The sequence below is a fragment of the Anomalospiza imberbis genome, chromosome 3 (genome assembly GCF_031753505.1).
Source record: "Anomalospiza imberbis isolate Cuckoo-Finch-1a 21T00152 chromosome 3, ASM3175350v1, whole genome shotgun sequence".
Classification (NCBI taxonomy): Eukaryota; Metazoa; Chordata; class Aves; order Passeriformes; family Viduidae; genus Anomalospiza; species Anomalospiza imberbis.
In genome coordinates this window covers 82,603,390-82,891,747 of record NC_089683.1, presented here as the reverse complement: position 1 = coordinate 82,891,747, position 288,358 = coordinate 82,603,390, and the positions used below count along the sequence as shown (strand labels likewise).

General features: G+C 39.7%; 3 protein-coding genes across 15 annotated transcripts; 1 reads left to right on the top strand and 2 right to left on the bottom strand.

The window, feature by feature from the left end:
• Positions 1-27,337: 27,337 nt before the first annotated feature.
• Positions 27,338-49,612, top strand: MRPS18A (mitochondrial ribosomal protein S18A). The gene is made up of 6 exons (XM_068185430.1): positions 27,338-27,491; positions 27,664-27,695; positions 31,122-31,226; positions 39,228-39,351; positions 40,123-40,189; positions 48,812-49,612. The coding sequence occupies exons 1-6, from the start codon at positions 27,392-27,394 to the stop codon at positions 48,954-48,956; spliced, it is 573 nt and encodes a 190-aa protein (XP_068041531.1). The 5' UTR covers positions 27,338-27,391; the 3' UTR covers positions 48,957-49,612.
• A 1,268-nt stretch (positions 49,613-50,880) lies between these two features.
• On the bottom strand, positions 50,881-69,409 carry RSPH9 (radial spoke head component 9). 7 transcript variants are annotated; one of them, XR_010997481.1, is made up of 7 exons: positions 69,152-69,409; positions 68,811-68,973; positions 67,981-68,110; positions 67,288-67,434; positions 53,035-53,062; positions 52,364-52,931; positions 51,019-51,141 (listed from the first exon to the last, which is right to left on the bottom strand). XR_010997481.1 is itself a non-coding variant. In XM_068185426.1 (5 exons), the coding sequence occupies exons 1-5, from the start codon at positions 69,376-69,378 to the stop codon at positions 50,981-50,983; spliced, it is 834 nt and encodes a 277-aa protein (XP_068041527.1). In that variant the 5' UTR covers positions 69,379-69,408; the 3' UTR covers positions 50,881-50,980. The 7 variants fall into 7 exon arrangements, 4 of the variants coding, with proteins under 4 accessions (XP_068041527.1, XP_068041528.1, XP_068041529.1 ...); XR_010997483.1 differs by having other exon boundaries at positions 53,035-53,059; XR_010997482.1 differs by lacking the exon at positions 51,019-51,141 and adding an exon at positions 51,246-52,039.
• A 50,349-nt stretch (positions 69,410-119,758) lies between these two features.
• PLD5 (phospholipase D family member 5) lies at positions 119,759-284,299 on the bottom strand. 7 transcript variants are annotated; one of them, XM_068185418.1, is made up of 10 exons: positions 283,785-284,299; positions 215,663-215,799; positions 177,933-178,101; positions 169,851-169,965; positions 149,948-150,075; positions 130,664-130,861; positions 127,217-127,356; positions 125,290-125,455; positions 121,698-121,812; positions 119,759-120,386 (listed from the first exon to the last, which is right to left on the bottom strand). In XM_068185418.1, exons 1-10 carry the CDS (start codon positions 283,968-283,970, stop codon positions 120,151-120,153), a joined length of 1,590 nt encoding a protein of 529 aa, XP_068041519.1. In that variant the 5' UTR covers positions 283,971-284,299; the 3' UTR covers positions 119,759-120,150. The 7 variants fall into 7 exon arrangements, with proteins under 7 accessions (XP_068041519.1, XP_068041520.1, XP_068041521.1 ...); XM_068185419.1 differs by lacking the exon at positions 283,785-284,299 and adding an exon at positions 249,977-250,226; XM_068185420.1 differs by lacking the exon at positions 283,785-284,299 and adding an exon at positions 216,253-216,319.
• Positions 284,300-288,358: the final 4,059 nt, after the last annotated feature.

Here is a 288,358-nt window from a genome sequence, read left to right as displayed (position 1 = left end):
TGCTTTCCAGCTGGAGGTCTGCCCTAGGCCTGATACTGAGGTGCTCACTCACCCTGGAGTTTAATGCAGCTCAAACAGACTCAGCATCCCATCCCTGAAAGTGTCCAAGGCCAGGTTGGATGGAGCTCTGAGCAAGGTGTCTCTGCCCATGGCAGGGGGATTGGAACTAGATAATCTTTAAGGTTCCTTCCAACCCGACCCACTCCGTGAATCTATAATTCTTTTACTCCATGACCTGATTTTGGCAGTGGATGGATCCAAGCAATAAGAAACGAGAATCAGTGGCAAGGAAGAAGTAGTGGCTGGTAGGATATGATGGCTGAAGGCAAACAGTTGGCCCTTGTGGTCAAGCTGGTCAGAGATGCAGAGCCAGAGGGTTAGAATGGTCCATCTCAATGGGACACAGAGCAGCACCAAACTCCTCCTCGTTGCTCCAACTGCATGGCAGCTCAGTGCCACCAAAACTTTGTCAGAATGTCCACCTAGCTCCCTTCCCTTTCTCTTCACTGAAGTCTTACTTTGTCTCCTCTGCCTGGAAGGCCAAGGGGAAAGAATAGTGGTGCAGCAACCTCAGTTACAGCACTTACCCCAGCAACACCCTGCAGCCTCCTAACTACTCCATATAAATGCCACAGACTCTAGAACGGGTTCCCACCAGCTGATCATGGCTGGGATCCATCCCTTCACCAGGCAGGGGCTCTGCCTCTCTAGTCCTCCGAGTTCAACGCGTCAGAAGACCAGACCATCTTCTGCTTGCTGTCAAACTCTTAAGCCCTTAAGTATGCAAGTACAAAGGAGTGACATGTAAAGGCTTAAAGAACACTCCTGCTGATCCCGTGTCTGGATCAGCACTGCCTCCTTCCACAGATGGGCCTTTGAAGAAAAGGCCACAGAGCCCAGGAATATTCCGTTTCTTGCCTGCACTTCAGATAATTGTGGGTTCTCTCCCGATCCCACCAGCAAAGACATGGGCATGTTGTGGGTGTGCCCCACAACAGCACATCTGTAACCCAGCTGTGCACAGCTGGCAGCACTGGCAGCATCCAGGGCCTCCTGAGGGGAAAGGAATCACCAGCCTATATGTGCTGTATGGGCTGTTCCTCCAACTCTGAGCAAGGAGCTGGTGACCGCTCTCAGCCTTTGAGACAGGAGCTGGCTGGTCCTCTGTGGAGAATCCCACTCAGCAGGACTTTGTGTCTGGATGCTACTACATAGGAGTATCCAGTGAGGATGGAGGACGGTGGAGAGACATTGCTTTTTCCCTGATCACCATCTCACTCATGAGCTCATCACAGTGCCCCAGACAGATCGAACTCCAGAAAGCACTTCTCCCCAAACACCCACCAGGATGAGGTCCTTCCCTCTTAGCAGAAACTTCTCATGATAATACAGGATTTCCCTTGTTTCCTCAATACCTGTGATTTAGGGCTTGAATTGCCCAATGCTTATGTGATGGTCTTGAAGGAAAGGGGAAGGAGGTCAAGCTGGTGTCCTCAGAAGTTGATGATCATCCTCCCCAAAAAGCCTCAAGCATGTCTTGGATGTCTGCCCTGAGTCATTCCCTGTTGAGCTCAACATAGCCGTACAGTAAACATCCTACTCTTCAAGCCAGCAACGTCAGATGCTGACTGTCCTGACTGGCTGCTCACATACACTACTCACGTATTACTAGAGAGCACTCACAGATCTGTCACAGCATCAGAGTGGAATTGTATTTTTCCAGTCTGTCGTGACTCACTGGTGAGCAACTGGGGACGTGCGGATTGTGTCTGGTCATGTTGTGACATGCATACACACATCTCGGGGAGTAATTAGATCTGTGGCCAAACTCTAACCTCAGCCTTCCTCTGTGGTCCCATACTCAACCTGGAAACCAGAGATTGAGGGTGTACTCTGGCCTTGCTGACCCCAGGTGAGGGAGACCTCCAGTTCGACGACATTCCTGGGCCAAAAGATACTCTGACGTTCAGTTTAGCCCTTTTCAACCAGTGCCTTACAGGCACCATGAATGTTGGTGAGATGATGAGAGGGGGAAGGATGCTGGTGAGGCTCAGCTTCCAAAGCCCAGCACCAGACCCTGTGGTGCGTGTCCCCAGGGTGCACCATTACTGCCCCCATTATTCTCCCCAGATCCTCAGCTCAGTGGCATGTCAGGCAGGGCATTTTCCAGTGGGTATAGCCAGTTCATGCTCAGCTACAGGATATGAGACCTCATTCCTCAGGAGTCCCATGCTGGACAGGCAGAGATTAAATCCTCCAAAATTTGCTCATAGAAGACATTTTCTCTTTTATTTGCCTTTCCATACCCTTCACCTCTCTCTCCCCACCTCTGACAGCCCTTCTGTACTCCCAAGGAGGAGGCAATGATAACAGCAGAGCTGGATAATATCACCTCTCTGATGCCCAGAAAGCCTTTGGTATATTTGCTAAGTGCTGTCTTGGGGAAGCTGCAGTCCATACTCAGGCAAGCTGACACATGGGGTAGGGTTTCTGCTGCCTGGAGCTCTGGTGGGGAGGATTGGGAACATCCAGACTGGGCAAAGTGTGAGCAGATTGGGCCCCTGCAGATAAATTCCAGGGGTGAGATGGGGTGCAGCTGCTAAGGAGCAGGGAGGGGGCAACCGCCCAGCTTGGCAGGGCAATCCTTCTAGATGAAGAATGCCTGTAGTTTAAAAAATGCAAAGTTTTCCCGTATTTCCCTACTAGTGCATTGTCTATTCCACCTCAGTTAATGGCAGACCTTGGGGAGCACACAAGGCACAGGACAGGCAGCAGCAGGGCAAATCCACACACCCTCTGGCAGTATCACCATCACCCACCAGTTCACACCAGTGAAGGATTTCCCTGGTTGCCAAAACACCACTGCTTTTTTGTGGGGAGGCTTGCTGCAGGGCCATGGGATACATGCTGCCTTCTCCCTGTTTTGCCAAAAGTAAGGTCAGAGAAACCCAAATCTGTAAACCGACCACATTCATTTTGAAAAATCCTTTCATCCTTCCCAAAAGGATATATTGAGGATATCTACTCCTGTGCTGTGCATCAAAGCTAAAACGAGGTAAAATCAGGCTGGCCTGGCAAAACTTGCCCTGGCTATTATGGCTTGGCACAGCTAGGGACCTTTGGTTTGGGGGTTTCACATGATTGTCTTTCAGTAGCTCTTGTACACACAAAACATGAAGGTAGAGAGCTGCTCAACCTCTGCTCTCCACAGAGGAAGCAGAAGTGAGTGTTTGAAGGCTGCTTTTAGAGAAGAGCAGCCCTCCCAGGCCCAGCCTTCGGCCCTCCCCTTCACTCCTCCCCAGCGAAAGGGCTTGCAGGGCCCCAGCTGCCTCTCCGCCCCAGCTACCTCACCAGATGTTGGTCATTAACAGGGACCAGTGTGAAGCAGGGCTGGCCTCTGGGAGTAGCCTCCCTGTGCTATTAGTGGTAGTGTATGTGAGCGAGAGCATGTCTGTGCGAACCAGCATGTGTGTGTGCAAGCATGTCTCCAAGGGCTGCAGTGATTGCTCCTTTGGCCTGATGCCAGAGGTGAAATGTCTTTCTTGCACACTCATGCTCTTGGCATTTTGCTCACCCTTGCCCCCTCGCTGTTTTGTAAAGCGTCGACAGCTGAACTATCCAGAGGCCAGGAGCTGGAAGTGTCCCTCCTCAGCGGTGCTCACATCCAGCATACAGTGCTTTCTCGGTGCACAGAGGTGCCACCTTCTGATGCCATTTCTGCCGTACCCATCTGGCTCTTGTTCTTGTCAGCCCACTCAGACACACACACAAAAAGCCTAGCCTTCTGATTCATCTGCCATGGGTCCTGAGGAAAATCAATCTTCAGCTTTTGTTTTCAGAGGATGGAGTGGGAACTGTTTACTCAGTGAGATGATTGAGTCATTTTTTTCTCCTTTACACCAAGTAACGGAAAACCATTTCAAAGGGAAAGGAGTGGGACCGGATCTGGCATCAGACAAAAGCTGAATGAACCCAGACAAGAATCAAAGACAAACAAAGCTTTTGGCTGGCTTGTCCATAATACTGATCAGTCCCAACCCAAGTTCTCTGCCACCACAATCAGAAAATGTCTTCATTAAGGGTAAAGCTACAGCCTAGAAATCCTGGCTCCTCATCCCCTCTCTTGGCAAACCTAAACCCCTCCTGCTGCTAGGACATGATTTCAGCAGTCCTGCCTTCCAGAGGCCTGCTTCACCTCTTAGGTCAATTCATCTCCTAATGCTGGGAGGGAAGCTCTGGTGTCCTGCTCTGGTTGTTTGGCATTAATATTTGGAAGAGCTTTTGTTCCACCCACTAAACCCTGCAGGGGCTGTGGAGGCACCTAGGGATAAATCAAAAAATGGCACTAACTTCGTCCATACACATGACTCCTTCAAACATGGACACAGGGTCCTCAGCTCATGTCCAGCTTGATGCCAGCAAGATTTGAGGTCGAGCACCTCCATCCTAGAAGGATAGAGGTAGAGTCTTTGACCCAAACTGAAAGTAAAGTAACATTGTCTCCAATATGAAGGTTTTTTCTCCTCAAATATTTGTCTGATCTTAAAGTCTTCTCTATCTGGCATTTACACACTGCAGCAGATGCAGCCAGAGTGCAGCAGACACTGGACGGCTGCTTAGGAAGATGACCAGAGACTTGTTGCCCTTCTTGCTGCAGGACCCATGGCAATCACTGCTGTTCAGTCATGAGGAGCAGCACCTGGGAGATGGCTGCTAGTGCTCAGTGGCTGATAGATTTAGCATTTCCAAAACTTTCTTGGCCACAGTGGGTCAGTGGTCTTAGGGGTAGCCTCAGCTCCCACATGGACCTCTTGACGCAAAAAAATAAGCAGAGATTGCAAAGCCACGGACAATGTATTTTACAAAAACCTCTTTTGCTAAGCAGAGATGTAGCTGGGATTGACACTAGTTGAAGTCTCCCTCATTCCCTCTTGGCTCTGCTCCCAGATATAATGAGTTGTATTCAAGGACCTGAGGGGTCCTGCTGCCAGATCTGCATCCAACAGAACACGCACAGGGGCAACCCATGGTCAGGTAACCCCCAGGACTGGAAATATCATCATTGACTTCACTGGGTGCATTTCACTGCTCTCCAGAACCCCACAGAGCGACTCACTGACATCATTGCTATGGGCGGGCTTGGCAGAGGCAATGGGGATGAGGCCCAGACCAGCCAGCAGCCTGGGGATGGTTGGCATGGTTTCTACATGTTAGCTCTTCCTCAGAAGTCCATGTGTGCTGCTCAAAAGCCTCAAGTGCCCTCTTTAGCTCACCAGTGCAATAACCGTGACTGTTGCTACGTATGCAATTTCAACACACACCAAGACACCCTGGCTAAAGGAGCAACCAACTGGAAGTTCTTCAGCTGATTCTGCTATAGGCAAAGGGAAATTAAATCAGTCATCCATGCAGAGTCCATCCTTTTTGTTGAGTTTGCTATGAAATATAAGGTTTTCACCACTACTGGAATACTATCAACAAATCACAGCAGGATTTTGGATGTACACACATCTGTGCTTCCCCAAAGGTACCTGGACAGTAGGCAAGTGGGATGGGCAGAGAAGAAAGGGAAAGGAGAAGGAGAAAGAGACAGAAGGAGACACAGCTGGATAAGCACAATAGCAGAGCACTGCTCAAACAATGAACAGCAGAGAAAGAATAAGGGTTGCCATGATAAATTTACATTATTTCATCCCACATTGGTCCACATAATCCCTTAAGCAGACAAGAGGCCCCAAGACTCTTTCTCCCAGTAATGTTGCTTTCCAAAAGGAAGTTGAAATGAGCACAGGTTTGACTTTATCTGGAGCAAAATGCACACACCAAACAATGGTGTTATCCACAAACAGATAATGAGAGTGGCTCTGCATCTCAACACTTGAAAACCAAAAAAAAAAAAAAAAATGAAAGCTATACATAATAAAATTAAGAGGATAAACATAATTTGTCCTAATGAGCAAAATAACTAGCTCCTCCAATAGACTAACAAATTGATCTATGTGCACATTATCACAGAGCAAGATATGCTTGAAATGAGGAGAGATTTCATGACATTTTGGAAAGTGAGAGGATAAAGACCTACACACACAGTCTCAGTCAGGGTACTATGAATAGGTCTTTATTTTGTTATGAAAAATACCACTGGAGTCATTATTGATGAAGAGGAAGATGACAGGTCTGTTATCTCAGCCAAAAGATTGCACTTCCTACACCCTAGTTTCTCCTAGTACTAGGATGTGCCATTGGGTTCAGCAAGGGAAAGTGCCAAATCTTGAATCATCAAGACTTCCTGTTCACTCCACAGTGACTCAGAAGATATATTTCTAAATTCTATCCACTTCTTGTTTCCCTTTTCACCATGCTGTTCATATTAGATAAGGGTAGTCAGGCAGAAAATATCACACAGCCTGATTTCTTTTACCTGGAGTGTCAAACTAAAGATCCATTTTTTTTTTTTTTTTTTTTTTTTTTTTATTTCACTTGCGTGTACTAGTAGGCAAAAGGCTTACTAAGTAACTTTGCAGTGCATATTTTCTCTATGAGATTCATCTGGTGCAAGATGATTTCTGGTATAGATTCTTCTCTGTGTGGGAGACTGACGTGTCTGGACTGGATCTTACCTGATATTTCTCAGCAAGTTTTCTTGCTGGTTTTTTAATTGAAAAAAAAATCAATTTACTGGAAATTAACAGCTTTGTGGAAATTTATCAAGGCTGACAGACCACATGGGTCAAGGTTAGGTCTGCAAGAAGGATGCAGGAGACCCAGATTCACAGTCTGCATCAAATGGGCCAGAGAGACTGATTCATTACACTGCTGTAGTTCCTCTGCCAGGATCCCTCACCTAATGAATAGTGAATCCCTTACATAACATTAAAAAGCTCCTTGGGAAGAGGGACACCACTTCCACACAGAAACTTGCAGGATGGGAAAATGTCTGGGACACTAAAGACTGAGATCTCAGTCCCTGCTTCAATCCAAGCAAATATTTAAGCATCTCTCACTCAGCATCTTCAAAATACTTTGTGCCACATTGCCCACAGTGCTCTGGGTGGCCACTGCAGTGACCCGTGCCTGGCAGGTCTGACCTGAAGCCCTGCTCATGTATCCTTTCACTTAGGGGATTAGTAAGGACAGCTGAGCTGCTCTCAAAGCACATAACCAGTTGTTAAAGAGTTGAAGCAAAGTGCTGAACACCTACAGAGCAGTAAATGGTGACCACATATTAAAAACTGTTGGGAAGCCAGTTAATGAGCCACATCATTGCTGAGAAAGCAATAGGGCCTAAATCTCCTAAAAGGCTTTCACTGGCATCCCAAAAAGCAGATGGGATTTCAAGTGCTTCAAGCTTCCCACTGGAGGCCCTTCTCACAAGCCATGGATGGTCCCTGTAGGCAGAACCCCGTGGCCCCAAGCAAGTATTTTACTTCATCATCCCCTAGATCCCATTGCCTAAGTGGGTTCCTAAGCTGGTAAACAGCTGTCATTTCCACAGAAACTGAAGAACAAGATAGACTGGAGCAGATAGAAGCCACATTGCACACCCACTACTCTCCATCGGAAAGCACACAGTCCACAAGCCACATCCTGGTTGTTCAGTCCTTGGTGTCTCAACATGAGTGCAGCGAGTGCAGCCCCCAGCACCAACCATGCTCTGACACCACCAACAGACAATAACCCTGACTCCCACTGCCACCACAGCCCTGCAGGCCAAGACATAAACAGTAATCCCCCAGCATTTACCAAACTGCCAGAAGGATGCACTGACTACGAAGCTCAGACTTTGTGTACTTTTTCTCTACCAACCTATGCCTGGTGGTGTAAGAGGCCACCTCTGGAGCTGAACATCAGCTGTGGGTTTATTTTTCATGAGGGGACCTCTCTGCTCACTGCAGGGCCACAGAGCCTCTGCCTGCCTGCAGGCACCCTGTGGTCAGGAATGTGTTTGCCATTGTGTGGGAAGCTTGGCTATCAGGAGAGCTTTGAACGCTGCTCCCAGCTGCACCTTGGCAAAGCTGCTTTCTTGGCAAAAGGAATTCCTCATTGCTAGCTGGTTGCCATAGGCTAAGGAGGGTTGTACCTTCCTGGTGTTCCCCCTGCTTTTCCTCCCCACCCCTGAGTGCTGGTCCTTTCCCAGCCAGGGTGCAATCCCTTGCTGCTTAGCTTCAGGGGTAGTAGTTCCTGGGCTGCAGGACCAGCCCTCCTGAGTGCAGTAAAGCTCTGTGCAAGGCAGGTACCCCCTGGCTCTGCCCTCCCCAGCCAGCCCCATGCCATTCCAAAAGCCCTGTTGGCAGAGCGCCTCTTGGCTCCTAAGAAAACATCCCCTCGGGAGCAGTTCCTAATTGGTGCTTTCCTCCTCTTTCTCTTACAGCACTGAGTTTTGCTTCCTAGCTCATATTTTATAAGGCTGGTTTTTAATAGGCTCTGCAGGCTGCCAGACCTGAGTCTACCTTCAAACTACAGAGAAAAAAACATCCTGTCTGCAAACCAGAGGATAGACGTGGCTTTGTGTCTGGATGTGGGCTGGGCCAGTGGGTACATCCAGAAGCTAGTAAGAGCTCTAAATTTTGAGGTTTCAGGCCTTCAACAATTTGAGTAGCACCCAAGTATCACTGCAGCCCAAAGAACACAAGCCGGGGTGGTTTCCAATGTGTCATGGCATAGTGTACATGATGGGTGTGAAGGGCAGGAAAGATCTTCATAGACAGCAAACAGCCTGAATATTTATTACCCTCCCATCATTACTATATCCTTCTTCTCCAGGGATCACCAGCTGGGACAGGGAATAGATGAACCTGAAAACAGCGCTGTCTGAAACACAGACAGATTTTATCGCTGCACGCCCCAGCTGCTGAGGGAAGAATGACTATACACAGGTAATTTGCCAGGACATGGCATACACACAAGAGGAGCCTTCTGCTGCTTTCGGTAGGCCAAGCATAGAAGACAGAGGCTGGCAGAAGCAGCACAGTCCTCTCTAGATGCCTCGGTCATTTTTTGCACTGTCCCACCCCTACAAACCATCCCAGTCTCCCTTAAGAACCACGATAATGATGTCTCCAAGGCTACTTTGGCCCTTTCCTCCTATGTGGGGATTTGTGGGGTGGTCTGGGCAGCAGAGTTGGTGTACTGATGCTGAACACCCATTGCACACCAGAGGTAATTGGGCTGGCCAGCATCTTTCTCTTTGCCCTGAGAGCAAGTGCTGGCTCTGGCAGGGCTGTCACAGCAGCAGGGCCCATGTCCCCCTCCAGCCACGGTGCCACTTGTCTGAACAACTGCATTCCATGCTCAGGGAGCAGGCAGGGATGGAGGCACATGGCTATGGCTGATCAAAGCCACAAGTTATTCTTCAAGAAGAAGCCCAGTCTGAACTCTGTGGTGGCAGTTGCAGTTCCAGATTCTAGAGACAGACTGCAATGAGAAGGAAGACAAAAAAGCCCCACACAAACACAGATAAAATCTTCGTTCCTCCTTCCATTAGATTGTTTCCTTTGCTAGCTGCTCAGTTCCTCACCCCCAAATCCTCACCAGCTCCTGGACCCGAGCATATCTGCAAGTTATCAACCCTCACCTGCCTTTTTGCTCAGATCCAAACTGGGGAGTCATCACCCCTCCCACCTTATCACACTCACTACAGTCCACTGGTGCTTGGAAAGGTTTTTCCCCTCCAAGGAGCCTACACATAGTGTGACTGCTGAATTCCACACGTGGCTGGCAAGTCATGAGGGGATGTTTGTGCTCCCAATCCAATTTACAGAACCGGCCAACATACCATGAATTACAAGTGTCAGATATCACAGGCACATCTCCAGCTGGATTTTCCATTCACAGGGAAGGTATTGGTTCCAGAATTGGCAGCAAGTGCCTCCCAAATGTAAGAAAGAAGGGTGACTGTCAGACAAGTGCCACTGATTGATTCCCTGACTCTATCCTTCCTCCTTGCTCACTTGAATATTCAGTCTGTGTCACATCTCTGAGCTTTTGACTCTATTTGCATACAAATCTCCTCGAAGATAAGGGGCAAAAAAGGGAGACCAGAAGCAGGATAGTTTCTAGAGAGAATAGCATGCCCTCTGTTTTCCCAAGAAGAATCCTGCATCCCTTCCAAGACACTGGCCTCCTTGTACTCCAGGGATGAGCCCCACCACCAAGCCTGGACACCAGGTCATGAAGAAGGAACTTGCAACTTAACCCTGTGAACTGCAGAGCAGGGTTTATTTAGGTGTGAATTGTTACTAATTGCTGTGTGCACTGCAGCAGAACAGAGGAGCTCCAGTGGAAATCATGGTTTGCAGGCAGAGACACATACACAGAAACTCATCCCTGCCTCAGAGCTTACAGACCAAGGAGGACCAGATGCTGATGCAAAAGGTCCCAGCTGGAAACATCAGAGGCTGTCTCGGTCCAACCTGAGCACTCAGCTATAGGGTAACACAAGTATGGAGAGAAAAACACTGAGGGGAAGCAGGGTCTATAAAAGAAAGCAGGTAAAGTACATGGCAGACTTGAGCAAAGAGATTCCCTGGCACAAATCCCCAGCACCATTTATTCTTGCAACCAGAAGGCATCCTGATAAAAGTGTACAAAATACTCACAGAGAGAAAGGCAACTGGGTTTTGCTGCTGTCCTTGCACACACAAGGGCAGACAGATATTCAATTAGATGAGGAAGTGACCAGTTCAAACTTCATCAAAGTAACTGGTTTCCTTCACTCATCTGGACTAACAGCCATCCCGAGCACAAGAAGATGCGGAAGACAAGAATTTAGCAAACCTTACAAAAAGATTGGACAATGGTGTGCATGAGAAGAAACAAAAAAGTACACTAATGATAGCTAACAACACTTTTGTAACATATGCAAAATTTATCCTCCTGGTCCCAATCCCATCTCAACTGAGAGAAAGCAGAAAGTGATGTTAAATTACATCAGTTAACATCTTAAGATTATGTTACATCTGCCTACTGCAACGTTCCTGCACTTTCCCCTGAACCATCTGGCAAAGGCATCAGAGAAAGCATCAGATAATCAGTGACAGGATCTGGAAATAAATGAATTTTGGGGCTCAGCCAGGTTGACCATTTCAAAGTTCCAGTGTTTCCCGGGTCAAGATTGCAATCTCCATATTTGCATATACAAAGTCCTTGCAGACACCAAGGAAGTGAAGCCATTTGAAGTAGCATTGCCAGTGTTTGTGATGGATTGTGTATCTTATTATACTGTTCCTGTTTTTCCTTAAAGCTCCAGAACCTGATGACAGATGATTACGTAAGAAACACATTATCTGCATAAGACAAGTTTCTAGTCTGCTTGTGTGTGGGGAAAACCGAAAATTGTGATACTAATGCAACATGTTTTCTACACAAGAAAGTTTCTCATAGTCCTCACTGTGGGTAAAAACTAAAAAATGCTATTTAAAGGCAACTCTAAGGATCAGAAACCAAGGCAAAGAGGTAACATGTTGCATTTATTCTTTTATCAAAGCTCATGATTTTACAGTTATCACAAATTAAAACAGCTTAAAACATCAGAACCCTTGGGGCTTAGAATACTGAATTTAAGGCAATTCAACCTGCTGTAAGCTCCCTCATATCTCAGCTCTTTCTAGCTTCTCTCAGTTGCAGGGCAGCTGAGCAGCTCAGAAGTCCTCCTCTGCAGTGTCTGCCTCCCCCCATGCTGCTGACTTCCTAGATTTTATCAGATACCTTGTTGAAGTCACTGTTTTTCTTAAAGCTCCAGCTCTCAGACTCACTCAATTATGTGAAAACTTACATCATACAAAGAAAAGTTCCTACTCCTTATAGCTGCCAGGAAAAGCTAGCAACAGAGCCCTACTGTAACCCAAAAGCCCAATACTGAAGGCCTGAGAACAACACCAGTATCTTCTTACACTGCTGAGATGTTTATGATTTGAGAGATTCAGGTCTTGGATCATGTATCTGAACTCCTTCTGCTAGCAACATTGCTCTCCTCAGCCCTCGATTTTGAATGGGTCTCTCTTGCCTTCAGCCTGCTGCTATGCCATTTACCATTCTGAATTTACACTGCTGCTTCTTTAAAAGGCCAAAAGGCTAAAAAGTGCTCCACAGCAGTATGGATTCTGGATAAAAGAAGGAGATTGATGCTCCCTTGAACACCGAAACTCAGTCCAACTCAGGCACTAGTAGTGTGTCCTTAGTACAGCCCTGAGCTTTATCCCAGCAAATGTCACTGTTGTGTCTGCCTCCAGCTGAGCTATGTGTCTCTCTCCCTCATCTCAGGGCACAGCATCCCCTGGCCAGGCAGCAAAAGCAGCTCTCCTGTTCCTCCTACACTCCATTCCTGGCTCCCCGGTCAGGTTAGCAGACATAGCCATGAGCTGGTAAAGATTATGACCAGCTTTCCACTGCTGTTGTAATTTGGCTCTCATTTCTACAGCACAGCATGCTTTTGGGGATGGGCTTTTGGAACCCCGAAGGCTTTCTGACTGAAGTTGGACCTAAGGATTAGGGCATTCACAATTTGCATGGGAAAAAAGTTAATGCTCAAGCTCAGGCTCTGACCCAGGTTTAGCATACAGTGTGAACATGCCCACATACTACAGTCTTGTCCTGGGGCCAACATCTTACAGCAGCGTCTTGAAGGTGAACATACACATCTCCTAAATCTGTGTAACCTGCTCAGCGAGGGGTTTTCAGTGCCTCCCTTACCCCGGTACCATGTGTGTGAGATTTGCATCTGTGGCTGCTGCACACAGGCACAGCTTTCCAGGAAAGGTGTGTTTTCCAGCTCTTTTCTGTGCCAGTATTGCCGCCACCTGGAGATGAGAGGAATGAAGGGCTCCCAGCCATTTCCTTACCTTCATCCCTCTCCCTTTTCTCAGCCACAAAGCATCCTCCTCTATTTCAGCTGGAGGGAGAGCTGGCAGCCTCCCAGCTTCTGTGGTTACGATATCCCATGAGTGCAGCCTGTTGCGAGCCTTGCTCTGTGAAGGATGGGGCCCTTAGGCTCTTGGTAAAAACACACCTCCTGGGCACTGGGGGAGGCTTTGGCAAAAGGAAGCAACCCTCATTCAGCATACTCGCAGTCCTTCACCTTTTGGGAGGAGGCAACTTGCCCTGGGTTTTCCTGTCCTTGTTAATTTAGAATTCAAGTTGCAGGTCTGCATGAACGAATACAGGCTTGTGTGTTTGGCAGAGCTGTGCACATAAAGGAGAAGGGGTTTTGCCCATGTTTTTTATGGCACTGCCTGTGTAGGGAGATGGGAGGGAGCTTATATGGTGCATATGCACGTGCACATTTTCATGTTTTTTGCACGTGTGTGCATGCGTATGTGCATTTCCATATTGTGTCTAATAGGCTCTTTGTTTCTCCAGAGAAGAAGGAAAAGGAAATCCGCATGTAATGAATCCATTTATTTTATGGAGCTCCCCTGGAGAGGGGCCGGGGAGCATGATTTATGCAAAAAAACAGGCAGCTGCTGTTGGGAGGGGGGCATCAATCTGGTTTTGATTTTAATTCATAAGTGGAGGTGGCCACACAAGCCAAGGCCTCGTAAACTCCCCATAGAAGAGAGTGGCTTGTTGGTGTGAGGCTGTCAGAGCCTATTTGGCCATTAGTATTGAGCTGCTCTCCACTGCATCCGACTAATTCCCGCCCTGTTGTTCTGCTTTCTTAGGATGTGTTTCCCCATGTTGAGGCCTCCCATTAAAAGAGAGAGGCAGAGCTGTACTGGGGCACAGACTGAAATCTTTGTATTGAAGGGCAAAAAAGCCCTTTACAGAACATTTGCAGTTTATGTCACAATTCGGTGTACAATGTATGCTAATAGAAAAACCAACAAAAAGTAACATGACTTCTATGCTACAGTCCAGTTCCTCGGTGCCATTTATGAAAACAGAGGGAGTGAGGTGGGATGGAAAGACTTCTGAGTTGGGATAAATGGCCTGGAAACTACATACCACACATCAGTCTTTTTTCCATCCCTGTCATTCTGCATAACTCAATGCATATTGTCAGGACTCTGAGTGAAAAGGGACAATGAAGAGATGCTTTAACAGGGCAGAAGTCTCCACAGATTCTGTTTTATTACATGATTCTTCATCAGAATAAGAGTCCATGGAGTTTAACCATCAGTAGTATGAGAGAACTGCCCATAGCATACTCACTCACACTGTGATTGTCCCATATGACAAGAAAGTTGCATTTGGCTTCCTGATCTCCCCCAGCTGTCTGTGCCTGGCACAGCTGATATGAAAAGAATCTAACTCAGAATCTAACTCAGGTCTGTATTCTTCACCATAATCTCATGCATGTCCAGCAGAGGTAGGCAGGTAAATAGACAGACAGTTCCACTATATCAGGTCAGGAAACCAAGAATGAAAACTGGTCTTTCCTGAAAACTGTCCTCACATGCTAACAGCAATTAATTATGAGACCAAATAAATAATTTTTGTATTTCACTTACTCTGTGTAACTTGGGTCCCTATAAAGAACACAGATTTTCTTGTTCTCAACACTGAACGATATTTTTAGATCACTCAGATACATGTTGTCCCTACAGAGAACAGACAACACTTGTCTGTTGACATTGAACTTTAGAAGACTTTTGCTTGGCAGAATTAAGGCCTAGTGGTGGGACAGTGGTGGTAAGAAGAATTTGGAAGAAGAGGTGTGGCTCACTTACCACTTCCTAAAATGCCCAAACCACCTTGCAGAAGAAGGATTTGTTTTGAGAGCTACAAAAAGGAAGGTGGCTAATTTGCACATTACACCTTTGTTGATTTTCCAGATAGTATTTCCATGGCTTTCTAAGAATTTCATTTGGCAGCAGCTTATACATCAAGGGTGTTTATGCTGCCAGCAATACAGCCCCTGGCATCACCTTGCTCTTGCAGCACCAAACATTCTGAACCTCCTGTTCCCAAGTATCTGGAAGAGAAAGAAAAAAAAAAAAAAAAAAAAAAAAAAAAAAAAAAAAAAAAAAAAAAAAAAAAAAGCTTTGAAAATATAAAGGCCAAGTATGCACTGATGTGAAATGCTGACTTTAGGAAGCAGCCACAAGGATTGAACCAGTGGGATCAGGGCCTTTCCCTGAAGCCAAAAGTGGTAGGTCAATTGGACCATCAGTTCTTAGGCTGATGAGAAAGAACTGCTTTTACAGACCATGCTGGAAAAAGCTCCTATAACAGAGTCTGGTCTCCATTTCTGTGGAGAAATGGATCAGGTCACAGAACTTCCTCCAGCAGTAGCTTTCAAGCATAAAGCTGGATCCATTTCACAATTTTATTTTGGAAGAAACCTATTTACTTACTAAGTCTCAGAACTACTAGTCCTGTAGCAGAGACTAGTAAAGATTAGCTGAAAGGCCTCAAATTTGCAGTAAAGTGGCATTATCCACACTTGCCCCTTGATAATCCCCAATTTAATGATTTTACTGGTTGAGAGCCAAGACTGAGCATCAACAACCAAAACAATGTGAAAGCCAGGTGAGTAGCTAGAAGTAAACAGATCACTTTCATGTTCTTCTGTTTTACATTTTCCTTACTTGTATACAAACATAAGTGTCTTAGCAGCATTGCAAAGGATATTTATAATTAGGGAAATGTTTGAACTAATCTACCTTTCCACCTTCTGCCTGTTTTTACTTCCACTTATCAAGTGCACATGTTTCAAGTCATCTTATGAATTGCACATTTTCTGAAGTCTTGGTTAAACGATACTGTACCTATCCAAGTTTTTCAATGGTCCCTTCAGCTACAGCTTGTGCAACTCTTAATTTTAATGTGTTCATGTTCATACAGACCTACAGGAGAGAGGCACCTTTATGTCCCAATTATGGCTAAGTCCCCAACAAACTCAAAAGACTAAGGCTTGTTCCACACTGCAAAGGTCATTCAGCCAAAGAGGGGTGCTGATGTAACTGTGCCAGCAAAACCTCTCATGTAGATGTCTTCAAACTGATGCAACCCTATACTGTCCTCATTTCTGCCATTGGATAAACAAGGAAATGGCCCAAGGCTGGGAAGAGAAGGCAGTAAATAATGCCCAGTCCAGCTTCTAGACATGCAGACCATATTCCCCCTAGGTATCTCAGCCAATGTTGTTATATTCCTGATGATATAGCAATTAACTTATTACTCCTCCACTAAAAACACACTTTTTTAAGTACTCTCTTCTTCATGAAGCAAAAGTTTATTCTTGCTCTTCTCTTGGAGTTTGACTTTGGCTTCCAAAAATGTGTCCCTTAATTGCTCACAAGAAAAACATGTTGGAAAAATCACCTCATGAGTTTTCAAGGTCATACAGAAAGTGTGTAGAAAAGCAGAGAATTGAGGCCAGGTGGTCTGTGTCCCCATCTAGTCACCTAAGAACATGGATCAGATGAGGTATGAGAAGCAGTACAGCCTAGAAGCACACTGAGAAAATTTGTGCCATCATCAGAATGTAACAACCCAGAAAACAGAACACAAAATAATCTCGGGAGAAAGGATGAGCTACCTCAACCAACAGACCCCAGGGCATGCTCACACATGGTGCTGCAAGGCTTGCTGAATATTCCACAGCATAGCACTACCTACATTGGAGTGTCATGCTAGGCTATGACACCTCCTCTCCAAATGGACAGCTCTAAGGACAGTGAGAGCAAATAGTTTCCTGCAGTATCCCTGAAGATCAAGAGAAGCCTTCACACAACTGGAATGAGGACCACACACTGGGATTGAGACAGCAGCTGGGTGCAGAGAAGGTTCCAGACTGGCCTCTGGGCACCCACAAAGGGCATAGTAACTTCTGATGCTCCTTACACAACAGTTACAGGGCCACTGCTGCCTGTTTGGAAAGAGTCTTAGTATACAATGAGGAAAGTTGAAAAAAAAATTCTGAAGAGACTAGTCTAGCTCAGCTGGTTGAGAACAAAGACCCTCCTAGCAGCAAATAACTCAGCACGGCCCTGACTTCTTCATCTAGGAGGTGATTTTCATCCAAGAGCTACTCACCAGGAATTACACCTTTTCAGCCAGCTCTCTGCAGTTCCTACTGATTTGGTCTAATGAAAGTGACTCCTAACCAATACTGGTTCAGTAAAGTTCCCACCAGATCAAAACTGACCTCAGTTGGCTCCTGTCATTTCCAAAAAGCTCCTGCTGATTTGGCTGACTGACTGAGCTCCAGGAAAACCATGTGTAAGCCTTGCATTTGCAGAGGGTAAATTCTCCCTTTCTGGAACACAGAGGAGATAGGAACAAAGCCAACAGGAACAAACAGTCAATTTGTCTGGATGATAAAATGTTTGCAGCAGCCCCTGCTCTAAGGCTACTGCATCTGAGCTGGACACCAAGACATCCTGGGCAGACCAACATCTCATGCCACAGAGACACAAACCTTCCCAGCCCCTGGCCACTTTCTTTCTAGCTTTATTTGATTACCCAAGGCCTGGACACTGGCAAAACCACATGCTGCAGCAACTTGCAGCAAGAACTATCATTACAAAGAGTTCTTTCATCTAGCAAGGGGCCAAAAGATTAGTCCCAAAACAGACATTCAAAAGCACCCTGTACTTTGGAGATGAGCCCAACAGGACTTTCAGGCACTTTTCTCACCCCTCTCAAACTCTTGGCAGAACTGTGATTCAAAATTATTGTTTTAATTAGAGGCTTACAGCTACTTAAGCATCTGACTTCCATGCATGGCCCACCTGGCAAAGCAGGCACACCTCCCCCAAACCCACGTCGGGCCCATAATATTTGCAGGCTGTGTGGGCTGCTCTGTTTCAGGGCTGTGGAGCCTGTCGCGTTCCCCTCCAAGCTGCAGCGTCGGCAGCGTCACGCTGACAGGTTCAAGCCATGCAGAGATGGTTGTTTTTATAAGCCACTCTCTTTTAACAAAACTTTCCCAAGCTTATTCCTCTACCTTATAGTTAAGATCACGGCTGCTCAAGGAGATTCAGATTCTTAAAGGAAAATTGCAAATAAAACCCCATAAACCTGAAAAAATGATACATAATGCCATCCAAGGAAGAAGAAAGTACCTCAGCACTAACCAGTTAGTCCAAATACTGAGCTCTGCTAACATCTCTCATTCCTTACTGGCAACTCTCCTCCTCTCTCTGTTGTTCCCTGATGTCACCACAAAACCTCTGCTGACCTGCAGGTCTCCCTATTGTTTCAGCCCTACGACCACAGTATATTCCACAGTAGTTGTCTTTGAGTCTTGATCAGAAGCCAATGTGACAGTGACATGCTGGTCTACTCAAAAATTAATCACAGCTCAGCTCTGGGATCCCACAACCCATCTCTGCTGTATGCTTAGGCCTTTGCTCATGACATCCCAACTGCTCTTGTTCCTCATTCACAGCACAGCTCCTTCCATGCACTTCAGTCCCAATTCACCTTCTTTAGCCCATACAGACAGAAACCAGCAGATATGAAACATGTGAGTCCCTCTGCTGTATCAGTCCCAAGGTCTCCATAGTTCAGTATTTTTCCTCCTGAAAAAGCTACCAGACTAGAGAGGGGAGGGTTTAAAATTCACTTAACCTGCCTACCATCTGAATTTGAACTGACATTAGCTTAGAAGCCTGAAACATCACGTTTATTCTGGCTTTCAATTATGTTGTTAATAACTACAGTGATTCTCCACATTCTTGCCATTCACAATCTGCCCAACCAAGTAAACAGTAATACTATAAGTGCACTGAGTAGTGCTACTCAGGTCTTTTCCTAAACTAATAGAATTAAATTAGAGCAATTCAAGATGTCTGAACAAATGAGTTTTCTCTCAAACCATGCACTGTCTCCTGGCATTCTACAGAAAACTTCATTTGCCATGGAACCTCCTCTTCAGTAAGTTTGGCTGGGTCTCTCTGAACTCCTCTCGAGTCTTGATCAACCTAAATTTGGCTAGTGCTCACATAGTAATATTTAAAGCTCATGCAGTACAAATGAGAAAAACATGCTATAAAAGGATTCAAAACAATACTATTTGTTTTTTGTCTTAAAATTTTGGTATTGAATTTCATGCTATTGAATCCACAGCCCTGGAGACCAAAGTCCCCTTCTTAACTCAAAAGGAGCTGCACAGGCAAGACAAGATTCTTTACAGTGTGCTGGAGACTTGACTTCTACACTCCCTAGTGAGTTTAGACTCCGAGTAACATTTAGTCCACAACTTTTTTGATTAAACAGTCAATGAGTGCAATCAAAGTCCAAGGCCTTTTAGAAAAAGGATATTCTCGCTCACTAGGAACTGGACTACAAAAAACCCAACTTATTTGACACATTTACTGCCAAAGAGCTGTCAAATGGAAACAGCTTACTGTGAAATGTTTTTGTCATTAGAATGAATATTCAGTCAAGAACAAATCAAAACCTACCAACCTCTCTGACTTTAAAAACAAAAAGCCCTCTGACCAAGAATTTCAAAGCTGTTCATCACCCTCCACTGGCCTGAGATCCAGGATCCAACAAAGTTCAAGAGCTGCTGCCCAGTAGGACAGAGAATGAGATCCCAAACAGGTGTGGACCAGGTGTGAAAAAGCAGAAGGTTAACACACCCCATCCATCACTGGACAGCACATCTGTAAAAACAGAAATAAATATTAAACTCAAGTCACTATCTTGTCTGGAGATGAGCAGAATTCCCCCCAGTGGCAACTACAGAATATCACGTGGTAAGGACTGCAGCTGAGCTGATTTACTTCTAAACTGTGCTTGTATGTTTGCAGGAGGCTCTCATTCCCTTGCTGCTGAATTGCTTCTTCTTAATACAAGAGACAAGGAGTCCTGGTGCTCTTCTGAATATCTCTCTGGTTCATTTTCCCAGTTGCAAAGCAAATGGTTTGAAGTTTGATTGTCTTGCCAGACTCATAAAAATAAACTATCAAGCGCTAGCCAAATTGTGAAGAACAGCATGTTTTATGAAAACCCAATTAAACTATAGCAGTGTCTCACTTTCATCTTTGCTGAGCACTGCCTCAGCTTTCTTGCTGCACGCCAAACTCGTATTCTTCTCTGATGCTCTCAGTGAGATTACAGTTAATAGTTTTGTTTTGTTGTTTGGGGAAAAACACACACACACACACACACACACACAAACAAAATTCCTAGTTTATATACTAGATCTGCAGGGTATCAGGAACAAGTATCTTTGATGCCAGGAGGGGATTTTATTTCCATGTATTGGATGTCAAAATGGGAATTGTTTGTCATTATCACTCACACAAACAAGCACAGAATGTCTTTCCCAAAAACAAACTGTCAGACATTAAATGAAAAGCACCACACTGCAATACATTTTAGTAATCCTCAGCAATGGAATAGCTTTTTGAGCTGCACAACATGACCCATGTAGATCCTACAGTCCAACGTACCAGGAGATTTGGAAAGTGTCATAAAAGTACTCTTCTGGAAATTCTCTTTTCCCTTATCTGTCTCTAAACAGTTGAGGCATCCAGCCATCCACCCTAGAAGACAAAGGGAAATGCAAGATCATACTGTGTTTTCACTTGATGGCAAGGAGGACATCACTACAGTTTTCCAGCAGCCTCCAGGTCTCTTCCAAGTTGATGATTAATAAAAGTAAAGAATTCACTAAAAATGCAATGCAACAGATTGCAAAGGAGTAGGCACATATAGTTAGGGATGAAGTAAAACTGATTTTAATGGACCACTAATAATCACTTCAGCTCATATAACCTTTTTTCCAACATGGCAATCCAGGAAGCAAGCTTGATGATGACTGAAACAAAACAAAACAGATATGTCCTACTGTCTTGCACTGTTATCACTCTTCTATTGTCTTCTATCGTCTTCTCTTTAGAAGACTCTCTAATAAGACTGTCCCCTATTATTTACTACTCAGTGTAATTCTGATGCTAAATGATAAAAATGCATTGAGAAGAGCATTTCCTGCTTTTATTTGTTGTGATATTTGGGGCTTTTCATGCTGAACAATACCAGAAAAAAAAAAAAAAAAAGAAAAACAAACAAACAAAAACAAAACAAAAAAAAACACCACAAAAAACCCCCAAAAAACAAAAAAAACTCACCCCCAAAAACCTAGAAAGCAAATGCATTCTTCCCAGATTTACAGAATGCAAAGATAAATCAAGTTTCAGATAACAGTTCTCTGTGGATTAGACAAATCTGCTGAGACCCAAAGTGGTAGCACATATAGGTGTGAACAAGAAGTGCCATATTTTAAAATTTCTATCCAGCTGCAAAACAGCAGCATCATAAAGAAACACCACTCTGAGAACTACATCAACAGCACAGTTGGCTAAGAGAGCACTCTTTTCAGAAATACTTGGAGGAGTTAAATGACTGAAAATCTCCAAAAGTAAAGGACTTTGAGGTGAATCCAGCTGATATATTTGTAATATGGTGCCAGCATAATTTACCCGAATGGCTAAAGAAAAAGGGAAGCATGAAAGGGGTCAGTTGGGAATATATGTGCATGTGGGGGAGGGGGACAAGGAAAAGGCAAAACTAGCTGAGAACAGGCTCCATTTAAATTGCATACAGACCTCACACAAAGCACACAGAATTGGTCAGTAGATTGAAGCCATCTGGCTGGAGGAGACATAAGAGTAAAACCCTGCTGGAGATCTCCCCATCACGTCCCATCATGGTCCAACATCAGACCACAGCATGGGCTTCCCCCACTCCAATCTCATGGAGTGAAATATGAGAAGATGAGCAAAAAGAGGATTGAGAAGTTCATCCTTATGACATAGCCCCTACTCTTTTCACAAAGTATGTTGTCCCAAGGCCTCTCCAATAAATCTCAAGCTTTGGTGGCAACAAGAGAGAAACTGAGTCAAGGCTCTACGTGCTGCAGCCAACAGCACAGAACACTGACACCAACAGCTGTCTTCAGGCTTCCATGACTCCCCAGTGAAAGACCACCCCAGGGCTCTCCTAATGTGAACGAACCAGAGGACTCCAGTCTCCTCCTGCTCACCCTGGCCATTTACAAGCATGTTTGTTGAAGAAGGCAGATGCAGCATTTGTTACAGTGCAGCCTGCAAACATCTGAAGAAGCAATATTTTTATTAGAAAAACATACAAATGTATTTTAAAACTTATAAAATGTATCTTGATTTATGTCTCAGATAAAGCCTCTGATTTCATTTAATGCAAATTATGACTGCTTGTGTTTCAGAACATTGGTATCTGAACACTCAGCAATGCAGTGGTCTTTATACCAGGCAACCATTACAAATTTAAAGGTTTTTATTGCCCATTTTTCTGAAGTCCCTCCTTTACCTGGGTTGGAAAATCAAGGCACTCAACATCTGGAAAATTAAAGCTTTGGAAGTTTGCCGGTCTGATTGCCATGGTGTTGTTACAGAGTTTTTGTTCCTTATGATTCTTCCATGCAGCCCAAATGTTAACTGCCAGAGATCAAGTCCAGTGCAAGTGGTTCAGTTGTTTTCCATCATTTTAGCTTGCCCATGTGGAACATTCCCAAAGCATCAAAAGTCATCAGTATTTTTTAAGCACCGAGAAGCTCAGAACTTCACAATTTCTGTATCAGAAGTAATTTTGAGCGATTCTAAAGACTTCACCCTCTAATAAATGCCATCACTGAGGTATTTTAGCTATTGTCAGCACTGCCACAGATACTGGGTGTAACAGTAGCAGCGAAAATGTATAAGGAGTGTGGTGGGGGGAGAAACAGAACTGAAATGCTCTCACAAAAGGAAGTTGGATTAATTTTCCCACTGGATCTTTCTTGTTTACACTTAGCTTGAAATCTTGGAAGGAAACGTAATGAAATTATTCCTTGGTTATTTTACTTTGAAAAATAGCCATATCCACTGGGAAAATAAGAAAACCTTAAAAATATAAACAAGTTACATTCAAGTGAGTCACTCGTTCTTCTATCCCAGTGCCATCTCTCTCTGCTCTCTTTGCAGCATTTCCTTCTTACCATCTCCAGCCACCTTTTCATCTCCCTTCACACTTCCAACTATTAATTTTTGTCCCAATGTCATTCTCCTCCACCCTCTAAAGTTAGTTTGAGAAGCTAGCTGTCACTTCTTCATGGACATAGGCATTTGGGATACACTATTGTGGTGTGGAATGGGCCAGCCTTTCCTGCTGATGAGATCGGGCCACTCTTGACCAGACAGCTGATTCACATGTGATGAACCTTGCAGGAGCCTCCATGCCCTAAAGGACTCACAACAGTGGACAATCTTCAAGGACATTCCTGTATCTCAGTGGTTGAATAGGATGAACTGTATTGTGGTGTAGGATGATTGTTATTCTCTTCCCTTATTTAGACTTATGAGAGGTTTTGTCATGTTTGTCTTTTATGATCAGAATTTTGAATTATCCAGGCTTTTGTTTATGTAACTATATGTTACATAAACAAATATGTTCTTTCAAAGTATGGACAACTCACCAGGATAAACCTGTGAATCTGTGTCCCTCTCATTACAGCTGAGCATCCCCAGAACAGTTCTTAGGATCTGTAACATCTAATATATGTACATATCTAACAAGTAATTTTGAAGAGTTTACGAATTTTCCTCATTTAAAATCTTGGATGATCAGTTGTTGAATTTGAACACATTTCTTCAGCTTTTGATCACCCAATATAAAATTATAGACTTTAACATAAATTCTCGATGTTTTGCAACCTACTTGTAACCAGATTCAGGTTTCCTAATTTTTCAAGAAGGGGGAAGGGTTGTTGGATGCAAAGTGAGCGCTGACCTGCACTGACCCCTTCTGGAAAACACCAAGAATGTACCATTGGAAACAAACCTGCACTGGTCCTGGGGGTGCGTGTGGGAACTACTTGACCTAATAGCTTTTTCCATCTTGATTCCTTATGACTTTTAATCATGTTTGGTTGGAACAGCCTCAGCCTTCAGAAGCTATTTGCATGGGTAAGGCTCTGGAGCAAATATACATGTCATCCATTAACATCCAGCGGACCAGAAAAGGCTCACAAGACCAGAAAAGTTTCTTTGTAGATGGAAGCAGATACACTAATACAATACAGGAAACAAGAAAAATAACAAAACATAGTCCATTTTCAGACAAGAACATAACACAAATTAGTAGGAAAAGAAAAATGGAGCCTTACAGAACATTGACAATGTGTAATCCCAAAGCAGTTCAAAGAAGAGAACACAATTTCATTGAGAACAGTCCCATAAAATCTCTGGAGGCTGTGAGCAGTTAGGGCATAAGTTTCTCAAGTAAAATATGGTACTTCCTTGCTCCTGACCAAACCCACATTCGGGAGCACAGGTTTAATTTTTATTCAAAAGGAAAAGGACTAATTCTTCAACTGCCAGTGACATCCTATTCTGCTCCTTGGAAACATCCAGTTCTATCTAAACTGTATGACCCACAACAGTGCTGACAAATCACAGATGAACCAGCTTACAGAAAGAAAATCACTTTATTTTCTCTCATGTACAGGGACATCGTATTCAGGGCTATATTTCTTCTTCCCTGAACACAAGGGCTTGATGAAATAAACACATTCAAAAATTATCTGTAAGAAATTAGAAATATGTCAAATTACCAAATTTGGAAATAGATTATGGGCTTCAACTCAAATTGGCACATACACTGTTTTTCTCCTTGGGACTTGATTGTCTGCACTGCTAACAGTTGTAGAAATATTCACAAGACAAAAAAAAATTCTCAGGAGAAAAGACAAATTGCTCAACCCAAGCATGCAGGTTTTTAAGACTGCAACCATCTTCCTTCTTTACATTAAACTGTTTGTCACTTAAACTCCTTTAGAATCAGCATTTGTTTGAAGGTGAGGCAAGCAAGTGAAGTACTTACTGCATTTGAACTACCACCATGTCGCTGGTCTCTTTCTGTCTGACCAAAAGACACACTACTGCTTAATTATCTGCTTCAAAAGTACCATGACACGGAGAAGTTTATGAACAGCCACTAATGCTCTGTTTACATAATTTTACCATGGTGAGCCAGTACCACACTTATCAACTGTTGATTTCCATCCCAAAAATTAAGTTTTCCCAATCACAAGAGGCAACAAAGCCAGCAGAAGAAACTGCATTTATTTTAAGCCTTTGGATAAACTCTTCTGTTAGGTTGTTTCTTCCCCTAGGATAAAACTCACTTTATAAAGAAAAAAAACAACAACCAACTCATAAAATTACTTCACTACACCACTGTGCCCAGCGATGTTCCTCTTCCTCATAAGGAAATAATCCCCCTACTGGATGGCAGTAAATATTTTCTTTGGCTCTTATGTTTAAACTTTGGGACAAGTTGAAAATCACCATGATTCTAGAAATCATTACATAGCATAAAGCAGCGAGAGGAAGAGCTCTCTTCCGGCAAGCATTCTTACTCAATTTGTTCTCTGAATAAATGGGATGGCCCTGCTTTCACTGCTTGGCATAAAGCACAAGAGTCTGGACAGAAGCCCTGCCTTCATTCCCACTTTTTTGGAAAGTCCCAGAGTTGAGAGCTTAGACGTGCAACAGAAAGAGATCTGCAAAGTAGAATGTAACAAGAAGCAAGTGTAACACACAAGAGGAAGGAGACGGAAGGACCTCCTGTGACAGGAAGATCAAATTATATTTTACAATAAATTTTACATTTATGTTGCAATTTTGCACCACATTTTAGATACAAACTCAGAAAAACATACAGAACATCTTGGATGGGCACTGTTGACCACCGATGAAACAGAATGGCATGAATGTCCATCAGTGTACGTGACTCACAAGTGATTTTAATTTAGTTAGTTTTCACTTTCTGGATTTTTTAGAGAGTTGAAATGACAGAAAACAAACAAGCACTTGGAGAAACTCCATGAATGACCTTTGCTCTCAAGTACAGTTCAACTCAAGTACATTCTTCACAAAGATGCAGCATTACTATCTAAGACAAATTGTTTGTTGGTATCGGAAATCCCAGTGGACAATGTGGGTCTGAGCAAGCCCCTGTAGGCTACCTTGCACCAAAGGCAGGTGTAAGAAGTCAAGCAATGAGGTATGCTAAGAAAGATGATGGGAAAAGTGATCTCTCAGCAGCTTTCAAGCTGTCAAAGACAAGTGATATTCAAATAAAAATGGAAAGTGTTTAAACTAGACTGACTGTTTACAAGATTTACAGCCTGGCAACACACTGCTTCAAATTGTCACCTGCTGAAACGCACAAAACACTTCAGGAACGGGCAGGAACCTTAGGATCCCTGGGCCATACAGATGTGATAAGGGTGATTTGAAACAAATGTCCTCCCTGAATCCCACAGCTGGCCTGAAACCCTCCTTGATGCGGGAGGCACTCCAGAACCCATCCAAACAGAGGAGCCATATAGTTGAAGTGAAACCACCTCTCAGCCTTCCCTCACTGGAGAGCTAGGAGATTCAGGAGCTGTGGCAGGAGTGTAGCTCAGGCTTCCACAACACAAAGGAATTAATACCACTAGATTTACCTCCATCCTCCTAAACATGAGCCAGTGTGTGTCCAGGTGGCGAAGGAGGCTGATGGCATCCTGGCCTCTACCAGCGAGTGGCGAGCAGGACCAGGGCAGTGATTTTCCCGCTGTACTCAGCACTGGTGAGGCCACACCTTGAGTGCTGTGTCCAGTTCTGGGCCTCACATTGCAAGGAGGACATTGAGGTGCTGGAGAGGGAGCAGAGAAGGGCAACGGAGCTGGTGAAGGGTCTGGAGCACAAGTTCTGTAAGGAATGGCTAAGGGAGCTGAGGGTGTGTAGGCTGGAGGAGGCTCAGGGGTGACCTTATCGCTCTCTACAATTCCCAGAAGGAGGTCGTAGCCGGGCAGGGATCGGCCTCTTCCCCCCGGCAAGCACTGCCAGGACAAGAGAACACAACCTCAGGCTGCGCTGTGGAGGTTCAGGTTGGACAGCTGGAGGAATTCCTCTCTAGAAAGGGTGATTCGACATTGGAATGTGCTATCCGGGGAGGTGGTGGAGTCACCATCCCTGAAGGTGTTCAAGGAAAGACTGGAGGTGGCACTCCCATTGTCTGGTTCCCATGGTGGCGTCAGTCATGGGCTGGACTCGATGACCTCAGAGGTCTTTTCCAACCTAGCAGAATCTGCGATGCTGTGGTCCCAAGCTGATACGACCGCCAAAACACCCAAGCCCCCAAACAACCAACCAACCAACCAACCAAACCAAACAAACAAACAAAGAAAAAATAAAAAACCAGGAAAACTCAAGCCTAGTACCAACCACAACAAATTTAAAAGAAACAAACGAAAACAACGAGAAGGACCAGCCCGCGGAGAAGACACTGAGCAGAGCAAAGGCCGCCCCCTCTTCCCCCAGCTCTGCCCCTCGGGCGCCGGGGCGGGCGGGCCGTGCTCCGAAATGGCGGCGGCAGCGCCGCCCCCCGCCGGCGGAAGCGGCGTGACGGCAGCGCCGGCCCCGGCAAGATGGCGGCGCCCAGGCTGCTGCGCGGGGGGCTGCAGCGGATCTTCTCCGGGCTCCTGGGGAGCGGCTGGGCCGCGCCGCCGGCCCGAGCCCTCCGCCACGGTGAGTCCTCAGGGGGCTCTGCACGGCCCCGGGCCCCGTTGCCTCGCCGCTGTCCTTCAGAGATGGTTGCGGTCGCTGTAATTTGCCCTCTTCTCCCGCCCCCTCCCAAATGCTGCTTCTTTCAGGCTGCATGAGTCTCATTGTGGCTTCCCGTATCTTTTTTCTTTTGCAGTCGTGGAGGTGACCGAAGGCAACACGACCACAGTAAGTCCCTGCACCACTTTTCCTTGGTAGCTGTCTCTGCCGTGGCTTCTGTCTCCTTCAGCCGTGTGTGTGCCCGTGCCCTACCCCACAACAAGTAAAGGAAAAAAGGGGACGATTTTCTGCTTGAAGGACCTCTCAGGGTGTGAAGGCAGAGCCAAGGCGGGGATTTGCTGCGAGTGCAGGTAAGCAGTGGAGGGTTTGGCTGCTGAAAGAGACAGGATCATCACGCTGTTGCTGGTGACAGCTCCAGTCAGAGCCACTCATGAGCACCAAACCCCTCGCTGCAGCCTGGCTAAAGTTGGAATCCCTGACCAGAGGCATTCAGGATCTAAAACAGTAGAGGCCATTCTTCAGTTCATTTCCTAAACTGGTGCCATTTGGCATTGTCTTGAGTGTGGACAGGCTCTAGGGAGGATTGCCAGTGGCTTTGTCACTTCATCCTGAGCTGGCAGTGCGATGTGGCGTTGCAGGACGTGTCTGTACCGCTTACATGCCACACACATCTCATGCCTTTGATCTGTGTTGGGTTTGTTAACCGCAGCATGTGCCATACTGACTTCAGGTGATATAAGGCTTCCATCTTATAACACACACGGTAAAATAAAAATTTAAGTGAAAGGGGTGTTTTCAAAGGAAGACCTTAAATACTAAAGGAAAACTGCTCCTGAAAATGAAACAGAAGTTCTGAAGTAACTGATAAAGAAGAGCATCTTTTTAGCTACAGTTTAAGGCAGGAAGGAAAAGATTAAAGCTGTAGAATTAGAACTTTGTGTAGTTAGCACCATTTAATATTTTATACATTTATCAAGGGAATTGTCATTTTTTAGAAGCACTGAAATTACTGAAGGGGAAAGGAGATTGCATTATTCTGCTCACATTGCATATGGCAGTAGCACTATATGCCTTGTCTGAAGAGAGACAACATGGATATGATGAGGAGAGTTAAGGAGGAATTTGGGAATAGCTAGAAGAGAGTGCACTTAAATGTTAATCTATAGATACATAAATAATAAGAAGGGGATGGACTATTTTGCTTGCTAATGAAACAGAAAAAACTTGCTTGTTCATGCCTTTGGAACTCTTAAGTATTTTTGCCAGAAATATATTTTGTTGAAAGTTTTGTTGTATTTTTGTTAGCAGACCTTGTCACGTCTGAAACCTGCATGGAGCAGATAACTTACTCTATTTGATATTACATATCTAAAATATATGGCAGTTAGCAAGATGTCATAAGACTGTCAACAAAAAATAAGTTTAAGGTGTGACAGTAGGAATGATGGAAAATATCTATTTCTTGCCTCCAAGTGCCAAATTACTAATCTTTGCCCAGAAACCTGAAGAGCTTGCAAGTGTGACCTGAGGTTGTTTTAACCAAAACAAGTGGGGGGTATGCAGAGCAACAAAACACACTCTGTGGATTGCTGTAGTTTGCATTCATTCAGTTTCAAAGAGGATGTAAATTATATTCTCAAAAGTCCAAAACATGAACTCGGGCTTGAAGTAGAAAAAGTAAGCATTACATTAGCAGAGCCCTTTATGAAAAGAAATCTTCCTGGATATATATCCTGTATAATATCCTAGCATCAGTCTGGAATCCATCAGTGCCCCTAGATGAGAAAAATGTTGTCCAAAAATGGTGTAAATTGACAAACTAAAGTGCTGATATGTTTCTCAATGTATCCATTGGTCACTCCATTTATCCTGCCAATTCTACATCAGTCTTCCTTGAATCCATATTTCCCTGTTCATCTTTCTGTGTCCTTGTTTTCAGTCAGTATTGATGGAAGTATTTGATGTGAACCAGTTAATCCCAGAGAAATACAGATTTCATCAGCATACTGAGAATATAAAGCCCCTACACTCCCTCTTAGGTGTTTAACAGAAAAATAGCAACTGAGTGTATTAACGGTACAGAAGTCCTCAGCAGTTGGAAAATCATTGACACAACTTGTGCACTGAAATTTATCTCAAGAAAAATTAATGTTGATGTAGCATTCTGAATCTTTATTTTGAAGATGGAATTATAGCCATAATACAGTCGTCTGAAGCCAGACTAGCAAGAATCAAGACTAGATACACCGGCTTCCCTGACAATAACTTTACTAATTAATAGAAAATTAGGTACTGGTCTACATCTTATATTCATACTTAAGTATTTGTTTTTGTAAAACTGGCTGTTGTACTTGTGGGGGAAGGAATCTTACTTAAAAATTGACAATTCTGTCTGAGGTACTGAGATGCTTAAACTACAAGTAACTTACCTGTTTCTATTTTATCATCATAAAGGCAGAAATCTGGCATATGAAATAGTTCTGTGAGTTCAGCTGGATGCCAGTTTCCAGTGCACACTTTCAGGAAAGGTCATGCTTTTCTCTTCCCAGGTTTTTAGGCACAGAACCTGATGTTTTCTTAAAAGTAATCTTGCATTCCATCCAGGTTTTCTTTTCAAACTCTAGTGCTTGCGCTCTTTGAGGCAGACAGTTGGTGTTCAGAATCTGCTTTTAATCTTAATTTGACCAGAGGAAACTCCAAAATATCCTGGAGAAAAAAATAGCTCAGTTTTATTGTGTCTTCTGTTCATTTGGGTGCAACTTGAGATAGCTCTTGTTTCCTTCGTAAGTCCTCAAAAAAGAAAAAAAGACAAGTGCACATGTAGATAGACTTTGTATTTCTAACACATCAACAATTAGGAAACAAATTTGTTAAGTTCTTCCTTTACACACCTCGTACATCTCTCTGCATGTTACTTGTGAGAAAATTTGAGTATTAAATGCCACCACTTTATAGTGATGTAGAAAAGATAATTTTATAATCTTGTGAAAAAATTCTTCAGAGAATTAAACTGTATGAAATATCAGTATTATAAAATAAATCTTAAGCCACACAGACATTTCCTAATTATCCTTTCTTAGATTTAAATTTTGCTCAGAGTTTTCCCTGCTGGTGATTTATAATCTGGCAAGCCCCTTTATGTTTTCAGCTATAACATGCATCTGCTATTCTGTGATATTCTCATATACCCAGAAAAAAAGTTATTTTAAAGCTTTTGGCTAAAGGGCCTCTCCACTTTCAAGGCATGGTGTTTTAAAAGAGTACTGCAATAAGTGGAATTCAGGTGACTATGAGAACTGCACACTGATTGTCAACTAGTTTACATTTAGAAAAACATACACAAGAATTTGCCAAAGGGTTTTCTATGCGCTTTGAATTTTTCCTTCTCCCTGTAGTCTGTGGCATAAGCCTACCAAAAAGCTTGTTACATCTCTATAAAAGTGAGTTGAATGATGCAGATACTGTCCCCCTTACATCCTCACAGAACTGGTCAATACAGTACTGTGGACTCGATGAAAAGTATTCCTTGAGTCACAGGTGCAGGTAGAGCTGTAAACTGTGCCTGATCATTACATGCTCTGAATTGTTTCCTAGATTGAAGGGAGAATTATAGAGGATGCTGAAGCACCACCTCCTCCAAACCCCTCTGGCCAGTGTCCCATCTGCCGCTGGAACCTGAAGCATAAGTACGATTATGTGGTAAGTTTAATGAGGGAGTTCCCCCAACCCTTATCACTAGACAAGTATTGTTCTCAGATCAACAAACCCCACAAACTGTCCCTCTTGCGTTTTCCTGGGTGTAGTAAAGATGCTTAACTCCAGCTCTGCTTCTCTTGGGTGCAGCAAGAGCCACCTACACAGTAATTGTCTGCCTTAGCTGATGGTATTCCCGGGAAAAAGGATGAGCTTGTATCAAATAGAAGATTTGGAATTACTCACATGGCCATCTGATCTGGAAAAGGCCATATAGCTCTTCTGTGCCCAGCTGTGTTTCGCCATTGCACTTTGCAGAGAATCAAACTGGAATGTAACATTTAGTCAGTGGATACAGGCCTAGCTCCAGAGAGGCCAGAAGACTTGACTAGGTCAATTACATGACTTCAAGCACTATGATTTCTCATTTGTCACTGTTCACTAAGTTAGTAACTGTTTCATACAGCTTTTAAAACTCTTCATGAGAATGAAGGAGCATACATTTTTACTTACCTTGCAAAAGAAAAAACAGGTTTTATTCAAGCATTTTGTAGGAAATGCTAATGAGAAGTTTATTAACTAATGAGGGGATAACTAACACTAAACCTAAAACATGGGAAGGAAATCGTGTAGTGCTTTAAAACAAAAGCACAGCAGTCACGAACACTTCAGAATAAGAAACATGATATAGCAAATGCAGAATGTAACTTTACAAGAGGTCACTCAGACACAGAGTTTACAAAAGGACTAAATTACCCCCTTGCCTACTCAAAACCCAGCACTGGAATTGGAAAAGAAGAAAAACAGACAGGAACATGCTGATACTAAGATAAGGCAACAGAAAATTCAGAATAAGCTAATGTCAATAGGATTAGAGAGGGGGATACAAATACATTGGAGAAAAAGAAATGTTTGTGAGAAAGTCCATTGTTGAGAGGAGAAGGGGACTGAAAGCCACTTTGGTTGCAAAATGACTGTGCTGTTTGTGTGTAGTCCTAGTGCACACATGTTTTAGTATCTGTATATTGGTGGCAATCTGCAAATGTAAAACAACAGGAAAAAACAAATATGCAAATAACTTAAGCATTGAATTAGGTACAGACCAGCAGTCCTGTATTGCATGTTGCCTCAAGTTCTTGAAGGAATTAGCTAACAAATACATTACTTCACTCACAGGATTTTTTTAAAGCATAAAAAATAATCCTAGGGAATCACCAAATGGTTTGAAAACTGCAAGTGACATACTAAGTAGATAAGAGAGGAAGGAGAATGATGCTGATGATTACCGATTGGTAAATAAAATGTTGCAAATTCCAAATAAAAGGTGTCAGCTAGGAGTAAAAGCAAATAACCTGTTGGATAGGACTAATTAAGACTGATGAATTATGAATAATACGAATGTGGCAATAGTACCAGACAAAATACTTGCAATTACTCCAGACAGGTGAAATAATGTTGCAAATTCCAAATAAAAGGTGTCAGCTAGGAGTAAAAGCAAATAACCTGTTGGATAGGACTAATTAAGACTGATGAATTATGAATAATACGAATATGGCAATAGTACCAGACAAAATACTTGCAATTACTCCAGACAGGTGAAATAACAGATGTGAGGTGTAAATGAAATACGTTTAGTGTCTTTCAAAGCCTGTGTTGCAGAAATGGAGGCATTTAGAATCTAATGTTGTCAGTGATTCTTACTCAGGCTGGGTGCAATATTAAACAGTGAAATAAATTGGGGGAAGGGGAGTATTTAGTGTTTCCTGTCTTGGTTTCTCAATAACATGAGAAACCTGGATATACAATGAGTTTGCAGCTCATAATAAATTAGGTTAAATGACAAATACCATTAAGCTGTGTAAAGTACTATGAAACTGGATCATGTCTGTTTTGTGTTGCCCGTGTTCGAATCCAGAGATTCCTTGCAGTTCTTTTTCATGGTTGCTGAATTGTGTAGTGATCAAAACCAACTTGTTACTTACTCTGGAAAATACTTCAAGCTTCGTATCATTTTACGTGACTTTTAAATGCAAGAAGTAAACAGCATCACTAAACTCAGTAATTCTAGAGATTTACAGAAAGCATTCCATGAGTCACATATTAACAGCCCTTGAGAAACTATAATCTGATGTTCAGGGATGAAATAAGTTATGGCAGTGGATTACATCTTGGAAATTTATATGTAGACTTACATAGATTCAGTTCCTGCTGCCATGTGTGGTAGAAGACTCCACTGACTATCTGGAGAGATAATGCCATGAAGAACCAAAGAAGTTTCAGACAATATGATCCTGTAGAGTTTGAGTTCCAGGATTAGAAATTGGTCACAACAGATAGTGTGCAACATAGATTTTTACATGTGTTTGTAGGGTGAACTAAGTTATAAGTTTTCTTCCACACTTCACTTTGATTCTTAGATCCTGATTTATACTGTGCATTAAGGAGACAAGAGAAAACTAAATGTGAAGAGAGATTCTGTAGCTGGTCTTGATAATCATTGCTAAGATGATTGCTAAGAAATTGTGGTGCTGAGAGACAGTCTACGAATGTGTCCATCTCAGCTGTCACATAGATTTTGAATGCATGTGCATCTAGTGTGTATATATTTATACACCTCATATTTAGAAGCATCCCTCTGTGGGGCTGATTAGAACTAGGAGAAATCTGAGTTCTGGAGTAGACCATTTCTCTACTTGTCCCTTATGTTTTTGAATGCTTTGTACTAGTCACATATTTTCAGGATTTTCAAATGTTAAAATCTCCCTTTTCTGTACTAAAGTAAATAAAAAGGTGAATAAAAATCTCCCTTTTCTGCACTAAAGTACTCTCTGCTGTTTTATTCTCTGCAGCAGCTGTCACGAGCAGCAGAATCTTGAGATGCTGAAGTAGAGAAGTGCAGGCATTTAACTCTGTGAGCAATTAAACAGTGGGACATTTTTCTCAGTGATGGTTAATTGTCCTAATTGTCTGTAAATTGAGAGCAGCTATTTTTATTAAAGATATAGCCTAGTTCATACAGCATAACCCAAAAGATGAGCTTGGTGAGAGATTGGAATAAATGGTGGTTCCTTTGAGATTGATAAGCTGAGATCAGTCAGTTGCACAGAAAGGAAAGTGTGAGCTTTTTTGCTTGGGACGCTTGTAATTGGACTGAATGAGGCACTATGAAAAGGGAAGTGTTGAATTAGCCCCTGAGGGAGTTGAGTAATATGACCTCACAGGACTTTCCTTTTGTCATGTGCAACTAGCACAGTCTAAAGTAGTGGCATAATGAGTTACTCTGGCTGTCAGAGAACTGGGGGACCAGTGTCTCCAAAGTCATTAATCAATTGAACAGGCATTGTGAGCACTAGCAGGTCATGATTCCAACCTGCCTCAGCTGTAGTGTAGAGGGCTGCAGTTGTCTTTCCCAGTTCAATCCTGATCCTCTGCTGTGGCTCAAGATAACAGAGCTTAGTATATAAATTCCCACCATTTGTGGTCTGCATGTGGTCTGTCCAGTGAAACTGAGATCTCAGTTGATTTTTTTTCATATCCATTGGAGATAAAAAAATTATTTTGGTCATTGTATGGAGGCAACTGGATTGAAATCTGCAATTCTTTTACAAAATGCGTGGAGAGTGGTGTACAACTCCCAGGAGTAAGGGAGAAAGGAAAAACTAGATTCTTGTATAACTGGAAATAATGACTGGCAGACTTGTCTGATACAGCCCAGTAGTAATTTGGCTGCACAGATAGAACTGTTCTTGTGGTAAATGAAAGTTTTAATGAATCATGTGTCAGTCAAGGATCCAGCTTTTCAAAGTGTCTGCAGACATTAAAATGCAGGTGCCTGTGCATTTTGGTTACCATCTATTCACAAGAATCTGCAGTATATAGTGCTCCATCTAGCAAGTTTGTCCAGCCCTTTTAGAAGTGGAGGCTAAGCTTGTTTTTCATTTCCTCCCCTTATCCACTTCAAACATCATTAGTTTGAGAAGGCAGTAAATATGTCATCTTGCTTTGGCAACAGTTAGGGGAAACCAAACTGCAAGCTTTGCCTATTAGCCCTAGATTAATTCAGTCCAAGTTGTTTTCATCAAATGCTGCAGATTACAGGGGTGGGAATCTGGGTCCAGCCTCATGGGAGCTGTCCAGTGATTAAAGCAAATCAGTGGTTACAGGCTTGGCTGTCCGCTAGCACAAAATGTGAATTTCATGGAACATGACGGCACCATGAGAACTTGCCAGACATATTTTTTAATTTGACCGCTCCATGTACTTGTTCACTTCCCTCCACAGCTGCCCCATGAAGTTGGCTGTACCTGTCTGATTTGTCCCAGTGGTAAGATACATCTGTGTGAATACTCTGGGAGAGGCACCTGGCCTGTTAACTGTGGGGAATCTTCAGAAATGGAAAATCCTTTGGTCAAGTGTGCAGCATTTTAAGCCAAGCAGTGTGACTGTGATTTGGAGCTGTAGCAGCTGGGACATGACTGATGATTTCAGTCAAGAAATGACTGCCACACCAGGGTGTTGGTCAGTTGGTGACACTGTTGGTCAGAGATGATAACAGAGAACAGATTCTTTTAATTTTTTTTTCCCCATGGGGGAAAAAAAAATATTATCGCCATTTGCTTCCCACCACCCCCCTTTGCATGGAAACACTTGATAACAGGCCTGTGATTCCATGAGGTGTGGTGGTAATATGAGACATCTCTTGGACCACACACACACCCTTCACAAAAGTGTGTGGCTTACTTAGGCTTTCATGGCTGCAAAGACTGAAACTGTCTCCAATTTGCCATCAGCTCTCTTCTTCCTCTTCTCCACAGAGTAATGCAACAGGCTAGTAGCAAAGTCTTGTAAGTTTTTATCTTTCTAGGCACTTGAAGCTGAACAATCCTTTTTCACTTGGGAGAAGTGTTAGTGTTATGTGCTAAATGGCGATTGAGCTGTTGGTGATTTGAAGATGCAGACAGCTAAAGAGGAAAAAGGAGGATGGAGTCCTGCTCTGTTTTTCTGAATCCAATCTAGCGTATTTCAGGACCGGTCAAAAGTCAATGCCTTTGGACCTCCATCCAGTTGGCCTCCATCCAGTTCCTACTAGTGCAGCTGGCACCATCTGGTGCCCTGGTTACTGTTCTCGTTGGCAGGGCCATGTTTTAGCTGGGCTGAGGGATACTCTGCTTCCCTTTAATCACGGTTGGCCTCCCAGGAGCCTGCAGTTAGTTGCTCAGCTAGGCTTTTCTTGTTCTTTGGATACAGCATCATTCTGTAGGGTGCCTGATAAGTAATTTTGTATCAGTGAGATAGTATAGTCAGTGTCTAAATGTCAGTGGGCCTACATGACATGCCATGTTTTCAAAGGAGCTGGATCTGAAAATCAGTCTGAACGTGTTCACTGTAGACAAGTGGATGCAGAAAGAAAGCCAGTTCTGGGAGGAGGGAAACTGCGTGTCATGATGATATTAGTGAGGTCGGTATTGATTGGGGGTGGGGGGGGGGTGGGAAGGACAAAAACAAACCACAAAACACCCAAACAAATAAAAACCCTCAACATTTTGTCTATAATGCTTGTAACCAGCATTTTGTCCCAGGTGACTGGAATCCATTTTTAAAAAGGGTAGAAAGGAGGAACTTAAGAACTACTGACTTATCAGCCTCACCTCTGTGCCTAGGAAGATCACAGAACATCCCCCTAGAAGCTGTGCTAAGATACATGGACGACAGGAAGATTTCATACAGCCAACAAGGCTTCACCAAGGGCAAGTCCTGCTTAATGAACCCAGTGGCCTTCGGTGATGGAGTGACTCCCATCAGTGAACAAGGAAAGGGCTTCAGATGTAATTTATGTGGACTTCTCTAAAGCCTTTGACATGGGCTTCACAGTATCTTTCTAAATTGGGAGGAGATAGACTCAATGGCTGGACTGTTAGTTGCATAAGGAGTTGGTTGGATAGTCACATCCAGAGAGTAGTGGTCAACTGCTCAGAGTCTGATAGACGTCAGTGACAAGTGGTGTACCTCAGGGGTCCTTACTGGGACCAGTTCTATTTAGTACCTTCATTAATGACATAGACAAAGGGATTGAGTGCACCTTCGTCAGGTTTGCAGATGTCACAACTGAGAGGTGGGATGCAATCCAGAGGAACCTGGACAAGTTCAAGAAGTGGGCCTGTGGGAATTCATGCAGTTTAACAAGAACATGTGCAGAGTGCTGCACCTGGGTCAGTGCAGCCCCTGGTATCAAGACAGGCTGGGAATGAACAGATGGAGAGCAGCCCTGGGAAGGACTTGAGGATGCTGGTGGATGAGAGGCTGGACATGACCCAGCAATGTACACTCACAGGCTAGAAACCCAATTCTATCCTGAGCTGCATCAAACAAAGAGTACCCAGCAGGGCAAGGGAGGGGATGAACTCAATGATCTTTAAGGGCTCTTCCAACCCAAACTATTCTACGATTCTATGACAGCATCTGTCAGAATCCATCATTACCAGAAAGGCATCCTAAATTCCAGCAGCCTCCTTGACAGCTGAGCTGGTCTTGTGCAGTGGGGGTGGGTGAATAATTTCTAGCTAGCTAGATTTCTGAATACTCACTTTATATTACTCGGGATTATTTGCTTTCGCAAGGCCAGTAAATGAAGGTAAGAATGCTCCAGGGAGCTCTTTGTCGAACAGCAAGGGCGGGGGGTAGGAGCAGGTCTGTGAATCTGTGAACTGGCAGTCAGGATCACCCAACATGAAAAGCAACAAGTACTCTTTGTTCTTGCTAGTTGCCCTGGCCGAGGGGTGCAAAATTCTGCCATGCCTCGTTTGAACTCGCTTTGTCCGGACACTCGCTGGCTGGTCCCCTCCGCCTGCAGGCAGCCTCTGCATGGTCCTGCTGCCTCTACTAGGAACATATTTAGAACACCCATGAAGAAGTAAGCTCTCAACCAGCAACAAGTCTGTTGAAGGGGAAAAAACAAGTGGGAAGTCTCTGGAGGCCATTTGGGCCAACTTATGTTGATGTCGGGATGTCAGGAATGCCTGCTTATATTGGTCTGAGGGGTATCTTTGCACTGGTGTCGTGTGTGGAAATGGAGAGCATGGATCTGAATCCTGGGCTGTTGTACTGTGTATAGTTAATGGGACACTTGTGCAACAGCTGTTGCTGATGTCTTTAAAAATTTGTCATTCCAGCCCTGTGATACTATCTGATCCTAGAGATCCCTTTAATTTTGTTTTTATTAAAAAGGCTGCTTTACATTTCTAGGGTTTTTAATTGTAAAGGTCAACAGCAGTGTAGTCTAAATGGTTCTTGAATCACAGACAAGCCCTCAGCATGCTTCAAGTGCTCCTTTCATCCACCATGACTGTCACAGCCCCACCTAATGCACACACAGTTGAAGGACTGAGTGCAGCAATTTATTCTATTAGTCCTTATTCATCAGCACATAAAGCTTCCTCATGCAACAGCTTGGACCATTTCCCTGCTCTCCACCCCTCCAGAGAGACCTGAGGGAAGCTCCACCATGGGAAACTAGATAAAAGTTTGAGGAGTAGATAGCAGAAAACAGTCCTGCTCTGAGGGAGCAAGGAGGGAGTCAGAGGTGATCTAACATATCTGTGAACTTTAGGACAGCAGCTGTGATGTCATTTCAAGTTGTGTAAACAATATCCATCTGTAGGTCTTGTGCAACTCTGAGTACCTAGGACACATTATCTTAGCAAGAGTCTTGGAGCAAGTAGTGAAACAGTGAAGGAGCAGGGATTGCAGCTGATGTCATGTGTTTACACTAGTGAAGTCAGGGGAAGACTCAAACCATCTGAGTGACCTTACTAAGCTAAACTGGCAGGCAGTGACAGCAAGCAAAAGCCACTTGTTGCCAAGCTGCAGACAAAATGCGCAGGGAGGAATCTTTGTTTGTTTCACATTGTTTTGGGTTCTGTACACAACACAAGGCTCAGCACAACACCTGCAGTCACAGCAGTGGAGGTAGCTGGGGCACTGATGGTTTTGCCCTTCTCTCTCCCTCAGGATGTCTTGCTGCTGAGTCAGTTTATCCGTTCAGACGGAGGGATGCTGCCACGAAGGGTCACAGGCCTCTGCTTGGAGGAGCACAAGAAGGTTGCTGTCTGTGTGCAGATGGCTCACCGTGCAGGTACATAACTCTGCCAGAGATCACCCCTGACTGTAAGGTGCCTACTGAACCCCTTGAGAGGGGTCTCCTGCCCAGTTGGTATAGATCAGTGAGATGTCATTGTTCAGTCACCCAGCAAACTCGTTACGGTCCAAGTGCTGGGACAGTTCTGCTTTCTCTGTCCTGACTCCTGCCTTGACAGCAGACATTTATTGCTGTAGATGAGACAAGTGTTGCAGAAAGATCTAGGAAGTGGCCCAGTCTCCAGTAACTAATGATTAAACACCTGCTTCTGAAATTACATGATTCACCTAAGCTTGACCTACCCCATCAGTAACATACAACTCTGCCATCTGCCATGTGATGACTTTTTTACTTTTCCCTGGGAGTGGGACCCAGGTTGACACAGTCAAGAGTATTGTGCTGATCTTTATGCCTGGTACCTGAGTTGTATCCAAGTTAACTGGACTGAGAATTTTAACAGTCAGATTTTCCATACTGGAGATGGAATCTGATTGGACACCAGTGCCCTGTGTCCTTTGTAAAAGCCTCTGTGATGAGCCCAAGTGACAGTGTCGTTGGTGTACATTTCCTCCTTATACCCAGCACAACTTCCCAGCTTCTCTGGCTAGGGTGTAGGTTCAGCAGTGACCGAAGATAAAATACCCTTTCTAATGTACTTGAGCTTTTGCTGTGCTGTTGCCTGGCTTATGAGGTGTAATGAGGTGACTTCTGAATGCAATAGAAGCAAAGAGACACCGCAAAATATTCTCACATATTTTTCTGTTTCAGGTTTGTTGCCAAACCACAGGCCTCCACTTCCTGAAGGGCACGTTCCCAAGAAACCCAAGCTGAACAGGTGAATAGTCTTGTCTTTCCACATTTCTCTTATTCAGGAATAAATTGGAAGGGAAAAGCAGTTCCTTACAACTGGGTGAGAAGTTCCTCAGGCAGCAGGGTTCATAAAGAGTACTCAGCATTTTGGAGAAGATCTGTCACGATATTCTCTTGGCAGTCCTATTTTAAGGACAAGTCGTATCTCATATAAACCATTTATTCACACAAGATTAAAACTGCCACACATGTTGGAGTCTGCCGGCCCTTCCTCAGCTGTGCTCACCTCCTCATCACTAACAATCAGTAAGGCAGTCACAGGAGGATGCGACAGATGGAGTCACAGCACCACAGAGTAGCTGAGGTTGGAAGAAGCCTCTGAAGATTGTCTAGTCCAAGCTCCCTGCTTTAGCCAAGCCACTTAGAGCAGCTTACTCAGAACTCTGTCCAGACAGGTTTTGACTATATCCTAGGATAGACCTTCCCCAGATTCTTCTGAAGCAGCTTGTTCCAGAGAACCAGCCTCATCCAAGACAGTGTTTCTTACATTCAGACAGAATTTCTTTTTTAATTTGTGCTCATTGCCTCTTGTCCTGTCACTGAGCACCAGTGACTGGGGAGAGCCCAACCTCTCTTCTTTACACCCTCCCTACAGGTACTTAGGAACATTGGTAAGACCTCACTGAACCTTCTTTTCTCCAGGCTGAGCAGTCCCTTCTCTCTTAGCTGTTTTAGCCCCCAACAGCAGGAGGGTGCCCAGGCAGTGATACCAGCAGTGAGGAGGGTGGGCTGAGCAGCCAGCAGGGGCCCATCGCAGGCCCATTACCTTCCGCCCCATCCCAGTTTCCTCCAGTCAGTAATTCGCCCTCTGCCTGCTCTTCCTCCTCCCCAACCAGAATGGCCCCTGGCCTTTGGTGGGCAAAGGGAAAGCCTGCAGCCGCCTTCTGCTCTGTGTTGGGCGCTTGGAGGTGCTAATCCCCTGTTTATAACCTCACACTTTGTTTCCATGGGGATGTCAGAGCAGTGTACGAACCTCGCATTAGCAAACCGTGGGGTTACCGGAGGCCATGGGGCTGTCGCTGGGAGAGCTTAGACTGCAAGGCTGAGGATAGCTGGAGACTCCTGCATTTCAGGTCTGGCTCTACAGTGGAGATTTGAGAGAGGCTTCTGGAAATGCTGGCAGGCTGCATAATAGATATCAGTGAGGGTCAGATTAGAGGACTCTACGTTTGATGTAGCCCTGTAGCCATCAGATACTTCAACTGTAATACCTTTTTCCTTGTGTCTTACAAGTCTTGAGGATTCTTTTGTACCTGTGTCTTATCTGGCAGCTGTGGGGTGGAGCATATTATCTTGTTAGCATTCACATTGCAACCCTGAGTAGCAGGTTGAGACTGGAAATGGTGTATGCAGTATCTTGCTGGAATCACACCAGGACTCCAGATCTAATGCCCTGACTCTTACAAATTGTTCTATACACCTTTAGTAAGAGCAAAGAATGAATACCTCCGGATAAATTCTGCATGCAAGTAGGTGTGCTACTCCTCTAAATTAATTAAGTTGGAGATTACTGCATCGCTAGCCGCTCCCTACACTACGCTTGTTTTTCTCTTCCCAAAGAGGAAATGTAGCAGGCCCAGTGGAAGCAGTCTAGAAAAAGAGAGCAGAGCTGTTTGCTGATGATCTGCAGTAGCATTGAAGTAGGCAGACTTTGGGGTCTGAGTGGAGACAAGAGAATAAGATCAAGAAATGGGATTGAAAGTTTTGGTGGTGGGGCTGACACTATCCAAAGAGCTAGGATAAAGTGCAAGAGTACTTCAGGAGTGTTCTCCTGGTCCCTCATGATACTGTCTTATCAGCCTGTTGGAAGGGGAGAGCTCTGTGTGTTGGAGCCTTGGAAAATCTTGGCCATTTTGTAAGAATTTTGACCATGTGACCCCCCCACCTGTACTTCCCTCGTTGCTCTCTGGAGCAGTAGCTGGCATGGCATAAGGCAGGAGTTACAAATTGCTTCCTTCCTTTAGCCTGAAGTGCACCCACATGCTGAATGACTGAAGTCATTTAGCTGGTACTTATTTTGGGAATGAAGCCAGAGCTCTTATCAGAAGTTTCCCACATAAATGACTTGTCCAAGCTTACCTTGTCTTTGCCTCTGTACTTGTTCCCAAAGCTTCCTGTAAGTCTGCAGTAACTTGGGAAGCACTCAGTCTGTGGTGCTGCCAAATGCAAGTGAACTGACAGGGGAGAAAAAGGGCTTGAACTTTGGAGTCAAACAAGATACCTTGTTGGGTGCCATCAGAACATGTCTGCATCATCCTTTAGACATGTAATATCAGGGCTATTCACCTGACTTAGCTTGTTCCTTCATTGTGTTTGTCTACTGGATTTTTAACTGCCAGTTCAAGAAGAAATAAACAGGATCTAAAGAGAGCCTATTATAGCAGGCAGTGCATTACACAGTTAAGTGATGTATTTTCCAAATCTTTGAGCTTCATCTCTTTTTGAGATCACTGTATTGGCTGTTCTGGCCATCTTCACCACTCTGCTTAGGTGAGAGGTAGCAGTGCCTTTCTGCACTTATGCTATGGCCCTGGGAATGTCAACAGGGAGAAACTGAGATGCCTCATAATATGTTTGGGTCCCTTGTTAAAGCTTTTCTAAGACAGAAACACAGATAGTGTAAGCAATCTGTTGTCTATCTCTATACTCTGAATGGAGAAAGTTTTCACTTTTGTAAAGGAGGGGCTTCTGAGAAGTACTGTTTGCTCTAGATGTTACCTCACACACTTCTGTGGGAATTTGTAGTGTCTGGGAACTGCCTGCCATCTTACACTGAGGTGAAGAATGTTTTGCTCGTGGTAGAGCTCTTGACATACTACACCATCAGCTGCTAGAATGACAGGACTAAAGCCTAAGATAGCCTTAGGGACTGATTCCACTCACACTACCTGAGACTGAAGGAGATTCATCACTTCAGTGTCAATTGGGACTCAGAGCCCAGTGCCTCTGCCATGATACAGACCTGAGCATTGAATTACTGCATGTAGACTCGGAGCAGCAACTCTGGCCTGGCTGAAGGCTGAAGGCAGATTACTTCATTTGGATGAGCAATCCCTTTCATTTTTTTTCCTGTCGTGCAAAGTTCTGGTCGGTGCTCCCTGTGGCCAGGCTTCTTCCAAGGCTGTGTCAGTATTTTTGAGTGCAGCTTCATTTGTTGCCAAAAGAGGGATAAATGAGCCTGATGAAAAACTGATGTGTCCCTTAGACAATGTACAGGCCAGCTACACAGGAGGAACTCTACAGCTCCTGGGCAAATGTACTAAGGAAGTATATAAAGAGCTGAGGAGCTGCATTAATGTATACTTTTGAAAGTACTAAAAAAAAGCTGTTCCTCAGCTATATTTTTATTGCAGTTGTGGCTGTCTTGGCCAGAATGTTTGGCCCATGTCACTGTCACCCTGATTAAAGTGAGCCTGCTTCAAATCCAAAGAGTCTGGCATGCACTGGCTATCACCTAGCTGGGATTAAAAGGTATCATGCCACCATATGGAACTATCAGCAAACTGCCTTGTTTTAACAAGGGTCAGGGGTGCTGACATGCCATTGATTTAGTGTTGTGAAGTGTGGATTTATCATGCAAAACCCCTCTGCCTCTCAGAAGAGGTGCTCTTCTGTGGCTTATTCAATGGTGTTTTCCAAAAAGCAGAATTCCTTTTCTGTTTTCTGAACTGGTTGTTCTATCTCAATTGTACAAACTTTGGACATTCCCTTCTACATGTCCCAGATTTCTCTGCAAAGAGATAAGGATTTCCCTGCTTTGCACTGGGTCATTTGGCAGCTGGCCTTCCTCTACCCACTCCATCTCCTTATCCTGTTTCCACTACTGGAATTCAAGAAGAGCAGAATGCTTTGAGAATATCTGACAGGCAAATCCTGCCTTGTATTTGGTTATACAGCTGTCTAGCATAGTATGGAACATTCATCCATGCTGTAATGTAACACAGAGGAGAAGATTGGGAACTGCAGAAGAAGGCGTAAGATGAAAGTGAAATGCTAAGCTCTGTGGTCAGCTAAGTTGAGGGTGGTAGGAGATATATAAGAACACCTTGTGGTCAGAATTCAACTGGGGAGCATTCCAAATCTCCCTCTTTGATCCCCTGCAGTTGAGACACTGTCCAGGTGAGACTTGCTATGATATTTCTCATTTCTTAGAATTCAGTTCTTTGCCTTTTTGCTTTCTGCCTGATTTGTTTTTGACAGTGATAGCTCATGAATGTTACCACTTAACTGCTTTACTAGCTATGGTTCTTTTGAAGAAATGGTCATGGGAGTAACCTACATCATCCATGAACTCTTGAGTCTCATGTCCTCACCTACTCTAACGTATCATTTGTCTGCAGAAGTTGGACATTGAAAACAAATGAAGATTACCCTGTCAATGCAGAATTACTCCCTACAGTTCATTTTCCTCATGTTTGGCCCAGTCTGGGGCTTTCACTCTTTCCAGGGGATCATTCCACAAGCAAATTTGTCATGCAGCCAAGGATTGTTCCCTCATCCTCAGCCTGTATTCTCCCTTTCAAAAGTTCCTGCTGTTATTTCTGCATTTGTTCATGCTCCAGCCTGGCATGTTTCACTTAAGTGCTGCAGCAACAAAATATTTTCACTAGCATGCGAGGCTGAGGAAGTTCTAAGGGATTTCACCAGCATTGTGTAGGGTGACAGACTGTTCCCATACTCCAGAGTCATGTGTGTGCAAGCCACCACACACCAGAACCATTTGGGAAACAGTTAAGCTCAGCTGTAGGTCAAACATCTTCCTTTCAGTAATGGAAACCTGAATAGGTCAGCAGTTTTCTTTTCAGCATGGAAGTTTTTGCATGGAAAATGTCGACTAATAGTCTATCTAGAACAGTCTCTGAATTCAAGCCAGCATCTAGATGCTCTTTTAATATGAATATAGCACTCATGTTCTTCTGGCAGGTCCAAAGTATTGATTAAAACACAACACTGTGAAGTTGTTCCCTATCCAAAAGGACTAGGGGATATCACAGGTTCTCTGACTGGGGTCTGTCAGCAAGAGGTGCTGTAAGATTATGGAGTACTTGATTTTGAGTTCTCAGCTGCCACTCCATTTCCAGCTTCTTACTGGAAGAGCATAACTTGGCACAGATAATATCCAAGTCAATCCCACCTCCATCACCTGAACTGGAATTGTTCTGTGTTAAGCAAGAAGGAGGCTCCCTACAAATTCCTCAAGAATTACAAAGTTCTCAGGCTCTGTGGACACCTCTAGTCCCTGGGAGCAGAATCTGGTTTCCCTACTATCAGCATTTCGCTCCAGCAGCATGTGGTTCCTCTCATCTGCATGGGAACTGTGTTGTGCATAGCATGTGTATTCAAAAGCAAAGAGCCAGAGGGGCTGCAGGTGAGCAAAGCCAAGAGGTGTCATGGGAAGGGATGTGGCAGGGAGGAGGCAGTCTCGCCAGCACTTTGATCGAGTGCTTCCTGCAGTCTGTAGCCCTCTGCCTTCTGCTCTTAATCCAAACAAAAGCCATATTGAAAAAATTCAGTGAGGGTTCAGAAGTTCAGACTTGAACTGTACCAACATGGCCTTTCCTTGAGCTGTATATGTGGTTTTCCCATTTCCCTTATCCTGCACATGAAAGCCTTGTGCCTACTCCTAGGTCTCCAAGTGGGAGGGCCTGCCCACTGAATAGAATCCATGAAAACAGACTTCCACATGCTACAGAGATTTTAGGCTATTAAAATGATTACAGGTCAATTAACCACCGTTGCTTCCATCCTGATTGTATCTTGCTATTTCCCATCAGGGAAATCCCACCAGGGTTCCTATCACTTTTTTATTTTTGCATAAATTACTCATTTGTGCACTTGGAGTCTAGGAATTCTTGTTCTTGCTCAGGACCCTACCATAGTCAAGGGGGCAAGCAGAGCCCTGAGGTGAGTCACAATTCCCAAGACTGGCAGTTATGTCCCCATTTGCCTAGAGTGGGAGCTCTGCACACTGAAGTGACAGATTAGGACACTGTGGACCAGCCGTATTTGGCATCCACCTGAAGAGTCTGTCTTGACAACCTTCAGCTACTTGAGAAAATTCAAACACTCTGCCAGTGTGTGTTTGTAGGTGATGATAAAAACTCCCCAAGATAAACTTTATTTGATACAATGAAAAGTAGGGGCACTTGGTGAGAAAAGGGTGTAGCCTACCTTACATGGATGGCAGAGTTTGCAGGAAAGTCCTGTGTGCTGAGCTTTGAAGCTCTCCTCTGTGAGTTTTGTGGATTGTTTTTACTCACAGAAAAAAAAAACCCAAATCTGTGAAATCAGTAGGAAATGGAGTTAGTGAAAGAGGAAGAAGGAAATTTGTAGACTGACTGCTCCCAGGCATCAGGCTTTTGCACTGCTGAATCAAGGTGAAAAAAAAAAAAAAAAAAAAAAAAAAAAAAAAAAAAAAAAGAGGCAGCAAACAAAATAGGACAAGTTTGAGTTTGGGACAAAGCAAGTATTAAAAGCCCTAAAAGCAAATGTGCTCCAGGAAGGGAAAGCGTCCAAATGTCTGTTTCAGCTAACAATGAAAAGCCCCAGCCTGCAGTCCCCAAAGGAAGCCAAAAGCCTGGACCAGAGGGCTGGATTAGACCTGCTCAAAAGAGAAATAACAAAAGCTTTAAAACCAGGCCATTACTAAATCCTCCTTCCTATGCAGAATTGGGGTGTGCACTTCCAGCCCCCACACAGAAACAGAGGGATTTCTTAAAAAGCCACTGTCTGTCTAAAGCTGCATACAACATTGATGTGTATCTCACATTCACACATTCACTACTCTCCCAGTGAAATCATTTATTATCACAGGAGCACTTTCCCGTAATCATGTGGACACGTGACCAGAATTGCACTTGGCACATTCATGCATTAAAACAATTTGGGATTTTTTCCCTCCTTTTCTGTAAGTGTAGTCTTGCAATACCAAAATTTGTGCTACAGCACCCCCCTTGCAGCAAGGGGAATATGAAAAGGAGGACCTAGCCCAGGTGCTCATCTAATTCCTCTACAGCTTCTCCCAGAGGAGCTGCCTTGCCATGGTCCTTTGCCAGATTCCAAACTGGGGACCTGCATTTGGTCTCTCTGAACTCCCCTTGCATGTGAAATTAGATACAGGAAGGTCTCTCCTACTTCCTGTCCCGAGGCTCTTATGTAAGGGATTCCACTAATGCACTAGCATAGCATTACAGGTCAGAAGGGATGAGTTTAATGCACATATAGGAAAACAAGTGGCTGGATCTTGCTATGTGTCGTCACCCAGACCCCTCCTGCTGGTGCTTCTAGGTGTTTTAACTGTCATAATCTCCTCAAAGCAAAGTATTTTGAAAGTGGCTTGATTTCAGAGGCAGAAAGCTCCACATGTGATTCATTTTTCAGTTTGTGCTGTTAGGGAGTACTGAGGAAGAAAAGTGCTAAATGGGCTGCTGTTTTGCAGTCTGTAGCTGCCTGGTATAGCAGGCTTTCTTTGTAGTTCTCAGGAATGTGCCAAATGCCTTCAAACAAATGTCTCTGTCCAAAGTTCTTCATATCTCAAATTTGCACGATGTAAATAAAAGGTAACAAAGCTTTTTGTGGGGAGGATGAGTGATTGAGGTTACATTAAGACCACGGGATTACTCAGCAGAGGTGTGCAAACATCGCTGGACAAAGTTTATCAGTCTGTTCCAATTTCTAATTTGTTGGGGCATTGTTTGTGCAGATTATGCTAAGGTTTTACTTTGGATCTTTATTGTCTGAAAAGACTGCTCTTTCTCTAAGGACCTCTATTCCCCTCTCTACTGGTAGCAAAAGATTTAAAGCCTAACAAAACTCCAGGCCACCCAGCCACAGGGTAAGATTTCCAGTAACTGATTCTGGATCTGAAATCCCCTGCGTGTTTGCAAAGCCAAGTCCAAAACTTCAAATGGTAAAAAGCAGAGGATATTTGCCAGACTCTGCTCTTCACAGAGATTTGTAGTTGTAATGATAATTCCATTTTAATACCTCTTACACTGTAGGTGCTGACTTCCTGCACTAGCAACCTCTAATAGTATTGTACAGAAAACACTAGAGCAAATATGGAGGTTTAAAAATACAAGACTAGGCCAGAAACCCATTGCATGCAGAAGTAATAACTAATTATCCTCCCAAAGTAAATTTATTCGTATTTAGAAGCTTTCTCACAGAATTTAGCCTTTGTAATTAGTTTACCTTATTGAGACCAGCTGTTGAAATAACACTTCCCCTAGAGGCTGGATGCAGTCAGTCTTGGACTTAGTTGCGATGAAGGGATTTGGCACTCCAGTTTAGCTGCAGGTGGACAACTTGCCAGCAGCCTGGAGACTACACCTGATTTGTTTTGTGAAACTGGAAGTCAAGCAGGTGCCAGTTGGTTCAGTAGAGAGATGGGTTTAGAAATTCCAAAACAAACAAAAATTCCTTTCCGTTGATCCCTTCTGAATTGAGGGAGCTCTGCTCATGGTTATTCCTTTTATAAAGAGGCATGTTAGGGAAGCAAAGGCTATAGTGCTCTGGTTCTACTTCAGCTGGAACATTTTCTCAATGATCAGTCTCAAACTGAAATGTGTTTGTGTTGTTTTGACAGGTACCTGACCCGCTGGTCCATCAGATCTGCAAAGCCCATTTGGAAGAGGGGCCCTAAGTGGTGCAAAAAGCCCTTTCCAGTTGGACACCCTTTGCTGAAGGATAATATCAAATATACACAAAAGCCTCTCTGTTTAAACCACTAGTGGCCAGAACTAGCATAGTCAGTAAGCACATGTTGTCCACTGTTCTGCTGGGTTTTTTTTCAAGTTTGTCAATATCTCCAATTTTCTTACTCCAAAATTGTCTTTAGTACTCTATATTGTGTCCAGCTGTGATCTTTTCCTCTAGGAGAATACAAGAGCCATCAAAGCAAAGTTCAGTGTGCAGGATGATTTGATGAAAGCAAGGGTCAAAGACTTCTACCTCAAAGCCAGAAAGGCTCTGTAGGCTTTTGCTTCTTTATGTTCCACAAATGGGTTTGGAAAAGGATGTTTACTTCTCTTCCCAGCAGTGGGGTGTTTCCCCATTAATGTGTGTTTCAACTCAGATTTGCCTCATTTGGGCTTTTGTAGCTGTGACACAGATGGAAGAAAAATTTCTCTGCAGCACTGTATTTTCTCAGCAGTAACAGAAATTATTACTGACTACTGAAATTATTTTTTTTATTATTATCATCTGTACTATCCATAATTTTCAGCAGAACACCTGTGGCAGCGGCAAACAGGTGTGTGTCTTACATGTCCCCTTAAGAATGCCTGGCTTGTGCTTCACTCCTGAATCTGGCAAATACACAGTGTTGACATCCTTGATGACTGCCTGTTCTTTTTTCCCCTGGCAAATAAATTTTTCATAAATCTTCTATGTCAGTGATATGATTGCTTCCTGGGATAGTTTGGAACTGATTATCCATCCTGTAACTAAAAGGTGGCACCATTTCTTTCCCTGTGTAGTACACATACAGATCTTCCACTTACTGATCATTGGTAATTGTGGGCCTGGTATGAAAGGCTCATTAAATTTATCATGGTCATTATTGTTTTGGCTCCATTTCTTCGGTATTTTTTGGGGGGCTACAAATCAATACAAAATTTTTAAGTACTACTATGCCAGTTAACCTTGTATTGCTTTTATCAGAGTCATCTGCTAATACCATCAACATGGACAGGAAAAAAAGGTAAGGATAAACCTGTATTATCCAGGAAATCAAATTAGATTTAAATGGTCCTTTTTAGCCTTATTTTGCGAAATAAAAGCCCTAGATTCAGCCCCTTGAGCTGGCCAAGATCTTTTGCTTTGGGAGACAGAGCCAAGACTTCATTAACCATACTGAGATAAAATCTCTGGCTGACTATATCTGTTTTATAAAGCTTTGAAAGCTACAGCCTTTCAGAAAGGAAAATATTTTTCTTTATTCTCATACATACAGAAGTTACTCTGTCTTCTAGCTCAGGTAGCTCTGCTCAGTGAGCTTTGCTAAAGGAAAAGTCACTGGATTAAACCATTGTCTTGAGATGAACCTGAAAAAGCACATTTTTCAAGACCAGGTGATGCCTACAGCTATTTTTTTCCTATAGTTTAGTAACGTGAGCTGGAAAGACCCCTCTAATTTTGGTGAAATCTTAACATCTGAAAAGCAAAATACTCTCTTCAATATGCCTTTCTAGAGTTCAGGGTTTAATACAGATCTCTTACAGTATACATCAGCTTTCTTCCCTGACTCCCTCTGCTTTTGTCATTCATGGATGACAGCAGGTATTCATTCACATTTCCAAATTAGTTCTTGTGTAAGCAAGGTGCTTTTGTAATCAGACAGATGCCCTAGGTTTGCTTTCTGACCCAGAGCTTGCCTGTCAGGGAAAAAAATGCCATTTGTTACTATCTGAAGATCCGCAGTGACACATTAGAGGGAGAGCTTGTTGCTAATAATGCCAAGGTTGTGTTCAATCCCCATATGGGCCATTCACTTAAAGAGCTGGACTCGACGAGCCTTGTGGGTCCCTTCCAACTCGGAATATTCTGTGATTCTCTGAATTCCATCTGGAGTTCAGGGAGGATTGCATACAATGAAGTCCTAGGAAAAAAATCAGGGCCAGCATCCAGGCACAAAAGAATCCTGCTCAAAGTGCAGAGGTTTCACATTTTTATTAGAACAAGCAGTAAACAAAATTTCCTAAGTATAAAATGTAGATCTTCTCTAGTTCTTGAGTCCTTCTCCCAGACAGAAGAGTCACAGCATGAAGGGTAGATCGAGATTCTTTTCACCAGTGCCAAAGTAAACATAGCCAAATTGCTTGGTCATTGGGACATGATAGAATGTCAGTCCCAGCCACAGCAGGCTCCGCAGCACCACCACAGTGCCTCCCTGCTCCAGCTGGATACTCCAGGAACCTGTGTGAGAGATGTGCAAGTGAATCACTGGAAAAGAGAAAGAGGCAGGGCTTCTGCAGCTAGTTAACCTAAGCTGAGAGAAGGGCTGCCATGGGTTCTGCCTGACCAGTTAACAGTGCACAAGGCTGCACTGGGGTTTGTGACACCTGAAAAGAGAGAAGTCGGGGAGAACAAGGGAATCGATAAACCTCGATACCCTGTTTTCCTTTTGTCAGTTCAGCACTGCAGGCTGCCCTTGTTTCCAGATGTCTGTCTGGGTTCACATAGTAGCATATTCCCATGGCTATGGTGGTAATGTTGTATGCGTCACAGGAAGGGACCCTCAAGCTCCAGACTGGTATAGCTGATCCCCAGGAGAGACTGCAGCTATTCTTGGCTGTATCTGAGTGGGCAGCAGTTACTCCAACAGGCTCTGCCACCTACTTGCTGTAGCTAAGTGCTGTAGAGAGCCAAGATGAGCTATAGCAATCCTGCATAGGAAGGAAATTTGTCCTTAAAATAAACTTCTGGCAGTAGTAGTGGGAAGAGAAAGAAGGTGCTTTCCTCCTTCAGGGAAGACTGGTTTCTCTGATGCAGCAACTGGAAAAAAAGAGAAAATGAAAAGTAGGGCATTTCCTATCTGAGAAATATATGGAAAAGGTTAATTCTCTTCAGTCTTTCTTGGCTCCACCGTTGAAGAGAATGTGCGTGGTAGGGGCAAAGGGATTAGTTTCCACATTAATTTTGTTTTGGCTCCACAGAAGAGGTTCAGAGCCAGTGTGAAAATGCAGTTTCTTCTGGATAGAAGGAGCTCAGAGCCTCTGAGTATTTATTTTACATCTGACATGACAGCTTGGGAATTGTGCCAGAGGGAGGGGGCTGAAGTATCAGCTTGGATTCAGTGCTGGAGGGCAAGGAGCTGCCAGGAGAAGAAAATACCAGCTTCAGCACCAAATCAATAATACCTAGAGGCTACAATGTAGGGAAGAAGGGTCCTCCTGAATCTCCATCTAGAAAAAACAGGAGCAGGCCCAAATTTTAAAAATGTGGTTGGAACTGTCAGGTTACCATTGGCCTAGAGTCAAGCAGTCAGCCTATCTGTACCCAAAGCCAAAATCTGCCAATTCTGGAATAAGCAGAAAGCGCATAATGTGTTGGGCTATTTAGGCAGTATTCATCTTTGTAGATAATTTTAGGCTCATTAATTTTAGGCTCATCAATTTATGCTATGATTCATGCTTACTCATGTCACGGTTAGCCTGGGGAAGAACTTCTGTGACTGCTGTCAGCTGCGTGTTGTCCCGCTCCCACTCACTCGTGACTCTTGGCCAATCTTAGTCACATCCGACAAAGGGCTGAAGGGCTTTAACACCCCAGGTTCCTACAGCAGGTCTCCCTGGGATGTGGCCCAAGGGCTGACTGCACCTCCTGAAGCTTTGGTCTGCCAGCAGCTGCAAGGAAGCACAGGCTGTCAGGCCTGCCTGGCAGCTACAAGGCAGCAGCTAGCTGGGCAATCCGCGTTCATGCAGCCTTGGGCTCTTGCATGTTCCCTTCACAGTAGATGTTGTCTCATGTGCAGTTCATGGCAAATGACAGTAGCTGAAGGAAGGAGGGAAGCTGAGGGGAAATGTTTATATAGTAGCTGCAGAATCAGAAAGAAACAATACAGTTCAAAACCCTGTAAAACCAGGTGTTGAGTTGTGCTGCTCACCTGTTACCTAACTCTTCATATTTCTGTACTTCTCAAAAGTTTCTTGGCCACCACTGTTTCCTCTGCCACCTTCAGTAGCAAGTTCCACATGTTTGTTATACTATAATATGCAAGTCTTGTGTCATCTCTGATCTGCTACCTTTCAAAGTACCCTCTTCTGTCATGTGCAGATGTGGAACTCAGTGAACAGCAAGAATAACTACCTCCTTTCTGACAGACTGACTTGAGCTGCTGGACAGAAGTACAAAACAGACATTCACAGTCTTTTTCTGGAGATTTCTGCTTTGGAGAACTTACTTCAGACTCACTCTCCTCCACATTTCCACTAAAGACAAACAACTGGGGTTGCAGTAAAGCAGAGGACTAGTTAATATTGAACGGTCAATACAGGTGTGTGCCATCTTTTCACTTTCATTGCACTGACATTCTTTACACAAGTCCTACATACAACATGAGCTAATATCTTCACAAGCAGTGGTTTCACATACAAGGCAACCCCAATCTCCCATCCAGTCTCTCCAGTGTCACTCATATGGACACAAACTGGCCTGGATCTTTTTCATACTTGGAGTAAAAATGCCTATTATGGTTCAGCCACTGGGATTACAGATCCTGACTGAGGGGATCTGCGTGTTCTTAAGAAATTCCATCACTTGGATAGCATGGAAGCCCAGATGAGGAAGACTTTGCTAGAAGGCAAATCATGAAGCACTGAAGCACTACAGCCATTTGCTGTCAAATGACAAGCTTTCGGTTTCTTGAACTTTGTCTCTAAAAGTTTTCAGCATTTGCTAGTGACATTAGCATGACCATGCATAGGAGCGTTGATCAACAAGTAGCAGGCAAATAGGTCTGAATGTAATAGTGACTCTCAATTTTTCCTTTGAATGACTGCTCCCAGCACATGGTTCTTCAGCTTGAATTTGTATAAATGACCTACAAGTCTTTCCTCCAAATACTGATGGTACTTGCTGCAGCTTTATGCACTAGTTTGTGGGGAAGGGGATGGTGACGCGCCGTAAACTTTTCGTAAAGTTTCTCTGACAAAAAGATAATGCAATGAGGAACTCTCACTGTCTGATTTAGGACCAGTCCTCTGAGAAGCAAATCTGTCAAGAATAGGACTATGCCTTGCCCTGCTGGGTGGTGAAAACCTTTAGGGATTATCTAATTTGTTAATGTCTCTCAACATACTGGAGGCATCTAACAACCTGGGTACATGTTATAGCTTGTTTATATATATTCACCTACACAGATGAACCCTCTAACCCAAACCATTTACACAGAACAAAAAGAAATGCCTGGAGCATGACAACTGGGAAAGGTAAGAGGGTAAGAGGGAAAACAGGGTTTTCAATGCTTTTAGGAACTGTATCTGGATTTAGACATCTTTTTGTTGGATAAATTCACAGAGGAGGTAGAGTAAACCAGCATAATTAAATCCCCATATCTGTGCTCTGGGGCAATAGAGTACATGGATCCATGATCTCAGTACATTTACCCAGTGACACACAGTCTTATCAATCTCAGCAGAGAATTCAGGAGTGTTAACTGCTGATCAAAGGAACTTCCCATGCACCTTCACACCTGGCAGAAATGGACAGATAGAATTGAAGATGGCTCCATTCACTTTCACGCTACATCTCTGAAGGCTGTGATGTGCAGTTTCTACATTACCCTATCTGTCCAAGCTGCCAGCTCTCAAAGGGCTTGAATTTGTCATTTCATAAATGTGAGACCTTTGGGGAATATTAATTATTATTGTTATACTTTCCAGCTCTTCTCTGGCCCTTCATTCTGCATGTAGTTCTACACAGATATGAATAGTAAAGTTTTACTGATGCTGCATAAGCCTTCCTGTGAAATGAGGGCCTGAACAAAAACAAGTCCCATCTGGACTGGCACAACATAGGTTGAGAACAGGAAAAAATTACAAGAAGCTGTCTGGAACTGTAATGTCATTTTCACTGGCATCCTGTATTCAGCCAGAATGATGATTTATCCTAAAGCTGCTCTTTATGCTGCAAAGCCAAAGAATAGCAGCACCTTTCACCTTCAAAGAGTGCTACCTTTCACCTTCTACTAACTGGATCACTAGAGACATTTTTCTAACCTAATGATCAAAGGTGATTTTTTCAATATACTTTTCCAGACTGGACTTTTGCAACACACAAAACCCATTCAGAAACTGCATTTGATACACAGTGCTGGTGTATCTTCTAAGAAGAGATTACATTAAAGTTCTGGAACATCTCTGGGTTCTTTGGACTTTTTAATAAAGTGAAAAAAATAGAACCTGTTATCTCATTACTTTTTTTTTCCTCATATCTCACCACATCAGCTGTATTTGAGGAAATGTTGCATAAAACAAAATTTGAATTTGTGTGACATGGAGAAAGTTGTTCTCTCAGAAAGATACAGGACACTTGTGTTGTCTTCTATCACAGCTCAAACCTCACTATACTCAAACAATATGCTTTTTTTGGGAGGGCCCACCTTTTCTGTAGGAGTTTGAAATACTGATGTTGTAAATCACTCTAGAAGTACTTTAAACAGTAACTCATGAACAGTATGCAATAACAGCTTAAAATAAATATACCTTTTTTTCCTTAAGAGAAAGTCTTAGAAATGCATTTAATAATGCAATATAAAAAGGAATGAGAGCTTTGAAAATTAAATGCTACTTTCATCCTTTTTTTTTCTCTCTTTTGTTTTTTAAACTTCTGTGCTATTACAGATGGTTGTTGGGGTAAAACCATCACATAGATAGCTTCAAGTCTGTGTTACTATAAAAATGTAGAATTAGACTGCTGGGTCCAAATCCTTTCCATCAGTGGCTGAGAATATTCCATGGCAGTCCCTGTGTCAGACAATATGTCTCTTACTGAGAGACTGGGAAGCTCAAAGCATCAGTTTGTAAGGTACACCAAGATTCCTAGATAAAAGTTGTCAAGAAAAAAATATTTTAAAATATTATTATTTGCATTGGAGAGAATACAACTAAAACTAGGAGACAGCAAGTTAAGGTTGGATTTCCTAGACTTAAATACTGATTTTAACTTGCATCTCCGTGTGTGCTGTCTCTAAATCAGGCAGCAGAGTTAACTTCACACATCATGTAAAGCTCACTGAGTGCAGGGAACCGGTCATTGCTCTCACATGAGAGATTCCTACCAGTAACACTGCTCTGGTGAGGTTCCCAAAGTTCCAAATACATTTCTTAAAAGAGCAAGTTAATATTTAAGCTGCACCCAGCAACCTTAAGAAAGCCAAGCAGGCTTTCTGTGCTAAAGCTATTGCCTGTTGCTGCTCCAGAAGGGAAGGGAGGGAGCTGCTGTGTGGGAGGAAAGAGCATGGGAAAAGTATCTGCTGGATGAAGATCTGGAGCTTCCTATTCCCTCTTTGGATCAGGCTGCAGCCTCCACCCCTCCAAACACAGGCAGGAATTCTAAGGAGTTCCTTACATCTTTCCCAAACAAGAAAGTGCTTTGAAGATCCTGATGTTCACCCCATGTTAAACCACTGCCTTTTTTATGGCCCTTCAACAGCTGCCAGAACACCAGGGCTGAATTTCAAAAGTCAACCTTCTTCTCAGCTTCTTCTTCCTTTCCAGTCGCCAATAGAAATCCCTGTCTTATCCCCCATGTCTCCCTCAGCTATGGCCTGAATCTTGTAATCCACAGAAGCAATAGGGTGCGTGAGACATGAGCTTTTAAACAAAACCCTTCCAAGAGGGCTGTTTGCAGAAGAACTTTCCTGCTGTAACTGGTCCACTTGCAGTATGACCTCTCATAACACTGCTGCTTTGGAGGTGATTCAGCAATGCCTCATTTCAATGCAAGCTTGAGAAGAAACAGCTTTAAGAGCTAGACAGCCTGATAGGGAGGCTCCACATCACAAAAGCTCACAGAGGGTCATAAAAGTGACATTATCAATTCTTCTTCAAAGGAGAAAATGTCTCAAGGGAAAAGCAGCCACGGCGTGGTTGCACTTACCATTAACACATTATGCTGCCACAAGAGCAGGTTACAACATCTATTGCTGCAGTTAGTCCTGAGTGAGAGTCAAGTATGGAGTCATAGGACAAATATTAACACCCAGAGAGGGACAACATAACTATTTCCCTCTGCAAAAGCAGCCGCTGCTTGGCTGCATGACCCCAAGCACTTAGAGCTGACAAAGCCTCACGACACCCATGGGATTTAGCTGCCATTTCCCTCTAACAGAAAATCCTACATGAGGAAGAGCTTCCTACTTCTAATTTGTTGTCTGTAGGGAACAAAGACAAATTGCAAACCAGAGCAGCTGTAAGGAAAGGTCACCGTGCTTTGGCTCTCAATAAATTGAGCCACACAGACATTTTCACGCACACCCTACCAGCCATAAGGACACATCCAAACAGTCCTATGTGAGGCCCAAACTCCTTCATGCCACTTCCTGGCTGCAAACTAAATCTCTTCCATTTGCTTGACACACCACCTGCACCCCATATGTTAACACTGCTGTCAATATTTCCAATTCCCCATATAACTATTTAATAATAATTAAATAAAAACACAGACTGGTTGCAGGTTCAGTACTATTTTTAAAAGCCTCCAGAGCCAAGAAAGCACAGCTTACAGTCAGATGCTGCGAAGTGGCTCTTGCTTGGTCCTAATGCCTGCCATGTCCTTAACATACAAATACCACTATGCCCAAAATCCAAAGTAAAATGGTCATACTTTAGAGGCTTTTCATCTCCATTATCCTCTCCCACTGGTGATGCCTCTGCAGTAGAAATTATTTAAACAGGCCCAGATTTTCTCTTTACACGTGAAGAACCTGTTTCCTGCTACACAAGGAAGACCCAGGGATTGCAGTGTGTCCCAGATACACAGTGTTCAGGTACCTCCAAGTAGAAATGAAATTCAGGCCATATTTAGACATTAGACAACACTGCTGCTTAATTCAGCTGAAGCAGCCTCTGCCCTCAAACGTTTATTCCCACCCTCATCATTTTTCCATCATAGAGACCACAAAAGTGTTTATTTACTGCTTAGTGAGTCAGGTAGGGGAAATAATCTGGCTGAAAATATACTAGAGAGCAATAAGATTATTTTTCCAGCTGGAATCTGCACAGCCAGCAATGCCAACACAAAAGAAGGGACAATACACAGAAATAAATGAGCACCAGAGGATAGGAAGGATTGAAAAAGCTAGCACTGAAATAATACACATCAAAATAGAGCCTCCTTTATAGCCCTGTTAGTTTAGCCTTTAGTCCTAAATCCACCTGATAAAACAAAACAAAACAAAAATATTCTAATTAAGAGAAAGATGCAGACTGCACAGAAAGCATTAGAATAAAGACTTGGAATAGGGCTGTGCACTAGAGGAAACAGCAAAACCATATGCAATCAAAACTTATAAGGTGTAGGAAAAACTGATTAAAATCCATGCTATTAGTATTCTGACAACTACAGTACAGATGACTGAATCTTGCGTTTTCTGTAGTAAATTTAGAAATCTCTTGGAATGGCAAATCACCTCCTTCCAAAGCACAAGTTTATGCTGGGTCTCATCACACTCCATATTTCTTGTTCAGCTGGTCGCTGTGGAAACGTTTTTGGAGCGTGCCAGGAGTCACGTAGCATCTACCTGGGGAGCCCCTGCATTAATCCGTCACCTACGTGGGTTTCTCTGAGCCCATTGGTTGGTGGGAAGAAAAAGGAGTCTCTCGCCCCTCCCTGCTCTGAATGAAAGACGCTTCCTCTAAATCTTGCTACAGGATTTCAGGCTCAATTCTGCTTCTTTGGGGCTTTTGTCACCAAACAAATGTGATGGCTTTGAAAGAAAGATTAACAGTTTGATGAAAGGATGCAATGGGCAGCTTTGTTCTAGCCTGCTTCCCCTAGAGCTTTTGGTCACTGTCACTTTCTTACCCACGGGAGAATATCTGTCTGACTCTCAGAGGAGATTATGGCCACCTTGTAAAATTTTTCCTCTCCTGGTAACAAAGCACTGGCCACTTTGAGGAGGTGATAATGATGAACAGGGGCTGGATTAGGGGCAAAGAACCTCACATTGATCTCTGAATTCTGAGAAAACACAAAGGAGTCGATGCTGGGATTCAAAACCCACCAAATGCTTAGAGCACATACAGTTCACTTTCCTGCAGGAGGGGCAAGTCCACAAGCCCCATCAGTCCCCCAGTTGTACTTCTTACCTCATCATCAAATTAGCAAGGCTAGTTAAAAGAGTTTGGGATGAGGAACAGATGGCACGGATTATAAACTGTTGGTGTTTTTGTACTAAACTAGATACGAATTCTGGACCGAATTACCCAAAGAGTTTACGACTTTCTGAGAATAATGTAACACTGAGAATTTCCACATAGCACGCTGCAGTGCTAATTCTGAACACTAAAGGCTAAGCATCTTTTAATGACTGTGATAGCCTAGCTATATCTGCTCAGCATAACTGCTGTACAAATATACCCGAAGATGAACTGTCCCTTGTCCTCTTCCCTTTACACACTGCCACACATCCCTTCAGCATGCATATTTTCAATCCATATGATATTTGTGTACAGTAAAACAAGATGATGCTAACTGAACTGGTTTCTTCCCTTCAAAAGCCCTGGAGCCAAATGGGCAGCAAATAGCAAAGCAAAGCTATATGCAGGGCTGGCACCAATGCCAATGACTGCACAGGCAGGAGCTGCCACTCCTTGGAGCCCTTTCAGAAACAGATCACTCCTAGCAAAAGTTGACTTCGTTCTGACTTCAGTAAAACACAAACTGTCCTAGGATTTCCCCCACAAGTAATTTTTCATCATTCTCTAGAGAAAAGTTTAGGCCAAGGCAGACTGATGTGGTGATAAACCTGCAGCTTCTGGTTCTATAAGACTTTACCAACATTTCCCATCATTTTAGCAAGAAGTTAATCTCCTTTTTATGTCCAAGGAACCGGGAGCTTAAATGGAGACAGGGTGTGTCATGATTTCTTTCACTGAGAAGGAAAAAAACCTTTAAATAAAACCCTTTTCAACCCTGGAAAGTTACTACGAAGACTCTGCTTCTGTCCTCTTTCCCTACAGCAGTCTGGAGAGTGAAGGACTCCACCACAGCTCTCAGTTGATGGACAGCCCTGTTCCACTATAAACTCGTCTGAGGTCTGACTAAACAAAACTCTGAGGTGATACAGACCCAGGACCCAAAAACAGTGAATACACTGCTTTATTGCCCATAGACACAAAGCCCAAAGAAAACAGGCTCCTTTCCAGTAACCCAAGCAGACCATGATCAGCCAGTCAGAAGCTCTAATACTAGCTGGGCCAGGAGTCCTCCTGCTGTGCTGCCACAAGAGAGGTTCCAGTCTGATCTCGAACTCCTGAGCTGGCAGAACCCCAGCTTGTAAAAGGGACAGCATCTTATCTTGCTCCCAGGCAACTTTCTTGGGTCACTGCAGGAATGGCCTTAACAGCCTCTACACATCACTGGTAAAAATTAAGAGTGACCCTACTTTTAAAGAATGTAGGGGACATGCTTATATATTGTCTACGTCCATTCGCATGCGTGTGATCTCTATGGATGCTGAGAAAGCCATTGAAAAGCCTAGTGACCATTCCAGAAATTGGCTAAGCTTGAAAGGGAAAGAATATCTTCTCTATACCTACAGTTCAGGAGGCCAGTATGCCACACACACTCTGGAAACTCAGGACATACCTTTTCCTTGATTTGATGCTTCTCCTGGTGATTTTTTTCTCATTTTACTTTTTTGTGGTTTCCTTTTCTGTGCTCAGCACTGACAATGCTGGCATCATAGTGCACCCTGCTGGAAGGCAGCAGCTAGAGTCATCCTGGAATTATTCCTAGGGATGGCCGAGTTCAGTTTGAACAGAGAAATTCAGGTACCAGTGCTTATATCAACAATCCACTAAGCCAGCTACTGGGTTCGGTTTTCAGATCAGAAATCCTACTGTTCTGATGCACACTCATCTGGTTTTCTCATTCTCTAACATTGTATTTTAAAGCTTGTTTGTCAAAATGACTTGTGTTAATGTCAGGTAACTCCATGGGATTCTGTAGCTCAGTTTCACATTCACCAAGTCTAAGGATCACATCTCCTATAACGAGCAATGAGGATAGCTGTGAGCCATGCTAGGTATTTCAGTCTACATTTTCGCTATCTCTTTTTATCCTTGCAAACGTCAAGTACTGCCTTCTCATTTATTATGGGTCTTTTAGTTTGGATTTCAGTGAGACAGCTTGAAATGCCTTGTCCCCGTGTGGCTGTTGGCAGGCTAAGGAGTAAAGTGCTCTTGCTCTCGGCTTTCACAGAGCTGGGGAGGTGCTGCTTTTTGTTAAGCAATGAAAGGGGAGGGCTCAGGTCACATCTGTGAAATGTTAGTGGAGAAGGGAGGCTGGGTGAAAGTAGGTGGCCAGCACAGCATAGCACTTCGGTGGATTTTGCAAGGCCACTAGGGAGATAGGCAGCCATTTGTCTTAGAGTCCTGATAAAGGGCCCTTGCCCCTGGTGGCTGGCTGGGGGCTGTAAATACCTCTGCAGACACAGACTCTTCAAATGGCTGGAGACCGAGGCTGATAGGGGATTAATCGCCTTGAAGGGAGGAGGGAGGGGGGAGAGGGATCGAAAGCAAGTTAATTAGCTTTGTTAATGTATGGAGATAAAGCAGGGTCGTGCCTCCTGGCCTTCTTCCTTCATGCACCCTGACTTTTAGGACAGTCATGATGGGGCTACCAAAATGGCCCTTGAGAGCAGCCACAGAAACTATCTTCCACTTAGAAATGCAGCCCCTCCATCTTCAAGGACCCATTAGGCACCAGCTTTTGCTAAACCGATAAAGACCGTGCTAATGAACCTCAGATGACAGGAGGTTAGTGTTCTAACCGAGGCTACTGTTCAGCAAGCTTACAGAAAAGCTCGTGCTCCAAGTTTTCAGCCAAAGAAATGGCCACAAATCCCTTTGTCTGTAATGCTGAATAGAGAGTGCTCCAAAACCACTGCACTTTTGGGTGAAGAAAAAGCTACAATCCAAGTGGCTGTCACTTTCTCCACAGTCAAATGGTAAAAGAGCTGGAATGATCTTTGGTCTAGGCATTTCTTCCTCCCTTACTTTCATCTTGAAATAGAAAGTAGACAAGACTCACTGATTCACCCTGCCACTGTATACCCATTTGGACTGATGCTATAAAATCTCTCCCAGCAATAAAGATCCACAATAGCAGTAAGTCAGGAATCTCCTCAGCCCTCTTTTGAGTCCTCACATATCATAGTTCAGAAAGCAATGCTAGCTGAAATGAACTGACTTACTCTTGGAACCCTATGTCACCTTTGTGTTACTGTTACTGACAATGAAGAAGCCCAAGCTGAACATCACCCTCCATGGCTGCCATCAAGTTTATGGCCAGGCATACCAGGAATCTGGACTCCTGCATACCATTGCCCATTAAACTGAAGTCACTTACACATATCTGGAACTATCAACTTGTATTTGGATTTGACTGAAACACAATTCCCAGAAAGACATTCAGCATGATGTTAAGATACCAAGAGACATAGGCTCATCCATTACCCTTGCTAACTGGTAATCTTTTCACTCTTAGAAATTGTATCTCATTGTTCATTTTAGTTCTGGGTATAATTTTTAGCTGCTGATTCCTGTTATGCCTTTCTCCTCTATAATAAATAGATCTTCAGTACCTAATACTTAAATTCCACAGAGTATTTACACAGTGTAATACAGCCATTCTCACAGGCTTTTCCTCAAGATAAACAAATTGAACTGTTTATGTCTGTCACCAGCCCTTGAATAATTTTGTGACTCTTTTCTGCAACTCTCTAGTTTTTCAGTGTGCAGTAATCCAGTTATGATTCCACTAGCAGTATATGCAAAAGTAAAATCACCCCCCTGTTCCTAGTTTCTACACCCTTGTTTATGTATCTGCAGATCAAGTTACCCTTTTAGGTCTCAGAATCAGCCTGGGAGCTGATGTTTAGTGAGTTGTGCCTGGATTTCCTTTCAGAGCCACAGTTTCTAGAATACAATTCCCAAAGTCTGTCTTACAGTCCTTACTTTCCTCATGCGACTTTGCAAGTATGTACACCAAAATGTACTGTATTTAAGTAAGCCCAGTTTTCCAGATGTCTGTATCCATCCTGCCCTTGTCATTATTTGTCTCTCCACCAACCCTTTATTTTTATATCATTTATAAATAAGTTGAAGAATATCATATCAATATTGGCACTGGTCCCTTTCTGACCTCTCCCAGAAATATACCCGTTCACTGAATTCTGAATAACAACTGCTAAGGAAGATTAAATTTAGGGGAATAATTCTGCAATGCCAGGATTTATTAAAGATTATTATGCCACAAGTCTCCTGAGATAATAATTTCAGAAATAACTTATCTGACTCCACCGTTTTAATGTTTTTGATCCATGGTAAATGTTGTTTAACTCTACCCTCTCTTAGCAAACAGTTTGAAAACTGTCTGAAACAGTATCTTATTGTCTTTGCTTGATGCAAGTCCATATTCTTCCCAAAAAGAAACCAGGGAAAAAAATTGAGCTCTTCTGCCCTTCCACATGCTTATCAGCCTTTTTACCATCACCATTTAGTGACAGTTTCCAGTACCTTTACTATGATTTCTTTTCTTCTCAATATAGTTTAAAAAAATATCTGCCTTACCATTGTCACGGACTACTCCAGTTATTCTGCCTCCCTATGTCATTCTCTACTCATTATAAATTCCAATTTATATCAATCACTAATCATTCCAAACCTTCTACAAATCCTTTTATATGTCCTTTTTAAAATTCTAATTTCTACTCTTAATCTACAAGTGAACTGTGGTAGGTTTTCAGCTAAAGGCAGCTATTTAATGACTGGGGGTCATGACTTTTGAAGAAAGTCTTCTCATATAAATCCTATTTCCACTCATATCTTTTCCTATCTAGACATACCTCCCCGCTTACATCAGTTTTTAACAGTGTTCTGTTGGTATCCCTTATCTCCATATCAAAGCGATCTGATTCAGTAATCTGTAACAAACCCTGAGAGTCAAGTTATTGCTTTTCTGAATTGCAGTTTGAAAGTGCCAAAGAACTGAATTCTCCATCCCTTGTCTCACTTCCTTCCACTCCCACCTCAGGCTTTCACTCATCCCCTTTCCTTATCCTTGCAGAATGGGGCATAGTCTGATCTGATACCAGGGTCACAGTGAAATCAACACTCCCCCTCCATTTTCACTTCCCCCATTATTACCAATGCCTGAAATGTGTCTATTATTTCATATATTCACAACATTAAGTCATTAAGTGAAAATGCTGTAGGCATGCTAGGTATTATTGCTATTTGCTTTGCCATTCCATTATCTACAAGCACATGTATAACTGCCACAGCCCTAGCTCCTGAAATACTATGTCCAGGGTTCCAAACTCCATGCAGCAGAAAGGACAACGCTGGCAATGTGCCAGCAGCTGAAAGGCCACATCTAATTCTGCATAAAGTTGAGCAGATTGTCTGCTTAGACCAGAGCAAACAAGCTTATCTTTAATGCAGACATATGGCCAGCAAAACCTACGGATCCCAGCATGCAATGTTCTGGACAGCTGGTCATTTGGATCAGGATGAAGCACTACATGATCTGATACTGTGGTGACAGAAGATCTGTATCACAACCCCTCCATGTTCATGCTGTCGAGACAAGGTTCTCATTTCCCACTTTTCTCTAGAATAATTTTTTAAAATGCACTTTTTTTAAAAAAAAAGCTAAGTCACTTGTCTGTGGGAGCTGAGACACCAGAATGATTAAAGGAGGAACAGCAACATATTCTGAACTTTTAAAGTGCACAGATAACCTGATAGACACACAGACAGAATGTGGAACCTGCAAACACCACAGATATCACTGGTAAAGATAAGAATGGCAGACAGTTTTGCTACAAAACTCCAGGTTTTCCAATTTTTCACTAAACTCTGCTTTTACCGTTGTTGCCTTTATTTAACCCAGTTTTAACTTCCTTTCTTCCCACCTCTCAGCTGTCATATAAAATGTTCTCTCTGCCTCCAACTTTCCATTCTGTAAGACACCTCTGCTCTCCTATAATGACACACCATATATCTTATGACAGTTACCCCCTTGACAGCCATCACAGATGCTAAGTATCCAATTAATAGAGAAAACTATTCCAACAGAGTTGTTACTTTTAGACAGGTTAAAATCAGCCCTTAATCTCTCAGTTCTGTTCTTTAGGTCTTTTAAGTTGATAGGGGAATTTAGCCAATGCAAGCTGGGAGCTTCACTCCAATGTCACTTACCCCCAGATCACTTCGTATGTATTTATTGAGAAGAGAGACAATTCCAGCTTCAGTCACAATTCTAGATGCAATAAATTTGGGAATTCCTACTTCTGCTCTGACAATAACTGTTCAAGACAGGATCTAACCAGGAAAGGCAAGAAAAACTTTGGGTCAAAATGAGGGGATTTGCCAGAGCTATGAACAACATATCAGTAAATAGAAAAAACACTGTCTACTTTTTTTGCTCTGTCAGGACCAACATGCACTGTCAGAGTGCAAGGAAAGTAATCTGAGAAACAGAGTTTGAATATCTCACAACCAGGAGTGACTCTGGCAAAGTCATGCTGATAAAATCAGCAGAAAGTCTGTGTCTGTCCTGGCTTTTTCTCCACATTTTCACAAGCAACCAGTACTTTTAGGCAAACTGAAGGCTTATTAAGGGAGGCTGGGTTGATCTTTCTTTAATGTCATAGCTCCTATCTGCATGTGATAGAATGCAATTAGAGAGGCTTCATGCCTTGCTGATCCTGTAACCGATTCCTGTCTTACCTCCCTCACCTCCTTCACCTCATCCCCAAATTCAGGACAGAACAGGTAGAGCTGCACAAGTCCATGAAGAATCTTCTCTCGCATTAAGAAGCACTCAGCTGCACTTTAGCTCAGGTAGACTTTCAGAGGCAACTTTTTTAAGGGTACTGAAATCTACACTAATAGCAACATCTGCCTGGGAAGGGGGTAAAGGTTCATGCTTACACAGACATCAATATGCCGCAGGAATACAATCACAGCAATGACACAGTTGAGCCCCACTTTCTATCTGATACCAGGTAAAATACAGCTACAAGTGGAATTTCATTTGAAGATTTCAACAAAGCCACCATCTTCATGTCTAACACATGGTGTGTCCCCCTACCACGAGGGAGGGAGGATAAAAGAGGGGGGACCAGTGGGAAGGCAAACAGTAGCAAAACCCAAACTACCATACAAAACTGCAGCTAAAATTTTCATAGGAGATACCTAGGATCTAATCCCTCTTGCAATTCTGCTTTGAGTCAAAAGGGCCACCTCAATGAGCCAGGGTATGTAAAAATGTGCAGTCTGTTCCAGATTACACTTCTGGAAAATGACTGCATAAGGACACTCCCAGTTAGTTTAGATTTTAGCGGTTTATGTTCTGTCAAAAATGTTCAGAATTCAGGCGGGAGCTCACATTCCCAGTTCTTTTTTTGCCCAAAGGGCGATTGGGAGGAGGGGGTAAGAAGAGAGAGGAAGGGAGGGAGGAAGGGAGGGAGGGAGGGAGGGAGGATCTGAAAAGCTATTTACAGTACTGTCAATTCACTGCCCATCCACTCAATTCCATCTGACACAGGTCACCTAATATCCTATCCTATTACTCCTGGACAGGAAAAAAATAAAAAATCTAAGTTTGAATTGTTTCCCTAGAATCTCCCTAGACAGAGGACATAAAAACACTTGGTCCAATAAATAAAAAATGCAGCAAATCAGCAAAACCAGATAGAAACAAATAACAAGCTGCTTCTGTCTCTTTACAGCATTTGCAGTTGTCTAGCAGAACAGTAGAGATGTAAACTGAAGATACAATCCAGTATGCCTGTATTTTTTTCTCCTTTCAGGATGTATAATCCTGCCACAGTACAGACTATTCCAACACAGTTTATCCAAGGAACATTTGAATTCAGTCTCTTTGAGATACCAGCTTGGTGTTAATGAAAGCCCGTTTAGATAAAGAAGAGAAATACTGGGTGGAACAAGAGGTGTGAAATACTTCAAACCACATAAATTCTCTCTATCACTGGTGGAGTTATCTCTCCCCATAGGGTCACCAGTTGTCACAGGCTTTACAGAAGTCAGGAGGGAATATGTCACTGAGGCAGAGTGTGGCCAGACCTGTTGAGAGCATGTGACAGCCCTGGTGCACTTACCTCTTTTTGTTTTAAGCATTTAGAATTGCTTAAAACAGGAAGTAACTACAATATTTAGTAAAGGATAAAGTTCCTTTACAGATTCACAGAAGCTTCTCATATCACCTCTACAGTAACCCAGCCCAGTTCCCTCAGTGTTTCCAAGGCTACTCAAACTTCCCTATTGCCTTTCCTCTCATTGCATCTCTTGATTTTGCTACCTTTACCTCGTGGGATATCATGCTCCAGAGAATCTAGAAAGTCGGTAGATGGGTCCAGGTTAGCCTTTTCCAGCAGGGTTTTATTCTTCAGGTTAGCAGGCTCAGTGAAATGGAAATAGGAGCTTAACTTTTTTGCCTCCACCAAAGACAGACCTGCGAACAGCCATTGGTGAACATTAATACATACGTGAAGGAACAAGGGTAACATTCATTATACTATTGAGTGCCTCTAATGCCCAGAACTAAATCACAATCTTTCTCCAATAGACTCCACAGAAGGCTTGTCAGAAACAGGTGTCAGCACTCCCTGATGCTGTGCATTGCAGACCATACTGACTGCAGCCCCAGATAACCAATGGGTACTGACTTGAGGACAACTTTCTGTGCCCATTTGGTCATATCCTATATCTAAATGGACAATTCACTACTTCTACAATTGCTAAACACTACCATAAACTACAGTTTATACAGACAAATTACTCAGTTTAATGACTCAGAACTGTTACTGACTTCCCACCTTCCAGATATGAATCATACACCTGAACATTAGTTGCACTGGATTCTCTCCTCCCTGTTCATCTTATCCACAGGGGAAAAAAACCCAACTGAAATCAAAACATCAGTTAGAGAAAGTCATCTTAATTAAAAGCCTTTATGATCAAAGTACAGTTGATCCTGATAAAGACAATCAGAATTTACCTTCAAAGTGCCTGTTTTCATGCACAGACCCAAGAGGAGTCTTCACAAATGCCCCTCGGGGTACGATACCAACTGCTGTGTCTATCTGTTCTATCGTAGCTATGAGGCGGGCCTCCTCCTTGATCACAGGCTTTAAAGAAAAATAGGGAAATTTTAAAGGCAGGGCTTTCCTTGTTTTTGTTTCTGAAAATAAACTTGAGGTGATACAATGGACTTATCGTCTTGGAGTCCAATGGCACTAAGAGGATCTCAAAAGACATTTCATAAGATAGGACAGAAAACATGGTTAGGAGCAGACAGTTTAGACTCACCAGAGATCTAACTATCCATCCCTTCATCTGTTCTTTCCTCCCTCCTCTATTCACCTACTTAGGACTTACTTATTCATTTATAAAGAATGCTGCCTGCAGTTACTATTAAAGCTTCAGAAACTGCAGTGAGGATCTGTACTAGTTGTGCATAATAAAGCACAAGGGATATTTACTATTTCTGAGGCCTATTGAACTCCTGAAAAAACTGAAGTAAGAGATCAATCAAAAAAGCTGTTGCTACACAACGACAGCGAGGGATTACAGAGTTACAGAATATTCTGAATTGGAAGGGACCCATAAGTATCATCAAATTCAACTCTTAAGTTAACAGCCCATACAGTGATTGAAACTGCAACCTTGGTGTTATAAGCCTAGTGCTCTAACCAAGAGGAAATTGTGTATCCTTTGCCTGACCACACGCTCATGCTGGTCATTACAAGTGAGGAGAAGCCACCACCTGTGCAGTGTGAGTGGGACAAATGTAGCGAACAGAGTTCGAAAACGTTTTGCTGGATTTACCTCCTTACCACTTTGAACCAGTCTTGCAGCAGCTTCTGCGTTTATCTCAGCCAAGCTGTACTCAAAAGAAGGATCCCCCTGAAAGCGGCCCTTCAGCTGCTCAGCCAGTGCAAGAATCTCCTTGGTGGCTGGCGTCAGGAGGCTCCAGTCCAAGCAGTTCAAGCTGCCAACGACAAGCACGAATCAGGGCAGAGCCCGGTAAAGAACGGAGCTCGAAGCAACTTTGCCAGGCCCCTAAGGGCATTCCCTGAGACTCCCTCCCCAGAACCGGACAGCGCCCCCCAACGCGCACAGCTCCAGACGGGCCCGGCCGGTCCCTGCCGCCCGGGGCGGCCCCGCACCTGTACAGGCGGCTGCGGGGCGCGGCGCGGTCGGGGCCCAGCCCCTCAGCGATGTAGTAGGCGCCGCGCACGCCCTGGATGCAGCCCCAGAACCAGACCCGCTCGAAGCGGTAGTCGCGCTGCACCAGCGGCAGCGAGGCGCCCAGCGCCGCCCGCCGCTCCGGGCTGAGCCCCGCGCCGCCGCCGGCCACCAGCGCCAGCGCCGCGGGCAGCGACAGCGCCTCCATCGCGCTCCGCGTCCCCGTTGCCGGGAGACCGCGGCCCGCCCGGAGTCACCCCGCGCTTCCGCCGCTGCAGCGACGGACGAGGCGGGCGGCGCCGGAGGTGCCGTGCTCAGCTCACCCCGGCCGTGGCGCAGAGACGGTGACGAGCAGCAGCCCAATAAGGATGCGGTTACGGGTGTCCCTGCACTGTGTTCCTGTTTCGAGAGGCCTAAATCCAGAGCCAAGTCCAAAACGCAGGCGGGGATACAATTGCATTGGGCCTTCACCGGGATACCACAAAGGGCTCCATTTGCTTTATTTCTTACATGGACAACAGGGAAAAAAAACCCTTCTGAAGCTCACTGCTTACGATGTCACTCTTAGAGATCCTGAGTAGGTCCATGAAATTGATGAGGGCTGAAGCACCTCCCCGATGAAGGCAGGCTGAGAAAGATGGGACTCTTCAGCTTGGAGAAGGTTTTATGGAGACTTCATAGCAACCTTCTGCTAGCCTTCTACTAACAGAGAAGCCAGAGAGGGACTCTTCATCTCGAACCATAGTGATAGAATAAGGAGTGTTAGGTACAAACTGAAAGAGAGGAAATTTAGCTTAGATATTAGGAAGAAATTCTTTACTGTGAGTGTGGTGAGACACTGGAACAGGTTGCCCAGGGAGGCTGTGGATCCCCCACTCCTGACAATGTTCAAAGCCAGGTTGGGTAAGGCCTTGAGCAACCTGGTCTAGTGGGAGGTGCCCCTGCCCATAGCAGAGGGTGTGGGGACTGGATGGTCTTTAAAGTCCATTCCAATCCCTTAACATTCCATGATTCTGTGATCTTATCTAGCTCATGTACCTGTATAAATAAATGTCGTATTTATAAATTACAGCATTTGGATTGCTCTTTGGCAGCTTATTTTGCTGAATCACAGACATCCAGGAAACAGCTCCTGCCCTAAAAATCTTGCTGTCTGGCTTAACACAAAATACAATAAATAAGAAATGAGATTGTGCAGCTGCTTAGTCAAACAGAATTTCTGTTTGACGTCTTCAGGAAATTTAAGCTTTTATATATGTGTGTTATATAAATAAATATGTGCATGCACTTACATTTAAATCCATTGTAAAGTCATAAATTCTTTCTTTTTCATCCGTTTCCTGTTCACTTCTAAGGAAAACACTGATCCTGGGACCTCTGCCTGTAACAGTTGTCACCTGATTTTTTGTCAAGTGAGACGTTTAATGGGCTGTACAGCACACAAGCTGACCCATTAGCTTTACTTACCCTGTACAAAAGGCAACTCAGATTCCTGAAGATTAACCACCTTCTCTTTGACGGGAATCAGGCAGAACACACAGGAGTGACCACAGACTTTTTGTCCATGCTGCCACCTACCTGTGCCTGATTTGCCCAGTGGAATAGGAAACTTCGGGCTTTGTAGACTCATTTAATCACTGATTTCTCTAGAAGTGCGTGTTAGTATTTTATGTTAGGGCTGCGACTGTCCAGTGAGCAGCGGAACTGCAAGCCAGACTCATTTCACATGAGTCAGAGAGGGAACCCAAGATCATAATGAATTTCTGCCACTGTCAACCACAGCTGGATTCAAACCAGATGCTAACAGCTGAGAGGCTGTTATGGATCTTCCAAGCCACCTAGTCTCTAGTCTTTGCCTGCCCTGACTGAAGATTATCAAAAAGAATATCTGTAGCGTAAGGAAATTCTTCCTGGTTCAGTAAAGTCTGGTGGGTAACTCTGCTCCCCTTTGTCTTGACCCCAATTACTAAACACTGATAAGGATCGGGAAGTAAGTGGTTGCATTATTTAACAAATGAAAGGTCAAAAGCGCTGCTATTCAGTAAGGTCAAAGGTTACCATCACTGTTATTAAACAGTTCGAAAGCAGTTTCTTCCATTCTTTGCCATCCCAGGCTGAAACAAGGAGCTGCTCAGCAGTAGGCAGACAGGAGGGAAGAGAGGCACCAGGCATTATTCAGCTGGCATCTGACTACGTGGCATTTCTGAGACACCTATTTCAGCTAGGGAAGGTACACAGTCCAGCAGCTCCCATCAGAGGACTGAGTTCTCCTGCCTTTGCACAGAACATGCACATACCTGTGTACCAAACAGCTTCTGCTTCTCCCAGCTCCACCCTTTAGAGCTGGCATCCTTTTGGGGGAGAAAACAGTCTCAGGCTCCCTTCCACTCATCCCAGGCAAGGTAGCAAAGCTTACTGAGCATCTTGAAATACATATGAGTTGTTGCTGTGTGCACAGTGTCCCCTGGATGCTTGCACACCTTTCACAAAACATTTGAAAACACTTTTAGTGATGTAGTGAACTCATCTTCATGCATGTTCTTTAGTATACCTCATCTCCAAAGAAAGAAAAATAGCTATGTCCCTTCCATTTCTGCTGGTACAAATTAATAAGGCTGTCCTCAAAATCCCCTTGCAGAACAACTATTGCAGTGTCCCGGGCATCCATTGGGCTGACACTGATCACAAGGTATAGTGCCATCCATCACCTGCTTTTTTGTGTGGCGGGGACAAATCTGCAGTTGGTTCTGATGCAGTAAAAAATAGATAATGGTTATTCCTCCCAGGTGTGTTGAATATAAAATCTAACTTTCTTTCAAATCATCGCAAAATTTCAGATTGTCTCTGACTTCATAAACATTGCAGCTTTGAATAATTTTCCTGCTTGTAAGTCATTACTGCTAAAGATAGTAAAAGATAGTAAGTAAGAGAGGAAAGTACAGGGTTTTTCTCAATAAGGAAGGAAAGATAGATGGCTGCTTGTCAGAAGGAGAGGAGACTGTGGATGACAAACAGCTGAACAAACTTCAAGAACTGCATAGTGAAGCCTTGAGCTATGCTGAGCATAAAAAGTAAGGAACTAGAGCCAAGTGACAATTTAACAGCAACAGAAGGGATCAGGAGTGTCCCTACCTGATATAGTACAGACACTTTCCTCTGTCTTGGAGAGTGTACTAAACATGGAAAAATGCTGGAAATACCTTGATTGCACACTGTTCAAAGGAAAAGGGTGTGGGTCTTTTGGCTTGTCCAGGACCAATGCTGTTTTCTCCATTAGTGGGACCTGAGCTAGCTGTGTGCAGTCATGGGGGCGCACAGAGAGGAAGGGGTGAATGTGCAGTGTGTGACATGAGCTGAACTCCTCCACTTCTGGAATGCCTGCAGTAGCACTCTCGGTAACAACTCAGCAAGAAATTTGGCTAGTAGGTCAGGATGGGAGCAGCTGTGCTGAGATACAGGGAAAATCTGCAGGAGGACTGTCACAAGCCTTCCCTGGAGATTCTCTTTGGCATAATCCTGGGCCGGCAACATGCCCAAAAAAAGTGGTTATCCTGCCTTACTCAGGAAAAGACAAGCACAAGAGCCAAAGAGTTTTGTCATTTTGTGACATGAAATTTTCTTTGTCTTTAAGGTTTGCTTCATGCTTTTCATCACTCCCCTAATAGCATCTATCATACTGACTGCTCTTGGCACAGGGGGCAGGTAGAGTTTACTGGGGTAAGAAATACCAATGTGCTGATTACATCATCCTGCCCGGGCATCACTCGAGTTGCTGTAATACTTCTAGCTGACAGCTGAGTACACATGTCTGTCTTGGTTGTTTTTCAGGTACCCAGAGGGGTGAGATGTAGCACTGTGACTTTGCACATACCATGCTGCCAGTCAGACTGCTGATAGCCTGAGCAGGATGGTGCTGTTGAGGAATCCTGGGAAAGACAGAATAGCACAGGGAGAAATTGCTGTGTCAGTGTAGCTCTGACTGTGGTTAGGCTTCAGGAGAATTTAATGCCTTGGTATAGGTGTTATCCACATTGGTGGGGGTATTATCCAGCCCATCATTTTTGTGTCTTGGCGCTAGGATTTAATATATTTACAAATAACTAATACAAGGTTTTTCAGACCTCCTACAAGGATGGGCAGTGCATAGAAGATTGCTAAATTGTTTTGGTGATTCCCTGGAAGCAACCTGCTGATGACATTCCCTGGTCCAAAGTTCAGTTTTTAGGACTGACACTCAACTCTAAAAGCTGCAGTTGCTACAGCACAATGGTAGAAGAACATGCCTTATAATGAAGGGATCTGACTGATTTAGGCTTTTCAGGGCCATGACCAAAACTACACATCACTGAGTGGAATGAACCAGCAGCCAGTGGTAATCACAGTCTTGGTGTAACAAGGTTTAATCAACTTGTCCTTGGAAGAGAGCTCAACAAGTCTGAAGCTTTCAGGTGGCTCCAGGCAAAATCTCTCTAAAGTGTTTAAGCAAAAAAGCAATGAAGACGGGAGTGATGCCTGATGCATGTGGCAAGCTGACGATGGGATGGGTGTTTCTGACCTAGCACCTGAGAGCCCGGAACAGAGTAAGGAAGTGCATGCAGGGGAGCTCTGGGATTAGAATGATTGACAAGGCAGATCTCATTAACTAAAGATAAGGTTTCCAGAAAATATTCTTCTTGTAGTAGTCTTGGTTTTTATCCAGGCAGAGCTTATTCCTGTTGGAGACATCTGCATGTCTCTCTTTGCCAGATAGTCAGAGATCACTGGCCTTTTCTCAGTGTCACTTTCTATAGTGATTGCCATTTTCAAGAGGGTATTTTTCCCTCAGAAAATACCTCCCAATATGAAATTTCTACTCAGACTAAGGCACCTGCTTATGTCTTTTAACCTTAAAAAATGTACAGAAGCCTGAGAGCAGCTCAGGTGGGGTGTGCAGCTTCAGATAACTGTCTGTGTCCTCCAAGCATCAAACATCCAGAGAGGTGTTTGCATCCCCATCTTTGGGGCACTGACTCTTGCCAGCAAAACTTAGTCATCTCCTCAGCAAGCCTTTTGCCTTTGTGTGGATTCACTCTTCCACCTGCTGCTGAATTACTTTGTTTTAAAAACCCAGCTGCATTGTGCTGACATTTATATGTGGTTTCTATTCTCAGTAATAGAGATGAGCCAGGTAAATTATATCAAAAAAGGGCAGGAAAAGAGGGTTCTTTTCACAGCATCTGCTGCAGAGGCTATTTCTCCACATGCAGTGTGTGGCCCTCACCCAGGCAGCCTTGTAACTCTTAACAAAGGAGGGATTTCCTCATTTTTACTGCAAGACTGAAAAATATGTTCTGTCCAATAATGTTACTCCTCTGAAATTTCCAGCTTTTCTTTCCTGCCTCAACTCAGCTCTGGGCAGAGATTGAGGAAATCTGAGATGACCCAGGAGAGAGAGCAGCAGAGACCTCTGCCTAATAGGCAGAATAGATAATATTGAATAGATAATACCCTTTCCAAATGCTGGCACCTGGGAATCCTTTAATGACTTGGATGGTACTTTGGGTAGACTGAATATCTTCTTTCAGAAACAGAGGCTTATTATTATTTATTTTTCTGCCTTAAATCCTGCAAGCAGTTAGAAAGTAACCCTTTCTTGTGTTACTAGTATTCCTACTACTGTGCTGAATATCATGAGGCTGAAGTTTATTCTCATTTACTCTGATGTAACTACAAGTGTAAAACTGTATTAGGGCAGATACTTTACATCAAATTTTCAAAGGGCAGAATTTGTCTTTATTCATTTAGTAATCTTAAACACACATTTCCCATTCATAAGGGAATTATATGTGAAAAATTCCAAATGTTAAATGGATATGTGCCTCAAACATAGCTATTATTGAAAAGCTAAGTAATAATTTGTAACTGAGAGGATAGGGTTGTCACTGAAAGAAGTAGTAGACCACCCTGTAAAAAGTATTTTGTCCTCTGCATTGGGAAATTGTTTTAACAACTGAACCTTTATTGACATTTCTTTATTTACAGAGCTCTGGTGGGAGTAATTTTTCCTTCTTGTCTGCATAGAGGCTTCTATTTGATCTAAAGAGAGAATGCAATCTTTGGTGTTATGGGTATGCATGAGGACTCTTCTTAATAACCTATTCCAGAGTCCTAATCCCTCAAAATTTATTTCCTACCTCTCTCTTTCTTGTCTAGAGTTGTTTGTCATTGTCTGCATCACTCCCAAAATCTGATCTACTTTATAAAATCATCATTTGTAGGCCTGAGCCACATTCTTTTCAGACTCCTGCCTTTCTTGGCTTCATCTGTTTTCCAGTTCTTTGATCTTTAAACAATTCATAGCAGAAACCAAAAAGTGAACAAGTAAATGCTGCAGCTTTGGAGGTTTTCCTTTTATTGACATTTCCTGAGCCCAGCTTACAACTGCAAGTGTGGAGGTCACTCTGGTTTGTTCAGCACCTTGCAGAATGAATCCTGCTCCCAGTCTGGCCTTTAGTCTATATGGGATTACAAATGGTGTCACAGTAATAAGTACCAGCTTGCTTTCCTGCAGAAACTGTTACATTTGCCTTTGCTTCTACCAGCCTCTACCTCAGAATTTCCTGCAGCAGAGTGACCTTGTCGAGCAAGGTCTGGAGGTCATTGCAGATCTAAGCCAAGGCAGTTTCCCTATGACAATAAGAGAAACCACATGCCCAAGTCCCCCCTGTGAGTTTGTCAATGCAGCAGCACAGCAGCATGCCCATGAAAGATGGTATGGGTCTCTCACAGCCAGTAATTTGGGCTTCATAGCCAGCCACAGGGTGATTTCCTGCTTAAAACAACTTGTGAGGCGTAGAGGTGCATCTGAACTGTGAGGCCTGGGGCTGTTTTCCAGCTTGGAGGCCCAGATGTGCGCTGCAGTCACATGCTGCTTGTTTGTCAGGATGCGGCTGGGGTGTGTAACTGTCTGCCCTCTCTTCTCTCTCCTCCCTACGATGCTTCCAGCTTTTCATTGGAAAGAAAATTGATTGAGAGCAGGAGGGTGGGTGGTGTGGTGGACTCCTGGTTTAGACTGCCTCAGAATTTCACACAGTTCACCTTAGACTAATAACAACACATTGCAAAGCTTGACCTGGCACAGTAGAATTGCTGTGGGACGGGCTGTTGCCAGCTTCTGACCACCTAAGACCTGCAGACTGGGACTGTGGTAGTGCTTTTGAACCAAATTTCCTCTCCCAGACAAACACCGTGAGATGTCCTCAAGCATTCTTAATTTTACAGCTACCATTACCAGTAGGGATGAGCTAAGATATAATTGTTTTGGGAGAGGGCTGTAAGGGTCAATACTGACAAATCTGCCTAATTCTAGGACTTCAGTGGGTCACTGTGTGCAAATGCTTAATCAATTTTAAAATACAAAACCACCTGAAGTTTCATTTTCATTTAACCACAGCTTTATTTTTGCCCCTATTTACCCAGAATCACATCCTTTCAGCTTGAGATCATTTGTCTTAGAAATTATGGGCCACAGCTGTATGGAGTTGGCTGAGGGAAGGTGAAGGTTGCAGCCATTTTCTAAACATCATCTACTTGATGTAAAGAGAAATAGGAACTCAGGTATGCTGTTATATGTGTGCACTGCTGAGTGGTTGGAAGAATAGTGCTGTGAAAAAAACCTGAAATCAGGAATAGGTTAAAATACCAGCCAGAGGCTATTGGTTGAAGCCTAGGTCCAGCAGAAGTCAGTGTCAAAGCTTTCACTGACTTTGCTGGATCAGGACCTCATCTGGAGAGTGCAAATGCAGAGTCAATGGAACTGCAGTTGTAGAAAGAGCAGTAAAGCAGCTGTGGTCAGTGTTCCATATGGAGAAACAAAATTACAAACCTACAGTATGAACTTGATGAGAAATTTAGAAGTGATTTTGAGGTGTCTACTTGATCTGAAGAGAAGCTGTGAGATAACATGTAAGATGATTAGAGCATGGCCTGGGCTCTGGCCACTGGGAGATCTTCTCTCCCAAAGAAAACTCACAGCTGTCTCACATTACCGACTAAAGCAGACTCCTAAGGGGAGAGATTCCTCACAAATTACTTGTGAGAGCACAGCAGCATGGTTCAAACTCCCAGAGGACTTCTGGTTACAATTATATAACAATACTAAAGTCCATTGAACTGATTGCTTAAGCCAGAAGTAACCTTGGCTGATGATGAGCCCCCTTGTATGTTGTAGAAATCCTACCCGGTAAATATTCACAGGCTTTGCACCTACCAGACTAGCCCCCTTCTCCCTCAGTAGTAGGAACATCAAGCAGTCATTCCTACCCTATAGGAAGTGGTTTGGGAGAAGGCAGAATGAAAGAAATCTCTTTTTGTTTAGATTAAACAGCACTTCCTTGGGTACTCTGAACAATCATGAATTGTAAGTAACATTATTATTTCTCTTTCCTTCCACTGTTTTTAAGCAGCAATTTTAATGCTAATACAACTGGAAGGTAGCAAGGGAAGCTTTTGCTTGTTTGTTTAGTAAGCACTTTTTAAAGTTCCTTTTAAAATCATATTTTATAAGGATTTTTTCTTTGCAAGGTTATGGCTAGAAAAGACCTGGAGTGGATGCAAAATTATCTCTCCCGCTCTCAAGTACTGTGTTCAGAAACAGATGTGAATTGTGTTCTATGGGTAACTTGTTGACGTGTTTTATTGTTACAGTTGTTGGATCAAAAAAATAGTGGAGGTAGTGGAGACAGCAGGCCTTTTGAGCAGCCTAGGAGCAGGCAAAGAGCAAATGGGAATTTCACAGAACGGATTTTGTACAGCAAAAGCTTGGTACACAGTGCCCTCTTTGTTCCACAGAGAAGAGTGCATCCCTCTGAACCTTGTTGTTGCAAGAAATAAGCAAAATTCTAGCTAAGAAGTATGTTGAAGGGATGCCAGCCGTTCAACTTGGCCTCCTCCTTAATCTTTTTGTGTTTGGAAATGCTGTGCAAGTCAGGGCTCCTCCAGGCCAAAGTGGAGACTGCAACAAATCTCTGAGCTTAGACATTTGTGTCCCTGCAGGGACATCTCAAACATGGACACACAAACCTTTGCCAGCAGAAGAGAGGCTTTGACCCTCTGTAGGAGTACCAGAACTGTGTTTGCTTCAAATGCTCTTTCTGTTGAAAGGCTCTTTGGGTTTGGAGCATTTGAGGGACCCAAATGCAAGGATCCAATGAGATCCTCATTTGTAAAATTCTCTGCCTCTGCTAGAGTTCAACCAGGCTTGTCACAGGCTGGAAATGTCTCTCCTCTCCTAATTTTGGTAGCAACAAGAGGATGGGTCTTTTCAGAGAGCCCTCCTCACTGACAAAACCACAAAATGTAGACATAGCAGAAGCTAACAGTTTTCACACTCCAGGAAAACACAAAGTTTCTGAGTTAGAAACAAATCTGCATGGGAAGAATCTGAAAGTAGCCTGTTGCCCAGAGATGTGGAAATGCGTATGGTGGACAGACTGCACTCGGCATCCGTGGATGCAGCAGCTTCTGTGCCTGGAGCACACAGGTGCTACTGAGACCTCAGCTGCTCACAGTTCCAGGAACTGGAGGGAGAGGCAGCCAGAAGGAGCAAAGAAAACACAGATTGAATAATCAGGAAAAGAAGATAAACTGTGCTGAGTGGCAGCTGCTCTTTAGAAAACAGGCTGTGTAAATACCCCAAGGGCCTTGTGCATCATCCTTGGGAAGCTAGTCCCCAGAGGGGGACTCAGCTGGATCACCACACCACTCCACACTGGAGGTATGTTTACTTCTGCACAGTCTTCAGTGTTTCCTGTGAGAACATTCCCCTGCTCATAATCAGTATCTGCTGACCTTTCAACAAGCAGTGTTTCCCTTCTCTGTCTATACACATCTGTTTGTGCCAAAAAAAGCCTCCAAATAAATTATTTACTGCTCATCTTCTGAAGGCAAAGGTGCAATCCAGGCCCACTTCTTACAGTGTTGAGGGGAGAGGCCAGCGACCAAATAACAGGATTGTGCATTTTGTCTTCAATGCATAGGTGGCATACAGTGTGTTTTCTCTACCTGTTTATAATGGAAGCAGTTTGTAGGGAAAACTTGCCTGGAATAATTTTCTGCATTGTATATACTGACAGCTCTACTGATACTTTTGCAGTGGTAGGGATGGGTGGCTTTCAGAAGAAGAATGCAGCTTGCCAGCAGTGTTTCAGTGCCTGCTGTTAATGTTGCCTCTGGCTGTAATTGTGCAAACCATCCTTCAGTGAATATTTGACAAAAGGTATCACTAGTTTGTGCTTCTATTAACCCATAGCTCCATTTTGTGTCTGCTATATCCCTTTCTTTTTCTGTCCATCCTTTGTTGTGTTTCTCTCTTCTCTCTCTGTCCTTCCCATGGTTCTCCAGAAATGTGCTTTATAATGTTTGTTCCCTGCAATTCATTTGTACTGGTGGGCTTGCCAGGCCTGGAGGCACACAGTAGTTTTGGCACTGACTTTGATGTGATCTTCAGTGATCTTGGCGAAAGAACTGACCCCAGTCTGGAGATGTGGGTTTCGTTATAGGGCTCTGCAAAGGCCCCACAGAGCAGGGGTGACCAAAGGAGAGGGACAGCTGAAATGATTTGCTGTCAGTGTCTTTGTCTAAGCTGAGGTTTGGAGCAGAAGACCAGTGCTGACGAAGCAGCACTTAGGTGCCCTCTGGCCCTGCTTGGGGCTGTAGCTGTTGTAGCAGTGAGACATTCAGTCCTGCACCATCCAAAGCCTTGGTCTCCCTTCCGCTGTGCCTAGGCTGTGGTTTCTACCTACCTCTTCCATGCTTTTGGTACTTGTTGTCACCCAACACCTGGTTCAGCAAAGGAGCTATCTGGCAGAAAACTTTCTGTGACTGACTTATTCGAGGTAATTAATAAACGAGAAGCTCTGCCTAGTGCAGTCCACACCAATGGCCTGTCAAGCATGTGGCAGTGCTGTAGATACACTGTGCTCGACGCCTCACACAGATAACATCCCCGCTCTAAGAAATTGTCAGCTTGATTTAGAAGTGAAAAATTGAAGGAAGAAGAGAAGAGATGTGCTCCATGGCAGAGACTTGTCCTCTCCCCAGAGCACTGCCTGGAGTGTTTATTTCATCCAGGGCAAAGGAGCTGGGGATTAGCTGTTGTCTTTACTCTGCAGGCAAGCAGCAGGTACTAGGAACAAACCAGGGAATGGAAAAGGAGTGCAAAGAATTAATTCATAAAAGCTGGAAGGAGTTAAATGCATGTTGACTCCTGGAATTTACATGTGAACTTACTGTTCCACTCCTTAGTCCTCTATCTAAGATCCATACAGTGTCAGTTAAGGATCTGCGTCATCCATTTGTTTATTGGCTGTTCATGGTGCCCACAGATGCCAAATGAGAGCAGATAATTTTTTGCATTTATTGCCGTGCTAGGGAACTTGTTCTGTGTTTCAGAATCTAATTGTTCTAGGAATACAAACAAACAGAAAACACAAAAGCACAGAAAAAAAAAGCAAAATTTCTTTCAGTCTAAGAAGATTTTAAAAAAGACCTAGAGAGAAGAAAGCATTATCACTTCCTTTTCATGTATGGGAACTAGAGCATTAAGAGATCAAATAACTTGCTCAAAGTCATAGAGAGGGTGGGTCAGGAAATGAACCCAAACCATCACTAGCCTTTTCTTGTAATCCCATCTCTTCTTTAAATAAGGACTCTGCTCTGTCTGTACAGGGAATGTGGTCATATAGCTACCAGGCAATAGTCTGAATGGGAGTGTAAAACTATTAAAAATCTATTAAAAAATAGATTAAATTGTAGATTTTGTAAGGGGTAAGAACTAATGCTGCTAATGACTGGCTATTCAATTCCATAGATCTATGAGAAGGACACAGATTATACTCACTTGCACCTGTGACTTGCCTAAATCTGACAACTTACAGAATGTGCAATCACCTAAATACCAACAGCAGTGTTTTAGGACAGAAAAGTGGGGGAACTAAAGACTTGGAACAAAAATCTGTTTTGAGCTACCTGTTTTTTGATGAAGACTGTCTTGAATATCCTCGTGAAGAAAGCCTGTCTGGAAGTTGCTGAGGGATGGAAAAGACAGCTTGTTTTTCCAGAAGCTGAAGTGGTTGCAGCCACTTGTTTTGTTGCAGGTGGGCAGTGGGCATGCAGCTGGTGGCTCCTGTGAGTCCATCAATTTGCCACTGTCATCACAGCTGCTGGAGATCCATTCCTGTATCCTGCCGTCTGTAAACAGCAGCTCATAACCACAAAGCATCAGGCGTCTCTGGTCCAGCATCAGCTCAGGGAGCCTGAGAGCTGTTTGCTGAAAGCTGCTTTCTGTTTGCTTGCAGACATGTCAATATTTACTGAGTGAGGCTCCACTTTTGCCCAGCTGGAGCATGACAGCTTTGCCACTCTTGCACTCAGTGGCCCTATCTTCCAACATTAACATCAGGAGGTGATGAGTGACCATGCTGGCCTGATAAATGGGAAGAGATCTGCAAACAGAGAACAGCAAACACTTCCTGGGGGGCTCAGGACACCTGCTGAGAAAGATGTTCTTTTTTTCAAGGATCAGGTAGCTTCTGATGCTGTATCAGGAGAGACACAGGAAAAGTGCTGTTGGAGGTGTTGGGTGCTGGGGAAGGCCCAGCTGTGAGCAGGGGTACACAGTGAGCTGTTAAGGTGCTCTCATGGAGAAGGCACAATGCCACCTCAGAGCTGTAGCTGTGTCACTGGGCTTTCAGCAGAGCCCTGTGAGTGCAATATTGGGGGGAAAATGACAGTCCAAGAGGTGCACTAGCAAGGTTGACCCCCTCTCCTGTTTCTGATGGGAATAGGGAAGGCAGGACACACTTGTGGGGAAGATGCTGTCAGTGGCTGGAAGCTGCTGAGCTCTGCTGCACAGTTACGGCTTCAGTTCCTCAGTTATCAGATGTGTTTGAGTGAGTCATTATATGCAAATAAAAATCAAGAGGCCAGTTTCTGACGTTTAGTGTTCAAGCTTAATTCTCTGGGATTTCACAGCTATTTGCAGATACTTTAGTGGTAGACACATTACAACTAATGGTTTGAATTTGGCTGGAGCTTACTGGCATGGTCTGCTCTGCATTAGGTGGAGAATAAATCCCAGTGGTGGGGACTGGCAGAAGGGAGGGATTAGTAAACAGTAGAAAAGGCTTAGAGACATTGAGGGAGAATGTTCTGAAAAAGAATAAGCTGTTCGGTTTGGGATTCTTCTAGGTTAGGGTTTTTTTTCATCCTTCTCCATCAGGACCATAGGGAAAGAAATTTAAATGACTGAAAACTGTGCCTTTTTGTACTTTTTAAGTGACAGGATGGCACAATGGGTTCTCCAGATTTGGCTGAGACACCTTCAGAAATCCCTCAGAGATGTCAATGTTGGTGGATTTCCCTGAGGATTTAGGAAACAACAGGGTCAGCAAGGAGCATATGAGGACAGGGAGTCAAAACATATAGAATCACAGAATAATTTATGTTGGAAAAGACCTCTAAGATTACTGAGACCAACTGTTAACCCAGCACTGCCAAGTTCACCACTGAATGGAAACAGCAGAGTGCAGAATAAGGGAAGCAGCGATAGATCAAATATTGAAACAAAAGCTGTAAACAATGAGAGGAAGACAGGAAAAAAATGATACAAAAATGGGGAATAATCGTTTATGCATTAAGTGAGAAATAGGAGTTGTGGCAGCAGAACTGTGTATACAGGCAAGCAGTGTCAGTAGCATTTTCCAGCTTTTCTAATGCCATGCTTTACATCATGCCTGGTTTAACATGGTGTGGGACTAGTGACCCAGAGGTTCAGATTTCCTTTGCCATTATGGATTTGACATTTCACCTCAGTGGGACACAGCATCCCACAGTGATTGTGGGGGATCATTTAAATGAATTTTCACAAAAAGGATATTAAACAAGCTGCCACACCAGAAAAGGGTACCAGCAGGGCTACACTCAGTACTGTCATTCAAGGAGCAGTGCAAGACTGCAAGGATCCCAGCCCTGCTACCCTGATCTAGGAGAGCCTGGGGCAGCCAGCAGCTGCACTGGGCTGCCTCCAAGATCAGCCAACATCTGTTCCCCTTTAATCTCTTATTCCTTTATGCTTTGGTTTCGTTCTTTTGTGCATAATAAGTTGCATGCTCTGGCACATCCCCAGCCACTGTCCTGGATGGTGGCTCCTCAGGCAGGCAGTGCTGCCTGAACTCGGAGGCTGGGATGTGTTAGGAGCTGGTGCAAGCTACAGACTCCAGCATGTTTCTGATGGCCCAGCTCCTCCTGCCCCACTGGACTTGTCAGGATTCCTGGGGCTCACCAGACCCCATCCGGAAGAGGTTGAACCATGAAAGTTTGTTCCCCTTCATGTCACTGCTTCCAGTTGTTTTGATTACAAGGGGTGCAAGTCAGGACAGTGTGCAGGGCTTCCTTTCATGCACACCCTGTTATGCAGTGTCTGCAAGGAGAGTGCCTGCATCTGCAAGGTCCACTCGCCTGGAGCCACCGATGCTTTTCACCTCATGCGGATGCCACTGAACACGCTCAGTTGTTTTAGGAGAAATGGAAAGGGGAACAATGTCCTAACAGTACATTTTCATCTTCCACAAATGCCTTGTGCTTTCTCAGCTTCCACCATGGCTTCAGGAAGTTTACTGGGACCCTGGTAAGGGAGCTAAAGATGTTTTTTTGTTGAGAAGAGTGGATACAGTGGATACACAGATACTCAGGCATATTTCTCCATTTAACCCCCTTCTGAAGGAACTCGCAAAGCAGCATCCAGGGCAGCAGCCTGGAGGGTGATGGCTCCTCGTGAAACAAAGGGTTTAGACAGACCTTAGGAGGGGAGGCTCTTTTCCCTCCAAGCAGTGTATGAAATTCCAGATAATTTCCTCCTGCCTTGCTGTTTGGTGGTGTGCCTTCAACTCCTCCAGTTTGGGAAGCACATAAGGATAATATTAATCACCTTCCATCTCTGAGCCTTTTGAAACATGAGGGATCCTTACAAATGTTTGTCATCCAGGAAGTCACCAGCAAGAGGAACATACAGAACACTGAACTTAGCTGAAGTAGTGAGGCACCAGCTTCTGCATGACTGTACACTGCAGTCAGGAGTACTAGTGATGGCAGTATCGCACATGGAAGAGCAGTTCAGATGGTAAAGGGATGTCAGGAACACACGGTGGGACAGATATTGGAGAGTAGTGAACCTAGAGGAGCTCCAAAGGGTTGTGAGATGACCCTTCTCCATGTCCAGCTCTAAGACAAAGCTGGCTGGATCTATAGTCCCAAAACTCAGAGCAAGGGATGATGAATAAAGCATGAGGCCCTAAGCAGAAAGAGCTGCTGGCTTCCAAATTTTCCAAACCAACATCACTCAGCCCAGCATGTCTGCTTGGGTGGATATGTTCTCCTCTTGAAGTCAGAAGGGGGAAGGAAACAAAAAAATACCTGGAAAGCTGAACTGCTTGCCCTGCTGTGCTGGTTTTGGCAGGGATAGAGTTAATTTTCTTCATAGTAAGTAGTATGGGACTATGTTTTGGATTTGTGATGGAAACATTGTTGATAACACTGAGATATTTTCTTCATTGCTGAGGGCTTGCACAGCATCAAGGTCCTTCCCGATCCTCAGTCCCCTGCCACCAGCAATGGGGCTGGGGGTGCACATGAAGTTGGACAGGGACACAGCCAGGACAGCTGACTAAAGGGACATTCCACACCATACAGCATCGTGCTCAGTATATAAAGCTGGGGGAAGAAGGAGGGGAGGAAGTGGGGACATTTGGAGTTGCTGTGTTTTACCTTCCCAAAGGCACCATTACGCATGCTGGAGCTCTGTTTTCCTGGGGATGGCTGAGCAACTGCCTGCCCATGGGAAACAGTGAATTAATTCCTTGTTTTGCTTTGCTTGTGGGTGTAGCTTTTCCTTTCCCTATTAAACTGCCTTTATCTTAACCCACAAAGTTTCTCACCTACATGAAGCTGAACCACGAGACCTGCTCACACGTCCAAGAGGCAGGAGCCAGTAGTGGCTGTGACCTGTTGATGATGCACCAGTGGATATTTGGGCATCTTTTCCTGTCCCCATCTCTGCTCTGGGGGGAGGATGCTGGACTTCCTCACACCTCCTCCCTTGGGGTCTGTGCAGCAGGGAGGTTGTGATGGCTGGGGAGCACATATAGCTATGGAAGCTATTGCTGTTCCATGGGTGGTGTTCAAGGGCTCAACCCTTTGGTTTTTTCTTTCATGCTCATGACAGCTTCATTTTCCAGAAGCCAGTGAAAACAGGATATAATGACATCAAGTGAACCTCTCTGATTGCTCCTTCCAGGAAAACAGCCTATGGACAAGGACCCTACAAAGCCAGGAAGGAGCTGCCAGGAAAAACAAAACCATCTCTTAGCAGTGACTTCCCCTCCAGCCAGGAAAACCTCTGCCATGTCTTCCATAACAGAACAGCTTGTATCTCCTACTCCATGTCACTACACAGATCAGGTACTTGGTGCCAGACACCCTTTGTATGTTGCTTTGCAAGAGCAGAATGTAAGAATAGGAGAAACAAACACAGAGCAATGAGCACTTCAGTACTGGTTGTTCCTTCCCACTTCCCGCTCACCACTGAGAGAAAGCCAGTTTGAGAACCTGCAGAGGATGCTGATAAAGAACAGATGGGGCTTTAACTTACCAGAAAGGCCATGGGTTAGTACTCTCTATTGGGAAATAATTTTGCCTTTTTTTCCCTAACAATTGCTTCTAACTTTGCAGATTAGGGACATGTCATATGGACTCATTTGCTCTGGGTCCTGGCTCCTGTGCCATGGAGGCATGAAAGCCTTTTGGGCACAGAGTTGCCCACACCAGCTATCCAAAGGACATAAAGAGAAATTTGTCCTCTTTCCTGGGAATCAGTGGTTCTCAGAACAAGTGAACCTTCACTTGCTTTGCTTTTGCTTAAACAGAAGGCTTGAATCAGTATTAGAGTCAAAACAAAAGCTGTTTGTTCTTTGATTATTAATCTTTAACAGAAACCTGTAAACAGTGGACTGTGGGGATAATGCTGTACTAGAGATGGTGCATTAGTGTCTCCAGGATCTGAGATACAAGCTGATGTATTTGAGTGTTGACTTCTCAGTCTCAGGGAAAAAAAAATATTGCTTCAGACGGTAGGAAAGGTGTCTGGTTAGCTGTGTTGGCAAATAATCTCTCTGAGAGAAGACAATAGATTTTCCCTCTATTCTTTTTTTTAAGACCTGTGATCATTGATATAGTTCTGGCCCATAATGATACTGTTAGAAGAATTAGGATTTCCTTTCTTAAATATGGGATCTAAGAAGGGAATGAGTCATTGCTGTCTTTCATTGCTTTCTGTTTGGAGGCAATTTAGATACTTAAGCTTGCTTTGCTTCCCAAATTTTCAGGCTCTGTCAAACACAGGGCATGCCTACTCCAGCATCAGTGTTTAATTGCAGAATAGCAACTGCATATAAACTCTAATGGGGATGAAGTAACAGCAAGCCAGGGAGGCCTGTCAAGTCCAGTCGGGGGCTCCAGCAAGCTTGTTAAACCACACTGCTGCAGCTCGTCTGTTGTTGACATCCTGACTACTTGGAGTTTGATGAATCTGCCTGTGCACCATTCTCTTCTCCAACTGCGGTTTAAAAGGAACATCTTGAGGATCCCTCCACAAAGTCCTGGCATAATGTGCCATTCTGCACACTGGACAGGTTTTCCAGGGCTCTCCAGTGGCCTTAGATCACCCTCTACACTTTTAAGATAATGAATCCCAAATCCATGAAGGGAACTCGGCTCCCCTCTTCACCAGAAAAATAATTTTCCAGAATCAGAGCAAATGGTGATGTGTACTATGGACTGCCTCCAACCAAGGGTTCAAACACAGGCATTGGAAAGTGGAAAAGTAGCCTTTGTGTGAAATCAGTGTTGCTCTAGAACCACCCCCCTGAAATATATCACAGGCTGGCTTTATCTGCTAGTCACCTCCTGACACCATGAGCTGCTCTTCTTGACCAAGAATTTCTATTCCTGGCCCATACTGTGCTTATTCTAACAGTCTTGATCTTTCATTAGAGAAGCAGAATATGAACACCTCCCATTCACAGCCTCCTATCTCACATAGCAAAGTACAAGAGAAAACCCACACATATTTTCCTTGTTTTGTTTCCACCAATTACTTAGTTCTCACTTCCTTTATTAAGCTGAATAATTTCTCATCACTCTTCAAATACCTGGTGGCCAGGATTCTGCTCCTAATCAAACTAGACTTAGGCAAACTAGATTTTGCTTTTGGAATGTTTTTCTTTTTTAGAAAAAAAAATAGATTTTGCTTTTTTATGTTTTTCATAGTATCTGCAGCCTCCTAATCATCTTTGATCTGCTTCTCATTTGTCATGATTTTTCTGGTAAGTGGGATTCCTCAAAATGAGAGCAGTATTCCAAGGAGTGCAATATTCCAGACATAGGAGCCCTGTATGTCCAATTGTGTGTGTGATGTTGCCCTCAGGTGGTTATTCCAGAGAGAAAATACAGCCTAAAGAAAAACCTTTGCTATTTCAGGGCAGATTGGTAATGGCATGGGATCTGTGGAAAGGGTAGCTCTGTGCTCTGAAGTGGTGCCTTTGCAACAGAAACCAGGACTACACTGACTTTTTCTGCTCCTCATCCAGGTCTCTGCATTTTAAGTGTATTTACTAATGTGGATGTTGCTGTTCTTAAAGAGCATCAGGAAGAAGCTCAGCTTTGGTGAGCTACACAAAGCTGAAAGGAAATCCTAAGACAAGAGGCACAAGAATTGAGAGACTTTCACCATCAACAACTTTATTAGTACTAATTTTATCACTACAGCTTCTTGTCTTGGTGAGACTTTTCAGTAATTCTTTTTGTCTCAAAACTCTGTGCATCATAAAATCAGATTTCCTTTCGTTATTACACCAGGTGTTGTGTAAGTCCTAGATTATAATTCATATAAAGTCATAGAAGGTGCCAGAAGGTGACAAGAGACTTTGCTAACGGTCTAATTAGAAATAATTCATGCTGCCTCTTCCCTGGCTCAGTTCTTCACAGAGCTAAACCATAATTCTCACTCATTCCCTTCTCCCATCACAGCTTCCACTGTCTCATTGACTATTGATGCTATTTTTTCCCAGCCTTTTCTATTCCTCTCTGCCCCTTTGTTAGGGAAGTGATCATGCCTATCACTGATTTCAACATAAGAGATACACAGCTGATTCGTTTAGAGATTCTTATGGTAGTATATGACCCATTTAGTAGATGACAATCTGTTCAGGTTTTGTTTTGCTCTGCACTCAGCATTGTCTCTCCACACTGCACTATTCTCCACAGAGGTGCCCAGAGCTTTTCCTGCATCAACTCTAACCCAAATTTTTTTATTTAAGTATTAGGTAACTGAAATACATTTTTCCAGCTTCCCTTAACTTATACTGGCATACAGAGAGCTCCATCTGCCATCACTTTGTCCCACTTATCTAACTTTTGGTTCATTCCCACTGAATGCAAATGACAAAACTCTTGGTTTAAAAGGAGTGGAATTTACTAGGGCCTATGGAAGGTTTTACCGATCATTCTTATCTTACATACATTTGGTCACCTCAATGAACACTTCAGACTTTGGATATCGCACAAAAGTAAGCTCTAATCTCCCTCATGACACTGAAGATTTTGCCATTGAAGCCAAAGGAACTGGACCACTCTTAGCTACTGTGTCTCAGCCTTGGTCATGGCAGTTGCCTTGCAAATCCCATCAATCCCTAAGTGCTAATAAATGGATGCTTTCTTCTGTACTTTCTTTTACAACCTCACTTTAGTTCCTTGCTTCCCACAGAACCAATGCTTGTACAGTAACTTGGTGTGTCCTAGTAATATCTTGATCTGTTTGCCAATTCCAACAACTTCAGCAAGCAGAGATTTCAAAAATAGTTCTGAAAGATGTTTCTACATGTTTCATGAAAACTGATGGTTTTGGGAGGCGCAGGGGGAGTTTTATAAACACACCTAGAGAGAACAAAGTCTTAGAACAACTCTGTTAAAAAGGTTTTGAGTTTGTACTTGCAAAAGACATAGTCTTTGTGTTTGCAAATAGTAGCAGCATTTTGCAAATACATGTAGAAAATGAGGCTTCATTAGTTCCGCTCCTTGTGGAACTGATTATTAATCTTTGGCAAGGATTCATCCTGCAAGCTGTTGTTGCCAAGTTTTCTTAAGAGCCACTTGCAAAGGGCTTTATCCTTGTACCTTTTTGGAGCGGCCAGTCAGTTATTTATACTGGGATTTGACTTAGCTAAGTCTTTGCAAGAATGCTGTAAAGATGAAGGAAAAAAAAATATGCTTACAGACTTGTTGATAGTGTCTTGTTTACCGTATTCAGACATATATGTTAAAAAAACAATCCCCAACTATTTTCCCAGCTGTATTGTGGGTCCTCATACAGGCCTCAGGGTCCATAATCCTATTTTCTTTAGGTGAGATGTCTGTAGTGCTGTTATTACATTATACTCAAACACGCCTGATTTTCCAGACTAGCTGTTTTTAATGAAAAAGGAAAATCATATCCTTATGTTAGAAGTTCAGCTGATTCAGTCTTCATTTTCTTAATGCCTCTGGACCTGAAGTGTTTCTTCAGATTACTGTTGTTGTTTTTGTTACACAATGTAGGCATAACAACTAATAATGGACAGCAGGGCTACCACAGAGAGAATAAATAATTACTCAGAAAGGACACCACAGAAGCATTTCCAGATAGCTAGTGCAGTTCCCAAAAGGGGAGGAAATAATGCACAGAACTGGAACAGAAAAGTCTCCAAAATTTCCATTGAAATGAACAGATCATAAGACCGACTTCTCAAAATACACGTCTTCTCTTGTGCATTTCCTCAGGCCTGCAAAGGGAGCTCACGCTCCAGCAGCCCCTTGGCTGCCTCCCAAACCAGTTGTGGGAGCTCTATGGATGCCTTATGTTCAGCTGATATCTCTGCAAAACTGTGCTTAAATCTGTGCTTCTCCTTTCCCCTCCAAAGCCCTTCTTTGTAAGGGCTAGTTTTGGGGAGCTGCCTATGTGGAGCTATGGCACAGCAACAGGACAGAGAACCTGCCTCTCTCCTGCAATGCACCTATCCCTCACATCCCACAAATCCCACTGATGCTCACCAAAAGCCACACCTGGAGTTTGCCAAGATGGAGAAACGGAACTTGGGATCTGGCCAGTGATAACAGTTACTATTAAAGAATCCTCAGCAGCAGTAATTCCCTTTGAGAAGGATGGCAGTCATTCTCTGATACTTCTTTTTGACTCAGCCACATATGATAACTGCTTTTTTAGACTTTATTTTGTAAACTATATAAATTATTGAGTATACCCCCCCGTACATACTGATTTATCAGCAACACTTTGTTGAAGACACAGCCTTTGTTTCTGTCACTACAATAATGAAAAAATCACCCAGGATATTCTTTTCCATAATAAATTTATAGCTATACTGTTGCACAGATCTTAGGATTAGTCCTTCCCTCAAGTGCATTTGACCAGTTGCATTATGTGTTTTGAATGATTTTTGCTTTCTTTGCAAGATGGTACTTTTAGATGGCTTGGAGCAATGGTTGCAGGGGATACATAGTGCCCTGCTAAGACGGTAAGACAATGAAAATGGCAAATCTGACCAGAAAATTTGTTTCTCTACTGATTGGATGGAGTTTCATTCTATATAAGCAATTCCTTGTGTCCAGGCTGCAGTGCACCTGGGTTAGCTGGTGCACAAGCCCATAAGGCTCCACCACACTTTCCAAAATGCCAGCAACGTGTCCCATTATGCTCCAGGATTAGCACTCTGAGTGCAGAATAGCAGGACCCGTGTCCTGGAGCACAGAAAGGACCTGCACACCCGGCTTTCAGTGCATGGCTGCGTGCACACGCTGGGACCATCACGTTTTGCACACCCAGGCTCTGAGCCCGAGCTCCCGCTGCCTGCTGCCTGCCTCCCATCACCAGTACCCCTGAGATTATCCCTGGGGTATCACTGACCTAAATACACCGGTTTGGACTTGAAAGTTGCCTTTGTTTTTAAGGATGCCACGTCTCTAAATCCAGCACACGTAACAAACCGCCTGTTTCCAAACAGCTGTTGTGTAACTCAGCTCCCCACCCCCAGAGATGTTGCCTGCCATTCATTTAATGGGCTCGGTTTCACTGGGAAGTGCCTGGGGGAACCTCTTAGCTCCCTAATTAGCAACAGAAGGGGCCAGTCCTGGAGGTAGCAGTGAAACATTTGTGAGGTCTCGTGACAATAAGGGAGGCAGAGAAGGGGCCGTTTGCAGCTGGGAAAACATTAACTTTTATTCAACTTGCAGCGCAGAACAGAGGACTGAAGAGAAACTTGGAGGGAAGGTACCTGTAGAAATTATGAGGCTTTCTAGGCAAGAAAAGAGTATTTGTGAAGGGGGAGAAGGGAGTTAGAGAGATTATCCGAGCTGTCCATTGCTCCTGCAGCCCGAGTTTTATATAAAACACCATGGAGAAACACAGAGGCCTCGTGGGCTGGCTGCCGGTGGAGACAGGAGCGAGGCATTGCTGCGATCTGCTCTCAGATGTTTGAGCTGGCTCTTGTTAATAAGATTCAGGAATTATCAGCTTGGAAGTGCTTAGGAGCTCAGTGTTTCCTCTGAGGATGTGATCACTGTGGCCGAGGACAGAGCCTGCCATTCAGCACTGGAGTAGGCTTTGGTGCAAAACTAGTCTCCCACGAACCAGCTGAACGTCCTGTGACCTTACAAGGAGGGGGAACACTTTTCTCGTCCATTGACGGTATGGTGATGTGCCTGGGGCTATTCCTTAATCCCCAGGACACAGCAACATGTGGTAAGCTCTCCGATTTTTCCCATGCAGTTCCATTTCTGGGCAGGGCTTTTTTCATACAATACCAATTGAGAAGAGTTCTGTGGAAGTATGGACAGTCCCAGCTTGGACCCATTGGACCTTGGGGACCATTCCCCTTCAGATGTTATGCAGAGAAATGCATCATTCGCTATCTCTGGACCGTGGGAACAAATATCCAGTGAAGCAAAGGAAAGCCTTGTCAGAATTTAGGAGCTTTCTTAAAAGCAAAGAAAGAAGGTGAAGTTCAAAGATAAAGTGAAATTGTGAGGCAAGCAGGGTTGCAGAAGCTTGGATGAACAGAGGGGAGATCTTAACTTTTCAGACATCACCATGCCCTGCAACACTGGCCAGCAGCTCACTGGTAGTGGCCACTCACTGAGCACCATCTGCTCTCTGGATATATTCTTAAGACAGTGAACTTGATTTTATACATAAAAAAATAAAATTATGCAGCAAAGCATTTGAGCTGTAAGATGAAGACCAGCACATTACAGCCAGGGCTATAACACCCAGTGAGGGCATTGCAATGACTTCAAAGGTCAAAATAATAATTTCTGAGTTGCAACAGCATCTCAGGTTGTAAAAGAAATGTACTTGAAGCTTTTGTGGGCCACTCTTACCCATGTTTTTGAGCTCATTTCATAACCAGAAACCACCAGCTTTCCTGCTTTTGTCTCAGGTTTTGGTATTAATAGTATTTATGGAGCTTTATGGATTATGATTATATGCAACTGGAAATGAGGAAGAAGAAAAGTACCAAAAAAAAAGTCCTTGGAAAAAAAAAAAAAAAAAGGAATTATGCATACTGTGAGTTCCTTTCTCCCACTAGTGAGCACCCAGCATTTTGCAGAACTCCTGCTTGGCCTTTGAGTGCTTTTTCCAGCAGCAGTGAATGGTCCGGGGAGAGCTGGCAGGTGATGTTGTGTTTGGCTCCTCCTGCTCGTATCCAGCTGCTAAACCAGCTGCAAAAATACTTTATGCAGTTCCATGTGTGCACTTTTTGTCATTGCTGCAGGGGTGATCCTGCAGATCAGTGACAAGAGTGAGACAAATCATAGGAAACAAACTCTCTGTTAGTATGTGATTTGTGCAGTGGAAACACATTAAATCCCCTTATAAAATTATACCATTTGGAAAGAGACTACAGGATGGTAACAACTGAAAGTTTAGATGGAAATGCAATCATGAGATACAGATACAGTATATCAAATATTACTCTCTCTCCTGGTTATTTTGTTCTTTTTGTTTTTGGAGCCTTCCAGTGCCAGAAGAACAGCTACACCAGCAAAATCATTGCAGTGCGACAGAGGCAGAAAACTTTCCAAACTTTCCAATAGTGCTCCAAGGAGGCTTTTTAAAAACACATTTGCTGAGACATATTTTGCTAAGGGGACCTACTCCAGTACAGGGAGATGCTCTGAGACATTTGTGCAGACCCTTTCCTGTGGGATTCCCCTTTCCACTTACAGCACATGCATCAAATCCAGCAGAAGGCAGCCTTGCTGACTCCAGCAAGTAGTTTCTGCCTGGATTTGTGCATTTTGGCCACTAGAGGTTGTAAGAGAGAGGGAAAAAAAAATGTTTTCCACCAGACAATCTACTGCAGCATCCCCGAGCAGGAGTTTTTTTGGGACACTTTGATCTTGTCTACCAGAGCTCCCACAAAATTCCTGCACATTCCTTGCACGTACATAGATGGGATCCTGACATCTCAGCTATATCAGATTTGTCAGTGGCAGTTTGTTGCCTTGTAGCCCCAGGGCACTAATGGCCTCAGTGTGGTCCCTTAAATCTGAAGTAAAATGTCTTCTGATTCTCAAAATCTTTTAGAGAGAGAGCAGCAACCTGTATCTTTTCTCTGCAGCATGAACTAACTCTTTTGGCTCTTTTCACACATTCCTTGTATAGATAATTTCATTCTAAGATGTTTAAGCCAGACCTTCTTCCTCCAGCCTTTATGCTTTTTCCTAGTGCTGAGTAAGAATTAGAATTTTGCTGTGATCTCCTGGAAACATCACAGCCTGTTGTACCTTGGCACCTTGCGGGTTCTTCAGCTACCTTCCACATGGGCTGTAATTCTTTCCTCTAGTTGCTTATAATTCTCTAGTCTTCTAACTATAATACCTCTGCAGTCGGGGATACCATCTTGCAAGAAGCCTCAAGAGAGCTGAATATTGTTCAGGAAATACAGTGTTAAAGCTAAGTAATCCAAAGAGTCGCCATGATCAAAAATAGCTATAGTGTAGCAGTAAGTTGAACTTCAACCAGATGAAGGATTTGCAAGCTTTTCTTGCTGATGGCTCTTTTTGATGGCACAGTGGCTGCATATGAATTCACAGCAGTACAAGACCTAATCATCACAGAGCTCACTTGTGATAGGACTCTACTTCAAGCATTGCGCACTGATAGGAATCATGTCCTCTGCAGTAAAAGTAGCTATTTCTGGAGTGAAGCTCAGCAAAGACATTGCAACAATTCCATTTCCCTGGCTACAGTTTATCTCAGAATATTGGGGACAGGTTAATCAGCACAATATTTTAAACCTTCAAAAAATACTTCACAATCTTAAACTACTTTTTTTTTTTTTCCCCCAATATATTTTATGTTAGTATTTTTAGCTTTATCATCATGTGGTTGAAAATGAATAATATCTTCAGTCCTCTTTATCATGCACAACCACTAGTAGACTGAGCTTATTTACTAGCACTGGAAAAACCCAAGAGTATCAATTCTAGGATTTTATGGATGGTAAATAGCAGCAAGCCACAGTGATGATAAATGTATTGAATTGTACCTTACAGTGCACATCTAAATGTATAAGCAGTGGCCTTGGTTGTGTAATTTTGTCAGTTCTCGAGTTTGAGAGACAACCACTTGTGTCACGGATCTCAAGGTCCCCGATTCAATTTCAAAAAAGAATGACTATATTCACATGCCTTAAAATGTCCTTATTTACATACTTTTAAAAAAAATCCAAAACCCTGTAAGAAATCCTTTTTTCTTCTTCCACCTTAAAACTCACTGACTGCAAAGCAGAACCTCAGACTTAGGAATTAGGCAGCACAGATTCCCCTATTACTTGGATGTTCATGGAGGTTCATGGATAGAAATCTTTTCTATCTGAAGCAGTCTCACAATTTAATTTTTATGACTAAGGCTTACCATTGCCCTATCTTCTCCATAGATGGAGACAGCAGTGTCCTAAGAGAACCCACCAAAATTACTAAAGTTCATGTTTCAAGTTTCCTTACTTTGGATGCAAATGTATAACACACATGAAATGGGTCCTTCTAGCCTAGTCCCTGCCTCTGTCAGTGGCCAGAAAGGAAAGCTCAAGAATAATTTGAGAAGAGGCCACGCCCATGGTGGCAGTATTCTGGATATCCCCAGTCTCCAACAGTGGAAAACACAGGGCCCTCCCAAGCCAGCAAGGATTTCTCGGTGGATTTCCTGCTGGCACCAGGCCCTGCTGTGTAACACCCCCTGCTTCCCTGGCAGCTTCCACCCCTCAGTGCTGCCCACGCGGCCATGTAGGGCCAGAACCCCTCCTCAGGTCCATGGTTTGGGGTCAAATCCCAGCCTCCCCAGCTGGTGTGGGCTGGGGGAATGGAACAAAGCAGTGAGGTTTAGTTGTCATAGGAGCCAGAGCGCAGGTGCCAGGCTGGAAGCGCAGCCCTTGACTGCAGCAGCAACTGGTCAGGAATGAGGGCAAAACCAAGCCCTGTGGCAGAGGTGAGTAATGAACCCTGGGCACACCTGTGCTGGCCCCACAAGGCAAGGCAAGGAAATGTGGTAGGATTATAGAATCATCCATGTGGGTTCTAAGCATCTGCAAAGAGGGAGACCCCCATGAATGACCTCCCTTGGTAGCCTGTTCCAGTGCTCTGCCACCCCTCACAGCCTCACTCTGTTGTGGGGTTGCCCCCATGGGGATGCCTGGCTAGCCCTCTGGGGAGGCTCCTCCGTGCCTGGCTGTCTTTGTTGTAGCCATGGACTCCCTGCCAGGGTCTGGTAGCTGAGGAGGAATGGCTGGGGCTCCGAAGAGCATCACCTGTGGTCTTGCAATGCACAGCACCACCACATAATAACCACACACTGCTCCAAGTTTTACAGCCAAAAAGGACTGTAGTGGTTTGGCCTTGGCTGGGTGCCAGGTGTTCAAATCACATACAAGTGCGTGTGTATGTGTAGGAGGGAGGAATGTATTGTGGGGCAAAATGATCTGTACATAATTCCTTCTCAAAGAAAGAGTAGCTTGTCTCTCCACTGTACCAGAACCTTTGTTACCTCTCAGCTGCTGCATATTCCTTTAAGTAATACCCTTCCTGTAGCACTGCCTCTTCTTACATCCTGACACGCTGAATTTTGTCTTTTGGTGCTACTCAAAGCTCAGTCCAATCTGTCATATATCAGATAGGGAGACATGTCAGGGAATTGTTGAGGATTTTTGAAAACTACTTTGTTACAACCCTTGTAAGCTTGGTGCAACTCTCTTCATCTGCAGCACATGGTCCCTGTCCCCTTGTAATCACTCATGACCTTGCCAAAAATTGCTTTGAGGACAAGGGAGAGGAAAGAAATATCAGGGTTTTCTCTACTCAGTTACTGTGTCTTTCTGGTAAGGAAGCTGCAGATTGGAAAATTGTGTTTCTTACCTGCTTACAGCCTGGAGAGGGGAGAGAAGGTTTTAATATCAACTCTCTCTCTTTTTCACATTGATTTGGGAACTTGCTAATCAGTTAGGAAATACTTCAGTGACTCAGCATGTCACAGACACTGAAGATGAAAAATGTACCCAAATAACCCCAGTGAAAGAGCTTGCAGAAAAAGCCAGCTCTATCTCAAAGCAATAAACCTTTTTCCTTACTTTACTTTTTTTTTTTTTTTTTTTTTTTTTTAATTTCAGTTTAATTGCTGTGTCTTTGGTTTTCTGAGACTTTCTGTTTTATAAAATACTGAGAAAATTTCTGGGTCAGAAAACCAGTCCAAGATGTATCATATCACAATGCCAGCTGTAGCAAAAATCTGTAAAACTAGAAGTGAAAAAAAAAAACCCACTCATCAGATAAAGCAAAAGAAAAAGCATGGTTTACAATTTGCTTCTACAGAAGGCCTCACTCCTATATGTGCAATTATTCAAATAACTTGTTGACAATTGATATAATTATTTCTAATTATTCTTGATTAAAGTCCTCGAATTATGTGATTTCATCTTGATGTATGCATCATAAATGCAGAAGGTACAGCCTAGATGAGGAGGAAATATAATATTATTTTTCAATATATTTATTTTTACTAGATAAAAGGACTCAGAAAGTTTAATTTTCTTACCCTAAACAGAGGCTCACTGAACTCATCTTTATTACATTTCTTTTTGTAAGTTAAGTAGTAGAACTTCTTCAATTATGGAAGCAAAATTCACTGTATTTTTTAATATTTAGGAACGCTAAAAAATGCAGTAGAGTTGTGTGATGGACATGCAAGTAATGTGAGCGTGTATGTTTTCTTTCTACAAAATCAAGTCTGTAGGCCTAAAATAAGTGGGTTGTTCCTAGGAGAATATAACCATTGGAAAGTCAGCAGTTAATTCAAAGTTAATTTGTTAATTTCTCTCATGATTGAAATTTAAAATTCATGTTTCCTTCTACTGTAAATTCAACTACGTTTTTATGATTGTTTAGCATTTTACAATTACTGGTGCTTAAAAGGTTTTATTATGTAGCAGATAAGCATCTGAACTTCAGGCATTAATTCAGCTGGGCATGCAGCTGGAGGAGATTGCTACTCAAAACATCTCAGGTGGGTGGGTGTGAGGGAAAGGGGCAGGTGGGGCCTTGCTCTGGTGGCTGCCAATCCCTGGCACACTCAGGCTATGCTCCACGCCTGCCTCTGGAGCTCCCACCTAGCCCCAGAATATCAAGAGAGACAACAGTTATTATCAGCCTGTTGTATACCATGCAGGGGCTGACATGAAGATTATTCTGGCCTCAAACAGCACAAGGACATGAGCAATTTTGAAACAGAGCTAAAAGAATGTAGGTGAATTCCGACAGGTGAAAGTCACATAAAACTTTCCTATCTCCTTCTGTCTTTGTTCCTCTGTATTTACACCCAGATGAAATGCCACATTTTGGTGCTAGGCTAAGCAAAACAATGGGAACAAGAAGCAGCTAGGGATATGCCCAAGCAAAGAGATTTCCCCTCTGAACTTGTAGAGCAGAGGGGAAGGCAACTAGCACCAGGGTAATATTTCCTTGTAACATAATGCCATCTTCTGGGCCTTGCTCTGGCAGAGGAGGCAGTGCAGATGAACTTGGGATGCAAGTCCAACAGATCTAGAAAACACCTGCTGCCTCTCAGCCATGTCAGCACAGACTGAATGAGATTATGTTTGCAGTTAGTTACCATGTATGGTTTAATAGAAGCAGGTTTTAGAGATTTTTTATTCCTTATTGCCATGGGGTATGACAGTGTATATACATGCTGTGCTACATTCAGACTGGCTATTACTGCTGTAAGCTTTTCCCTCTGGGGTGAAAACCAAAGATGTGGTATCATTAAAGAGCAGGTGAGATTTTCTGGGTTCACTGCTCTGTCACTTTCAAGTCCAGGGTGCATTAAACAGTGCATTTTTTCACTCCTGTGTCACTCCTGCAGTGGATAGACAGTGATAGGAAAGACTTGTCCATGAAATTGATGTTTTGACTAGCAAGTAGGATTTCCTACTCACCACAGTTCCCAAAGGTATGATCCTGGAAGCATGTTGGTTTGTGATACGCATTTGCTGGTTGAGTTGAGATCACTTATATGATTAGAAGTGTAAGATGCTAGTGTTAGACTTCTCCGAGTTTAAATCCTATCCTAACACAAAACTGCCATGTAACATGAGGACAGATGAGGAACTGGGAACTTTCCCAAGCTATTCCCATGAGAGGTTTCTTCATATATATTTTGTTTGATGACAGCACACTTGGAAGAAATTCCCCTGAGTGCAGATGTTGTTGTATTTTTCTATTTTTAGGCAACCTCTTGCCTCAGCTGCCTGAGTCTGTTAGGGAGGAGTAGCTTAGTGCACACTTACAAACATCTCAAACTAGGTACTCTTCCTCCTCAGAGGTTTGATTTAGAAAGGATGATCAGATCACACCATGTGCATATGCACATGGAACGGAGCTCCTGCTGCTCCTGTTACCAACTGCGGGGAGGGTAATGCTGCCTCTCCCCTCACACTGGAATCCAGGGCCCTGATGTTCTGGGCATAAGCAGCTGAGATCTGGCTCTCGTTCTTGCCCTTGCCCACAAGGATTTAAATCACAGCTCCTGCCTCTCAGCTGTAGCAGGACTTCTGAGCTGATATATGATAAATCGGCTTTCTGTTCATTATTTGCCAAGAAGCTAAGGGAGGCAATCCCCAATAGCACACAGAGCTGACTTGCAATGAAAGCAGTAAGGTGCAGTGTTTGTCCACCTGCAGCAGAAGCTTCTCGTGGCCATGGGATGTGTGGTAAGGGATTATGAGCTGCATGTCACACATGCTTTAAGGGCTTTCACTCCAGAGGTTCCAGCCATGGTGATTGGATCTGAAATGGCACACAACATCTTTCCTTAGTACTACTGTGCCTAGCTGGAAATTCTCAATGACAACTTTTGGGGATTTTAATGTGATACATTTTCTACCTTCTTAGTAAGGGCCATACCCGATGCCTGTCACTAAGAGATAGTTTACAAAAAATACCAACCTTTGATTGTGGTTCATGTCTGATATGCAAATTGCTCAGATACAGGGCAGGTAGCCTTCCTTACCTGCAGTATCTATGACTTTTGGCATTTATTTCCTGCAGTTAACTGTTAAACTGCAGCTGTCCCACTTTATGAATGCTAAAAAAAAAGTACAACAGCTCAGTATTTTCTCTTTCCTAACAAGCCCATTTTAGAGGCCCTCATTTGGCAGCTTCTGTGATTCATGCCAAATGGAACTAATTTCCATGACTATTAAGGGTCATTTGCAGAGAGTTACTCATAACACAGCACAGGTTTGCAGTGAACACTCTCTGAGGGCTAATTTTTCTGCTGGCTATGGTCTGTATCACAGCAGCACTGTGACCATCTGTGGGTCTCCCTGCATCTGTGTGAACAGAAGCGTTGCATAAAAGCAGAAAAGGTTAAGTGAAAAGATCTACTGCCAAGGGAAAACTCTTACATCTCATGGACAGCTTTCTTCTTTTTAATGTGTTAACTCCAATGCAAAACTGCATAATGGTAGGAGCCTTTCTTTTGCCCCTTGTAGGACATGCATACATTGCAGATAGAAAAGCCATTTCAGATGCTTAAGGAAGACAAAACATGATTTGGCTCAGTCAGTTGTAATGATCTTGCTCTGAAATATAAAAATGGCACGATCTGAAGTTAGTTCTGCAAATACCTTAACACTTAGCTATTTTCAAAGCAGGACAAAACATCTACATGAAAGAAAAACATTCAGGGCTTCTGGATTCTTTCTTTGGATAGCAAAAAGGGCATCTAGCTTCATGAAGATTCTTGCACAGAGCAGAGCTGTCCCCAGAGACCTGCAGTGAATGCACAGAAAGGTTGCACCTGGTTAGTAGCAATGTGTGAGGATTCATAATTTTTGCAGCCTCATTCTTTAGTTTAAGGCATGCTCTGTGCAGGCTTGAACTTCACCTAGAGGCAAGGCACTCTGTGCTTTTAAATGATAAGCAAAACAAGTAAACACAGACAGAAATAAGGTGATTAGCGTCATTAAAGGGGTTTGCAAACTCAGTTTGAACTTTCTGCAATTACTTAATGAAGCAAATTCACTCCAGTTTCTGTTAAATCTTTCAGATTTTCTCAATCAAGACTGAGAGGTGTGAATAAGCAGGGATTAGTTTGGTCACTGTTGTGGTAAAAGAAGGGGTAGTGAGTGCTGACCTGGTACATGTGAATTAAAGGGACTTTTAGTCCTACGAAGGAGAAGAAGAATGCCCTAGATAACCTATTAAATCACCTTCCAGGCTTATTGTGATGTTATCCCCTGTGGCTTCAAGTCTGCACAGGCCATAGGTTTTTAAGGGCAAATGACATATGGTGTCATCTTGGCCAGCAAAGGATTTTTTCCCTTCAGTGTTTCTCCTGTGCTTTGTTCATGTTTGTTAAATTCCTCCAGAGCCTCCTGCTTATTGTAACAGACCTCACCAATGCCAGCTTTTCATTACACTCTTTTCAATAGACTAGTTTGTTGCCCTGAGCAAGTCTGGGGACTGAAAAGATCTAAAACTAAAACCCTGCAGAGAAACTGTCTTTGTTCATTCCCAGAGAAATGAAGTACTAATATATCTTTGCCAGAAACAAAGGAACCAGTCCCACAGAGAAATGACAGCGTTCTGTCGCTCTCCGAGAGGACTGGGAGCAGCTCCAGACTGCGAGAGACCCAGGTGTGAAGGGCAAAGCGGCCGTGCCTTGCTCTCTGTCCCTTGCTGGGCGCAGAAGGGAGCGCGGGAGCCATGTGACCCCGGCCCTCGTGACATCAAGCAGAAAGCGCTGCTGCCATTTGGAAGATCAGCTTTACTTAGGTTTCTCCTTTCTTTACATTTCAGAGATCAAGCTTTCCCACAGCATGGGTTTCTTTGTTACAGTGATGTGTACCCAGGACTGTGGACTGCACAGGCTGCTCTTCTGCACAGAAAATAACTGTGCTGGGAGAATCGTTCATTTCCCACGCAACACTTTTGCCGTGAAGGCCATTTTTCAGCAGTTTGGCGGAAGGGTGGCACCTGCCAATTTTTTTCATTTGGATTGAGAACTACTTCTCAGAATACCTGCATTTTTTGACAGGAAATACCTGAGAAGCCGCTGGACTCACCTGCCCCTCTGTCAGCACCCCCACATGGTGGGATGCTAGCATGGACTGTGACTTTTTCTGCGTGACCTCTCCTCTAAAGATTTATTTGGTTTTTAAATGGGTTTGAAGTCAAATGAAATGGTAACACCCTTTCATGGAGACACACAAAGGCTCAGGAGAATGATGCTACATGAACTGATTTCCAGACTTTTTCAGGTTTTAGGCACATCCTGCCTGGTACACTTGTGTGGCAACAGTGATCAGAAAACATCTTGAGTCAGAACATGCCTTTGTTTCTTTATTGCTACTTCTCTTTGTCTCAGGAGCTAAGAGTTTTAAAATGTTGAGGAACAGTGCTTACTAACATTGTTCATTTTGATGCTGGCCCTAGCCCGTAAGGCAGGCCAGTGGAGGTGTGCTGGGATGTGAGCTGAAAAGTACCATACAATGCTGACAAATAGATGTTTTTCTTTGCTTAAATTTGGACCTTGTGTAAAGCAAAGCAATATTAAAATATGTGGTGCCAGCTTAATTGTGACATAATCCTTCTCAAATTGGCAGGTTTCTTTTTGTCAAATTCCCCATAATTTTCCATTGTTGTTTCTGGCATTGGAGCAGGACAATGTGTGTTTGGAAACTGAAAGTGTCTTAGCAGATCTTGTAGGATTTGAATTGAAGCTCTGGTGACAAGTGAGGTAGTTCTCTGCCACAGAGCCAAGAAAAAGACCTGTTAAGTGCTTCATAGTACATTAGGTCATTTATACTTCATAGATTTATTGGCTTTGCACTTTCATCATCTGCTCATCACCCATGATGCATTACAAAGTAATTCTGGTTACCTATAGGTTTGCTCATCTGGGAACACTAGCAAATCTGAGGAAAAGAGCTTTACCAGCTGTGTATAAGTCCAGGACACCTGGCACAAAACTGGTATCCCCTGCTATGGCAAGTTGAGGAGAGATTGAAATGAGATTAAACACTTTATCTAGTTCCAGGGCAAAGAAAAGTGTGTAAGAATATCTTTGTGCCATCTGGGAGTACCTGAATACTTCAGCATGTCAGAGAAAGCTGTTAGTATCAGCCATGACATCTTGGAAATTCTTTACACACACTGTTGCTACAAAAAAAGTTGTTCATTTTTCTGATGATACCATTTTATAGTTCCCTTTTCACAGTGTACAATAATTTCTTTTTGTTATTTCAAAGAAGAAACAGTTTCTTGAAGTATTCTTGAGAGAGAATACAGTGTATTTTCACAGTGTACAATAATTTCATTTTGTTATTTCAAAGAAGAAACAGTTTCTTGAAGTATTCTTGAGAGAGACTAAATGAGCAATAAAAACCTGCTCTTTATTTCCCTCTATCTAATTACAGTCAGAGCTTTAATGACTGGTACTCTAAGATGCAGTAATTTTTTGTCTGGGATCTGAGCTCATGCTTTTTATGACCTACTGTAGCCCAGATAAATAAATTAAAGGATGTGCAGTGAATTTATTCAGACTTCTGTCACTGAGTACTCCACTGATGGCAGACCAACATACAAATTCCTGATGTGAGCTGCTGTTCCTTTGAGCTATGACAGAACTGATCTTTGGTAATCTCTCAAGTGTTACTCGTAAAAGCAAAGAATTCCTAATCCAGCAGGATGATACACAGTCTCAGTGGGGCTTGCAGTTACTGTGCACATTGTTTAGGTCATTGGGCAACTGGGACTTGAGTTTGATCAACAGGTGCTCCAAAGATCTTTGGCTTGACCTCAGAGTAGGGCTAAAATGTTAAAACAGTTTCTTTTGCTATGGATTTCTAGCTATGAAATCAGACAGGCTTAATTACGGGCACATTGCCTGTGAAGTCAGGAAGCCTGTATGCAGTTTTGAGGAAAAATGTCACTAATTGAGATAAAGAGAGGGAAATTAAGTTTATGTGGTGTACATAAATTGTTTCAAATTGTTACCAGACAACTTTGCTGCGGGAGAACGAGGTTCTGCCTCTGGAAAAGGCCATTACTGACTGCATTTTCTGGCCTCTGCCTGTAAAGAAATGTGTCTGATGGTGCTCTGAGCATTTAAAACTGGTCTAATGGCCACTGGCCAGGCTGCAGTCATATCCCCTGGGACCCTTTGCCACCATACCTGGGGACTTTTGAGCACCCATCCAAAACTGAACTGTGACACCTGACTCTGGCAAGTGAAACCTTTCTGGTCCTTGCAGAGAATTTCCTTCATTGCTTGTAAACTTGTATGGGTCCTGTGGGAATGGGAACTTATGTCAGGATGAATCTGTGCACTTCCTTTGTCAAGTCCTGGTTTTGTTACAGAATCTGCTTTATTCTAAAGGAGACTTCTGTGTACAGCAGGTGTAGAGAATCAGGTGGGCAGAAGACTAAGAGGGATCACTTGGGTAGTAGCTTAAATTAATGCTTCTCACTTCCAGATTGGAGCTCCTGATTCTCTCATTAATTTCTTTGCTGTTAATGTAACTCATGTTCAATTCCTGTACACGTTCCAGAAGCCATAATGATAGTAAACCCCTCTCCCATGTCATTAACCTAATGAAATGCAAAACAGGTTGACAAAACTCAGTGGAATTGCAAATAAGCAGTTCTATAGGATATATGAATAAAACTTGTGACAACTGACTTTTCTGTTTCCTCCTTATAGAAATGGCAATGGAACAAGTTCCAATTTGTTTGAACTTCTAGTCCTGGCATTTATTATTAATGTGCTGTGTCTGGCCACAGTGTGCCAAAGGCAGCAATGTGAATTCTTGACAACACAGACTTTAAGTACTAAAGATGATAATCTTACCATTTTGTTTCTTGTTCTTTTATTTTTAGACTATTCTAATGTATTTTTTACCTAAAGTTCACAGGAAAAACAGATCATTTGAAAACATTTTCCTGTAAAGCATACTATTTAGCAGCTGTTCTGAACTTTTCATTTGCCTGCTTAAAGGTAGAAAAGCCAAAATCTTCAAAGGGTTCCATCCTTATCAAAGTTTTAAGTCCCTACTTTATCTTTTGTTGTATTGCATGTAAGGTTATACTCAAAAAGTAGTTTTCTATTGTTGCCTGTTTCTTACTTGGCTCATTCCACAAAATGTTTTAGTTAAGGAGCTTTCAGACTTGGAGAAAGCTTAGGACTCCAAGCATGTTGGGACTGAAACCTCATGGCAGAGTGAATACCTAGAAGTGCTTTTCGACCTTTTCCTCAGATTTTGTTATTTTTTTCCACTTTCCTGTTTGTTATCCTGCCATCCCCCTTGCACCTATGGTGCAGTGTAGAATTCAGCTCATTTTCTTAGATTACTCACTCACTAGAGTGTAATACGTTTCTTGCCCTGTAACCTGCAGGATTTTTACTTGTCTGAGTGACTTTTATCAAGTCACCAGAAAGAAGGTTGCATGTCAAGTAGCTCCCTCCATCATACATATACCATAACCATTGTGCAGGCATTAATTCTGACAAGGCATTGTAACACCAAAAAATGTGAGGCCTTGAGATATTTTTCACCCTTCAGTGTGAAAACTGACTTTTGCTGTACACTTAGGTCAGAGTATGGTTCAGTGATAGGTACAGACTTTGACTATCCTGCACCATTTGCTTGCAAGCACTGATGTACAGAGGTCAGGCTGCAGCACTCTGTCTATTTTGGGTGTCCCATGATATGGGTGAATCTAATATACTGAGTTAGAACAACTTTTTTCTTCAAGTCAGCTGATTTAAAACATGGTATTTTTGAAAGATTATTCTGCTGAGAGTTTGGTATGTAAAGCTGGGGACCAGGCTTTCAAGCATGGTAGCCACAGCTTGGGATGCTATTTTCATTGCCTATATGAAAAAGGCCTATATTGCCTTTTTTCATTAAGCTGATGATGCAGCCTTACTCATCTGTTTCCTCTGCTTGTATATGAGAAGGTGTTGTTTTTTCGTGGGTTTTTTTTTTTTTTTTTTTTTTTTTTTTTTTAATTGAAGGGGTTCAGGAGAGTATTCTTGATCTGAAAATCACTGGATGTACACTTTGCTTCTTTGGTTATCTGTAAAGTATTTGCTGTGGTTCTAATACAACCAGGGTCCATTATGAAAGAGCCGTCCCTGAGGTTTTCAGTAGTTCAGTATTTGCAACTCTCTAAATTCTGTATCAATATGAACAGAAATGAATGTGCTGATGCTTTGGTTTTAAATAAGCCTTTTAAACAGAGCTCACTGAGCTGGTTCTGCTATAGAAGACATGACCTTTCTGGGAGTCTGGGGATGTGGTGGCATGCTGTTGGCAGGCTGAACATAGTCTTTGGGAATATTATGTTACACCAGCAGTAAAATCTACCTAAGGCTTACTGCCATATTGATTCATTAGTTGCTATACCCATAAAAAGGATACATGGCAGGGACTGGAACATGACTCTTTGGTACTGAGCCATGATTTGTGCTTTCATCTTTGTGTTCTCTAGCATCATGAATGAGTTTTAAACTGCAGGCTGTGGAAGGCTATGCAAGGCTTGAAGATAGACATCCATTCTCTGTCTCAGAATAGGACTTGGTTCAGAGGAAAAAATTGAGACATGGGAGCCTGAAAAGTAGGTTATTGCTGTTCAACGATTTTTCTGCCCTCTGATTTCAGACTTCCTGTGTGTGCATCATTTTGATGACACTGTTTCACCATTGGTTGTGGGGCAGCAGGAATGAAGTGATTTGGAAGATTTCTTGCAGTGAGCCTAACACCTGTTCTCAATATTTTTCTTCTGTCTTTACTACATAGTAAGTGAGTAATCCAAAACCTGGGTTACATTTAGCAGAATTCTCTAAGTGGGCTGGAGTTTTGTGCTGGGACAACAAATATGGGCTGTTCAGGAGTTATTTAACCAGGGGCAGTCTGTCTCAGCACACTACTAGCGTGCTATGCACTTCAGCTACTTTAAAGAGCATGCTTGCGCTGGTTGTGGCCAGGGTAGGGTTCATTTTCTTCCCAGGAGCTATGTTTTGGATTGTGCTGAACACAGGGCTGATAACACAGAGATGTTTTTGTTATTGTTGAACAGGTCTTGCACAGAGTTGAGGCCTTTTCTGCTTTCCATGGCTGGCAAGGAATTTGGGTGTGCATGGGATGCTGGGAGGAGACACAGGTGGGACCCCAACTGAGCAAAGGAATATTCCAGCCCATACATCATCCTCCTCAGGATATAAAGTGGGGGGAAGGAGGAGGAGAGCAGGGAAACATTTGCAGTGAAGGCATTTGTCTTCCCAAGTCACTGTTATCTGTGATGGGACCCTGCTCTCCTGGGGATGACTGAACACCTGCCTACCCATGGCAACTGGTGAATTAATTCCCTGTTCTGCTTTGCCTGTGTGTTTGTCTTTTGCTTTCCCTATTAAATTCTCTTTATCTCAATCCACAAGTTATCCAGCTTTTACCCTTCCCATTCTCTCCATGACCCTGCTGGTGGGGAAGTGAGTGAGTGGCTGGGTGGGGCCTGGCTCCTGGCTGGGATGAAACCATGGCAGTACTGTTAAGAAACCTGTATGTGAAAGAAAATGGCTTTTCTATTTTTTGTTACTTGGCACCAAAGCAGTTAGCAAAGTCCAAGATCATAGCACAGCTGATTTGGTGATGCTCCTACTGGGGTACAGGTGCTGTCACTTGCTGGGTTCTTTCAGAGCAGCATTGCATGTGGCACTCCATGAGAAATGAATATTGGTTATCAAAAAATAATCAGGGGGTAGGGGAGGGCTTCTTTTTTTCTTTTGTAGGAAACTGTAAATTCTTGGAGATGTCAACATCTTTGGGATCAGTGCCCTACTTTAACTGATAAAATTGTGTGCTGCCGTGGAGGTGGATATCAAGTCTGAAAAGGATGTATCCTATGAAAAACTTTCTAGTATTGTAAGGAAGCATTGTCTGCTTTATTTGAAAGATGGCCTTTCTAGTGCATGTGATTCTGAACGGAGAGGGGATCCACCCATTTCACCATGATCACCTCATTCCACAGGAGCACAAATCCTTTGTGATCAAAGGCAGGGAATAGGATAAAATCCCTTCCTTCTCTGTGAATCAGTCCAGTGGCAGTGGCTGTGATGTTGCAGCTGGTTTCTTTTCAGCTACTGGGATTCAGATTTTTTTTTTTGTCTTCTTATGAAATGCATCTGAACATTTCTAAGCATATTTCCAGAGAAAATGCATTTTTGGAAAGGAAATTTAACATGAAAATACATGTCAGCAGCTGAATTTAAACTTTGTGTATTTTGCAGACTAATTGTAGTGAAACAGTAAGCAATTATAGTTGTTAATTGTCTGTAAACATGACTAATATTTTGTTTCCTGCTTCATATGATTGTTGTGAAGCTGCATACATGAAAAGAATATTGAGTTCCTAAATGCATATTTTTGTTAAGTGTATACATCATTTTTCATGAAAATGGGCACTAAAATAAGTGGAATAACTGTCTTGCAAAAAGCATACAAAATGTGAAAGTGAGGTGCTCTGATATTGTAAAAAAAAAAGAAAAACCAAAAGCGGGACATAAGTAGTTAATTAAGGGAATTAAGGGAGTTAAGTAGAGAATTAAGGTAAAGCTTCTCTTCATGGGAATTGATTCCTTCTCCTTGTTCTGCCGTCATCACTCCTGCTGTACCTGAAACCTCTTCAGGTGTTGTAATTGAAACTCTGTGGGTCACAGGGCAGCAGCTATTGCTCACACCACTGGGACCTGTGCAGTCAAAAGCTGCCTTCCTGTTGCAACATGAAACAGCTCTTAAAAAAGCACAAGCTGCTGAGGCTGGTGTTTATCTTGAGAAATTTAACTTCCTCCCATCCCATGTCAGTCTTCACCTTTTTGTTTGAATATTATCTGCTGCTGAGTGTTCTCATTTCCAAACTACTTGGAACATGAGTCTCCATAGAGCAAATTATTTAGAATATGGTAAATTCTAAACCTGGTAGCAGCTTTTCAAATGCAAATCAGAGGGGAATTTATGTTCCTTTGGTTAGGACTCCTGTAGTCTTAACAGAATGTGACAGCAGTGCTGGCAACAGAAAATCACAATGACTCTGTGAGTCTCCTGAGAAATGAGAAATCTGGGGTAGTGCCTGCTTTCCCAGATTCCAACTAGAACTTTAATGCAAATCTAACTAGGAAAGAAGATCCCATGGCCTGGAAAGAAGTCCCAGTGGTCTGGCAATAGTGCCAGCGCTGCTCAGGCTCTGCAGAGCCCTGCATGGAGGCACCAGGTGGTCTGTCAGTGTTATCTGGTCTGCCTTTGGGGTGGGAATGTACAGAGGACTGGGAGCCTGGGTACTGGGAGCTGGACAGTAGGGGCTAATATCTGGGAATTTGTGCTTATAGAAACAAACAGACCAGAGAGAATAAGAAAAGCATTATGTACTGAAACAAGATTCTTTATTTCAGTGCAGTACAAAGAAATGGGAGTTTGCTTTGAATGAAAATACTGAACCTAAAAACTGGAGCAGATAAAATACGTTTGTGTAGTACTAGGAATCCATGGATATCAAAGCAGTGGAAAATGATCTCTATGATGCTGCAGCATTAAAACCAATATTTACATATCTTTAAATTAATGAATTACTACCTTGATTTATGTTATATCACTGGCAACTTAGTTTCCATCAGTATATTACCACTGACAATGCTGTCTTAGCCATCAGTCTTACAGTCATTTCCTTATATTGTACCATTTGTGTTGGTACAAAAGCAACACTCTGTATCAAGCCAGCTCTCCAAAACATCAGCAAAATCAGTCTCTTCTCTTTTTTCTTCCAAACAAATTAATTTTATCAATTTTCTTAATTGCATTGAACTTTGGTTATGAATAGTAATACTGTAAACAGTGGGCCCAGTTCACAATCAAGTAACGAACTCATTGTATTAAGGTCACGAGTATGAACTTTATGTATTGTTTAAAGTATTGTTTATGTATTGAAAAAAAAAAAGATTGCTACATTGTCATTCTGCAGCACCAGACAGTGGCTGCTCAGGACTGGATTTTTTCAATTACAGCTTGCATCAGGACAGGTCATCTGTTTTCCTAGTAAATGCAGATTTGTATTTTCAAAGCTACAAGCATACCAACGCAGTGGTTCGCAGCAGACTCAATGGACCCATTTACAGATTCAGGGATAATGTTGTTTTTTGATTTTTTAAAAATAAATAAACATTAAGTACACAGGTATGAACCAAGCCCATTGTCTAAAGGAAGCACATTTCTTGCCAAATTAAGTCTTTACATAAGAACATGTTTTTATAATGGATTTGAATAGCTGCTGTGCAAGTTATTAAAAGCGTGTGTCTTGCAGCTTGCACTTTGTACCAACACGAAAAGATGAATAAACATGCAGTAAAATGTAGCATTGTTTAGAAAATAATGTGTAAAAAAACCATTCAGTATCTTATATTAAAGCATTTACACTGCATAGGCATTCATATAAGGATATAGTATAATAAAACTTATCAAATATACAAGCATGCAGCAGTTGTCTTATATTCACAGTTCTAGAAATGACCACACATTGATTTCCTCAAATATAAATTGGATTATCCAAAATAGATTTTCCAGCCACTCTCCTTTGCAGTGGCAAACTATGTTCTCATGTGCATTGCAGATACTGACCTATATAACAGGCCTAAGCTATGCCGCTGTATTGTACACATCTGTGATAAATACTGTGTTTTGGAATAGGAAGGATAATGAGAAGTGATCCATACTTCTCATAGCAGAACTTGGAGACTACACAGTGCTTGAATTGAACAAAATATATACGCATATTAATTGTATTCTCCTTAGAGAGTAATACTGTAACCTTGCCACATACCTAGCTACTGCATAAGCTGGCCATGCAGTTTTCAAAATAAGTTTAGACAGATTTTTATATTTCATATTTATTCCATCAGAAGAGGTATAGTAGGAAACATATAGTACATACCCTTTTTGCTCTGCAAAATCTACACAGGACTCCTGATACTTTTAGATTGTGTTGGGAAATACAATGCAGTGCCAAAGTCACACTCAGAGATTTAAAATACATTTGCAGAGAGATCTTTCTTCATTTGCTCTTTTGAAGGTGGTGGTGTTATATATGATGGTGAGCTGGAACCATCTCAAATGTCACAAGGTGACAAGTGCCCAGGTTAGACCCCCTCTGTGGCCAAATGCCATCCGGAGGATAAAGTCGAGGTCACATGGCTTGAAGTTGTCTGTGGTTCTGACTCTCTTGTTATTGCCTAGCTTGGCAGGTTAACTTGAAGTGTGACTCCAGGCCAACAGCAAACAGAATACCTGGAGGCAAGGCTTGGGTTAGTTGTGCAAGGTTTGCAAAACTGAGCTCTAGATCCTGATACAGGTTTTGGGCGTGACAAGGTGAAATCGGACTGAGGAGTATGACTTTAAACACTTTCCCTGTCCAGGTATTTTTCCAGTAGTGCCTGCATTCTGCTTTTGCGCTGACTTCCCTTGTCTTCATACATAACGATTTGTGTGTCTTTAAACAGTGTGTGCATGCACTTCCTTCTTCTGAGCACTTCAGGTAGAGCTAGCGGAAGTAACTTTGTAGGATGTTACAGCACCAACAATGCAAGTTGCAGGGATTCATCCCCGTGTACAAAGCAGCAGCAAGGGATTCAGAAACAGCATTCAGGAAATAGTTTGAAAACAAAAAAGATAAAGGCAGAGATGGTGGAAACATTTGCTAATTTGCAATGTGGAGTATGGAAAGGGAAGAAAAGTGGGGCAGTGATTGCCGTTCTCTCTATTAAAAAAAAAAAAAGTATAAAAAAAAAGTATAATCCTCTCTGGAATGTTTCATTCAGAGAGAAACACTGCTCTTTTTTTTTTTTTTTTAATGTGATCTTTGGCCCACATGCAGTGAGGAAATGACAAGGTGAGTAGATGGCTTTGGTGTGTGCTATCAGAAATGGTGACACTGATGTCCCTCTTTGCTGCAGCCAGGAGTCCATTTTGGTAACTCATTATTTTGAGTTTCTTTGTGTTCATATTTGCATTTTCTAGTAAAGGATATGTGGCCCTTTCCAGAAAGCTGTACTATTTCCTGTAAGCCTTATTTAAGAGTAGGACAGCAGTGGAACAAGTAATTGCTCTAGAGATGTTCCAAGCTCTTCTAGCAAAGATTCTGATTTTTCCTTTGAGGACATGTCTCTGAGTGTATGTGTGTGAGGAGCCTCAAGTCTGTATTTGGAATCTGATACAAGGACATTTGGAATCTGAGCTGGATAAGGGCACCTGAATGCTTTTATTTCATCAACTAGCACTTGGAAAATGGGCTTGCAGCTTTTTTTTGGTTGGCTTACTAGCTGCCACAGATGTTGCTTTTCTGCCTTTCTCCAGACACATTCACTGAGATCTCTGTGGTGACATCTGAAGACACAACTGCTGTGAGAAGTGACTAGTTTTCAATGATTATTTGGCAGTAAGATCTGTATGAATATACACAGAATCCCATTTTTAGCCTACCTTTAAAGCTGTATACATTGAGAAATGGATATAAGACTTTGAATGCTGAAACCTTTGTACAGCACATCAAAGCAGTTCTCTGATTCTTCACTGCACCTCTGCATACTGAGAGCAGCACTTCAGATGTGGGGACTGTCCATAAAAGTAAGAGTTTTGGTTTATACATTCCAGTCCTATTAATCTGAGGTACTGCATTAGCCTTTCATTTACCCTACCAATTGTCATTTGTTGGCAAAAATGAGAATGCCTTGTGATTTTGATCCTGATTTCTTATGTATTTTAGTATTTGTACTAGGTTCTTTGGATTCCTCACTGAACCTGCCCTTCATTTTTCCTTTTCACAGGGAAAATTCTTACAGCCTGGTTTAGAAATGTCTTTGAAGAATCTGGAGATTGTTAAAAGCAGATGTCACAACTGTCTTGAGCATAGTGAGAAGGAGGAAAAGAAGCTCTCCTGAGAAGTCTGACAGTTTGCCACAAAGAAATTGGTATAAAAGCTGTGAGCCCCAAGTTCTCACAGAGATGCACCATCTTGTGAGAATTAATAGAAGTAAGATGCTTCTTTTAGAAACCTTATCAGCTCTATTTCTAGTAGCAACCTGGCCTGTTCCCTCAGAAGAGGGAATGTTACCTGCTTCTTCCACCTCTCTTACATAGTGAAGAAATTAGTTCAATTCATAAAGACCATTTGACCACTCACCTTTTGCCCACTGAGAGGGCCATATGACCTCTCACCTTTTCATGCTGAAGTTAGCCACACATTTCCATCATTGCTAATCTGGCTGTGTGGTAAAGAATGGTTTATTCTAGAATAAAGCAAGCTCACTAGAAGAGGTATTTATAGCATCAGAAGGACCTCTACCTAATTTAAAGCTTGCCAAGCATTCTCCCCACCCCTGTCCTCCATCTCTTTTTCCAGATTTTGCATATGTGTCTTTACAGGTCAATAATTATGTGAGGCACCTGGAATTATGTGCTTGTTCTTTATTATACCTTTAGTGTATCTCATTAGATGAGGGATCTCTCAAAGGGCAAGAACCTGTTGAGCAGCCAGCAGTTTTCAGAAACAGCAGGTGACTAAAAATACTTCATTTTCTTTGCTACTCAGGCAGTGACAAATGGAAGCCTGGACTGGGCTGCTAAAGAAGTAGGAGACAATAAGAGAACAAGTTAGATGAGAAGCCCTCTCACCTTCAGAAAGAAACAGCTATCACTTCCAGAAGCATCCTCCTTTTTTGTCAAGTTTCAAGTAAAACACTGAATACAGGTACAGTGTCACTTGAAGAAATACAAATAAGGAATACTTGCAGAGTAATTTAAGAGATTATTGTGAATTAATTGAACATTGAGCAAATCTACTAGAAAATACTTGCTGGCAGGTCAGTCAACAAAAAGTTGGTCTACATACTTCCATTTGAAGAGCTTCTCCTTTTACATTTTATATGCTGTTTTGCTTAGACACTACATATAACAGTGCATGCCTTTAATAGAAAGATTCTTTTCCCATTAGGTCCCTCAAAGTTACATTTGAAAATAATTCTACCTTCTAAGTGACTTATAAACTTTATACAGTTAGCTCTTCTGGGAGGATTCCTTTTCCTCATTTGAGTGTGTCAAGCTGGATTGCCTGATACTTGTGCTTAGTTTTCACCAGTTTATCAGTAGTTCAGAATGGTATCTGTCTGATGACTGTATTTGTACATTGAGAGAACAAACAAATCACAAGCAAATGCTGTGTGTGATGTGAAATTTGCAGGCATCTGCTATGTTGTCAATTTTTGCTTATATTACACTATAAACTTCTAATGTCCAAGGAGTCCCATTTCAAATAGTGCTTTACTACTTGGTATCTGCTAAACAGAAATCAATAGACTTTTATTCATGCTGATTTCTTTCTGTTAAGCATAAGTTCATAGTTGTAAAAAGTTCCTTCCTCATTCTGAAAACAGTCATGGGAGTTCACTCATAAAGATGCACAATGAGGATGCATAGGAAACATAGGATTTTGCAGAGAGAGGAACAAAATAAAAATGCAGTCCAGAGGTTGTATGTCAACATCCAGTCCATTAACTCAAGCTGATCCAAGTTAGTTTGCCTCTGGCTCTTTTTACCCCTTCCTCTCTATTCTTACTACATTATATGCTGTTACAAGAGGGATGGATTTTACTGTATGAGATTCAATGTCCACCATGTGTTCATGCAACACCATTGTGATACATGTAATTCATATTGTTCATGTTTGTGGCCATGCAACATAAAATAACATAAAATAATCCTCTGGAATGCTGTAGTTGCCAGCCATTTTATTATATTTTGTTACATTCTGTAGCCTGAATTGGCCATCAACCTTCCTTCTGTTCTTAAAATGAGAATGATCACAGTTATTTTATAGGGTTAAAAAGTTATTGAGTCTTCCTATAAAATCGCAGTGTAGAATTTGTTGTGAACAAAACAGAGCTGACTACATTACTACAGCAGAATAATTTGCAGCCAGAATTGAAGTATGCTCTTAAAATCTATTTTTAACAACGTTTTCAGAAATAGGCTGCAGTAGTCTGCTTTTTGTCCTACATGTTTTTGAACTGTAGGGAAAACCTGACATTAGCATGTTAATGCAGTTTGTATCATATGGATATGTAATACAAATGTGTTTTCATGAAAACCCAGTTTAAGTTACTGTGTTGAACCACTCAATACAGCTGGATTATTTTCAGATTCTCTGTAAATTCCTGATCGCAAGGTAATCCAAACAAACAGTTCTCACAGACTTTTGGAAGCCCATGCAGGATTAATCTAAACAGGAGGTACAATAGAAAGCTCCACTTTATTATAGGACTGGAGTTTATTCATTGACTTCAGCACCCTTCAGAGTGTAAAGCACATGAGTTCTTTTCTTGTCTAAACTATTTTGAATGAGGTCTCTTTTACATGCTAGTTTGGCAAGCTTCTAAGGCATTTGTGCAAAGTTATGATCCAAGAGCAACCTGATTCAATACTGAGAAATTAATAAATAACATCCAGCAGTAATTAAAGTGAAAAATTACAGCTAAGAAAATCAATCTCCTACAGTATCAGTTGAGCTGCTATACCTTGCAGTGTTAGAAGTGGAGCACTGTTAGAAGTGGTACCTTCAACTCAGGAGGCATCATTGTGAACTTTAAACACACCAAGGATTCATTCTGGTTTCTTTACATAGATTGCATTGGAATAATGATGACTGAAACCCATGAATATATGATAGATAGAGAAATATAGATAGAGAAAGATGATAGAGAAAGGGTAAGAGTGGAAGAAAAACACAGCACCAGAAATTACCATCTGGAAACATACTGAATATTTAGTCAGTATATTTGTATTAAAATGAAGAGTTAATTTTGAAGACCAGAAAGATTTGAAGATAACTTAGTGCACTCTATAAGGCCATTCTCAGGAGTCAAGTGTATAATCATCTGAGACAGGAATATTTAGAACTTCAGACTGAAGAACTAGAAGAGCCAGCTGATGTCTTTACCATCTTGACGAAAGTGCATACATTCCTTCCAGTAAGTACACGCTAAAGTCACAAAAAAGCCCTATACATTTTCTGGATTTTTTCTTAGATTAGGGTTAACTGGCAGGTAACAGAACTTACTTGTTCAGTTTTTATGTGTACAAATCTCAAAAAAGTAGTAGAATTTAGGTAGCTGGTAGTACAGCAAATAATGGGTAGGTCTTAAAAATAGCATTTGGAGGCTTTTCTACTTGTTTCTCAAGCTCTCTTCTGAACCACCAGCACAGCCTGGATTTATTGGGCCTACATTGGGTAAAACCTAAATCTGCTCCTGTTAGGGTACAGCTATAGCCATTGTGCTGTAGCATGTAATCCATGCCTTTCTGGTCTTCAAACAAGAGGTGAGAGTAGCTGTGGATACTAGTTCATGCTTCAGGCAGAAAAAAGTAGCTGGCCCAAAACAACATGAGACTTAACATGCAAGATCTGGAAAGTAGCCACTGCATGATATTTGGACTTCAACCTGTGCTACAGGAATTCCTATGATTATGGTTTTGATAGCAGCCAGATGTTGGGGGAATTCAAATTTTATACCTTGGCAGGACAGAATCATTCAGCTGTGTTGTACATTATTTGATAACGAAGCCAGTAGTAAATTGTGAAATTTAGTTCTTGAACTGGGATTGGATAAAAACGCTCCAGTTTAGGTGTGCTTGTGGTTTGGACCAACATCTTGCAGTCAGTTTTTGTCTTTTTGTGACTCTAGTTTTAGGTACTAAACTGTAAACATCACAATGTCTTACTTAGGAAGTTTGCTCTATGCCTCAGTATTAGATACAGGATCTTTAGTAGGACTTAATGTGAGGAACAGTTAAACAAAAACTTGTATGAATAAGGCACTAGTAAATGTTTGCAGCAAACAACAAGTACAGTCCATATTCTTTAAGAATAAAACCGTTCTGTTTAGGAAATTGCCTTTAATATGACAGAGTTACCAATGCCAGTTAGAAGGGCCTAGAGAAAGTGCATCTTTTGGGTTATGCCTGTGAGGTCTGTGAGAAACCCCTGAATGCAAATCCCTGTTAAATTAGGAAATAGCCTGTGCAGTGGTGATACTCAGGAGATTGGAAGCAAGAGGAAACTAGTTTAGATTCTGATCCCTGCTAAACTAGTGTGAAATCACTGTTATGGATTTGCTTACGATTTATTACAGTGGTAGAAGGATCTGAAGCCAAAATTGAGGCTGTTTTAGCAAATCTAGTAAAGCAGCAACAGCGCCAGCCTAGGCCCAAGAATTGGCAATAATCCCCTTAGATGGTTTCAAAAAAAAATCTGGTATTTTAAGTTTCCTATTTGCTGAAGTTCAAGGATGCACTTTGTCTTTTGGCTAATGTAATAGGTCAAGGCCTTATGTACTACTTTGGAGCTGAAGCCATTCTAAACAATTATTACAGCATTGATCCATACTTTATACCAAATGAAATTTGAGTCTGCCATTCCATTTATAAGACGGCTGGCCAGTATTTCATGTTGAAAGTTGCTCAAAACCACCCAAATTCTTCCATTCATAAAACCAAAACATACTGCCACTTTTAAAAAATACATTTATGTATCTGGTCTTTGAGGGGGGGGGGTCATTGAAGCACCAAGAATCTGTTTAGCTAGCCAATAAGAAAATATTTGCAAACTAACAGATCTTGTTAGTATTCATGATCTGCATTTTCCTAGGATCTGTCCAGTAAAACTATTTTACCATTCATTTGTTATACTAAATCAGTCAATGGTCAGTCTAATTTAATCAATATATCCTGCTTTGTAAACAACTTAGCTTTATCATCTGACAAATTTGTGTTCCTCTCAGATCCTCCATCTTTTATACAAGATGTCTTGTAAAAAACTTAACACATTTGCAGTATCCATAATGCAAGAGGGAAAAAACCCGCTACATTAATTGATTACTGTATATTATTGCCATTAGGTGCTACAATTAACAACTCCAGACAGTGCGGATTTTTTGTTTGCATGAATTATTTTGTGTTTTATGTAAGGTCATGATATTAAGTTTATCTCAAACTTTAAGATAGTCCCTCTCCATAGGGACCTCAGAAACTGTAAAACTATCTCAACCAGCTTTAAAAAACATGGTGGGCTTTTTGTTTATTCATTTTGTGGGTTTTTGACTCACAAGACTAAAGTTATTGGTGGTATAACTCAGCTGAAATTTTCACCAGTAACTAATCTGGACTAATATTCATTTCTTAAACAAAACAAAAAATCCACAGCAAGTAAGTTAAGTGCTGGGAATCTCTCTCCTATACATGCTACGCTATACATACTCAAATACAGAAGAAGAAAATCCAGAAATTTCTCATCACAAAGATCTTTCCTCATAGCAACACAGGAAAGCTTTTTCTTTTAAAATACTTGTTTCTTATCAGTATGTCTGATTATATGCTTTTCTATGTGTGTGTGAGACTAATACATGGCATGTGTTTATCTGAATATCAGAAAATGCTATTGACTATTGGAGCTGTGCAAAATATTTTCTGTAAAAGTTGACAATTTTAAAAGTTTTTTTGATTAATCATTATTTTCAGTAAGATGACGTAAATATTTGCAATTGTAAAATAAACAAAAATTCTTTGTCAAGTGTGCCTTCTGGGGTCATAATTAGTCTTGTGGGGTATCTCTAGCTGACAATTTGAAGTTGTGCATATGTTAATTTATTAGAATTTCCTAAGCTGTGCTCAATGTGAAATAAATTTGAATTTTTTACCTTATAAGTAAGAGATATATTTTGAAAGTCAAGGTGGATTTTTAACTTCTTCTTAAGAATAACTGCATACATTGGAATGTAGTTGAGTTTCTTTCTCATTTTTGCCCTCTGCTTTTGAAGTGTGCCATCAGAAGATGAGAAGAAAAGTCATCATTTTGGAAAAGGTTCTGTGAATATTTAACAAAATGCAAAATGCAGATTGCTTTCATGGCGGTGTTTCTTCAATGGAATCAGAGGCATAGTAGTGAAACATTTTTATTATGAAACTATGCTATTACATCTCTGACTGGAGAAAAATCTGTCATCAAAAATTTGTGTGTATTTCTTCAAAGAGTAAATTCACACTTTTATAGAACAGTTGCTTCTTGGCGCAACTTAGTTGTGATTGTAGAGGCACACTTTTGACACCAACTAAAACTATGGTCTAAATGAAGGCATCACTTTCTGTCCATGCAGGTGTATTTACCTATATGCATGGCATTAAAAAAAATGTCACTTCACAATTTTTATTTCTTTTTAAAGTAGAAGTTAGGAAAGAAAATTCTTCAGGTGTAAAAATCAACAACATTGCTGCATGATCATTTAACAACAATTATTGCATGATTTTGCATAACCCTTGGCCTTTCTAAAAAGCAGTATTTGATTTTGATATGTGCATTGGTTTAATAATGAGTCATCACGTATCTGCTGACTCACACGGGATAAATATTTAACTTGGGGAAGAAATTTTCTTCAGATTACAAAAACATAAAAAAAATCAGTTCTAGGTTTTAGCTATTAACCCAGAGATTTTCACTGTTAGAAGAAATGCATGTAATCGGAAATAACTATTCTGTTGAAAGGAATCCACAGTACTTTGATAAAAAATCTGAGAGGCTTTAGGGAATATGACAAACTCGATGAAACCAACCCCAGCCCCTCAAAAATTTCTCATACTGTTAGGAGACGAAGGAATTACCAATCCTGTAACTCCAATGTATTTTAAGGCTAGTTAGAAGACATGGAATAGTAATACTCAAAGTAAATGCTCAAAACCAGTAAGTATTTTTATGACAGGGTAGTTATACAACAGGAATTATTTATATGGGTGAAACTTTGCCATCTATCTGTATGTCAATAACTGATCTTAGAATGCCATTTCATAGCTTGAATCTTAATTTTGCCTCAAGGTTTGCTCGAGCTATGTTGGCAATTGGGGAAAGTCCTAAAACAGAGACACTGACACATGCTGATAAATTCAAATGTGGAACATTAAATTTACATGGAATCAGAAATGACATTCAGTGTCAGAAGTAACAAATTTGAAAGTCTTAAATAATTAATATAGAGAATATAGGTTAGACAGATTTAATATGTGTGCTTTTTCCTAAAAACACCCCCCCAAACCAAACTTTTTTTTTTTTCTTTTTCTTTAAGTCTTTTGTCTGTAAATATGAAAGAAGGCTACACCCCAACATAATTCTTCATTGCCATACTAAATGGTAAAATAGTCTTCTAATTCACATTGCTCATGGAAGTCTTATTTGAAGTTCCTTTATTGAGTTTCTGGTTAAAGCAGTTTGGGATTTTTGTTGGTTGTAAACTTTTGGCATAATGTGAATACCAGTCCCTTTCAAAAACAGCCTTGAGTTGCTTAATGATGCTTGTGCTGTTCCCCGTGTCTGCTTGGTTGATAACAAGGCCAGCTCCAGCATTCTGTGTAAAAGCATTTCCTACCCAATCAAAATTACCTGCAAGCAAAGGCAGGAATAAACAGTGAGTTTCTAACATTAACAAAAGAACCAAATAAAAAGCCAATCTCCCTAAAGGCAATCCAGAACGAAACACTATTTTCCCCAGTGCAGAAATGGAAATAAGTTGGTTTTTTTTTTAAATACCAGCAGAAAAAAAAGCTCCAATACATACCATGTGTAGTGAAGATTGTTTCTGGAAGTTTTAACAGCTCTAAGTCTTCAAAAGTGAAAACAGATTCTTCTATTTCTTCAAAATGAATTTGTTCTTCCTTTTACATCTATTACATTACTCCATTTACTTTCCTCACTGGCCTTTTCAGGCTAAGAATATTTTTTTTTCTGTATAAACAATTCAGAGTTCCAAACCAGTAGATATTTTACAACTTACCTGCTGACAGGTAATATTTGAGATTTGAAATAATCTATCTAATCTAGATAATCTATTTGAAAAATAGATTTTACTGGTTTATGCCAGTTAATACTATCTTTGTGGAAATCTAAGGTAACAAATAAGCACTTTGAATCCTGGGGATAGCAGGGCAAAAAGGTTAATTGAACTAATGGAAAACAGGTAAATCAAGTGCTTCAGCTACATTTTTTTTATTATTTCACTAAAACTGTAAGTATTTTAAATTATACACTTAAAACACATGCAGTGTTTTGGACAAACAAGGCTGTTACTTCAGCAGGAAACGTTAAGAATTCTAAAGTTATCAAGGATGGTAAATTGAAACCTCATTATAGGGGACATTTTTTCCTATGCTTTCAAGTAAAAGTGAAAAAAAAGAACAAACTTTTGTGAGGTGCCACACCGCAATTTTACTTAAATACACTTTTAACCCAAAATACCAGTTAGATATGTACCTAATGTTAGAAGGCTGTCTGAAATGTCCTTCCGGTAAATGGAGTAAGGCTTTGGATGATGAGGATGAACAGCATCTGTACAGTATTTGCCAGGATTGAACATAGCTTTATTAAAAACATGGGGAAAGGAGAACACTCCATCTTCATTGGATTGCAGAACAAGAGAATATGCTAATACCTGCTTCATAAATTGTGTTATATTTGTGCTTTCAGTCTGTTTTAGGATACTGAAAGCAGAATGTTGGTCTTGAGAAACTGATTCAGAAGGAAGAAAAGGTTTTGAATGAGAAGAGTCTCAAAGCTCAGTCATCATCCAGGTTCCCAAAGAAATGAACTATTATCTTTACTTGAAGAACATATCAGCTGTAGATTGCTCATCTACAAAAGGTTGTTATTTCAGGCTTTTGAATACAAACTAGAATGTCTTAAGATGTGGTTACTCACCAATATACGCAGCTCCATCAGTCACCATGTATTTGTTACGATTCAATTTGGGAAGGGAAATGTTCTTCTGTTCTTTACGAAAGCAGGCACTCTCTTCCTCAAGGTCAAAAAATTTCTGCCATAAAATAGAAGGAAGCACAGGTTAATGAGAATTGCTCTATAAGACACAGAAAAAAATACAGTCTGTTCTCTAATCTTTATTGAAAATGAGCTGGTACTATAGAAGAGCTTCTTGCCAAGCATTACCTTTAATAAAATGCTGCACATTGTATTATTTCTAATTAAATTCTCATTGTTTGTGATACTCCTGTCTTGGCATTCTGAACTATACAAAGTATATGGCTACTGCATGCTAAAAGCAATAGAGTGCCAGGTAATAAAGGCTGTAAAATGAAAAAAAAACAAACCAAAAACATCTTTCTGTTCTCCATGGTAAGAGCCAGGAACTTTCCTTTAACTCATTTCCTCATTTTTCAAGGGACACTGGGGTTTTGAAGTCTGCTTCATGACTGGGATTGGCAGACCCGGCAACAGCTGAATTAATAACTCTGCAAGCAAACATTGCATAGTTTCCAACAGGAAACTTGCCATTTCAGAAACTTAGAAGCTTTTCAAGATAAAATTTGGTATAAAGAGATCAAATTTTTGACGCAACAAGAGGAAAATGTTTTACCCTGGAAAGTGAAGTAGGAGCAAGATTTGTTTATTTATTTATTTGTTTATTTATAGTTTAGAGCCATATGCACTCATTTTATCAGTAACAAACAAAAATGAGCAAGAATACACCCGCACAACTCAAAAATAGATTCATATAGACACTCAAGAATAACTTGGCTGTAGAGAGATGTTCCTTGCCACTCCTTTGTGTTTTCCAGTTGTCTAGAGACAATTTTGTTCTAGCTCATAACTTCTGTGGGCCCTTTCAAAGCACACACCTTTCTCTGTTCAGCACTGTGCACAACAGAGCTGGCTCCTTCCTGCTGCTCCTTGAGTGTTTAGAGCAGGCATTCGTGCACACAGGATGGATTTACAGCACCAAGAACACAAAACTTAAGGAATACAGTAATTAAAGTCCCAAGAAGCACAATGGTGAGCTCTTCCCCTTGAGTCTGCCCTTTCCGATTCAAGCTTTAATTTCATGACCACATGTGCATAGGACACAGCTCCCCACTTCAGCAGCAGTTTGGTATACAGGTTACTCCTTGCCCTTTGGCTGTGTGCTTACAGCATTTAGTTAGTCCTCAAAGAAAGCTTTCTAGGTGCAAGTTCTTCCAGTGACCATTTTCTTCAGAGTACTTGTATTGAGTTTGCATTCTAAAAACAGTTTCATTGAAACCAGTAATTATTAATCCTTCTGTGAATGGGACTCGGAGATGCTGAAAATGTCAGGTGTAACAGGGTCGCAGTGCCCTAACTCTATAGTTGTAGTAAGGCAATACCAAAACTTGCACTAGCCTGGTCAGAGACCTGGAGAAACCAGGAGGAGATTCCCATCCAACAGAGAAATTACATCTGCATCTCCTTCTCCAAGATGACCATTGGCAAACCAGTGCACCCTGCAGCTACAGCCAGCCATTTGCACTCACTGGAAACTTTCAAGCCAAACTGGTCTTTCCAACAGGGATAAGGAAAAAAAAAAAAAACAAACCAAAATAAACAATCAAGGCAAGGCATATCACAAGGATCAAAAGTGAAATGAAAAATAAGATGTTACTAAGTATGCTTTGTAGGATATATTGGCCCCAAAAGAACAGAGCAACACAGGGATAGGAGGTCATGTAGTGCAGGTGTGTGTGGCATTTTGGTCAGAACCATATGGAGGTACTGTGGCAGCCTAGCAATTTAAAGTTTACTAATCAGAATTAGTAACAGGTTTCTCTTAAAATTTCAGTGGTTTTGTATATAAACACACACAATACATGTCTGCAAGACAGTATTTTTTGTACTGAGGTTAGTTTATGTTTTCTCATAGACAAAGCAAAACCAAGAGGGAAAAGGAGTGTTTTCAACAGTTCAAAAGGTAATTTAGTTTTTTACTTTTTTAACCTATTCTTTCTCCTCCATACACACACATAGTTTTGTTTCACTTTGATCCTGGCTATAACAGATGAATACAGAAGAATTGCAGCTTTAAAAAGCAGTTGCTCATCTGCCATGCTTTTTTAATTAAAAGAGTATTGAGATGGAGTCTATGACACTTTTTTCAGCCAAAATCAAATTGACACCAGCAAGCTCTGACCCTTGGGTTATTACTCATACCAAGGCTTATTTAAGACAGTGGTTCACCCAGAATGGGAAACGTGATGCACAGCACAGAGGTAACTGACTTAGTATTGTACCTTTACAACTCTCTACAGCTGATTTTTTTACTGAAAATTGTTTTTGTATTTTCTAACTACAGAGACTCTAGCTGGACTATTTACCTAGAACAGATGTTTAGGAGCAGTTTTTTTTTTTCCTTTTATCATTTAGTTCTTGACAAGATAAATTCTGTACAAAAGATTTTACCTGCTGTGAATAGATGGGAATGGATGTAAGTATTAGGTGCCACTTGCAAAAAAATTTTGACTATGTAAATAGAATTTTGATGATAAATATAGAACAAGCTAGAAGTTACTTATAATTGAAGTAGCTTAAACAGAGTCAGCTATGTATGGGGTTTTTTGACTTAAAACCACACTTTATGCTGCTTTTTTACTGAGGTAACTATAATAGCAACATACATTATAACAAAAAGCCCTATTTCTAGATATGCATAATACCACTTATTGTGTGTATAAGAAATAGTACTTCCTTTCTAGAACTGTTGTCAATTTTCAAAAAACCAGAAGGATTTACGGGATTATCAATTTAGGAAATCAAAATAATTCAGCAGATAATTTAGAACTGTTACCTGAAAAAAACAAAACAAAACCAAATAAACCCACCCCCCCCCCCTCAAATCAAAATCCAAGGTGACTGATTTCCAGTGTGCCTCAACTTCATAAAAGTGAAGTGTGTCACACTGGAAGTAGCACTTACCATACATTCTGTTCTCTAATACATTTGTATGGTATTTCTCACTTTCCTATACTGCATGTTTAATGTGGCCCCAGAGTGTCATTTCTGATCTTCACAATTTTGAATTTGTAGTCTGAATTTAATATAAAATCTTCATTATTTTTTCTTGTACTTTTCACTTGACTGGAAAAAAAGTAGATGCTTACACATCTTAACAGTAAGGTTACAAGAATGCAGACTAAATCACATTTTTGTGCTGTCAGATTGACTCTTACCTCACAGAATAAACATGACCAGCGGCTACAGTTCACTCTGTTGGTTTTGCTGTGAAAGACCACATATGGTGTTTTGCAAAGGCTGTCCACCACACTGGTTACCTTTTGGCACCAATATATTTTTCTGTCTAAATTTCAAATTCTGTTGCTACTAGGAATAAATTATGTTCAATATTTTACATTTCCTGATATTTAACTGAATTAGAAAACTTTGATAATAACAGAAAAATTTCTCAGTTGTTATATTTTCTTGATTCTATTTTTGGGGAGGGGGTGGGGAATATCTTATATTTTAAAGCAACATGGATTATACTTACAACTTTCAAACTACAGCTTGGAACTTCAGTGCAAATAGCTTTCAGAGATGAAACAAAGTTAAAAGTAAGGGGATCTGTGTCTCTTGAGAAACTTATGAGAAGTCGTACTTTAATACTTCGTAAAACTAATGCTTCTCTTATCTTCCCATCTAAATATGGCCAGTACCTGTGGAGAAAGAAGGTAACATTTGCAGAAAACTTTAAAAAATTTGGGAGAGCCGGTCCCGTGCCCGAGAGTCGCAGCCAGAGGGCGCTGCTGGCCAACCCAGACACGGCCACAGAGGCTTTCCCTGGTGGCACAGGTCAGGGAGCTGGGACACCGCATCTCTCCCTGGCTGACGACCCTTGTTGAACCCCTATGCACTGGGACTGCGCAGGCTGGGGACTGGAATGCCTTCTTTAATTTCTCCTTGGGAAACAGAGCTGCTGTGCAGAGTGCCTGCGTCCTTCAGGAGCAGCAGATGAGATGGGTTGCTTACAGAGGATGCTATGTGATGAGGATTGCAGAAATTCTGCCAGGAATGGGATGGTGGCTTCCATGGTGCTAGTCTCACAATTGACAGTTAGCTTTGTATTCCTGACATTTGGTGTGAGCAGGTCAGGGCAGGGAGAATTAAACAAAGAAACATGCATATTTTCTACATTCCAGCAGCATCAAAACATCTGGACTAATGAAATCTGAGCTCTACCACGCCAGAAAATAATTTAGAAGCATGAACTGGGAGCTGGCGAAGTAGAGAAGCTGGGGCAGTGCCTCAAACACAAAGCCATGATGAAGGAAAAACATTGAAGGATTCACACAGGTGGCTTCCCTGCATCTCCCTAATCCAGTAGATTTCTGAATTCTTCCACCATGAGAATAAAGTAAGGAGGAGTATAGGAGATAACATGCAACACTGTAGTGGTTCTACATACTAAGCTGCTTTCCAACATAAAGGAGAAGTAGGAGGGATACATGTCATGAAACTGAGGTTCCTACAGCACTGCCCATGATTCTTTCCCTGTAATGGAGGCTGTACATAATGAGTTTATTGGAAAAACTCTCTCATAGACTTAAAAGAATTTATGCTTGATATCAGTGATATGATAATTATTTTTTGAAAAATTTGAACAGAACAGCTCTAAATAGAAAAGAGTACATAACCACATGCTCAAGTTGGCTTAACTGTGTTCAGATAAAATGCATAGATGGAACAGCAGGCTTTGCTAGATTCTAAATTAATTGTGAACATTATCAAGAGTAAGAGGGACCACTGGATACTTGCCTCCTGAGCTGGATGGTTTTGATGCACTCTGGCTCCAATGTTGGGTCCATGAATGCTTTTTAATGGTCCATACAAATGGACTGTTCGAAAATTATGTAGTTTTGTTTGGGTTTAGCACCTCTCAGCTAACTGAACTGTGATATCATTCAAATGTAATCTATTCTGAACTAGGAATTTTCATTTATATGTGTATGCCAGTAAGATAATGACATTTCCTACACTATATACAAGTCAGAACACATTAATTCTCTCTTAACACACCCACACACTCTGTCATGTTGAATATCTGCATGATACTCATAATATACCAGTAGTTGTGGTCTTACAATAGTCAATATAATAGTGTAAGAAATAGGACTCATGTATAAGCAGACTGTTATATTCCTGGGTCCCAGTCACGTGCAGATGGTCAGACTAGACAATTTCTGATCTCCTTCAACAGGCAGATCCAAAGCTTAGGACACAGAACTGGAAATGTCCTCTTAGGTCCCAATTCTGCTCCCATTTAAGTCAATGGCAGGACTCTCACTGATTTCAATAAGAGCAGAATTGGGCCCCAAGAAATCGGTGCACAGTAGTAACTAACCTCCTGTGGGTTCATTTTCTCCAGCACACCCTACTGGCATTATGGTAACCAGCTGGGCCTGGACCTGGACACTCACCGTTTAGCATTGGTGTCGATGACAATGGGCAAGTAGTCCATGACAGCAATGTACACAAACTGTTTGGCATCGTCAATAACACTGTAGATAGCTTCAATATCCAGGACTCTGTCCTTGGGGCAGAAGAGTTTAGGTGAGTTCTGTGAAAGGAAAAGTTCAAATATGGCATTAAAAATTATTTAATTTCTCTCCCCCTCAGTCTTCTTGAGATGAGAAGCCGTATCCATTATTTTAGCAGAGATTATTTACTAATACCTTCACCTGTCCTGCTAGAATACTCACAGCTACCAAGGCAAGCTACTTGCTTACTTGGCCCTCAAAAGCCTCACCGTTTAGGTGTAACTGTGGGTAAAATGCAAAAGACACAGACTTCAAAACATCCACTGTTATGAAAGAAGCTGTAATTGATAACATACACCACTGTTATCAATTACTTATCAATGTAATTGAAGTTACATTTCAGAGAATTTTGTTCCAAAGAGCCCCAGGACTGCTTTCCATTGGATGGAGTGTTCATATGTTCTTGCCACATGAGCCTGATCCTTCATTGTGAGCAGGAATTAAGTGTTTTATGTCAGTTGCAGGGAGATGCTGCAGTTTTGCAAGAAACTTATCTTTAAAACAAAGGTTCAGGTATGAATTTTCCAGTACAGAGCTGGTACAAGCCCAGATTGCAGCTTTTCTGCCTTCTGTCTGGGGCTGTTGAAGGCAAGGTGAAGCCAGTAGAAATTGCTCATCTGTGGCAGATGTGCCCAGGACTTTCTACTCTGTTGCACAAACAGAGAGAGAAAAGTGAACCCCCCTTTCAAGTTGATTGCAGGCAACAACTTCATTCCTGGGACAGAGGTTGTCGAAGGCACTTTAACCCAGCTGGAACAGGTGTTTTCCTGCCACTGTATCACCTTCTCACCTTCGTTACTTGCTTGGGTTGCTTGCTTGGGTTGCAGATCCAGATAGGCATCTTTAGGGAAAGATCCCAAGGGTTTTATTAGTCTTCCTTAATTTCAGTACACTGCCTGTCACAGTGTTTTTTTATTATTGACTGGTGTTCCTAAGGATTTACTACAACTAAGTACAGAAAATACTAGAAAATTAACTGTAGCAAGATTTCAATACCAATATTCCAGATTCATTCCTGAACACTAAAAAACCAAAAACTCTTACATTTTATCCTGGCTGGAAGATGAGTTTGTTGCTAAGCAACACTAAGCTATGATTCCAAAGTATAACAAAAAAATTCAATGACTGTGTATTGCGCTTGTTTTATATAGCACAAACATTGAAATAAGTTTTCAAAAAAATAATGTCAACTCAAGAACAAAGTGTAAAGGGATTTAAATATGGTTAAAATATTGAATAAAACTTATTTCAATAATCTGAAACTTTTTGGCTGTTATTGCTCTGAGATGCTATTCTTAACACTTGTATTATTTTCTTGAACTTTAAAGTTACAGAACAGCTGAAGAAAGAAATTGTTATGCGCGTGTCTTCTTTGGATGTGTTCAATACAAATATCTGAAAGTGAAAGACTTCCTGAAGATAATTAGGAGAAAAATCTCAGTAAAAACTCTCACTGTGCACTGTGCTTTGGCATTCCACCTGTTACTCTCTGGCACAGCTGATGCCTGCCCCGCAGCCATGGACTGGCTTAGGACTTGTCTCCATGTTGTGTAGCACTTGCTGTTCTGATCAAGCACACACTTGTTCCTCCTCTTCACCTATCAGAACAAGCCTTTATTCTGTCTAGGAACAGCAGCTTTCCATGCCCCTGCTAGGGGGTGTGCTATCCCGAACCCACAGGGAGACAGCAGCCTGTCTCTGCCCCAGGCAGAACTGCCACAGTAGCAAGGGAACTGCCTGGCGCCTGGGAACTTCCTTCTGATCATTTGCTCAGGAACACACAGCAGCATTAACACTCCGTCCACTCAGTCCCAAGCAACTCCAGGACTGTACTTCAGAGGGGTCTGCTGGCAAACACCGAGAATTTTCTAGTGAGTGATAAATTTATTCAAGAGCCTGTTTTCAGAAGAAAGAACCAGCCCAAGTGGCTGTGGATACAAATTCAGGTAGCTCTTGGAGTTGGACTTCAGTGATCCAAGCTTCTGAGTATCACTGAGTTCTTCCTTTTGTTTTCTAAAGTGAAATACCAAGAGAAGAGGCTTCCTTGCCCACAGGAAAGGAAAAAATCACAGAGAGGAAGGGAACACTCTGCAAACTGAAAAAAAAGGTAGATTCCTTCCAAGATTCCTTAAACTGGGCCTTAACCAGCTTTCTATTCTGTGCTCCCCTCCAGGATCAACCTTCAGCAGGATTTCTCCACTTCTTACAGATTTCTTAGAAAGGAATAGGATTTCATTTCACAGTGCCTTAGCAAACTGTCCAAAAGTCTGTCTCTCATTTAATCTAGTCCTTAAGATTCTCCAGAATCAATGGAAGTGTCCATTTTATCAAAGCACTATTTATTCTGGCTGTCTTAGGCACTTCCACACTTTCACTCCAAAATAGTTCTCTCTCTGTCCACTGATTGTAGGAGTAGGAAAAATCCTGGACAGCAGAACATTGCCTGGTGCCCAGCAGGTGAAGGGGAACCCTGCCCTGTATGACCACTCATCTGCACCGTCTGATGCCAGTGGCTGTACAACTTAACAGTGGGCTACATGTGTTATGTTGTTTTAGACACAACATGGCTATAAAGCAATGGTGGTTTTGCCCTTGTTTTAGAGAGTATGGAAAATTACTCTCAGCAACTTTATTTATATTCCTGATTTTGAAGGGGTGGTTTAACACTCATGTAATTACACCCAAAATGCATGACAATCCACATCTTCCATCATCTCTATCTCACTTGGGTACATTTCCAGTTTTGCTACATCACTGATGAGATGGAGGACTCCATTTCTTTCCATCAAAAATACATGCACAGACAGTGCTTCCACGGGGATCACTGCTTGGATTTTAGAAGTTTTAAAATGTCATTTAAAAATGAAGCTGAAGTAGATGATCTTGTACAGAAGTACGAATACTTTGCAATAGGGTGAATCCTTATAAATTACATTGATAAAAAATGCAAGCTCTGCTTATTCTGTATCATTTTCTATGTCTGATTAATGGTTCATTTACTCCCAAGTCATTCACATTCTACCCATTAGTATAAATAAAAAAATTTAGTTTGAAGGGTCTCTGTATTGTTTTCTGAACATGACTGGAAAATTGCTGAACATTGCAGAGAAAGGGAAATTGAATAATGCTCAAACGAAATCCTGCAGCATCTAAAGCCCTGGCAAACTGCATGTCATAGAAACCAGAATAAAAAAAAAAAAAAAAAAAAAAAAAAAAAAAAAAAAAAAAAAAGTGATTTTTCAAATTTCCAGGTCTTTCAAAAATCTTGCAGGTTAAGTACATTTCTTCCCTTCACCCCCCACCCCTGGAACTCATTTCAGAACTTACCGACACAAAAGCTTCTGATTTTGTCTCGTTCAGCTGCAGTGTCAGTTTATTTTGAGTATCGTACACTCCATAGAGTCTCTTAGACCAACTCGGAGGTATTTTATTCTTATATCTTAATGAGCTATACAGGGCAAATATCCTTTGTAAATCCAGGACCAGGCAGCTACAGTTGTATACAATGACACCAAGTTCCTTCATCTATGAAATTAAAAGTTGGATCATTAGTGATATTTTCACTGGTGGATCTGTGGAAGTATGCAGCAAGAACACAAAAACCTCACCTTGGGTACCCCAGTTTTCTGGGTGTCAGTTTCTTCTCGTGTTAAAAGGGAGATAATGATACTTTTCTCTCACAGAATGTACTCTATAAGCATCAACATTCTCACATATGAATTATGAGAAAAATACTCCAAGTAAATACAGACAACAGAGTACAATTAAATTCTTTAGCCTTCAACAGGCACAATCTCACTTCTCATTTAGGTAAAAGCACATCTCCTGATCATTGTAAATCTTGTTTTGGCAGAGATTTCATTAATTGTACAGCCCTAGTACCTAAGTTGTTGACAGAATTTCATGCTGAATATATTATCTGGCTTTTGTAATCAAAATGTAAGCACATGCTCACTCTCTTCCCTTCCTTTGCTTTAGAATAGCTCAAGAAAGGACTGGTGTGGGCCCGGGTGCTATTGACCTCTCATTACCTGTATTTAATAATAGTTCAGTCATCTTCTTAAACAAAGCAAGAAGAAAATCTGCATGTATCTGTTGGAAAAACATATGTAGGATAAATATTTAAAGGATCCATGCTGGCTTTTTGCAGGCAAACTCTCTTGGTAGAATGCCTGAGTAGTCTGCCTGGCATGATGAAGAAAATAAGTGTAATATGAACTCTCCAGCATGCTTACCCTTTCACTCCAAAATATTCCTTCCCACTGATGTTATTCCCTTAGATGAATCTCCACAGTTACATGGACTAGTTTCTGGTAAAAGCATGTCTTTCTTTAAAGCCTGTGGGAACTCTGAACCCCACACTGATGATATCTCAGAGCTTGTTCCAGTGCAATTCTCCCTGACTGCAAATGAGAACCACTCTGCAGGAGTGGGCAGAGGGAAAGCAAAGGATAGAATTGAACCTTGACTCCTTCTGTAGTGGGTGAGCACAATACTCCAGTGAGAAGGAAATTCTATGGGTGACACGTTCTTCATGTCCCCAGCCAGGAAATACCACATCCCTAGGAATAAACAACACTGAGCTATCTCGTTCCTAAATATTTGCCAAAGAGTTGTAACCACAGGAACAAGACCTAATATTATTGCTACCTAAATCAGTATATTTCTGCAAGCTTCTTTAATCTGTTAGCCTGCACAACCTGAAATTTGTAGAGAGTTGGAAAAAAAAGACATACTGCACTGCAGCCTTTCATTTCTGGATAAGCCAGTAAATTAATGTTGATGCTAAATATAAATATGACCAACATCCTAGCTGAAGAATCCATTTGGAATAACATCTTTAATTTTTCTCCTGGGTGCTGGTTTCTTTGAGGATGCTCCTGTATTCATCTCTAGACTGTTCCCATAGTCTGGGCACTATTTGTCTCCAAATATTTTTAACTATACATTAACACTGTTTTCACTGTGTGCTGCCAATACAGCTCTCTTAATTGCCAGGCATGCCATTGCAGAGGACTTGCTAATAGTACTCTGTTACATCTATCTGCATAATGCGGTTTAATCGGCTTTTCATGGCTGTTAGTTGATTCTGACATAATTATGTGGTTACAGTTTTCCTTTCATTTATCAGTCCCATTATAGTCATTCCACTTTATCCATTCTATTAAAAGTAAAGATGAAAGGGTCCTCACTGCACACCAGAAGCTGCCAGGATTGCATCTGCATGAGCAACTCTCCTCGCAACAGGAGTGCCTGCAGTCTGCAGTGCGTCCCCTCCCCGTGAATTAAGAGACTGCCCTTCTACCTAAGTGGTTTTTCATGTAGAGATAGGGAGGAAGCCAGGGGCACTGATGGGTTTTGTTAAATGCCACTTTCACAGATCACCACCCCGCCGGAGTGCCAAACGAAGCATTAGGCACGCCTTAGCGCCAGCCTCTCCCCTCGAGCAGGAGCGCAGGGACCAGACGCTCCCCGGAGCTCCTGGCGGGAGCCGCGGGCTGCCCGGCTGAGGCGCGGCCGCTCCCCCGCCCGCAGGGAACAGGCTCAAACCACGGGCTGCAGTGAAGCCACCCAGACACGTGTTCACAGCGCAGAATGAACGCTGCCTTCCCAAGGTGTTGCGTCTTGCAGTTGGCTTCTCAAAGCACTGATCAAAGCTTTTCTTGCTTCTGAAGCTTTTCCCCACGGGGATTCCCTAATACATGATAAAGGCAGGGCTCCTCTCCCTCGCTGGGAAAACACAGATATCCTCTGCTGCCTGTTTTCATTAAGTTTTATAAACTTAAGTTCAAATTTAACTCAACCTGAACAGTAGATTCAGAGCCATAGGAAGAGGGCAGACAGTGACTCTGATGCTTGTTGTGCAAACCGAATTTTCTTAAGAAACTGGTTTACATGTCAGCCTGTCACTCTGTGACCCTCTCGGGTTAGGTGTGATACATCCCCTTGAAACACAAACAATACATGTACATAGTAAAACCCCACCTGTCTCTTTTCTTGTGTAACAGCCCCAGTAAGTTTGGAGACAAAAAAAAAGCCTGTTTCAGAAACACCTTCTACACTGAGCGTAGTTTAACTCTGAGGTGAGGAGAAACTGCTCTTCTTCCTATGAATCATGAAGCCTTATAATCCTGGAGTCATAGAGGGCAGCAGGAATCTGGTAGCGACAGATTTAGTATGAATCTAGATAAGAGAAAAGACTTTCTCTTCTGTTTGAGAGCTGCTGTCATTACAGGCTTTTTTTTTAGTAGTCTCAGAGGAGAAGCAGAAAAAAACATCTATATTGTAAGAATCAAAATCTGAGTGTTGATCCCTGACTTATCATCATGGAAACCTTCAGCTAAGCATCATCTGAGGTATCTGTTAAGGTAAAACCCTTCAGGGCAGGAGCTCTTAAGGCAAGGGAAGTATTTCTTCATCCAGCATTTTAAGAGCAATTAATATAGTAATGAAAATGTCACTTAAAGTTAAAGTGAAGAAGATCTCAAAAAATCAAAAGCTTAATGAAACTGAGGAAGATAAATGTGAAATGAAAATATGGAATCACAAACTGATTACCTCAAAATGGAACAAAAGTTTTTGGAAGATAAAGTTGTACATTTGCTTGTGAGTGACATTTCCAGGGCATGTGCCAGGGACTGGGAAAAGGAATGGTTATCTGCACAGAGAATTTTTTGTCCTCTCTTGTGCAGGTTTCTTCTCCTCTTTGTTAAGAACTACCATGCATGCTCCAATCAAAGAATGAAAAATATGGGAGCTGGTTTTCCTTGTTTTTCCTCATGCCATTTACATTTGTGTACAGCGACTATCAAAGACTACCAAATTACTGTTTGACTTCCTTGCCAATAAGGGCTTTCTTAAAGCACCAGAAGAGTGAATAATTATACTTGGCTTAAGAAATGTAGTTTCCTCCCACTGTACAATGATATTCTAACTACAGAACTCAGCTATGAAAAGTAATAAATATGGTCCAGATAGAAAAATAGTAATTTTTATGACAAGAGGAGGAATTCCTTGCTGAATTGGACAAAAAGCACCATTTCACAAAGAGGAATTTTTACTTATTCTCTTTCCATGTGCATTCATAGGCATCCGATGCAAAAGGAAGGAAAAACATGGGAAAAGAACCTGAACAATCCAGGCTGTGAACACAGAGCACTGTAAGATTCCTACACTGAGAAACAGAGTTAGCAGGACTTTTCAGGTACATTTGGGTCACAGGCCAGAGAGGATGTTCCATGTGTCCTTACCATGCACTGTGCAGACGAGACAGCTCATTTTATACTTACCTTGAGCTACGCTCTGAGAGACAACCCCGCTGTGCAGGCAAGGTACTACTTGACCTACATAAGAGTGACACAATCTGGTTCACACCTTGCAATATCTGAGTTGTGGCAAATGTAGCAGGAAGCTTTAGAAAACCCCTTGCTTAAAGAAAAAGTTTTTAGTAATTGTTCACACCCAAACCTGATCCTGTAAACAACAAGCATCTCTCCTCAGGCATGAATTGCCACTAGCCCAAAAGCTCTGGCCACTGGCAGATGCCAGGAATCCATTGCCTGTGCTACAGAAACTCTGGATTAACTACAGGTAGCCTATTGCACACAAAATTTACTAAAGTAGACTTTTGGCAGGACAGTGTATGCATTTGTCATTTGCCTGTGTTTGCAAATGTATTTAATTGTGCAATTGAGCCTCTGATTTTTTTAATGACGAGTTTCTAAATGAATGACTGAGCAAAGCCAGGATCACAACAGGTGAACTATTGCAGTAACAAAAAGCACTCCATACTGACGAATCAATTACTAAAGCCTAAGATTTCAATAGCTTCTAAATAAAAGTAATATACAATGTATTCATTATCAGCTTAAGACAAATCACAGATATTTACACTGGTAAATTAATCTTTTCCTAAAATATGCTCTAATTATCCAGTTACCCAGAACTCCAAACATACTTTCGTTTTCATTATCAGGCTTACCCAATCCTTACTGCAGACCTCCCTTATGTTTTCATTTAATACTGAGTGAATATTCAGTATATATAGTATAGTATATAATAATTATATAATATATAGTATAATAGTATAGTATATAGTAATAGTATATAGTATATAGTATAATAGTATAGTATATAGTAATATAGTATAATATATAGTATATTCGGAATATACCTTTAATACTGAGTGAATATTCCCCAATCATACATAGCACCACAGAAGGCTGCCTCTGTGCAGCTATTCTTTACCTCTCTTTACCAACATATACCAACACCAACACATCTGCTGAGCAGATACGCATGCCCATCCCATGCCAGGCACAGGTGACAGCCAAGGGATGGCCTGTGGCAGCAGTGCAGGAGGAGAAGGGCATTCTGATGGGAGTGACCATCAACAGAGAGTCAGAGATTTGAGAAAGGTAAAAAGTGTTTCTCTGTGCAGGGTTGTTCTCTGTGACTGCTGCAGCACACTTTGCTGGAAGAGGCTGACAGGAGTAGTGCTCATCACAAACACACTCAGTGTAATGACCCCATTCAGGCAGACCTTGTTTTGATGTAAGCCAAATGTGCAACCTGATGCTGAACAGGCTGAGAAGGCTGTAGCACTGCCTTGCCCCTCTTTCACAAAACCTCTGCAGTTATTACAGTCCACCGCAACAGCAAAAGGATGTGCTTCAGCTAATACTTCACTTGAAACTGCAACATACCCTTACATTCCTGAGACATAAATCCTCCTTCTATGCTTGGCTAGTGATACAGTACAGAGACTTCACACTTTGTTATGTTAAAATCAAAAGTAATTCAGTGAAATCTAAATCCAGCACAGTTCTGCATCTGCTCCAAGTTTCACTTTTTCTTTTCCTTTGCTAAGAAAATGGGACCTATATTGATATTGGGAAATACTAAACAGAAAACATTAGTAAAAATGGGAAAGCACTGTTTTCTCAGGAAGTTAATAAAACTCTGTCTAGCTTAAACTATCAGAAAGTGAATAAATCTAAATTAACAGCATCTTTAGATGTCAGAAATCATCGAGGGCACAATTAATGTTTTTACTTGAATTCCCTGTTATTTTGACAGCCACATATTGCTTTTGAATATTACTTACAGAATTCAAATAGATTAAATTTTGAGATTAACTATTAAGTTGTTTGATTGTGCAACTTCCTGTTTTTCTATAGAAAATTTTATTGAATCAATGGCATTTTTAAAATCTTACATTCAGCTCTCAACCATTCTCAAATTAATCACCTTTTGAGTCTTGCACTTGGATCCTCTTGTGCCTGGCCTATGTCCTACAGTTTTGTAGGTTTTACATTTCTGTCATCTAAGGCTAAAGGTTAATTTTCTATTATGTAGGTTTAAATTAATTTGAAAATAATTGCCAGGTGGAATTTCTAATGAACTAGACAAAAAGCCCTTCCGTTGACAAAAAATGAAATTTCAACCTGAGCCAGGAACTCAATCTCATCACTGAAAATGGAAAACTGTCACTCAAGCCACTGTGCTGGAAATAAATTTTAGCATGTGACCAAAAAAAGGTGATGCATTTGATAGAGAGTGCACCCAGCATTGGCACTGAATGTCATTATAAAACCATGACAAGTTTTCACCACAGGAAAGGAAGTGGTATAAGTGGACTGACTGTACCACTGAAGCTGATAAATTTGAATTGACAGCCACCAGTAGTCCACTGGTCTTTAACTGTCACCTTAAGAAAGTACATTTGATAGATTTTGAGCTGTAGATCACGCAGAATAAAAGTCCCAAGAAGTTACCACTTCATATGTTATTTTTACTAATATTTCCTAATGACAAAAAGCTGCTATGATAAAGCAGAGAAGATCTCTGATGAGCTGCTAATTTTTGTATTCCCTTCTTTTTTTTTTTCAGTGGTCCATAGGCAAAGAACACAAAACTGCATTGTGATGCTCTATTAATTTCCACTTCATTTCAGCCACATCATTATTTTTCATTGCACCCTGATCTTAAGAAAACCATGCTGAGAAAAAAAGATAGGCTTAGCATTTCATTTCTGCTGAAAAGTACTGCTGCTGAGACACAAAGCAAGTTAGGTACCCAGGCAGAAGCGGGACTTGTTTTAAAATGGTATGGTTTAAAAATAATTTTGTGATGAAGAGGTAGCAATGCATCTTCAAAGCAGAAAACCAGAAATCCCCTGTGTCCTCATCACATTAGAAAGAAGTCCCATTATGACTTTTCTTTTTCAGCCATCTGTTCTATTGATAAGAAAAACTCAGCAAAAATAAATTTGTTTGTAGAAAAAATTCAAATATAGTTTGTTTAAACCATGGACCACTCTGTGATGATGTTTACATAGACCCTACCACAGAATTTTGAGTGAAAGTTTGGGCTTTTTACTGCTGTTGTTTAAGCTCACTAACAAACCAAGCCTGAACATGGCTAATTGTCAGAGCAAGCCAGAAGGCAGAACTGAATCAGTTAAAAATTCATTGCCATATAATCTATTAGCATAATTAATATCACTTGGCATAATCACAGCCTAATTTATAATTTTCAAATTAATTTTCAGTTTATAGTTTCATTACCCCCTCAAAGCAGGCACAAGTGTCTTCTTTAGGGGAAATGGAAGCTTGCAACTGCAAGAAAACATTTTTCCAGGATCATGTTTGATTTATTTCTTGTTTTACTGAAGGAAATCTAATTAATGTGAATTCTAATTTGATTCAGTTTTTCTTTTGAAACAGTTTTGTTCCTTTTGTCAAGAAAAGGAATAAACATGAAAATATTTAGTTTTCATGGAAAAGTGCATTTTCAAAAAGAAAAGTAGTTTCCAAAGAAAAGTGCAGGCTGGAAAGAAAAGGATCATGTTTTGTTGGCCTCCCATCTCACTGCTGGCAAGCTGCATCACATTTCAGTCTTGGTGTCATTCACATGACAATAAAAAATTCCCTTCTCCAGTGGAACCATAAAAAACTAACAGGTGAAGTGAAAGAACCTGTGATCTTCTGAAAAGGGCTGGACTGTCCTTCACCACGTACATGTGTGTACCTCCCTGAAGCCTCTTTCCCTCTTCCTTGCACCAGAGCCTGTCCTGTCAGCCCTTCTCTCGCAGTCTCTTCACGCAGCAGGAAATCACAGCACGAGCCCTTAGCATTTGTTCTCATCCTATGCAATGCTGCAAAGGGCAGCCTGCACACGTCTTCTGCGGTGCAACAGAGAGAGGAGAGTGCAAAGGGCTGATCTCAGAGTAAGGGCAGTATTTATGTCTAAACATTTCTCTCAAATGTTTCTTTGGGGCTTCCAGATCCATGGCCTTTAGGGAAATGCACCAGCATGTAGTTGACTAATTGGATGCATTATTTGTAACATTACTGACACACACAGTGGGTTTTCCTTTTGCAAACTGAATAGAGATTGGTAGCAGACATGCTGGGGACACAAACTGGGACAATGACATTGCATATGAATTATTGCTATAGCTGTTGAGCTTTGCCAGACTACCTGATCAGAATTAGAAACCTATTTTCTTGGTGGCAGCAGAGGGCCAAAGGCGCCAATTAATTTTTGACTGAGCCTTGATTAAATTCAGTGTACAGGTCCTTGAGGTAAGCTAGAAATCCAAGCAGTTTAGATACGTAAGGCAATTTAGCCAAATGGTACAACAGGCAGCCCCAGAACAGTGGTTAGTCAATATGAAAATCTATTTTAGAAATCCACTCTGCTCTCTGTCCTTTTTTCTTGAGTAACCATCTTAGATATTTGTGAGGTTTCTGGCTGCTTCAACATGAAAGCAATTTCTCTTGTAAAGATACGATCCCGATACAGGCCCTTAGGAAGAAAACTTGTAATTAAATTAATACATCATATTTCTGCCTCCTGACTCTAACAGTACAATTGGGAACACAGAACCACAGACTGTGTAAGGCTGGAAGGACCCACTGGAGGTCATCTAGTCTAGCCTCCCTCCTACCAGGGTCATCCTAGAGCACATTGCACAGGATGGCACCCAGACAGTTCTTGAATACATCCAGTGATGGAGACACCGCAACCTCTCTGAACAATCTGTTCCACTGCACAGACACCCACACAGTAAAATTCTTTCTCATATTCAAGTGGAGCTTCCTCTGCATCAGTTTCTGACCATTGCCTCTTGTCCTATTGCTTGGCACCACCACACAGAACCTGGCGCCATCCTCAACATCCTCCCTTGAGACAATTACAGACATTGATGAAATCCCCTCTCAGTATCTCTTCACCAGGCTAAATAGGGTGAATTTCCTCAGCTATTTCTTGTGAGGTACTCTAGCACTACATTTGAAAGAAATGCCTAGTAATTCATCTCACTGATTAGAAAAAGTTGCCTGTCCAGTATCACAATTCCTATGACTTCTACAGTTCTCTGCAGACAGACTTAACAATTCTGTTTGCAGGGGCTGCCAGCACAGTACACCTCCCTCATGCAGGGATTAATAGTTTTCCACTGAGCAGTTCCAGGGAAATGTCAATGACTTCACTGTTTTGATGACTGCTGTTTACTTAGAAAAGTTAAGAAAAGTGACTGCATGAGGACTTCTAAACCAGGCCTTGATGTTTATGATGACAGTATCAAAATCTGAAAAGGTTAGTGATTACATTAATGCTGCACATTCATATGGAAGGAATGCTTTGTCAGAATTTATTTTGTTCTGCTTGATGACTTATGGGTGTAGAAAGATGAGATTTATTCTGAACTGCAGAATCATTTGTCTTTTATAAAATGACTGAAATGATTGTCCTTCCTTACCCCAACTCAGGGGGATTTATGCCATGGTATTTCAGCCTGATTTACTGTGTGTCTTTTTCACAGGACAATGCCAAATCCAGTTTTCCATTAAAGGATTCAAACTTTCAAGCAGAAGGTGACTGGGCTCCATCTGGGAACCTTTTGGAGTTGAGGCAGTTCTGAATGAAGACATTTTTCTAAGGGGGAACTGTCATCTGTGCAATATCAAAGTGTGTGTGCATGGGTGGAATCACATATTGGGAATACACTTTCATGATTATTTTAATGCTGTTATTTTAATTGTTTAGTTGAACAAGATTGATCTGATGGGGTATGCTAATAACTAAATACCTCTGAGAGGAATCTGCCTCCATTTGTTAACATTGCTGACCAAGATTAGTTGCCAGCAAATTCTTGTGGAAGATGACAGAATAGACTGTGGTGCATTAGTTCCCCCATCTGAGATTTAGCTGGGGTTTAATGAACAAGTTTTCTTTCAGCATAACATAAATCAAATTTTTGGGAAAGTGGTGGATTTATTGTTTTTTTTTAATATCCATGTAAGTTTACTGGTTATTTCAGACTATACCTGGGTAGATTGCTGCAAACAGACTTTACAGAAATGTGCCTAGAAACAATTTTCAGCTCTGCAACCAATGTATTTTTTATTATTTTTTAAAGGCAAGACAACTGCCAGGTGAGCTATTCGTGATTCAGTTTCTGAGAGATCCTCCCAAACAGTTTTTATAAATTTCAACTACTTAACTTTTAGGCTACTGAGTCTAAGCCATGGACTTGTGCAAGCACACCTCACCAGCACTATCTATTCACCAGTATTTGCTTCAAGATAGCAGAAGAGGTTTTAAAAGCTGTCTCCTTTTTTGCAGGCACTTTTATGGATAACTTTCTATCCCATGTGCAGTGGTGTACAGTTTGTGTTCTGGCAACAAATTCCTGCATGATTCCAGTTCCCTAAACATTTTTAGAACCCATCCAAAATTCTCAAGTCTGATAACACTAGTAAACTGATATTATTTGTCAAGTATCTGAGGGACCAGTAATAAACCAGAACCAATCACACTCTCTTTGCAACATCTATGACTCTTAATTAAGACATAGTAAAGGCATGGCAAGTATTAAAAGGCAAGCAAATGATTATGAGGTTAGTATTACTGGAGAAAGAATCTCCTATTTTCCTTTGGGTTTTGGAGATCCAACTACCTGAATATGACATGCTGCTTTGGAAAGAAGTCAGTCTGTCAATTCAAAATGGATATTCCATAATTTTGCTCTGCAGGCTTATTATTTATTGATTTACAATCTACTCTTGATTACTCCAACAGCAGGTAAACCTGTTCACAGGACTTCCACAGCAACTAAAAAAAAAAAAAAGATGAGAAGAAAATACTCATAGAATGGTTTGCACTGAAAATGTCCATAAAGATCATCTAGTTCCAAGCTCCCTGCTATAGGCAGGGATGCCATTTACTAGACCAGATTTCTCAGGGTCCCATCCAACCTGTCCTTGAACATTTCCAGGGATGGAGTATTCACAATTTCTCTGGGCCAACATGTTCCAGTACCTTGATACCCTCACAGTGCAGCATTTCTTCCTAAAATCCAATCTAAATCTACTCACATGAAGCCTGGCATTCAGTAAAATTCAGGTATCCAGCTACCTGAATATGCCATGATGCTTTGGAAAGAAGTCAGTTTATCTCTTCAAACCAAATATTCCATAATTTTGCTCTGAAGGTTTATTACTTACTGATTTACAATTTATTATTGATTATTTCAACAGTAGGTAAACATGTTTCAAAGAACTTTCAGAGCAACTGAAGAATCAACAAAAAAATCAAAAAGCCAAGATCTGTAATTTCAGAGGTCAGAAACAGAGTGATGAGCATTTTCATACAGTCAACAGAAATGCAACAAGCTATTGATGTATTTTGCCCTCTTCTACACTAAATACAGACACATAATGCAGATGATGCATTGGTGCGTGTGAGAATGGAGCACAACAGTGGGAGAAGTATGACAAATGGGAGTAATTTCCGAGTTCCTCAGAGCTGGGAATCAGCACCACACCTAGAGAAACTAGCTAAGCTGAGAGGACTTTCTGGCTCCAACTGCAAGGTGAAGATATAGATCCCATGCTGTTTTCAGGCAGTAAATCACAAAACCAGAAGCCCACAGCAGTAAGGAGGAACCAATGGCACTACCAGGCAGCAATGAAGCACATTAAATGAAGGCGCAAGTGGAGCAGCCACATTACCACGTTCCTGTCCACTTTTAACCAGCCCTCTGTGAGCAGTGCATAGCAATGGTGAGCAAGAGACAAACAGTTCTTTTGCTTCACTGATATTTATTTGTAAATATTGGATGCATACGTACTACATTTCAAGCAAAGTAAGCATAATGGGCAACAATGACTGTCTTGATTTACTGGATGTAACCAAGAAAAAACAACCTGTCTCAGTTAAAGAATCAAACAAAACATTGTATTTCCAAAAATGCAAACTTTACACCATGATAAATGCATGCTGTGAGATCTGCACATTTACAAGAGTACCTTCTCACAGTCCCCTAACTTTTGGGAAAAAAAAAAAAAAAGAAAAAGAGGAAAGACAATAGAAAAGCTGCAATTTTGGAGATACGTATCATCCACTAAAGTACTCTAGATCTGGTCAAAGATAAAAACCCTAGCCAAAAGCTCTTAGTGAAAATAATAAAAGTATTTTCAACTTGTTCTTTGAAGGACAAGCTGTTTTACCATCATAGCAGAGTTCTGGCAATACAACTAGATTTCTATGCAGCAGGAAATAGAAAAAAGTAATGAATAGTTTAAGTAATAAATTACTAAAAAGGCAATTCTCAATACAGCTCTGTAATATCTCCTTATATCTGCTTTCTTCACATATTGTCTCATTTACCTATGCTTGAAGATTTTGGTTACACTCTTCTGTTATCTTTAAAATATTAGCTAGCTCAGGAAATGATCCCATAGACAAAAAACCCAGGAAGATTTTTTTTTAAGGATTGGATCACATGGATAACAACATAACAAAACTTTTTAGAAGGAGATACCCCCTGTCTATGTAAGAGAAATGTATTAACCCAGAAATACGAATTTAGATAGAATACATCAGTATTATTTTGCCTGTACTTTCAGTCTAGTATTTACCCATCTGAGCTTGATTGAACCTCAGTGGACAATGAAGCTGAAAGAGCCTTGTTTCGTGCTATAGGACACTTGAGACTGTGTTCAATTTACTAATAGCAATATGATACTGAACACCATTGGGACAGTAAGAAAATTAAGCAAATTATTACAAGAAGATGGGAAAAAACTGACAAAGTGCACATTAGGGACAAATCTGTAATTCATACTAGCACAACATGGTAACAAATGGAAATTCTCAATATTAACTTTTGCTTGACTGAAAAGATGGAATTCTACTGTCAGACAAAATATCTTATCTCAAAAGGACCAGATGCACCATTACATAACTTCAAGAGACTCAGATAAAAGTTCAGAGAAATGACTGACTGATTATAGACTGCTTTTGCTCTATGAGGTCTGTAAAGATCATCAATAGAAATTGAAAATGTGCAGATCTTGTCTCAGTGATCAGTTTTGAGAGGTGGCTCTGCTATGGCAAGATTTTGGGGAAGCTGGAAACCAATAAGATCATCATTATGTACTTTTGAGATATACAGAAATCCAGCATTTATTACATACTGGAATTATTGGACGACAATGTTTTTTCCACAAATAAAATGGAAAATACAGTATTCAATGATATAATTCGAGGAAGTCATCATTCCCCTTTCCCTGGGAGAGATACATAAAAAGAAATACAGGTTGCATTTGCTCCTGGCAGCATTGCAGAGAGTCTTGAATTTTGGGAAAGTTTCTATTAGAATGCATATCCCCAGAAATGAAGACCAAGAGAAGTGATAATTCTGAGGCAAGTTTTGTCCCTCCTAAGTGTGGCCTTTGAGCTACATCTCCTCCTTATGAGTAGTGTCAATATAATTGGGATGAGAGTTTTGAGTAAAGAACTGTGTGGATTGCTTCCAATTGATTTTACCCACCACAATCAATGAAAGGGTTGCTCCTCTAGTATTCCCAGAAACATAAATTGCCCCAAACCTGCCCCTTCAGATGCAGCTCTTAATACTTGAAATACCATCATTTACCAACTTTTGTAATTTCAGAGCAGGATGGGAAGGAGTTTGGGCTTTATCAGTCTTTTTGTCACAAAAGATTAGAGGAGAAGATGGTACCAATTAATTCAGACTGCTGCTTTTGTCTCCTTTTTTCTATGTTTCAGGAAGGACAGCCTGAACAACTCAACTGAAACTCTCATTATTTCTCAAACCAGTTCTGTCCTGTCTGGTGATAACAGGCAAGACAAGCAGACACATTCCAAGCACTCTTGGACACATCCTGCTGCAAGCCTTCCTACAGCTTAGTTCAAAAAACAGACTAACACAAAAACAAATCAAATATTGGTTCATCAGTTTTTACTTAAAATGCACACAATGTCTATCTTTTGACCAACTGAAGTTTTGGAGGTTTCCTCCCTCCCTTTTTTTCCCTGTCTTTTTGTTTGTTTTCCTAGTGAGTATAGGCTTATTGATTTCACAAATTTCAGAATCCAATATACTTTTGCTGTAAGTATGCACTTGATTATTCATATTTATCGTAAAAGACAAAACTTGGCTTATCTACTATATCTACAGATGCTTAACAGATTTTTTGAATAATTTTCATGGCTCTCCATCTCAACTAATTTGACTGTTGATTCAACTGAATTATTAACAGAATAAATGGACTGGGCAACTTGTTCCTTATCCTTCAATTGTAACTGAAAATTTCAAAATTGCTACCACTTTCATGTGCTGTAGGACTCAATAATAATGAGACAAGTATGTTTAAAATACTAATAACCATACGGAAAAAACAGTTTTCACAGAGAGATTCTCATTCACACACTGTCACATCTCACTTTCTATGGTACTTTTGCCCTCTTGGGTATTTATTTAACATCTTAGGTGCATCCAATAAAAACCGTTAGATTAAACAGTCTCAGTTTCCAACCTGACAAAAACTGTTGGGACAGTTTATCTAATTTTCAAGTTGCCTTAAATTATGTAGATAAAATTATCAGTATGCAACTTATAAAAACAAGAGAGTAAGAGGAGGATGGAGAGGAAACTGACTGACAAGGAAATTGTGATGGATTTTTAAGATTAAGAAAAATCAAATGCTTTCTGAAGTCTTACTTTATATTGGTGAAACAAATCACACAAAGAATCCAACACAGACATGAATTCAATGGGAAAATGAGAAAAAGATTACTTGGTTATATTTTTGTCTTTAAAGAAGTATGTTTCCCAGACTGGTTGTGGTTTTTTATCCTTTAAAAGTATAAAAAAATCCTGCGGTTTATCCTGTGATTTTTATAGCCTGGTTGTTTTCGGTACTTAAAAAAATTAAGTCTAGCAGCCATTCAGGTTAAATTTATCTGAATTTAAACAATCAGAAGATTGAACAATCCAGAAAATACATGGGACTTAAGAGGCATCTTAGAAACAAAAACCCTCTGCTAGCAGTTTTTACACAGCTAAGAGAAAAAAATCATGCTTAGGAACTTTGCCTCAACGTCAGCTGAGCCAAAATTTAAGCAGGAATTTTTGAGATAATGCTTTTAAGATGTGCCAGGCAAGAGAGAGCAAATGACTACCTGAAATGGATCTAGATATTGGGATTTGTTTAAGAACCAAAAATATGGGAGCTTTTGCAACTACTTGATTATATTTCACACTTTCCATCCATATCTTGTGTTCCTGCAGGGAAGGGGCTGCTTGCCCCAGATGCTGAGCAGAAAGTTGGGTCCATCCCTGATGCATGGCTGCTCACCTGTCTCAGGCATCACCAGCCAGTGGTTCTGGTGCATCCCCTGGCTTCCATCTTACCCACAGCTCTCTAATCTCTAGGATCTCTCCCATTTTAAGGACTTTTCCTCCAGTGAGAAACTTCACCTTTTTCCATTTGGGTCCCCCTCCTTAGTTTCAAGACCACTTCCTCCTGGAACCCCAGACAAGCCACTTCCCTTCAGTCCAGATGTTTATAGTCAGACTCCATGATTCCAGGGAGCAAACAGCAAACTTCTACTTGAGACCTTGAAGATTTGAATTTGATCACTAACCTTCACACATACACTCAACTACCTGGTACTGGTAGTATTCATGACTTAAAATATTTTTTTTACCAACAAGACAAGCTAATGTTAGCCTGATTTCACTTCCAGTGAAGACAGTTGGATTAATTTTACTTGTTCCAGGAATTTTCAGTAATAGTATTTTCAAAGAGCTGATTATTTGTTGCATGTAAATGCATTTTTCTGAAGTGGTTCAACTAATCCATTACAGTTGTTTGCCCAGTGGATTCACAATTATTCATGTGTGAATCAAACTTTTCCAAAAATGTTGCTAGTATAAAATGCTCCAGAAATGTTCCTATTTATTACAAACCTCACGCTCCTTAACAGAATTAAGGAGATAAATGCAATTTCAAGCTTTGCTGGAATTATTGGAGGGAGTCATGGAACAAAAGAAATATATGATACGTTTTGTTAGCTTATGGACTACAACCATTTTTATATAACCCCATTCTTTTATTAAGTAATAATAAGCTACTGGGTCAAGGAACTAGAAACTAGAACACAGCACCATGGCCATCTTGATTGCTATTAGTTCAAGCCACAGGAAAAGATTAATCAGTATACATACACAATTTTAGGCATGTTTGAGTGACTCATTTTTGGCTGTTTCTCAGTATCTATAAATTTACCAGCAAGAAGCTAGATGATTTCACTGGTAAAATCTTACGGAGCTTACTATATCTAAGAAAGTGGCAAAACTCTGGTTGTTCATAATCCTCAGTTTTCAATGTGTTACGTAATTAGGTAAATATTTGGATATTTTGATAACAATAGAAGATGATGCAAAAAATCTAGACCTGTACAAAGAAAAAATCAAAATATTCCACTATGAACAAAAAAACATATTATTTTTGTAAAATCCTGCTTTCAGGAACTCTAAACAGTACTTAACATCTCCTTGTGGGGTTTGATTTCAGACTGAAGCAGATAGTTGGCATATATTATTTCAGCCAAAATTACTACAGTTTTGACAAACTTTCAATTTAACTGAAACACAGTTTGACTTGAAAAGTAATAATGTGCTCTTAGCCCTGCTCATAATTTCAAAGCTGAGACTCTGGCAAGTACTAAAAGTTTGCCAGCAGAGGCACAGGATATCTGCAGCTTTAAAGGCTATTCTTAAGTAATATGTGCAGCATATGAAAATCTCTCCTTGATGCAGAAAATTTACTTTTAAGAAAATAATCTTATTGCTTCTTGTCAGTGCTGGCAAGTCAAGAAAATGGCAACAAAATGGCAACAAAACTAAATAAGCTTCATATGTGATTGATTTGTAGTATCCAGTTTATAAACACGAAGAATTCCCTACAAATATTGCAAACCCAAAGCGCTTAAGTCCTGATGAAGTTTTCAAAGGAGCTGTTAAAAGTTAAATTATTGTTTCAGCTTTAGATTTAGCCTCCTAAGAGACAAATGATGCTAAGCAGACTTGGTTGTTTTTTTATCTTTTTAGTATCAGGTAGTGGGACAATAGAGGAGAGGGAGAAGGAGAGGGAGCTGTTCCCTCATTTGCAGCTATACTGAGACTCTGATAATGAGAACCTGTGGGAGATATATTTCCCCAGCAAGGGCTCAACTCACCTTGGGTTTTAAGATTAGGTCCCACACATGTGCAAAGCATTTTGGTTGAGGAAACGACTCAGAATAAAATGACAGAGTTTTGTGCTTATTTTGCTTCTTATGTGAAAAGGAAAGTTCAATACAGATTATTACTATTATTTTAGGACAGCATATCACATCTCTTTGACAGTTGCCCTGATTTATTAACCTGCAACTCTGGGGTAAGGGAATCAGAAACTCATATCTGGCCTCAACAGGAGCCAAGCATCTAACTTCCTTTGGCTCTTCTGAAACCCTAGCATACATTTCTCAATTAACTGAAATCAGATTCTTTTACCGTAATGCAGAGAGATTTCTTTTTGCATTGTACAAATATTCTTCGGAGCTTCATCTTACAACTACATATAAAAATACACTGTTATATGACAATAAGATTAAAACAAGTCCAAATGCATGCAGAGAAGAGTGATAAAATGAACATCAAGGAATCACTTTTGAAACACTGGCCTACAAGTAACTGGCATCAAAGTTTAAAGCAGGTATGTTACAAGATTTAAGATTTACTTCAGCATGAGAAGGGCAAACCTATATGGAATTGTATAATATGTGATGAAGATCATAAACACATAAGCAATATATAAATAATATAATAATCTGTGTGGTAAATGTGCTTCTTTTCCCCACATTTATTATTTTCACAGGTACTCAAACCCCCAAATAGAAGAGTCTTCAAAGACAAACTATTTATAAGCTAAATAAATCCTATGAATAGCTCTTTTGTTATGACAGAAGAGTTTAGCTCATGAGGCACAGATAATGTAAAAACATTTTCTGAGCTGTCCAAAAGCCCAAACAGTATTTTCTTGCATTGACTGAAAATACGTCTTCTTTTCCAAGACTTTCCCTAACAACATTGTTTTCTCTACCACTGTTCCAGATTCCTTTGTAAAGATACCTTTTAAGTAAATTAATATCACAAGAAGAGCAAAAATGCATTTATTCACTTTCTTTACTAAATTGGCTAATTTGCTTTTAGTCAGACTTCCAGTCTTAGCTGAAAACAAATATTAAAAAGTTTAGCACAACCAAGACACACATTCTTCTTTGCAAAATCATGTTCAAAATTATTCCTGTGTTGCTGAGATTCTGCTCATATTTAGAAAGCAAGCTTTTTTACAGCAACTAAAAACTACCTAGGACTGCTGCTTTTCCCTCTCTGTTGTATTTTGCAGTTACTGAGATCTCAAAGTGCAGGTTTCACTCCACAAGTGTGGCTGACAGCAGCCTCACACAGTCAATGGTATATAGCAAAAATGAACATGACAGCCACTAATGATCCTAAGACTGTTGCATAAATTAAAAAAGGCACACATACCTACAAAAAGGCAAATAAGCTGTGTTACTGACAAATTCCTCAAAATGGTCACAGACTGCACAGAGTTCTTAGCACTGGTTGTTGCTTCAACTGTCATGTTTATGAGGAAAAAAATGTGGAGTTCTCTCTAATACATTCAGCCTTCAAAAGCATTATGCTATTTGACACTCTGTACCCATAAATCTGACCCTCCCCAAAGTTAGTGGGTATTCCAGTATAACAACCACTATCCATTTGGAAGTCTTACCAAATTTGGGGTTTGCTTTTTTAAATGGGAGATCAGAGGGACTAAACCTTGCCCACGATATTACTATAGCGTTTCCATAGTTGTTTGTTTATCAATGGGTCTGCTCCCTTTTTTTTTTTTCCATAAGTAAACTGGAACATACAATGACCATCACAGAAATAAAAAAAAAAAAACAATCAAATATTTAAAATTTAGGCATAACCATGGAAGACAGCTGTTATAACGAAAGGAAGCAAAATTTATAGTAGTACATTCTTGCCAACACAGAAGAGTCATCAAAACTGTGGCAATACAGTTTTTGATGCTAGCACTTTTGCCAGTAAACTATCAGAAAATAGAGGTGTCCAAGTGTCCTCAAAATGTTACCTTTTTTTTTTTTTTCTCATTATACACTCAGAAGGTATATATATATAAAATTGAAAAACTAGGATTAGTTTTTCAATTAGATTACCTGTCCCAGTGATCTCCAGTCTAGGCTGGCACTTCCAATGTATACGTGCTGTTTATCAACAATCCAGAATGATGACTGAAGCCGACCTTCATTATATGCTGACATGTTCATATACAACACTTCAGCACCTAGAGATTTAAGCATAAAATAATAAATGGCATTACTTGAGATAATTTACATTATTAGAAGAGGAAATTACTTCACATTTCACGGCCTCAGTTTCCAAAATTAGTGAGGGGCATAATGAAACATACCCTTAAGGTTTAAAAGCAATGATAAACATTGTTATTGTCCCAATATTTAAGACTTTAATTAACATTCATTTCAGTTATATGAAGAAATATTTATGTAATGCATGTCCCAGGTATAGGGAAAATTCCCATGTGTTATAATGTTTACATAATTTCCTTCCACTTTAGAATCAAATAATTGATTTTTTTTCCAGTACTGTATGTTCTTAAAAATAGTTCACTTCTAAATTTCTATTCTGTAGCACAAACCACATATTACAATAATGACCTTTAAAATATGAATGCAATTAAAACCCCTGCCTAAAAAGCAGACTCTGCTCTGCTCCTTCTGCCCTGTGCAATGGTTTGAGCAGGTAGCTTCAGTGGTTGTGGCACATAACAGACCTCAACAAGAGGAACATGGGTGGAGAATTAAGGAAGTAAGCAAAGGCATAAATAAATTATGCTGAAACTGCTCTTAATCCTGCTAATCTTTGACATTCAACCTACCACTCTGAATGGCACAGTTTTATTAATGACTATAGGCCACTGAAATCAAAGGAACTCCTTGTTGGCCCATCGCATCACTAGGAATGCCTGAATTGGCCCCATCTGGATGTTTGCAGAACTAAATCCAGAATATATTTAATATTAGGTAAGTTTACAGGATTTCTTACACCATTACTGTTCTTTCAGTGCTCCAGTGTTTACAAAATTAAGTGATTAGTCTGGATTAATCATTGCTGAAGGCATTTTACAGTAACCCACTCATCTTCACATTTCAGTCATGACTAACCGGGGAAATGAACTGACAGTAAACAGGAGCCTGGGGGACAGTGATGGTACCAGCCATCTCCTATTAAACATTCATGGGACCTCCAGTACCACGAGTTCCAGTAATGGTTGAATATGACTAACAACTTTAAAAAAAATCCAGGATAGACAGAGAACTAAAATGTATTTCTTTCCATCAAATTTCCTATTTTTGATCCCCTAAGAAATATCTGACTAGCAATTTTAGGTAACAGTTACCAGTGCTAAGTATTTCTTTATTATTATGAAAACAGCAACTTTCCTTGAAAATTTTTTTCTGAAAGTTCAGACATCAAGAAAAGAAGAAAAACCAGGTAAAGGTGCCACTTATCATGATGCACCAGACATGCAAAATAACATTTTGAGCACATTACCGAGTTCAGTTCATTGGTCAATTGCATCTGATACAACCCAGCTACCTTTCCAATTTTTTGTATGTTTCACTCACCCACATTCATCTATGCTTAGAAACAAATATTTTTCCAATTTCCTTGGAATGTATTGCTGCTACTTTCAATTCAATCATTAATGAGCAGAACTGTGCTAATTATTGAGAAAATTATTTCGAAATGGAAAAAAAAATCAGAAAACACTATAGCAGCTGTTAATGGCTTAAATTGTTTCCTGCTGAATAAACAAAACAAAAGCAACTTCTATTAGCTAAGGATGACCATTCTGTAAGGGACTAAACTTCCAGCTAGTGATCCAAAAACTGTGTTTAAAATCAAGTTTAACACAGCAGTTTGCCTTGATGATGTTTTCTTTCCATACATCCAATTTGCAGCATTAAAGAGCAGTTTGAATTTAACACCCACAACACACCTACAACAAACAGGTTATAAATTAAATGTTAGGATTTTTTCATAGTAAAGATAAAACAACAGGAAGCAACAATGAGCTTCCTTCTCATAACTGACAGCTTAAACCCCCCCACAATTTAAAAACATTCTTGAAATATTCAATGACAAACAAAAATGTTGACTGCCAAAGCTATAGCAGAAGACTATTTAACAGGTAATACTAATATTAAAAATAGCAGACATCATCAGTAACTTGAGACAAAATTCAAAAGTTGTAAAACACCAGAATTTGTTGGTGTGGGTTGTTCAGACATGGGCATAAGCAGTGGGATGTGACTATTACTCTAAAATATAATCTAGGCTTCGATTACCAAAATAGTGAATATAGCACTACAGAAGATACTGCTATCACATATACCAGTAAGATCAAAACCTGGAACCCAATTTCCTTTCCTTTTGGAAACAGCCAAATAGTAAGTGAACAGGTGAGGAAGCAGTATTTCCAAGTTAATTTAAAAAAAAGTAATTTGTTGCAAACAGCAGCTGTTGTGCAGCCTATTAATGAGCCCTTACCTTTTGAAGAAAGGAAACATGTATCAGTATTGATAATTGCCTCTGTTCCAGAAGCCCTTGACATGCTTTGTTAAAACAGGCTTATCAAGCCTTCAACACAATCCACTATCCCTGGTGTGGTTCAGGTCCCATGAGGAAATTAAATTGGACCGATCAATATGTGAAGCCATAACAGAACTCTCTGTCATGCTGCAGTCTCAATTACACGAAGCTGTGAGTCTACTGAGTTCAACCAGAAGGGCACATTTGTAGGCTTGATTGCTAATAAACATGCCAAATAAATCTAACTATTTTGTTTCACTGCAGATTGAAATTCAGGATCAGAATTTAGAGAAAACCAGTACTGTCACTTAAAACTCAAGTGGATTTGTCTGTCCCTTAAAATTGTGCATTCTAAGGGCTGGGACAGATTACATATTTTCTGCAGAACAAAAACCCAGAAAAAAGGAGACACTGTAAGGATCAAAGCATATTGTAAGTAACAGACATTTATCAGAACAGTTTTCTTCTAGGTGGGGAATTTTTTCACACTGTAGATGACTGATGCAGTCTGGGATGCATGGAGTGGGCCCTGCCATTGAGAATCTGGACCTTCTGCATGTGATGTGAACACAGCCCCTGGGAAGTGCCAGACAGCAACTTATCCTCTAACTTTGTCTCATAACAGAGGAAGAACACAGAAGGTATCAGTACTATTGCAAGAAGAACTGACTTTTCATCCATTAAAAAAAAAAAAAAAAAATCCAACTCCCAAAGTAATCCCAAAGAAGAGGGATGACCAAGTGTGGCAAGTACATTTCTCTCTCTCTCAGGGTTTTTCATAAAGGTGCACAGAGAGGAAGAAAAAGAAAACAATTTCTATTTCTGCTCCTTATTTTTCTCATATGGAATGTGCTTGGAGAATTGTTTACCTGGGGTGATTGCTTGATTGGAATCTGGTGAGGATTGTTTGAGTCTGGTGGCCAATCCGATCCACCTGTGTCTGGAGTTTGGCGAACAGGGTCACGAGTTGTTAGTATTTAGATATGGTAGTTAGAGAAAGTAGCATGTAGTTTTTAGTATCCTCTTTTATATAGTATATTACTGTATTATAGCATAGTTATAATAAATAAATCATTCAGCCTTCTGAAATGGAGTCGGACATCATCATTCTTCCCATTGGGTTCCCCTGCATTTTACAGCAGCCAAGCAAATACCATTTACTTGCAACATCCTGTTTGGTCTAGCTGCCTGCTCTTAGATACTTCACTAACAATGTCTGAAAGATACAGGGCAAGCTTGACTTCAAGAATAGGAATTTGAAGGCAATTGGGATTATTCAACCTGGAGACAACACTTTATGGTGACCTGTGGCCTTACAATACCTGAAGGGAGCCTACAAGAAGGACAGAGGTAGACTTTTTCCAAGGGCAGGCTGGAAAGAGGGAAGGACAAAGGGGAATGAATTCAAACTGAAAGAGAGGAAGTTTAAATTAGGTATTAGGAAGATACTCCTTACTGTGAGGGTGGTGAGGCAGTGGAACAGGCTGCCCAGAAGAGTTGTGGATGTGCTGTCCCTGGAAGTGTTCAAGGCCAGGTTGGATGGGGCTCTAAGCAACCTGGTCTACTGAAAGCTCTCCCTACCCATGGCAGGGGGGCTGGAACTAGCTGATCTTTAAGGTCCCTTTCTACCCAAACTATTTAATGATTCTATGAACCAAACCAAAAGCTAGGACATTATTTACATATTTGAGGCAAAGCACTAAACTCTAAGCAGGACCCTTTGATCAAGAGCTCATCACATACATGCTGTCACGAAAACCTGTGTCAGACACATTCCTGGCACAGCTGTGTTGTGGCTGTGGATTTTTCTGCTGCTCAAGCAAGGTCACCAGCCAGCTACACAAACTGGAAGATTCTTCTTAGTAGGAGAGACTGCAGGAGGTCAGAATTCACAGCGCTGCCACTTAGCCTCCCCATCAAGTTTATGCAAACAGTCTAGAGAAGGTGCATCTTCTTTGGAAGTCTTCACTTTCTTGAGGCTTTGGATCCAACACCTGTGAGCAGCTTAGGATATTTTCCTTGTATTGAGGCAACATCATTATGCCAAGTCCCCTTACTGGGGGATGCAGTAAATAATTTTTGTAAGGAAGACCCAGAAAGAGCAACTATTTAGGCTGCTATTATCACAGCTGCCTTGAAAGCAAACATGCAAATTCTACTTGCCACAGTTTTCAGCAGTACTAGTTACAGGCTAAACTCACTCTGGAGTTAGCAAACATAACGCCCAAGAAACAGAAGCTGCATTTGCTTGCACTATGCCTAAAATTGGTCTTGTGTCTTCACAACTTTCTTACTTTAACTGTAGTGTTTCTAAAATCAGAGAGAAATAAAAATAAGGGGGAGAACTTTAGGAGTAAAAGGAGAGCCAGAGTTATCTGGGAAGTCTGTATAGATACAAATGTCTCTTTCTCTACATTTTGTAATATATGCTTTAACTTCATTTATTTGCTTTTGATAATAACCTTTAGCACAAAGCACACCCATGAATAAACATAATTTTTATCCTACTGAGACAAAAATTCAGAGTTTTCAATACAAATGGTCACATGTGGTGGAGTAGCTGTCTCATTTGGGGTAGACATAAGTGACCAGGTGGAGGATCACTTCCCCATGCATTTTCAAGCTTTTTCTCAACTAATTGCAAAAAGTATGGACTTCTCCCCATTAGAAGCCCCATTAGTGTGGCCTGCCACTACTCAGAAGAGGACAAGTACAAAAGCAGAAGAATGCACAGCTTGAAAACAAAGTTATTTTTACTAAGTGTCTGAATGATTAAAAGACAAACTAGACTATATACTATTTCTGTGTTCTTTATGGAATATTGGATTTGAAATGCAATTTAAAAGTTTGCCTGGCCCAAAAAGATTAATTATTCAGATTTATTTTAAAGAGAGAACACTCGAGAACTTTTAGGGCAATCTCTGGTGGCAATACCTTAACTTTGAATCAGCTGTTTTGTTTACATTGCCCTCTGCTTCTCTCTCTCTCTAACACACATGCCCCTGTCCTTTTTAAAAACTACCAGGACTGAATCCTGTCACTCTAGGATTATGTGTTATTCATCAGTCTAAAGACACAGTAATTTAAAAAAGAAGCAGCCTAGAATCAAAACCTTGCTGTCTTTTCTCTAGCAGCTCTATATTCAACTGTCACACATGCAAAAAATGAAATCATAATTACTCACAGAAATTACATTCTAGCACAAGTCCAAGTAATCTCCAAGAAGCTTTTGCAATAATATTTACATTCATGCCATCTTGGCCCATCTTAGACTCAAACCTACTTGCATGAGAAACACTTACTCCCAATGTACAATCACCTATAAGCTGTGTGCACATGTAGCTTCTCAAAACTGCCTTTAGGAAAACTGGGCTGTTTCTGATATAAGTATTTTTCACAAAAATTTACTGTAATGCTTATTGTCTTGTTTTACAGCATCTGAGGTCACTGACACAAAGATAATTTTGAGGAAATCAAAGCCCAGGATAGGAATCTGTGACCAAAGCTCCACGAGCCCCTCTGGTCTCTCTCTGGAAAGACACAGGTGCCTTCAGCACTCACTGGAATTGCAATGGATGGGCTCACATGCTTGGGGCTGTGGCGTGGGTGGTTCAGGGACAACACACAGCCACTCTGTCTCTTGTGTGCTGCTGCTGCTGTTCATTTCCACTGGCGCGCTCCCCTGCCAGCTCACGTGTCCCTGTCTGGCTGGAGCTTGGAAGAAAGGCTGCTACAAGAGAGCTCTCCTAAGCAGACAGGCTGCAGTCAAGGATCTCCCTGTGGAGCTGAGGATGTGAGAAGAGAGGTCTCCATCGCTGCTGTCTGACTTCCCAGCCCCCTCTCCAGGCCCCGTGCCAGCTTCTTCCTGGCTCCCTTCCCTCCCCAGCAGACTGCACCATGCTGATGGGCTCTGACCTGGATGATAAGGGGAGCAAATATTCTCTACACTCACCATTGTTTTTTTGCTTTGTTTTTTACTAAGTCAGTGGGTGGGTTGAAATAATTTCTGTGAGGTGGTACATCTCCAGAGACTGCTTTAGCCACACAGCTGTGGAAGCCAAGAGTAGAGAATGTGACAAACGGGCATTACAAAACCCAGCTCTGTAAATGAAACCAAAGTATTACAGAATTACAATTGGCATGTTTCAAAAAAGGAAAAAAAAACCCAAACCCAAAAAACCAATACCAATTCCCCCCCAAAACAGTAGCATGAACAGATCTCATCTTCAGCAACCCTTCTCCATCCCTCCACTGCCTCCTCAGCTGTGCCAAACTAGCTTTTTCAGGGAATGAGTTGGATCAGAAAATGGATCCAGGTTAAACATAAATAAAAATAAGAAAGTTATTTCAAATGCAGAACAATTCACTAGTCCAACTCACCACATGACAGTAAACAATTTTTTCAAACACAGCTGAAGGCACAGAGCAAGTGTGGGAATGAGCAGCTGTGGCTGAGTGCAACAAGATGCAGGAACTGCTTATGGCAGTGTTGCCATTTAAAGGTACACCCACACAGTCTCAGCCTCCGTTCCTCTCAAAATCAGGCCTCAGTAATTTCAGGTGGCAAGTTCCAGAATTTGTTTGCCTTTTATCTTGCATGATCATTTGTCTTGTGCAAAGCAGGCAACTCTAGCATTTGCTTGGGTTGAAATTCCCCATGTGCTTACACAGGGGCCCACAGTGACACAGAAAATCAAGAATAGACCCATCAGGGACCCTCATGTGTGCTGAGTTTGCTGACTGGATACAGGAGGGCAGATTTTTGAGAACAAAGGAAAGGTCAGAATTAATTTCTTGCAATTGCTGATTTAACTTCAATGGCATCTTGGGAGCTAATTAGTTCCCCAAGTAACATTTATCTAAATATATCCTTACACTGGCTTTGAAAAAGTCAAATGTTGGCTTTTGTTGCTAGCCCAAGTAATCAAAACACTGATTTCTCACTTAAGTAAAATATAGTTCCCATAGAACAAGACAGGAAAGGACATGCTCAACTTTACACTTTCCAACTTAGATGTGGCCTCCAAAACCAGAGATTTCTGTGCTGTATTTGCTAAAAAATCTCTTATTGTTTGGGCCAAAGTTTAGGGCTCCCATTTTAGTCTGTCTTTAGAAAAACTAATTTGAGTCTGTGCACAAGAATTAAGTGTAATTTTAAAAGCTCCAAACAGCTTTTCCTTTCCTTCTAGTAATTTTATCAAAAGTAGCAAACATTTCCGCCTCTTTTAACAAGTGTTGCTGCCTGATGTAGTTAAGCTAAGAAAAAACTCATTTTCTACTGCCTTGACTCTGGTATCAGTATTTTAAAATCAATTTTTACTTCTTTTTGAGCTATTTGAAGTATTTCATATCAAGTCATAGAAATTTTTGAACCAAATTTTGAATAATGAGAGCATTGATGATCAGTTCAATTCTTTTCCCTTAGCAGAACTCAGCATTCCTTTAAATAGCATTTTCTTAGTACAAATCTTTTCTGAGAGCCTGAAGATTCAGTAGAGTCTGTAAGAGAACTCATATACAACAAAGTGTGCTAGAATATTAAAAAAAAATATTCCACATCTCTTTTTTTGCCCTTCATTATTGGAGAGTAGACTGCTCATTTACTAGACAAAGATACAAAAGTGATTGCTTTGGAGATTGGGAAAAGTAATTTTCTTACTCAGTTGATTCAGGCGACAAAGCATATTACTGCTTAAAGGAAGACTAGAATACAATCAGTAAAAGCATTATTAATGCTGGACTGTGGCTTTCTTTCTTTGCCTAAGTATAATTGCACATGTTTTTACGATAAAAGAAAGCCATTTTAAATATAATAGAGAGATTAGTAAACTTGCACACTGCTTATCCCACTTCCTTGTGAAGATTTTTCTTTACTTGGATTAGCATTATGAACCACTATATTTATTTATATACTTCTTGGATGAAACATCCAAGAATTCTGTGACATTTTTTCATCCTAATGCATGAGGAATTAGGATCACAACCTTTTATGAATGAACAAGGCTAAATCTCTACCAAGAAAAATGCAGTGGCTATTTATCCTATCTCTCTTTTTAACTTAGCAACATGATTTCATTCTGATATTTATATATTCTAAAATCATCAGTATTGGCAACAGCCTCTTCTAAATATGCTGACTAGCAGTAACAACACTTGTGCATTATTCTCAAAATGTGCTCCTCAGACATCTGGAGTTCTGCTTTGGCTTCTGTCAGTTTCCTTCTCCTGAAGGAGGAATAAATCTCAGCTCTGGAAGGTGAGATACTGCAGGGCAGGCGAAGAGTTGAGGGCAGAGTTTGCCTCCTTGGGTGGCTACTGCTTTTAATTTTTATAATACCTTCATAACAAAATCTATTTTTTTTCCTGAACTTTCATTAGATGATTCTCTGAGTAGCCTCTGAGATAACAGAGTATTATTTGCAGGTTACTAAAAGCCAAGAGCACCTGCTGACCTGGCTGTGGCCATACAAGAAAAGCAGAGGCACAGCCAGAAGTAACCTGGGTCTGCCAGTGGCACAGAAATTTCCTTTCACTGCTTCTCCCTTGTCTCTAAGCAATTTTCCCCACCTTTCTTTGATTCTATCCTGTTATCCTGCTGAGTCAGCCTTTGACTTTTCTACATTTTTTTCAGGTCATTCCTATCTCAATGGCAATTATTTTTCTCTCCATGTTGTCACAAGTCCACCAATAACATGGTTCACCTTTTGACAACATTCTGTTCTGATCTTTTCCCAAATTAATTACTCAGTTTTCAGCTTCTGAGCCTTGGTTTTATCTGGTTCATTCCTCCCTCATATTTCATTTTCCCCACTACTTTCCCCCAACATCATTCATCCTTCCTCTCCTTCGCTCTCTTCCATTTCATTCTCAGTACATAATTTCACTCTTGCCCTTGCCTACTCTTACATTGCTTCATTTATCTTATATATTCATCCAGTTTTTCATTCAATCCCTCTTCCTCCAGTTACTTGAGGAACATATTTTATTTTATAACTACATACGCATTATGGTATATTCTTCAAGCCTTTACAAATAAATTTGTGGAAAGGAAAAAATACATTTTCTTAAGAGTTCTAAGGTTAACTACGGCTTTGGGATACACAGATTGGTCCTAATTTTACTTTATTTACATGTGCTAGGACTTCTACATGTATTAACTGATTATATACACCCCCAAAATTAACACAGATTTCTGACAGTTGTTGCAATTTAGGACTCTGGGAATTTCTTCTTGCTTTCTTGGTCCAAATATCAACTGAAACTGAGCTTTTTATTACCATGAATCTAAGGTTCTTGAAAGAACAAGACGGAAAAGATGGAGAGTAACACAGAGATATCACTTTGAGAACTTAGCATCCAGTTGAATCACTTCAGAAGGATCATAATGTAATTTCCTTTCCAACCATTAGGCTGTGTAAAAACTCATAACACACCAAAGTGCTGCAGAAATGAAGGTTAATTTGAAAACCGCTATAGGAGATTATCAGAAAGATCAATAGCGTAGTGGCAAATCCTTGTTACAAAGATCATGCTTGGTAACTAAAATTGTATAAACCAGCAAGATTTGGTTGCATGGGTTTACTTTATGCTACAGTTGTGCTGTAAACAATAACCCAAGCTGAGTAGCCTTTCCAAAGTGTTCATCAAATGAAAACCAAGTTGTGTTGGTCAGAGTGCCAGTTGGGTTTGGGCATTTGTTAATGCTTCTTATATAACTTTGAGTGCACAGTATTTAATCAGGTTTGAAGCAGAAATTGAGCTAGCAGTGAAGGAGCTAAAAAACATATACAAGTGTCTGTGTTATGCCACTTCAGGTGAGGGACTTCTCAGGGTGCCCAGGTTTGAAGTTACACTTCAGTTTAGATGACATACAAAACTTGAACAAGTTGAGAGACAAAACACTCAGTCCTGCTGAGAAGACTGGAGCCTGCTTCCAAAACAGTAGCAATCAAAAATATACCAAATCATACCAGCAGCACCGCTTTGACTGACCAAGGTACAGTTCTAAGAAAACTGTCAGGTTTCCAGTGAATATTAAGTATGTGAAAATCACATGAATGGACAAAGTAAAATTGACAGAAATTAAATTGTTTTCCTTGGACCCCTTTTAGAACCATTAGCTTTTCATGTCTTTGCAGGATGAGATAGCATTAGTGTTTTTGCATACAAGAGAAAGCATGAGATGCCAAAATTTCTGCAAAGGAAGCACAGCTACCTAATGAATGATTTCTGAGCTCAGATGGCCCTGGCAGCTCTTACCAACTCTTTCAGTAACTGTAGGTAGGAACTTGCATACTATCCATATGTTTTAAAAATGTCACAACTAATTTCTGCTAATGCCATCCGTTATTGGTTCCTCTGTGCTAAAGAGTGTCAGCAATTCAAAACAGCTAGTGCCATATGGAAAGAATCCATCCCAGCATGTAAACCACCAAGCAAGATTTGAAGATGATCCCTGTGGCACAAGCTCCTATGTTGGACCTTACTAGGTCCTACCTGACAAGAACATTTTGGCTGTTCACAAGATAGCTGGATTACAAATGTTCATAGTTGTGCTGGAGCTTATTAAATACAGAAGTGCCCACTGCTGCCAAATCCATGAATACACACACCTTAGTACCATACTTGAGTGCAATATTTGCAAACTGAAATTATGTACTAAAATACTGACCAATCTGCCATGAAAGACCTTTTCCATTAGAAATTTCAAAACAGAAGAATTATGATATTGTTTCTACTGAACACCAAACATCTTAAATATTCCTCATAGTACATCTGTCCCTAACAAATACACCTCACAGTACAGCTGTCCTTGATTAATGAAGAAAATTAATTAAATGAATGTGTTATTATTTACCTATGCACATTTGAAACGGTGACTACAGATACTGGAAAGCACAACTGGTATTTTATAATGCCAAAGTACATGCTACCAATGAGAGGATACTGTCTTTGGGTACACAGCCATTTCTCTCAGCAAAGGTACAGATTTCTAAGTCTACAGACACAGAAGCTGTAGAGCTTAGAATCAGAATTTATTGCTTACATATCTGGCTCTAAAAGACAGAATTTTCGGCTTAAGTGAACCTTTTCCCCTTCCTCTTTGCAAAACAAGCCAGTACAACCCAAGGCCCTGGCTGCCTTCAGAATTTAAATTATTGTGAACTTTGTTTTGCTTTTTTTTTTTTTTTTTTCCCTCCCTCTATTGGCTGTGTATGTGACAGCCTCATACTGCTAAATCTCTCCTGCTAGAGAATTCTGTAAGTCAGGCTATGCCTAAATATTTTTAAAGTTTGTGTGCTTCAGGCTCAAAAGAGAAAGTAAGCTGTTCACATTATGAACTATTATGGTGCCTAAAATGAGGATATTTGTGTATCTAGGGGAAGTTTAATTCCCAGATTAGGCATCTAGTTTCCTGTAGAATCTATAATAAAAACCAGATTATCACTAGTTTATTGTATTTTTTGAGCTAAAAGACATCCAAATTAGGCAGCAGGCAATGCTAATGGAAAATATGTTGTTTATGCCAGTTCCTCATTTGGAATTGCACAGAAGGATGGATTCTCCAAAGAAGTTTTAAAATTCTGTTCTACAATCAGAACCTTAAATCAATTCTGTTACTATTAAGGGTAAGACATTTATTTCAAAATATATCTGGAGGCAACAGAAGGAGCAGAAGCAGAGTAGGGACTGGAAGCCAGGTTTCTTCTACCCCAAATGAATGTGTGACTACTCCAGCCATCTTTAAATGCAAACAGATTAAAAGATTTTCTGCAAACTGTTAGAACTCAAATAGGACGGACCAAGGGAGCACCACTACAAAATACCTTCTGCTTTTCCTAAATCTTTGTGATTGCAAGCTCAGTTTTAAGACATTTAAGATGTTCAATACTAGCTTAAGTGATTTGCTTTCTGTCAGGTGCCTGGTAAGGCAGACAGATGAAAGGTAAAAAGTGGCAGTTTAGTAATTTTTAGACAGAGCAAGATTTTTAACATCATCTTCTGCAACTCAGGTATGTGTTCTGTGTTGAAGACATTTGGTTATTGATACAGAAGTAAAAAAAAATAGTCCCCATCTGCACTTTTCAGTCATGTTTCATAAGGTTGGATGTGGCTTACTTTACACTGCAGGACTCACCTCCTCAGCTGAAACAAATAAGAAATGCTGCATATGAGTTCTCATGGGATTTAGGCATAAAACCAGTGCTGAACATTCCCTCATGATCAAAATGTTTGTGGATGTGTGCACACCATGCAACATAAACTGAGGTAAGACAGTTTTAAGTGCCTAAACAGAAGGGTGTTTCTCCAAAAACAAACCTAATTCTGCATGTTAGGTAGGAATGCTTGAATCTCTGATGCAAAACTAGTAGCTGCTTCTTTCCTTTAGGATGGGCTGCAGCTAGCTTTGGAAATTTAGCTTGGTAATTCTCACTACATAGACTCTGTCAAAGTTACTATACATTCTAAGAGGCAAAGAACTTTATGAGATCTTCCATCTGGTAACTGGCTTTAAGATTGCTTGTCACAAGCTTAAAGTTTTTGAGAAAATATTAGGAAACATTCTCCTACAGCAACTACTAAAAGATAAATCAAATCATGCATCTACTCGTTTGTGGTACCCAAGTTGTCTAAAATAATAATAAAAACTGAACAAGGCATGATTCATAATAAATCAAAATATAAAAATTAATTTTAAAATCAGATGTCAAAGGTGTTGTCAGTGGAATTTTCATTAGCTGCCTTTTGTACACTCTTGTATTTTCAAGTGTGACTTACAGTTTTAGAAAAATGTCAATATTTATGATTTGAAAGAGATGGAAGGGATTTCTTGCCCTCTGTTCACATGCATCTTTATTTAACTCTATGAAACTCATATCCAAATTACTTGCTTTCTTCCGGAAGTCTCACCCCTCAAAAACACCTGCTTACTTCTTCATGAAAAATCATAGGGAAAAAATAGCCTGTTTTTGGTATTGCTGCAGGAACTTCCTCCATCTTAACATCATTCCATTACACACACTCTTGGAGAATACAGCCTAGGAAATGCAGGAAGAAAGCAATGGAGCCACAGATCCATTTAATGCCTTATGTAAAACCATCCCCTGAACATCAGCTGTCAAGAGCGCTCTTTACACTCCAATGGAACATGCATCAGATAACATTACTCTTATGGTATATTGTGCAAAAACTGACCATCTGGACAGGCAGAAATCTCTTCAAAATCCACCTTCAGGATTCCAGCTTCCCATTATATGAACAGAATGTACTTTCTTTTTAGTCTTTGCAGAGAATTTACATTGATTTTCTACATTATCTTCACATGAAGAGGAAATTAAAGACTTAATTAGAATCAGAAAATCCCAGGTTAAAAGAGCCCTCAGAAGATCATCTGACCCAGTTTTTTGTGGAGAAAGGAAGCCTATATGAGATTATTCAGCACCCTGTCCAGTAACATCTTGCAAACATCCAGTGATGGGGACTCTACCATATCCCTGAGGAGGCTTGTTCCAGTGAATGATTGTTCTTACTGAAAAAATATTCCATCTTGAAATAAATGTCCTTAAGCACATAAGTTTATGTTCTCCTTCAAAATCATTACAGAATGATTAAACCCAGCTTTGAAATCAATCTAGACCATTCCCATGCACCAGAGCTATGCACCAAGCCTTTCCCATGCACCAAGCCTCACAGAGGCTTGTCTACTTTATTCTTAAAATTGCCAGTGATAACTCTTGTCTAATCTCTTTACAGACCACTGCTCCTATATTTTGAACATTTTTTTTTATAATACTGAAACCAAGTATTCTGGGCTTAATATAAATCCATGTCATCATGGTTTACCCTAGCAACAACTCCCAAAAAACTTCAGTCACCCAAACCCCAAACAGTTTTAGGCCCAAAGAAACTTATCAGGAAATGCTCCCCCTTAGTCTTATAGCTTTATCTTTTCTAGAAAAAAATGTCAGCTTCTTCAGAATGGTCAATTTCACATTCCTAAGGCTTGCAGTATACAAAGGCTCTAATACAAAAAAAAGCACCAAACTCAATTTATTTAATAAGAAAAAATTGTTCTGATATTCCTAGATGAACTCCATCTTTTCTATGACATAACAAATGTCTTTCAGTGCTATGTTAATATTTATGTCTTTGCTTTCCCCACAAGAAGACAGGGAAAGAGAATATGATTGTGGCCAACAGTAAAAGCTCATGCCCCACAAGCATCCCAGCTCTAAATTAGTATTTGTAACCCAAAGGGCATAACTCAATGCAAAAAAAAAAAAAAAAAAAAATCCAGAGCTTTACTAACTACTCATTTGTTTGTCACCCTGAAACAATATAACTTTTTGGTTTCTTTGTTTTGGTTGTATCTGGTTAGGAAAGACTGTAATCCTGGGCAAATGTGAATGAACTGCTCAGTGAATAGCAGCTGCACATATGATCTAGTGATTGGATCCTGCCCTATGACAATGACTTCCTATTATTCTCTGGTTTTCTTGCTCATACACAAAAGTGGTTAGTTGACTTAGAGGGTATTTTCTCCTAAAATCACACTGTGACGTGGACAGACTCCTCTTTTCTTATCTGCCGAAGCCACCACTTGACAAAAGACAAAATATTCCTTGCAAATATATGAAAAATGCTTCATGAAAAAGGAGTACTGGAGAAAAAAATAAATAGAAAAGAAAGGAACCAATGCAAATTGAAGAAGGAAAATCCATTGGTATGTCTTGAAAAGCATGAACACTGTCAGCTAAAATAAGATAGCAATTAGTAAGGGATTTAGATTCTGTACACATGAGAAATAATACAACAACCTGCTAACTGGAGACAGTGCTATTCAAATGTTACTGATGAACAAAGACTGGTACATAATTATGTGAAAGGAGGGGGAGGGTTACAAGAAACGTTTCAGTCTAGTAGACTGAGCCACAGCTGAGGAAAGGCTAAAACAATAACCATGAAAACAAGCATTAATAAGCTACTGTCACAGTACAAAGAGGATAAAGAAGAACATGTTTGTTTACACAATGAGCCAAATTTTGTCTAAAGACAGACCTACCTTTCACAATACAGTCATATACAGATTTGCATAGTATGGATATACTTATGTTCTAAAAAAATATCATCATAATTTATAGTCTGTTTAGCAATAATTTTGACAATGTGAGCTGGGAAAACTTACATATGATTATTTATTTTAATTACTAATATACTTTTTAAAATTTTAATTGTGACTATAGGAAACAAATGCTCATATCTTGCTTGTGGTGCCTGTTTTGCCATTAATAATCACTGGCTGTCCCCAAGAGATAGAAACAGCAAGAAACCTCATGTAACAGGGATGTTGTAAAAGAAATTCATTAATTCTGTATTTGCAGAGCACTCAGATATCACAGTGAGAAACAGTACAGAAAGGCCTATGAGGAAATTAATCATTCTGCATTCAGTGCAGGATCTGGCAGATGTGCAATGAAGAAAGCCTAGAGACATACATTAAATATGAAGATAAGAAAATATTCTAGCCATTACTAGCAGAAATAATATCCCCTGAATGAACATCAACTGCCTTAGGCATTAAATGTTTGATGTTTGATTGATTCTCATTCAATATAAGGGAAAACCCTCTGATTAATATGGTAATATTACAACAAGTACCAGCCAGGTATTCTGTACAAAATACAGAATCTGATAGTATAATTAAAGTTTATTGTAAATATATGCTATGGGATCAGTATTTCCTCATTTTTGCATGCTTAGTTTTGCAACTAAATAATACTCCCACAGTCCAGCAACTATTGGCAAATGTACATTATCTCAGCAGTCAGAGAATCCTGCCACCACAGCTGACACAGTGTGGTATGTGTTAGCACAATGAATCAATCCATGTTCCACAGTGCAGCCTCTGGACTCCTGTAATCAAGCTCCCCTGCTTTACAGCTACCTCAAGTAAGTCAGGATAGCATAGAAAGGCTGAAAAAAAATTACTGGAGTGATGACAAACCTGCAGGTTCACAGTTAGCTCAGATGTCTGCACTAGCATTGCAACCGTGAATTACTAACTTTATTTTATTCCACATCAGTTCAGTTCTGCTCCCCAGACTACATAAGATATGCTTTATCTTACCCCATCAGCCCACATTTGAAGTAGTATTTCAGCCTTCTCCTCTATTAATCAATAGGGACAGCTGCTGCAGAGGAAGGATGTGTGGAGAGGACTCTAGGTAGGATGCACCATTGTGGTGGAAAAGATCTATAAAAACGGCTTTCTACAGTTCTTCAGAAATGGGGAGAAGAGGCAAGAGGATTCAATGCATGCCTGTCTAGAAAAAGGAAAGATGTGCTGGAATAATCTGTCTGGCAGAAATACTCTCAATACCTGTGTTAAGATGCAGTAGTACAGAAGCCTACCATGGTTCCTTGTACAAAAAAGCTAAAACTGCATGAAAACATGGATAACCAAGTACTGGTCTTCAAGCAATCCCATGTGTTTAAACTGATTCTACTTTTTTTGAGGCTACTTAAAGCAGACAGGGCATGCTACCTGAAGATTCCCTTATGGTTCCTGGGCAATATATTAACTGGTACATCCTTGGCCAACAGCCAAATTATGCCTCATCCTGGCCTTAGGAACCAGTCTGCACCACATGAGGGCACAGCCCAGGGGTTCTGATAACTCGGTCTGCTGAAAAGAAAGGCAAGACTCTTCCACTTTCTTCATACAATAGCAATTCTCTCTCATGTTCAGCAGAACAGCTTGAAGACAGTCTGACTTGCGCATACAATCTGGCTTGGAAAGAAGAGCCAAACCTATGCCCACCTAGCAAGGTGAAGGCAGACTCAGAAAAACATGAAATTCCCAGTGTCCCACTGGCTGTGTATGTGCTTTCTGTCCATACTACTATGGCTCGGGTGCCAAGCACATTTGCTGCTTAGGATCAGTCAGAGTCTCAGAGTCATTTATCAGGCGATGAACCCCAGAGTAGTGCTTGGTCTCTCTGCTGCCTAATTCAACCACCACAAGTTGGGGTTTGGGTCTACTCAGACAAATATATTCTGGTTCTCCATCCTGAGATGCTCCCCAACGTGGCTGAGCTACTGATTTGTTTACTGCTTTCTTCACCAAGAGAGGAATGTATCTGTTAAAAAGGGTGCATGGCATATTTTAAAGACAAATCTGACCAGTTGCAGGAAAAAATAATTAGTTGTCTTCATGGATATAAGTCCAAGTGATAATGCACAGTTCCCTCTCAATGATCTGTTCTGATGGATTTCAGAGGATGGAGGTGGCAAGCCCCTCACAAGCGAAAAGATTAATAATTTTAGTAGATAGGTTTTCCAGGGTAGCATAGCAAAGATTAATGGTATCTGGGTTTTTTTAGGCTAGCCTCATACTTAGCTTCTAGTTGACACAAACAGCACATACCATTAACTGGTCATACAAGATCTACTCATTTCAACATAAAATTAAGACAACTAAATCTGACTGAATTTAAAACTAATTTATTTCTTTTCAGGAATGCAAAACCAAAGAAAAGATTTATCTAACTTCCATGGAGATAAAAAACAAACAACAAACCTAAATGAGTCAAAGAATTGCAACAGAGCTGGCAATCATCTTGCCATAAGCAAGACATTCCAATAAAAATATCAGTGCAGAAATTAGCAGATCAAAACATGGAAAGATTAAAAAAAGCACAGTGAGAAAATCTAGAAGTTGTAATATTGATGTTTGAGAAAGGCCATGAGTAAACAATATATACAATTTCAGGGTTCAAAGATGATGACAACAAAACTCACAAGATCTACTAGCAACTTTCTCCAATCCTTTGTAGCTTAGAGCACAAATATATTGATAATTTCATTTAAATACTATAAGATTTCCTGTCTCAGAAATCTAGAAAAGGCATAAGGGAAACTGAAGCTAGTAAAATTGTAAAAGCCTGTGTTCTGGGTTTTTTTTTTTTTTAAGCTCACAGGTTAGATTAATTCCCACATAAATAGAAGGAAGTGTTAAACATTTCTCCTCCTTTTCTACCTAAAAATTTCCCCTCATCTTTTTTTGAAAGAGGATAATTTTTGGTATTGGGTATTTTTAACAAAACATACTTAAAATATCAGTTGCCAGTATATTGATATGAATACACAGGCCTACCTCTGCTATTCTCTGACTCATAGGAATTTGGGATATTAGAATCACAGGGAAAAGAAACAATTTTTCAAAAGTTAATTTCACTGACATTGATGTCAAAATACCTATTTTTTTTGATCACATCAGAAAAAGATACTCCACATATATCTGACAAAGTATTTTATATATTCTTACTAGTTGTCAAAGGATCAATATCTCTTTTGGTTATGTAGCAGAAATCATCAAATCCCTGGAATAGGTAGTGTCATGAAATTATGAGGATCTATAGTTATTAATTTTTAAGTGAATTTAAGTTTATTAAATTTAAATAACGTCAAACTTGATTAAAAGCCAATCTCTCTCAGGGATAAGGACTTCCATTAGTAACATTCTTTTACTTGTACAGTGGGGAGATTACAAGGAATTGAAACAAATATAGATTGATTTTTGAGGGAAGAGGGTGCCCTTTATTCTTCACCATGAACAGTCATGCTATGTTAGGGTGCTTTTATACATAACAACTCCTTTGCCTAATTAAATTTTTTAGAGTTTCCTTTGTGATCCATACAGGTATCTTTGTCAAAAATGATCACCATCAAAACACATAAGTTCTTTTTGATCTCTGAAAAGCGTATCTTACCCTTAAAATCATGCTTTTATCAGATATAGATAACTAAGAGGAGAAATGTGTATAAGATTGCTGGAACTCCTAAGAGAGACTAATTTCTTTCAGCCATTCTTACATTCTCTTTACTATTTTTCCACACAGTTTTACATAAAACAATTTCATTCATGTACTGCCAATGTGCAATCCCTCTTTGGATAGGGATTTTTGAACCTCTGAACAACAAATAACAAGGAAAGCAGAGACCAAAGAAATACACACATCACAAAGAAACTTGTCAGCTGGTTAAATCTGACCAACGGTCTACTTTTCAGTGCTTCATGCTCATCAGTACCATACACATGTTGTTTTATTAATTTACTTTGCTACTGCTCAGAAAAGGAAAAGTATCTTGTCCCACAAGGTATTAGCCCAGACTCTCAGGTTACATTGCCTACTATTAAATGGCTACAGGGAATTTAAACACGTCTCTAATGCAATGCCTTTTTATTCGCTTGTGAACTGCAAACATCACCTACAGTAAGTTTCAGATTTCTGATATCTGTGAACCAGAGAAAGCTGAGGGATTATAGGGTAATAGTGCAACAGCAATAGTGTGCATTTTATGCACCATCCAAGCCTGCATTTTAAATAACAGGAGCATCACGCAGCAGTCAATGGCAGAACGACATAAAGACCTTGGTCTTACCCTTTGTTTTCAAGTCGTTTAATACCTTGGATTCCATGGGCAGTTTATCACTCACTAGCTTTATCTCAATATTTCGGGATGCCAGTTCAAGCAGTTTTTCAAAAAGACGCTGACCCTGGGAAGGACATTAAAGGAAAGCAGAAGCTTTTAGACACAGAATTGATCAAACTGCATACTAACAAATTAAAAAAAATGTTTAAACAAAATCTTTATAAACAACATCTGAGTAACTATGTTCCTAGGTATGATTAAACCTACCCTAAAGGTATGCAACTCAAATTCGTTTTCTTGGAGAAATACTGCTCTGAAGGCCAAAAATGTTTCTTGCTTTTCCCAGATTGTGCAATATTGACAAGGTGACAGGTGTCAGGCAGAAAATGAAGTCTCCAGGGGTTTTATGCTGCATAAGCATATTTCGACATTAACTTTCTTCTAAATAATCGCAGTCTGTTGACTTAGTATTAAAAGGCCAAGGAAAACAGTTTATTACATTTTTTCTGTATTGAGTGACATTTTTGCAAGTGGTTCTAATCATTCCCAAGTAGTTGCATGCTTATCATCAGATGAGTTATACCAAGAAGGAAAATAATGATCTATAGGTATTTTATGTGCACTTAATTTTTATGCTGCTGCAAAATTTTACTATTTAAACCCTATTTCTAACAAGAAAAGGAAAGTGAGCTGGATACATGTCAAAACAGAAATTTTATACGAAAAATAAAATTCTAATTCACCATGTTTTTCCATATCCAAGAAACAAACAAGAAGTAAAACTTCTGATTGCATTGTAAATGGTAAAATTTTAGGTTCGGTATCTTAAATCAAATAAAAAAACATTAGTAACATCCAACTAGACCATGTGAATAATATACTCTCCAGTGTAACACTCCTGTTTGTTACTACAATTACAACCAGAGCTCACTTCCTTGGTGCTATTCTAACCTAGTACTGCAGACACCACGTTCAATAAGCAGTCCAATACAGAAAGACTTTGGTCTTATGCACCTGACAAAAGACCTGCCCTACCTACACAGTTCACTTTAGATTCAATGTAATGTTTGCCCCAGGGTAAACTCTAAACAAAAAAGCAATAACTATACATCAACTTTCAAACAAACAGGTAGAAGATAAAGCTTTTCACAGAAACATGTTACATAATTCTCTGTACAAATTAAGAATCTTAAAATGATCCTTCCATTCAACAAAACTGACTAAGCCAAGGACAGTTTGGGTTGATATGATGCAGCATGGACCAACAAAACCTCAGACAAAAGCCCTCCCCACACACTGAAAACCCATTAGCAGCACTGAGGGGAAGGCCTAGAAATTTGCCCTATAATTTCCTATACAGATTGATACTTTGAGCCTTGCTGGGCTTTTAGCATTACACAGACACAGGAAGTAGTGCTTCCCCTGTCTAAAGTACAGACCTATTTTCTAATGTTCACTTATTTTGAATATATGTGGCAAAATAAAAATACTCATATCCCTGAAATATATCTTCCTCAAAAATATCAATCAGCCAGAGTTTGCAATGGAAACAGAACTACTGTGTGTTTTACTTTTGTAATGTATGCTTGTTTGCTCACTCAACTCCATGGTACAGCTTCCTGCTCATCCCAATGGCTCACAAGAACTTTGCAGTGAACACAATGTTGCCATAGTGAAAGCATTAAATAGCTAACAGAACAGAAAAACAAAAACATTTCTTGCATGAAGTTCTAAATGCTTATTTTACTCAGATTTAGCATTTCTCTAGGTGACTAGGTGGTTCCATATGTAAGAAATACCATCCATGATTTTAACTCACACACCCAAGAGTCCCAAGTTGCTGTGTAAGTCAAGGAGTGGCTTTCCCTCACATACCTCCTAAAAAAATCCTGAATTCTTACACCAGAAATTGTGTTGGGTCTTTTTAAGAAGAAGTGCAGATGTTACAGAGAATGTAAGAATTAATGAGATAGGAGTGTAGAGGAGATGGATGCTGCATATAGAGTTATGCAGCTACTCCAGCCTTATTTTGGGGGAGCAGAAGTGCAGTGACTGGTGTTGCTGGGTGCCCTGCTCCCTCCAAGAGGGTTTTTTATACAAGTTCTACTATCTGGCACTGCTAGACTCTAACTAAATCTGGGAGGAGCCATCACTGTCCTGCTGTCTGCTGAATTCCCAATCCTTGCTTTGCCCTATCCCCCCAGCTACCCCGAAGCGTCAGGCTCCTGGCATGTCAGAGCTCAGCCAGCCTTTTATGTGCTTCATATGGGTCCCCCAGCTGGAAACACCAGCACTTTTGGTTTTCATTAGCTACACCTTTGCAAAAGTCAGCAGGGAAATTCAAGGATTAAAAGGTTTGCATTATGCATAATAACTAATACACATGTAAGTAGAAAAAGCTACTCAGGTTCTCTGTGTTGATTCCATTTACTAAGTAGACAGATAAACAGCTGTTTTGTTTAGGTTATCTGTAAAAACTGATTTTGTCTAAAAGAACAGCAGAAAATTCTGGCATACAGAAATAAACATGGAAAATGCATTTATAAATTCAAAGGAAAATTATTATCATTATCAATACAAATTAATGGGTTAACTGTTCTGACAAAGAAATGCTTAGAAAGTTAATGTCTAAAACTGATAAAATTAATTGCTTCAGGGGATGGCTCCTAATTTTATTTTCCTATAGTAGTTATTTTTGGATATTATTTTCACTTCTACCTGCAGGAGATTATATTCACATATTATTTATAAAAGCTTTGATAAACAAGCCTGGACTTTCTGTATTAATTGCTGTTTGGACAAAAAAGAACCTGGCAGCACCTCCTGAGTTTTCCCTGATGTAACCAACACAGCTGTCTCCTACAGGCCATGCTGCCTGCTGAACAGCACATCCTATCTGTTCATAGATTGCTTGGAGTGTGGCCCTGCATTCCAATGAAACCATCTCCTCTGAAAATGCATCTGTTTTCCCATCAGGGACACCACAAGCTATTCAATTATGGCATTTTTTTTCCAGTTATGTTTATGAATGGTAAAACCTCAGATTGATTCAACATTTAAAGCATCTCTAAGTAGTGATGGTTAAAACTAGAAGTGCACTCACCACAAATATTTGTGTTTAAACGGGTACATAAAAACAACCACCAGTGACAAAATTGGAAAGAATTCCCTTTATCTCACCTGCCACTGCATAATCCCTCAGCAGGCATTCATACCCCCAAGGCTTAAGCTCAATGAACCAAACTATGAAAAATTCACAAGTTGCTTTTTAAAGCAAGTACATAGTCCAGTAAATAGGGTTACTAGAAATTCTTCCCACACTGCTGAAGAACCTAGACTTCTTCTCCATTAATATTAATTGGAAACTCAGTTTCTGCACTTTCTGACATGTTTACTTGCAATTTTACTGGTTTGTTCTATGAAAAGGAAAAAAGATGGGACAGAAGGTCTGAAATGTTTTGTTACTGCTGTCAGAACATTTGAAATGCTTCTGTTGAATACAAACCCTTATGCTGTCATTCAGACCACATTCCCTTTGTGAGACAATACCAGGCTGCTGCACCACTACGTGACAGTGATCAGAAGCATTGCTATATACCCAGCTTGTGAGGACTGAGAAATAAGAGCAGCCAAGTGCTATGAAACTGCTACCTTATAGCAAAATCTGCCTTTTAACAAACAATACCACCAGAAATCTGCTTATCCTGATAAAATATTCTCTTACAGTTTTTGCTGGGCTGTTTGAAAAACATCAAAAGTGACAAAATATAATGTAGTAAGTATTTATGACATGAAAAAATTTACTTTTGCATTGTGGTTTTAAACCAACATAAATCTCAAACATCAGTCCCAACTGTACCTGCCACAGAAAACTGGTGAATTAAAATAACCCTGAAGTTGTCACTACCAAAAGGTCCTGAAATTTCCCCCAATTTATTGGCAGACTCTAGGCAGGCTGATTGTAGCCTGGCTGATTTCCCTCATCTGCTCTTGTCTCTGTCAGCATAGGTTCCTCATTAGAAATAAAATGGGGAGATACAAACATTAAAATGCTTTATTTACTGAAGGACTCTCAAATTGCATTATTGTATTCTTCAGTAACATAGATTCCTACAGTTTAGAAAATGCTTATTTTTTTAATGCCACAGAAAAAGCCTGGTTATCTCATAGACTTTTCTTCTGGTTATATATATATATATATATATATATATATATATATATATATATATATATATTTCTACTATTGTTTCCTAAGTTTTCCCATAATCAAGCCTTTGGGTATATTTCTAAAACATCACTAAAAATCATAGCATGCTGGCAGAAATCAATAGAGCAAATAAATCAAGAAATCCTAACTTTTACAGCTGCTATTTAATACAGAACAAAGAAACCTTAATGCTTTCCTCAATTCTTCTAACCAAATAGCTAATGCAAAGGCAAGGAATATGCTTTCATTTAAAAAACCCTCCTTTCATTGAATTTAATTTCTATGCGTCAGCCAGTACCAGGGAAATGCCACCACCTGAAGAGGAGATATGTAAAGGTAAGCTTATAGATCTCTATAGCTGATCCTATCCAATTTCCACTGGGAGCTGCTAGATTTGGAGATATCCTCTTTGTATTTATTTGCATTTTTTAATAATTTTCAAGGAAGGGAACTTAAGCTCTTGCACTAACATTTGTTCTACCAAACAAATCACTTAAGCTCCTTGGGCAATGCATGTGTGAGTGACTCATGACTTCTCATCAGAGATTCATTACAAAGCTGGACAGCTGCCTTACATGAGAGAGTATCAGATGGATGGGGGACTTCTCCCACCAAGCCATATGGGAGATGCACAGTAGGTTGGTGAATAAAATCAGAAGTATCTATTTTTTATGTGATACTTGTAAAAATCAGATGCAGATCTACCCTTGATCATCTTATGTTTATCCAAATATCCATCCGGGGACAACATACACATGGCAATAGCAATAAGCCATGATGGCATTGATTCTAATTTGTGAGAAACAAACTGAAGTTTGTGAAGGACTTGCTGGAAATCTAAAAGGTCATTCTAAATTAAAATTTCAAAACATAAGATGACCCAGAAGAAATGAACTGTGAAAATTGTGATCTGGCATGATCTTGTATTCACCTCTCTCTTTTAACTGAAAATGAATCAAAAATCATCCTCAAAAAAAAAAAAAAAAACAGTTTCCATTTTCCTCTACTATCTCTAAACATAGATTACCACAGGAAAAGTCACATACTCACATTCCACAAAAACCTCAGTGCTGCTAAATGACAACTACCCTGCTATTTGAAAACACACATATCACAGTACAAACTCGCCAAAATATGGATTTCTTCTCAATGAGAAAAGCAGCAGAGAGAGAACTCACTATTTTGCCAAGCAAACATTTGTTTATTTGACTGCTTTATCTGTTGAAGAACAGAAACACTGTCTCATCATGTGTCTGTCTTTACAGAATCCAGTTTAGCAAAACTCATCATCTCAGATGACTGAGCGCAGCTGTTGTGACCTGGTCAGCTCAGCTGGCAATGAATGTTTATTTAGATTTATAACAACAAAATACAGATAAGCAAGAGTCAAGGACACCAGGTAATGCACCCACAAACAAAAATACAGAAAAATATAGCAGGAAGTTCTGCAATTTTATATATGCAAATGTATGCATATCTATGTACGTCCAATATACATTTGGATAATATATGTGTGTGTGTGTACAAAGTTGTAGAATTTCCTGCTGTATTTTTCTTCAGTATGTATATTGCCCATATGTGTGTGTACATGTACTCATGCATCTATGCATGTGACTACGCAGAAGAATATAGAGAATGTAATTAAACCTTGTAACTAATTGAGAAAAAGAAATCTAGCCACCTCTGCTTTTCTCCTTCAAAAACCCATGTCTGTTCAAGTGCTCTTGTGGAGAACCTTGCTCTCCAATATGACTTGAATATTCATAAAATGGAAATTGCTAATTATATAGCAGGATGTGGGTCCGTATGGAAAATGGTTATGTCCTTAATTTCTCAAAAAAACAAGACTCATTCAAGGAACAACTAGAACTCATCCACTAAGCACTCTACTACCTGGGAGTTTTGCATCTCATCCCCTTACCTCTCATAATGCTTCTGCTATGCTGGGCAAATTTCCCCAAACTCAAATTGTAAAGACTTGAGGGCATTGGACTTATTCCTCAAACAATTACTAGATTACAGTTATTGAAGCTTCTCTGAAATTTCACTTCCACTTCACGGAGTGGAGAAAGCAGATGTAATGATACAAGTTTTCTCCCTTCCCTTTTACAGAGTGAGCTTTGTGTACATTCTCTGGGGCAGCAATTTGCTAAGAAACACTGACTCTTGGCAGTTTTTTAGCAATCAGACTGGCCAATAACAAAATAGTGTTTTAGCATGAATAGACAAGCTTGACAGAAAGATCTATCAGGTGTTCAGCCCATGCTGCTGTACAAATGAGAAAATGACTGGAATATTAATTGCCTTTAAACAGAAGTAATTACTCATTTTTGTAAGACTACTAGCAGGCAGAAAAAGATAGCTAGAATAGAATATTATGAAAAATGTTTCATTTTTCTGGCTTTAACTGTGCATTTGAGGACAAAAGACCAAATCCACTTCCTAGGCATCTCTTCTTCCTTTCCTTGCTGAATGGTATCTTACAGCTTTTACTTTGCAATGTGAATGTGAAAAAGGGAATGGATTTGATGCTTAACTACGGGAATCCCAATTTCAATTTTGCTATTTTATATCCTCTATTTGGGATCTGTTAGGCTCTGCCAGTTTTGAAGCAAATGACATGCTGAATATTTTTCAGACAAAATATTTTTGAAAGATTCATGCACATATCAATTCATGTACATCCTAGAAACATCGAAGGCACTATCTCCTTGAATTCATCTGCGTGAATGACATTACATGGGTTTGAAGCTACTTAGACAATAAATTTAAATAAAGCTTAGCTGCACAATTACATTGTGAAAAAGTCAGTATTTTGCTATTCCACATAAATTTATTCACAAACCACATTCCAATATGTATAAACATTCTAAAATGTAGGTTTTGTATTACATTTTCTAGTCATCTGCCCACCTTATATTTTCAGTATTTTAAATGGACATGCAGCAAACTTTTTCTGAAGAAAAGTTAATGTATGCTGCTCAACTAGGCTACAGTCTATTTCAAAAGAAGCAGAATGTAGTTGATTAGAATACCAGGATTTGCCTACCATTTACCAAAAGGCATTTTTTAATGCACTGCATCAACAGAACTAGAAAGGAATGCCAAGAGTTTATGCCACAGTAAAACAGAGTTTATTCCTTACAGTTACCTGGCTGTCATTTTAGCACCATTTCATGTCAGCTGAATGGCTCCTTTCAGCAAACAATCTATCTAGTGGAAAAGAGGAGATACTCTCGGCCTATCGCTTCTTCAGGATCTTAGTTTCACAAGTGAAAACCTTTCCTTATCCATATTTCTAAGAGGATTGCTCTCAAGAATGAAGTTTATTGGCACAGCATCACTGTAATGCATGTCTGCCTTATTCACTATGATTTATGATTTTTCATGCTGTTTTTAATTGCAGAAATCTTGAACACTGCTTCCTCCCAAGACTAATTTGGAAAAGCTATGAATCATCTGATATGATATTGTTCTTTGTAAGCGTAATTCTATCCATCTGTTTGGCTAGAGAATTAATCCACATGCTTGCCTTTTATTTCATCAGTAGCATCAAATAGAAAATTATTGTATAGATTTATGAATATTACCAAATAGGTGGATATGCTAATATAGATACAATTTGACAGCTTTCTTAAGGTTACACAATGTCTTTCTTTCGTAAGATGGAAGTGCTATAAGTATATGTTGGATGTTATCTAGTTCAAGCACACCACTGCTCTTAGAAACTTTTGTATTGGCAGGATAATCTTCATAAGGAAATGATTTTTAGACTACCCAAACAAATAGTTCTGCTACAGGACAGGGTTTTTGTTCTGAAAAATTAAGTTTGACAACAAGAACAGACTGTTAAGGTCCCACTCTTTTGTTAGGCTAGAACATACCTGGCATGCTGATGGATGACTGTGATTGAGGTCCCACTGGGAAGATACTATGTCAACAGACTTTTCAGCCATATTAAGCAAATTCATCCAGCCTTGGAAAAGAGACAAATGGGATGGTGCACTGTCTGAATAGTTGATCCCTTCAGGAATATTTTCCACAAGAGCAACCCTGAGAATAGATAAGGAAAAAAATAACCACTTAACAAAAACACTTTTCTTTATCAGAAGGCTCCAAACTGTAAAGAACTTCAGATTTGGGGCCTGGGGTTCAACATCTGCTCCCAGAGGCTCTCAGCAGTTTGCCATCCTGTAACTCTCTCTGAAGCATCTGACCATCATGCTCCACACTTCCCAGAACAATGAAGTGCAGAAGTGACCTATTGCTAATGCAGCAAAGCCAATCAAGATTTCAAAACTCTGCAAAATTAGCTTACACAGGGGAAAGGTTACTTCCTACAACAAAGTAAGTGGGAACCAGTCCTTAAGGTGAGCATGAGAAGAATGAAACAATCTCCTCTTGCTTTGCCACTCTCATCTCTGAATATATTTTATTCTCTCTAAAGAATGTGGCAAGATGTACACTCCCTGGCATTCTCTTATGTCTGCTTTTACAGCTGACATTTGATTACATTGACATCTCTAAATATGAATTCTCCCAACTGCTCTGAGCTACCCAATTTTTCTGCTTTTGTTTACCTGTGTAAGGCTCTAACTGAGACCCAGTGGTTAAAGAAAGAATTATGACCTTTTAGTTTCTTGCTCTTTTTGGAAAGCTCTTTGATCTTACTGTCTACAGTATTCAAAACATTTTCAAATTAGAGTACACAAATTCATATGGATACAATCACACCCAGGAAGCCAAACAAGCATTGTAGCAAGCTGTCAGCTTAAAGCATGCTCCTCTGCTTCAGAGAAATGATGTGTTTCATTCAGCACCTCACTGATAGATTTCCTTAAATTGCAGCAGGTAAAGCTTCTTTCTACACTCAGCAGAGGAATTTTAAAATAAAATAAAGTCAAACAACTTCTTCAATTCTGTCTTTAGGTAAAGAGAAAAAATTTTCATATAAATGCCTCCAACAGCTGCCACTTTTACTGTGAATGATACAAACCAGATGCAGGAAAGCTGTAATAGGAACTTGGAGAACACTGTTATATACAAGTACATCAAGCATTTCCACACTGGTTTTGTACTTGTCAATAGTGTTAATTATCAACTCTAGTAATATGAATATAATTTGTAAACTTTAAGTAAATCATTATTACAAAATTTTAGGGTAAAAGAGATTTGTACATGTTTTGACTCTTAGAAAAACAGATTAGTGCAGTATATACTATTAATTCAGTTCATCCTAGAGGGTTCACATGGAAACTTTTAGAGCTATTTCAGAATATCAAGCATGCTTGTAAAGTAAACCCATTAAAAGACTGAAGATTGGTACTCTTAAACAATGTTAAGAAAACCCAGCAAGAATTTTGAATAAAGTAAACCCATGGTGATTATCACACTCAATCTCCTGGCCTGGCAAAAAAATCCCACCACCCAAACTAGAACAGGCACAGCTCCTCCTGTATGTTCTTTATTCCCCCAAATCTGTCAAACAACTTAGGTATCACTAAGCTGCAATTACCAATGACACTCTCCACAATTTACTATGAACACACTATTCTATTTATTAACATTTAACTTATCTACATTGCAGTAATGGAGTTGGAAATTAGCAAATAAGCTGTAAAATGCTAAAAACACAACTAGATTTTTAAATGTCTTTAAAGTATATTTTATTCTAAAACATTCTACCTACCTTGTTTACAAACTTCCTGAAATAACTAGTGCTCTAAAAATCGACTACTCTTTTTAAAACATTTAAAAATAAACTATTTTACTCTAACACTCAGATGTTTAGGCTTACTTTTGCCAATAATCCTGTTACAGAACTTCATAAAACTTTGGTTAGATCCCTTGAAAGCCTGGCTTGTTCTTTTTCAGTAGTTAGAATTACAAATCATATTGCACGAGCTCTTAGGATGCCCATGTTTCCAGAACTTTTTTATGGAGAGTTGTAGGACGGCCACCTTCAAACAGGAAGAAATTGAAGCTGAGAAGATAAAGTGATCTCTACAAGGTCATGAAACTGACCTCATAATCTAGTTGCAAAGATCAGAAATGAATGCATCTCTTTCTGAAATCTTCCATCCCCAACTCAATCACATCTAGATACAGTAAAGAGTTATTCTGAATATGCTTCAAATACATTCTTAATACCAAATAATTTTTCAAAAATAAAATTATGTCAAATGCGGTTCTGATTTAGCTAGATTTTAAAAGTGCGCATAACTCCCTTGAACAAACAGTGACCAAAATTTTCCAACATTAGAATATTGCCTGACATACACTGTTTTCTAGTGGAACCCATGCAAATCAATTACACAGGAGCCTACGAAATAACTGACAGAACTGAATCTGTCACAGTCACTTCCAGTGGCTGTTAGTAGTGTTTCATATAGGCTGTACTGAACTCGTCTCACTGGAAAACATTAGCTTAACTTCCACTTATCCTGTCTCTTTCTCTGGCAAGTTGAGTGCCACCAAAAACCTAACCCTGCCACAGCAGGCCTAAGATGATCTGGAGGTCATGTAGCTCAATCCTCCTTGCCAAATGAGGGCCAATCCAGCAGGTTGATCAGGACACTATCCAGTCAGGTTTTTGCATATTTCCAGTATCTTCAAACCCAAAACTCATCATATTTGAGATGACAGACCTGACCCAGCCAAACACATACATGTTTATATCTGACTTCACACAATTTAGGTGTGCATTAAGCTATAATGCAGGAAGAGTTGCGGGTCATTGCTGTTCACATACATTTTGTAACAGATACCATCAAGATATGCACAAAAGTTGGGCTCTTCCTCATTTGTCATGGGTTAAAACTTTTTACTTTTTCAAAGAAAGTAGCAAGGAAAATTTACTGGGCAATAAGGAATTCAACTCCTCCTAAAAGGGCCCTTGCCAAGGACAAGGTGCCTCTTGCCAAGGAAATTTGTCCTGACTATTGGAATAAACTTGCTCTTCACTGGGAGAACATCTCCCAACTTCTAAATCTGCGTAGCATTCAGTAGGCTGTGGGACCAGCACTAAATATCACACATGACTGCACAGCTCCTGCCATTGTATAATTTGGGTTTGGTTGTCCAGTAGAAGCCAAATGCATTCCAGTTAACAAAACTGTTATTCAGAACAGACACTATCTGGTAATATTTTTCCTACTCTTCCGTTTTACCAAATAGCAAGTACAGGGAAGTGGTCACAGCAGCAAGCCTGAGTCCAAGAAGGGTTTGGACAATGTTCTCAGGTACGTGATGTGATTCCTGAGATGTCCTGTGCAGGGCCAGGATCTGGACTCAATGATCCTGATGGGGCCCTTCCAACTCATCATATTCTATGATTCTACTTTCTGTTCTTTAGCAAAAATGAAAGGAAAAAAAAAAAGAAGAAAAAAAAAAAGACATTTCATTTAGCTAGGGCACTAGTTAAAACATTGTTTTCAGAGTGCATATTTCTCTTTAATAAAGAATTGATTCTGCCATAAAATTCCAATGTTTAAACCCAACACCAAGCTCAGAAGTAATACAAAAAGCCAACCACCAAGTTTTTATACTAAGTGATTTTGCCTTTGTGATATTCTCTTTTTGTTTGGCACAATAGCAAAGTTCCAATGCTTAGTCAAGATGAGTTTCATTAAAACTTCTGTGCAAAAATTTGAGTTTGCAAGCCCCAATTCCATCAATAAAAGCTAAATTTAGCTTTCATTTTTGTTTCAATATGATCCACAAAGAGATTCTTTAAATACAGTATTACAAAAACTTCTAGGAGAGAAAGTCACTCACAGACCTTGAGGAAAGTTAGACATAGTGACATAATTTATTCTGCAAAAATGGCATATTAACGAAGCAAAACACAAATATACCATGGTGATTAAAACAGATTTTTCCTATCCTCAAAATCATTAGCAGATAACCTTACACCTGTTGAATGAAGATGTCCTTCCCCTCTCTGATTCCCTAGTGCTCTATTTCATCTGATAATGCCAACATAGGCTTGTCTCTTCAGTTTTACAGTTGAATATCCTTAAAAGTACCTCACACAGACTGAGAAAGTAATGTTACACAATTTCTGTGAAGTTAGACAGAGAGACAAGGGTCAGAGTGAGATCCAAGCTCCTCTTAGCTTAAAGAAATGGGGCAATAGAATGGTATTTAATGCCTACCAGAGAATAGACCATGACCTCAATAATAAGACTCTTCTGAGCTCAGCTATGACTTGCATTTAGCAATTCCAAGTGAATTCTATATGCGGTTAAGGATTCTTGTTCATCTTTGACAGTTCTTTGGTCAGAAAGCAAGAAGGTTTGTTTCTGATGTCACACCAATTTGTTCCTCAGAAGGAAACAGTGGTTCTTAATTTAGCACATGGGCTAATTGAAGTAGAGAGGGTTAGGACAGTGAAAACAGACAGATGCTTTGTGTTTATCTCTTGAAAAAATCTGGGGCTATTGGTAGAAATTTATAGCTCTGTTGAAAAATTTAGATCTGACAATTCTACTATTAAAAAAGGAATATTTTTTTTTGATGGTTCATACCATATTAAAACAATAAACTCTGGAACATTATTTACTCTGGTTTGTCTCAATCCACAGTCATCCACTAAAGAAAACCCAGGTCATATGCACTTAAGCATCTCTACTTCATCTGAATTTACTCACCATTAAAGGGAAGAAACTTAGTAAGAAAATACTGCAATGACTTATATGAGACAATAAAGAAACAAAAGATGAGAAAAGGCTTTGACATAAGGCTGCTCTGTTTCAGACAAGGGAGAGAAAAAAAAGGAAGATAACTGAGAAAGGGATGTGAGTTCTGCCCCGACATTATGGTCCTATTTAAAGATACCCTCTTGTGACCCCTTTTTCTTTCTTAACCCAGAAGCCCTGGAATCACCATTCCCTGGCCTGAAGGACCTCATCTATTCACAGAGCTCCAGTTCAGCTTATAACACCAGAATCTTAATGTTTATTCCAAACCTACCATCTTTCTCAGTCTTTCACCATGTCTCTTTTATACCCTCCACATCCTTCTTCATAACATCCCTTCTACCACTATTCCCCATCAGATCTAATCATTAGCTGTCATCCTGGCCAAGAGCACCTCCTCTTCAGTTCTCAACTGAACCACAGCTCCAGCTCTTGATTCTGAAAGAGATTAAGAAATCCCCTTCTAGACAGGGTACAGTTAAAATTTCAAAAACATTCAAAACAAACACTGTTTTCTGGGTTCACAGAGAAAATAGCCTAAAAAAATAGGGAAAGTATAGTACAATTGTATTTGGATATTCTACTTAAAGACGATGGTAATGATCTGGAAGATCAAGTGCAATAAGTCTGCTTTGAGATCAGAACTGAAGTATAAAGATATCCAGTATATTTGGATAATTACATGATGTATCCAGTAATGAAAAATCAAACTGGGCATTGCATGTAGTATTTACTTTTTAATTTATTACATCTAATTCTTCCAGGATGAGAAGTTACAAAATGTGTTATCACATACTTATGCTATGAATTTCAATTTTAAATAAAATACGTTTGACCCATTATAAGGAATTCAAAACAGAACACCAGAGCTAAAAGTGAAATGCAAAGCAGCTAAGATTGAATTTACAAAGGACTGTGAGTGCAAGCTCAGTACTCAAAAGCACCTGAACTATTTGCATCTGAGAACACATCATAAGTACTCTAATAGTCCCAACTGGCGAGGCACATGTTTGTGTGTTTGTGCATGTTTGTATGTGTGCAAGTGCCTGAGTACATGCACAGTATGAAAGCTCTTTGATGGCATTTACTTGTCTGCTTTTTGAACTTTAGTCATGAAGACCTTGATGTCCAGAGACAAAATCTTGAGATGGTGAATGCTTGGTTCAAGACTATTCTTTGAATTAGATCTGCAGCGAATGAGGATAAATTCAGGTTTATGATATTAAATATATTCTTCTGCAGACATGCAAAGTACAAAGTTTCATTTGAACATTTCCAAGTATGTGGCAGAGCAGACTAATGTTTAAAATGAAAGGCTGTTCTGCCTTAAGCCAAAGAGAACACACTGGTCCTGGTTTTCTGCTCTCCATCACAGGAATGAGTCAGTGACTCCTCACTCACACTGCTCACACGGGCTAGCATGGTACCAGGGCACCCTGACATAAGAAAGGATCCCAGCACTTTACAAGTGACTGGACACAGAAGACACAAGCCTCTTCAGCCAAGTGAGTGACTTGATACTTTTAAATATGCAGCTGCAGAAAGTGGCTGTGGCACAAGAGTGGGAATAAAAAGCCCTTCCAACTTCAAGTACTCACTGAAGTCCAGCCTTAAGAACACCAGTTAATTCCTGTAATTAGAACTTATACTTTTCCCCTTCTACAGCTGCCTCTTCTTTGCACTTGCTTTCTTTTCATTTTTTTCTTACTGGTCCACAGAAGCAATTGAAGTATCATAACTATATTTCAAAACATATTTTAACTCCTCACCACTTAGGCCTTTTTATATTGTTTGTAATCAAGTTGAAGATCACTTTGTTACTGCTATTCCCACATAATTGTTTTTGTGCCCACTCATCACGATGTCTGGAAGACAAATACAGCATGCAGACACACACAGCACATCCATTAATCTTGGCGGATTTTATGTCCCATATTCTCGGTTGGTACAATATAGAAAATAAGATTTTCAGTCAGCACTTATGTCAGTGGAACAATATTGGTTTTTACCACGTAAAGGTTAGACTCAATTCTGTAGCTCTATAGAACAAATAACTAGAAGCACTCCCAGAATACCTCTTCTCTTTGGATTGTCCCATGGATTCTTTGGTACAAAAAGGATGATACCCTCCCTCTGATACCACCATCTTCAGAACAGTGCACCAATAATAAAGTCCTTCTGTGATGAATAACACAATAGCTGTGTTGTAACACACCATAAGCACAAAAGTTTTAAAAGAAGGATCCACTATACAAATTCACCAGGTCATCCAAGGTTTAAACCTGTGAATGATTTCTAATTAAACACATTTTAGGTGATAAAATGAAGTTTTCACAGTTGCATTTCAGATGCAGCTTTCAGTACCTGAAGGCAAAACTGTATGCAAAAAAGGGAAAGAATTGACCAGATGTTTCACAATGTCACTCCACCCTACTGGGGACAATATTTCCCTGGAGTCAAAGCAAATCTGAACCTTATTTGGAAATTCAATCTAGTCTGCCAAGATCATTTTAATACTGGAACCAAGATAGCAGTCAAATAAAGTATCAAATGAAAAAGGAGCACAAGAAAGAATGAATAGCAAACATTAAAGATCTCCATTTATTTTACTGACATGACTGATACTTGACTCAGTTAAAAAAAACACATGAAAAAGTACAATGAGCACAGAGCCTTAAGTAGCCTTAGGACTTTTCATATGATTTGTGCAGATTTAGGATTTCTCGTGAATTATGTAGAACAGTCCACTCAATACTGACTTTTTTCCCTACACTTTCACATATCCAGGTACATACCAAAATAATCCTTACCAACTGCCCTTTGCTCTCTAAATGTTGACACAAGGATGTTGAAATACGATTGTTGTTTCCATTGAATAAAAATATTTAGCATCACTAGAATTCAATAAAAAAACCCTCATAGAAGAAGAAAAAAAAGATTAGAGTCTAATTGAAAGGGATTAACAAAATACATATAGAGACCCTTTTGGAATAAAATACTGTGTGGTTTTGCTTCAGGTTTCTAGCTCTGTTATGCCTGAACCATAGCATTAGCATTCCTGTCTAAGAATAGCTAAATAAATTCGATATTTTAAAATTATTTCAAAAGAAAATTAACTTGTCTGATTGCTGAAGTCTAAGTATACAAGCAAAATAAATCTGAGACCTAGTAATCACTAATAAGTATTAAGAGCTGAGACTCTGAAATTTCTAACTGGTAGAATTATCATCATAAGAATGCAGAAAACCAAAGAAGTCTTTAGTTTGCTGAACTGACTTGTAATTTATTGAGAAGACAGGATGTAGAGTTTAGTCTTCTAGACTACAGTCTGGCATTTCTCACCCATTCAGTAAAAGAAGTTTTTTCACAGGTCCTGAACATACATATTTCAGAAAAATTTATCCCATTTATATGTAACCATTTATATATATACAGATCAACAGGTAAAGACCTAGTATACCAGAACATATAAATATTTTATGGAATAATTATAAATACTGCATTGTTTATGACTTGGATAGAATTTTTTGACACCAGCTAAGGAAAATTACATTATGGAGCTGAGCAGTCAAGCCATCAAACCAGAAACACGTATAGCTACATTAAATAAAGACAAGTGTAAAAATATAATACAGCTAAAACCTATATGATAGAGATCTAGAGTTGATCTTAATTTCAATTCTGTATATAAATTTATGAAGAATAAATTTAATAGCTGAAATCAACAACAGATTAACAACAGATTTAGTTAAGGCTGGTTTGACTGGAAAATCACTACACTATTCCAATGCTATGCTTTATTGTCCCAGCTTTCCCATCTTCATCTATGAGAATCAGTGCCTTATTCCACGAGGGAAGAATTACTTGTCATAGTGGCAACAAGTGCTGCAATAGTGACAACTACATTTGAATTTCCAAGACACAGAATGGATTTCCATTTTAGGAAACATTCAGGTGTGGTGTCTAATTATTTAACTTCAGGTGAAATCTTGCAGGAACTGATGAGCACTTGATCATTACTACCTAAATCCAGCCTGTGTTGGCAGTTCTTGAAGCCCCACTGTGCTGTTTAATCAGTAATCAGAGCTGAAGCATACCACAACTTTCATACTTTATCTAAAAGTTCAGCACAAAGATAAGTACATTTACTAAACATCATAATGAAAAGTGGAATGTTTGATAAGGCCACAAGAAATGTCAAAAAGACATTATTTGAACCAAACTGGTACAGACATCATCACACTTTCCCCATGTTCTGATGGAAGTTGACCTTTCAAAATTCATCAAATCAATAGAAAAGGCAGCATACACCACATTTCTAGATAGATTTATGCAATTCTTTGGTTGCTGTCAGAGCTTTGATTTGTGCCCTTTTAAAATGGAATTATGCCTATATTTTCATCAGAAAAAAATTCTTAAAGTTCAAGTAAATCTTACTTTACAATCTCCTGATTGAATTACTTGAATTTTTTTTTTCAAATGAAACACCAAGGCACTTTTATGTCAAAGAAAGCAACAGGATCTCTAGACACTAATCATCATTCATTTCAGAGCATGCTGTAGCTGAATTTCACATACAAGAAGGCACAATACAGAGGTCAAACATTGCCGTGTTCTGCTCATGGCTCTCTTTATGCACAACAGATATAAGCCTTGGGGATATGTGTGAAATCTATTTAATGGACACAGACTAAGAACAGAAACTGCCATCTGTTCCTTGTGTATATTTGGGCTTTCTGTAAGAGACTTCCATTAGGCTATTGTTAGGCTATGATGAATCATGACAAGAAGCTCTAAAATTTGTCTGTGATACACTCCTCATCACATCTAAAACGTGCTACAAAACTCTTCAGCACCTTATCACGTGCCAAAATAACTTCCTTTCAGACTGTGATTTCACAACAGTGTTTAAAAACAACAGAGGGAAAACAGCACGCATTTTGATCTTATTAAAAAAATTCATCGCCAATAAAGGCTGTCATATCAAAGTTTGCATATGACTGAAATATTTTGGGATTACAACAGCACTTCAGGAGCTCAGATCTGCTCTGTCAAACTTCAAGTAGCTTAACCAGCTTCTCTATGACTATTTCATTCTTTAGCTCCCATATCAATTCCCTCATTTTTATCTCCAGATGCTTATTCATTCCAGCTCCTTGTGGAGCACTTTCTGAGAGGAAACAAAAGCAATTTCTCTCGTGGTTATCCTTCATTGTGATGATGTTTTATACAATGAAATTTAAACTTTGTTGGTATGTGCTCAAAATGCAGCCCTTGAATGAACTGTTCATTCTTGTGAGATTTTCTTTCTTGGTGCTGAGAAAAGAAATGCTGGGAGGAAGCCAGAATGGAATCAGCAAAGTCCTTTTGTGGGGATCATTGGGTTTTCTAAAGACAGAAGACCTACTCTTGTATATTTTTACTGGCCATTCTCTGCATCACAAAAGTGTGTTCCAACCATGTGCCATCTTTTTTTTTTCCACCATCTTTTGCTCTAGATATGCTCTGTTTTGAATTCCACCACTCTCCCCTTGCCTTCCTCTTCCATGTATTAAAGCCTAGATGACCTCTGTTGTTTTGCTCCATCTAGTTAGTCTTCCTCTCAATAGATTTCTTCCAAATTATTTAATTGGCAGAAAACATAATACTGTTGCTAAATCTTCAGGACAAATCTGTGCATTCTATTCTGTTTCTCCACCATATCTGGTTTGTCCAGGTAGACTGAAAGCTCTTATTAGTGGCATTTCTTGTTACTCAAGCAGTAGTGACAAAGTAGGATTAATTTTTGGCAAATTCCTAGGAATTACTACATTAGAAAGAAGCAGCATGGGCCTCTGAAAAACTCTGCTAACAATAAACATTACCCAGGGACATACTTTAAAATACTGCTACCTAAATTGTCATCATTCAATTCAAGATGCCTCATGCAAGTCTAATCTGGCTTACAGTTTCGGGTGACAGTTTTTTGTGTATGGCTTTTTCTTTGTTTTGTTTTGGTTTTTTTAAGAGTGTTTACAGATAACTTGGCAGCTTCCTAATTACAAAAAGCACAGTAGTAACAACTAACACTTCTAATAACTATTTCTAATGATAACACTTAGGAAGTTTCCTGCAACCTTCCTTTAGCTGCAGCAAAGACAAAACCAGATACATCACTTTAAAAATGGAACCTGTGGACAGTGTGTAAGACCTTAAGTAGGCATTCCAAATTCAAATGGAGAAGGTTTCCTTGTTGGGATCTGTGATATTTAGATGCTCCCGAGATTGTAGAAAGTCTCTGTCTTTCAGCCCCACTGCCAAAGAAGGAATCGTAAATCATCTGTGCTGGTTTTCAAGGTTGTTTATTCTTTCTTATCTAAAATATTTTCTTTCTGACCTGCAGCAGGTCTGTCTTGCAAGACAGCGTGCGGGGCTCTGCCCCTCAGTGGGATGTTACAAACATTATATACTAGAAACTACGTGCGCTATATTTACAATAATGTGCCAATATCTGTCACTCATGCTGAACAGTGTGTCCCCAGCCTAAACCAATAGAAAAATGCCAACACCACAGTGAAACATGGAGGGCATGAAGAAGAAGAAAAAGGACAAGGCACACCCAATTTCCTCCATCTTGCCTCCTTTGAACCCCCTATCTAGAATCCTAAAATTCTACTTTTGCACCTGTGCCACACTAATTACTACTTATATCAAACACTCAGCGCTTGTAATTCATCCTGAAATACTGAAAAATCTTTTGCATGGACAGAAATCAGAGACAGTGTCTCTCAGGGCTCTGTACAGGGGGGCTCCTGACCCCTTGCCAGGGTCCCAGACCTTCCAGAGCAGCCAGAGGGATGCCCTGGATTCCCACATTTCCTGGGTGATCAAGTCTCTCTCCTTGCTACTTCAGGCAATGTTTCATATGTTTTTATTCTTACATTATTACAGAATTCCAGAATATTCTGAGTTGTTAGGGATTCACAAGGACCATCAAGTCCAACTCTTTAAGTGAATGGCCTCTACAGGGATTGAATCCATGACCTTGGCATCCAGATGAGGAAAAGATAATAGGACAAGCAAGAGTGTTTACCACCACTTGTCATACTGGAATATTTTTATCTTGCTGCTTTCCTAGGCAGAAACCTGCCTCATCTGATATCCTTTTACCTGCTCTAGCTTTTATCCTCAATAACTGAGATCCCACCCTGTAATTTCTCTCTCCTGTGCTCTTTTCATGGATGACAATAATTTCCCTTTTTAGCTTTTACCCCACACAGCCAAGTGCTTTTAGCATCTTTCTTATTAAAGCAACTTCTTGTCGCTGTTGAGGCAGGGACGGGAATAAAGAGACTATCTTCAGAAGGCAAAGAATGAACTTTATTAACATGTAGCGTTCCTCTTTTATAGCCAGGATCGCTAAGGTGAAATATGATTGGTCTCAAAATGAAAACCTTTCAGACCATTGGTGCACTATGAATAGCACACTGTGGAAGAACATATCCATAAACAATATGAACAGAAAGAGAGAGATAATAATTGTTTGAATTCTTTCTCCTAACTTTCCCAGGCTAGGCCTGGAAAAATTCTCTCTCTTTTCTCTCTGACTGAACTGAGAATATCCACAACATTTCAATTCCAGAACCTTCTCCTACTAAGCATGGGTTCAACTTCCTTGACTGATGGTCACTTACACACAATATTCCAGATTAAAACTATCAGGCTTAGGTTTTTTTTTTTTTTAAGCAGAAGATATAATTTACAAACACTACCTGGGGAAGCACAAAATTTCAAATAACCTATTCCAAAGAGACCAGACTTTCATCACAACAGATGAAAGAATTTTTCTTGACTTAATCATAAATTATAATGGGCAAATTATAATGAGTAAATTAAAGCAATACAGATGGGATGTAGAAAATTCACTTGCAACAGCAAATGAGATGTATGAGGATGATTAGCTAAATTATTACAGAACAAAACCAACTGTAAGACAAGAAAGGTAGATACATAAAACCAAAAATAAAACTTATTTTAAAAGAACTTCAATAGGAACACTAGCAGTAAAGCAGAAATATTCCCTAACATACTCTAGTCCAGCATTAGTGTTTATAAATTAATTCAGACATTCAAAACTAAAAATCTCTACATAAAAAATAGGTTCAAGATCAGAGAAACACAAAATGTCCTATTATGTTGCCTAATACAAAGTGATTAGATATGAAACCATCTTACCTTGATTCAAAAAGAGAAAAAACCTTCACATTTATTGGTTACTCATTACTCAGGCTAATCCTTCTCCTATAAAACCCCTCAGTATTATTTAATTTTGCAGTTTCCGTTATTTTGTGGACCTAAAGTTTCTCAGTTAACACAACTAAAGGCAAGTTCATCAGGACTGCCTGCAGTACCCAAAGAGACTAAACTACCACTCATTCTCTTATTCTGTCTCTAATACTTATCATAAGCTGTGTGTTGTAACATCTTTTAGTAAACAATTTATCCAGGCCTACTCAAATAATAGATTGACAAGTCTATATTGCTGAAATTTTACTTTCCCGCTTTAAGATAGAAACATCAGATGAAAACTCAACTTTTGGAGACAAGAGTTGCCTTGCTCCATGCCAATCTTCTCAGGAGCTACATTCACACTAGCATAATTCCTCTGGTGGATGCTTTAGAGATATAATGAAAAGTTATTACATCCAACACTCACCAGTTTAAGACTAAGTTCTGTCAGATATAGATAGTGTCATTCCTGGTTTCGTGCAGTATCTAACATATCCTGGACAAGAATACATTGCACACCGTATTAGGACTATGTCAAGATAGAAAGATAGATGAAACGACAGATAAAAACAACAGGTTACAATTAGACTAATTTGTTGTTCCTAGGCCTTACTGCTAAAAACACCAGGAGCCTCAACAAATAACCTACAATTTAGAGTAGATGCCTACCACCTTATCACACAATCTTTTGAAGCTACTTACCTAGTCTACCACTATGAAGAAGCTGTTTTGGAAAGAGGATATTGATCTGAAGACTTCACATCTCTGCTCCCCAATCCAATGGAAACTCATGGCTTAGAAGGAGCAGTGGCGTTTGATTCTGTGAGCTGGTACTTCAGTTATAACTGACTATAAATATTTTAATAATATCTGTCCTGAAGGAAGAGTTTTGATGACTCTTTTTAATCAAACTATGCATATCAATGGAGATGCTATGGCAGGAATAATGTCTCTGTCCCTTGGTCTCAGTGACTACCAGTAAATAACACAAATTACTGATAACCTGCACAGCACCTTCAAAACAAAGCCCTCCTTACTGATGCTCCAAAGACAGAAATGGAGACAAAACCACAGAGAACAAGAAACTCTAAAAAACTTTATAGTAATGGTGATGGGAGAAAGAAAAATGGTAACACAGTATCACCTTTTTGTCTCTCCTATTTGTCCATTGGCAAACAAAAACTTCTCAGAAAAGTGATAGGTTTCTTCAATCCCTCCCAGGTACAAGCCAACTGTTTATGGAAACTGTTCACAGATCCCTCATGTGTCCCTCACCTGAGGAGGCAGATGTGAGATTATGATGAAGCAAAACAAAATCCAGGCTCCCTAAAGTGAATATCAAAATGCCTAACACTTCATTTGGAACAGAATTTAGCTCCAACTTACTCATTTTAAATAATCTCCAGGAAATATACATAAAGAATTCTGTAGTAGTTCACTTTTCAAATCCATTAACTGTCTGTTTGATCTCATTAATAATCAACTTTAGTTAATTCTGGCCCAGCAATTTTATGTGCCTCATGATTTTATGCATACAAAAAAAAAAGAATAAATAATTAGTATGTAGAAGGATTACAAATGTTCAGTTTGCAAGGAATTAAAGTTGCAAATGAATGCTTTTAACAATCTAGTTTAAATGGTTATTGATAATCAAAAGCATTGCAGAAAAAAAGCCATTTGAGGCTGTATAATATCTGGTGTAAGGGAAAGGATCCACTTAGGAGTAGCCTCATCAGTGGGCCCACACACACAACACATAAAATTTAATAAATCACACACTTTCTCTTTACACAGCTGCTCATTCTGTGAACTCTGTCCTGTGAACTCTGCATTATTTCCTACCCACAGTTTCCAAAGACAGCACAACACACACAGCTGGCTATACCCCTGATATGGTGATTAAGAGACCTGTACAAAGAAAAACTTACAGCTCATTTCTTGTGCTTTCCATCTACTGCTCACTCTCTAAAGACAGGCACACATATCCTCAACTGGTAAGGTTATGAGCTCAGTGGTGTGAGCTCTGCTTGGTTTTATCTGAGCATATCTCCCAGATCGGTAATTACCCAGAGGAATATTTTAATTGTGAAACCCAATTTTGCTGAAGGACAAGATGGAGAACTCTGCTAAAAAGGCAGCAGTGTTAGAAATGCAGAGTACAAGAAAACTTGCCTGGTTGGGTGGTTGGGGTACATATTTCATTAGAGCAATTTTGCAATTGTTTTAATAGATTAAAAAAAAAAAAAAAAAAAAAAAGAAAACCAACATAGATTATGTTCTGCGCTTCAGCCCCTAATTTCTGCAAAATTTGCATTTCAGTACACAAGGTGTGGCTTGGCTAAAATAGACCCAACACTAGCCAAGGCAACGGCGGTAACACCTCCAGTTAAGAAGTGGGGCAAAAACTATTGTGCAAGAGCAATTACCGCTGGAGAGAGGAGTGAGAATATGTGAGAGAAACAGCCTTGCAGACACCGGTGTCACTGGAGATGAAGTGGGAGGAGGTGCTCCAAGTGCCACAGGTAAGATTCCCATGCAGCCCATGATGAGGCAGCTGACCCCCTGCAGCCCAGCATAGGGGTGGAGGGGGACAGCTTAGGTGCAGGAGGACCTTAGGGAAAAGCAGGTGGATGTGCCTGAAGGAGGCTGTTACCCTGTGGAGTAGGCTCCTTGCATGACCTGTGAACCTGAGGAAAGAGGAGCTCCACACTGGAGCAGATTTGCTGGCAGGACTTATGACCCCACAGGACCCACACTGGAGCAGGGGAAGATGTGGGGAGTCCTCCCCTTGAGGAAGAATGAATGGCAGAGATAACGTGGGATCAGCTGGCCACAGCCCTTTACCATTCTCAAGCACCACTGGGGAGAAGGAGGTAGAGAACCTGGGAGTCAAGATGAGCCTGAGAAGAAGGGAGGGGTGGGGGAAAGGTGTTCTTAAAATTTCGGTTTGATTACTTTGATTTGATTGGTGATAAATTAAACTGATTCCCCCAAGTAGGGTCAGTTTTGCCCATGACAGTAACCTGAGAGTGATCTCTCCCTGCCCTTATCTTCCCCATGAGTATTACATTCCCTCTCAGCCACCCACCTGAGTAGACAAGTGATAAGGTAGCCTTGGTGGGCACCTGGAATCCAGCCAAGGCAAACCCACCTCAGCATATTGTGTGGTCCCATTCTGGCATTATTAAATGGTGAAAAACTTATTGGTCACAGGAGTAAAAACTGCAAAAACCAATACTGAAAAGAATACATTCTAATTTAGCTGAAAGAGTTGTTCAGGACAGGACTTACTCTTGTGCCTGGGGAAATTTATAAAAATATTCCACAGACTTGTTTAAAGTATCATGACCATGTCTTAGTTAATTAGGGTCGTCCATGTTCTGAGTACTGCAGAGATGAGCAATAAATAATTCACAATACTCCTTTATCTGGACAATTTCCATCCTATTTACCCTCTCCCATTACTTGTATTCTGACTCAATTCATCACAATTTTTATGATGAATGCTTGTCAATACTTTATTTACCTTACAAAGTATTCATAAAATAATTCTTTCAATATAAAGTTACATCTCTTTGCCAAATAATGGTTTTGCCTTTTCTCCCCAAGTATGTTGCAACATAACTTCCTTTCCCAATTTTCCTTAATCATTCAGGTCTTTGCTGACGAATCTCAAATACACATTAAGTCACCAACTCAGTTTCAGAAGTTTATGTTAGCACAGTCTCACTGCTATATTTGATTATCCAGGTTTTGATTATCCAGGTTTTGAAAGTTCATTTTAGAAATCTATCCTGGCAAAAAATGCACTTGGAAAATAACCCAATCATTACTGTCACTTAGAGAATAAATATAAACAATTCAGATGATTCTTATTTTATATTGTTTCCTTCTATCTGACTTCAAAGAATAACTAGATTAATAAAGTCACTGTTTTATTTGCCACTAGTTCAAATACAATCAGAAAAATATAATTTTTACCACAAGCCTATTTATAATAGAAAGGAGTTTTTTTGACATCTTACAAAAAATAGCTATCAGTCTATAAATTGCATGTCTGGAAAATTACTAAATCTTTGAGAAACTACTTTGATCCCTGGAAGAACAAAGTTAAAGTAAATATGAAACTCAAAAGAAGGCCACCATGTAAGTATGTCTATTCAATAAGATAAATGAAAACTAAAAAATTATAATTTCCAATTAAGGTTACTAAAACAAAAAGCAGGGCAAGCAGGACAGATCTGAATCAAACACTGTCAACACCCTTCCACCCCTCCAAAAGACCCCACAGGCAGAACGCATAAGAAGTCAGAGGTGCACTCCCAATTGCCATGGTACATTCAAGCTTTCAAGTTCAGGACCAACCTTTTAGGTGGTGACACTTGGAAATGGATTTGGCTTACTCCTGTTACTCTCCACTCTGCAGCGTCAATGAAAGCAGAGAAATATGAGATGCAGACTAAGATAGTAGCACTGTGAACAGCATGACACAGTGGGGCACATTTTGTCTAAAAAATACTGTACTCTTTCAGTAGCAAACAGACACCAGTAAAAAAAAAAATAGAGATGGTCTTCAGTAGCATGAAAGTGGGGTTGCGTCTTTTAGCTGTGCACAGCGGAGCACAGCTTGGCATGGACACTGAACATCCCTAAACTTGCTCAGATTCCAATAAATAAACCTCTAATGATTCCTCAAAAAGGAACAACACACCTGTGCCGTATCAAACATAAAACTTAAGAGTATAGCATAATACTACAAGACATGAGAACAGCAGAATAAAATAGTGAAAAGACAGTTTAAAAATAATTTTGCTATGTAAAAGAAATCTCAATAATTCTAGTCTTTGTTTCAAACAAAATGTAGCATGTTTAGCAAGATTTTCTGTAGGCCTCATGCATGAGGTCAAAGAAGGATTTTATATATTTTAATCAAATTAATTCCAAATATTGTAGGTTATGATGTGATTTAAAAAAATATGACATTTAATGTAGAAAAAATTAAGTAACAGAACTCACATGTAGTGTTTGTGGCAAATAAAAATTAAATGAAAAAAATGATAAAGCGTTTTAGTTTGGCTTTTAAAATGTAATTTGTTTTTACATTTTAATGTATTATTCTCCTGCTCCTGATACGGAATAGTAGTTTTCAGTATCAACTAAAGCTCCTAATACTATTTTACCTTTATGAATTTTATATATCGTCTAGACGGTTCTTCCTCAGCTCCTTCATTATTGCTGAATTTTAATTCTGTATTTAATAATGGCATTGCAATTGTAATTTGAGAGCTTTGGTGAAAGAAGTAATATGTTAGTTAATTAAAATAACAACGTATCTTGCATAATATGGAGGGAAGTTTTAGCCAAGTTTTCATCCCTAGAGAGTCTGAACTGGAATACATGAGAATCACATTGCTAAGTGTAAATCCATCTTTGTTAAAATATGGGAACATGAAAAATTTACTCATTATTTTATTTTGTCATTTCAGCTACTAAAATCAAGAAGCAATAGCCACATAACTTTTAATTACATTGCTGTTATGAAGGATATCAGTGAGCCATAACAGAATGGTCTCATGAAAAAGAAATTACTTCAGCTTCAAAGAATATGAAAGCAAAAAATATGCATTGTTGTCTTCTCCTCAGCACGTAAACAGACTGTCCCATAAGGGACGGACTATATGAAAATCAAATACATTCTGCCATTGCAAGCTTGCTACTACACGTCTAATAACTAAAAGACGACAAGCAGCTAAAATGAGGATTAGAAAAATAGTTATTTGTTGTAAAAAAACCAGACAAACAAAAAAGCCTGCATCAACAACAAAATAAACTAAGAAGCCATCCTGGTATAATAATCAATGCTGAACATCTTCCCCCCATGTGCCATCCCTCAAAATAACAAACTCTGTACAAATTAAAATGGGGACTTTTTATCAGTTTAATAGTTTCATTCTGTGTTGGTGACACATCAAGACTACATTGAGCTGCACTTGGTTGACTGACTGACCTAGGGTTTTTCGGTGCCTTCGATCCCAAGCATTCCATGAGGATTTAATTTTAAAAAAATGTTGTAGGTAGAAGACATCAAAGGACATTTTTCTGTCAAAAACTATCAAGACCCAAATCCAGAAACCACATACACAAAGCACCTTGTACGAACTCCAAAAACTGAATAGCTGAATTATTAACTACCTGGAGTTTGGACTTTACTGTAGTACAAGAAGCAACAAAATAATGAATGAACTCACATGAATAAAAGAAAATTACTACAATTTTTCAGCGAGATATTGCTAAGCATTAGCAGAAGGTTTCTGCTGCTAGTTAGCAGTCATATACAAAATAATGGCATCTGTAGTGAAAATCACTTTTCCCACTGTTGTCTTCAAATGCAGAGTAAAGTTTCAGCAGCTTGAAAATGCTATTTTATTATCTCAAATTGGTTCCTTTTCACTTCAAATGGGATCTATTTTTAAAAACCCACTGAATAATTAATGAAATATGAAAATTTGTGTTATTGTTGCACTACTTTTAAGCCATGCCAAAATACAGACTTCCAAGTAGTGCTGAATTTACTACAAATGCTTTGCATATTAAATAAATCCTAAATTAAACTGAATTATAGTCTTAATAAGAAAAATGCTGTTACTAAAAATATTCACTCTCATATTAATTAAAAAAAAGCAACAAAATAGCAGCAGCTAAGTATTTAAAATAAGGTAAATTTGGGGATGCTGGGTGAAGAAGTAAATTTAAGAGATTAACTCTTCAAACAATGAAAGCACTTGGTAACATAGGTGTCTTAGACTAATTTGGAAGTAGTTTGTGATGCAGACTCTCTCTTCAAATGAGAGACCAAGCAGAAACTCTTTACTCCAGTACAGACTTGCAGCAGTATTTTCAACTTTCAACTCAGGAGTTACTGCATTCAAACATGCTAATTCCTGATTCAGATAATTAGCAATATTCCAGCAGAGAGACTCAGAGACAAGAAATAAGCACCCAAAGGGTGGAGATGGAGGCAAGGTGCCCCAACTTGTTGCTGGTGTGAGCAGTGGTCACAGCACATTTTCCTACAGTCACGCTCCTTTCCTACCCATGGGATCTGACAGAGGGGAGTTGTGAGAAGTACTTTAGGAAAGAGGTGACCACAGTTTCCCAAAGAAGTAAAATACCTGGCAGTAAAATTTAAAGGCTCAACAGGGACATAAACAACCATGACTGCCTCATTAGCAATGTGATAGAGAATTCAGTTACTCCATCTCTGTGCTCTGCTCTCGTTGATTACTATCCTAACTTCTTTCATCTAATACCAGTATGGGTCCAACATCACACCAAGCCAGAGTGAGGTGAGCAGTGCTTTGCTTTTAGAACACTTAACTTGAGCTGCTTACCCAACAGAAGAGAGCCTTCTTGGATTTTTAACTAATTATAATAGTAAAAAAATCCCTGCTGGGAATTTGTTCCTCAGAAAATAAGCAAAGATCCTTTCTTTATCTTTTTCTCTTTCTGATACAGAGATAGGTAATTCTTATCTAGCTACATTTCATGCAATCAGGTATTCTGTACAATTTCCAGGCTGGCCACCCTACATGCAACGTGATGACCTTTTAGTATTAGCTTTCTAAAACACTGGCACTAAACTGTAGAATGATATTTACAACACACCTCATTATAAAAAAGAGATGGACAGGAGAGCTCAATGTTTTTCCACTGCTTTTGACCTTGAACAAAGCCTAACACAGAATATTTCCTGAGGACTGAGGAACAATAACCAAAGGTTCGTTGTTTTTCCACTCTAACTCCAGCTATTTTGTATTCCTAATTTGTCACTTATGTGTAGGAAGAGTATCCCACATTAGAGTCAATACTAATAAAAGACCAATCAGCATTCTTGCCTTGCTAGATGGCAAGACACAAAGGGAGTCCATTAAGCTTGAATATATCAAACAAATGTCCCTCTTCATTGTCACATTATTAGGAACAGTATGAATTCAAAGAATGGAATTACCTGAAACCTGGAAGAAGGGGAAAAAAGGTACATACCATCATCATGATGGATTGCTCCATCTGGAGAGCAAAGGAGAGGAAAAGAGAAGATGCAACAACAACAAAGATTGTTATGAGGACAATTTACTTCCCCTATGAAATAAATTAGTTCCAAATAAAAGGTTGCTTTTAGAAAATGGATGTTTACTCTGATTTTTGTTACTGTTTAAACACTGCACCTATGTGCCCCCCAAATAAAATAAAAACGCACCATTTGCTGTTTGTAGATAAGTCTTTGAATTTGATTAAATGCTTTTATTATATTCAGTATTTTTTTAAAATAAACTCATCTTGGTTATAACTAAAAACAGTAAAGTCAGAATTTGTGAGTTAAGGCTCTAGACACAGCAGTTCCAGTTTACTTCCAGATGAAAGATATCATAGAAACAACTAAAATCTAATTTTTTTTGTAAAGAATCTACAACTAACTCATTCTTAGAATTGGTACACATATGTTATTTATGTAATAACATACTAGGTCAATATAAATAGGGAAAACTTAAAGAATTTTTTTATTATAACACACAAATACTACACAAATATATCAGGGTGACAATGAAGACAATGCATACAACTTTAATACCATAAGACAGCTAATTAAACTTCAATCAGACCCACTGATAACTCCTCTATTTTGCAATATGGTTTCTCAGATAAGCTTAAGGATAAACAAGTTTGGTACAGCAACAGATTATTCAGCTGATAGGTCTTTGATTACCAAAGTATTACAAAAAAATAAGCAAGTCTGTGGTTGCTGAGATAAAAAAAAGCCAACCTAATCTTTTGTAATTAGTGTACGCCTTCAGGATACATTTGTGCCAACACCAATGAGCTTCTCAAACAGTGTTAAACATCCCACATTTAACATTTTTCAGTTTCATTTCCCTGTGGGAGGGTACAATTTTTTCTACCTTCTTCATATTTTGCTCATATCAATGGGACTTTCACAGTGTGCATGGAACACTGCAGACAGCTCTATGCAACCCAGATTTTTCTGAGTAACTTGTGAGAATCCTGTATGCCCCTTTCCTGACTACTCAGATTAAAATTAGACAATACTGAGGTATACATATTAATCCCATATTTGTGTACTGTTGAGATCACTACAGAAACTTCACTACAAAGAGCTCCTGTGTCTTGATATTGCTGAATCAAGAAATACTCATTAAACACTCAATATGCACCTCAGTAGTGTTATAAGAAAGTACACAGAAAAGACATTACTTTGGCTTATTATTTATACTTGTGTAAAGCATTCTGAAGGTGGTAGTGACAATCTTCAGAAAAGTAATTTGCTTAACTGCAAAGTAGCCCTTTCCAAATCCTACCTGTCCTTGTTATGTATCATCTGATGTAAAACTGAGAGCTAAGACGAAATTCAGCAACATAAATACAGCAACACAGATACAGCACATCAATGCAGATGACTGCACTTCAGAGAAAATTTATCACAAACATTATGCCTGAACAGCTCATTCAGGGCAAAGGAGGACTAGCAGAGGAGGAAATTATTGTATTGTTTCAATAGAATGTACATTATCACAGTGGGAAAAAGCAGAAATATCATCAACTCCTCCCTTGTTTTAAACTGTGGTTAAGGGAAGAAAATAACATCCTTCAAAACAGTCTTGATAGTCAACTGTTACACAGCTATTGATTATTTCAGATGAGAGATGAAGGAAAAAAAAAATTTAAATTTTCTAATCTGTCACTGCCTTTTCTAAAATCTGTACAAAGCACTCACCACTACTTTCTTTTGCAACAGAAGACATAATTATTTTAGTTAAAGCATCTTGCTCTTAAAGAAAAAACAACATCCTTGGCTCAGTACTTTACTGACTGAGTCATAGGCACCACTGTGTGCATTTGACTTGGCCACTGCTCTACAGAGCATCAGTGGGTACAAGCAGCTAAAATATCTGCTGAAACACAGGAGACCCTTCTACACTGGGCTCTTCTATAGAGCTTCTAAGTACTGCATGTAGGCAGTGACCTCAGTGCCATTTGTGAGCCTAGGAAGCAGTCCTTCCTTTGTGCACCAACAGAGCAGAACATCACCTCTTAGCCAATTATTTTCTCTTTAAAAATAAAACTAAAAAAAAAAAAAGTACATAAAGCAAACCCTTTGCACCAAAGTCCTCAGGTGACTGAAGATCCAAAATACTAGTGAACTTAATAATGGTAAAATCTTCCCTCCAGTTGCTTAAAACTTAGCATTCCAGCTGTATCATCTACCCTAAATCCTTATGCAGCAGTGAAACATTTTGAAAAGCATTTCTTGGCATCTTGCCCTTCAGAACAAGAAAATTTGCATTTTTACAGCATTTCTGCCTGTCAGCACTACAACATTTTAATGGGTTTTGGAGCTGTGGGGAGAACTGAGAGCTGGTCAGCGGATTCTTATGGCAGACTGCTGAGAGTCAAGTGCCTGAGGGTGCTGAAGCAGGAGAAACCAGCTGACCTGACCAATCTTCACACTCCACAAAAAATTCAAACAGCACCTTTCAATTCCAATGAGTGTACCAAAACAAAGGCCCTTCCTGATCCACAGGCTCTATGTAGCAAGGAACATTAAAATCCTTACTTTTTTTCCTTGCTCTTATCAAAATAAGCAGCTTTCTGTAGGAACTCAAAGAACAAAAACATAGCCAACTGCAATTTCAACTCCCATAAGCTGCACCTAGTATATGGAGTTTAAGTCACAGATCCCAGTAACTACTGCAAGCAAGAGCAAAACCAGAGACACACAGGTGCCAAGTTTCTCCTGGGGATGGGGACAGCAGTGTGGCTGACTTAAAGGTGCTTCTTCTAAGGATGTTATTTAAATTTATGAGTGAGGGGTAGAGTGAGAGGTGGCAGCAATGCCAGGAATTAATCAGCATGTGGAATCTCTCTGGAAGAGCTTCACGCTAAGCCAGAAGAGCTGCCATTCCACAGGGGAGTTACTCAGCATGTGGATGCCCAGTTTCAAAGTGTGAATTAAGTTCAAGAATCCAAGTCGAAGTAGGGGGTTAAACACACTTTCCTCTGCTTAAAGCAGAATAGCACATCTTCTCCACAGTCTCTTAGTTAAAAACTAATCCTACACATTTCACCCCAAAAGACATCCCTTGGCCAACCCAAGAAGAGTCTGTCTTGTTTCAGTCAGTACACCTTACTAAAGCCTACTAATTGCTGTCACAAAATAAAATCCTTCTCAGGTATAAAAAGAGCTGATATATTTTGATTTCAAGTCTAATAAAACTGGCATCACATAAGCATATTCACTGGATTAACTATCTTATGACACAGTCTTCTAATAATTACACCAAAACTAATTAGCCAAATTCTTGTCTTAACATAATACTTAAAACTGTGAATTCGTTTGATATTTACAGCACTGTGGCCAACACAGATTTATCCTCCAGACACTCTCAGTCTCCAAATATAGACTCGAGATAGCTCATCTAGGCAGGGAACACGCATGTGTGTGGGAGGGAGTCTGAAAACGTTCCAAGGAATAGAGTTTATGCCACTTTCTAAACCACTGGGGGATAGGGAAAGACCACAAAGAGGCCTGTAATGAAAAGCCCAAGGGAAGGGCAAGCACTGTCAGAATCTCACAAAGCCAAACGCAAATAACGAGGTAAAGAAGGAGAGAAGGAAAACAAGTTACAGATGTCTGTCAAGGGGAAGGAAAATAAATTTTAAAATGCGCAAGAAATAAGAAAGCAACAAGGAAACTTCTTTATTGCATGACAAGATTTAATCAGTGTGTAAGCCATGGAAAATGAAGTACACACAAGCAGTAAGATTAATTACTTCAAGTCAGAGTTTGTAGATAAAGTATTAACAATTTAACACACCACCATTCATTATTCAAAACATCCACACTCACATGAAAGTTCTTGAAATCCAGCTTGCTTCTCAGATTTGATGTTAATGAGAGGAATGGTATTCCCTGCATTAAGGCTTGCCAGTATCCTGCCTATGCGACAGCTACAGTGCCTCTGTCATTTTCATAACATCAAGGTGCTACATCACTCAGTGCTTAAAAAAATTGTAAAACCTCACCCTTGTAAAAAGAAGATCTGTAGCTCACATTATCACATTGTAGACAGCTAGGTGCTACACTGAAGGATAAACTACAAAAACATGAAGATCCTGAGGATCTGAGGTGAATTGAAATGAAAAAAGATAATGAAAAAAGATACATTTTGCAAAACTTCTACTAAAAAAATAAAAAAGAAACAGTGACCCAATTCTGTTGAATTTAGAATAAGAAATCTATCTGCCATGTCTATTATCTAGAATGCCATATATACCATTAACCAAGAGGCACTACATAATTTATTTTTCTCTGTTCACTACCATACTGTAATTGAAGATCTCCAGGATATGCTTATCAAAAAACCCACACAACTGCGTTGTCTACATCTTTCAAAAGTTCATGTTTAATCTTTAGACACAAAAGGACAAGGGCACCATCAGAACAGAAACTTTTTTAAACCCCAGTTTTAGGTACCAAACACACTATTTTACCCCTCCCACATTCTCCTTAAGTTTTGAGAAAAGACCAGCCAATTTTCATTATATTTAATCTCTTTTTGCCCATTAGATTTCTGACCCCTTATCAGTAATATGGAAAGGCTGGCCTAGTTTTTATTCCTAGATTTTATTCTAAATATCTTCAGTTTGATGCCACAGTTCTAACATATCCTCAGTTTATACACAAAAAAACCCTCGTACTACCAAATTTTTTTTCTCAACATTTTATTTGTTCATACATTCTTAATTCCAAGATGATGTTTTCAAGATTCATTATCTACAAATGTTATAGAAAAAGTCTTCCAAATACAGCAACATACAGCAGTTTGCCCCATATCAAGTGTTTCCTGACTCCAGGCAATGCACCTAAACGGCTGCTGGGGAAGCTCTGCCCCCAGCCCACGGCATCTTCCTGACAGAGATGAGGACAGCAACGCTGCCCTCCTTCGATGAAGTCATTCTTGCCCCTGACATGGCTAAGGAAACCCAGCTGCACACTTCAGGGAGCACCCTGCATATCCATCAGTCAGGAATCAGGAGCTGAGACTTCCCAGCACAACAGTAAGTGCTCACTTGGTACCTGTTTAGACACTGAAAAAAATCTCAGACTCTTTCCTCTGTTTGCACCGTGTTTAAGTTTTGAGTAAATACCATTACCATGACTTTCAAATTATGTAAAACTCAACAGCTGAGGTATTTAGTCAGTCCTGTACAAAGACATATAGCAGCCACACAAGCCCCTCATCAGCTGTTATGCCTATTTAGCTCTTTTAAGCAGCAACCCATTCACTGTTCACCCATCTGTAAAACACACTAAAATATCCTAATATAACAACTTTAAAAAGCCTCTCAGAAGAACAACAAATATTGTATAAACAGTCCCTCTCATACACATTAATTAGTTAACCAGATGTTTTTAATTTATTTCTACATTCAGTTTGTGACTATGTTCATATTAGACTTTTTAGAAAGCTTGAATATGCCAATTACAGGCAAAACTAGGCCTCTTTTTACTTTAAAATAACAGAATTTATGTTGCCTTTTTATCTCCTTCCATACAACCTCTGATCTTCTCATATGAACACTTTGTAACTTTAAAGAGCAACATTAATTTGGACTGAATAATCACATACCAATACACAAGAAGCGGGAATTTGATTGCTACTATTTTTCTTTTGGCCCTAAAAGGCCCTGCATCTTTCTAAAAGGCCCTGATTATCTTGCTATGGCTTGGAATGGATAAATGTGTTAGCTTATGGCCATAGAAACCAACCAAGAATCAAAATATTATTTTTCCTCATAAATAAGCATGCTTTTATGGTGTTAATGATTGAGTGAGAATTTTCTAAATAAGAACTCTCTTATCCAGAATAGAAATTAAATTATATTCTATGATGTTGGCATTTACACAATCCAACAATACCCTAAGTTTATTCAATGCCCTTCCTGCCCAGCAAGAACAAAAAAAACTGCTTTGCAAAACAACGAAGGAAAATTGAAGGTAAAAGCTTTAGTCAGCAACTATTTAAAATCAGCACTGCAAATTCAGCAGATACAGTCAAGGTAGGAACAGTAATAAAAATCCACAGATGAAAAGAATAAAGTACCTAAAGTATCCATTCCCAAAGGACACTGCAGTGCTCAAATTACAGAGGCAAAAATCTATGGAAACATTCCAGGACACCTTAGGAGTACTAAGATAGGTTTAACTACTGTCAGATGGCTTTATGTGGTATCTATTTGTATTTCTCTTTTGTTGTTGTTTGTTTAATTTTGGTTTTGGTAGTGGGGTTTGTTTGTTTGTTGTTTTTTTTTTTTTTAATAGTAATTAAATTAGGTCCATCTAGAATTGCATCTGATTAAAAATGCATTTTTAAAACTTGTTGCATTCAAGTTAAAACCGGGGGGGGAAAAAGGAAAATTGATGGGTACATTTCTGGCCAAGATGAACAAAGTCAGGAACCTCTTCCCCTAACAGACACAAGCTATCTACATTGATAAAGCAGTGTTTTAAGAACACCAAAGGAAATAAAAAAAAAAAAAAAACCAAACAAAAAAAAACACAAAAAAAAACCCCCACCAAAACCAAACATCTCTTTAGGTCTTAACAGAAAGCATTAACTGACTTATTGGTATTTACCCTATGGAATACATTTTAATAGCAAAATCCTGACTCTCAAAAAAGGCCTGAAAACATAAACCCCCCTTCAAATATCAGAAGCACATTTTTGTCTAGAAATTCTACCATGTGTACATGGCCAGAGCAGAACCTCTGACACAGAATCAGTTGGCTGCCCATTTTAGGTATTTGCATGACTCTTCTCAAAAGCAAATTGAAAAATTCACTGTTTTCTCCTCTCCAGTCAGTCCTGAAGAAGTCTTTTCACATGCAAACAGATGTGCCACTAGGGAAAATAACAGATTGTTGTCATACAGAAGTTACATCTCAACTGCTTACCCACACTATTCCCCAAAGCTCTGTAGTGATGGTTGCCTCCAGTTTTGGCAGCCTGTCTTGGCCCAAGACTGGAAGGTGTATGGGGATATCTTTGAGGTGGCTCACATGCATTTATGAAGCACAGCAGATGGGGCAGCTTTTGCATTCTGTCACTGTCCCACTGGCACTGGCTGCATCATTGAGGAGACACTTCCACTAGTCCAGCACTTCAGTCTCCATTGGCTCAAATACATCACCTTAAGTATCCTCTAATGCATTTACTGAACCATACTCTCCACCAGCATCTGCAATGAACTGTAAAACATGCACTGCCAAGCTGATACAAGTGACCCAAAACTGGCTGAGAAAAGGACTAGGGTTTCTGACAGTGTTTGAACAAAATCCAAATTACAGCTGCCTGCTTGATGCTGGTGACACATTCATCTTGCCTTAAAATGTCATGATCAGTAATGAAGCTTATGCGTGTTCATATTTTGCTAAAATACTGGTAAAAGTGCATTTTTCTCCAATACTCAGCCAGTAGAAGAGTTCTAAAAATTATTCTAATTCAAGCCCAGCTAACTTGAGGAGCTATTTCATAAATGACTACAAAGAAAATTTTTAAAAATCACTTTATTTCCCCAACAAGTTCTTTAAAGAAATATTTTGATAAATCAGTGAAAATCAACTAACTCTATGCCTACCAAACTGACAGAAGATATCAGATACCATCTGTAATCATATATATGAGTGTCACATACTTATTCCAAGAGTTACAATCAGATCTAGAGTAAAAAGTCAAAGCCAACTCTTCCAATGTGCTTTCAAATATCCATCAAAAGTTTAGTCTGAGGCAAGATGAATCCTCCCCCTCATGTCAGAAGGCATGCAATTCACGGTTGGTTCTCAGAAGAGCCATTACAACACTTAGTATGTAAAGAAATCAGCTTTAAACCTACCACATTGTTATGCTGTCAGTCATAAGAACTCTCAGCTGTATAATAATTTTAAATAATCTTATTTGGAAAGGAAATAATCTTATTTGGAAAGGAAATTTGAAAAGAAAATAATCTTATCTGGTCATTAAATAGAGAATAAATGACAGATCTGCATCTGGCACATGCAAAAGCCGGTTTTGCACATTATTATTTTTTTTTCAGTCTGGTTGACAGGAAGCAAATTAATTATGGGGAAAAAAAACCCTAAAACATAAAATGAAAAAATACTAATGGTAACAAAACATTTCTCCAGTGCATTTTTAACCCTTGGTCAAGACAATTGGATGTGGGTAAGTTGAATAAAGGAAGCAAACTCATACTTTTCTGATTAACACAGGCAATTGACATCTTGCCCAACATACAAGAGCAATCTGTATCTGAAGTGTTACTCACAGCGATGCTCTGACCAACTAGAGAGATGTGGACATATGGACACCCTATCAGAGACCACTGAGAGGTGACTCTGGCTTCACCTAGATTTCACCCGAGTATTCAGAGGAAAATAAACCAGGAATAAAATCTTCAGAATAACAAAGAAAACCCCCAGACATTTTACCAAAAGATGTCTTCCTATATATGTAAAGAGCATCTGGAAAAACCAGCCCTAACAAACCACAACCACCAGCTCTCCCTGATGCCTCCCAGCAGGGCATTAACGCCAGAAGCCGCTGCCCTCAGGGTGCAACCTCAGGTCCACCAGAGCAAAGTGAGCTGCATGTGGCTGAACAGGAAAGTCAGCTCAAGCCCACCAGACCCACCAGCTCTGCACAAGGCTTTGGGCTTCAGCAGGTACCACAGCTGCTTCTTCTTAAGCGCGACACTGCCTGGGTGCTCGGAAAGGCAGGCTCAGCCACCTACTCAGCAGGTCACAGAAATCATCCAGCACCATACACTTGCACTCCTGAGGAGTATCAAATCATGCTAGCCCAGAGGACACTCACAGGGCTATCCTAGGACTAGCTGCAGAACCCAATACATCTAATGTAACTTGACAGGATAATAAGTATCTTTTTCATATACTGCTCTGCGGGTGAGGAAGCAATTAAAAATAAATGGTGTCACTGGAACAGGTGCTTGCTAGGATCTGATGCAAAGTCAGCTCTGTGTGAACGAACAAGTCACCCTGAAATGGAGCGTGAATTCAGACAGACTCTACTACAGTTTTTAGCTACTTTTAATGCCTTTCCCACAAGCAAAAGGAAGAACAATTTATCAGGGATCTTTATTCAGCTGGGTGACTATTCTCACCAGGCAGAATAAAAAACTCTCTGAAATGTCATAAATCAGTTTTCAAGATCATAAGAATGACCAGTAATTTTATATTTAATAACTCTGTTTAGTATAGCCTTACAATCTGGTATAGAAAATTACCTCAGAAATCTTTTGAGTTCTGCTCAGATGAAGTAATTTCAGTCTTCTGAAGACATTAAGGTGAAAAGAGAAAAGAACAAATTAAGTTGAGAAGGGAGAAAGAGAGGGAAAAAAAGAGAAAATAAAAAGATTTAATCACAGAGAAGCTCCAGCAAACTACAGAGGAGATAGGATACTCTAACACATGAATTGCTCCTTTATCCCACTTGCATTATCTAGGAACCTTAAAGTAATTGGTATTTGATTTCTATTAGCTTGGAACATTTTCTCTGATATCAATTCACAAATTGTAAGTCATAAAAGGAGAAATAAACACATACTTTAAAAGGTAACTTCCAAGAACACAAAACACGTCAATCTCTGTCTTACATCCTAAACAACACATATCATGGCAGGAAAAGCTGCCTTAAGGAGACTCTAAAGCCCTCTGTCCTAAACTCCACAGAAAATAATTAGATTTAATGGAACAAAAAGTAGGAAAAAGAATAGGTTTGTGTGTTTGAATAAATTAGTGGAAACCCAGACCTATTTGATACAATGTAATTAACAATGAACTATCTACTGGGAGTAATGCAGAAAGAAAAAGATCTAAACAGATTTTGAGTTTTGTCACTCATTTTTTATTTGTGAAGACACACTATAGCTGAAAGTAAATGCAAAACAACAACAAAAAATTATCCTTTGCTTTTTCTTTGTGTTTTTCCAAAACACAGGAAAAAAATTGTACTCTGTACAGGTACTGAGTAACTGTACCAGTACAGGTACTGTACTGTAAATACACTATATTTTCCATTGAAATACATTTCAAAAATGAAAAATAAAAGGTAGGATAGGTAGAACTTCTTGTGCAAGTTGAATTAGTGATTTCCCTCCCTGGCTTCAGATGTTGAATTGACTTTGCAGGAGGTACATCAGGCCTCTGCAGTGCTCAGCCAAGAAACTACAATTAAAAGAGTATTCCTTCTTTGGATGCAAAAATAAAAATTACTACAAATAGAAAACATCTGAAAAAATAGGAGGTTTTATAGCTCATTCTCTATATCATCCAAAATAAAGAAGAAAACAGTCCCCCTAGAATTGTTAAGGTTGGAAAAGATCTTAAAATCACTAAGTCCAACCATTAACCCAGCACCACCCTGTTCATCACTAAACCATGTCCCTGAGCCCCATATCGATATCTCTTTTAGATAACTCCAGGGATGATGATTCTACCACTTTCCCAAGCAACTTGTTTCAATATTTCATAACCCTTTCAGGGAAGAAATAGTTTTTAATATCCCACCTGAACCTCCCCGGACACAACCTGAAACCACTTCCTCTACCACTTGCCATGTGGGAGAAGAGACTGACCCTCACCTGGCTATAGCCTGTTTCAGGTGGTTGAAGAGAGCAATAAGGTCAGCCCTGAGCCTCCTGTTCTCCAGACTAAGCAACCCCAGCTCCCTCAGCCATTCCTCACAAGACTTGTGCTCCAGACCTTTCACCAGCTCCTTTTGGACACGCTCCAGCACCTCAATGTCCTTCTTGCAGTGAGAAGCCCAGAACTGAGCACTGGATTCAAGGTGAGGCCTCACCTGTGCCGAGTAATGGGGATAATCCCTGTCCTGGTCCTGCTGGCCGCACCACTGCTGGTACAGGCTAGGATGTCATCGGCCTTCTTGGCCCCCTGGGCAGACACTGGCTGATGTTCAGTTCCTGTCAATCAGCACTCCCAGGTCCTTTTCTGCTGGGCAGCTTTCCAGCCACTCTGCCCCAGCCTGTAGTGCTGCAAGGGGTTGTTGTGACCCAAGGACAGGACCCAGCACTTTGCCTTAGTGAACGTCATACCTTCGGCCTTGGCCCATTGATCCAGCCTCTCCAGATTCCTCTGCAGAGCCTTCCTACCCTCCAGAAGATCAACACTCCTGCTCAAATTGGTGCTGTCTGCAAACTGACTGAGGGTAGACTTGATGCTCTAGTCCATCAAATTGACAGAAAGCATTTTTATGCCAAGTGGAGTAGTTGTTTTGTAAATAGAAATCTTCAGTTGCTCTTTAACAGGTTTTTCAAAATCAGAGCATCTTGTTCTGTTTAGACATTTAACTAATATGCTTGTCATAGTTTGTTTATTAAATAGAAACCAGTCAATATAAACCTTGTTATGTTCAGAACCCACGCAGCACAGAGAAAATCTCCTCCACAATAAACCAGGGGCAAAGCACTTCCAAGGTAAATTAATGTAAGCATGTGCTGCAGTATGCTTACTTAATAGTGCTGCAAAACCCTATTTAGTGAATTATCAGAGTAGTCGAAAGAAAGATTTATAAAGCAACAGAAAAAATCAATTGTGGGCCCTCTTTCACAACCAGAGAATAATCATCTAATGAAATTGAAAGCAAAGCATACAACACACAGTAATTGTTCAATATAACTAATTATTGTATACAACTAGATTTAATCTCTAAAATTCTGTGTTGCAGGGTACTGTTGAATTCTAAATCTTTGCACGTCAACAGGAAGATTCAGCTCCTCTCCAGGATACCAATCCTCATCCCAAACAATCCAAACAATATCTAAAGAAATCACAAACACTGCTCAGATATCATCGCCTACTTGTTATAGTGCAGCACTTGTCAAAGCCTCCCTACAATCAAGAAGTGAACTAAATAAGCTTTGCTACTCATGTCATAAATAACAGCAAATTCTTCCAACACAAATCCAAACACAAAAGAGCAAGTCCCTTCATTATATATGACTCTAAGGAGAAGAGAAATGATCAAAACAGCATCACTGGAACAGAATGCAAGATAGAATCTGCCTTGAAAACACACACAAACAAAAAGCAAGAAAATCCTTCCAATTATCATAATAGAAAGGGCGATATTGAAAAAAAAATATAACAACAACAGTTTTAGTTTTAGCTTGGTAAGTATGGAAAGAAGCTACCATTGCTTCCCTTTCCACCTTGTTCTGTAGTCCCTCTCAAGAGACAGGGCCAAACCCACAGCCAGAGGTAGGAGCTGTGCCAGCTGCTACCACTACTTCAATGGATATTGGAAAAGCCAGTAAGAAAAGGATAACTAAGGGCATGTGCAAAATCTGTAGGATCCCTAGCGTGATTATCAGCACCAAGAAGCAAGAGAAGAGGCTCAAATTGAGCCTTGAACAGCTCAAGTTACCATTAATAAGTCAAAACCACCTTGGTTCAAATAGTTTGGATAGCAGAGACAATCTCTTGATAGTTGTAATTTCTTGTTTCCTAAATTGTCATTTCTAGATTTTATCAGTCAATTCCAACAAAGTCAAGTAAGTCTTAACTGACACAAGTTACATCAGAGGCTAGCCAAGATTTATTCACAATAGATCAGCCATTAAAATGTACTATTTTCAAATTAAAATAATCTAATTTTATAGATTCAGTGTCTAATGGACCCATAGCAAGACAGGCAAAATTCCCAGACTGCTAAGCATATCCTCTTAACCAGTCTCATCCATCAGGGCTGCCGAACAACATTACTGTGGATGTCTCAAGAGAATAATTTCCATCACATACCGAGCACAAACTGCAAAGCCTCAACTTTTCACAGTCACTGCTACCTTTTTTTCCTTTAATTTCAATCAGTTGACATTCCTTTTAATAGGATGGGTAGCATCAATCCCTCCAGCAACCAGAGAAGATATGCAAAAAAGCCTGATTTCCCATTCCCTGACTTATTTTTGTTACAAAGCCCCCAAGAGAAATAAATACATTAATAAAGAGTAAGGTCATTTTGGGAACATATGCAGTAAGTATTCCCCATGTAATAAGAGCTAAAGGAATGATTTATAGAAGAGGAGCCTCATGATGAATTACAAGCAGATCAGAAAAGCTGCATTTGTGTTCCTGAACAATCCAATCACAACAACAAAGAGAGATGTAAGCTTTACTGGAAAACACCACTTGCAAAAGCTCTAGATTCTAAAAAGTCTTCTTCTCACATTCGCTTTCTCTCTCTTAAGAATTCTATTTTTTCACACAAGCTCCAAAACTTTCTAGCCAGAGAATTTTTCTAGACCACAGTTCTATTTCAGGTGTTTTTTCCTTTAAAACAAAAAACAGAGAAATGAAATTTTCCAAAGAAAACAGCCATTAAAAACCATCAGCAAAGTTCTTGTCAAATCCACAGCATCCTTTCCCATCAACATTCTTCACAATTTCAATCAGTTAAAACCAAAAAAATAGTTATAGGCCCATACATATAAACTTATATTTGACAAACATTTCATTAGAAAAAAGTTAAAAAATCATCTATTACCATTCTGTCTCAGCACATCCTGCAAATATAAGCACCTCTTCCTGAATGTCAGGGAAAGTATTCACACAGCAGACATGTAAGAATTCAGTAACTCTTGTCTTACTTATTAAAAGTGCTTAGCCCAAATACTAAATATATGCCATTGGCAGCAATGGATTTGTGACGCTTCAGCTAACTCTGTGATGTATTTAACACATAAAGGACCCCAGTTTCATCGTGTAGAGAAGGACTCAATGTTAGCAGGTAGCAGCTGCCAGCACTTGGATACTGTTATTAGAACTGGTTTAGGCAGTTTATACGCACAGCATTTATGTGCCTTCTGGTTCAGGCATTAGTAGCTAGATCACGCACTTGAATCACTCTGTGAAAGGCACCTTAAAATAGAGCTGGGCTCTGGATCCACTTTTATCCCTGTAAATGCAGAGCAGTTTAATTGACTCTTATGTTTAAAGTCAAGGTGCTGAATTATGTCTCAGGCTCCTCTAACACAATCTAGGAGGGGACAAGACTGACACATGTGAACCAACAGAACACTGAGCAAAGGTAAGCATTCTTTGGAAAGGCAGATTGCTGTAACCCATACAGAGACAGAAGAAATCAACCTCTCACATGGAAAAAAAATTAATATCCCCATTTTTCTTAGTATTGTGTGTGGCAAGCACATTTCTCTCTCTCTCAGGATTTTTATAAAGGTGCACAGAGAGAAGTGAAAGAGAAAACAATTTCTATTTCTGCTCCTGGTTTTTCTCTTGTAGAATGCATTTAGAGAATTGTTTATCTGGAGTGAATGCTTGGTTGGATCATGGTGGATTGTTTGGGCCTGATGGCCAATGAGATCCACCTGTGTCTGGACTCTGGAGAACAGGGTCATGAGTTGTGAGGGAGTTAGATATGATAGTTAGAGAAAGTAGCATGTAGTTTTTAGTATCCTCTTTTATATAGTATATTAATGTATTATAGCATAATTATAATAAAGAAATCATTCAACCTTCTAAACTAAGTAAAACATCATCATTCTTCCCATTAAGTTCCCCTGCATTTACAGCAATTGTGTATCACTTCTACTCTGATTTTTTTCTCCTTTGAAGAATAAAAAGTGAAGAAGGTGAAGCCCTTTCTTGGCTAGGCCTACACAGCTACCCAGAACAGAATGGGAGCCATTAGTTGATACAACTAAGAGGAAACAGGGTGCAGTAGTTTCTGACTGTGTTGAAGTCGTGTGCAGCACACTGAAGCCAGTGAGCAGAAAGTCTTTCCCCTTATCTGACCTAGTTGTGTCAAAGATTCACACATGGAGACAGTGGGTGTAGAGGTTACACATGCAGTATCTTCAAAAATTTTGGAAGACAACACCTCACAGTGAAAGACACTTAAGACTTTGATGGTGAAAGGAAAGCTGGCTGAACTCTAGAAAATTCAGAGAAGATATCAGAAGCCTGCCCAGACCTGTAGGAGTACAATGAAGTGAACAAAACCAAACTTAAAAACAATAACGGCAAAAAGTGCCAGATGAACAGTTGGTTTCAGGACAAAGCTACCTGATGCTGCAAGTATATTCTGTTTGGAAGGAGATACAATTTAAAGAATCGTTTTGTTTTGAGTTTTTTTTTTTTCTTAAGCAGTATGCAAAAAATATTTAAAAAAACCCAACATTATAATTGAAAAAAACACAAAATTTTCTGGATTCTGAATTAGTGCTGTCTGCAATGTAACAGGTGTAGCATAAAAATGTACTGTCCCAAAAGAGTCTTCACACAAAATGAACAAAGAACAATAGAAATAAGTATCAAACGCTCAAAGAAACATTAATCTTTCATTAAATAATTCTAAAATGCAAATGTCAATTAGCTCCTACACACTGTATACCCAGCCACTGGCAGGTAGGTTCTGCACAAAAAGTGGAACAGGCCGTCCAGAAAGGCTGTGGAGTCCATCCTTGGAGTTACACAGAGCATGACTCTGCACATGCCTGAGCAACCTGCTGGAGCTGACTGTTCTGAGTGGGGTCATGGACTGGAGGATGCCCAGAGGCCCCTCCCACTCCAGCAATTCCATTATAAGATTAGAAAGGATTTCTGTGAAGTTATTTAACAATGGAGTTTTTTTTCACACAGTGGATCAGAGAGGGTGATCTGTATAAAATTAAAAGTCTTGATAAAAACCCAAAGAGAATACAACTGGGAATGAAGCCTACAAATGATTTTTACATCAGCTTGGTAGACAGAAGAGGCCCTGGGACAATATAACCCAGGAGAAGCACTGGTCATCACTAATAAACCGATTAATGGAGGAAGCTGGCAGCGAGGAGCAGCAAAATGAGATTCACAGTCTGGAAATGAAAGGCCCAAAAAAATGAATCACCTACTTAAAACTAACAGAACCAAAAGTTAAAACACATATACAACCACAGCAGGTGTCTGAGGCAAATCTTAATTCAGCACTATCAACACTCATCTTTCTGATCATATCACTAATTTCCTTTACAGTTCATAGGTAAGCCACTGTGTCTATAACAGGAATGCATCAAACAGGAAACAGAAAAGTTCCCCCTACACAGAAGGGACAGCAATCTTAGGTCAAAAGGTATTAGTGACCTTTCGAAAGAAAGAAAGAAAGAAAGAAAGAAAGAAAGAAAGAAAGAAAGAAAGAAGTGTCTCGATGAGAAATAGACATGAAAGAACTGGAAACTATGTGATCCACCTCAGTACTCAATTACTGAAACTTAATGGGCTTTGGCTCAGGCTTACAGAATAATTGATCTAACACAAGGATCTTGCTCAAAACACACCATCAAAAATAGCTTCAAAAAGTGTGCTTTACTGTGTTAAACTAACCTCTGAAACCAGAAATTCAAAACAAGAAACCATTTCTTCCTGTGTTAGCTGCTCTTCCCAATGACCATGGCAGGACCATGGCAATTACTTCACGCCCTTAATATAACACACATATGTTCCTTTCTGCCCCAAAAGAGAAGTTTTGTTTGTTACCTCTTACCGACAGTTATTTTGACAGTTCTTTTCTGAGAGTCCATCCTCATCTTCTCCCATAATATCCACTGCCGAAAATATCAGTGCAACCAGAATTGCAAAGCAGCATACCAGTGCAAAGATCACAATGCATCTTTGCTGGGACTGAAAGAGATTAAGATTAAAAAAAGTTTTAATGGCATGAGCACATTCTCGTCAATGACTTGAGATTCTGAAACTTTTACATAAGATCTAAATTTCTTTGAAGACCTTACTGCAATAGCTGTCAACATGAAACACACATCAAGATGTAAATGCTATCAAAACTGTCCTTCATGTATCACCTTGAGATGTATTTTACATCTCTCAGACACTGTTTAATGATTCATGTCACAAATAATATTAGTAATTTGAACTGCTTTCTGTTTGTACCACAAGGAAAGCATTATGCATCAAAATGACGACTCCTACATTAATTACGTATTTTCTGATTGCGGCTCACAGGTAAATACACACTTTAAAACAAAGTTTTGTTGTGTTTCATTGAAACAAAACATCTCATTGCAAGAAGACTGAAGAGCAAAGTCTTTTTTTTTTTTCTATTGCTACAAAGAGTACTTGACATTGCCACTATGACTGTCACAGACACTCAGACACTCTGGGAAGCCCTTGCCCCACAATAGCTATAATATAATGAACACAAATTCACAGATGATAAATGGGACTCAAGGAAACAATGGGAGACTGTTGCTCAGTACAACAGGTAATGCCTTCCACATCTCAGATTAATTATTATAACATGGCATAGCACTACCTTATGAAATCTTGCAGTAATAAATCAGATGCACCTGGTAGTGCCCTAGATAAATGTGAAACCTCCTAAAGACAGTCTCTTGACATGCAATTTACATAGCTGCATATATTCTATTCTGAAACCAAATGTTCAAATACTGTGCATTTTACTACTGAAGTAAATTTAAACAAGACCACACCCATATATAAAAACATTAATGTCTAACTACTGTTGCAATAGTAATTTTCTTAATTTTCATTATTGCTCTATAATTACAATGTCACATGGAGAAAAAGGCCTCATAAAGGAATGGGAAAGTGGGAAAGCATGGAAAATGTAAGGGAAAGGAAACAACATCATGCTTGCAGCATATAACCAATTTCACAGTATTTCCATTGTTCCTGATATTTTGTTTAAGAGGCAATAAGTTTCAGAGTAATAAGAACATTTTCCCATACACCTAAAGAAAAGGTCTAACATATTTTTTAAATTAAAAAAAAATTCCAATACTTCCCAGCTACTGCACTTCTCAGGAGAAACATGCTCATGTTTCATTTCAGAATAAATCAGATATAAAAATTTTATTTCATTCTGTGAAAATACAAAACACAGCATACAACTTCTTCAGACAAACAGGAAAAACTCATCTGAAATTTAATGAAAAATGTAGCCTTTAACAGTAACACCAAATGTGTGGTTCAGTTTATAAGCCTATTTTGAATACAATGCATATTAGACAACTTTATACATTTCAAATATATGTTTAAATCTGTATTTCTGTTATACTAACTAAAATCATACCAGAATGCAGCATAAGAAAATGTTCTTCAGCCATAACAAAGCCAACCCATGAAATAAATAAATTGGGAAAGCTTTTTTTTTCCTGCTGCCAGGTAGACTCACAGCAATATTTGAAAAGAGTTGCAAATTACTGCACCTGGGTGTCCAGAACTAAGGCTGCCCAGTAGGACTAAGGAGAAAATTCTTAAACATTCTCATTGCCTCACACTACTAGCAAGAAAAACTAAGAATTGCTGAAGAAAAGTAGGTATTCAGGTCTGGGACACTGCTGTATGCCATTTCTTCATCAGGACACTTCAGACTGCTGTTAGGATGACCATTGTCTCACACAGTTTTTTGCAGTACTACTAATGTATTCACAGAAACTCTTTGATGCTGAATGTATCACCATGGCAGCAAGGCAGCTAAGCTACTGCCATAACCAGCAAACCAAAAAGAGCCTAAGCTCATTTTCTAGTCCCTAGGAGCAGAGGATGTGACCCAGCAGGGCCCGCAAACATAGGGCTCTTTTTCCTCCCAAATCAGGCTAACTGCCGCCATTCTACACACTGGGACTAATTTTAAGTTACTCTGGATAAATTTGAAGCGCAAGCATCCTGCTGCCACACTGTGTGAAAGACTTCATGCTATTGCTCCAGGGAGTAACTCTCATATTCTTATTACGCTGCCATGCAAGCTGCACAACAACCACAGAGAGTAGTGGGATCACTGGACCAGCAGGGATTGCATCAGCCCTCAAGGCTGGGCCAGTACTCACAGAGACAGCAGGAGATGCTTCACTGAAAGGAGGTGTGTTGTAAGCCACAACAAACCTCTAGAAACCTCTCAGCCTGCTTAAAGCTCGAAGGCCAAAGCAATATAAAATCTACTGAGTACCAACAATAATATGGTATCACAAGGAGGAGGGGGTGTGGGGGGAAAAAAGGCAGCTGCAACAGATGCTTAAAGTTAAATACCAGGAAATCTTATGGCAGCAATATCTTGGTGCTCATGTTAAAGCACTATGGAAAGGGAAAGTCAAAATAATTCTGAATGGATCCTCCTAATCTAACATTAATTTCCATTCCACATAATTTTGGGGAACATATTCAAGGCTTCTTGACTTCTGTGTTGTAGTTGAAAATTGTATGAAGTTTAAATCCCTGTTCTTTCATGGATACAGCTTGTCAAGCTCTGCACTTTGTGAGTACTGCTCACTGGAGGCAGCACAAACTTAGTACCATTAGTAAGACCACTGCTGTTCTACCAGCACGAAAATAAAGACAGAACCACACAAACCTGTTTTACTACTCTTATTTCACAGGTCCTTTATATTATGCAGTTGTCTTTGACAAGTATAATGAATGAATTTTCTTACTTTTTCTTAAGTACCAGCTTAACAGTATGGTTACAAATAGCATAGGGAACCTTTTAAATCAACATTCAAAAACTCCCCTGTGACTACAATAGTTTTTCTTTGAACTAAGGACAGCACAACATAGCAAATAAAATGTAGCAAAAATTCCAAGTTTGTGATTCTCCTAACTCTACATTTTCAGACACAGGTCTGAAGGGTCAAGTAAAGATCAGTAAAAAAAATTTAAAGAGAGTAAGGAGGATTTAAAAAGTTTCACATTTCATGTTGAACTTACTCCTGCTGAGTGGTGGGTTTTTCATTGTTTTAAAATCTATATATTACATTATAAATTAGTGTTTGGAAATTATTTACATTAAAATTCATACTTATACTAGCAAAGAAAGAATAAAAACCAGCTACTTGCACCAAACAAGTCTTCTAAGCCTATCTTTTCACAACAGTAAAAGGTCTTTATTTTCACACACTTAGCCATAATGCTAACCATTTTCAAATAACCTTTTCCTAATTGAAACAGACTACGATAGACCATATCCATGTTCTTTTTTACCATCCATGCATGCCTCTGTGTGCATCTATGTGCAAGTAATAGCAGGCATTGTGAAAGAATCCAAAATCAAGGAGCTCACACCACTGACAGACTAGAAGGGACCTGCTAGGCTACTCTTCAGACCCCTGTATCTGTGGCCTTGGGCAGACTGCTAGTTTGATGCTGTCTTGTTGCACATCCCCTTGGCAGCTGGGATCCCTCTGAGCTTTATCAGACCCATCCTTCTGTTTCCTCCAGTAAATGCCTCAGCATTCAAACTTTCAGTCTTCAACCCTTAATTACAGAATACAGGGATCTCTAAAACTTAGGCAGTCCATCTGTCCATATACATAGTTAATTTGTACAAATATTAATCCCAACAGATATTTGTTTAGCCTGTCCTCAAAAATCTGGAGTTGAAAGAGATCCTGTAGTCTTTTCAGGCAACCCTATCCCATATCTAAGCAGCTGACTGATGCCTAACTTAAGTTTCTTATGCTACAACAATTCTTTTTTTCCTTCCTATACTCATGGAAAACTGTGAACAGAGCATTTCATTCTCTCTTTTACATATTTAAAGGCTACTATAGATGCTAAGAGGCCTGGGGCCAGACCCCCTATCAGTTTGACTGTACTGATGGGCAAGCCCAGAAATTCTGTTACATGAGAGAAAGATTTGTTCAGGGCTTAAGGAAGATTGGGAAAGAAACTCCTGCAGGAACAAAGACTATCAAAAATACAGTGATTAAAATGTGTTTCTTTCACCTGGCTCAACTAGCTAAAACAATACCTAAGTTAAAATAAATCAACCAAAACACTGCATTACTAAAAAAAGCATGGGATTTTTTTCATGCTGTTATATCTCTAGGGAGAGAATGAGAAGAAAAAGCCAAAAGCTGCACAATGTTTATTCAGTACAGTACTATTCAGACTAAAGTTTAATCTGGGAAGGACTCGCTTGTTTATTATTAAGAAAAAGGATAGCCTATGTCAATTAAGCTTATCAGAGCCTGTAATACCCATGCAGAATTGAGAATAAGAGCAAGAGAAAGGCCGCCATCTTTACTGCACTCACTTTGCTAAAAGCTGCTAAGAACACTTCACTGGCTCCTGAAGCTTTCAGTTTTTTCACAAATAACGGGCATTTCTTTGAGATTTTAATCTGGAATTTATTCTTCCTCCAATGCAGTACAAGAATGTCTTCTCCCAGAAAAGGAGCCATGAAATTGCAATGCTGCATCTACTGATAAAACTGACTGCATAACAAAAAATGTCAGGCTTTGAATTTGTGTTTCATTTTTTTACACCTATTTACAGACTGAAGAAGGTAATACTTATACACCACAATAATACAGGCTCTAAGAGGCAGGCTTTCGCATCTTTGGTCATTTCATTAATCTGTTCTTTCCTGCAACACATGTGAACACAAATGCGACAACAAAAGCACTCATCTGCCACACATCTGTAACTGCTCAACAGCCCTTAAAGAGCTGTTTATGAGTCAGGTTCTCTGGGTGCTGCAATACACCTGCCAAAGACAGCAAGGAACTGGACTTCAAGAATTAGCAATCATTCCCGATTACGCTTGATCATGTGTGTTTATTAGAGAAAAACATTACTATAAATACTATTTCCCCTTAACCTGGAATCTGCATACACTAATAATCTTCATTGCAGCCTTGAATCTCCCAGCTAGTATGAATAATGTAAATCAACACTTAAAATCCTCTTTAAAAGGAAGAGATTGCTAAGGTAAGTTTAATATTTTAAAATTGGCTGGACCTAGTTAGTTTCATCCTTGGACATTTAAGGCAGTGTCTGAAACTAACAGAGAACCTTTAGGACTCACCTCTAAAAACTCACAAGCCTGAGTGAAGTATCAGAAGCCCGGAAAAAGCAAAAGTGTTATCCATATTCAAGAAAAAATGGTGCTCAGACAGTAGAGGTTGGGAAACAATAAGCTAGTTATTCTAGCTTCAGTTTCTAGAAAATATGCAGATATCTAGAAGGTAAGAAGCTTTGTCATGTAAAAGTCGTATTGATCAAGTCTGATTTTTATCTTTCCTAGTTACAAGCCCTATTGTCCCAACAGAGAAGCTGAAATAATGTTTACTCTCACCTTTATTAAAAACTTTCTTACAAACCACAGCAGCTATGTCCAGATTATCACAGGAGACGCATAAAGCTGGATGAAAAATCAAGCTCATTGAAAAAATGGAAGGAAATTTTAGAATGGATTCTGCATTTAGAATGGATTCAGAGGATTCTGCTTTGCTCATGTCTTCATTAACAATCTAAATTCTGGAATAGAAATGAAAGGTGCTTATTAAGTTTTCAATCAAAACGAAAGCAGTACAAATTGAAGACCAGGTTAAAATTTAAAAATGTTCTTGACTCTTTAGAGAGTATGTCAACAAAAATAAGATAAATTTCAATAAATGAAAAGAGCTACAAGCAGGTAGGACCAAGCCATTGCACATATACAGAAACTGAGAAACCACTAGGAAAAAGAATAACCAAAACTATTAACAGGCTGGAACAGATGTTTTAGGAAGACAGACCAAAAAAGGGTAGGAGTCTATAGTTTGGAGAGAATAAGAAATATGACCAAGGAATACAGTATCTACACATTAACATCAGGTATAGTGAAGGCAGAATTATCCACTAAGTACTACAATTCCAGAAATAGTAGATGTTTATTGAAACTTCAGGAGTTAAGTTTCAAAAAGATAAAGTACTTTTTTATGATATTAAGCATCTGAAATTAGTTGCCACACAAGGCCATGAAAGCAAACAGCAGCAGGAGGTTTAAAAAGAGATTAGACAAAGCTTTCAAAAATACATCCTCATCAGATGCTAGAGAAAACAGGCTGGGATGTGCCCTCTGTTAGAGACGATGGGAAAGATGCCAGTGCCCACTGGCAGGCATACAGTACAGGACTAGACACACCGTGAGTCCAAGCTGCAGAATCTATTTCTACATTCTTAAATAGTTCCATTTTTCCACAGAAGGAATCAAGAGTGATAGCAGAGAACAACCTGATCGTGTCACATCATGTCACATTGTGTTGACTTAGATTTTTACACCCTGCTATAATGCCTGAACTGCATGCAAGGAAAAAATAATCCTTAGACTCTACTTCAAGTTGGCATATTTTGTTTACCTTTCAAGACCGAATGCAGACAGTTTAAAGCAGAATCAACAGTAAATATGTAGTCCCATACTTACCCACTGAAACAAGAGACAGTAAATATTTAGTCCCATAGTTACCCACTGAAACAAGAGAAACACCAATTAATCCTCCAAACAACACATCCTTTAATGTGTTTTCCAAGCAAACAAGAAGACACACTGTCCAGCAGTCTCCCTGTATACCCAGTTTCTTTTGAAACTGTATTTGATTTATATAGAAAGATTAATATAATATAATTATCTCCAAAATTTTAGAAGATCCATATGCAGGTAGACTTGGCTGAGAAAGATACAAATAAGTGCCTCTACCAAGGGAAAGACAGCCCAAAGCTTTGCCTTCCCCCACACCCAGGGCTCAGCAGCAAGCAGCCTTGTGGACCAGGGGTGGGAGGAATCCCTGCCCTGGGGGGAGGCAGTGCACCCTGAGCACACACCCAGTGAAGCAGCTGCCTTGGATTCACTGCTCTCTGAACAAACCTTTGATCCAACAGCTCAGGAACATAACACACGGACAAGCCCATGGTTATAAATAGAAAACCAATAATCTACTTTGGAAGAAATCCAAGGCTTTAGAGGTTACTTATCTGGACCTCCTCCACACAGGGTTCTATACTGCAGAAAGATATTAACATTCAGAACATGATGTCTGTAAGAAAAAAAGGTTTCCAGCACATAACCAACTAACCTCTGATCCAATTTATTGACCAATACTGGAATAAGAGAAGGGCTGAAAAGCCTGAATACATTTAAGTATTCATGTGCCATTTTACTGAAATTGGGCCCTGACTTCTCATCATGATAGATCGACTCAGCCTTCAGCATAATGTAAGGCAGTATTATAATTTGGCAACATCAAGAAAAGGCCGTTGTCTACCCTAAAAATAATACTCTACTCAAATCTAGTGTCTCCTGCAAAGAGAAGCAGAAAGAAATAAGGTATTGAACAATCTGAACCTGGCTTGAACAGCCAATTCAGAAGAATATTAATACTTCATTAGTATGAAAAAACAATGCGAGTAAGATTTCTATATTCCAATATCTCTTTGTGCATCTTTAAACCTGTGCATCTTTAAATCTAAATAAGGACTCCTACCACAGCTAGCATTACAGCTATTACTTCATCAGGACAAAACCAAACAAAAATAGCACCAAAAAATTGTGTTTTACATACAGTATTTAATATATTACATCTTTTATGTACCATTTTATTTCACAAATATAATTAAAAACTGAACTCTTCAGAGATCAGGTGAAACTCTGCAACTAATAACTGAGCAAACAAACATTTGGTCTATTATTTCCCATCAAGAGCTGGATCCCATAAGGCAGAATTTTGAGAAAGAATGAAATTAATAACTACATGAGGATGCAAACCATTAATATATTGCAGAACAGTCCATTTAAAATCAATTATAATCATCAGAGAACAGCTGGCTGGAGGATATATAGCAGATGATAAAAAGACTGGCCTAGAGTCTAGAAGTCCAGTTTCTAGGAGAATATGATCTTTCAAATTTTACACCCTTTATGTATCTTTCTGGAGACTACAGCATGCAAACCAAGCAGTTAGAAAGCCCTACTCTGAATTGTAGGCCTACTTCTCTCATCACCTAGTTTAATTTTGATGTTAAGAATCTTAACTCCTAATGAAAAACTAGATAGAAATATCAGAATCTCTAAAAGTCAGAATCTTCCATGGACACAAAACAAGGAGTTGCAGTAACTTGCCATATTGCATCTGTCTCTAGCCAACAATTCTCTTGCTTTCAAAATCAACAGGCAAAAAAACAGTCTACAGAAATACCCTCTTTTCCATACTTTGCTTGCATTCATCAAAATCACATTTTTCTACTAACTCTGACTCAAGAATTTCTTAAATCTCTTCTAGAATGAATTGTTTATTGTACATATTCAACTTTTAATCTAAAGATTAATTATATTTCTACTAAAGTTAAATGGAACACTTTAAGTTAAAAAGAAGGGGAAAACTGTAATTTTTTTCTTAGTTGCTGGTTAAACATGCTCAAAAGTTTTCCTCTTAGCTATTTCACACCAATTTTAAATGTCTCACCAGGAAAGGGAGGACATCCCACATTTGAAGTACTTGAAGTCATGCTTTTATTTCATCTTTTATTTTCATCTGGTCATTTTTGAATACAAAAGAGAGCTAGAACACAGAAGTGTCCATTGACTACAATGATTCCAGAATGATTTCATCCCAATTCCACTGGATCAGTCTAATACATGTTTTTCCAGCATTATAATTCTGCACCAAACTAGGCAGGACTGCAGTAACTAAAACAGCTTTAGCTTTTCAGGTAAGGCTCCTAAAGGAGTAATATATAACAGCTATAAATGTTCTAAATTTTAATGATAACCCTGCCATGCTATTAAGGCACATTCCAGCCTAGAGACAATCTGTTTAGATGGTAACATTCAGATATGCAGTGTATTTTAACAGGCTGAATACAGGACAGGAAGCATTTGGGAACAGAGGACAAGACAGGGTGTGCTCTGGTAAACTATAATATTTACCATTGCAACATCAAAGAGTTTCAGACTCCCTGACAAAGGAGATCAGGAAAATGTTGGGCAGCTATTTTCTGAGCATAGGATAAATAATTATTATGTGCCAAGGACCTTCTTAAAAGAAAATACAGAAAACCTAACAATACCAGTGGAAGCATGTCTGTGACAGATCACTCCATATCACTGAGGCATCCAAAAAGCACCAAAACATCTGTATGCTTTTACATCTTACCCACATCTGTGCCATGTTTCCTGAAATCAGCGACCATTTGTAATGTAGATTCTTGCTCCAGAACAGTTACTAATTTGTGTGTGTGTCTGTGTATATATAGATATTCTTAAATATATATATTTATACACACAAACGGACATGTAATAATGACCATTAACATCCAACATAAATCTCTTTCTAAACCACAAAGAGAAATTAGAAGTAGGCAGTGCGAAGTAGCAGCATAAAGGCAGACCAGACTCTATACAGATGAATATGCTGATTTACACTAATTTACATTACAATTACATTACATTACAATACTCTAATTTACAAATGGCAATGCCTCTGTTAGGTTCAAAATTAACTATAATTTACTTTTGTGTGATTAGTAATTGTAGAAAAAAAATTCTAGTAATGTACTCAGTTAAGTAATGCAAGACGCTGACAGCACAGCTTCAACTACAAATCACTTTCTTTCAAGAAAGTGTTTTATATAATAGTGCTACTAATAAAGCTTTAAGAGAAACTAAGTGAAATTTTAAAGCAATGAAGTAAGTTTATTCTCAGCGTTTGCATACATCCTTTTTGGCACATTAAATGATCATATGTACAGTCTGCTCAAGCTTCATGCACACAGCTTTGTTTTGGTAAGATACTTTCAAAATGAGACAAGACCAAAAAAAAAAAAAAAGACTGAAAATAAAAAGTTGTGGCTACTGGCACAGAGACTCCATCAGGGAGGCTGTAAGACACAAATTTGAGCTCAAGTGCAGTTCTGTAGAATTACAAGTTCATCACTCTACCTGGAGCATGTGTCTTCTTATCCAAATTAACAAGGCAAAATACATTACATTAAAGCTTTTCAATGAGATTTTAGCATTTAATCCTGTGATTGGAACAGGCTAAGAATGTATCTACCATCAATTACAGCATTATCACATTAAGTTCCTATAAAGCAATAATTCTACAGTCAGAGGCAGGGGTGCAACTGAACCTGGACGTACTAACAAATTTTGTCACATAAACTACAAATTACTGGTTCCTCTTTCATAAAGTGTAAACAGCAAATTAAGAATATTTCAAATTTTTTTTAAGTTTGCTTTCATTCATTCTGACAAGATACACTTAAAGAAAAAGTTCTATTAACTCTGCTATAAATTAACACAAGTTCAGGAAAAGAAATTATCTCATATGGGAAGCATTTAATTTTAGCTCATTCTGAATTTTTAACTACACTGCAAGTACATGTTGAACTAATAGATTTGCCATCTGGCCAAGAAGTTAATTCCATTGTCATAGAGAGCACAACCAATGTGACATTCACAATAGGAATTATATTCTATTGTAAAGAGAGATAAAGGAAAACAGAGGCTTATGATCTGCAGCTAATCAGAGACATAAAGGTAAACTAGTTAATTACAGTGATTAAGTGTATCCGATCTATGGTTTCTTTCCTGTGAAAGACTCAACAGGCAATTTAGGTACCATGGTTTTTCTCCTACAGAATTCTGTATTTGAATTAAATGACAGTGTTCATACTATATTTTAAATAACTCTACTTGACTGAAAATTCTTTACTGGCTGAGTAATACGTAATATTATGAGTAAAGATGGGACTGCCATATTGACTTCAGCTTCCCTGAATCGCAAGAAATGAACAAATATTCGAATATTTACAAATACAATAAATTTATAAGCACACACAACTATATACCAAGCAAGCAAACAAAAAAGAGCACCAAGAGAAATAAAGACAAGAAACAAACAGCAGCAGGGATTTAAGACCTCCATCTCCTACTTCCCTCTACCATAGACTCTTTCTGTGTGATATCTGGTCCAAATCTGTCCTCACTGTTGTAGAAGTATTTTTTCTACTCCTAGTGGAGTTGACACACACCATTATGGGTGGAGGAGATAAAGGGAAGAGAATCAAATTAATTGGGCAAAGTAAATTGTTCCTGGATGTTTTCTTTTTTCACTATTTCAACTATATTAATCCTTTCCCCTTTCACAAAACAGCAAAAAATAATTAATCACTGTCATTTTCTCATTCCAACTAACAAGCCCCCACTCTATTCTGCCATCTTACAGGTTTCTGCCTTCATACGGTGCAGACAAAGCTGCACAACATGGACACCAGGTTTCAGAACCAGCAGAAGATAATGAATACCTTGAGGGGAGAACAAAAAAATCAGCACCAGCAGGATCTAGAAGGATCAAAGAGATTATTTTTCTAGAGAGAGCTGCAACCAGGTTCCTGCAGCAGCAGAGTGAAAAGTACTGTACTGTGATTAACTTTTCACCTCTCACTGGAATTACCAGATACTTCTTCTACCAGCAGCAATGCTCCCCACTGTTTGTCGTTCCTGTGCTGCCTTAACTCCATATTAATAAGGTCAGACTCCCTCTGGTATGTTGAGATACCAAGGTATCCTGATTTACAGCATTTTGTCAGTTTTTATTTCACAGCTTCTTTTTCTCATTTGCTACCTTTGTGGAAAAGGCTTTGTCCTACTCTTTTCTTTGTTTAATATATTACTACAGTATTCTACTGAATTGGGCTCATTGCATATTGCTCTACTAGCTAGTCAAAATATTTATTTTTATTTTTTTAGTCTGTTCATAGGATAAATAAAATAATTTTAAAAAATAAAAATCTCCTCAACAAGATATATAAGGACAATCAATCTCATAACTGACTGGGCAAACATAAAAAATGTTAACTTGGCTTCCTATATTTTCTATTTGTCCTTCAATATTTTTTGCATCCAAGTAATCAAAAAAACTAGATAAAACAGAGCCCAGTTATGTAAAACATTTCCCATTACTAGGTGGCTGAGAATTTCTTTCCCTCATCTCACCTTCAAATATCATGACATCTGACTTGAAAATATGTGGAAGAACTCCTCCTTTGTATTACATAATGTTTAAGTCAACCTATGAATTTAGAAGTTATTCAGAAGGAAAACCATGCATGCACATGAATACACATATTTACATGTGCAGCCATGACCACAAAAGTCTCAGTTCAATAGGACGACAGTCTTACAGATTAAATATGATATCCAGCAGACAGGACTGGTTAAAAATAAATTAATTAAAATATCTATCCAGGGACATGGCTGTTTGAATGAAAACCATAAAACATTCTGGCCTAGCTGAATGTGTGTCTAGTTTTATTATTGTTTTAAAGTAGGCAATCTGCAGATTTTTTAAATGACTACCAATCTGGAATTTTAATCATTCTGTATAATAAAACATGGAATGAAGGTACACTGAAATTCTATCTTCTTATTCTCAGTTCTGTAGCAGAGAAACCCAAAAAAGTAAAAATAGTGAGAGAGATGAAGATGAACCTTGACTATAAAACAGACACTCTGCAATTTGACATGGTGATGGTACAAATACCTCAGTGAAGTTTCAATGCTCCTGAAAGCAGAGGAGGTATATTGCACCTCACTAACAGAGATGATGATGGACCAGACAGAGTTCCAGGAAAGAGTGACTGCATGCTAAAGAGTGCCACTAACCATTATCACCTTTCATCCTACTCTGAAGTCCAATATTTTTCTGGTGCAGGTATTTTTTTCCCTCCCTTTCTTTTCTGACAACAAACTTTCTTCGGGAATACTTTCTTAGGAGGAAAAGAAACTAAATTTTCTGGGAAAAGGCCTCCTATGGCAGGCTATCAACTGATGAAAATTATTATGGGCACAGGTTTGTCTTACAATACCTTACAAGCTCTTTCTAAACTGAAAAATAAAGTGCAGCTTAAGTTTTCAATACAGTATCAGGCCTTAACATAGCAAAGCATCCAGAAAAAGGTAAAGAGATTTATCTGTGAAATTTCAGTCTCAGGGTGACAGACTCATTCCCTATCTAGAAGTAGTAGCAGCAGCAATTTATTAGAAGCACTCGCTGAAGAAAGCAGTCATTTTGTTAAGTTCTATAAAATTTACACAGACATTTTGCCACACTATCAGAAATGTTCATAAAATAATGTTCAAAGAGGTCTCAAAATATGGAAGTTTCCTCATTTCACAGAAAGCAGCAAAATGCTAACTAATTTCAAGCAGTCTGGAAGTAATTGGAGATATGCAGATCTTACACTGTCATATTAATTTGCCTTTTAAGTTATTTCCTGAAAGCCGTAGCTGTGCAACACATGCACATAGTACTTAAAAAAAAATCTTAGTCCTAATAATTTTTGCATGTGTTGCTTAAGGCTTAAATATATTCCATATGAATAAAAATCAATATAGTGTTTACTGTGTATTCTGGTAAAATAACTTATGAAATTCAAGTAAAATTTGGTCCATATTTGTTTTCTGGACCATATTTGTATTCTGTGTAATATTTGTATTCTGTGTAATATTTTAACAAGTATAATTTTAAGCAATGTACATAGATACTCTACTTCTCAAAAATAGCAAACTCAGATAGTATAAACTGATAACATTTCCAGATTATTCTGTGTCACCATGTGTCCCTGTACACGCTTGTTGAGGCAACAGTCATTCCCAAAATTCTTCACATGCAGATTCCCTCCGTACAGGAAATATACCTCTAATTGCTTTTCTTAGTTTCCTAGCTATTTATAAAACAAAATTAATAAAATCTCCAGTGGTATAGACACACTAGATACGTGCTCCTTCCACAGCATATTCAAAATAAACTATTCTTATTTTTTTTCTGAGATAATATACAACATTTGAACAAGACAAAACAGACTTACTGCAGAAGCAATATGAAAGGCTACACATGTGCTCATATTATCAGCTGATTGATACTCCATGTTCACATCTATGCAGAGATTACTTTTTAATTACAGGAATTTATTCCCATATTAATCTGTTAAGAGATTTCCACAAAAAGAGTTACACAGAAAGCCTTGCCCCATAAACTAAAAAAAAAGTTTCATTTTGTTGACCAACAGGCACTGAATGAACTATGGGTACCCATGCAAATCAACAGATATCTTTGCTGGCATTTTTAAGAGATATGTACATGTACACATATATGTCCTACAGAGCTGATTTCTGGGCACATGTAATTGTATATCAAAAGGATGTAATAGTTCCCAAACTTTCTTGGTCACTGAAACCTTGCCAGACATCAAGAGCTACAATGGAAACCCACAACTATTTTTAAATCAAAAAATTGTAATTGCATTGTAAGTCGAGTAAGCAGTAATATTGAATACAGTTCAGGGAGTCAGCAAGAGACCACTTACCATAAATTTTGTAAGTCATCAGTGCTGTCCAGACTACAGCCTAACAGATTTCACAGAGAGAGCTTAATGATCTGAGGTCAAAATTCCATTTTCCTGCAGTAGAGAGATATGGGGAAGATGCACAGACCTCACTACAACCTAACTCTCTAAACATACAGCAGAGATGCTTGGAATATGTATTCTAAATATACAGTGAAGGACAAAATTTTGTAGCAGCTTTGACCTACAGACGTGCATGTGCATGCATTACAGACATAAATGTCCACACACGCACTAAAATATTCTGTCACTAAAAATGACGCTTTGCAGTAAGCTCACCACACTTGTTACATTCAGTAAGGAGTCACTGGGGAGAGGGTTGCTCTGGAAGGCTGTCTTTACCTACTAAACAGCCACCATGCTTGCCAGTACACTCCCAAGGCAGATTTAAGTCACAGTATAAGCCATGATCTATGACCTTTCTCACGTTCTCCATTTTTATACTGGTGGCAAACTTCCCACCTGCTCCTGTCTTTCTTGGCTACCCACCTTCCTTTTGTACTGAATTTGTTATTGGCTTTGAAAAGGCCTCTGTGTATAACACTTTTGCCACTGTCTTTAAAAGGAACAAGGCTTAGCTCAACCTTCAGAAAGAATACAGCTGGATTTATATTGCAAAAGCCATAAATACACTATAAAAATGTGATAAAGTTCCTTCAAATAATAAAACCATAGCCTTTCTTTTTCAGGGGCATTAAAATGCAGACTACAATCACATAGAAGTCACTCATTCAAAACAACCTTTTCAGGGGTAATATGCAATTCATTGTTTAAATTCTTTGCCTCTTCTTCTGTCTATTCTATGAAAAGTCCAGTTTTCCCTATGGTCCTAAATGTACAATTAGATATATGCCCAAGCTAAAATTCATCCATGTCACTGAGCTCAAATTCAGATTTTGCCAAGGACACAAAACTATGGCTATGATCTACCACATTCATTTTGCCACATTCATATTGTACAGGCAGGTAGCACACTCATAGCTCAAGCACTTCTGTTTAACGTGGATCTCTGCTAGACAAACCTCTTGATCCCATTTTGAGATTACACTAAATATATAAAGAAACACTATTAGATATGGTGTAAATTCATCAGCTTGATTTATACTTTGAATACAAAAGACTTGATCAAAATCTAATTGATGCTTCAAAGCATCTGGCATTTAATGGAATATTTAGATACTCTCCTATTACATGTTTACCCTATGACATATTACCAAAAATAGATCGCAATTTCATTTTCCTTTGGTGCTAAGACTTTAACATATTTATCGTTTTCTTTGTCCCTTTCTTCTCTATACTCTTTAGGGAAATTTGCACAACATGCAAAAGTTCTAGATTTTGTTTTTCATATGATAACTTTGCTCCTCTTGGGGAAACACCAAATGGCAAAACAATTCCCTTTGTCTGCTAGGACTGCAAGGCTCAATTTCTTTCTAAACATTAGCTTTGCAGTCAGCTGCTGAGCTCTTTACTAAGTGAACAACCTGAACAATAAAGTGTTACAGTAACTTCTTTTCCTATTTGCAACTGTGTACTGCTATCATATAGGTACTGCTATAATAATCTTACAAAGTTCATGGAATTTCTTCAAAATTTGTGCTAATATAAACATAAACAGAATTCAGCCCTTGTTCTTCTTAGTTCCTTCATAGCTGCAAATTCTATACAGTTATTTAGTAAGAAAAAAATATATAAATACATGTCATTCTGATCTATCTGCTTCTTGCATGGCTTTCAGCTAAATTCTTACATTAAAAAAAACAATGGGTAAACTGGAAGCTAACTAAGCTTGCTATCTCAACTACATATTAATAATAAACTGAAGTAGTTTGCAAAAGGTTATTATAAGGCTTAGCAGTCCTGCCTGAGAAACATACCAACTATTTTATTAAACATGAGGGGAAAAATAATTGGTTTCCATCAAAGCCACAATAATTCAAACTAAAGGAAATTACCTAGCAATTTATAAAGTCAATAAATATGCTCATGCTTATCCAGAGATCCCTCCAAGGACATTGCATCTATTTGCTGTATCTGCAGAAATTAATATATTCCCTTTCTGGTGTTTTGTAGCTGCAAATTGCTTTGTAGATGGCGAGACTGGCAATTTATCTCTTTGCTATGTAAGAATGGGCTCAGAGACTGTAAATGATTACTTGACTAAAAGTATCTCAAGTTTTTTGGCTTGATGCAAGAATTTTCCAGTACTCTGTTCTCTGTTAGACTCTGAAGAATCACAAGCGGAAAGAAAGCACCTGGGTAACCTTCTTGACTGAAATGAAGATCTACACGTTTGAGAGAGAAAAGAAACTGTCTGAAGGTTAAAAAAACTTTAACAAAATTTTTAAAAAACACAAAACCAAGAAACAGTTTGAAAAAAATTGCAGTCACCTTCTTACTTTAGTTTATCACAGGACTGAAAACAGCATGTTGTCCAACAGTTGTTTAAAAATTTAACTTATTATTTGGATAGCACCCTTTTTGAAAAGCAAGCCCTGTCTCCTCTCCAGCCTCCATGCTGAGCTGTCATAAAGCTCACAGGGTTACTTCAAGGAGGGTACCTAATATGTAGATAGCAAGCCACTCCGCTGTGGTAAGACAGGGGAAGTGAATAGCCCTGCCCTATCATTATTCAAAGAGCTGGAACATCTGTAGGGCAACACCAAAAAGCCATCAAAGAGAATTAATGTTCACTAGGATGATGGCATTCCAAAGGCAGTTTAGAATAATGAAGTCATTTAAGGCCATCTTTCTGAACAATAATCTTGGCTTATTTTACAAGGCAATTAAAACTGAGATGGGAGGTAGTAGGCTGTCTGTAACAGCCAGTGCTGCTAAGAAAAAAAAAAAGAAAAATCTTTATTATTTGTTTTTCCAAGGTACACACACAGAGAAATGAAGAATGTGGTTCCCTTATGTAATATTACAGGTTCCAAACCATCCTTTTCAGCCTCTCTGACAGAACAATGCTCTGTGGATTAGAATAGAGGCAGGTCTATGAAGTGAGGAGAAAAGAAAAGGAAGACAAAACTTGGAGCTCACTAACTACAGTGATAAGACAAGTAATTTAAATAACTACTTTTAGAAAAGTGAAAATACGACCACTACAAAAATACTACTGGTATTTGTTGCTGAATTTTCCTGAAAATTATATATTGACTTGCAGGCAAATCTAGCAAAAGACCTAAAGCCACATGCTTGTATCCCCAAAGACAGCCAGGATGAGGGCTTCAGCATATCACAGGAACTACTGTAACTGTGCTCACTCTCCATGGCCTTGATGTTGGAGCATAGAGCATAATGAAGGAAAAAAAATCCTGTCATGGTGCATCTGATATTCAAAGAATTCTTCCATAAAGAAGCCATGCTCAATTTTTTCTTCTATTTTCCTCCATTTATCTGTGTCTGGTATACCTCTATAAATATACCTTCAGAATGTATCCCTTCATAAGTGTCTGGCACACCCAAGGAATAAATTCCAATCTTTTCATTTAACCATCACAGTATATTTTGCTATTTCTTCTGCAATGTTATTATCTTTTTGCTACTACTCACTGATTCTCCCTCAAGCCCAGCAAGTTCCATGTCTCATCTCTGAAAAGATATCTTTGCACAGGAGAATAAAGATGCATTGAGGCTTTGTAGCATGCCTCAACACTTTCACTTAAATAGCCTGGAAGGCTTCAGTATGTTCTACAAAAATCTTTTGACTGCTGTCAGAAGTGTCAGAAAACAACATCAAAGTCCCCTAAGAATACAGGACAGTGCCAAAACAGGAGTAGCATAAGCAATTTCCATCTACCATTTTAGACTGTCATTTTCAATAAACACCTGGAAACTTCCAATAGTTTCAGCATGTCCCAGTCCGTGACCACAGTTCTTATTGCTCTTATTATGATTTATTCCATTTATAATAACATATAAAAACCTATGCAGCAGTGACAGCTAACTCCAAAATACCAGTCCAACACTGAAACACTCTATGCTACTTATAGTGCATAAAAATGCAACAACATTTCTGATTTTATTTGCCTCGAAAATATTTTTAAACTATAACCATCGATGAGCAAGAGGACAGATTTAGCATGTAAACTTATGGAAACATCAACTTAGTGTCTGAAGGTAAAAAAGGCAAGCTGAATTTACTAGAATGGGAGCAGAACACCAAAGAAAATTTCTTCACATTGTGAATTTTAATACATTTGTGGACCCAAACCCTGAAAGTCACAAAGTTCTGGTTCACTCATTTCAAAAATCACAGAACAACTGAAAGAGATATAGAAATAGGTAAAAAGGACAATCAAAGCATAGAATGTTTCTATATAAAGAAAGATTAAATAAACTGGTAATCTTCAGCTTGGAAAAAGACACGACAGAGGAATGTGACAGAACTAAAAATTCATAAGCAGCATGGAAAAGATGACTATGAAACAGTTATTCACTGTCTCTTCCACTAAAAACATTAGAGGGCATTAAATTAATTTTGTTGGTAAGCTTGAATGAGCAAACAAAAAAGGGTACTCAAGGCACTGTTAAGCTGTAGAATCCCACACCATGAGACACATAGGTGATAGAAGCTTACACAGATTTGAAAGTGGGTATCTTTGGGTTTTCTTCATGGAGAAAAGCCCTGGGCGCTTGTAAAGAGAAATGCCAACTCCAGGAACTGGAAATTACATGATTCAGTCTATATTCTCCCCACTTTGCCAGGGTTCTGTCAAAGACAGGATAAAAGGCTGGTCAGATGTTTAGCCTGAACAATACAGCTACTCTTGAGGTTCTTGGTACTCCTCTCCTGGACAACAGCTCTGGCTAAACATTCCAAGACTGGCTAACATTCCAAGATTCAGGGCAATACTGTTATAAGACACACTGCCTGATCAGTATGGCAAAAAATACAAACACTGAACTTTCTACAATTTGCATTCAAAAGCTTCAAGGAATGTAACAGAACATTACAGGTCCCAGCCAGATGCCATGGCTCCTCCTACCAGCCCACGTTCCAGAGCCCGTGTCAGCTCCCAGAGATGTCAGTCCCTGCCCCAGCAGGGCTGGGCTCCAGCTCCCCGCAGCCCTGCCCTGCCCTGGGCACTGCTGAGCCAGGGCCACCTGCAGCACAACATGGAGCACCAGGGCTGCCCCCAGGTGCCCTCCTCCCTGGCTGGGCTGGTGGAACAGGGTCTGGTCATCAGGCCCTGCCCTGACAGACCCCCACCAACAGGAGCCCCACTCCTGCTGGACTCTGCTTCCCAGGGGTGCCCCTGGCATATGTGGCACCCTGGCCAGTGGTGCCCACTGCACAAAGCAGCCTACACCTCCCACAGCAAGGCAATGCAGTCATTGGTCCCTCAAAACCTACACCAGAGGACACTCTCTTGCAGACACAAGGGAGAGGTTACTGCACTGCACACAGGCTGTCATGGGTGACAGTGAGGTCTCAGCTGCTCCTGCTTTAGGGACCTGGAGTTCTCACTGAGTGATGACATGTAAGCTGTCCTAACGTTTCAAGTGAAGAATGACCGTACAATCTAATTCTGTAATCATTTGCCTTAAACACATCAATGAAGTCACACTCTTTCTATGCGCTAAGATTGCAATAAATGGCAAAAAATGTTTAGTTGAACTCTCCTGCATTTATTGCAATTTCAGAGTGTTCATTAGGTATCAGTGTTTCAAGCTTTTTGTTGTAGCGGTGCGTTTCAAGGGGGGGGACCCCCCGGGGGTGTCCTGGGGGGCCCCCCCTTGGCTGTGAGTTCGCTGGTGGCAGCAGGCAGGCAAGGAGACTCCACACAGCTTCTGAGGGTGCTCATTAGATGAGGGTTTATTGGGGGTCCTACCCACTGGAGGCAGCATGGTTTCTGAGGGAGAGGGGGGAAAGGGGAGTGAGGGCCTGAGGGGGCACCAGCCAGGAGAGCCAGCTAAGAGAGAGCGAGAACCGTCCCCCCGGCACACTGAACAGGGAGATTCAAAGTGGGCGCAGAACAGATCGGGCCAATGGGATTACAGACACAGGATAGTGCAGGGGAGGAGCACAGGCTTGGAATAAACCATACATTTTCGAGGGGAGAGACAGAGCATACCATTCAACTAAAATATAACACCACATTTTGTGGGTCTGAAGTCTCACTGTCCAGGAGGCTTTCATGGAAATATCTTCTCCTAGGCTCCAGCATATCTGTTCTGAATAATATTTTTAAGATTACTTTCTTCCTGCACATCATTGTAGTGAACATTAACTTTCACTTGTCACCTTTATCCAGTCACCATTACAAAGGAGATGTAATACTTGCATAAAACTTTAAAACTTAGGGCTGATCAGTAAATTCTATTTGTGACATAGGAAGAGAAGGAAGACAGAGAAACTCCTTTACATAAATCTATCAAATTTAAGACCATTTGTATTTAATTTATGGCAAGTGTTGTATGGGTTCATTAAAGTTTATGACTTCAATAAAAACAACAGCAATTACTACATACAAACAGCACCAACATGAATTCAACAAACTGGCTCAAATGTTAAAAAATAAAGCTAGAATTAACACTGTCTGATGTAATGCAAACAACATCTGATAACATCTATCAAAGAAGAAACGGTATCAATCTAAATCCAGCTACTAATGTATTAGTCCTAGCCTTCAGAGAAGGACACTTTTTCTTTATTATTGTACGAGACCTTGGAGCGCCCCAGTGCCACACACTGCCATGTGTTCTGTGCCAAAAGCCTCCAGATGGGAAATACATTAGATTCATGAAGACAGCAGAATGATTTTCTCCTTGCTTTCTATTTTAAGAATTAAGTTTAATGAGAAAAAGTAGTGCTTGTCCACCATAAGAACAGCTCTTATGTCTATGGATTTACGTGATTTCATATATAAACCTTTTATATAAACACAAGCAGTAATGCAAATGAGTCTCAGTAACTGCATACACAAAGGTACTGTGTACTTTGGCTATATGGCCTGCTCTTCTTTCCCAATTAATAACAGAAGATTAATTAATTTTGGCAGTACCCCACAGCCACCTGACAAGTCTCTATTATCTCTATTTTCCCTATAACACACATATTAAGAATTCAGTTTTGCTAATTTTGAATAGATTCTGATTATAAGAAAAGGAAGAGATACTCATCTCTACCAGGAAAAAAGTTAAAAGGCTAGGTTTCAAGCTCCTTAAGCTGGTATAATTATGAAAGGCTTGTAAGCGTGTCAGCAAATAGGACAAAACACACTCAATGTCAGTGGGCAAAGCAAGTTTCACTGAATTTAATGGAACTGGCACAAAATTCACTATGTCAATATCATTAAAGTGAATGAAAAAGATCTCCTAGTCCCATTGGAAACTTGACAAGGCTGTAATCGATCCAAGTTCCTACTAAACAGAATTAGCAACTAATAAACCGCCTAAGGAAGAAAACTGTCATCACCATCATATGGCTCTGTAAAATATGTCTGCTGGTGGTTGACCAACACAGAGGAGAAATAAATACAGGCAATCCACTGCAGATGGGCAATTTCTGTTGAGATTGGCTTAAGAAATAGCCAAAGTAAAGAAGATATTCTAGACTATTCTGCAGTTTTTCAGCAATCCTATGCTCTAAATCTAGTCTCTTTCTTCCTTGTTCAGGTATGAGTGGTATTTACAGTAGGCAAACCACCCAGCAGTAAAAATATACAATCTACATAAATTCTGTGAAAAATTGAGAGTTTACTTGGCCACAATTTTAGAATTGGAGAACCAGTAAAAAATGAAGTTATTTAAACAGGAAAAAATAACAAATGTAAATTTAAAAATCATTTGCACACACACACACACACAAAAGGTTTTATTAGGTTTGAAAAATGAAAAATTTTAGTGTTATGAAGGAGGATCTCCATTCTAATTTATAAATACATTCTAACATATCCACAACAGAACCATACTCTTTATACCTTCAAATGCAAACTCACTCTGTAGTTCTTTTCTGGATTACTGGTTTCTAAAACTTAAGAACAATACGTAGGCATCAATACAGCAAAGCACAGTGCTCTTTGCCTTCTAAAATATTGATTCTTCAAGTAGGAATTATATATTCTAATCCAGATGATCCAGTGAGATGTGTTCCATTTTCTCCTATGCACTGTCCATACTTCTCTTCATTTAAAGGAGAGCAGCATGTATGAGACCAATGCTGATAGCACAGTTAGAGTTATATGAACCCTGAATTTCTTAGAGTAGCATTAAAAGCAGCAATGAATCTTGGACTTAGATGCTGAAAAGGTTCATTAGTTTAGAGCACCAGTAATTTAAGCATCTTTGTTTTACAGTCTGCAGAAGGAAAACCAGTAGAATTTCCATCTGCTTCTCAGACTGCTAGCATAGTCTGAAACAAAAAGCTATGAGAAATGATTCTGTAAGTCAAAACAGCATTCAGAGAACAAAAGTACCCCAAGTGACTTTCATTACTAGAGAGTAAATTCCAGTGTTTTATTTTGTGCTTTCACAGTCTTAACATACTGTCGTTTTCATTTCTGTTTAGCAGTACTCTCGTCTTTACAAGCCCAATCAGAGATTCCTTGCCAAATCAAAATCTGCAAAATTCTCCCTCACGGCAGACAATGTCTTTCACCTCAAAAGTTCAAACCTCACGATTAGTTTTCAAGCAAGCAGCTCCTGGAACTGGTTCATTACAAGCAATGACTGGAGGAAAAGGATGGGGTTGCATGGCTTGGGGGATGGCAGCAACATGAGCCTGGATTGGATCATTTCACCCTCTTTGAGTAGAGGTGGTCTTGACAAATTCCTGGATAACCTCTTGTGTAACAACAGAGAACAACAGTGATTATGAAGTATTGTAGCTATTTAAGCCAGATGCTTTATTTTGGATGATGTAAACGGTCCTTCTGTATTGCCATTTTCAGTTATAGTAGAGCAAAGATTTCTGAAATTAAAAGATGTCATGGATATGTTAAATTCCTACTGCCTTGCTATTTTTGTTGAAACATTTGTGAATTCACATTGACCACTGAAGAACATCCGTATGATTCTGTCAGTGATCTTCCATTATTTTCAGGCTACTAGGTAAATGAACCAGGAGGCCTGTAAACTACTTGGAAATCAAATACACAGTCCTGTGTTGAAAAGACAGACTGTCTTGGGTGATTTTTCTAGGAACACTAGGTGATTCGCAGCTATCACAATTTATCTAATACATGTATCTCAAAAAAAGTCATCACCAAGACAAACTGAAGGAATGAACTGTATGTGCTAAAATCAGCATTCTTAAAGGGAAACACAAGAAGACGCAGTCTTAATATTTAAATTCCTCTATTTCCCACTTCCATGCAAATATCATTCCAGGAGTTTTTGTTGAAGGCTCAGGAGAACTCAGAACTCTTTAAATATCCTTTTGTCTTGTCACTGAGCAAGGAAAACTCTGTTCAGTTCATGAGATCATCTGTCATTAGCACTAACTGCAACACAGCGGGATTGAATTTGTGATCTTGACGATACCTTACAGACTACATATTGGTTTTCCAAAGCTTGAGCTCATCCATTTTTTAGCTGCCTATTTTGTGTGCTAGAAGGAAAATACAGGCCATTTTTCCTGACGACACTTGCACGTTTTGGTGGCAAAGACCTGAATGTAAAAGGACCCTATTTCCTCCTTCCTGTCTCCACTCCCCCAAGAAAAGTTGTAGCACACTGAAAAAACAGCATGTGGAAGTTTGGACTGCCACTGTCTAGGGAGCACATATTCCGTGGGCAGGCAGACTATTTCATTTGCCAGAGCTGTCAAGCCAGCCCTTTCTACAAACACTAGCTTAAGACAAAAGAAAAGAAAAATTATAACAAAATGTTTTAAAAGCTACATGCAGAGGGCTGAAGCAAAGGCATAGTAATTAAGTGGTTTCCTGGGTAACAATGGGGCAAACTGATCAAATCTTCCTGCTTAAAATTAGATTCTTAAAATCTACATTTAGACATTTAAGAGTTGTACAAGTTGTTTTGATTAACTGCACCTCTAGCAAAGTAAGTTAGTCAGTCCAGTTTTGGAAATATAAGTCAGTATGATTCTTCCTCTTCTCCAGTTGTGACTTCAGTATAAAGTACAAAAAGGGCTTGATTTGCCAACATGTCAACACCCATAAGCTGTCAGACTGAAGCTAAAGTGACCTTTCAAAAATCTGAACAACCTAAGACTCTCAATTTAAGCATTAAGACTAGAGGTCTGCCTACCTAAACACAGGTATCAATCCAGTCCACTCTGAGAGAGTACATGACATGAAAGTACAGCTTAAAATCCAACTGTCTGATTTAGCGGTGAAATTCATGGCACAAATCCAAAAATGAAGCTTGGAAAATTTCCCTTACCATCCCCGCCATTAGGTATCTGCATTTCTTGAAAGGGACAACAGGGAAATAATACAGGTGAAGTGGTTAATGCTGTATATAAATCCACTGAAATATTCCCCTCTCCATGAGGGAGTTTCTGCCTTGCAAGCCTCCTATGAGTGCTCCACATGCTTTATCAGTCCTTTTGCCTTCTGGCAGTAAGTATTAGCAAGCATGAGATCTCTGTCATGAAGTGTGCAGCAAAGATTTGAAGAATTACTTAGAAATTTTATTTACATGGAAATGAAATGCACACCCTACCAGATGGGAAATTGTGAAAGACAGTTTGGACTATCTAAATCATTTTTATTTCAGGAATAGATAAGCTCTTGTGCAGTTTTCTAAACCAAGGAATCAGACATCTGGAGATCTCATTGTCGTAGCTTAAAACCTTATTTTTATACTAGTTTTTCACAACTTTCTGTGTGTGGGAGGCTGTGAGCATGGGAAAGAAAATATTAGCTGGCTAATCAGTAACTTCGCATTACAAACAAAACCAACTACATATGGTTTTCTCTGGTTTGTACAATAGCAGCCAGATTCTGATGTAACTTAATGAAACAATTGGTCTCCTGCTAGGTATGAATTCGTGCAGGTGGTTTACAGTGTTATAATAGAAGTGATGTGTGCATGTAGTTCAGTAACTAGGATTCAGAAAAAACCTGTGTAAAAAGGGAAATGAGGTGTTCACTCCCTTTATTTCTCTATGAGAGAAAAGACACATGCTAAAAATGAAAAAAAAAGTGACAGGTGGCAAAGAAGCATTTGAATTATGTTCCAACTCTTTAAAGAATTGAGCCATGGGAATTCTCATCTTTAAAAATAATTTGAAATATTCAGAATGTTATTTTCTGTGGTGTTTCCTGCAAATTTTGGGGTTTTTTCCACTAATTTAAGCAAGAACAAACAACACTGAATTTTAATTAACTATCAGGTACACCAGTTTCTATTCTAAACCTCCTTCAAGAAACAACTATTTTAGAATTTAACATGGAAGGGTGTTTATAGCAAAAAATAATATGCTTCTCACTGCAGCCTAGTGAGTGCCAGGCCCTAAAGATAGTAAAAATCTTAAGCTAAGCATGGTCTTCTGCTATATCTATTTCCTTAGACGACACTGTCCATTCAGAAATTGTGCTTTTGATTAAAAAAAAAATACATTTGCATTTACACAACGTAGTCTGAGATGAGAGACTCAGGAGAAAATATACATGTCACTACTGAAAATAGAAGAGATTCTGCAAGTTTGCCATATTCAGCTGTGGGTCTCACTTTGACCGTTAAAACCAACAGCACTGACTTTTTTAAGGTGAGATGGTTACCTAGGTTTAGGTTTTGAAAAACTTCTTAATACCTGAAAACAGTCAGCTTCATGGTTTTGGTCAGGATTCCTCCTTGAAATTAATGCTGACTCAATGTAACATCTCTCAATAAACTTTCCCCAAAGGTTAACTGCTGTGCCAATTACTTTTCACCATATACTTTCCACAGCACTTCTTCAATCAGGACTAGAACCACAGCAAACTCTTAGTGAAGATGCCCCAGCCATGGGCCCAGGCAGGGTCAGGGCAGAGAGTGGCAGCCCTGGCCCCTGGTATCCTGTCAGAGCTCCTAGCTGAGGGTCAGTACATCACAGAGCATCCCCAGGAGACTCCAGCTCCTCACATCAAGGATTTTTTTGGGCAACACTAAGAGCATAGCCCACAACATGTATTTTTAACCAAGAATTTTCAGGTGTATCTATGCTGTCCATTCTTACACACAAAGGTTACCACACACTGCCTACAGCTTTGTTTGGAGATAGCTAAAACAAAATCCACTGAAGCCTTTTTCTTCCCACAGAAAATGAAGAAGTAGTGGGGAGGAGAAGGGGAATTGAACACTCTTTTTTTTCTCGGTTTAGGATGCCATTAATCCAAGAAAACTCTCAACACAGCATACCCAGCAGTAAGCACTTGCGAGATTTAGCCCTAAGCAACTGACTCTGTTTTTATTTCTTATGTCTGAGTCACTGCTGAGTTACTTTCTAAGTAGGAGAGTATTTAGCAGCAGGTGAATTAATATAATCACCTCTTCTGGATACCTTTAACAAACATGGGTATGATCCACAACAGTGGCAACTATGCACATAATTAAAACTGTATTAAACAGACAGAAAAACCTAAACTTTGGAGAATTTCCATGATTCTCATACTTTTGGAAGAGAAAATAACTTTTAAGCTATGAAACAAATGTTTATAACAGTGGCCTATATTAGGGTTGTATTAAAATTCCAGTGTAATATGTTCAACAAAAATTTTGATCAAAAATTTTTTTGCTGAAGACAAAGATTTTTAGAAAAAAATGCTGTGTTACAGATGGGAAACAAACTGCTTAGAAAACCTTTATACCACTGATAAATTAGTATTATGTACTATCATTCCAGGAAAGTAATTTTTTCCCTATAATTATCTATTGCTATAAAGTACTTTCTTAAGCAGCATCTTGCAGGTATCTTTTACATGCATGAATTTAATTATATTGTTCATGAAAAATCCTCCTACTCTCTCATCACTGACTGGAAGCATATATCTTATGTGCTTCCCTACCCCCACTGACACAGATCAGAGAGAATATTTCACTAGAGCATTAAAATGATCCACAGCAAACGCATGACTTCCATGAACCTGGACTAGAAAATCTATGAGGCTGAAACAACTGGTAAAACTATTGAGGTCATTTTACATGAGTATTAATTTAAAGTATTTTAGCCTTTTTTTACCTTTTAGATTCTCCCACAAATATTTTTACATTTCTTTTTGCTAAAAAGAGACTCTAATCAAGAGTGAAGCCAACTCCATTAGTAAATATATAACAGAGGTGTAACATCTGGGGGACTTGTGATATATGCTGACAACCCAAAATCTGTTACAAAAATTAATGTCTCACAAAGTCATATGAAACTTTAAAATATTGTATAATAAACTTCTTTCTATAACAGTTTATAAATTGCATGTTCTATGTTATGATGCACTACATCAAAAATGTTTTATTCAGTTGACTTGCATTTGCCGTGACTTCAAGGAGTTCTGAAACTGATGCAGTAGGAAGATTCATGTTTATGCTGGTAAACTTTTAAATCTGTTTACGTTTTTCCAAGCAAGTAACTCTAAAGGAATGTGTCTTATTAGGGTGCAGAATTACTCCATATCTGAAGTAAAATACCTAAATACACATTTGATGAAAGTTACAAATATTAAACTTGTGGAGGTGTTTGGTTTTTATTTTCTTCAAAAGTAAAGAACAAGCAACACATTTTATACAGCATACAACAAATGCTGTTATTGCAAGCACCAAAGGATTAAACTGCTGCCACCCCAGAGCACAAGTTCTCAATCTGTACTATACAAAATGATATCCACAATAACAGTTTCCTAGTAATTTTTGGTTTGTTTTAAAACACTTAAACCCAAAATTATGACTGACTCCTTTCTCAGAACCCAGCAACATGGCAAATACCTGTCAATCTCAAACCTGTCAAATCCACCAGGATCACTAAGACAGAAAACTCTTCTGGGACTCAGTCTTTTAAGCTCTTCTTCAAATTCCTAGAAGACCAAACTAAGCAGTTGGATTTGGATGATGAATACATGAATGACCTTGAAAACAAAAGGCAAACACAAGGCACAGTTGGAGACAAGCTAACTCCACACGCTGACTACAGGATCACACCAACACTGATGGGCAGAGGAAATGCAGTCCATGAGCAGTCCCAGTGTGCAAATAGGTAACAGCCAGCTACAAGCATAATTTCATGACAATCTCTGCAGCAAACAAATGCTAGTAGAGACCTTAATATATTCTGCCTAAAACATCTCTAGTGTGTTGTATTCATCCTTCACACAGAATTCACTTTTTCATGCTTTGCATGTACAAGGAAACCATTTTTCTTCTACCTGTGCCATAGCAGAGGAATTCTTAGATGCAAGTGCTGATTTTGTGATTGATCCTCTGTAATAGTGGAATGAGGAGTAGGACAAAAAAACCCATTTTTAACATGCCTAATACTTTCAACAATCCTTCAAAGAGAAAAATAAGAAAATTAACATTAGTGCATACAACAAGATTAGTCAGAAGAGAATCTAAAATTTTATTTGACTTAAAAGACCCTTTCTTAAGTTAGCAAGCACTCTCTAAAATTAGTCCCTTCTATTTCTTCAATGAAAATAAAAAAATACATGAGGAACATTTCTTTTTCTGACATAAATTTTGTAGGCCCATTTGAGTTGTTGGAAGATCATTTTTATGTGAATGATTTAGAGGTCTGCAGTAGCTCTTTAATTACTCAAGACCAAATGGCCCAGACAGCGTGTTTGTCCCAAATCAAGTATATATTTTTTCAAAACCTAGTCTCTAGAATTACTGCTGGTAAAATCTCTACCACATTAGGCATATTTTTATTTCCTGAACAGGAAAAACCCAACAAAAACTGCTAAAAGTAGGTATTTACAAGAAAAGAAGCTAAATCAGAGATATAGTCTTATAACATCCTCTTTCTTGCCATTTCTTCCAAATGACTGTGTAGTCTCAGTCATCACCTGACCAAATAAATCCCCATTATATGGCTAAGACAGAGTTCTCCCTGTTACTGGACATGTGTATGTCCAGTCACAGGAAGAACATGTCAGCAGCCTCTAGAGCCTCTAGCCTGGTAGCCTGACACACATGCTCCACCTCCTATCCTGTGACAGGGAAAATTATCACATAAAAATCCTGTCATGAAAGCCACATCACATAAGGGGCAAAAAGGCTGCAACACAAGATCTCAAATTCTCTGAGCTATTCAAAAGGTTAGCAGTATAAAGTTAAAGCCATGGCTATTAAAAAAAGGACCCTATTATGGTAATAGAGTCAGAAGTGTTGAGAGTTTCACCACCAGATTTATCTACCATCTTTGACTGAATAAGGATCAACACTAGAGATGACCAACCTTCTGCTGTGCGTTCCAAAAATCTTTATGAATCCAAAACCTCTAGTCAGATATGCAAGGTGTATATTAGTGAGAAAAGTGAAGTGGTGCCCCAACACAGGGCCAGGGGAGTAGATAGCTCTTGCCTCCAAGCTGAAACTTCATTATCAGAAGATATAATAGGGCTGACTATGGGCTGTGTATCCCCAGGTCACACCACTACATTGAAAAACATTTAAATGAAATATTCATAACAACAGATTTACAGCAGACTAAAAACTCTAGTGCAAGGTCTAGAGAATTCCTTTAGTAATGGCAGCTTCTCATCAGCACTCTATATAGGGAAGCAAACCAGGAAATCTACCCAAACTGCACCATGTCTCCCATCACTACATATTACCCACCACTACATATTACTCATCCTCAGCTCTGCTTAGAGCACGTTCCTTGTACAAGTGCTGGAAACACATCCTTCAGGGCACAACTCCATAACTTGCTCTTCTTGCATCTGCACAGTATCAGGTGGGTATAAATTTGTCAGCACCTTTTTATTTTCTCTAGACTTCTTTTACATAAAAGATCCATGGAAAGTCTCAACCTTAACTGTTTTGAGTATTCTCAGTATAGTCATGAAGTAAAAGAACAATTATGTGAGGCAAAATATCATGTTGCTCTGAGGGTCCTAACATATATGGGAAACACAGTTTTGTCCTGATATTTCAAAACACTGCAAACGCCATGATGCAAACATTAAGCAGTTGTAGAAAAAGATGTATTATCCAGCCACCTTCTCACTAAAGCTGTATTCCTCTGGAAGCTGCTCCCATCAATTATTTCACCTAGAGACCATAGTGACCTTTTTCCCTGCCTTCATTTTCATCAACTTAATTTCTGATGGCATGACAGGATCAAAGCCAAAAGGACAGACTAATGCTAAAAGCATCCATTTTTTATGATTTCTTCATATATCCCGTGGCTGAAGGAATAAAACCCTCTCTTGAACACAGATGCAGCAGGCATGCCAATACATTATGTAAAACACAGCAAATAATTTATAACTTCCTGAGAGCAACTCATTTTAAGTTATACTACCAGTGTAATGGCACAGTTTAAAAGATGGATTTCAGAGAGCAAAACCTGATCTGCATATTAGGTTGATTGTAGAATCAAAAGGAAAATGGTTTAAAAACATAATCCTCCATCATGTAAAAAACTACTCTTCTCACATAAACCTTGCCTGTTGACATATTTTATTCACTGAAAGTATTCAGGATCCATAAACGTGGATGCTAAGATTTTAAAATACAAACTTATTTCATTACAAGTAAATGCTAATATATATATATATATATAGCTATTTCAACATTACATTTCAATTAAAGTTCAATGTGGTTTATTTTCATCCTTCACAAACAATATTTATGGAGCATGCAAGAGTGTATTTCACTCTAGAAGAGTGCCAGACTTACTGGCATGGTAAACAGCCTGACATGCAGTTTTTTAACCTAAGCCAAACTGTGTCAAAAGTTACTTGGGACATGTAAGTTAATACCAATCACATGCACAAAGCTATACTACAGCAGATTCCTTCTGACTATTGTCAGCATGAATGAACAAACTTCTTTTTTACCAGAAAACTGACAGAATAACACAGCAAAATGTACTAAAAAAACAAAACCTGAGAATATTATTAAGTGTTGAATCAAGTTCATAGCAGATGCAAAGCTATATTTCCTTTCCTTAAACATATTTTATATTACATGTAAAGTCCACGGCTTACATATTTATAATATACCTCTTTAAATAAGGATTACATTTTCAGGCAGTTTATCAGACTTCAATTTAGTTACTGAAACGAAAAAAAATGCTTATCCTAAATTCATCTGGATGAATAATACATCCAATTTTTGAATAAATTCTGCACCAGGAAAGACAGGAAAACACTGCAAATGAACTTTGCCATACCAAACATATCCCTTGGACTAATTATACTTTATTAGAATCTAGCACTGTAATAGTCATGTCTACAGCTTCTTAGTTTTTCTGGTAAAGCCAGTACATTATTTATAATTTTACTTTTGTTCTTTAGACTTACTAGAAAAAACACTTTGAATAATTAAACCTGATACCTAATGTATTTGACAGCTTGCAATTTGGGCTTCTTTAAGACCATTTACTATTTACATTCTACATGACAACATATAATTTAAAAATTTTAAGGTAAAGGCTGTTCTCTCTGGACTGTAATGTCATTTATTACATTGCTGACTACTATTAAGGGTACACCTTTGGGGGATGTGTGTGGTGCATGTTTCTTTTCTTTTTTTCTTTTTTTTTTTCCCCTTCAGTAACTTAGGCAAGATCCTTCCTCAGGCCATCCAAATGGAAACAAATAGATCCCTTGTAAACTCACTGCTTTAGTTACTGAACTAATCCATGTCAAGCAAGACACAATGTAAGTTTACTTTGGCTAAAACTTTATCAACAGCAAGTATGTGGCAGTACATGAATGTTATTTTTCTAGAAGGAAATGTTTTTATTAACTTGCTGTTACAGAAGCATAATCTGCATTTGGCTTATGTAGGAACTAGACAATCACAAAAGTGGAAATATATGTAACATCATTTGTTATTAATTATGTTCTGTGATCACAATAGGCAAATGCAGCCTAATCTCCTACCTCCAGCATTTTCCTGTAAGAAAATTTAGATGCAGGATAAAAGTAACTATGGGCACAGTATTCTCTGACAAGAAACAACAATATATTCAAGTCTCTTCAGTACAACAGTACTGTTTAATGGTTACTCAACATAGGGGATTTTTGTCAAAAAAAGTGCAATAATAATATTAGTAATAATAACAACAACAACCACACATAGATTAATACTAAACATCTTTCCAAGAACCTTACAGCCTGGCTGCCATTCCATTATTGATTTTGCAACCTATTCTGCATACTGATGAAGAAAACCACAAATTTTTAACACATCAAAGTGCAGTGTCCAACGGGAAACATATAGGCTATGATAACATGCTTGACTTCATAACTTTTATTTCAGTGAATCCACTTAGAAAAGGAAAAGATCAGAAAGAATTTAGTGATAGTGTCATTTTTTTTAAATTTTTGTACTGCTGAGGAAGAACATAATACACAACAAAGAGAGAAAATATAAATCAAATGTTGTTTCACATTTGCTGTACACTTTTCAAACTCTCAGTTATTCTGTTAAAAATCTCCTCATCCATTTGAATCACAAAGAGAATAATTCCTTACACATCAAGCTGGACTGTCAAGTTAAAGTATTTCAGTGCTCTTCAGACTTATTTAGTAATTTGTTTTCCTTTCATTTTGTAGTACTGTGATGTCCTAATCAATAAATTCTTGGACTTAGTATGCCCTTAAAATGAACAGCTGTATTTCCATACAGGAGATTTGGTTTGATGTTTATTTCAATCAACACCCACCCCAACCCCCAAAAAACCCCAACAAAACAGTCTTGACAATGAGTCCTGGGAGTAAACACTCCCAAGACACGTTTCCTCCCTCAAATTCTTTAAATACGTAGAAAAATGCTAATATGCATATTTTTATTCTATTCTCAGGCATTTTTTAAACCATTAATAGCATTGGTATCAATTTACACTATATTTAGATCCCACATTTATGTGCTTTATATTCTAATTCTATTGTTTTCATGCTTAGATCAGAATATTTAAATTGGTAAAAAATAAAATCATTATTCTAAAAACTTTTCCCTGGTTATTTTTCCCACCAAATAAATGCACTAGAGAAACAATGTAATTAACAGGTTTTCATGGATTGAAAACCCAGGAAAAATAAAAACTTCATAGCTCCCTAAAAGTCAAAGAGCAGATCTGGTTCTTTCTAAACAACAAAACCCCAAAACCCCTACAAAAGAAACCATATAAACATACAATCTGCATGAATCATTGGCATAGGTATATTTATATTTTTATGTATAAGGTCTGTGTCAGAGATTATTAATCCAAAATCATTTTAAAATCCCATACAGCTGTCCTTCTGAAATAAACCAAGTTAACAGATTTACAATTTACATCAAATACTCATCAGCAATCTTTCAGAGTTTCAAAAGATTTTATATAAGCTGCACAACATGTTCAGTGCCAGATATATTTGTCATCAACTTGCATTGCTGTTCTCTTACAGAAAAAATCATAATTCCTTTGCATCCTGCATACTGGGGTTTTTTTGATTTGTTTTGTTTTAAATACTGACCTTTACTAATTTCATCATCTTTTAAACATTTTTTACAGAGTAATAACCTTGATCTGGTGAAAAAGTAAAGAGCTTCTTACCATCCTGATCCAGTATTTTTCACGTCTCTGGATATTCAGCAGCAAGGAGCTGTTGCTGTTGCACTGCTTACTAGAGACACTGGAGGCTTTGGAAGCAGAGAGTGTTTTATGTGGTTAAAATGTATCACCACTGATTATATTTCAGTCCCTCAATTCCTAGCCTTGATGCTCTGGAAATCAGCCAATCCAAGTGATAAAGAGGTTTGCAACGAGAAGTTGGAGAATTTCCACAGTGAATGCTTCATGGAAATGTTTTGCTTCTTGATACTTGTTTTTTTATATCCACTAAATGTTAAAATAAATCCTGGCTCCCTTTTCCCTCCTTCTCTTTTTTTTTTTTTTTTTTTTTCCCCCTAAAATGAGATTCATATATTGTTCACAAAGGACTTTGGCATTTGCTATAGCTAGGCACAGTGCAGAAGGGCATCATGCCAGATTATGCATACATCTCAGCCAAGATACCTGAATTTTGACTTCCAACACACCCTGTTATTCCAAACATGGATCTTCCTAAGCCAAAGCTCCTAACTGCCAAAATACACAGTGTTTTTGTGAGGCAGCCAAATGCCCCTTCAGATTAGCTAAGAGCATCTTTTATTTGCAATGTGGTTGCTTGTTATTGGCTTTTCTTTTTTTTTTTTAACACTTTTTTCCCTAGGGAAGATAAAGTGGTAAATTCCAAAGGGATGAAATGATCAACTGGCACTTCTACTGCCACTCCTCTCAATAACAAATTTCACACAGCAAATTTCCCAGCATATTTCCCTGCAATGCTACAACTATGATTAATTACTTAGTTAACATTATAACCATCTTAATATTCTCAATGGTAGCTGAGGATGCTTCTGTTTTGTATGATAAAATAAAATAAAAAAAGTCCAAACAAAACAAAACCAAAGCAAACAAACAAAAATACCCCACAAAAACCCACAAACCCAAAAGCTAACTAAACAGGCAGTACTCACTCCATGGTGTTATGAAATAACACCTCACAGTAAGAGGTGACAAAGAGGCAAAAGGAATCAAGTCAGATTACTGGCTAGTTTAACAAGTACTTAGAATAATTTCCATGCTTTTTGGGCCTCACAATACTGGGGTTTTAAAGAAAGGATTATCAAAAGGCTCCAAGGAGACTACCTTAGAGATGTTCTCAAGAAGACAGCATATTACTGTACTAAGAGAGCGTATGACTGAGCCTGAAATTTTAATGAATACTGAAAGAGGATTGAGTGATGCTTCTGCAACAACTGAGAGTTTATAAAGGTCTAGAAAAGTGAAGACCATGTTCTGTGCAAGAAGGGAAAATAAATTCAGAAGACATGCCTGTGGGTTTTTTCTATTCTGTTTGCAAAATGAAACAATAATGATTTTCACTGAATCTGAATGGGTATGAAAGTGCAGGACTGACCTGAAGAATGCAAGGAAAAGGATGCTAGACTAATTGGCAAGCTTGTTTAATAGGTGAAGAAGAGCTAGATGGAACATTCGAATGTTTGTTGAAACAGCAATGAATTTACTTTAAGAAATTACATTAAAAATAAGATTTAATCCTCAATAACATTAACAGTGTAGTTTCTGAACTTAGAGAAAAATTAAGTAATAAATGACATGTATTTTGAACACCATGGCAAGATTAGGTTGTTTTCTAGAACGACAAGGAAGCAGCAGGAGGGGAGTCTGTAGGAGGCCTGTTTTAGCCATGTTGAACTGTTGATGTCTAGCTGAACAGCCACAAGAAGCTCTTTTAATTCCAGACCTTTCTTCTTCAGCCAGAGCTAAAAAATTCATTTGCAAGGCATCATGGCAAAGATGAATTTGACATGTGTTTACAGATGAGCTTGTCTGATGTAAATAAAAGGACCACAGTTCAATCCCTAAGAAAAATAGCAAGATGGAGTGGAAAGAGGCCCTGAAAGGCTGACTAAGAAGATAGAAAGGTAAAAAAAATAAGCAAACCAGGTTCTATGAAACCAAGAGAGACAAAATTTCAGGAAGAAAAATGGACAGCAGTATAAAAGATAGCTTACAGAACAAAGAAAATCAGTAGACAGCCCTAGTTTCTTTGTTTGACCAGAAAGCTGCCTACAGATACCTTGTCTTGGGCAACATCAGGAGCATGAAAGGAGCAGAAGATGAACAGATTGGTCCGTGCCCAGTGCCACACCAGAACTCGGGCAGTGTCCATAAACAGCTCACAGTTGTATGAGTCACACTGCTAATGGGATTCCCATCAGAGGGGTTCTACATTTAATACCACTGAGACCCAGCAGAGAATTCTGTGAAACAATTCAATTGCAATCAATCTGGCTACAGAGGTCTTGCTCTTTTTAGAAGTAAAAACTTTTCCATCAGAAAGTTTTCAGTCATCTTACTAGTCTACACAAATCTTTCCTGTAATCCTTGAAATTTATGAAACCCTTATGCTCACAAAGATATCTGCTGGGATAGTGATCAGATGCCAAATATGGAGACATGCAGCCAATTTGTGCTCCTGCATGTTTCTAAACAAAATGTGTATGGGACAGGAGTATGGCCCTATGCATACATGCAACAATTTTCAACTCTGCCTTTCAGCCAATGAAGCCAGAATACTTCCATTTTTTACTGGAAAGTAATTCAATTATTGAATGCATACAAATTTCAGAATGAAATCTGTCACAGTCTGCTCACAATTAAAACATGCACCTCCCAAATTCAAGCACAGATATCGCCTTCTAAATTCAACTAAAAGATATTTCTATACAGAAAAAATGCTATCATGCACGTATACAGGCAGAAAAAAAAATTCCAAGTTTTTTCTTGACTAACTTACTTCGGCATTAGCACACCTGCTTCAAAACAAAGCCACCTTTCCTTACTTTGAACTCCTTCTAATACAGAAAAAGAAGTGACCACCAAGGGAGTTATGTACTGATAAAACTACAAAAGTTCAAATGTGAACTCCAACTTCTACCTCTATAAACCTTAAAGATTTTTTTTTTTCTCCCTTCAATTCTTGAAGGATCCACAAGCAATGGGAGCTTAAATTTTCCAGACAGGTCCAGAATTTCTCCTTTTTATGACGAAACCAATTTCTTCCCAAATTTGAGTTAAAACCTGTAATTTAATCCTTGCTGACTGGTCACAACCCTATTGCCAGACTTTACCCCTACCAGCATATTAACTGCCAACATGAGCTCCATGCTTCAGAGGCTATTTCAAAAATATAAATAAAGCTCTCAAAGGCATCTGATAACATTCTTTAGGTCCCTGTAGATATGTAGTTAGCAGGCCACATAATTTAAACACTTATTTAGACAACATAAAAATGTCCTTGAATGCTCTAAATGATCAAGGAATGCACAACGAAGCTGAAAAACCTTAAGTTGTATTAAAAGTAATCTATCTTTTGTATGAAAATAGGTTAGATATGGCAATACAAGTTATTTCACAAGTGTTCTTTGCAACATGTAACCATTCAGACTAGAGCCCTCAATCTGCAACAACTGAACAATTGTACTAACTAGTACCAAACATAACGCAACTGATCAAAGAACTGAATTTTTGCTCTGTTACAATTTCTTTTATTTTGGCATTTTATTGTTGTCCAGAGAGAAGTCATTAAATGAAAAATCCTAATAAATTTAAATGCAGAAATGTTGAGTCGTTTTGGATTTGCTTGAGATGCCACAAAACCTCAGGGACGCGCAATTATGGCTCTCTTGGGGCACTCTGTAAATCTGTCCAAATTGTCCCTAGAGTAATGAAGCATCTTCTCTCCCCAAAAGTTGTAAAAAATAATGAAAGTATCTATGAACAATTTGTTGTAAATAAATAAAAATAAACCACAGTTTGATAAGTAGCAAGACAAAACCATGCAAAATTATTTGGCATCACACAATGAAGACAAACAAGATTATATATGTCTGCAGGAATTCTAAAAGTCAGCAAACAAAAACAGATACAGAACTTCAAAGGCACCTAGACAAACATGAAATTTATCAATAAAAGACTTTGATTTTTTTTGCTGGGAAGAAATACATCCAAAGTGCACTCTGAGTGCAAACTGGTAAATGCTGTAATTCTAAGGGCTAAAAAAGTCAACCAAACACAAAAATTCTCCATTCCTTCAAAAATCTAACTAGAACAGGAACTCCAAAACCAAATGACATAACTATAAATGCCAGGATCAGATCTTCATTGTTCATCAGTTTCATTAGCAACACGGAAAAGCAACAGGATTTGCAGGAAAAAAATAAGTTGTAGGAAAGAAAGAGAGAGAAAGCAGAAAGATGAAAGAAGTGAGCTGGCAGAGGTGGGGTAGGGTGCATAGAAGGACCGAACTTCACAGTATCTCAGTCTAGTCCATCTTCAAGACTTGCTAGATCTACAAATAAATAGCTAGCACAAAAAACAACCAACAACACTAAAAATCAAAGACTGATATCCCCACCATCTTCCACAAACACAACAATATTTCACCTTGCAAGAATCTTTACCAAAATCTCAGATATAACCTACATACTGAAATCATTCACTCACAATTCATATATAAATATCAATGAAACTTTCCAGTGGTAAAATCCTGTTCTTCAGGAAGACTTATAAAAGCACACCCTCAAATACTTCAAATAATGTTCTGAAGCAGAAAGAAGATAAAAACATTCTACTGGCCTTGCAGGAAAGAAAACTTTTATGCAAAATTCTGCTTGTAGAGTTTTGGACCTCACACAGTAGGAATGTAATTTCAAATCAGCAGAAATACATTCAGATCTTATGAAATCTACAGAATAGAAGAGGCTCCTTACCAATTAAAACTCTGCTTAAGCAGTAACCAAAGATTAAAACATGGCCCTGGATGTTTAACATTACCCAGCCCTAAACTGATGTGCCAGCTCACAGATCGTAACTGGAGCAGGTGGCAGCTGCTTAAATGGGCAGTATCAATACACAGAGGATAATGGGCTGCCACTGCCATCAAGCACATACATTGCTTACATGTTTCAAAGAAATATTTTCCCTTTATTTTTGAGGAGCTGAAGGTGTGAATTAAAGGTGAGAACAGTTGCAAAATAAATTCGATTACATTAATAAAAAAAAAAAAAAAAAGACGGAGAAATAGAAAGCCTCCTTATCTATCAGATGCAGCTGAAAAAACATATGAGTGCTGCCTCCCAGAGTCCAGCTGCCTGGAACAAGTCTTTCTATTTTTACAGTGACTCAGTGGCCAAGAAAATCTCCAAGAGCCAAGAAACAATAACTACATTCTCATTCTGCCACTGTTCTGAGGGGGTCACACCACCCCAGCTAAAGTTACACATAGATTCGGGCCTGTGTATTGCCTAAACAGCAGAGACAGGTATCAGCTTCAAAAAGAGCGGAATTAATCTCTCTCTCTCCTATGCACATGAATCCCTGCCCTCAAAATCTCATGAAGGAAAACAGAGTCAATAGACCCTCTCTCTGCACAGGTCCTGAGAATGCTGCACAGAGACTCAGTCTCCCACCACTTCTCCACCTGGAGCAGCCAGGTGGGCTTCAAGAGCCACTTCACTCCAGGGAGATGGCTGGGGGAGACGGGGCACAGAGCAAGATGCAGAGCTGCTCTGAAAGGGTGGGCAGCTTCCTATTCCTGTCATCAGTGTCAACAGAGGCGATACCACCCTTTCTCTACAGGCTGCAGCCAAACTATTCAGAGCAGCACAGCATTTCTTGATCTAATCACTGAAATTAGCACACACTGTAATCATATTCTAAAGCCAAAAGCAGATGTTGAAGGAGCCTCATTGAAAGAAGTTTAGGGTATTTTGAGCACTAATCAGAGATCACTATTTTGCAATTTTGCAGCAATCCTCCCATCACAAAGTAGCTCAAGAGATGTTTCTACAAAAAAAGCCAAGTACAAAGAGCATGATCCTGTTATTTTAGGCAAAAGGAAAACAAAAAAAATTGCTTTTTTTCATCATTAGTGAAGACCGGACACAGCCTTTAAATACTGAGAGTACAGTCAGCATAACTCAACAAACAATTCGTTTCGGTCACTGAGAAATGTGGTTGCCAGGACAGCGCTTCCCTTTACAACCTTCCAAGGCCGCAGGAGCCCTTGCCCGAATGCCAGGCGGGAAGCACAGGAGAGGACGCGATCGCCTCCGCCCGCGGCCACCGGGGGGCGGTGCAGCACCGCGGGCGCGCTGCCGGCGGCGGGCGAGGCGAGCGCGGGGCCGCGGCGGTACCTGCGGCACGCTCCTGAGCTACCTCCACCAGCCTGGGCAAGAACGGCCGCAACACAGGCTGTCCAGAGTACTTCATAAGGCAGCGTTTGCACACACTAAAAATAGCCAATTAGTATTTGGCCTCCCATGTAACAACATTAGCTGTGTTGATGTAATTACCTTTGGTTTCCATGTGAAATTACACTTAATACGATTTTACTGGATCATAAAAGACATTTCATTCTGCTGCAATACTCTGCCTAATGCCAGTCTCAAACTTTGGTAGAAGAGGGACGAAATGGCAGAAAGAGAAAAGGTGCCACTAAGTTGAAAACAGTCAAATACAGAAGTGGAGAAAATGTAGCAGCCCCCCCAAAGAGATTTTCAGGGCTTTTTGTGACCTCAGGGCTACTATAGATAAAGATAACCTACATCTGTTGGACTTCCTTGACTATGTCACCTCTCCAAAACTGTCATGAGAAAGCACATGCCTGACACAAGTGCTAGAGATGGACAGCTCTGGAAAACTCCAGATGAAATGGAAGGCACAGCAGAGTACTACTGCAAAGTCATATGGACAAGAAAATGCTCAGAAAGGCACTGGATGTCTAAGGCTCATATTCCTGCATGACACAGTACTTGTGAGACGTGGCAAATCCCAAGCAAAAGGGCCAGGAGAGTGCCAAACTATTCCAGTGTAAAGAGCTCAGTGACAGATAAAACCTACTTTGAAAAGCAACACGTGAGTCTGCACAAGTGGTTCTCAGGGAAGGGACCAATCTTAAGAAAAAAATGAAAAATATTTGAACAGCACCACCACTTGCTCAGGTACCAGACACTATGAAGCAGGTGATGCTCATGACTCTTCATTTGGAAGTGGGTTTAAATCAGCAAGAAATCAAGCAGGCAAATGACTGCTACAGATTTGTGAAAACTTGAGAAGTGTAGGTGTACACAATATGCATCTCCAGCACAGGCTGAGCAAAAAATGGACCTGCACAGTGCTGAAAGACATACTCAAGCTCAATATCCCCCTTACCTGATAGCATTTTGTGAAAAGACACAGCAAGTGGTCAGACAGCCAAAAAGAAACAATCTCTGGAAATGACAGATCATTTAAAAACTGATAGCAGTGGATGACAATCTGGCCCACTTGCACTAAGAATACAAGAAAGAATAGAGAAGAGCTGATTTTGGTGGCAAGGTCTTTGAAAAGATTCTAAAACTCTGCACATGCTTCTGAACAAAATTCTTTAACCAAAATATTATCCATGTTGCAAAAAGCAGAAAATTGATTTAAGGGATGGACTGCTGGCTTAAAACATAGAGGAACAGTGAGTTATGGCTTTACCCTAAACTAGGTAAGGCCAAATACAGTTGATATCAGCAGACCAAATCTTTCACTCATTTGACCATGCTTAAAACCTGCCCATTTCACATAGATCCATCACAAGATGGATTATTCCATGTACTGAGAGGTAAGAGACTCTGACTGATGAAAAAGTGAAGAGTCTTACAATAAACTCTGTAAATCTATGTTTTTAAAACAAAAGAAGTTGCTGAGAAAGAATAGGTTATCTCACTCTGGAGACTGATGCACAGAGCTGCCAGTCCAATGGCCAAGAGCTTCGAAGTACAGACACACAAATCAGAGTGACAATCTGCTTATACACAGATACTCCTGACCTAACAGTCACGAGAGACAGGTGCCTGGGGAGCAACACTGCTACAACCACAGGTCTGCAAATGCTTTATGCTTACATAAACTATTGTTGGGGGATGACCCTAGTCAGAAGATCAACACCCATACTGCTGCTCACTCACCCTCAGCGGCACACAGGAGACAGAACAAAGAACAAAGCAAGGAATCTTGTGGATCAAATAAAGACAGCTTAACAGGTGAAGGAAAGAGGGGCACACCACCCCCAAAGCAGCAAGTGACTCAAAGTCACTCACTTCCTCCCACAAGTGTGGATACCCTTCAAGCAACAACCAGCATGGAAAATACTCACACACCCCCATATCCTCCTTCTTCTACCCCCAGTTTCTATTGCCAAGTAAGCAGACATAGCTGTATCCCATCCCCACCTCTTCCCCACCTACTTTCCTACTGAATTTGAGGGGAGATGGAGAAACAAAGACCTCTGTGCTGTGCAAGCACTCTTCAGCAATAGCCAATTAGTGCATTATCCACACTGTTTTAGCCATGTATCCAAAACACAGTACCACACAGCACTGTGAAAAAAATTAATTACATCCCAGCTCGATACAGTAAAACTGTTTTGCAAGAAAATTGACTGTCAGGACAGGCAACCAGAAAAAGAAAACAATCTGGATAATACAGAGAGCTTCATGTTAGACAGGTCTTAACACAAGAGAGAATGTTGCAACCTGCCTGAAGCCACCATACAGTGAGTTGGTGTTCAACTCAAAAGGTGCTATGGAGAAATAAATTATTAAATCAGATATACCTTCATACATGAACATTCTCTGACTTGCTCTTTGTTGCCAAAGCATTGCTTACTTCACAAATTAAATGTTTCTAGTGGTTTTCTGGAGTCAGCTGGTAGGATGACATTAAGAGCTTCAGTTAGCAAAGAAAAGTGAGAAAGAAAAATGAGCAAAAACCCAAAGTCAAAATCAAGGCTGCTTGACTCCTCTGGACACATCTTACAGATGAAAAGTGATCACTGCTTGTAAGGCCGTGTTTTTCAGGCTAGCAGGAAGTGACTGGACAGTGGAATAGTGGCTAAGTAGCAAAGTAAAAAAAAAAAAAATTGCAGTGCAGCATGAAACAAAGAATATACAAAAACAAGAATATACTATGCCTGGTGCATACAGTCATTACACTGTACTGGCAGAGGAATAAAGGAATAATATGCATTTATAGTAATTTAAATTAATACCCACTTTTTAGCAGTGTAGCTGAAATTTAATATCGGGTGATGAGTAACTTCATGAACTTATTACTGGTCAAGCTGAACTAAAGGCACGGCTTAAGTTCATTAATAGCTTAATCATCTAATGATTTTAAGGCATCCAGAGGTAATTAAGGCCTAGGTATTCTTCCTGGTCCAATTCTTTGCTGCCATAGTGCATATACAGTCTCAGTAGTTTTGGCTATGTTTCACTTGTTGCTACGTTCCAATTGTTTACAGAACTGAAAAATATGGGGTTGGTGAGATCAAAAGTGACCTGCCAGGAAAACAAAAATAACCTTTGAAAAACTAAGGACTGAGAAACATACAGAGAGAACGCCACACATTGCAAGAGCAATGTTATGACTACTTCCAAAGTATTGGAAGATTCTGCCCTGATGATGTGCACAAACTATGACTACTAAATTTAACAGCATACTAAAGTAGCATCCAGGAGTGCTTCCCATATTACATTTATTTAATATTGTCTTTTCAGCCTCTACTGGATAAGCTTCAATGGGAACACACCCAAATACCTCACACAAGGGGTTGAGGAATCCACAAGTCAGACATCTGAATAGTAAAAACATGACTGGAAACACATCCACATTGCCCCTGGTTGCTGCACACATTGCTTTTCAGCAGGGAGAAGCCTGTCTCTATAGGGATCTTCTTGATAAAGAAGTTCAAAGATCCAATGCTCAGACTTGATTTTAAAATCAATTAATACCCTCTATATGATATATATAATACTCCCTATCTTGGCAAGTCTTTTTTGGGCAGGAGAGAGAGGAAAATGTAATAATTTTCATTATTTACAAGAATTATATGTAATTTTTATGTAGCCAACAAAATAAAGCTTCCAGTATATATAAATTTCCTTTAAACAGTTATCAGCCTTTGAATCTGCTATAAATAATTTGACCACTAATTGGAGAGAAAGCCACAGCATGTCCACATAATTTACAGGAACTATTAAAAACCACAAATCAGACTAGTCTAAGTTACAAATTTCTTCTCACAGATCTAAATATTTGAGTATTTTCTTTGCTATGTCTTTACAATTAAACAAATTACATTTGGATTATATTCTGATCTCTTATAATCTGAAGGGAGTCATTGACACCAGTTTTACATTCTGTATCTTTCTCTCAAAACAAGGTAGTTCATTACTTCATGAAAACCAGTCTCTCAGAAAAGAAAGTTATACTTGGACATACTCCCATTGGAAATCTCTTCTGCCCACTTTTAAGTAGGCTGCTTTCAAAACTTTATTGAGCTCCCTGAACACAGGAGAGTCTCCAGCTAACTCAGTCCTGATTTAAGAAGAAAACAGAGTATATTTCTGTGGCAAAAACCAAAACCATATCCTCCCAATCCAAGGACCAGAGCTTTAATCCCATGAACTGAAATTTTAAGATATGTTATGCAAATGCAAACTCTTCTTTGTTTTCCTGAAGGTTTTTTTTCAGCTAAATGATGGGTGTACCTTATTTAGAATTTTATATTGCCTCTGTCCTATTTGTGATTGTAGACATAAGTCTGTGCAAGTGTCAGGGCCAGATGAAAAGTGAGGGCAGTGTGCCTCTTCTTACAGACACTTGCAATAAAGAAAGACAAGCCCAAAAGTGAAATATAGTCACTAGGATATTAATCTAGGAGCTAGAGAGCTAATTTAAATCCAAAACCAACAAACTGAGAAAAACTGCCATTTTCTGCCTTTATTTCACCTCCTCAGCCTTCATGACAAGTCCCCTCATGGCATTTGCACATCATACTGCATACAAGGCCCTAATCTCAGTACAGAATGCTAATCCATATTATACAATATGCTGTTAAAAATAGAAAGGTTACTTCCAACTTTCTCTACATGCTCTCACACAATTCAGTTTCTGTGAGATTAGGATACATACAATCATAAATTAAGATTGTGTCATACAGTGAGCATGGAACCTGTCCAACTTTGTTGCTATGACCTTTGAAGCCAGTGCAAATCTCTGAATGTTTTCAAAACATTATCTCAGAGCCAAGTCCCTCTATCTTCACTGCTACTAGAACTGCAAAATTGATGATAGATGTCTACATATCTTCAAATTTGTAGAGTTAAATGCAGGTTTACCACTCATTTTGAACAAAAGCAACTTCTGCAGTTGAATAAAAAACAGAAAAAAATTTCACAGAATAGGCAGATGCTTCAATGGTAACCTTCACATTTTCCAACCACCGAATACATACTAAATATTGTATGAAGTGGCTATTACAGTCTCCCGAGCTAAGGGGCTTTTCTTAATGTGAAGATAAAGTGAATCATCTGAAATTGTTCAGATTCTCCTTCTTTCCAAAATAAAGGCATGGTTTTCATACTTTTCTGACTTTTGTAACATTATCCTCTGGACATCTACCACAACATGGACAAATCTGTAGCAATGTAAAAAAACTCTGCCAAACTTTGTGTTACTGCACAAATATCTTTAACAGGCATTTTAAAAAAGAAAAAAAGTGAAAATGTAGCCTTAAAATCAGGGAAGAATAAGGAAGCCTGTAACCTGAAGTAGTCTGACAGCATTATCAAATGAGACAAGAATGGTTGTTTTTTGTTTCAAGTGGTGTATGTGCCTGCACAGAGGTGTAAAACAAATCACTAGTCTTCAATGAAAAATCCCAACAACAAAAGTGAAAAACCACCCTTTCTGTAATAGAAGTTTGATAAGAATGAACATAAAACAGGTGTTGTCTGGTACATTTTATAAGCAAAGCATATTTGTTGCAGTCTGTAACCCAAGACAATCATTCTTTGAATTACTGTACTCATGCATTTTTACCTAGTCTCTACCATCTTACTAAAAATGACTGAATGATTCAGTTTTCTGAAAAATTGAATAAACATAATTATGTCTTTGAAGAATAGGAGTGCAGCCACCACAAAGGTTCTTTGAATACTGCCTGATTTATACCATCCCTTACCTACTGCACCATGACCCCCTACTCTGCAGTACTCCAAACCTATAGGAACTGGAAAACCTGAGACTCCAGATGGCAAAGAGTGCAGAATGTAAACAGGCTATAAATCACCTGAAGAGCTCAAGGTAGCTGTTAGGCAGGTAGAACAGGTAATCTTGTTATCTTTTTAAATTTTATTTTTTAAAATCACAAACTACTATTTGCTTGCTTTAGCATACAGACTCACAGAAGTGTAAAAGTACTTAAAACTATAAGCCCCCCACTTGCACCATTTTTTAAAATGAAATAAAGGTAACATTCATTTTCTTAAAAAAAAGGTAATGTAACTATGTCAGGTTTCTGGTTTACAGCCTCACGTAAAACATGGCTTTCTGTTATTATTAAAGTGTTTTAATAGATGGGGGAAAGGTATACTTTAAGAACAGGGTTACTCATTCATGTTCAAGTAGCAGGAAAACAAACCAGGAAACAAAAGCAAAAAGCACACCACTACCAAAGCCCCAACCCCTAATTGTAATGCAACACATTTACAAAGGGAAGGACTCCATTTCAAACTATGACAAATTAAAGACCAAATCAGTGTCTGTGCTGAATATAATCTTAGAAATGAAACACAGTCTAAAGCCCTCAAGACAAAGGCTTCACAGTAATCAGCACTACATAAGCCATCAACATTTCTTCTCACAGAGTTTAAAATTGAGAATTTTAAGGCCTTGATCTAAAGTTCATTGGAATTAGCAGAGTATTCAATGGCTTTGGATTATGTCGTAGAGCAATAAGCAGGCACAAGCAGACTGGAATATAAGACAAGGTAAGAGAAAAACACATTAAGAATGAGCTTACTTTATTTCCTGAGAAACAATTTGCACACCTGCTTTATTTCAAATTCCTAATACAATTATACTGCAGGCTACATTTGCGTGTAAGAGGCAGCAGTTTCTTTGAACTGAAGATCTTCAGCTTATTTAAAGATAAAACAATAAAACCAAACATAAAAAGTAATAATAAATGTATTATAACCTACAGGGATTTGGAAATTTTGTAAGCAAAGAACAAAATATCACAATTTTTATATGAACTGTAATGAAAAAGATTAGATACATTAGTCATAACTCTGGCGAAAAATGCAATACCAAGTTCTAAATATTTTTTTTTAATAAGAAACCACTATATTAAGTCTTTAACCTGATGATTAAGTCTTTACACTGATGATAAAATATAATTTTCTCCATCATTCAGTCTTACATTTAGTTATAGCTAATGCATTCCAGAGGCATAAGCATGGACTATGTGACCCTCAGTCTTCCTTTCAGTCTTGTTTTTTATGATTTACTTGAAAGAGGGACATATTTCTTGGGCATGCTTCCAGCAATCCAATTATAAAACATACATGATTGTAAAAGTTGACAGAAAATATATACATTATTTTATTATGCCATTTTTCTTTTTTTCCATTTCCCAGCAAAGAAACCTCTATATTCTCAGAAAATACACCTATTTCGGGTACTTTTGTTAAGTGATCTTTTATCAGTGCAACAGCTGGATAGTTAATAGGTTTCTGTGCCACACTGTTTGCATATGTAGCTTACAATTTAATGAAAAAAATGTATTTTATAAAATTACAGAGAAATGTTACTAAATATTTTAATAACTATCTCTCAAAGACCACCTGTTGGTTTAAATTGTTCCAATGACTTGAGAAAAATGAAATGACTTGGTAATTTGTTTCCATTTTACAGATCTGTTCAAGAATAAACATGGTTTAGTGCTTGATCTTTCACAGTCTCCTGGAAGATTCCTGTACGGAATCTGATTAAATATGGGCTGGATGAGGAAACAAGGAAGAGGACTGAAAAGTGGCTGAAGGGTCAGGCCCAGAGAGTGGTGGTGAATAACAGGGCAGAGTATGCCTCAACAAGTCTGCAGATTATGGGACTGATAGAGATACAGAACTAGGAAGAGTGGCTGAAATGCCTGAGGGTCGTGCTGCCATCCAGAGGAACACTGACAGCCTGGAGGAAACTCAAGAAGTTCAAAAGGAACCGCAAATTCCTGTGCCTGGAGAGGGACAACCTCAGCAGTTCCTGTGTCAGTATCTGCTGGGACAGTCAGCTGGAAAGCCGCTTTGCAGAAGAGGCCGTGGGGATGCTGACAGACACCAAGATGCCCTTGTGGCAAACAGGACCAGCAGTACCCTTGGCCACATCAGAAGGAGCATTGCCGGCAGGTCAAGAGAGGGGATCTTTCCCCCTCTACTCAGTGCTGGTGAGGCCACAGCTGCAGGGCTGTGTCCAGTCCTGGGCTCCCCAGTACACCAGAAATATGGGGCTACTGGAGAGAGTCAAGCAAAGGGCCATGAAAAAAACAGTTAAGGGAATTTATCAGTATGTAAAAATGTCTGAAGAGAAGCAGATGTAAAGACAATGGACACAGACTTAGTAGTGGTGTCCAGTGACATCTTGTACTGTGTATCCAAGTGTCTGAGGTAAAGCTCTCCTAGCTGTGTGAAGCTACGGCCACACCGAATATGCAAATACTAATAAATGCTATAAAAGTTATTGGAGCGTGTATGCCTATGTTTTAATAAGTGCACTCCTCAAAGAAGACAGGTAAGAAGCACTTTATGTGGGAAATGAAGTGACTGGTAAGTAATATTATGAATTTGTACTAGCAATTCAAGTTTAATCCAAAAATTCTAATTACACATGCCTCAAAGTTTCACCCTTCCTGAAAGGAAACAACAGCTAAATCAGTATGCTAGAAGACAAGAAATCTGAACTTGCATAATGTCACATTAAAGCTCTCTGAAGCAGCTGTTATTAAGAATGGTTCATATTAATATTGCCTTTCAAAACTAGGATCTAGACTGTCCTTTACCATGAAGCCAAAAACCCTTGCTCAGATAAATAAGCCTAAGAAGGACCCCTAGCAACATGCTAAAATGTACTATGATAGCATTTAAGTTTCCACCTGTCAGAACACAATTATATGTTTCAAATTGCTCTTAGCCCCAGGTTCCGCAATGCAGTGAGGACACATATTTTGTAAATTCAAAAAGTCTCAAGCACATCAGAGCCCTACCTCAAAAGTCAGTAGGCAGATCTACAAAAATAACCTAGTCCTGTCATTTTGGGAAATATTTTACCATTTATGCTTTGGATTAGGGTAAGTCAAATTTCACTTTACGAAAGCTAACTGCTTAATGGCTCATGTTGATATTGACATGGAACAAACAAGTAATCAAAGTAATTTGTCCTCAAATATCACTGTGTATTGCAACAGCCTGCCATAGCCATCCATCCAGGTTCCTACTCTGAAAAAAAGAGACCAAAAATCATACTCTGTGTGAGGCCAAGATTAAGTCAAACACATCTCTAGATGCCAAATTACTTTGCATTTCAACCAGCTATCAAAAGGGAGGTTTATGATCGGTTCCTCTCCTATTCTCACATTCCTGCTCCCTTCTTTTCATCAAATTTGCTCACTCTTTGGCAACATGAATGCTAGATCATTTCATCTATCTGAAAGAAAGTAAGCAATTCCATTTGGCAAGAAAACTAATTAAACTTTCGATAAAAGTCAGCAAGTTGATCATCTTAGCCCCTGGTTGCAAGATCACCAGCAGCAACACAAGGCATGTGGCTAACCTCATTTCACTATCAACCTGCAGAGGAGACATGCTTAGAACCGCATCTAAAATTTCCAGTGTACCATCTCTTCTGGTGAGCTGGTGACTATTCACATGGTTTACAACTTGTCTACGTGTATCTTTTATCGTCTTCACTGGATACATCCCCAGAACCCTTATAGAAAGCTGAGTAACGCTATTAGTCCATTATACATAGAGAGAAACAAGTTGCAGTAAGAGTATGGTACCTTGCCCAAGGTGACAAGAAAAACACAAAACCTGTTTCCACTCTATCTTTAAAAGGAGTAGTCCTGAGATAGTGTTCTGAGATTTTATTCCCTGTCTATGCCCAAAACTTTTCTTTACACTAGGCCAACTTCAAGAGACTGAATCTAGAAACTGAATTTAACAGCATAATGAAGTGAAAATTGAGTAATACTTTCTCTGCTCATTTCCAACACTCTTTCAAAGACTAGCCATTTTCCTGGAAAATTCAGGGAAGCTAAGCAAAGCTAACTTTGCAAGAGAAGAAACTTCTGTCATATGAGGAAACTGGGTCAACACATTGATTCCCAAAGAAGTACTCCTACTGTTAGATACTCTTTTATCTACTACAAAAAGAATTAGTCACAAATATGTTCTGAAATCTCTCAAGCAAAGTTAGTCAGCCTAACTGCAGACAGCTTGTCTTAGGAGTAATCCCAGAAAGATAATAGCCAGGTGCACTTAAGAGCAGGTGCAGGGGAGAAATTGCACCCACTTCTTTATTAGAGTTGGAAATGGCAAACATTTCCCACAGTCAAAGTGAGGTCAAGCTCAGGAATTGGCCAGACTGAGAGGCCAGAGGCAACAAGTGAGGAAGATGATGGAAGATGATCCACCTGGATTTACCAAGAGCAAATTGTATCCAACTAAACTGAATGCCTTCTGTGTGATATGACTGTGAATTCCATGGACAAGAGGAAAGCAATCATATTGCATAGCTGGACATTGGCAAGGTGTCATGCCACAACACAAGGCTTCTGGAAGTCTCCCATATAATCCTATGAGTATAAAAAGTGGTGTAACAACTTTTATATTCTAAACTCTAAAAGTCATGCCAAATTAAATCAGTTAACAAAGACTTTAAAAAAGCTCAGGAACAGGTTTTCCAAGTGGTATATAACTTCTTTTGAGGTCTGCAAGAATAAGATATCTGCCACTGCCTCTAGAATATGAAAGAAAATAAACTACTCCTATGTTTAAGATCCCAAATGACGAGACAAAATGAAAAAGACCAGTTTAAAATCCACACCTTTATTCTCTCAAACCTTATTACATAGGGGAAAACACAGCTTCCTAAGAGTGTTGAATAACTTTTTGCAAGCAGGTTGGACTTTAAATAATACCTTCCTCTCCCTATGAAATTAGTCCATTAGGATGCATACATAGTCAGGAATTCAGGACTGAGAGAAAATGAAAGAACTCGTATTATTTCAAGTTCCCAACAATCCAATTATTTTTATCTGCAACCAACAATTTTATTGAAAATTCAAACTTAGTGAAAGTAATGGAAGAATTGAAACTCTTGCTATTGCCATACCTGGCACTGATACTGTACTTGGAGGCAACTCCACATCATAAAACACATTTCTCCATCAGGCCTGATGTTCTTATCTGTACTCTTTATATCTTCCTGTCCCACAACATATAGGAGAGGAAAGAAGAAAATAAAAGCTTCCTGATTATCCGAAATATCAACATCAACTCCTGTTTCCCTTATCAAGTGAAAGTGCTTATGAGACACAATAGAAAGGGAGGTATTTCAGCTCTCAGAAAGACAATGTTGTCAATCAAATGACAAATGGAGACTAGTCATAGCATGTAATGGGTTATTGACATGAAAAAAATCATGACTGAAGTGACTGCATTGTTCTTCCTACATGCTTAAGTAGAACAGCAACCTTACAGATAATATGAGATTATATGGTAGGCAATAACAAAGAAAAACTATTATTTCATTTCTGTAATCTTAGCTTTAGAGTCCTCAGGAAGGAATTCTACTTTTAATGTAGTTTTTCTTTGCAAAGTGGTATGAAAACTGCTTGAATCTTTACATAAATAAATGGCAACCTGCCTGACATGAAGACCACAGCAAGAAAGCAAAAACCCTGTATTTCAGAATAAGTATGTTTAAACAAATCAGGTGAGACCATTATGTTTCATCTCTGTTTTCAGGTGACATCCATACATACAAACATTGGAATGAGGTTCTTTGGGGTGGGAAAAAAAAAAAACCTCACTTCAGAAATGTTTGTGCAAATGTGTATTTGCAAAGACTTATGTCTAAAGCATTCATAAGGCCATCTGGAAATTACTCATGTGCCCTCTCTGCAAACAGAAAATATTAAAAATAGAGAGCAAGGTGTCCAGTCATACACAGCAAATTGCAATTTAAACTAAATTCTAAAGAACTTGTCAGATGCATTACAACTTTGATAAAATCAATTCACAATTAGAATATCCCCAGCTTGTAGAAAGTAAAAGTGACCCCTATTCACTCTAAATACTTAATATCCCCCTTTTTGGTGATTTCTGTAGCTTCCACATCCCTCACTTAAAGGTATGCAACAGAAGTTAGTTCAATGAGCCAATGACTCCACATGTCCCAGGAAAATACTAGTGTCCATGATACCAATTACAGTGAAAAAAGAAAATCAATCTCTGCATCAACATCCATGTATGTTTTTAGAGCCCACTATTCCAAGGAGTCAACCACAAAAGGTGCTTTTGCTGTTCTTGTCTTGTTGCAGTATTTGGTCAGTTTGTATGTGGAGATTCGTGATGGTGCTTCATTTCAGGCAGAGCCTTCAGGGGAAATCAGCGAGTCTGATATTGTGAATATAGCAAAAGAAGGAACAAAACCAAACAGCAAGAAGAAAAAAAACCAAACCTGTACCTTAGTACAAAGCACTAAGTTAATACAGAATCCAGAACTCAAGCCTACTGCATGGAAAGATCTGAAAAAAGCAGATTTTGGCCCTTTTATCTTGCACGGCAGGTCTTTTCCTCTGATTTGGTTACACAAGCCAAAAGCTTTCAAAGGCTGAGTTGAACAATCATGTTTTCTACTCCAGAACCCCAAAAGAGCTTCCATCTTTCTGTGTACCCCTACAAGCGAGTTCTCTGCTCCTTTCAGCAATCTTCCAGCCTATGGTGTCCCTCACTTTCTTCAAGCTCCACTGTTCCTCTCCCTCTCTGCTTGCCCTACCTCCACCTTAAAAGCTTCTCTGGGCCTCATGGCTCAGTTGCTTTCAAAAATCACTCATCTCTCCCTTCAGAGCAGCCAGGACAATGTAACGAGAGAGCCTTTCCTCTGCTGCCAAGACGCCTTTTATTTTTCCTTTTTAAAGGAAGAAAGCAAAGCAATGAATAGTAAATGTGCAATAAAGACAACTAAAAAAAGCTAACTGTTACAATATCATGTAGTTAAAGGTATACACATATATAGACATTAAAGGTAATTAAGTAGAACTAGAACAAGCTACTGTAAAACCAAAGTAACTCACAGAAGAGAGGCCACTACCAGCAGTTTTGCTGTTTTCAAACGACACTGCCATCATCATATCTCGAATTAGACATGCAATTATTATCTAGAATGGTGTTTCAGGGAGGTGTTTCCTTCATGGTGGTAACAATCAAACACCCATCAGTAACTGGTTCCTCATCAAGCTGTTCTACTCAAGTCAGGAGTTCCACACTATGAGTCTGAATAAATTAGCCAGATATGTTATCAAAAATTAATAATGGCAAGAAATAAACTGAGAACATCTGATGCCACACAGAATCATTAAGTAAATAAATAAAGCAACAAGTATTCCCAAAGGTTTTTATAGAATATTTTTAATCATGCAAATACTGGAGAAACAGACATTGAAAAAACTCAAAATGCAAACAGCTGTTAGGGAGGGACTTTTAGCAAAAAAGAAATCATAGAAAACATAAGCTCAAATACAACAACCAGATTTAGTCCAAACAGGAAGAGATCTTACAGCCTTTCAAAAAAACCACACCCCTCACCCCCTTATTTAAGCAATGTATTAAAAAAAACAAAACAAACAAAAATACAACATGTAGTGGTAACCTGAGAGCTAAAACATACAAAAATTTCAAGTACTTCATGCATGTCTTAGGTACTGTGGCCTGTAAATCAGAAGGTATTACTATACAGTGGTACTTCTATAATAAACAGGTATTTCTACATCTGCCACAAAATTCTCACTTGATCAGAGAAAATCCTATTTACTATCTGCACAAACTAACTTGAAAAGATGCACTCTCAGTTTTCTATTCCTGATAAATAGAAATAAATGTGCAATCACTTGAAAAACAGATTCCATAAGAAAAATAAACAGTTTTTTCATCCCTTTCAAGACACAACAGTACAATGGCTTGTATTTCTCTGCACAGAAAAAAAAAATTCAGAGCCTTCATTTACTTAAAAGAAAAGACATTTTTTATCACTCTTCATGTAATCATTGCCTTTTATATTACCAGATCCATAGATCACACTTGCAAGGTTGTCAGCCAACTCGCACTCACAACTCAAACTTCCATCTTCCTTGCAACTTCAGGGTTTTCAGACTTGCATATTTGGGATTTATGAGTTTAAATCACTAAAGAACTTCAGAAAGTGTTGCCCTGCCAGAACAAAAATTATGTATAAACCTTGTAAGAGAAGTGCATTCTTGCAAATCCTACATATATTTTGCTCACCATATTTTCACTGGGTGTTTCACACAAGGTGCATTGCAGAACATGGCATGCGATACCAAAACAAGGCTGTGGATTTGTTAGAGGAGTTTGAGATGACAGAGCAAGAGCGTGGAGACAAGAGAATAAAGAAAAAAAAAATAAAAAGCATCATGAAAGAATTGATGAGATGATATAAATAGGAAAATGATTAAAACCCAAGAGCCTTGGGTAGGTAAACCCAATCTTGAAGCAGTAAAAAGGGAAACAGTTGTGCAACACAGTGTCTTGTAAAAAATGGATATGAGCAACAATTATTTAATGACAAATAGAATGCCTGGAGCAGCCCTAGCACAGACACACACAAGAGGAACAAAATGCATGTTGTTGTAGGCTCCTAGACAGGTAATAATTAGCATTGACTCTATGATTGCTGAAGGCTGATTAACTGCTTTATTATATCATCTTATACTATATTATACTATACGTAATAAGAAACTCAGTAACTCTTATAGCTAGTCTGATACAGCTTTGACCTAATTGGTCAATCTATCTAAACACCATCCAGTGTCTAATTAAGAAATCATCCTTTCGTAAACAAATCTCCATAACACATTCTACATGTGCACAACAGCAGATGCAACAAGTGAAGAATTGTTTCTCATACTTTTTTCTGATCTTCTCACAGCCTGCCCCAGGAAAGTGCCTGGGAAAGTCTGTGCCTGCTCTCTGTGGCCAGAGAGCTGCTACAATAAGTGCAGAAAATAAAAAAAAAGTATTTTTAAAAATTGAAATTTCCAGCAGACTAAGGTTTCAGCTGTCAAATGGTAGCAGAAACAAATTGATTTAGGCTGATGTGCATTAAGTCCATATACACAGAGCCAGAGAATACAGTGTGGCACATTCCAGCTTTCCACAGCAGGAGTTTGATGCAGCTAAGCCATGACAAAAAGGCTCAGAGAGAACAATATTGCAGAAAATGGGATAAAGTAACACAGAAAGGGTTAGCTGCCTGACACAAGCCCAAAGGGGAATTGAAAGAGAAGTCTGCAGGGACAGCAGCTCACACTGGCAAAGGAAATTGCATTGTTCAAAAGGGTAACATTTTCCAAAACACTTAAGGGTTTTGTTTCATGCCAGACACAAAAGAATTGTTATTCAAACAATAAATTGTTTACATTGTAAAAGCCTGAAAACAGCATTTGGTGTACTGATGTATTTTGATGCTCACAACATCCCAATTAAGCACCAATCAGTCTTTAGCATCATAGATTTGGTTCACATTCTACAAATAAGTCACTCAAAAATAGTTTAAAATTGCAAATAATTTCAAAATTGTTTGGGTTTCATTCATCAGTGACCTTTTTGTCTGCTTGTTTTAAGTAATTCATTTTCAAGTCATCTTTCCAAGTCATCCGTTGCACTAACCAGGGGAGTTATGTAGTCTTTATTGGTGTAACCGGAGTTACTCAAAAGATGCATCTTCTCAAGGATCTAAAAAGCAGAGTTCCAACAGAGAAGCAGAATCGAATATACTTCATCCCATATTGTTTTAAGCAGCACTTATGCACAGGACTGCAAGCAAGAATCTGAGCAACTCTACCTAGTCAATAGCAAAAGTCAGATGTCACACAACATACTGGTTTTCCATGAAAAGATACATAGAGAAATTGTACAGTTTAGCAAGCACTTTAAACCATGACTGAAGCCACATCTAAATGATGCAAATAGTATCACTATCCTACCCAAATTTAGCACTGTGCATCCTGTCGAAAACTCAGGGAAACTACTTTTCCACAAGGCACCCAAGATCACAAAAGTAATAAAAAAGCTGCCTTCAATATTAGAGCTGCAGGCCTAAGATAGTTCTTTATTAAGCAGGAAGAAGTCATGGAATGTACTGATTCAGGGAAAGAAAGAAAACAATCTGCTCTCTGCCAACCCATTGGCTTGAAACCTTTGAAACACTTTGTTCCATAAGGTAATAGCAAATGGACAGCACAGGGTTACAAATGCACATCAACTTCTGTTTCAGAAGACAGAAATCCCCACAGTACAGAAAAGGCTGTTAGAGCTGTTCCAGCCCTAGAGCAAACTGACAGAGCATTGGCTCTAACTTATTCCATTTCACTCATCTTCCCAACCTTTTCTATACTGGCTATTTTATCACTGCCCAGGAAGAGACTAAACAGGCCAACTTATGTCAGCAGCTGCCAGAAAGTCACAAAAATTCCTATAAGACCCCTAACCACTTGTGTTTCTTTTTAACATTCCAGAAATACAAGCCTTTCTAGATGTTCATGGCTTCTCTCCAGCAAACAACTATGGGGAAATAGCAGAACCTGACATGAGTCCCCATCTTTATTGTAGCCACTCCAATGGACATTCTTTTATTTGCTTATCTAAGTAATTTTTCCCAAGAGGCAGCAGGGTGTTTTGGTGTTTTCGTTATCTTTTTTTCCCCCCAATTAATACCATTGAAGCAGGTGCCCACTTCCCCTTAAATTAGCACAAAACATGAAAACAGATTATACCTACTATCATTAATCTGAAATTATATTTCAGTTTAGGTTTGATTTTCTTTTTCGCATGATCAGCACTGTTTTTCACTTACACTTTCTAAAGAAGTACAAAAGTATTCTACTGGGGAACAAAGAAATAATTTCACAGGTAGCTTTGTTTTGCTGAGTTTTCTTAAGATATTCATTCATTACTTTTGGCACATAACTGCAGTTTCAAATGCACCCTGCACCCATCTGATTTCCGTGTATATTCTCCCCTGTGAAACACCTTAAGGTGGGCTTAAATGGTGAACAATTGGATTGATATAACTTTTTCATATTCACATAGATATTACAATTTCTTACATCCCTTCTGTTATATTAGGATGCCTTCTGTTCTTCTGATAGCCCTGTGCTAACTGCAAAGTGTTCTCAAATAATTTATATAGTAACCAGCCTGATGATCCAGAGACTTAAAGCTCAAGAAAAGGTGAGGATTCCAAGACAGACTTTTTCCTCCAGGTGCTTAGCATGAGATACTGAACTTGGTTTTTAGTTCCATATCCATGATAGCCAAGCTGATGTACAGTTTTTACAGTCTTCTCTCAAGGAGCTCATATACAACTTGAATCCATAGTAATGAAGTCAATGGATCATGGTTTTGGAACAAGATCAAACAAAAGTGCACAAGCTGCATTTAGGAAATAGTGTCACCTTAAACACCATCTCAGAAGCAAATAGCCTCAGCTGAGGTAACGCCTGAAGTTTGTTCAGCCCACAAAGCATATTCCCTTAACAAAAAAAAAAAAACCCTGCCTAGAAAAGATCAGTCATGAAACTTAATGGACAGCAGCAGAATTTCTTTAATTTGAAAAGCAGAGTAAGGCATGTTTATTGTGGCTGGAAGTGCTTAAGCCCTTATTAAGTTTTCCATATTCCTGTATTTCAAAACAAATATGAATCTGCTCATTATGGCAGGCTTTTTACAGCATAAAAAGCCTGGCTTTTAGAAAACTAGAGTACAACCCCAAGTGCATATGCCTTTTGTACAGAAACAAGAGGGTCACAAATTTTAAGCTGGTCACTACCACTATATCATCACTGCTCCGTATTTGATTCTGCTCCAAACAATTAAAAATGCCTTGGGGAAATCCAGCCTATTTAATGTATCAGAATTCCAGGAATTATCTAAATCACTATTTGTTTTATCAGCAGCAATTCTCAAATACATGAGCTTTTTTATTCCATTAAACATTTAATTACAACTGTAAATAAAGATACATGAATAACAACAAAAATAAAAATAGAATTATTGGTATTTATGAGCCACAACAACTTCATCAGTCACAAAACAAGCTGCTGATTGTGTTGACATCATGCAGCCAAAAATGAAACTACTAAGCTCTCTCAAAATCTTGGTTTTAAGATGAGAAATTAATAAAATTCACTTCATTCACCTACAAATACTGCAAATAGAGGATTTTACAGGTTGTGCAAAAGTGGAGAAAAATAGGGAAATTTCTCTTAATCTTCAGAGAGCAAGCCAAAGCAGTATTACTAAAAATACCACTCTGATATTTCTTTGTCCAGGGCTAGATGTTATCTACACAATCAAATTCAGAGTGCATTGATCAAAACAAAAGAAGACAAATCCCTATAAAAATATTTAAATCCTATGCTATATTTGGAAAGTCTTTATAAAAGTTAAAGAATTCTGAGAAGAAAATCCTATTAAGAAAAAAAATTAGACTAAGTTTTGATGGATAAGCACTCAAACCCTAGGAATTAAGTTTCCAATCTAATAAAAAATATTTACTGATTAAATCAGTTCACTTAACAGGCTCAAATGTATCATTCATTTCCTTTCTTCTCCCTCCTGAATTTCTGAGTTTCTCCCAACTCCCTGCATACATTTCTTTAGCTGACTGGCCACTCTGCCCACAAGCAACTGCAAGAAGCTCAGTGATTCTCACTTGAGGGGACAGTGCCTTCCCTTGAAACACAAATAATCAGGGAACTTGCAAGTGCCTCATGTCTCAATGGATCAACTGCATCCCCACCAGACAAGGGAGCACCTAGGTACACACCCAGCTCATCTCTGCCACATGGGCATGCAGGTCTCAAGCAAGCAGCGGCACACAACCAGTATTTAGCTGTTCAGGGAATATGGATTCCAGCACACACTTACTGCCTAACAGAGATAGATCCTCAGGTAATCTACTTTTGTTCCCAAAAACTGTGAAGGGCAAGTTGAAAACAACTTGATTGTCCACTCAAGACTACACATTCTTACAGACATTAGAGGAGTGTCACTGCATGGGAAAATGAATATTAAACTTTTTTGCTCTACCAGCTGTCATCTAGGAGTGCAAAATCTTTAAAAATTGCATCCATATTTCATTTTAAGAAACCTCTTTTCAGATTCTGAAATACAACAGAAGAGCTATTTGGTATATATGCATATATGGACCTTGTACGACATTAGCAGGGTGCCTATTTTTTTTCCTCTCAGTAATGAAACTATAAAAAGGCATGGAAATCAGACCTGAAATAATGTTACAAGAAAAGCAAAGCAAGAGGTGGGCTGTTAGAAACCCATCTCTCATGCCTCAAGAACACATTCCATCAGGGGAGACAGATCTAGAGTTTACTGCCAGCATAGGACTTTTTTTTCAGGAACAATGAAGAATATTTGATTTCCCATCATGAACAGCAATAAAGCAGGCTTTATTAATCACTGGCAAGAGCTGGCCAGGTTTTTATCCATCTTTTCGATAGTCTGGTGAAGTTATTTTACCTTCAGTATTTTACCACTCCTGGTTATGGAATGGAAGAAGGCCTAAGCTAAACACACAACCAGTCATAGCAACTAGTTTCTTCGGGCATCGTGTACAGACAGTGAACTGATAGCATTTGTGAGGAGATAGTCATGAAGCATAATTTTCCTGGTGTTTTAAATACTCCTACTACCCTTAAGTGTGTTACAGTCAATGGTCAGCTACAAGACCAAATCACTGAAGACTGCAGAGTATTTGGTTGTGTAACAGACAAGGAGATTAAGCTGCAAGTTTTCTGCAGCTCCTTTTTCAAAATGCTGCAACAGGGATGGTAAATGCTGTTAAAGGATGACAGTAGCAAGAAACTAATTTGGATTTTCCTTAATGCTGGTAACATTAGGACAAGCAAAGCAGTGGAAAGCACTTTTCCTATACCTACACTGAAGTTACCATCTGGAAGAAATGTAGACTGTGATACATGTCTTTCTTTCAGAAACCAAGAATCTTCATTTCTAAGAAGTCTTGAATGAGCTGAATTAAATTATAAATTAATTTTTATATGAATACATAACTTAATTTTAGAGTAACATTGAAACTTCAAGTTATTTTGTATTCCTGTGCAACAACAAAGTCAGACACTATAAATTAAGCTTGTTACAGTGACTATGCCTCTCCAATATTTTAAATTTAGCTTTAGAGATTTGGACTTGGAAAGTGACTGATGTTGAAATCATCAGAACTGATGTGTTAGATTAATGCAATGTTGAATGATTTTCTTACACACCAGAGAAAGAAGAGCTGCTCCCAGGATTAGTGTATTTGTTTTACATGGCTAGGTTTTGGGGGGCGAGGGGCCACTGCAGAGGTGGCCTCTGTGAGACCAGTGGCTGCCCCATGCTGGACACTGCCAGTTCCAGCTGGCTCCATGACAAACGCCTCTTTGCCAAAGCTGGGCCCATCAATAGGACTGCTTTGTTCCTCTGCTGATAACACATATAAGGAAAAAAAAAAAAAAAACTGCTGCCCAGGAGCTATGGGAGAGGAGCAAGAAAAATGTGAGAGAAACAGCCCTGCAGACACCAAGGTCAGTGAAGAACAGCAAGGAGGCATTCCAGGTGCTGGAGCTGAGATTCTGCTGCTGCCTCCAAAAAGAGTAGGTTCTCCCCCCACAGCCCATGGAGGACCACACCAGAGAAGTTACAGCAGCTACCCACACTGCAGCCCATGCCAGAGCAGGTGGATCTGCTCTGAAGGAAGCTGCAGCCTGTGGAGAGCCCACAAAGGAGTAGGAAGTGCAGTCCATGGGGGCCCACACTAGAGCAGTCCATTCCTGAGTGCACCCCATAGAGAGGACCCATGCTGGTACAGTTTTTGAAGAGCTACAGCTTGTATGGAGGACCCACATTGGAATAGTTTGAGAGGGACTATATCCTGTGGCAGGGATCCCATACCACAGTAGGGAACTGTGAAGAAGAAGGAGTGACAAAGTGTTATGAACTCACTGCAGCCCCTATTTCCCAATACCCCATGCCACTTGGGGGATTGAGGGGAAGGAGGTTGAAGATTCAGGAACAAAGGACTGAAGCTGAGCCTAGAAAAATGGGGGCAGGGGAGAAGGTGATTTTAGTCTTGTCCTTGTTTCTCACTATCCTATATTTAATTGGAAAGAGAGGAAATTAATTTTGCCCAAGTTGAGTCTGTTTTGCCTGTGACAGTAATTGGTCATCTCTCCATCTTTATCTCAAGCTAAAAGATGTTTTATCTCATGTTCTCACCCTGTCCTGTTGACGAGGGGGAGAGAGAGAGAGAGAAGGTGGCTTGGTAGGCACCTGGCAGAAAACCAAAGTTAACCCACTACAACTAAAAAGAGAAAAAAACTATTAGGTAACATATTTTCACTGCTTTGCAATACAAAATTACTTTTGTGTGTGTTAACTACAGTAATCAATTACTCAGGATTTGAAATTCCCCATACCACTTTCAAAAGAAAACATTTTATATTTTTTTGCTCTAAAATGTTATTCAGTATTTTCCCAACACTGTTCAATTATTTTGGTCCCCCTTTTCCACTTTTCTGAACATTTATTTTCTCTAATTATGTTTATCTACAAAACATTACTGGAGAAAGACACCTGCAAGGAAATCAACATTTCGACATAAAAATTCCCCTCCACACACAGTCTGTCAGCAGTGAAGCAAACTGCATGCTACTACTTTAGCAAGAATCATAACTCATGCTAAGTACCAGTGCTCCAGGCAGGCAAAACACATACCAGTCTCCTGTTGAGAAAAAGCCCAAATCCCTCTAATTTAATTGAGTTTGTTCCTTTGGCTTTAATGACAAAACATTATTATCTAGATATTCCAAATATCTATCTCCAGGACCAGACAGATATTTGGAATTATAATCTGCAACCACACCATCAAAAAGCTTCTTCAAATATTGGTAACTAACTCTCTAAAACCCTCTGAATTGTCCCCATCTATGTACCTTCCTATATGGCACAAGCCACTCACTTTGGTATCTAACATTATTGCACATGACAAATTATTTAAACCTGCCTATCACAAAAGACTCTGACAACTGCACCAAGCACAGCATCACTGGTCAGGGAAGGCAGGGGATTGTCCTGCTCTGCTGTGGCCTGACCTCAAGTGCTGTGTGCAGCTCTGGGTGCCACAATATAAGAAAGATATAAAGCTCTTAAAGTGAGTCCAAAGGAGGGCAGTGAACATGGTGAAAGGCCTGGAAGGAAAGCCATAAAGAAGTGGCTGAGGTCACTTGGATTGCTAAGCCTGGAGAAGATTGAGGGGAGATGCCACAGCCATCTACAATTTCCTTATGAAAGAAAGGGGAGGAGCAAGCTCTTTTCTCTGGTGACCAGTGACAGGGCCTGAGGGAATGTCCTGAAGTTGTGTCAGAGGAGGTTTAGGTTGGATATTAGATAAAGGTTCTTCACCTAGAGGGTAGCTGGGCACTGGAACAGGCTTCCCAGGGAAGTGGTCACAGCATCAGCCTGAGAGAGTTCAAGAAGCATTTGGACAACACTCTCAGGTACTTGGTGTGATCCTTGGAGTGTCCTATGCCAGGCCAGGAGTTGGACTTCTATATGATTCCTGTGAGCCCTTTCCAAATCAGGATAATCTGTGATGCTATGAACTGATTTAACTCAAAAGAAGACACGCGCTTGCATTTATTTCAAGACTGGGGCTGTTTTGGGAATATGGAAATGATTTTGAATTCTTATTTATATCCTTGCATTATTCTTCCTTAAACAGAAGCCATTGCCACTGTCCAGCAACTAATTTGGCTTGACTGGGTTCTACTCCTGTTATGTGCTTTATATCAAGCTATGTCCACCTTCTTTGTTTAGGTGTTGCAGGCTATAGCTATGCACATGGTGTCTTCTGCATCCTTCTGAAGATTACAAATCTGTCTTCTGACTTTTAACATTAGTGTTAATTTTAATGCAAGAGCAGAAATGCACTTGGAAACTGTCCAACAATGCTTTTGTTAAGAATTTCCAATATCATTTAAAAAAAGAGAAAAACAAAAGCTGCCTAACAGACTTAACAGTTTTTGAATAATAAAAATTAACTGGCAAAATGGGATTTGGAATTTCAACTTTTATAAAGGTATTATGACAAGTGAATTAAAGCTATATTTTATTTATGTTTTGCTCATGCAGCTCAGAGAAATATTCTGGCCACACTTGTCAGGCACCTTTGTAAACTGTCGTAAGCCTAACAGTTGTATATTAGATATGTGCCTCTGCTGCCAAGTGACACTGCTATCCCTGTACCTCATGGCCGCTTTTCTCCCTAGGTAGCAATGCTGCCAAAGGCATAGCAGCGTGCTGAACAACATCATCAACTGGTCAAGTAAGAGCACTTAGAATCTGAAAATCCCAACATTGCCCTTGCTGCTGATCAGATCTTCAGTAGAAAAAACTCAAAAAATGATGCAATAATTGTCAATAACTTCTCCTAACTATGATTCATCAAAAATAACAGACTGAGGATTGCCAGGAAATAATACCGTCCTGATGTCAGGTCTTCTCAAAACTTAGTTTCGAACCAGTTTCTTGAAAGAGAATTTTTTAAATCTTTTAATATAATTAAGCAAATAATTAAATTTAGATATTATTAGAGAAAGATTGCCACTACATCCTTGAGACAGAATACCTGTGTTCGCCAAAAACAAATATATGCTTGAAGCATACCTCTTGTAGCTTAGAAAGAAATCTGTTCAGTTTTGAAGCTTTCATTATTTAAAATTAAGTTCTCTAGAATTCTTTGCTGAGCTACCAGGAAAACAGATATTCAATAACTGTCATTACTGTGGTATGCAGAGACAAGATGGAGAGCTGCTGCAACCCAGTAACTCCTATCAGCTAAAGCTTACCAGGTTAGCTACTTTTTCCCAATCCCTACCTCCTCATTTTCCTCTTAATGAATTCACATTCAATTAAAAAGGCAACACCAGACAAAGAGAAAGAAACAAACAAATAAAAAAACCCACTATGCAAAGAAGAATTTAAGAATATTTCACTCATCTGTTTTTTCTCCAACACTTCCAATACCAGACAAGCAATTTCACAAGGAGGCACAGGAGCTAGTTGAAGCAAATGCATAGAATCTGAACAATTTCAGCTCTGCAAGGATTTCAGGCAAACATTTCAACATCACTGTGGCCTACAGTGTTGGAGTTCCTCATATCTCTTGAAAATTCCTCCATTAACAGTATGGCTCTTCAGCACACTGGGTACAGCATACGTGTACCCTGAGCCCTCACTTCAGCAAAAACTCCTCACTGGGCCTTCAAACATGTTGCAGCAAATTAATTTAATCTTAATTACAGCATCTGAGTTCACAAAAGAACAGAGGTGGGTTGTGTTCAAATCTTTTATAGTACAAGCTGTGTTGCTGCCACTTGGAAAAAGAAAACCCTACAAAAACAGCTAGCCAATGAGCCACACTATATTAAGATCCATTTGAAGAACAATTAATTAGCAAGAGACCAGCAGGATGTTACAGATTTTTACTTCCTCTATGGTCAGTCAATAATTAAATATTGATCAATTTTAAAGAAACTCGATCATATTTGTGCATCTGAACTTGTTCTGTGCTTTCAGAAGAGATAAAGCAGTTGAATTTGGAACCTCTTTACCATACTCTTGAACCTCTTTACCACAGTCCTCAACTTGACATCTGTATAAGAAAAAGCCTAAAATAAACCAAAAACCACAACACCAAAACCCACAACTTTGCTACAGTTTTGAGATCTAGGAACAAACTGTTTCTATATTTGAGAATCTTTTTACATAAAAAATTGATACAAATTGGCTTCAGAAGTTGTTTTTTAACGCATCAAACTGTGTGTGGATTAGTAAGTTTTGCACGTGATTAAGTTAGGCTATTCACTTCAACAAAAAGTCAGTATAAAATACCTACTGTGGCCTACAAGGCCTTACTGTAAGTAATGAACAAAATATGCCAGCCCAATTTTATCCTTGTTACAACTGAAATCAATTTAAGAAATCATTTCAATGAAGCAAAACTCAATCCCCTCCACAATGCTGAAAGAATACATATGAAACGTCAAAATCTGCTTGACTTGCACTCACTATATACCCGTCTTCTGTCTAACCTGTCATTGTACAGCACCAAGTCTGTGATTATATACTTTTAAATTCAGTGCCTCCATAAATGCTCACTCCTTGGATTTTGATTTTCTTTGCAGGTTTCAAGTAACATGATTATCTTAGAGGGAGCTGTAATGAAATGTGATGCAAACTTCGTGAGGTGGATGGAGAATATGAATATCTTCATTATTGGCCATAAGCCAATGACTATCCCATTCAAAATTATGCATCTCAAAGTAATGGGCTTGTCCTTTGGAGTGGAAGAGTGGAGTGCAGGAAATAACTTCTTTAGCATGAGAACACTCAAACCCCTCAAAGATTCATCTGAAAACAAAAAATAACATCTTTGCTCTAGAACTGTATAAGTAAAATAGAATTAATAAATTTATATTTATATTTATAAATAAATAGGCATTTTATTTATATTCATGCAATAGCCTGTCTGTTACAACACTCATGTGTAATGCAGTTGCCTTAAACCATAAAACAAAGTATTTCATGTATCTACTATTAGCATATCAGTGTATTTTGGGGTAGTCACAATAAATGTTAATTAAATAAATATTTTATTGGAATCAAGGGATATCAATGGTCCAATTTTTTTTCTCTTTGCATTGTTCAAATAGGCTGTGGGAGTAAAAATAATTGGATCAAATGAGAGGGAAACCCCCAGAAGAACATGCATTACAGATTACAGAGAAAGCTTTACACACAAATGCTGCAGGGATATGGAAGACTACTACTATGACAAAATACTGACTTAATAAAAATAATAATAACCCCCAGGAACAACAACAACCAAAAAAAAACCACACCCCAGCAACAAAACCACACACAAAATAAAGGTTTTGCACTTTCAATCTTTAAACAAGTTAATGCCTATTTTCCTTCTTCCTGTTAATGTTGTGATAAGATTTTATATACAGGTATCTGACCATTCAGCTACCAGATATCAAACCACTGACAGATTAACCCCCCCTGTAATTAATAGTTACTCATTTGATCACAGATATCAACATGAAGCAAAATCTGCTACAAAAAACACAGCTCAGATTTCTGTGCTTTTGATGTTTTAGCTTTACTGAGATAAGGCACTGACCTTTATTCTTGATTGACAATGGGAGAATACTCCACTTACAAGCTTACTACTGTAAAGCCTTGTTGTCAGTGTGAAGAATCACAAAATTGTGTTAAAAGACAGACAGAATTCAATACCTGCCTCAACATTTGGAATGTGATTTTTCCAAAAGATCATCAATTATTGTAATTTCCCCGGAAGTATAAACAACTGAAGTTTAAGATTTCGCTAAGAGGGATAAAATACTCTCTGCAGGTTAGGGGGAAGGGGGGTTACAGTCTAAGAACTACTTGGTAAAGGACCTTATTTAAGGTTTCATCTTCAAAGGACTCTACTATGCCATCTAGGATTGTCATGCAATAAAGACAATTTACCCTTCTTATCAGACCATTTCCATTCAAAGAGACTTGAGGTGGCTGTACCACAAGAAATATTTTCCTGTGCCTCTTGAAGTCAATGTGACTGTGATTGCAAATTACTCACTAATGTAAAGAATAGCAGACTGTTGCATTATGCAAGCCCATCCACATTCTTTTGCAGCCCTGTAAATGCAGCTACTTTCCTGTCTTGATTGTACTGTACACTCTAACAATGGATTTCACCTAATAAGCTATTCAGGAAACTTACATAGCATGCAGGTCAACTCAATCTGTTTCCTTGCTGTTACAAGTAATAGTAAGAATGCTTTCAAACATCATCTGAGATAGGAACACTTTGAAGCACCTTAATTTCTCATAAAATATTCACTAGAGCTAGCCACAGTATCAGTCCTATTGTGGCCTCAAACACAGTAAATCATGTACTACTGCTGCAGCAAGAAAAGTCTTGAAGGAAATCTCTACCCCACACAGATAGAGTATGTTCAAAGTCCCATGCATAAAGAAGCAAAAGATGGGGGAGAGAGAGAATGAAAATTACATCTAAAACTAAAAACAAAACAAACAAACAAACAAAAAACCAACCACCAGCTATTTGCTTTTAGCTATTCTAGAACTACATTATAATCACCATGAGATAAATGTTCTAACCTCCATCTGCACCATCCCAATCTTTCTCCTCCCACATCAGTGCTGAATTTGCCAGAGTAGAAGAAGGAATCAGCCAAGAACGTTAAAAAATATTTCCAGTCAGAAGGAGACTTGCACGCAGTTTGGAACAGTACTGACATCCCATTTACCTAAGATCTGACCACCATGGGACCTCTAAATAGCTCCTTTCTCTATCATTTGGGAAATGCCATGCCCAACTGCTGGAGCAACACTTTTCTTCTGGAGTCCTAGCTGGCAGACAGCATAACAGAGCACCTGGACAGAGGTTTAGAAATTAAAAAAAAAAAAAAAAAAAAAAAGGTGGGGAAGGGAAAAAGAAGCTGGCTTACGTGCTCCAGTTTGTCTTTCCTCCTCAGCCAGACACTGGCACTGTAGTCCTGCTGCTTGACAGTGCTGTAGAAGTTCGCACCTACTCTGGTGAGGCTTGGGGAAGGCTCCCTGGGTCTGCTCTTCAGCCTCATCTGCTCGAAGCCCTCATGGGGGGATGAGGAGAGCCAGTCATGCCTGACTTCCATCTTGACATGACAAGGCAAAGTCCAAGGGAAAAAAATCAAAAGAAATCAAGAAATTGAGAGGTACTAAACGAAGATGGTCCAAAAGGGAACAGGATGGGGGAAGAAGAAAGAGAAGGGAATTAAAAAAACCCTTAAAACCAGAAAATGGTAAGAGAAGGGGGAGACAAGCAGAAATAAGGTAGGAGTGGATGGAGAAAGAAAGGCTGCAGGTACAAGAGAGGAGCGGGCTGGGAGAGATGAAGGGGCACTAGGGAAAGAAGACGCTCCAAGATGCCGCTGCTTGTTGCCCTGGCCGCCAGGAAGCTGCAGTCCAGGACCGACGCAGCGGGAAGCGGCCGCCTGCGGCTCTGCCCGGGACGGAGGCGAGGGGCGGCGCGGCCCCGGCAGCCGAGGCCGGGCGGGGCTGCCGCCTCCAGCCCGCCTGCAGGTTGGTGCAGTGGAGGGGCCGCCGCCCGCCCGGGGATGAGCCCGGCTCCTCCCCCGCCTCCCCTCCCCGCAGCCACCTTCGGGGGAGCAGCCAGCGGCACGGGAGAGCCCCTTCCTTTTGACAGGAGCTGCTGCCGCCGCCGCCCTCCTTGGGCCCTCCGTGCCCCTGGGGAAGTTGTCTCGTCTGCTCTCCCCTCGTCCGGCGGCACCGACCCGCCCGCAGCTCGCCGAAGACTGGGCGGCCTCTTGCCACTCCCTCTCCTGGAAGCCTTTGTCCGATCTCCCCACGGCGGAGGCTCCCGGGGCCGCCGCCGCTGCCCTGCCCAGCCCATCCCGGGGTGGGCTGTGCCCCCCACCCCGCCCGGCCCCGCCGCGGCCGCCGGGGGATGCGGGGCTGCGGCCACCGGGCCACCGCGCCGGCCTCTCCCGCAGCATCTCGCCGTCACCGCGTCCCCTCCCTCCCTGGGCAGGGGCTCCCGGTTCTCTCAGGCGTAACCAGACCGAGCTGCCGGCCCTTTCCCCGGGGCAGCCAGGAGCGCAGCTCGCCTGACCAGGAGGCGAAAGCCCCGGCTCGGCTCCGGTCCAGGTCCGAGTCCCGCCTGAAAGCCCCCGCCGCCGCAGCGGCTCAGCCAGCACCAGACCTCAGAAATCGACTCTCTTCTGTGGTCCCGATGGACAGAATCGCTGGAATGCCCACATTCGTAGAACCCTGGCATCTAGGATTTCTCTCATAAAAAGACCTTCTGGGGTGGTTTCTAAAGTCCGCTGCCACCTCTTTTAGTAGAAGTTGATGTGTGTTGCTATTTAGCTCGAACGTGTTTCAGCAGAAAAAAGGACTTTCCTTTTTCACACTATGAAAAGCCACCTCGCTAATTGCCCACACACTCTCTAAAGCTATATTAGGCATAGACAAGAAAACTTTCTCACACTGTTCATCAAGAAATATTTACTGGAGCTCAGAACATTTCAGTTTCCTGGTCAATATTTGTCATCAGGGAAGTGTTTACATGCATTCCAGTCCTTTGGAAATAGGTGTCTCTATGAGTATGTATGACTGATACATCAGCATCTGCAGATTTTTTTTTCCCTGCTACACAACTACACTGATGTCGATATTCTGATAAAGGGATGCTGAACTAGAGGTCTACACTTGAATGCAGTTAACTGAAAATAGCCTTTGAATGGTAAAGTTCAACCAGACAAATTTCTGCGAAAATTACAGAAGAGCCCTTGGCTAATCACTTGATGTACAGTGAGCTCTACTTCTACCCGATGAAAAGGTAAATTTAAAATATCCTTATGATTGGATTTAAGCTGTATTAGTGCAAAATAATGGCCAGAAACCAGACAGATAATTAATTTTTTCCTGTCAAAATTCTAAAGATAAAGGCAAAACTCACATCACAACTCATAATTGAGGATTATTTATAATAGATAATACTAGTGTATTTGTGAAATACTGGAAAAAAAACCTGAACAGTAGCAGAGGTTTGGTAGGAACATAAATTACAGCATCTTTCTCTAAAACTAGACAGTCAATTTCAAAATTCTTACCTAAATACTACTACAAAAACGAGTGTAACAAAATTCCAACAACCAGAACCTTCAATATTATATACTTTTAACTCACCAGTATAAAGGACTTGCAGTTTTCTAATAACTTCCTAGTTTCTTCAGTTAGGAAATGTAGGTATTTCCAGGATTGTCCATACAGCCTCAAAACACCTGGCTCAATAATGAGACCTATGTGATCCTGCTGCATGCAGGACACACTGGAAGGCACTGAGATTTAATCTATGGCACATCCCAGCTGCAGCAGTTTTAAGCTCACACAGAATAACTTGATTAGAGATCTGCTGAATTGAACTTTAGCTGCAAATGTCCATTTAGGAATTCTATATGCTCACAGATGCACCTACTCCCAAAGGACTGGAATAAATGCAAACATTCATTCAGAAGAAAGGAAAAGAAGGGAAAACAAAAGAGCCTCTTTGTTTCTTCAAATATATAATATCCCAAGAGATGTACATATACATACACACACACACATATATATATGTATATGTATAGCATTCTTAGAAAAACTGCATGTGCTATAAATCAGGAGAGCCTGCTTTATGCTGCGTTTGCATAAGAATTTGTTTCTCTAGCAGTACATGAAGCACTTCAATCTTTTCTTTATCCTTCTGATATGTCTTGGTTTTGCTGCTTGCAAATTTCATAAAGAAAAGTTGTTAGTGTCACTCTGCAGTTGCCACCTGCTTTGCTTCCCATCCCTTAATACTGTAACAGAATCAATATGCCACTGTACTTGAGTACAAGACATTGTCTCATTCCCCTATACGTACTGGATTAAGATTTGTTTAAAACATATGTTAGCTAATTGTTAGGGTTAATTCATCCTACCTTCCCTAGCTACACTACCAGCAGACGTTCTCAACTGCCAGAGGAACTTCTTTCTGCCTATCCAGGACAGCCAGATAATAGAGTCCTGAAGTTGCTTTTAGTCTCCAGGCTATAAAGAGAGAATTTGCGCCTCTTTCCAAACACCCTCTTTGACATGTAGGTGTGCTGCTTTCTACTACTACTACTGCCAACGTTATTATTATCCCAGTCCTACTCTCACTAGGAATGAGAGAGAAAAGGCAAAAAAAGAATCCTGGAAAAAGTCTGTTAAAATCATGTGAACAAGCTATGCTTGCTAAGCATTTCTCGCTTGCTGACCCCAAGCAGAAAACATTTCTAGTGGGAAAACGTAATCTAATGACTATAAATTCTTGTGTTTTCATAAAAACTTTACTCAGGCAAAGTAATAAGCTAAGAATACAATGCCAGTCCCTAGTGAATACATGGTTATTAATCTAATTTGAAAAGAGTAAAGAGCTGTTTTCCAGATTTTGTGTTCCAGTTTATTTCCAGGTTAGATCTATGCAAACTCCCCCCAGTTTTGTTCAAACAATCACAAGCATATCAACCAACTAAATTCAAAGATAATTCAACTCATTAAAATTCAATCAGTTCTGCAGTAGATCAGCAATTCCAATTGGCCGTATGAGCTGGATTAAACTGCTGTCTTTCTCTTCCATGCAATTTTCAGAATTACCCAAACACCTGCTCCTGTCAAGGCCCTTTGCTTCCATACCCAAATGACTGCAGCAGCAAGGATGACTGAAATTACAAACATCACACTTATATAATTAGCAATAGATGCAAGTCATGCATATCATGATACGATTTTACCTTACCATGGTTCAGGCTACAATTTTCTTCAATTTGCTGCCCATCTTATCAAGACTCAGAGGAACTCCTTTAAAGCAATCTACAGAATTTTCCATTTTCTATGCCAACAGGATGAATGCTGTAGGGGGCAGAGTTAACTCAGGCCAATACAAAGACAAATAGGATATAAGTGGAAACATGTAGGTAGGGCTTCAGAGATATACTTTTTTAAAAAGACAGCTTCTATTTCTTCCAAAAATTTTATCTAGATAAGTTTTAAAGGACCTCCTCCCTTTGCTCCAGCTTTCTAAACACATTCTTTTTTAAAGAAGGGGTTCTAGCAATTCAACATATCTACAAGAACCTTAGACCTTTTATCAGCAAATGCCATATACCTAAAGCTATAAAAACTCCTACAGCAAAACTTTATTTTGGCTGCATAGCAATTCTTGCATGTGTGCACCTGTAACAGATTCAAAGCCTCCTTACAAAGTACTAATTTCTAATGCAGAGCTGGGCTGCACACAAGCACTGACCCACTTTTTAGAATGTACCACACCTGACCAAAACAGCAGGCAGCAATTGCCTTGCAGGCTTCAGCTGCTGTCCAGTCAGAGGGCTGTGACAGACACCAGCTCCAGCACCAGTGCTGGGCCTGGCAGCCGGGTGGGAAGGGAACTGTCACCTGCTTACCCAGCTCAGCTGAACCTGCTTTCTCATCTAGGAATTGACAAAAACACTCA

Coding starts and splice junctions, on each gene's coding strand:
- MRPS18A (XM_068185430.1), top strand. CDS start 27,392: ATGGCGGCGCCCAGGCTGCTGCGCGGGGGGCTGCAGCGGATCTTCTCC. Junction 27,492..27,663: donor GGCCCGAGCCCTCCGCCACG/GTGAGTCCTCAG, acceptor TTTCTTTTGCAG/TCGTGGAGGTGACCGAAGGC. Junction 31,227..39,227: donor AGCATAAGTACGATTATGTG/GTAAGTTTAATG, acceptor TCTCTCCCTCAG/GATGTCTTGCTGCTGAGTCA.
- RSPH9 (XM_068185426.1), bottom strand. CDS start 69,378: ATGGAGGCGCTGTCGCTGCCCGCGGCGCTGGCGCTGGTGGCCGGCGGC. Junction 68,111..68,810: donor TGGTTCAAAGTGGTAAGGAG/GTAAATCCAGCA, acceptor TTTTCTTTAAAG/CCTGTGATCAAGGAGGAGGC. Junction 51,142..67,281: donor TGATATCCCACGAGGTAAAG/GTAGCAAAATCA, acceptor TCTCTCACACAG/GTTCCTGGAGTATCCAGCTG.
- PLD5 (XM_068185418.1), bottom strand. CDS start 283,970: ATGGAAGTCAGGCATGACTGGCTCTCCTCATCCCCCCATGAGGGCTTC. Junction 169,966..177,932: donor GTCATCCATCAGCATGCCAG/GTATGTTCTAGC, acceptor TGTCCTTCCCAG/GGTCAGCGTCTTTTTGAAAA. Junction 127,357..130,663: donor AATCAGAAGCTTTTGTGTCG/GTAAGTTCTGAA, acceptor TTCCTTTCACAG/AACTCACCTAAACTCTTCTG.